Source organism: Copidosoma floridanum, unplaced genomic scaffold (genome assembly GCF_036245765.1).
Source record: "Copidosoma floridanum isolate Cflo_tuat_1 unplaced genomic scaffold, Cflo_Japanese_pri ptg000004l, whole genome shotgun sequence".
Lineage (NCBI taxonomy): Eukaryota > Metazoa > Arthropoda > Insecta > Hymenoptera > Encyrtidae > Copidosoma > Copidosoma floridanum.
Window position 1 is genome coordinate 38,673,181 of NW_028321881.1, and position 288,358 is coordinate 38,961,538.

The 288,358-nt window shown below is 36.2% G+C and overlaps 5 protein-coding genes across 5 annotated transcripts; 2 read left to right on the forward strand and 3 right to left on the reverse strand.

Annotated features, from left to right (window-relative positions):
• Positions 1 to 8,492: 8,492 nt before the first annotated feature.
• Positions 8,493 to 210,519, reverse strand: twin (CCR4-NOT transcription complex subunit 6-like twin). The gene is made up of 9 exons (XM_023391529.2): positions 210,466 to 210,519; positions 160,622 to 160,669; positions 127,163 to 127,231; positions 100,187 to 100,499; positions 38,165 to 38,316; positions 18,722 to 18,952; positions 15,858 to 16,035; positions 15,629 to 15,768; positions 8,493 to 11,241 (listed from the first exon to the last, which is right to left on the reverse strand). Exons 2-9 carry the CDS (start codon positions 160,656 to 160,658, stop codon positions 11,165 to 11,167), a joined length of 1,197 nt encoding a protein of 398 aa, XP_023247297.2. The 5' UTR covers positions 160,659 to 160,669; positions 210,466 to 210,519; the 3' UTR covers positions 8,493 to 11,164.
• LOC149375849 (uncharacterized) lies at positions 139,583 to 145,334 on the forward strand. Its single transcript, XM_089598026.1, has 3 exons — positions 139,583 to 139,851; positions 141,583 to 141,660; positions 142,007 to 145,334. The coding sequence occupies exons 2-3, from the start codon at positions 141,637 to 141,639 to the stop codon at positions 145,163 to 145,165; spliced, it is 3,183 nt and encodes a 1,060-aa protein (XP_089454152.1). The 5' UTR covers positions 139,583 to 139,851; positions 141,583 to 141,636; the 3' UTR covers positions 145,166 to 145,334.
• Positions 206,414 to 207,839, forward strand: LOC149375850 (GPI ethanolamine phosphate transferase 3, catalytic subunit-like). The gene is made up of 2 exons (XM_089597110.1): positions 206,414 to 207,763; positions 207,834 to 207,839. Exons 1-2 carry the CDS (start codon positions 206,414 to 206,416, stop codon positions 207,837 to 207,839), a joined length of 1,356 nt encoding a protein of 451 aa, XP_089453236.1.
• Positions 210,520 to 251,409: 40,890 nt separating the features above from the next.
• Positions 251,410 to 253,302, reverse strand: LOC149375851 (uncharacterized). Its single transcript, XM_089597115.1, has 2 exons — positions 252,407 to 253,302; positions 251,410 to 252,334 (listed from the first exon to the last, which is right to left on the reverse strand). The coding sequence occupies exons 1-2, from the start codon at positions 253,300 to 253,302 to the stop codon at positions 251,410 to 251,412; spliced, it is 1,821 nt and encodes a 606-aa protein (XP_089453241.1).
• A 148-nt stretch (positions 253,303 to 253,450) lies between these two features.
• Positions 253,451 to 254,386, reverse strand: LOC149375852 (uncharacterized). The gene has a single exon (XM_089597120.1). The coding sequence runs from the start codon at positions 254,384 to 254,386 to the stop codon at positions 253,451 to 253,453; it is 936 nt and encodes a 311-aa protein (XP_089453246.1).
• Positions 254,387 to 288,358: the final 33,972 nt, after the last annotated feature.

Below are 288,358 nucleotides of genomic sequence, written 5' to 3' on the forward strand. Positions count from 1 at the left end.
GCATCACGGCGTTGGTGATGTTACAAATCGTCGTGATGAATTTTTGAGAAAGGATTTTCAGGACGCTGTTGGAAATGCCGCTTTGAAAACAAAATGCGGCCAAGATAGCTTAGCTGTGGCGCTACTGCAGCTTGGCCGACCCAAGCAAGTACCTGTCAGACTAGGTTAGCCTGAGAGCCAAGCAGAAACTGCTTGGTAACCCCAGGCAAACGTTACCGGTCACAAACCAACCATAGTGCGCTTGGTAAAGATAAGTAATTGATGCAGTTTACACTGTTTGGTAGCTGCGCTTTTTCTCTGTGGCTGCGGTATTTAACTGTCATTGACGCATGTATTTATTTGTACTATTGATACTATTAACAGCCTTTATTGATACGTATTTGTAACTTTAAATAAAAATAATGAGACTGCCTTATAATGATAGAGCATATAAGAAGAAATGTATTATAAAATTGTAATTTAATAACTTGATAGCGTATTTTTTAATAATATATGCAATATATTTCAACTATGGTAAGAATACACCTGTTTGTAAAGTAAAACTTTAACACCTTTTATAAAACGTACAATGTTTACATTTTACTGCTTTACAATAACATTTTTTTTATAAAACATGCTTATATAAACAGAAAATAGGCATCGATTCTTAACTTCAAATCACATTACCACCATACACAAGTGAATATAGCAGGAATCTAGTTTACAAATAAAACATACATAATTCGGCTAACTGTATTAAACTGTCAATCAAAAAATACTCAAATACTTACTCATGTAAACAGAGGTATAAGATAAGAAGTGGAGACTTGGACTTGGAGAGCACGTATTTTATTACCTACACACAAAGCAAAAAGCGCGGCCACTCTCATCCGGCAGCTCACATAAGTGTGAGCTGCATCAATGATTTATCTTTACCAAGCACACTTTGCTTGGTTTGTGACCGGTCACGTTTGCCTAGGGTTGCCAAGCAGTTTCTGCTTGGCTCTCAGGCTAACCTAGTCTGACAGGTACTTGCTTGGGTCGGCCAAGCTACAGTAGCACCACAGCTAAGCTATCTTGGCCGCATTTTGTTTTCAGTGCGTCTCTGTCAGGGGCTTTTCGGGTTTTTAGGGAGTAGATCATACATCTGATTTCAAAGGGTGTGAACAAGGATAGACACTCTGCCATGAGATTGCTCGCGACTGTATTGTCTTTGTACTATGTTGTTTGGTACATTGAGTAACTTTGTGTCTTCAAGGTGCGTTTCGGTAATGCATGCAAACGTTGATGTCTTTAGTCTTGAGTACGTGTATGAGTTGAGTCATTTTATGTGTGATGCTGTTCACGTTCTAGTTGAGTAGTTTGAAGTTTCTGTCCAGCGTACTGCTGTTCTGTTGTCCTCGAGACCGGATACTATTTAGTCGAGGCGTGTCAGCAAACTCATGATGGACTGGAGAATAGTCTCGGTTGTTGGGGGTGTGTTGAACAGAGGAGTTTGGGGTTGAAAGTATATCACGTTCGCGTGTAACATCCCCAGGCGAATGGTATTTGAGCCTTGGGCTGCTGTATGGTGGGAAGATTTCACAAAAGGGGGAGGAGAGACGGTGTCTATCTTGGGAGCATGAGCTCTTTTTTGAAGAATTTTTGGGTATTCCCGGTAAAAGGTGCGGTGCTCACCGTTGCAGTTCACACAGCAAAAGGTAACCCGGTTCGTGTCTTTTTTTGGGTAGGTTGCTATGGTGTGGTTGAAGCTGCAGAATTCACAGATAAAGGTGGCGCGTCAGTAGGCTACCATGTGGTTGAACTTTTGGCAGGGATGGCGTTAGGGAAAATCACTTGACTTGCACTTCTGTTCCACTCTGACAGAAATACTCCTAAGTGACCTAAGGTCATAGATGGCTTGGAAATTGTTGTCCAACGCATCGAAATATACCTTGACCAGAGACCAGGTCTGATCACCCTTTGTCATACGATAGACACGGCGAGTGAGGGGACCTTTTTCCTGAATCATGTCCAAGATTCTGCTTCCGTGTAGCCGATGTTAACCCCACGCAGGACAGCTACCATTTCACGATTTTAATGAAGCTGGTAAGAGGTAAACTTGACTTGTTTCTCGTCAAGGTTGTGGAGAATTCGTTAAAAAATGTCAACTTTCTCGAGATACACGTGAGTGCCTTAAGAGGTGGTGATCAAGCGGTGGACAGGAATATTTCCGCGATTGAGGCTTTGGTGATCTTGGGCCAGAGTTTTTGGTCTAAGAGCGTGATGGTAGGTGGTGCCTTCTGTTTGGGGATACTAGCAAGTACTACTAGTCTTTTCCAATTCAAATTGCGCTAGGTTCTCGAGGTATCCGTTGAAAGCGTTTTTTTCTGCTTGGGAACAGCTTTGTGGTGATCGAAAATTTGGGGATTTCTCTATTTCCATGTCGAAGAGATCGGCTGCGGAATTATCCACGTCGGAATTTTGTGTGCACTGTTTTTTCGGAGTTTGGTCTTGTAGCTGGAGATTTCCCAGAGGCATTATTTACTGTTTTCGATAGCAAGGGGAACTGCTCAATTTCTAGAGGGTCCCGATTTGCGGGTGACGGATCAACAAAGCCCGGGCCTTTCAAGAGCGGAATTGGCGCAGTGAAGGGAGACTTTGCAGAAAGTACTGCAATAGCGATGTCTTTCCCTTCGTTGGAGTGTTTTAAGGCATTAATTTACTGGATGGAGTTTTCCAGCTGAACAGAGTACTCACTCATTATACTTTCCAGGTACTCGATCTGTTGTTGCTGGCTGGCAAGTTCCTTGGCGATTGCTGGCGGCACTGTTATGTTACGGAAGAGTGGGCTGCGTTCTCACTGCAAGTTGCGTCGGATAACGTGGGGATCTCGGCTGTTTTACACAAGGGATTGCTGGTCCACTAGCTGGCTGTCTGTCACATTGGATATTAAAGGGAGCTGTATAGCACAATTGTCAGTCGACTAGCACTAACACTTGCACTATTAAAAATGGACATCTCAGAAGATGACGAGTCTGTTTCTTCTAGCAGCGCGTCAAAAGAATTAATGATAATGACCATGTATTGTGGACTAGACATCGTAATATTTGTTTGGCTGTGCCCTTGCGAAGGTAAGGGTGATGCGTAACGGGCGTGTGCAGAAAGCGTGCATTCGGTATGAGCGCTCGAGCACAGCTAGCTTAGTATAGTCTATTAGTGGGAGAATCGTTGTTAAAATTTGCTTCAAAATATTTTTTGAAAACAGTTATAAAAAAAAATATAGGATGACGAGATAATTTAATGTTAGATGGCTCTATAAAGTACCGATGAGATATATGGTAGTTTATTGAACGTAAAGATTTATGATGACTCTGAAATGGGTTAGCTATGATACTTTCAGTGAGATGCTAATAAAGAACGACCACGACGCCATTAAGCATTAGAGCGAGTTATGTTCTAGCCTAAAAGCTACTAAAAGCTCCGTTCTTCAAGTACTGCGAGTGAACGACAATGGAATATGACATCATGTCCAGGATTGTTATGACCATACTCACTTACTTCGATTTTAGGTGACTTCGATTTTACTTCGACATCACCTAGCGGATCCTACTGAACTAAAGTGAAAAACTAGCGTTTTTTGAAAAACTTGAGCTTATTTATTGCTATGATTATTAATTTTTTCCAAAGAAAACTGCGAAGACTATCTAGGAAGATGTCAAGAATCAGAGTGCAAAATTTCATCAAAATCGGTTAAGTAGTTGTCGTAGTTAGCGATTATAACGGTTTTAGCCACTTTTCTTTATATATTAGTGAGAATAGATAAAATGAGATTAGTGAGATGATACGAGATGATATATAGAACTACTACTACAAATCTTTTTACGAAAATTCAGGGAGGGATATAAAATATCGACAATCTACTATAATTTTAAATTATGAATGTTTATTCCAGCGGCGTTTATTATGACAACAATGACAGCCCAATGCAACGAATGTTCATTGTTTCGATAGCCAATCACAGAGCAGCATAAATGAAAAATCAAAGTGATCTGCCTCGTGATTGGCTGTGGAAATAATAAACCGTTGTTGCACTGAGCAGTCAAACACTCATAATTTTACTCTAAAATTGAAATGGACTGTCGTTATTTCAGCCCCCTTCCTCAAATCCAATTAGTCGGTGCTTTACAAATTGAGTTTTGACTGTCGGTCCCCATAAAGTCTCATGTTAAGGAGGTTTGGGAGAAAAGTTCAAAATGGAGAAACATGCCAAAAAAATGTATGTTATATTTTAAAAATTTTAGGAGTGCACATGAATATTTCCAGATTTTTCACCAGGGGAAAATTTTTGAGAAAAAAATTATAAAATATTGATAGTTTAACATGGTCTCGTATGAGAGAGCAAGTTTAGGTCTGCCTTTGAATTGAAATTAAGGTATATTCTAAATGTGTTGGAATAAAAAAAAACGTTTCCGTAGATAACTTGGTACAAAAGGAAGATGCTCGACAAAAAAAACAAGCCTTGCCAGGCATTTTTCAAAAATATAAGCAGTTACAGTCGTACAGTTTTAAGTTTGTAGAGTGCAAGAGGAGGTGCGTGGTAAAGGGGGCCTAGATGCGCGGGCAGGGGGGACTTTCCGTTCCTCGCCTCTCTGAATGATACTCCCAAACCTCCTTAACGACATGCTAAAATATTAATGTTGATAACTTTTTCCCCATGCTGTAAATGCTTACAAAATTTTAACTAATTCATTTTTACATCAACATCTATGAGTGAGCCAAATTTCATGAAAATTCAATTTGTCACTGAAGTATTGCTAGTACTACCTTAATCACCGAGAAGAAACAAAGAGTCCTTCAAATCGCAAGCAATTGACAGATTGCAATCAAAGCCTTAGGCGTCAATTGCCTGTTATCTGAGACATTTCTTTTTTCACCTAGCTAGGTGAGTAACACAACTTTTCTTTTTTTAATATTTGTTTGCTCGTTATTGATAAAAAATCCTCGAAAAAATCGTCAATATACTTTAACACTTCTCTAAATTTTTGCAATAAACTTTTTTTTGTTTTAATTAGTAGAAAAAACCGTATTGCGTAATTTGAAAAAAAAAATATGATTCTTAATAACTAAAGCCTGTACCTTGACGCCAACGCACAGTAATAATCAAATTTTTAAAAGAATGATTATTGATCATTTAGTATCAACGTGCGCAATCACAATGAAAATATATGTAAGTGCAGTAGAGTTGTGATTACTATCTTTAAATTTAAGTATCCAGAAACTCCTCGATTATCATATGTGTAGCTATTAAAGTTTTCTTGACCTTACCTACAGGTCGATTTATCATTTTGACGCCTCAGTCAAATAAATATTTCCTAAAAATTACAAAGCAATCCCATTATATAAAAAACTTATTATTTTACCATATTATGTTCCATGATTCCCTCTATATACATAAATACTAGCGGCCGCACGTCTCGGCTTCGTCCGAGACTTACTGAATGGACAACGTAGTGTGTTGACACGTTATGCTGTTTCAATCTTGATAAATTTTCTGCGTCCGTTTTTTTATAACGCCTAAAATTGTATTTAAGCATTTAAATTTTTACTTTCAATTCACCTTCTTACGACTATAGGCATGATGAAAATTTTTGTGGGCCCTAAAGACTGCCTTTTGTCAACTTTGTTAAGTTGTAATATATTTGTTGACAAGGTAGTTCGATATCAGATGGTTTTAAGAAGGACCGGCGAGCTCAACTCTTTCTTGACTGAAGTGTCCAGCAAATGTGACTGCCTGGATACCTCAAGATGATTTTTTCTGGTCTGCTATTATAGCACCACACTAGTTGCAAGGAAAACCACAGTTGTATTACTATTCTCAATTATAGACAGCTGGCTGCAGGTAGCTTGACTCTTGTCCTGCACACCCTGGCTCTACCTCTGCCTACGAAGATTGTGTTGAAGAGAGGTACGCCACTGGCTGAAGAATAACTTGTCTTCATAGTCGTTCCCACATTCAAAACCGTTCACCATTGATCGGGGAAGTGGACCTGGAGAATACCTTCTCTGTAGGTATTCCGTTGGGACGAACCACTAAGGAGGAGGCTGATGAAATTTCCAAATACTCAGAATTATTTTTCCTGGCGAGTTGTTGTAGCAAAATTTGCTTTGGTAGCACCAGGTCGGTTAAAAAAACGCCGTCGAAACCCCAAGTTATTACAGCAGATTATGCTCTGGATAAACGTCTTCTGGTATTACGCTGAAGATGTTGGCGTTCAGAACGCCTTTTATTCATGGAAAACGTTAGTTTTGGTGGTTCGGGATGGAATTCGACGTTAGTTGCTTGTCTACTGGAGAAGAGTGTTGTCGGTAGCCGGGATACTCAGCTGCACGACTCATAACTCCATTATTAATGCACTACCGTGAACCACTGTGGTATACAGCAATTCGCTCTTGAATATTATAACCAGACCCACTTACTTCTATTGCAGGTAGCTTCGATTTTACTTCTACGCTACCTGGATGATCCTACTGAACTACAGTGAAAAGCTGTATTGTCTACAGAACATATTTTTGCAGAACTTTGAGCTTATTTATTGCTATTGTTATTAATTTTTTCAAGATAAAACCTATATAAAAATCATCCAGGAAGTGTCAAGAATCATAGTGTGGAAAATTTTAGCAATATCGGTTGAGAAGTTTTCGTGGGTAGAGATTACATCGGTTTTTGCGGCTTTACTTTATATATTAGTAAAATAAGATAAGATAAGATATGATAAGATATGTATATATATATATATATATATATATATTTATATACAGGGCAATCAATAAGAAATCATTCATTATTGATCGCCCTATATATATACATCAGATTAAAACCATGATGAATGTATACGAGTGCGACACCATTTTTTTTTTTTTTTGCTACAGTACGCCATACGCACTGAGTTTACTGATCGCAAGGGGACCTTATACCGCATTAATTTGTTTTGCACATTCATAAATATACTTAGCTGAGGTGCATTGGCATAAATATACATAAGTCAGCTCTAATAGTATGCTGTATAGTATACGTATAATGAAGTAGTTGAAATAAAAGGAGAACAACATCAATTGAAAAACTATATTTACAAGTGTTTATGTATACAGACATCAGTGCTTCGAAGGACAAACTGACTTAAAGTTATGTGGTCTCTTTTAGCCAATATCAAAGAAAGAGTTAAAGTACTCGATCTAAGTCGACGTGTCTAAATGTCCACGTAACAACGATGTCACATACACTTTTTTTATTTATCATTTCATCATTTTTACATACAAAAATTGAACATAATAATTGTCCGTCTATAGTTATAAATTACAATAATTATAACGCAACTTTTTCGATAGAACGAGTTGATAAATGCCATTGGCTCCCAATTAAAAATACTTACGTAGTTTCGTTACGTATTTAAGTATGTATCAAAAATACGTCATATCAATACGTAGTGAAAACACGTGTTGGTTTGAACCTTTCGTCACCTAATTTTATCACGTATTTTGCAGTCATGAAGTATTTCTAGGCTAAAATAGTTTTAAAATATGGTTTCGGCGTGCATTAACATGATCGTAATAGTGTCATCATCCCTGTAGTAATACCAAAACAGGGGGTTTAAGTATTATTTCTTGAATTTTAACAAAAGTGCAATCTTTTGTTTTTTTGAGTTTCCTTAATACTACTCAAATTCAAGAAAAAATACTTAAACCCCCCTGTTTTGGTGTTACTTTACGGATGATGACATTATTACCATCATGTTCATGCACGTCGTAATCATATTTTAAAACTATTTTAACATAGAAATACTTCATTACTGCAAAATACGTGACGAAAGCTTTCAAACCAACACGTATTTGCTTTGAGCGCAATTCCAAAATCGCACCCCCACTGGAGACTTTGAGAACGATTGGTAATCATTAGAAAAGGTAATTATTATGAAAACGAGTGTCCGGCTCCATTCACCAGGTGACCAACCCTTAAATGTCGCTTCTCTACAAGTATATGAAAATCAATTCATGGTACTGTCCTTTTCTAATCACGACCAATCGTTCTCAAAGTGCCTAGTGGGGGCGCGATTTCGGAATCGCGCTCAAAGCGAATACGTGTTGGTTTGAAAGCTTTCGTCACGTATTTTGCAGTAATGAAGTATTTCTATGTTAAAATAGTTTTAAAATATGATTTCGACGTGCATGAACATGATCGTAATAATGTCATCATCCGTATAGTAAAACCAAATCAGGGAGGTTTAAGTATTTTTTCTTGAATTTGAGTAGTATTGAGAAAACTTAAAAAAATAAAAGATTACACTTTTTTCAAATTCAAGAAAAAATACTTAAACCCCCTGTTTTGATATTACTACAGGGATGATGACACTATTACAATCATGTTAATGCACGTCGAAACCATATTTTAAAACTATTTTAGCATAGAAATACTTCATGACTGCAAAATACGTGATAAAATTAGGTGACGGAAGGTTCCAAATCAACACGTATTTCCACTACGTATTAATATGACGTATTTTTGAAACGTAGTCAAATACGTAACGAAACTAGGTAATTATTTTCAATTGGGCTAATTGTTACATATTAGATTGGCTAGGAATTTTTAGACTTGAGATAAGAATGTTGAAATTTCTACAGATTGTAACGAGCAATCATTAATATTTCATTCGGGACTTTATTTAAGAAAGCATATTACAAATAGTTGGAGTATTCCAAGCACAAAATTTAGATAACGCCATTGGTACTTTTGATATAAGAAAATTAATGTTTCGCTTTTTACAGTTAATCCACCAAAAAACGGATTTCCAAAGATAAAAAGTCGTGATGTTGATGGAGACATGCAACTTTATCTGTTAAAAGTCAATTATTACTGAGCAAGCTATAGACACTGTGGGAAAATTAATATGTACAAGTTTACTTAAGATGTAATTACAGAAATACAGATCTAAAAATCTTTCTACAAGTCATCCAACACCACTAAATTATTTAAAATCTATAAAGTATGTGCATCGATTCACTTTCAAAAAAAAAATTACTTTTAGAAATATCTCCAACTGTTTTACAAGTACTTTCTCCGCAAATGGTTCCATAATTGCACAAATTCGCACGTAACAAACAGCCGAGAGCGCGACAAAATGCAACACCTAAATTATGTCTGCACAAAACAATCGAGATTAAAAAGTCACTTGTGTACATGCCTACGGTGATTGGAAAAGGAATAGATTTGCCTGATCGATTTCCAGGCGACAACGCACAGAGCCATTTTTACATTGAATATATATGCATGATTTGTGTGTACGTGGGGGGGATGAATGTTGTTATGTGAATAAAATGCATGCGCGGACAGTCATTAACAATTTTCACTTATAAATTACACTGTTGCTACCTATTTAATTCATCTACAGCCTTACAGTTGTCATATAATATAACATTGGTTGTTTATCAGAATACACGTGGCCAATAAGAACGTTTTTTGTACTTGCATTAGACATTATTTTCTTAAGTCCAATTCCAGTTATACAACACAGCCCAGTGTAGCACGTTAATGTATTCTTGAAAAAGAGAAAAACAAAAAAACAACAGAAAAACTGAACACCAATAAATACATTTTGTTCTCCTTTTTATCGCTCATTGTATTTTTCCAGTTTTTTTTTTTTTTTTTTTTTTTTTTTGTGGTTCTGCATTATAATTATTCTTAACTGGATGGCAACGCGTTTCATGTAAAAACAAAAAATATCGCTCGGAATAATCGTACTTTATCACAGGGCTAAAACTGTTTCTCTTGGTCAGACTCTTGTGACATACAAGAGTATAAATTACTTCTCATAACATGTATGTCCTGTTAACACGACGGAAAAAAGCACACGCACACATCATCTCTCCCTCTTATGGAATAAAAGCGCATCCGAATCTTTCTGATAATACATATCACAGAGGTTTGATCGGAATATTATTAGCTTCTCTTATCAGTCGTCGTCTCCAGTTCATGTGTACGACTTTCATCGTCGGGCTCTCGTAGGAAAATAGACGTTCATCTACAGCTACGCAGTGTAATCCCACAGTTATATGTGAATTCAGGTATATGTAGTCAAGGAGTACAGGACACGTAGGAGGAGAGGAGGAGCTTTAAGGGCCTACTGAAGTACATACATATCTAGGAATTTTTTTTACTCCTATGATCGCATCCTGAGCTTTACACCATTCAGCGTTGAGTATAAAAAATAAGACAAACAAAAAGAATAAAATAAATAAAATCCGCTGTACATGGGCTAAACATGGAGTTATATAACATGTAATCTAATCTCTCTCGCATTTTTTTCTACTTCTCTTTCCCTATCACCACTAGTTCATGATTTATTATTATTATTATTCTTTTTTTTTTCTTTAATTTTATTTCAAATTTCTTAATTAACGTACGAAATGGCCCGCTTCACCGATTCGATGACAGTACTAAAATCGAACTGAAAGCGAGCATCCCTTACCGCATTATTTTACTTTGTTTTCTAATTGTCGTCGATGTCTCAGTACACTAGAATTCACCTGCTGCTTACGCTGCTGATCTCTATCGGCACTGTACACTCGCAGGAGTCGCCAGCTCCATGGTGTTTCAAATAATTGTACGGATGCATCGCTCGACCGCAATCATCCCGACAGACACAATTTTTCGCTTCTCGATTAAATTACTTATTCTACGAAAGCCTCTGGTGATGAGTGTACATGTGTTTGTTACGTTTATCGGAGTGGAGACACTGCTCGTCAAACAATACATAGAGAAAAAAATCTTTTCAGTCTCCACCCTACGAGGCAATCGTCCTACGGAGCCCCTTTTATATTATCGGCTTTAACAGTCACTTGAAATTTCACCAAACTAGGCTTTGAAAAGACTTCTCGCTGAAAAACTCGTCCTCTTGTTAATTTCTTACTTATAATCATTATCTAGCGGAAACCGCTCAGGCATTACGATTTTATTATAATTATAAGTCGCACGCATTTTTTGCGACCGAAGTCACTCCTTACGGCCTTCCTTTAATCTCGTCAATCCTTTTAACCTATTCTCGCGATTGGTGATGTTGCTAAAAATTTTTTTTACGATTCTTGATGTTGCTCACTCTTCTTCTTTCTTGTTCGTCATTTCGCGTTACTTGGCTCTATGGCGTAGTATCTGCTACCTTCGGGAGATCATACCGTTGCTCGTACCAACTGTCGGCTGCATCTCTAGTTCAACCAGTAGTGGAAAGTGATCTAAATAAAAAGATTTCAAATTTATTTGAATCATTTAAAATTGATGAATTGAGAATTGATACTCTTATATGGAACTTTACTCTCGACTTCATTACTTATTGCTGTCGTATGACGATATGGAAGATCATTACGTATTAAATATTATTTCAAATTACGGTAGTGAAGTTACTACGTCTCATGTAAATGCCAAAAAACGTTCAACTAAACGTAGTAAATTGATTACATTTTGTAGCTAGTGAATTAAAATTAAGTATTTTCGAACTTTATTGAATGAATCTATAACGCCCATTAAGTCAACTGTTTTTGATAAGAATCAGTCAAAAATAAATTAACATCTTTCTTTTTTATCGTATTTATGAAACGAACATAAGGACGGCAAGATCAAAAGTTTACAGTATAACCATTTTTATTTATCTTAGGCCCCTGTGATAGAATACTAATAAATTTAAAATGATTACACAGGCCAACCAAAAAAAAAGTTTCTGGATTGCGCATGTGAGACATGTTTTCTTGGTACATACACGTATTTTTTAGTGTTGAATTCGAATCCGAAGTCAGAATGGGGGGGTCTCGCGGAAAAATTTTGATTAAACCGCTGTTTAAAGTTAGAAAATTCAGAAAATCAGTCTAAAACATTTCATCCATCATGTTCAAACGCTTAATGTGTAAGGATCATTAATATCTTATTTTTCAACTAGCAGCCCCACGTCTCAGCTTCGCCCGAGACTTACTAAATAAAACACCGTAGTGTGTTGACATGTAATGTGAAATGTTTTCAGTTAGAAATTTTACACATATTCCTGACACATCTCAGAACAAAAATCTTCTTATTAAAAACAAATTTTTTCGGAATCCATATGGTTTATTTGGTCAAATAATAAGGTGTAAAAATTCAAAAAAATAATTATGCTGAAAAGTACCGTGCGATCTTTATGCCACAAAATAATCGGTGGCCATAAGAAGCCGTTGATTTACAGTTTCTCCCGTGTAATTCACGAAAAGGGCTATTCTTTAAAGCTGTTAAGATTTTAAACTCCCAAAAAATTTTTATTAAAAAGAAATTTTTTTCTCATATCTCACAACTTTATTACTAGAGCAACAAAGTCCCAGACCTTAAACCCTACATTTTTATTGCCACAAAAACACAAATACATTTTCTACTTATTTAAAAATCTGAAGTAGGATCTTTAAAGATTTCAGAGATTGCTGTGAGGGTACAATGAAAAGCTGATCTCTCACGTAATCGATTCTTTATTTGTCAATTTTAACGCTACTGTTCCAATCTCAATAAATTTTCTGCGTCAGTTTCTTGACGCCTAAGTAAAATTGTATTTATTAGATACATTTAAAGTTTTTCTTCCAATTCACCCTCTTGCGACTTTTGGCATGCTTAAAATTTTTTTGACCCCTAAAAGCTGTTTTCTGTCAACTTTGTTAAGTTCTAATATATTTGTTCGCAAGGTAGTTCGACGTCCGATGGCCCTAAAAAAGACCGGTGAGCTTTTTAAGTTAACTCTTTCTTGACTGCAGTCAACAGCAATTGTGAGTGCCTGGATACCTTCTGTTGAAAACCCAGACTGATCGGGAGAAAAATTACAAAGTCCGAAGCTTTAGGGCTAGTTGTAGTGCTTTTTCCCAATGTCTCCCGGTATAACGTCGAAGACGTTGGTGTCTAAAGCACCTTTTTTATTTACAGATTCAGTTCTTTTGGTGATCTTAGATAGGGAGATTGGTTAGTGATACTTGTCCAGTGGAGGCTGTCCCGTTGGCTCAAGTTTTTTTTCCTTCATAGCTGTTATAGGTTGGCCCAGCGCAGACCTTGGAGAGGATCAGCGATTCCTGGTTGAATGCTTAGAGTCGAGAGGGTAATATAGGGTCGTTGGTCACCGGGTTTTCCAGCCTTGCGAAGAACAACTCCGCAGGTGACGTCTGCTAGTGAATGGCTGACTTGGTTTAATAGTGCCCGTCTTTAGTTAATATAGTCTTTTAGTCAACGAATCGCTTCCGGAAATGATAGTAAAAATGTATTTGTTGGCAAGGTAGTTTACACTTAGGTGGCCCCTAAAAAGAACCGATGAAATTGATGGTTAAGTAGGGAACGTAAATACTTATAATGGCCCTAAAAAGCGCCAGTGGTGAAACTTCCAGGCTATTCTTTATTATTATTCCTGATGATGAAGAGCTGGCTACGGGTAGCTTGATTCTTACCCTGGGAGTCTCGATGTACAGAGACTGTGATGGAGGGAGATACGCCGCTGACCAAAGAATATCTCGTCTTCGGGTCGTTCTCCGGATAACCAACCGCTCATCGTTAGACGGGAACGTGTGGGTAAGCACGTTGGGGACGCGACAACTAAGAAGGTAGCCGTTGTGGCTACCCGTGCCCCTCAGAGCTGTTTTCCCTGGCTTACATTTGTAGCCAAAAATTATCTGACTGCACCAGCTGGGATGGTGGGACTGCCACACAACTCTGAAGAGTTGGTGCAGAATGTGCTCTGGCTAGATATGTCTCCTGGTATTATGCCAGAGACGTCATCGGTTGAAATGAATTTTTTTTGGATCGCACTCGTCGAGATTTAGGGTGAATGGAAACCTAGGTCCCTTTCCCCTTACAGAAGAGTGTCGTCCGTAAACGGGATATCCAGCTGCAAGACTATCATCAACATTCTCTATGCAGCTCGTTGACCTGCCGAAGCACGTCGCATCACTATCGAGACGCTTCGGCGTATTATAACCACACTTATTTAATTCTGTTGCAGGTAGTCTTGATTTTATGTCGACGCCACCTAGCGGATTTTACTGAACTAAAGTGAAAAGCTGGCGTATTTTTGCAAAACTTTGAGCTCATTTATTGCTATTGTTATTAAATTTTTTAAGATAAAAACTATACTAAAACCATCTAGGAAGTATCATGAATTAGTGTGCAAAATTTCAGCAAAATCGGTTCAGTAGTTTTCGCGGTTAGCGATTACAACGGTTTTAGCGACTTTGCTTCATATATTAGTAAGATGTACAAAAAGAACAGACTTCAAGTATTTCGACTAAACGATTTAAAAATAAATTAAGAATTTCGATGACCCTTATTCCTCAGTTAACTGGAAGCTTATGTCTCAATATATTTCATTTAATTTTTTAATCGTTTACGTATCTTTTTAGGGAAAGATCTGCGTAGGGGATTTCTCTTACATTTTTTACTTTTCTTCTTATTCATTTCCCTTTTTAATCTCCAGCAAAAGTCAGCCATCAAATTAACTATCACCATCCTTGATAACGTATCTCCATCTCTTTAATATCCTGATGAAATCGTTCACCTTGCTCTTCGCTAAAATCTCCAAGATTTTTTGGGAAAGAGTCCAGGTGAGAGTCAAGGAAATGTTGTTTGAGATTCATGAGACATCCTAATTCTCGGAAACTCTCTATCTGTTCTTCACAATTTTTTGATATTGTTCACTCTTGGTGTTTCCAATGGTTCTAGACAAGGAAGGGCAATGCTTCGGATATATCAAGCATGCCTTCCCTCAGTTGTCAGATGCTTAAGTCCAACAAGATATATTTTATGGACCACAGACCTATGCTTTATAGAGAGATGAAACTTTTGCGACTACTGTGACCGCTACTGAAAAAGCAGCATGGCTTGGTTTCAAAGGTGCCGTGAAAAATTTCTTTGAAAACACCAAGAGTGAACAATATCAAAAAATTGTGAAGAACATGATAAAGAGTTTCCAAGAATTAGGATGTCTCATGAATCTCAAACTACATTTTCTTGACTCTTTCCCAAAAAATCTTGGAGATTTTAGCGAAGAGCAAGGTGAACGATTCTATCAGAATATTAAAGAGATGGAGAGATGTTATCAACGACGGTGAGATATTAATATGATGGCTGATTTTTGCTGGAGATTAAAAAGGGAAACGAATGAGAATAAAAGTAAAAAGTGTAAGAGAAATCCCCTACGCAGATGCAGGTCTTTCGAGGATAAAAATATACGTTAACGGTCGAAAAATTGAATGAAGTAAATTGAGGCGTAAGCTTACAGCCAACTGAGGAATTGGGGTCATCGGAATTCTTAATTTTTTTTTAAATCGCTTGGTCGAAATACTTGAAGTCTGTTCCTTTCGTACATTGAAAAATAAGATATTAATGATCCTTGCTCATTAAGCGTTTGAACATGATGGATGAAATGTTTTAGACTGATTTTCTGAATTTTTTAACTTTAAACAGCGGTTTAATCAAAATTTTCCTGCGAGACCTCCCATTCTGACTTTGGATTCAGATTCAACACCAAAAAATACGTAAGAAAACATGTCTCACATGCCCAGTTCAGAAACTTTTTTTTTGTAGGCATGTGTTATTCAATAAAAAAAGTTTATGTATTTTTATCGAACTTACCAGAAGGTACGTGAGGATGCGGACACCCAACGACTTTATGATCTCTAAACCAATCGGAACTCAACGGCCCTAACAGACCTAAAGGTATCATAGTTTGCTTGGAATAAAAAATGTAGTCGATTATGCCTTTGAAGTCAAACCTGTGAAAATAAAAATCAATACACAACACACAGTTCGTCGGTGCCAACACTAAAAATTTCCTTTGAATTTCAGCAACTAATGTACTTACGTGTAATTAGTGTAGGGCATAATATCCTCACTGTAGGCCGAAGCAAGCTTGAACGGATGCAGAAACTCGTTGGACTTTTCACAGAACGCGATCTTCTGAAGGCATGACTTGTAAGCCAGGTCCTTGAAATCCCGATGACTGGCCGACACTTTGCCCGAGGTAAGAAATTCGATTACGCCTACAAGAATACGTAAGTTAAAAATTATTGACAGTCAATAATTTCATCAACAATAAAAAATCAGAGAGAAGGTCCAAAAGTACTAAGAAGCATTTGAATTTTGAACGATTACAAGAACATCATTAAATTAAATTTGTGTTTATAGAATATTTTATTTCAATTTTGTCAAAACATTGGTAGTTAAATTTTACTATTAAAAAAAATTTGTTCAAACAACACTACGAAAAGATACAACTAACATACATAATTTCACGAAACTAACAATAATATGAGTCAAAACGTATAGTAGAATAAGCTTAAAGTCAACAAAGACAGTGTACACATACTGCAGAGACGACATATTTTAAAAGAAAGAACACTAATGCACAGATAAGTATTCTTACGTACTGACGTTTGTCCATGTTAAAAGTTCACAGGTAAATGTGTGGCGTCTCAGCCACAGCGACCAGCTTCGTGCTCAAGACGAAAGCAGACCATCGTCCCAAGGAACATCTTTTCCTGCGCACGCGCGAGCCAACTCACGCACACACTGCCGGTGCGCTACAGCTGAGGGAGAAGAGTCGCGCGACGCTATACACTTATTCTTCTACTAATAGTTCTGGACGTGAGCAGAGCAAAAGTCCTACTGTACATAACGAATAAAAGCCATTTTGTATTCTTATAATAAAATCTGTCGCGTGTGCTTATTTTCCCTCGTGCTCCTTTTCTTGTGGAAGCACAGCTTTGGCTGTGCAGAACAATACTTCCCACAAATGTAATAAAACTGTTTAAAAATATGAAAAAATTGCACATCGCTTCTCAAGAGATGGCACTAATATGGCATATGGCAATCAAGTGATGTCCTGAGAGAGTGAAAAGATTGTTTTGATGTTTCATCCCGGGAGCACGCCAGGAGTCATCAGTAAAGCTGATTACGTGCTCCTTGCCTTAGATACCTATATCAGTGGGGATAATCAAGCTCATCTTAAACACCTTTATATACTAACCGACATAAAATCTGGACACTTGCGGAAAGTTAATTTAAACGGCCTTTCACCTAGCGGTTGGTTAGTAAAGAGCGGAGTAGTAGTTTACATGTGTGTATGAAAGGTCCCTACACACTCCCTCTCCAGTTACGATGTTGGATGAAGGAGTAACGACGATATGTAAAAAGTGCGCAGGATGTATAGTAGTGTGAGTAGAAGAAAAAGATGAGAGAGAGATAAGAAGCCGATGGCCGATACAGTAGAAGATCTCCGAAACTTCCACGCTCTTGTGAGAATCCTAGAGAGAGGCGAGCAGATGCTAGTGTGATGAAATAAGTTGCCAGTGTGCCGTGACCCAGAAGACGTCTGAGACCAATGGTAGTCGAAAATCAGATAATAAAGAGGGAAGCTGTACCCAAGGCGTAGAAAATACGGAGATGCTATGTAAAGATTTTAATATGTTTAAGTTTATGGGGTCACCAATATGGCAATCAAGTGATACCATGAATAGAGAGAAAAAATTATTTTGAAGTTTCGTCCTGGGAGCACGTCAGGACTCATTAGTAAGGCTGATGAGGTGCTCCCTGCCTTACACACCTATATCCGTGGGGATACTCGAACTCATCTTAAACGCCCTTATATACTAACCGACATGAAATCTGGACACTTGCGGAAAAGTTAATGTAAGTGGTCAGTCACCTAACGGTTGGTTAGTGAAGAACAGAACAGTAGTGTACATATGTGTATGAAAGGTCCCCACAAGCAAGTTGTGCATGTACATATAGTCGTCTGCTGCCGTGGTCACAAAAAAATGAAGTATGAAAAAAAATTGATTAATTTTTATTGGCAATTTTTGTGGGTACATCTTATGCCATAACACGAGTACATGTAGCCTTTTTATTTATATACAAGTACAAATTTTTTGTAGCTGAAGTAGTACATGGATTTATATAGCAGTGCAATTCGCAATTACATATTTCATAGGACATTTTTGTCATATAGAGTATATTATATTTTGTCATACAGATCATATATGTATTATCTTTTATTCTTAAAATCATTTTCTATTGCGCATCCACATTTTGGGAATCACAGATTCTTTTTCTGACGAGAACTTACAGAAAAAAATCAGAGTACCCTGACCCGCAATCGAACCTGCGACCCTTCGAACAGTGTTATTTCCGAAACTAGCACGCTAACCACTAAGCCAACGACCGCTCTCAAACGACATACGAACCCAACACTAACACTGCCTCCATCTGCTGAGTTGAAGATGAAACATTTTTTGTATATTTGTGCGTCTATTGTTTTTACTTTGCCTTAAAGGGTACTCGACATTTTGGTTGGAATTATAAAAATACATGATACTTAAGAGATTATTGTACCTTTAACCGTTTCAAAATGCAAGTATAAAAATATATTTCTATAAACTCCTTTCATTATATAAATATACTGTCTGCACTTTACACATTTTTTAAACTAGACCTTCTTTTTTTTAATAAATATTTAGATTATTAGAATTGATGCCATTCACAAAAAATTATTTCGTATAATCAATACTCTGTATTTGGCCCACGCTTAATACGATATTACTTTACATATCTAGGATCAGATATAACTTAAAAAACTATTTAAAAATCGTGTAGTCGCTCAAAATTCAAATGATATCTCAAGTTTTTGGACCCCCTCCCTCCCCCCAATCAGAGACCAAGGGTACTTACCCGAATCGGGTAATGAGTTGAAATCACCGCAGAGTAAGAGCTGGATCTGCGAAGCATCAGGCTTGTGGCCGGGCCTGAACGACTGGCTAGCCTGCTCAAGGATGTTTTTCAGCTCCTGGCTCAGCATCATTGTCTGGATGAGCTTGACATCGCAGAACTCCGGATCCCAGTGCAGATGGGCTGTGCATACTAGGATCGGCTGAGAAACTTGAGCTGGTTCTCCAGGCAAACCTGAATAATATGCAAGTAGAATAAGAATGTTTGCTTTTAGTTGGTATACATAACTTATCTGTAAAGGTCGCAAAATTTGGCGTTTCATATGGTAAAAAAATAAATTGTAACAATATCCTAATTCATAAAATGTGAAAATATCTTCTTATATTACATAGTTAAATATGTGGGGCATTTCATGAAACCCTTCCCCAAGCAGAAAACTTATCTAGGCGCATGTGAGATCCTAATGAGGTGCCCCACTAGCGTCGTTAGGGCCTATCGTGGCGTATGCATTGGTTAGATAGCGTGGATAGACGAGGTGTTCTTGTGATCCTAGCGAGGCATTCTCAGCTATGTTGACGTTTGCATGTCTAGGTTAAATAGGTGTATGATGTAATTGAAAATTGCAAAAGTAAAAAAACGAACAGCACATTTTCTTTATTTTTCTGATCTATTACATCAAGTTGTAAAAATGTAAGTTACTCATAAATTTTTTTTTTTTTTCAAATTACTTAAAATGTAGCACATAATAAACTCATCAGAAAAGAATTCTATAACTTTGAAACTAGAAAAAATACTGATTGTAACTAAATCTTAAAGAAAGTATTAGATTTATATGCTGTCGTTTGTACTTTCTGTGTTTCCTGTATTTGGCTTGAATCTAGCAGCCCGGCCCCCTTTTCAGTCCTTCGCATAAGAGAATACCAAGCAAATTGCTGCAGAGACATCGCTGTCTTTGATTTTTTCGTCATCTGGTAAATTACCGTTATAAATTTGACGAAGTGAATCTGAAAAAGTTTTAAATCATTCAAGAAATTACATTAGAAATACCTTAATGATTATCAAATTTTACCAGTCAGTAACTCAAAAAGTACGGTGTCTTTGGAAATGTGTCTCCCAGGCTTTTTTCTCTGTACAGTATAATTGCTTATCACATCCTTAGTCATTAACTTTTTTATTACATTCAACGAAAAATTAGTCAAGTCCTGTTGAAAATTAATGGTAGATAATAAATTTTTTTTTTTGAAATGTAATTCAGTAAATAATGTAATGTAAATAAAATTAACAATTAAATAAATGAATGGATTGAGACGTAAGTAAATATCCAAAAAAATTTTTGGCTTAAGTTGTTTTGACATCACGTACATTCATCTTTAAGTTATCAAGAAAAAGCTTGCATAATTCTTGATTTTTTAACGGTAATTGATACTGCGGGTAGGTTGTGAGCAAGTCATTGTAAGTTATGATATTCTGAATCTTCTACAGAGGCTTAATTCCGCTGAATAGATAAATTTTTTACTTCTTTGACTCGATCCCCAACTATTCGTATCTCTGAAATGACTTTCTTACAAATTTTGTGTGTCTCATTTGATTATTGATTTAAAGCTTCCAAGATAACTGTTTTGATTGCTTCTGAAATGGACATAAAAGTAAATTATATCATTGTTAAAGGAATTGTACAATTGTTAGCTAAAAACGTCAATTACTTTGCAATTCTTCTCTTCGTGCAAATTGAGCTTTCATCGTCATCAGTTTGTGTCAACACAGAAACTTTACTCACAGTCTCAGAACTTGGAGAAATTTTAAGCATCGGACTAGCCACATTTAGTGTTGAGACCAAGACCTTATTGCTCACATCATTAAAACTTGTGAGATTTTGATACATCTTTAGCATAAGAGTACTCAATTTGGGTACATTGAATAAATTATGTACATGTGATGACTCGGTCGACACCTTTTTTGATAACTGGCCTTGTACAATGTTATCTGCACTTCTCTTTGCAGAAAATGTAGGTATATTTTCCTGGTTAGCACTTTTACCAGTAAGGTACAAAGATAATTTTGTAGTAATTTCATCATACGTACCAAAAAAAATACTTACTTAAAGAGCAGCCTGTGTATTACAGAAAAAAAGAATCAAATTTAATTAAACTAACTTGCTCTTGCCAGAATGTTGCATTGATAGAAAGGCCAGCCCAGAGGCGGAATTGCACTACTTGAGACAATCGTTTGCAGAATTTCTAAAGCATCTTTATCAAATGGTGGGGCCATTATTTGCATAAACATCTCATTACTTTCTATTTTTTTTTTTAAATAAATGTTTTTAGGACCATTGAGGCTTTTTTAAAATGTTGATCTGAGTGTAATACTTTGATAGTATAAAATGGTAACGTCCGTCTGCAAAATAAATGCAACAATCCAGAGGTTAGGTTATGGTAAACAAATGTGTTGGTAAGAAGTATATGAAGAGCAAAACAATTTATTAATTAGAAAAAAAGTCTTATTACCTCTGCTCAATAATCACAATACGTGTGTCTTCTAACATCAATATCTACGCAAACAAAGATATGTAAAAGCAATGTAAATACATATATAGGTACTTATAACAGCAAAATTGTCAAACACTGCAGCAGACTGCAGACAGCACGAACAACATTGGATCTTTCTAAATTAAACATATGTACCTACAGTCTTACAATCAATGAGCTCAAACTTTGTATTACCTTACATGAGTATATGAATGTAAAAATTTTTATTTGCAAAATAACATGTTTTTTCTTAAACGTGTAATAAAAGAACTGCATATAGTTCCTTATTATCACTTGGTAACTTAACAATTTTCAACAGTAGCATTTTCTTCGTTATTTCACCTAAGTTAAATTGCACATTGATACTTGAACTGGAATAAATCTGTCATTAATTAAAACAATGTTGTTAGGCTCACTACTACTTGTATTAAAGGATTCATGCCGTACATTTTCTACGTAAACAAAATCAGTTTTTAACTTTTTTTTAATAGTTGAGAATCCATGTCTCTTTGTATTTGTGTCTGTTTGAATTGAAGAGTAGATTCATCAAGTCGATTACAAATTTGTGTTTAAGGTTTAAAACCACTTGTTCGTCAACTTTTTATAAGACCAAGATAACTTTCGAACTCAAACACCAATATGTCGGACAGCAAACAGTTCTTATTTCTAACGTCATCGGCTAAGTTTTCTAGTGCATGTACGTTCGACACCAAAAATTTTTTTCCATATAATTCTTCAGATAGTAAAATGAAGGATTTCAGGTAAGACTCCGCTTGAGTTGGCTACTTTTCATACAACTGTTTGAAAGACAAAATTCTACATACATGGAATAATAAAAAATGTTTGTATAATGGCTCTGGCAGTATATCTTTCATACTACTGGGCCAGCATATGAATTAAAAAACTTTAGCTCGAACGCTTTCGATTTATAAATTTCTCCCAGTGACCTAGTTGTTCGCTAAAAATCTGACGTTACTTGGTCTGATATATTAATTATACGTTAAGAGATACGTATAATATCATATCTACTGATTTTGCTTTTAGAACTCATCCAAATATCAATAATATATATTGTTATTCCTAAGTATCCAAGATGCATTGTATCCAAAACTAGCAGCCCCCCATCTCGGCTTCACCCGAGACTCACTAAATGATATACCGTAGTGTGTTGACATGAAATGTGAAACGTTTTCAGTTAGAACTATTCCTGACACTTCTCGGAAAAAAAATCTTCTTATGAAAAACATATTTGTTCGGAATCCATACAGTTTATTTGGTCAAATAATAAGCTGTAAAAATTAAAAAAAAATATAATCATGCTCAAATGTACCGTGAGTTCCTTATGCCATAAAATAATCGTTGGCCATAACAAGCCGTTAATTTGCAGTTTCTTCTGTCTGTTTCTTCAATCTGTCCATTGCTGTATTTTTTTACGTATTCTTTTTTTCTAAATCTCGGGATTATTGTTAGAAGTTTTCTGGAACACTCTCGTACTTAATGATTTTGCAAATTTGTCGATTTTATTTAATTCAAACCAAACAGTCAGAGATTCTGATATGTTTTCATTGTGTTTTCAATTTCATTTTTTTCAAATTTTAATTTTTGCTTATTTTTGAGCTAAATTCATAATTGTGTGACTTCTACCACAAATTAGAATTTCTTGCAATATCCATGTGGCTTCTATTAAAAATAAGGAAGTACGAATAATTTTGAAAAAGTTAAGAAAAAACTTTTTTTAATTAAAAATTATAGGCATTAAATAAATGGGATTTGAACCCCTTCATAACAGAAAAAAATTTTCTTCACCGATAAGCCTTAAACTTTATTTTCAAGGCAGCTAAAAGTGTTCAAAATTAGAAAAGTTCAACTCATTTCGTTGGCGTTTAGCAAAAATACAGTTTTACAACTGTGTCACAGAGTTTTAAAAAACCTTAATACTACTTACAAAATTTTAAATTGCATGCGGAGATTATCACAAGATTATAAACACATCACGGGTGTAATAAATTTCCTTGTCTTGGTATTATTTATAAAATATCAGATTAAAGTTTTGTGATCCATGGAACATCATGCAAATTATCCATGCAATACTATTTATAGTTTTATTACAATATTTTAATAATACTTTTTAAGAATTTTTAAAGTTATACTTCTATAGGCGCGTTATGCATGAGGGTAAATCAACAATTTCAGATTGGTGGCCTTGAGAAAAAGTGTGACGGAAGTGGATTTTGCTAAAATCTCCTCTCATTTCATCCCTTCCCCTATGACTTACTTCCAGTCTCTTACAACACACAGCGCCACCACACCACACGTTTTGAATTTTGTGAATTATTAAGTCTTTCTTTTTCTTTTAACTAATTTCTAAAAAAAAAAAAAAACAGTTTCCAAAGAGATTCAAACCCCCCCCCCCGACCTCCTGCACACTAGCCTAGGCCCTTACCCACTCTGCTATGAGCGGCCCCGTACGTAGGAAATTCAGTTACTGCATGTTATATTGTAGTTCGTAGCTTTTTTTTGATGTAAATTTTTATTTACTACATAATTATTCATTTGGTTGTATTATAAATTAAATTAGTTAATAATTTATTTAATACAATGACTTTTTACTTAAATGTTTTTTTGAAAACTTGGAAATTAATATATTTTAGCAGAGTAGCTTCCCTGTGTATTGCTAAATATTTAGTCACTTATCATTAATTTGTTTCTTTTACAATAAATAAATCATTTTTTATACAATTTTCGCATACTTTTCCAAAACTTTCAAAAACTAAAAAATAAATTTTTTATACTTTACAAGTACAATAATTTATTTTTTATTGTGTTTTATTCTTTCACAATTTTTTAATTCCTGATTAAAGTAATTTTTCGACTCAAGGACGTTCTTCACATAGTTGCCGGGGGAAAAGTTTAGAGAAATGAGAGGAGCGCAAATACATGCAGCTAAGCTGGTAATTGTTTTTCTCATATGGATATACTTACATACATGTTCTTATACATACTTGATCTCTTCTTTTTAGTGTTATTAAAAGAAAATTATAGATCTATTTGAAAATTTAATAGGTTTATTTAGAAGTAATCTTTTTATCAAAAAAATTGGGAGATTTCTACAAATCATAAAAATACAATTTTACGTGAATTTTTCATAAGGTTACATGGCATTTTTTAATGTACTTTTGAATATACGTTTGATATTTAAATGAAATCTGTGAAAAAAATCTATGCCTTATGGACGTTCTAAGAGGACATTCACGGCATGTAATACTACCCTATTAAAAAAAAGCGGTACTGCCAAATGGTTTTTCTTAATTTTCTAGATACAATTATATCCTGGGTATTTAATGTGGACTAGGAATAAGTATATGAGCATGACGTTTGGGATGTAATTAGCGTAAGCAGTAGAAAGTTGTTATGAAATAATCAGAAGATTCGATGAAAGCGCACAGTCTTGTACTAACCAGCCTATATATTGTTTATATTGTATTGTGCCATAATATATTGTTTATGATCGTTAATTTATTGAATTTTTAACTATTATTTGAAAACATATGTAAACTAGTGAGGCTCCGCCCTCCCGTGCGCTTCGCGCTCTAACCCCTGGCGTAAAAGTTTGAATGTTTTTTCCGTAAATCTATAATTACTTAAAATTCATTTGTATTACTTTTATTTCATTTTTTTATGAATATTAAAAAACTGCAAATGTAAAAATTAATTTATTTCAGTATTTCTTGCCATGTACAGAAATAAATATTTCAAATTTTTATGCACATCTTACATAATTAATAATAAATTTTAAAATATATTATAAAATTTGCTCATGGTTTTATTTTTCTTCAAAAAACGCTTTCATCAAATCATTTAACTGATGATAGCTTACGAAAGTCATTCGGAAACAAAAAGAAATGTGTCGTAATAATAATAAAAGTATTGATAAAAAAAGGAATTGGTACCAATTTCTGAACAATAATACATTCTCAAAAAACGAATTTAATAGAAAAACTACTGATAAATCATGTAGTATAATAAATGATCATTATTGTTCAGAAAAAAATAAGAAATTAAAATCATCAAAGAATAAAAATAATATTCAAACAAAAGTTGAGAATTCAATAAGTGATACGTTAAACATAAAACAAAAGAAAAAAGTTTTATGTTAACTTAATAGTTAATTATACTGAACCCAAACAATTAAAAAACTCACTAGATAATAGTTTATATCAAACAGATGGGAATGAATTGTTCAAAATTTTTTCTTTTTTTTTTGTAGAATAAAGACTATTTTCATTCTAGAACAAGATAAATGAAAAATGTCATTAAAAAATGGAACTTATATGTTGATTTTATTGTTTGACATAGATATTTCAAATATGTAAAAAACTCAGAAAATTATTTTTAAATAATGAATAACTCAGGGACTCATGGTACATAATTAAAATACAAAGTTTTGTGGATTTAATAAATCTACACATTACAATTGCTATTCAGAACTCTATGAACGCGTTGTATTTTGGTGATTGTTCAAATGATTTGAAATTGAACATTTGTTTCTCAGGAAGTGTGGATTCAGGTACACTTAAGTTATTGTGTTATCAAAATACTGGTACCAAAAGAAAATTGCAAAATCTTACATTTATTGAATGAAAAAAAAGAAAAAAAAAAAAAAAAAAAAAAAAAAGAAAACTGAGTATAAACAAAGTAATAATACATTTAACAATGAAAATTTAAATCAATTTTTTAGTAGTACTCTGAATAAAAATAATAATTTATTAGTAAATCCTGCGTTTCATGGTGAAATGAGTTATAAATGTATTGTTTAGCAGTGTTTTGGCCAGAATAAAAAAAAATCAACGTGTTGTCACAAGGGAAAAGTTCGTCTTAGCCCGTTGAGTAAATATAATTTAGAATTAAAAGAACTTTTACTTCATGATGATAATTTTAGAATACTTATCAGGTACTACAATAATGCGTTTAGTTTTTTATCTTTGATAACTAGAGAAATAGAACAAAAAGGAAAAGGTGTATATAGTATTAAAATTCCAGGACAAATTTTTTGTGTTGCGCAAAACACATTGAATTTGGATCTCAATGAAAAACTAAAAAATAGTCAGCTATATATATATGTATATATATATATATATTATTTATAACAGTAACATACAATCCTAAATAGAAAGAATTAAAGGTAATTTTATCAAAATTTCCTAAAAATACAACACCAAATGATATCCCAAACTTAACTGTTAGACTATTATACTTGAAATTAATGTCAGTTTTGGATGACATCACAAAAAACAATATTTTCGGTAAAGTATTAGGACACGTCTATACCGTCGAATTCCAAAAATGTGGTCTACCTCATGCACATATTTAAATAACTTTGCATCCTGATAAAAAAATTGTTACAGCAGAACAAAATGATGCAATTATTTCAGCTAAAATTCCTTCTGATAATATGAAGCTCACAAAATTAGTGGATTAAACACATGTTTCATGGACCTCATACAGAACAAAGTCCTTGTATGATTGATAAAAAATATACAAATAATTTTCTCAAATCTCGGTTTTTAATTTTCAAAAAACGTTGAAGGTAATAAAATATGGAATAAATACAAAGAATTTTTTACGGAGGGTTTGCCTAATAAGGATGATAATTTCGCTCTTTAATATGTATTAACCACATTTAAGAATTAGAAGATAAATCGTGTAAATGCTTTAATTTACCTACAACAACAAAAATGGAAAGTAAAAAAGAAGATACAGATGATGAAATACGTTTCAGTAAAAAAATGTTTAACTCGATGTGTAAAAGTTTGAATAATGACCAGAAAAATATGTTTCATGTTATTTGCAAAAAAAAAAAAAATAATAGTTTTCCTACGAGTTTGAAAAGTCTCTGTTTGCGAACCGAGAGGTTTGCGGCCCAAGCCGAAGGCCAGGGACGTAACGAGGTTTGTAAAGGAGACTTTTCGAAGTTCCGGAAAACTGCTTTTTCGCCCGAGGAAGTACCAGCCTCCCAAAACCATCCGAGGGCGGAAAAATAGTTTCTTTATAGATGGTCCCGGAGGGTCGGGAAAAACTTATTTACATATAACGTTAATTTACTTTTCTCAAAATAAAAAAATCATGTCAATGGCATGGACTGGCACAGCATCAATTTTGCGTCCACAGAGGATGACCAGTCATAGAACTTTTAGACTTCCTTTGGATCTTAATAATATACTTAAAGAGTGCATTTTTAGAATTTGAGTAAGATAAAAAAAATTAAGAGAAGTTGATTTAATTATTTGGAATGAGGATTTGATGATTCAAAAAAAAGCATTGAAAATAGTAGACAGAATGTTAAGAGATAAATGTAATACTGAAAACTATTTGGAAAATAAAATAATTATTTTAGAAGGTGATTTTCGTCAGATTCTCCCAGTAATGAAAAACGGCGATAGAGAAATTATAATTGAATAAGCTATTTAATCTTCATTTTTATTGAACTCATTCCAAATTTTAAAATTTAAAATCAATATTCGTTCTAACAATAAAGAATTTTTAAAATTATTATTAGAAATTTGGGAAAGGGGGAACTAACGACTTTTAACATTCCTTAAAATTGGATCTCAAATGATGAATGTTCTCAAATATTTTCTAATATCTACAACTGTTCGATGAATAGTGTTACACTTATATCGCATAACAAGTACACTTCTTAATTAAATAATAAAATTCTTAAAAAATTGACTAGAGAAATTAAAACTCACTATAGTATAGATAGCGCAACTTATCAAGGGATTGATTAATCAGGCGATAATATTTACAAAAAAAATGGTGCGGGGGGTCTGTGGGGGGACAAGAAAAAATATGTGGGGGGCTGGGGAGGAAGGGCTGTGGTGGGGGCTGTGAGGGGTTTCAAGAAAAAATAAGAAATCTTGATTTAAAGGTTAAAACTATCAAATTTTTAGCTTATTTGTGGGGGGGTCTGTGGAGGGGCTGTGGGGGGATATGTGGAATGCCTTACACAAATAACTATTATATATGTATACATATATGTATATATATATCTTCCTATATTATATAGTTATCTCAGTGGGACATTCCACACAAACCCCCATTCACCTCCTACCGCCCCCCCTCCACAAAATAAGGAAAAAACCCATCATTTTCTTCCTTATTTTGATACGTCGCAGGTTTCCTGAAACCCATCATAGCCCCTCTTCATGACCTCCCACCGTGCCCCACCACCCCCACACTACTTTTGAGGAACCTGACAGGGATGATACCGTTATTCTCGAACCTTGATGTGTATACAGACGTGTACAACTGTATTATCAACATGATTTATTTTATCGCCACGAAGACATTTAAAGTTATGATTGATTTATAGGGGGTTTTTGCGCAAATCATCATTATTATGTTGTTTATTAAATTATAAAGTTAACTGTTATATTATATAGTTAACAGTGTGGGGCATTCCAAGCCAATAAGAACATTTTTTTTTCTTACGATAAATTTTTTTTTATCTATTTTTCTACACCGCCCAGGAGGCAAACAGTTGGACTTTATACATACAAATAATTAATAACGATTCCATTTATACAACTCAGTATGACCAGAAACCAATTTATATCAATCGTATTTCAATTTATTTGTTAGTATAAAGTTCTTGGTGCGCAAAGCTTTTTTTTGTTAGCATTTATGATAAACTATGCGTAAAATTTTTATGTGTATGTATTATAGTATTTTATATATGAGTTAATAATACCAATACATACATAAATTTAAAATATATTTAGTTTATCATTAATACAAACTGTGGAAGTTTCGCATTAAGATGACTCATTTTATGAGTCAACTTATAAAGCCCTATCAAACCACGAAGACTTAGGTCTATTCCTATTCTGTGTTAAATTAGTTGAAATTGGTACAGTATAAATTGAACACAATACACATTCATGGGATACATTCATTATAAGTAATAAATTTTGTCTGTACTTACAAGAATATTTAAATCATGTTGTTATTATTAGATAAATTATTACTTATAATCAAAAATTTCTTTCCAAACTGTATTTACAATATCTAAAATGTTTTCTCTATCAAGTTGAACGGAAACTCCATTTTTTTTTGCATCTCGATAAAGCCACGTACAATTGACCATGAGAAAATAAAGGTTTATTAATTTAAAAAAAGTATATTAATTACGTGATCACCAAAACAGTTGCTGTAATTACCAAATATTTTGGTACAGACATCATCTGTTATCCAGGACTTAGGAATGTTAAATGTTTCTATGTCTCCTTCTTCAATTCTTAAGAATAATTTTGAAAATTCTTAATAACTGGAACGAATATTATTTTGTAATCTTAAAATTCTGAAACAGTTCCATAGAAATGATGATTTAATAGTTCCTTCTATTATCATAGTTCTATTACCGTTTTTATAACTGGAAGGATTTGTCAAAAATCTCCTCCTAATACTATTAATTTATTACCAAAGAAAATTTTTGTATTACACAAGTCTCTCAACGTACCATCAACGATTTCTAGAGCTTTTTTCGGAGTCATTGAAGCCTCGTCCTATATAATTAAATCAACTTCCCTTAATCTTTTATTTTAGTTTCAAATTCTAAAAATACAGTCTCAATATTATCCAAGTCTAGAGGTAAACGGAAAGTTCTATGACTGGTCATACATTTTGGTAGTAATACAGATGCAGTTCATACAGTTTAATATTATTAATTAACACTAATAGAATATTGGATTTTAGTAAAAGGTTTACGAATTTTTTTTATTTCAGACAATAGATTACATGTTTTAAGATAATTTAATGTTACTTTGACTTTTACAGGAATTACAAATTGAGGAGAAAACAAAATTTAACGTGGTGATGTATTTTTCCAACAATTGCTTTACTGTATAACTGAAAAAGTTAAGAATAAATAACAATAAAATTATAAATACAAAAATTTAAAAAAATATATTTCTTATAAAATACTAAAAACAATACATCATAGCTCTGTATCATAAAAAAATTATATTTTTATATTATAATCGTGCAATACAAAAATAACATTAAATTTTTATCGTTTACATTATAAATTTTACTTTTTCAACATTACAACAGCACACTATGATAGTAATTATATTTTAACAGTAACGTTTACTCCACAAAGAAACTGAATAATATTGTAAGACTTAGATCAATGTGTTGAGTACAGTAATACTTCCATCTTCGGCTCCAAAACGTTTTGATAATCGGGTTCCACGACAAAGCAGCTAGCCGAAAATTTTTTTTTTCCAAACCTAGAAGTTAAGAAATTTCAGTTACATGATTTTAATTATTAGTTTATACGTAATAAAATTTTTGTTGATAATTTTTACTTACCTTTAGTCTTAGTTAGATCTCTATATACCTCTCAAGTCTAATATCAATTGTAGCTTGATAATATAAAAATATTAACATTACAATAATGTTTATTAAAGTACCATGTAAACTGCACATTTTAGGCTACGGTTAGATACAGCGGAAGTAGCCAGAGTCACAGCAGAAAAAGAAAAAAAAACCCTCACCTCCATTTTAATAAAAATACACGTTCACGCTTTGACTTTCGTTACCGAGCGGAAAAGTAGTGTTGAGTAGTGTTGAGATGTAATCAAAAAATTAATCACCAGAAGGCAGCATGTGTTAGTGAAGTACTATATCATACTGCTGGCATATGTATATTCCATACGACGCCAAGAAACGACTTGAAATTAAATTAAATATAGCATACTGAATGAAAGATTACACACCCGTTGGTTGTGTAACTCATTGATGTCACAATTAAATCTGACGAGGTTTTTTACTATGCCAATGACAATAGCATATACGTGCATAGTAACACAGCAATGCAGAGTTGTTATACCGTTCGTCAGAATGGTTGTAAAATATAAAAAAAATTATCATAATTTTCATTTTATTTCTACCAAGTTAACTACTTTTAGCCTTCCTTAGCCACTATCCGCTACTCCTAAGTTCCACAGTATGGTTCATTCAAAAGTGAAGTTTTTAACCGATTCGAAAGTTGGGGAATTGGCGCGCGAAGCGCGCAGGGGGGCAGAGCCCCATATATATTTTTTGTAGATATATACCCAATCAACGTAGGTATACTCATGTATATGATAGTTTCACCACCTTCGTACACAATTTTGTTTCATAAAAGGTATTTTTTACACTCATCATTCTACTTTTTTCCACCTAATTTCATAGAAGTATAACTTCACACTTGGGTACCCAAGCACCCACTGTCCACTGGTTACTATAGTACACCCTAAAAAACAATTAGTAGCAACGATGTATCATACGATTTCAATTTATTTGTTTCAAAAAAATATCCATCTCATCACAATTTGTCCATTTATTTATTTTCATGTATTTTTAACGTACATAAAAAAATTTTTAACCTTTTGTGACATTACACCCATAAGTATTTCAAGGTATACAATTAAATTCGGTATAATATTATTTTCATTATAAATTTTTACCCTAACATTGCGACAATTTGTAGATAATTATTATCTTTTGAAATAGTAGCACAGTTTTTCAATATTAAACATTAGCTGATTACTGTTGTTATTTTAAAGTACTGTGGCAACTTTCAATGCTGTCAACAAGGTTTTAAAAATTTTATAGCAATGTTTTATAATAACCTTATGGGTTTTAAAATTACATATTGTGTATCAACATTTTATTTTTTAAACTATTTTCAACATCGGAATGTTCTTTAAGTTCATATTAATAAACAAGTTTCTAAAATTAGGTGAAAAATTAAAAATTTTGCGTTTAGGGCCAGCTGCTACGTTTTTTACTAAAACAAAAAATATCACCTTATTCATACGAATTGTAGAATTATTTTTATCCATCAATATTAGCACGATTACATTAGTTATCCAGCTATTGCAAGGGGGCACTTCTACGATCTAGAATTTATAATACACGCTTTACATTTATACTTATATTCTTTTATTTATTGTATTTTCTTATAATAAAAAATCCGTCTAATAGACAATTCAAATTTTTTTGTACATACATATATTTCATTTTATAAAAAAAATTCCTATTTTCAAATTCAAATTTGAACGCCGCGCGAGGGGAATGTGCGTCTAGTACGTTAAGAAAACGCTAGAGTGCGGGAAAACCTGCTACTCAAAAGGAAATAACGTTAGCATAAAAGGCACCATTGCGCAATGCAAAGGCAATTCATCTTCCAGCGACCCTGGGACGCGGTATATCCGTTGCTCACCCAGACCTGGAACTTTCCCGTGCACCGGTACAATACCGCGACGAGCACGAAGGGAGAAAAAGAGACGAAGAGAGGAAGAGACGAAGTACGAAGGCCGATAGCTGAAAAGTAAGTGTGTACACCATCACCAAGGTAACACTTCCACTAACCGGTACCTACTTGGACTTTCGGTGCTCGACCGCTTTAAGCGTGGAGACGACGCATCCCCAAGTAGTCGAGGCACTAGGGTTAGCGATCACGTTCTTAGGCGAAGTTCCTGGGTTGATGACTTGAGCAGTGCTCAAGACACCCAAGGGCCCTGAGAACGACCTAACCTTACGTGACTTGGTCGGATAGGTAGTTACCTAACACTAACTTTCCGCGGTTGTAATAAAATTTCGCATTAGTCTAACCTAACGTGTTCAAGCAGAGATACTAAAGAGGGAAAATTCAAATTGTCATTTTTGTAAAATTTTCTATTAAAAAGGCGGATAAATTTTAAGTGAATTGTCGAGTATAGTATATATTGTTTTTTATTATTAACGTAAAAAATTGCGATCACTCAAATAAAATTAATACATGTAAAAATTTAAGATATAATTTCCTTAGAATCATATGATTGAATAAATATAAGATAATTAAAAATAAATTGATTGTACTTATTTAAGCAAACCTTCCCCTCCATATAAGATTGCGAGTTCCTTTTTATAGTTTAAGATAAAAACTAGAAAATAGCTGTTAAGATTTGAAATCGTTTAATAAACTGAGAATATTATCTGGACCCCAAAAAGGGACAGGAATAAAATAAAAAAGATATTAGATTAGAAAAATATTGAATAAGTTGAAAAAGATATTAAATTATTAAATTGATTAAATTAAGGAAATATTCAGGAGAACTCAATAAAGTAATAATCAATGAACAATTGCTGTATATGGTGCAGGAATTAATTGATTATTCAACAGATAAATTTTGAAACTTGATAATAAATATTTTTAAGTATTGTATATAATCGGCAATTTGAGCAATTTCGCTCTTTTACACAGGGCCACGAACCCGCCCTCCGACATATAAACACAATCATTGTTTGTATGTTGGTTCCTAATCTTAGAGTTTCCTCGGTACAGATAATATTCTTAGCCGATTGTTACTACCACAAATTAACCGGGGTTATACTCAAAGAAAGGGAAGTCGTACTATTTTAGTGGATTATTTTCGTTATTTAGACTAAAATTACATTTAATACATAAATGCGTATTTTAAAAAAGTAGAAAAACAACATCTATTACTTTGATTGACCACAGAGAGATCTAATTCATAAGCTGTAGCAAAAAAAGTGAATTTTTTATACGTATCAATTATTTTTATCCGTTTTCAAAGCATGAAACAAACTTGTATTTTTTTAAGATCCACAACTTTTTTATTCACAACTTTGTTACAGCAACTTCATACTGTAATCGGTAAAAACCTATGTTTTTAAGATGTTTATTACCTTCTAAACTTTCAGGATTACAATTTAATTAAAAGTGTACAGTGCAAAAAAGTTGTGTTCCAATATCATCTACAACTTTTTTAATCATGCAAACATTCGTAGCAAAAATTATGAAAAATATAGCAGCAACTGACTTTTTTCATATTTTTTTGTTTTCTCAAATTTTTAAAGTATAAAAATAATCCTTAAAAATAAAAGACAAATTTAAAAAATGCGTCAATAAATACGTACGTGACAATAAACTAAAAAACGTTTTCAAACTGTATAATATCATCGTTTTGGCTATGAAGACAAAAAAATACCTACTCGTAAGTCTCTATACGTGGTTTAGAGTTTAATTTTTTTTATGTCAACATTTCTGTCAAATGTGTGTAGAAGTGACTTGATTCACTTTACCATTTTTTAGATATTTAGTTTTTTTAAATATCAATTGAACACGTAACCTTATATACGAATTACGTAAAATTACATTTATAAGGAAATGATCAGTAAAGTTTTCCAAATTTTTTGTGTATGGTAGAGTACTGTCAGAAAAATATTAAATTGAATTTTCAAATAAATCTACAGGATGGTCTTTCAGTAAGATATGAAAGACGGGATCGAGTATGCGCAAATGCGTATATATAGGTGTACCCGTACGAGAAAAATAATTTCCTGCGTAACTCTGCGTTTGCAAGAGCGGCGTTGGCTCAGTACTAAGCGTGCTTTTTACTGATACAACGCCGTTATAGGGGTGGTGGGTTCGATTCCCAGTGAGTGCTGATTATTTCAAAAACTGTTATCACCGGAAAAATGTCCTATTCAACCTCGGTTGCTTCGGTGCGGGTTTTTCCGAGGAATTTTCCATTAGAGTAATTCCAGGGATTTTTTCCTTGCCTTACAAGTCTTCGAGCCTAGGTAAATGCAAAACAGTATTAGGGCTATTCGCTTCGTGCACCAATTTAAAACAACGCCACCTGCACGGGAGTACGAGACAGATATCGATGCTAACTAACAAGAATACATGGCATCTGATGGACAATGATAGATTACAAGTGTTTATTTCAACAATAATAAATATTTAACAACTAATAAACATTTTTTCAGTCCCAAGTAGAGTGTTCATAGAAAATTAGTAGTTTTCGTCGGATAAGTGCCATTGTCTCTGGAGCTATTTTGCGGCCCGAGAAACCTGCGAAGCAGGGCCCGAGGGACGTATGGTAGCCGCGGAGCGATGGCGGTTATGTGGCGAATCCTATTTTTCCTACCGAGAGCACACCAGCCTCTCAAAAATGCCCGAGGTAGGAAAAATACTTTTTCTGAAGCGGTCGAGTTTTGCCGTCTCGAAGGCCTTCTCTGATCTCTCACCGACTTCGTATTCGTATAACTACGTCGTACTGTATACTTATGCGGCTGCATGTTCCATGTTCATTTTTTACATATGTATGTGCGTATGTGTATACAGCGCACACACACACACATTTTGATAGATTTCAATTAAGATCAGTTACAATTTTTTAAATTAGATGATCATACAAATACACATGAGTGTTCAACTGTAATTAGAACCAGTTAAAATGTGGATTAAGAAAGAGCCAAAGTACTTTAAACAGTGCCAAACGTACTCTGTAGTTATTTTTACAATACTAACAAAAAAATGTTATTATTTATCAGTGGATGTTAGAGTATATGTTCATACCAATTGTGTCTATACTTTATATATACTCTGCCCGAATAAGTACTATTTTTTTTACCTATATTTATTTTCTTTATTTTTTTTCAATTTTATTAATTTTTTATTGTATTATTATTTATTTTCTTTCAGTAAACAATGTATACTTACATACTTGACATTAAATTGTTAGATATTAGTGCCAGAAATATATATATATATATATATATATATATATATATATATATATGTGTGTGTGTGTGTGTGTGTGTGTGTGTGTGTGTGTGTGTGTAAGAGTGTGTGGGTGGGTTAGTGAGTAGGTGCTCGCGTATACTTTAGCATGTATATGTATGTGTGTATCTACAGACATTATCGGTACAACTAATGTCGGATAATGAGACTTGTGAATCTGGCGCCCGCAAATATTAAATATTATGATTTTGCAACTATTCAGGACTTAAACGACTCCTCCTTACTTGCGGATTTATTCTCCACTTGAATTTTTATTTGTGGATCAACAGTTTGCGAGATATTTGCAAAATAAAAAGTTGAAAATGGGTGCGGCGTTGAAATATAAAAATCTTTGTTTTAAATACTAAATTGGGTTGAAATCCAATTCTGTCAGTACGATTTGTTTCCTCCTCACTTACGGATTACGGAGGCGTATAAATTAATGTAATTAAATCTCACAAAATTTGTAAATAAGGAATCTAATTACTGAGTGAAAATATCTAGTGACTTTCATCTGATGACTTTAATTCGATATGGTGTCATGTCAAATGCACGAACATTAATTTTAAATAAAAGAGTAGTGGGACGTGTAGTGGGACAAAAGTACATTTTTTTGGCGCTGTATAGTGAAAATTTTTAATTTATTCTGCATTACATGACCAACAATTCGTACATGTATTACATATAACATAGCAAACATGGAAGTAGGTACTTAGGATGCGCCAATCATAACATACGTAGTATATTAATGTATATGTATTCTATGCACGCGCGTGCTTAAATGCGTAATAATATTAAAATTTTTACTATTTTAGTATGGGATTCTTAAGGATTTATTGAAACTAGTATACTCTAATTTTCTCAGTTTTTATCATACCAAGTTTAATAACATTTGAGTTGGAAGTTCCACTTCTGCCGGGGGCCCCGATACCCACACCTGGTTTTTTAAAGTTACACCATCTTGGGACTGATAAAAGTTTTCTCTACGATATAGTTTTTTAGATTTCAAACTATCAGGTTGTAATAGAAAAATGAAGCTACAATCCAAATTTGAGCCCAATTGAATGTAAAGTATTAAAGATAGTCTGTTTACATGTCTTCATCAGTGGTGTTTACACTTTTTGTTTCCGGAAAAACATAAGGCATTCCTGTGAAGCAGATATGCCTAGAAACCATAAAATATTGATGCACTAGTTAAGGGCATTGATTTTATATTGTTACTATTAATAATTTATTACAATACTTAACGTGGCTAATCATCCTTGTACTATCCGTTTGTGTGACATTAGAGTATCACACCTGAAAACATTGAGAAGCAGGTTCAATATGTATACCTATAGATACGAATCCGCTTGTTTACGTACTAAGGTTAGCCTGCAATTTCCGATTTTCAACACGTCATGTACTCTTTTTAGCTTCGAAACCTTAAACTTTCGCGATTTCATTAGAAATAAGATTATTTAAACAACTTACTTCTAGTTTTCGTAGCATGTGGCTCGACTTTTAGCCTAAAAAAGTTATAACTTTTGGTGAAATAATCGAAATTCCTCATAAGACCAATGCTAAAATTTTGAATTTTGAATGTATTTTTTTTTCGATTTTGATCGGCAACATGCTCTAAAATTTGAACTGTACATCCGCTGAGTGATACTTTACCATGGATTTTAATTTGGGTGAAATGGCCCGTTTTTCAAAAAAGTTATGAGCCACCTTAATAGTGAAATATTTATTTACAACACTCATATAATAATATTTCATCAATGTAGAGCCGTAATATTCTTCTATCTAATACTCCCTCACGTTATTGGCAAATTACATTATTCATGACGTCTGTTTATTGTATTATAAATTATTTAAGCTATATTGTAATAACATTATTACGATATGTACGTATTTTTTTTCGTAAACATTATTGATTGCAAACATAGAAAAAAGCAACTACTTAAAGAAGAAGACTTTGCATTATTAAGAAAGTATTAAAAAAGCTTGTCAACCGGGCAAACTGTCTTTTAGTATATACAAGCTCTCTTTCATCTGAGATGATGGGATTAATAGTACATCTCGTAGAAAATTGAGCTTGTTATAAAATTTTTATTTTTAACGAATTTGGCCATCTTGCAATTAACTTACTGCAAAAAAAATATATTTTACAAAGGATTTCTCTATAATTCTTATGATTTATTTTTCTCATGCGGTAATTTGGCCACCAAAACTACCAATTTTATTAAAGTTTAAAATCAATAGTAATCATTTTAATTGTGCCTTATAACATATAATAATTTATAACGATGAAAATCTCACCATTGTCCCAAGCAGCTTCCTTCGTTCTGAGAAGGACTGCGAGGCCGATGTTGTCCTTGGGCATGACTCTGTTGAGCATGTTGTCTGAGCCCTCAGCGTTCGCCATCGCCAACTGATTAAATTCTACCAGATATTCCTTGACTTTAGTGAATCTAAAGCAAAACGAATATTTGTTACTCACACATTATTTTACTAATATATTATTTTGTAACAATGAAATAAGGTTCAAATGTGCGTATGTCGGTCAAAAAATAATTTGTGATAATGACAACATGTCGGTAGTAGCACAACGAAAATCAATAGAATCTTTTTAACTGCAATCACATTGATGAAAAACAAACAAAAATCTTCGTATAATGATAGACCATCGAGGGAAAAAGTTAATCAAATTTAAAACCAAAAAGACAAGCATGAGTTCGCGTGTGAATCAGCTACGTAAACGGTAATGTATTAAAGACTGGTGGGTGATCTTTGACTCTTTTCTTTATATAATGACATAGTGGACCGTACAAAGAGGGAAGCCTTGGCTGTGGAAAGTTCAAACTTGAACGATCAAATCGCATGGAAAATGGATCTATTAACCCATATCGATGTATGAATACCCGATTGTTATTTATTAATTTGGGAGCCTAGTGTCGGAAAGTTATACAGATAGTGTTTTACAGACAAAAATTAACTATATTATGTATTGGTATGTATATAATGGTTTCGTAAGGTTGCTTAAAATACTAAGATTTTCAAATGAGCATTAGAATAAAAGTCAAAAATAGCCCTGAATATTCCTTACCAAAAGTACAAAATGACTTACACAGCTGGGGGTATACTTTAACTTGAGGAACAGTTGAATAGCCTTAGTTGAATGGCGCTTATGTGGCAACCACAATTTTTTTATTGAGGGTTCATTAAACGTTTATATGTTAAAAAAACGCCCACAATCCGGAAGTACGAGTCCCGTTACATGGAGCTGATACTGATCTTAAAGTTTTACCAAACAAAGCAGACGACAGTAGCGTTACACTTCTGCTACAATGTACTGTTTTCAAAACAAACAAAACATGTATATACTCGCGGCCCCCCATCTCAGCTTCGCCCGAGACTTACTAGATGGATTACCGTAGTGTGTTGACATGTAATGTGAAATGTTTTCAGTTAGAAATTTCACATATATTCCTGACACTTCTCAGAACAAAAATCTTCTTAGTAAAAACGTATTTGTTTGGAATCCATACAGTTTATTTAGTCAAATATTAAGCTGTAAAAAGTAAAAAAAAAAAAATTATGCTGAAAAGTACCGTGCGTTCCTTATGCCATAAAATAATCGTCGGCCCTAAAGGGCCTTTGATTAGCAGTTTCTCCCGTATCATCTACGAAAAGGGCTACTTTAAAGCTAGTAAGACTTAAAACTCCCAAGAAATATTAATTTATTTCAAAAAAAAATTTTTTTCTCCTATCTAACAACTTTATTATTAGAGCAACAAAGTCCTGGAGATTCATATCTACATTATTTATCGCCAAAAAAATACAAATACATATTCTACCTGTTTAAAAATCTGGAAGATTTAACAGATTACTGTGAGGGTACTGATTAAAAAAGTGATCTCTCACCCAATGGATTCTTTATTTCTCAATTTTGAAGCTGATGTTTCAATGTCAATAAATGTTCTGCGTCAGTTTCTTAACGCCTAAAATTGTATTCATTAGATGCACATAACGTTTTTCTTTTAATTCACCCTCTTGCAACTTTTGGTATGGTTAAGACTTTTGTGAGCCCTGAGGGCTGTTTTTTGTCAACTTTATTAAGTTCTAATATATTTGTTGGCAAGGTAGTTTGACGTCCGATGGCCCTAAAAAAGACCGGTGAGCTTCTTAAGTTAACTCTTTCTTGACTGCAGTTAACAGCAATTGTGACTGCTTGGATACCTCAGGGTGATCTTCTCTGGCCTGCTGCTGAAAACCCAGACTGATCAAGAGAAAAATTACAAAGTCCGAAGCTTTAGAGCTAGTTGTAGTGCTATTTGCCAACGTCTCCTGGTATAAAGTCGAAGAAGTTGGTGTCTAAAGCACCTTTTTTTTTGCAGATTCAGTTGTTTTAATGATCTAACGTAGAGAGATTGGTTCGCGATGCTTGCCCGTTGGAGACTTTCCCGTTGGCTAAGTTTTTTTCACTTCATAGCTGTTAGGTTCGCCCAGCGCAGATCTTGGAGAGGATCAGTGATTTCTGGTTGAATGCTTAGAGTCGAAAGGGTAACATAGGGTCGTCGGTCACCGGGGTTCCCAGCCTTGCGACGAACAACTCTGCTCGTGACGTTTGCCAGTGAATGGCTGACTTGGTTTAATAGTGGCCGTCTTTAGTTAATATAGTCTTTTAGTCGACGAATCGCTTCTGGAAATGGGAGTTAAAATGTATTTGTTGGCAAGGTAGTTTACACTTAGGTGGCCCTTAAACGAACCGATGAGATTGATGGTTAAGTAGGGAATATAAATACTTATATTGGCCCTGGCATTATATTGGCCAGTGGTGAAACTTCCAGCTATCCTTGTTATTATTCTTGATGATGAAGAGCTGGCTGCAGGTAGCTTGACTCTAACCCTCCAAGTCTCTGTATATGGAGATCATGATGGAGGGAGGTACGCCACTGACCAAAGAATATTTCGTCTTTGGGTCGTTTCCCAGATAACCGACCACTTATAGGTAGTCGGGAAAGTAGGCCTGGAGAATACCCTGTCTGTAGGTATGCCGTTGGGACGACCGCTAAGAAGGAGGCCTTTGTGGCTGCTCGTACTCTTCAGGGCTGTCTTTCCTGGCTCGTATTTGTAGATAAAAAATATTCTCTGACGGCACCAGGCGTTATCGATTACAAAATTTTTTATTGGTGGCACTCGTCAATCCTGGAAGATCAGGGTGAAAGTAGACCTAGGTCACTTGCCCATTGGAGCAGAGCGTCATCGGTAACCGGGATGTACCCAGCTGCACGACTAACATCTACATTCTCGATGCAGTTTGATCTACTGCCGGTAGACGACTGCAGAATTTTTTGAGACACTTTGACCTATTATAACCACACTTATATAATTTTGTTGCAGGTAGCTCCGACTTTATGTCAACGCTACCTAGCAGATTCTACTAAACTTACGTGAAAAGCTGGCGTATTTTTACAAAACTTTGAGCTTATTTATTGCTATTGTTTGGGATCCATGGAAAAATTTCTCAAATGTTGTTGCAGCATATGCATCGTTAACTTTTTGTTTAATATGACTCGGCTGCTGCGTCAAGTCTGTGCAACCCAATCGCTCTACAGTACCCTTCATTTTAATCATACAGTATTCTATCAATTAATATTAAATACTTACCTGTTTAAAATAAACATGCACCCACAATCTCACAATATGTTTACAAGAACTCAAATTCCCTGCCTTACAACTGTGATTTAACATCACTGTAACTTTGATGTTTTGCAATTATCAGGCATTATTAACGATAAACTATAACTTCCAAAAAAAATCCTGTCAAGAAAAGCCTTCTAATATTATTATTAAGGGATACGTAGATTTGATATACTCATTTTTAAGATTCTCCGATGTTTCGTATCAACTGGCTGAAAGTTTGCGACCCTGAAGTTAGCCGCGATTGAATGAGTATTTTCATATATACAAGCTGAGAGCAGCTTTGGTTTTACAAATCTCCTACTGTTGAAGTTCATGACTATTCGCATACAGCAACGCATTGCGGATTCATGAGGAAACTACATAGCGGTAATTAAATGAGTTATATTATTACTTATATGTAGCCGATATAATAGATATAACGTTTATAAATTAAGAGATAACATAAACTTAAACGAGAAAATGTGTGTTTATAAATAAAAGTTTGAATGAACATAGAGATAATGAGAGTATTAAAATAAAAAATACGATAATTTCTTTAGTTTAATTATTTAATTAAGTTAATTAATAAAATTTAATTTGATGTTTGATAATGAGTTGTACAACAATTGTATCGAAAATCATTATAATTTTTCATTTTTTTAAATTATAATATAATAAATAAATAAAAAATATAATAATATATTATGTATTTACGACAAGTACTTACAATTATTAAAAATTTCTTTAGTAACGAGTCTAACAATTCTTGAACACATCAATATACTTGCATTACTTTTACAGTTTTAAGAATAAATAATCTTGATAGGGAAGGGTGGGGTACTAGCCATCAGGCGGGTGACTTCGTCATCCTGATTTTTTTTATCGATAAGACATATTCAATGTCAATTCTGTTGGAAATTCATTTCTACGACGTTTACTTAACATGTCTTCAGAAATTAAATGAAAAATCTTTATTAACTTTGTAAAACAGGAGATTAAAATTTTGAGCCTGAAATAATCGTCGTACAAGAGTTTTTCTGTACCTAACAAGTAATGGATTTTACTCATGTATCAATTACATCATATAGGATTAAAAGTTTTATTGCTTAAATACTTTGTCAAATTTTTTTTGGATTTTTATCATGAATATTTACAAAGTTATTCATAATTAGGAAAAAAGCGTTAAAAGGGGCACAGTTTGCCACTTGCAGGAGGGCACAGTTTGTCACTACCAGTCACAGCAGTAGCAAAGCGACAGTCATCATCTCAGCTTTATAGGTTAGAATTCTGTTTTGTTGACAATGGTGCGGAAGTACAAAAAAAAGTGAAAGCACACAGCTGAACGGATGGGGACATAGAATTAGCTCTTCAAAGTATTTGCGATGGAAAATCTATTAAAGGTACTGCACAGGAGTTTGGAATCCCGAGGACGACGCTCCAGTATAAATTTATGAAGCATGAAAATGCAAACACAACAAAACAACAGTCAAGTAAATTTTATGTTTTTGTTGTAATTTTTATGTAAGGCAGCGATTTTTCAAATTTTTGAAACTGATATGTTGATTTACTTGATACTTTAATAGGCAAAGGCTTTTAGATGATTTTTACTGCAGGGCAAGAAAAAGCTTTTTGTCAATACATCTTAGTAATAAAAATAAATCTTGTTCACAACAAAGTATAAATTTTTTTCATTTTAATTCAATTAAAATGTTTAAAATTTAAAAAGCTTCACTATTTTATATGTGCTGCATGTATGGAAAAAATATATTGATAGAAAAAAAAGTATTTTTGAGCAGACAGTTTGGCGCTTTGTGCAAATTTTAAATCTTGTTTCTTGTTCCTAAAGACAACTGTGCCCCACCCTAAGGCAAATAGTACCCCACCATGACGAGCTGTGCCCCACGTAAAGAGTCAATGATTTTGCTCAGTATTATTAAAGTTTCAATATTAATTAACGTTTTTAACTCTGCAATGTATTCTTAAGACTTTCAACTAAGTGAATGATATTTATACATTATTATATATATAATAGTTTTTCCATAATTATCAGAAACAGAATGGGTGATGGTAGTGCCCCACCCTCCCCTATTTAAAAATAATAGACAATAATGTACTTTTCCAATTTTGTTACGTATTTAATATACTTGTTACTTTAACTCTATTTAGGTACTTGAATTATAAAATTTTATACCCTTTTACCCAAGAGAATGATAAGAAACAATAAATATACTATAGTAATTGACTTGATTTCTATAGAGCTGCAGTAGAGAAAAGTGTGCGACCTATTGTAACATATATTTTATTCCTTGAATCTTTGGAAGCGGAAAAAATATCGCGCGTTGTAGCATTGCTCAAAAGCTCGAGCTTTTATAGCAAGCTTTTTGCGACGAACGTCTGCTGTGAGCCGCTATCCAGCATAGCACGTGCTACGTGCGTGCGACTAAAACGGAACGTCGCAAGTGTTCTGTTCTGCGTCTCTTGAAAAATTGAGGCTATCGAGAATCTTGATGTATTGGTGGAATCTCGAAACGCTTTTTTTTGTTTATTTGGGCCAACCGGCTGCGTCAACCATAGGTTAAAAATGCTTTTCACCAGAGGATAGTAGTTTATGTACGTGGTGCAGTTAATCCATCAAGGTAGTATTTTTTATGTTAAAAGTTTATTGTGCCATGCATAATAAAAAAAGTTTTTGTTCTTAAATACCTAAATTTCAGATGGAAGTATTGCTAACGCAAAAAGTTAAAAAGTATTTCATAAAAAACTACAGCTACAAGTGCATAATTAAAAAAATTAGTAAAAAATGGAATATGGAACTTTGCATTAGAACGTTACATAGAATTCTAAGAAGCAATGGCCTGTATAGGAAAAAAATAACAGAGAGCCCAGTCGAGCATATTATTATAGCGATGATGTTAGAGCTCGAAGGAAGTGGTGGGTTGTTAGGTTTGGATTCGCAATATATGGCATCATTGATAGGTTTTCAAAAAAAGTTTTGCTACTGGAAGTTGGCACAACCAATAATAATCCGGATGTCATTGGGTATTACTATTTGAAGCTGGTGCAAAAAATGGATTTTTTACCAACTTTTTTGCGAACGGACAACGATACAGAAATCACGCTGATGGAAAACTGCCACATGGCTCTGCGACACTGTCACGACGATGAAAATGCTGGGCCAAAAAGTTTTTTAAAAGGACGTAGTATGCATAATCAGCGAATTGAAAGTTATTGGCGTCAGTTTCGTCAACATGTAGGAGACTTTTATACGTGTTTATTTAAGAAAATGGAAGAGTTGTTGATGTTGGATAAAGGCAATGTATTACACATTGAGTGTATCCGATTTTGTTTTGGACCATTGATTAGAGTAATTGTTACACTTATTTATATTTTTTATTTTAAATCTTTAATTTCTCATTAAAATTTGCACTACTATCTTTCAGGAAGAATTAATACAAGCCCGCAAGGAATGGAATGAGCACTTAATCAGGGCACAAAGCAATGCTCACGGAATAACAGGCAAACCCAATGAAATGTTTCATTTTCTGGAAAATTTTGGAGCAGAAGATAATAAAAAAACTGTTAATTTGACCCACATACAGTTTTTGTTGGAAAAATATGCCCAAGAACCTAAACTGTACTCTGCAAATACAGAAGAGCTTGTAAGCTTGTTTACAAACCAGTCAAGTCCAGCTAGTGCAATGGATGCATTCAACCTTTACTTATATTTAATAGATAAAATAAATTGTGAAGAACTTAATGAAAAGTTATAACAAAATCAAGTCTCGTTTATTTTTGTAAGAAAAAAATTTATCTTTACAAATAAAATTGTAGCTGGTTCATTTTAAGTAAGTTTTGAATGCTAGTTTGTAATTATTATTCTTATTTTTTTTTTAATCGATAACGTAGTAAAACCAATTCAAAGTAACTGTCCAGTTAGCTTGTGCAAGATTTATATGCACGGTTAAGTTTCATTTTATCTTATATACATTTTATTGCAGATTCTGAAGATAAAACTTGGATGACTCCTAGTTTTATACTTTTTATACAATTTTTATTTTTTTATAAAAATTTACTAATATCATTTTTGTATGCGATAGAAAAAATGCTTCGCTCATTTGGACATTGACTTGTCATCGATGAGGCATCCAGTTCAAGTTTTTTATTTTATCTTTATTTTTTACTACGCTTTAAGTTACACACTATTAAAATGTCTGGATATAAAAATGTTAGGGTAGCTAAGGCGTTTTACATAAAAGCACTATATACTAATGCAAACTACCTATCCTCAGTGAAAATTGGATGGGACTGCTGTAAAAAATAAAAAAATTTTTTGGCTTACTAAAGATCCTTGCAACTTGATGCCAGTGTACAAGAGTTGAGGTCAATCTTGCCATTTAAAAGCTCAATGAAGATAATCCCGGCAACACTAGAAAGTCGACGAATCCAATAATGTTGTCTACCACTTTTTATAATTATAAGTCATGTATAACTAAATGATTATTAAATAATCACTACTTAAAAAAAAAATACAATTTTTGTACGAGAAGCTTTTATTTGATTGTATATAACATTAATACAATGTAGATGTTCAGTTTTGTTTGTTAACATATGTATTCAACGTTTTGTAAAAAAAAAAATTTAGAGATACAGTATCAACAGATAATATTAAGTTTATTAGAATAAGAAGATGCAGTCATACTAATAAATATATTAATGTTAAAAATATTTGAATGATAATGATTTTGTTCGTGACATGTACGAATTGTTACAAAAAAAATGTTAATGAATTTTGAATAATTTTTAATTACATTTATGTAATAATGCACTTTTCTATTTGATATTCATTTTTATCACATGAACTAGTGAATAAGTTTTTACCCACACGTAAGTTTATGAATATATGTACTTAAAAAATTTCTAATATATTTAAACACTTAAGATAATTAAACTATTGTTATTGCATACTCTTTCATGTCTTTTATTACTTGTACTAGATTGTATCACAATAGTTTTATTACACTAGGTTAAGGAATACGGGTTTTGTTTTAAATAAAAATTTTTTCAACATTAGTAATGACTTACTAAGTTGTTTCGTAAAGCTCAAAAATCTCTAAGACATCTCGCATGTGTGGTCTCTTATTATTATCATAGTCTAAACAACGTGAGAAGATGTCTTCTAGATAAGGTAAAACTTTTGCCAAACTCGGAATTTTTCGATTTTCTAAATTATATTTTGCACAACTCCATCCATCTATAAAACTTTTTGCATCCCAAACGGACTGTTCGTTGTACAATTCGATAGCTGTACAAATAAACGACCACACATCCGGTTGTGTTGTTGCTTCTGCTTGTTTTAAAAGAATTTCGGAAGCATAAAAAGATATGTGCCTTTCATCGCCCATTCACATGTTGTTTTCAAACTATTATTAATCATTGAAGATTTTGCTAAATCCAAATCACAAAGCTTAGCTGTGCAACGACGATTAATTAAAATATTGCCGGGCTTTCCTTCTCGATGGATTATTGGTTTTGCCAGACAGTGTCAATACGTCAGAGCCATGCTAATGTCATATAATATTTTGTTTTTCATGTTTTTTTGTCAACTCATATTTCAATTTTATCGCATCATTAAAAAGAATGTCAAACATGGAGTTTCATGGAAAATACTCCATAATAATATGACTCTGGGTTATTGTATTGCAAACTCCCATGGCGTAGATAATATGAGGATGACGAATTTTATCCAGATGAATGAGTTCTTTCACAATCGAATCATCATTTCTTCCCCTCTGGCAGGATTTCACTGCAACGTTAGTACCTCTGAATTTTGCCTTTCGTACCACTCCTTGAGAACCTTGACCAAGCACTAGATCAGTAAACTTTATTTCATCAAAGAGTACATTAATGTCAAAAGAAAATCCACCGTCAGCTATTCGCTCTTTAAATTTGATTTCTCGTGGATTGACGAACAAGTATGAATCATCATCACTGGACATCTCATCATTTGTTTCTTTCCTTAATTGCGTTTAGATTGCAACTCCTGACTTTTCAGCTGGTGTAGCTACTGGTATTTCAGGCACCGTCTTTCTCTGATAACTACCCGGAATGGGTAGTACTATATTTTCTTCAATTTTCTTTGATGAGCCAGTGTATTCGAGCAACTGAAATGAAATATGGTAAAAATCACACTCTTAGAGACAAGTAAGAATTTTTACAAATACCTTATTTTACAAACTGCTTTCTTTGTTGTCATCACATCATGTTCTTTCCTTCGTTTTACAGCTTTACTGGGATTGCTGTTTTCAATATCCATATCCGAATTATTAGTTGTTTGGGTTCGTGAATTTTTCTCTGACGCTATGATACAAGTTATAATTATTACACGGATATCACGAATGTGCTATGAAAAAAAAATTATTTTTATACACAGCTATTTAATACTTACAAGTGTCATGGTTATTTATAGATGAACAGCTTGGTAAATTTAATATTTCAGAAGTCTCAGGTACTGCTACTGAAATTTCTGAAGCAAGAGGAGTAGTAAGCAGATATAATGTGAGAGTATGTCTTTTAGTCCGCAAATACTTTGAAGAGTACTTCCACATATTACAGCGTTCTCCTTCATCCAAAAAATCGTTGAGTACTTCATAGTTTCCAGTAGCTAACTTAACATTTGCTGACTCAAAGAAGTTTTTATTGTATTCGTTAACATATTTCTCAACAAATATATTTTGTAATTGCTCCACAGAGTAATCAATATTTCCATCTAAAGTGACAGTGGTATTTTTTCCAATATCACCCAAATGTACATAAGGGGCACCAACATAATTTCGATGCCGCCAGGCAACACTAACTTTTCGAGCTTTGAGTTGTTGCAAAGATTTTATAGCATCGACTTGTTTTTTTGTTTGCAACTTTTTCATTCGTCAACTAAAATTTTTAAGTATAGAGAAGTGTTAATATTTCTATGTACATAAATTAATAAAAGAATGTACTGTCAAAATTACAAACTTTGTTTTTCGGCGTTTTTCCATCTGAATTTTTTTCTTCGTACAACTCACTAGGAATAATATAAAACCGCTTTCTTTCTGAACCATTGAGATGTAATAAATCAGCTTAAAGAGAAAGAAAAAAATAACATTTGTGTCACCACTTACTTATCCACCTTGAAAAAATATCTAGGAATTATAACCATTTTTTCCCTTTAACACGTATAGATCAATATCTGAATTCAAATTGACAGACTTATCGTCACTTTCCGAAATAAAAACTTCTTCCCCTACTTTATAGGTTAAGTTACCGGCATCAGGAAAGTTGTCGCGAAGAACGGTTTTTGATAACTTATTATTAGACACATACATACTCACAGTACTATTACCGTGAGTATTGCTAACTTTACGTGAATTCCGAGGTGAATGCATTGCCAAGACTAATAGTAAAAACGACTGCACAAAACCATTATTTCAATATGAATATTTGAACAACAACAACCAATAACGGACAAAGAAGTCAGTTATATATATAACTCTACTGGTCGAACTATCAATGATTTTCGTTTCGAGAATTCTCGAGGGGTGTAGTACACTTGCGCCGTTCCGTTTTAGTGTGTGTGCAGTTGCGCATCGCATACATCGCGGTGGTATGGCAGATAGGCGCTTCCGTAACCTTGCGTCTTGACTAAGACAAAAGGGAGCAACGTAGAGTTGACTGACAAAGCAAGCCAGTTGCAATTGATACGGCATCCTTTGGCGAGTGCCGCCAGCCAAGCAGATGCTAAAAAGTGCACAGACGTTGCAGTCTTATGCAGCATGGAATGGTGGTCGCCGTTGCAAGTCTGACAACGCTTGCTTGACTTGCAACTTACAAGCTTATGCATACCCAAACAGTTTATGCACAGGCTTTTAGCTTCAACGACTTGCATTCTTTCTTGCGGACTGCTGGCGTTAAAGTCAACGCAGCGAATGATAAAATACTCGCCTTTGCACAGGCGACATTTCTCGCTTACGCTGTTGTACGCAAAGACAGAGCTGCTTCCAGCCTTCTTCCGAGTCGACATCTCTGCAGTGACGCCGACAATCTAAAGCATTGAAATACGTTGCTCGATAAAGAGCTTCATCGCAGCAAAGGTAGAAGGTTCAGTGGTTGAGCTCTGCGAGGACTTTCATTGTCGCAGAGCCCGCGCGTCATGCTTTCGGATGATGAACGCCACCACCTGGTCATCCCAATGAGCAGTAGGACGGTCTAGCTGTTCAAGTGCAGATAATGGATTCACAGTGCCACTAAGCAATGCCTTCAGCTTTTTTGCGGAATCTGATGCTGTTGGCATGGAAAGAAAATCCCTGGTAAATGCTGAGACCAAGAGCCGCTTGGTTGTGTAGTGGTCATCAAGCATCTTCTATGCGGCTCCAAAGTTCGCATCGATCGTTTGCACCGTACGCAGCATTTCCGCTGCTTCACCTTGGATATGTGTCTTCAGGTGCTGCAACTTCTCGACGTTGCTTAGCCAAGAACCATGCACGACGATAGCTCCTAACAGATCCTTGAATTACAGCAAGTCTGAAAACTTGCCTGAAAAGGTTGGTACAGATATTGATGGGAGACTCCTTGGCGCAGCCAAGGGCACGATTTTGTCACTTTCTGGTGGCGCAGGAAGCTTCTGCAGCTCCTCAGAAAGAAGTGCAGCCAAATCGAGATAGGCCTCCTCTGTAGCACTATAGTTATCACCTTTAAAATAGTTTGTTTCTTCAGCATCGTCTTGGAGTGCGAAAATTTTATCGTGATTTATTTGGAAGGTATCCCAATTGACTCTCAACTGCTCTAAGCGTCCTTGAATTATAGTACGTGTAAATTTTTTCTGGCCCAGCTTTTTCAGATTCACGTGTGTGTTGTTGATCCGCTGGAACAACTCGCCTTGTTTTGAAAAGCAGTTTCAAGTCCAACGGCATCGCAAACTCAATATTGCCGTAAAGCGCACGTGACAAACGTTCCGAAGTGCGTCGAAGTTAACGACTGCCCGTCTTGACGATTCAGTGACGGAAGTCGCCCGTACTGCACTCGAACTCGTGAAGTCTCTCACGAGCACACATATAACACGCCCAATATCAAACAGGTTACAGTGGAACTTGGAGTCGGCACACGTTGCAAGTTACCACCCTACACCGATGGTTAAATGGTCCCCGGAATCACGCTTTGCTACAAAATGTTTGCGCCGGGAAGTAATACTAGGATGGCAATTGTCGTGAGTAGGAATCGGGATCAACGGGTTAATAAATCGTCACGTTGATTAAAACTATGTTCAAATTTATTAACAGAAAATTACTTACAAATGCTCGCTGTGAGAGAAGCGTTCTCAACACCGGCAGTGAGCTGACTGACCACTGCTCCCGAAAGTGGCATCCAAAGTAGCGCGAAATTCAAATTAGCTGGAGCAAATGGAGCAAGACACAAAAATCCACATAACTCAACAGAATTTCTAACATAATAAATAAATAAACCCCAAGCTATCAAACCCAATAACCAAATGCTAATGAACCCAGTAACACAGAACGCCTACTGGCCACTTTTAAATTTAATGCTTTGAATAATAACAAAAGCGCCAATCACCACACAACTCGGAGCGCTTACTGGTGGTTTTGTTAAATAATATAATAAATAAAATAACACAAGCGCCAATCACCACACAACCCGGGGCGCTTACAAGCCGCTTTGTTAAATGATAAATAAATTCAATGTTACAAGCGCCGATCACCACACAACCCGGAACGCTGACTGGTCGCTTTATTAATGAATATAATGAATAAAATAACACAAGCGCCAATTACCACACAACCCAGGGCGCTTACTGGTCGCTTTGTTGATTAATATAATAAATTAAATAACACAAGCGCCAATCACCACACAACCCAAAACGCTTACTGGTCGCTTTATTAATTAATATAATAAATTAAATAACACAAGCGCCAATCACCACACAACCCGGGGCACTTACTGGTCGCTTTGTTAATTATCTTACTAATGTATAAAGCAAAGTCGCTAAAACCATTGTAATCGCTAACCACGAGAACTACTAAACCGATTTTGCTGAAATTTTGCACACTCATTCATGATACTTCCTAAATGGTTTTAATATAGTTTTTATCTTAAAAAATTTAATAACAATAGCAATAAATGAGCTCAAAGTTTTGCAAAAATATGCCAGCTTTTCACTTTAGTTGAATGAAATCTGCTAGGTGGCGTCGGTATAAAATCGAGGCTACCTGCAACAGAATTAAATAAGTGTGGTTATAATACACCGGAGTGTCTCGATAGTGATGTAGTCGTGCTTCGGCAGTTCAACGAGCTGCATAGAGAATGATGATGGTAGTCTTGCAGCTGTGGATATCCCGGTTACGGACGACACTCTTCTGTAAAGGGGAAGGGACCTTGGTTTCCATTTACCCTGAATCTCGACGAGTACGATAAAAAAAAATTCATTCCAACCGATGACGTCTCTGGCATAATACCAGGAGACATATCTAACCGGGGCACAAACTGCACCAACTCTTCAGAGTTGTGTGGCAGTCCCACCATCCCACCTAGTGCAGTCAGAGAATTTTTGGCTACAAATGTAAGACAAGTAAAACAGCTCTGAGGGGCACGGGCAGCCACAACAGCTACCTTCTTAGTCGTCACGTCTCCAACGCGCTTACCCACATGTTCCCGTCTAGCAATTGGTTATCCGGGGAACGACCTGAAGACGATATACTCTTTGATCAGCGGCGTACCTCCCTCCATCACAGTCTCCGTACATAGAGACTCCCAGGATAAGAATCAAGCTACCCGTAGCCAGCTCTTCATCATAAGGAATAAAGAATAGCCTGGAAGTTTCACCACTGGCACTTTTTAGGGCCATTATAATCATTTACGTTCCCTACTTAACCATCAATTTCATCGTTTCTTTTTAGGGGCCACCTAAGTGTAAACTACCTTGCCAACAAATACATTTTTACTACACTTTCTGGAAGCGATTCATCGACTAGAAGACTATATTAACTAAAGACAGGCACTATTAAACCAAGTCAGCCATTCACTAACAGACGTCACCTGCAGAGTTGTTCTTCGTAAAGCTGGAAAACCCGGTGACCGACGACCCTATATTATCCTCTCGACTCTAAGCATTCAACCAGGAATCACTGATCCTCTCTAAAGTCTGCGCTGGGCAAACCTATAACAGCTATGAAGGAAAAAAACTTGAGCCAACGGGACAGCCTCCACTAGACAAGTATCACTAACCAATCTCCCCATCTAAGATCACCAAAACAACTAAATCTGCAAATAAAAAAGGTGCTTGAGACACCAACGTCTTCAACGTTTAACTGGGAGACGTTGAAAAAGAGCACTACAACTAGCCCCAAAGCTTCGGACTTTGTAATTTTTCTCCCGATCAGTCTGGGTTTTCAACAGAAGGTATCCAGGCAGTCACAATTGCTGTTGACTGCAGTCAAGAAAGAGTTAACGTAAGAAGCTTACCGGTCTTCTTTAGGGCCATCGGACGTCGAACTACCTTGCGAACAAATATATTAGAACTTAACAAAGTTGACAGAAAACAGCTATTAGGGGTCAAAAAAATTTTTAGCATGCCAAAAGTCGCAAGAGGGTGAATTGGAAGAAAAACTTCAAATGTATCTAACAAATACAATTTTACTTAGGCGTCAAGAAACTGACGCAGAAAATTTATCGAGATTGGAACAGCAGCGTCAAAATCGAAAAATAAAGAATCCATAACGTGACAGATCAACTTTTCATTGTACCCTCACAGTAATCTCTTGAATCTTTCAGATTTTTAAATAAGTAGAAAATGTACTTGTATTTTTGTGGCGACTAAAAATGTAGGGTTTAAGGTCCAGAACTTTGTTGCTCTGGTAATAAAGTTGTGAGATATGAGATAAAAAATTTTTTTTTTAATAAATTTTTTGGGAGTTTAAAATCTTAACAGCTTTAAAAAATAGCCCTTTTCGTGAATTACACGGGAGAAACTGTAAATCAACGGCTTCTTATGGCCACCGATTATTTTATGGCATAAAGAACGCACGGTACTTTTCAGCATAATTATTTTTTTGAATTTTTACACCTTATTGTTTGACCAAATAAACTATATGGATTCTGAAAAAATACGTTTTTGATAAGAAGATTTTTGTTCTGAGATGTGTCAGAAATATGTGTTAAAGGACCCCGCACCAACGCAATGGGATTTGGGGTCCTAATGAAACTTGATGAAATTTTGAAATGTTGTAGCTTATGATTTTCTGAATCAAAGATTTCACAGGCGCAAGTCCTTTTAATGGACAGATTTTGAGTAAATATTGATTTAAGTCGTCTATTTCGGTGAGGGTTAGTTTGACATGCGACGCTGTTCAGTCAACACACGCACCGCATTCGATATAGGGTCAGATGAGAAGTGAGGGTTAAGTCGCACACGTGCACTGCACATGGTGCGATGTAGATTACAATAAAAAGGCATCAATAATTTTAGTAATAATATAAGTATAATATATGCGTCGTTAGATATATCCGTAGCTATAGGTAAATTCGTTTTATTCACATATTGTATTTTCAGATTGTTTAGAATCTGTAAAGAGTTATTCTGTTGCAAAAGAATTTTACTCATTACAGACGATGTTTTATGAACGGCTTCCCAGCTAATTTATCCAATAAGCTTGACCTGATCAAAAGTACAAGTTATCCGCGCGGGAATCTTCGATAAAGTGTTTCTTTGCGATAAACACGGCCAATGACTATTCTTGTGGCTTTTTTACCGGCGCCTGCGTTGACACTGCCGACAAGCTCGACTTGAGGTCAAAAGTCAAAGTTTCCCGCGTAGGAATCTTCGATAAAGTGTTTCTTTGCAATAAACACGATCAATGACTGTTCTTGCAGCTTTTTTATCGGCGCCCGAGCTGACACCACCGCCAAGCTCGACGTCTTTATATATATATCTGTAGCTATTGGTTACTTCGTTTTTTTTGCGTATTGTATTTCAAGATTGTTTAGAATCTGTAAAGAGTTACTCTGTCGCAAGACTAACTTTGGAATGACCATTGAAATGATTTTTAAATATGTATCAGTTCTATTAACTTTTTTTTTTGTAATGTATTTTTCCCACAGTATGATTGAGCATTCTCTTCAATTGCAGGTACACAAATGCTCCTTGATGTCTTATTTATGTGCCTGCCGTTCCAAATCCGAGTCCATTCATCGTGTTCATTCCTGAATTATTCGATACATACAGCAAGATATTTTCAGATAAGTGTAAAACAATTTTTTCTCTTTTAATAAATCGTACAGATAATCATCATTGCGAGGTACTTTGTGATTATATTTTGCATTAGGAAATGCTGGTTGGCGGAGAAGTATGAGTCGGATCACTGAAAAATCAAGAGTATGGGCAATCGATGACGAATCTTCATAACTCAATAACATCGTAACTCGGAAAAGTTTTTCTCAATGACAAAGAGCAGCTCCCAAGAGAATAGTATCTCTAATCATAATTCTAATCCTGATTAGGTGAATGACGTTAGACAGTAAGTAACTCTGTATCGCTATGTCCCTCAAAAAATCAATGATAAACAGTCGGAGGATCTGAATCGCAATTCCTTTTGTTAGGTAAACTGCGATAAACAGCCAGAAGCTCTGTATCGCTAAGTCCCTCAGGAAATCCATGATAAACAGTCAAAGGCTCTGTATCGTGCTTTCCTTTGAGACTTTTTCAGATTTGCTTTGAGACTTATTGAGATTTGTTTTGAGACTTTTTGAGATTTACTTTGAGACTTATTGTCAATATATTATATGGTTGTATTGACGAAAGTGAGTCTTAGCCCCCCCCCGCTCCCCATCAGCTCCCCCTCGATTTACGTAGTTATTTGCTTGTTTTAACGTCGTTTTTCATCAAATTATATTTGAGTGAGTTTCCCCCCGCTCCCCCTTAGCTCTTCCTCCACATCCACCTCCCCCCCAATAATATACTTATTTATCTAATGTTTTACCATCATAAATGTTAACAAATATACGCAATTTAGTATCTAAGTCATACCTCGTTTTTAGGGTTTTTTAAGTCACTGATCATATGTCTCCCTCTGTCTATTCGCTTTCCCTTACTCACTATATGTCTCTGAAGTACCATTATTTGTTTAACTTGATTGAACTTTTACATTTCCAATCTCTTTCTGGTCCATGTCTACTTTACCCAAATATAAAATTCTTGATTACTTGAGGACTTTATTAAGTAAAAGACAGAATTCAGGAGAAGGTATAATTTAATAGACAAACACAATTAAGCTTTTAAAACAACAATTCATTCTGTTAGCTTAATGTTGTGACATTTTATGTGTCATTTCAACCCATCTGTTCTTTTAAAACCCTTTCCACATTTTTTACATATTTGTTTTTCATAGTTTTTATGAATTAACATACGTCTGTTTTAATGTGACGATCTTCAAAGTTACATATTTTTGAATTGCTGGAAAAATTCTAGCTAACCACAATTTGAATAAAAAATTTTTTTTGGATTCTTACATCTCAATAAAGCAACGTATAAATGTCCGTAAGAGAATAAAGGTTTTTTAATATACAATCCTAAAAAATCAAAACTCCGTCTATCTGATTTTTTAATAAATATAGAACATGCTAATACAAAGGGAAACTGTTTTCTATAGCAGACAAAAGGTAATGATAATAAGGTGCCAGTATTCAATGTTATTCTTATAAACTTTGCTTTTTTTTCTCCCATAATTATTTCTGCTTCTATATTATACTTAAATAATTTTGTTATTTTTAATCTTGTGCCTCTACAGAGACCGTCTGATATACTTAAAGTTCTTATTAACATTACTATGCATTTAGTTTTAATTTTAATTCATGTAATGGAAGACCCTCTCTAATACTATTTTAAAATACTATCGGAATATTAATATTTGTGTTAAATTAGTTATGTTAAGTTAATCATATGTTTTATCAACTCCTTAGTGAGTCACATATTCTGCTGTTGTGAACTAATTTTCAGCCTGCATTGATAAATACACGAGTAATGTCGTTATTTTGTCTACTCAATCTGTTAGTGGGGGGTTGGCGCGCGGATCGCGCAGGGAGGTGTTAGCCCCATTAGTGTATATATATCTTCCTATATTATATAGTCGTAGGAGTTACAGCGAGGTTTTGCTCCCCCCCCGCTCCCCCCAAATAAGGTAGTTATACTTTCATTTTCTTGCATTTTTTAAGTAATCCTACTTTTTTGCTAGCTCCCCCCCACTCCCCTCCCGACTCCACCCTAGCTTCCCCATATATAATGTAAATATATTCGTAAAGCCTTATATATTAACTGTTACAAGTGGTCTAATTTTCACATATTATTTTATTTGACTATAACAAAAAATTTTGTTACAATTATCTTACTTACAATGTTTATTTTGATAACATACTCTAAAATGTCTTTTTAGGTGCTCTGCTCTTACATAACCTTTCCCACAATTTTGACAAATATTTTTTTGAATGTTTTTTTCATCACTTTTCAAATATCTCCGTAAGTGATAATTTCTCTTGAAACTTTTTTCGCATTTAGTACACTTAAAATTTTTTTCAATGTTTTGGCATTCCTTTGTGTGACGCAAATAGTTTTTCTTGTCTAATATTGAAATGCTAGACAGATCACATAAGAAAAATTTTTTTTTGTGAATTTTTTTCGTGCAAAGATAGACACTCTTGATTTGAAAATTTTGAGTTACATTTGTCACACTGATAAAATTTTGCATCCATGATGGTGTATCTGAAAACATATTACAAAAAACGGATTGTTTATGATTACATGAATTTGGGTACTAGACGGTACTGAAATTTGCTTTTTTGATGAAAGATAAAATTTGCAAGAAAGTATAAAAATAGTAATAAACTACAGAACAGTTTTTTTGTCACTCTAAAATTTCATTCCAAACAATATTTTTAATTTCAAATTTGTTTTCTGATTCAATTTGGATGAAAATTTTTTTTGGGTTTCTACATCTAGACAATGCAACATATAATTAATTGCCCATGAGAAAATAATGCTTTTCGGAGGTATACTCCTAAGGCATCAAAACTTTGACCTTGAGATTTATTGATAGTCATAGAAAAAGCTAAGGTAAGTGGAAATTGTTTTCTGTACAATATAAATGGTAGCGAAGAAAAATTGTTTGTTTGTAGTGTTATACTTGGAATAAAGACTTCATTTCCTTTTTTTTACCTGTGATTATTTCAGTTTCGATGTTGTATTTAAATAATTTTGTGATTCGTAATCTTGTACCATTGCAAAGTCCGTCAGATATGTTTAAGTTTCGTATCAACATAACAATAGCGTTAATTTTCAAATTCAATCCATGTGGAGGAAGACCTTCTTTAATACTATTTAAATATTCTGTAGGAAAATTAATATAAATATTATCGTCTGCTTTATCTACTCCTTTGAGAGTTGCTGTATCAATACTATAGTACGTTACTAATATTCCTACCATACTATTTAAAATTTTTTTGTTCAAAAAATGAGTGTATTCATTGTGAGATGTTAATATAGCTTTACTTATAAAAGAATCATCATCATTATTAAAAATTTTAGAACATACATCATTTGTTTTCCATGTCTGAGGAATTATAAAAGTTTTAATTCTGCCTTCTCCTATATCCAGTAGCAATGAAGAAAATTTTTTATCAATTGAACGTATATCATTTTTTAAATAAAAAATATTAAATAAAGGCAAAAAATTGAAAAATTTTATGGTTTCTTGAACAATAGTAACTTTGCTTCCGTTTTTTACTACTGGAAGAATTTGACGAAAGTCTCGAACTTAAATTATTATTTTATTCCCAAAAGGTTTGTTACTACAAGATAAATCTTTTAAAGTCCTATCAACGATTTCTTGCGCTTCTTTCGGTATCATAGAAGCTTCATCCCAAATAATTACTTCTACATTACGTAATTTTTGTTTATCTGGCTCAAACTGGAAGAATGCACTTTCTATAGTGCTTAAGTCTAAAGGAAGTCTGAAAGTTCTGTAAGTGGTCATTCCCTTTGGAAGCAGAATAGAAGCAATACCTGTCCAAGCCATTGTAAGAATTTTTTTTTCAATTAATATAAAATAATAAATTAATGTTTTATATAGAAAAGTTTTTCCAGATCCACCAGGACCATCGATGAAAAAATTTTTTTTTTTCAAATTTTCATTATTTCTTGAAAAATTCGACGTTGATCATGACTGAGTTGTGAAAACATTTCATGGAATTTATGTTTACAAAATATTCTATCATCATAGTGAGTATCAATACTTTTTTTTATCGTTTCTGTTGGTCCTGGTGCACTAATATTTTTACAAGACATATTTTCAGAATAAAAAATTTCGTTTAAATGTAAAAGAGCTTTATTTTGATTATCTTTACAATCTTCAATGAAAAATTTTTGTATTTATTCCAAATAATATTACCAAAAAAATTTTCAGACATAATAAACCATGCGAAAAATTTTCGTAGTTGAAAAGGCAGCATAACGTTACATGCTTCTTCAACGATTATATTGTTTTGAAAATCGTGTTCTACTAATTCCATAGAAATAACTGTTATTAGTCAAGGAAAATAAAAAGTGATTGTTAAAAATTCATGTAATTGATTATGATCAATATACATTTTTGACATACATAAATTTTAAGTAACAATTAATATAATTCGGGTTTTTTTCCATACTTCGTAAATCTAATTTGCAATTACGGGGATTGGTGCGCAGAGCGCGGAGGGGGCATATATAAATATAAGAGCTTAGAAATATCTATTGACACATACAGGATAGACAGCTCATTTAAAAAAGGGGGCCTCTAGAAAAAATAATAAAGCTCACCAACAAAAAGTCAAGGGCACATCCCTCTGTCTATATAAACTTTACCACTTTTATTTGAAATTAGCAGCTTGTTCTTCATATTTCCTTAAAAACAGACCAGTAATCATTCCCTAGCGTAGAAAATTTATTCCCGAGTGGTTTCGAAAAATGCCATAGTCTTCCAAATTCTGTAAAATATACTTCAACATGTTATTTTCATACTAACAATTAATTTTATCATTTTTTAAGGCTTTAAAAATATTAATACCAACCTTATTTTGAAAAAATTACATTTATAACACAATAAAAGGGGGGGTTGGCGCGCGGAGCGCGCAGGGGGGCGGAGCTCCACCAGTATATATATATATATATATATATTCAAGGCGTTCGTTTCCGACGCTCAATACCGTTTTTAATGCTAAATACCGTGTTTTACCATTTTTTAAATTTTTTCGATGCTTTAGAGGAAAATATTTTTTGTTCGATTTTATAACAATCAATGGCATTGTTGAATTCCCTACAACATACTTTTTTTGAGCTAGTCTGAATTTTCATTGCCAACAATTAAGTTCGATCCCGCTTTAATTGCGTTGCCCCTGCACATATTTTATGTAAGTATTTAAACTCATTTCCTGTGCATAATAAAACTAAATGCATATCTTCATTGTATGAACTAGCAGCCCCCCGTCTCGGCTTCCCCAGAGACTTACTAAAGGGAACATCGGAGTAAGTTGACATGTAATGTATAACGTTTTCAGTTAGAAATTTTACATATTTTCTTGACACTTCTAAGAATAAAAATCTTATTATTATGAATATATTTGTTCGAAATCCATACAATTTATTCAGTCAAATAATAAGCTGTAAGAATTAAAAATTATATAATTATGCTGAAAAATACCGTTCGTTCCTTATGCCATAAAATAATGTTGGCCATATGAAGCCGTTAATTTGCAGTTTCTCCCACATAATTTATGAAAAGGGCTTTTTTTCAAAGATATCAAGACTTAGAACTCCCGAAAAGTATGTACTAAAAAAAAATTTTTTTTCTTATCTCACAACTTTATTACCAGAGCAAAAAAGTCCTAGAGCTTCATCTCAACGTTTTTTATCGCCACAAAAATACAAGTACATTTTCTACTTTTTTAAAAATCTGAAAGATTCAAGAGATTACTGTGAGGGTACAATAAAAAGCTGATCTCTCACGTCATGGATTCATTATTTGTCGATTTTGACGCTGCTGCTACTATCTCGATAAATTTTCTGCATAAGTTTCTTGAAGCCTGAAATTGTATTCATTAGGTACATTTAAAGTTTTTTTTCTAATTCACCTTCTTGCGACTTGTGGTATGCTTAAGACTTTCGTGACTCCTAAGGGCTGTTTTCTGTCAGCTTTGTTAACAAGGTAGTTCAACGTCCGATCGCCCTAAAAAAGACCGGTGAGCTTCTTAAGTGAACTCTTTCTTGACTGGAAATAACAGCCATTGTGACTGCCTGGATACCTCAGGTTGATCTTCTCTGGCCTGCTGTTGAAGCCCCAGACTAATGGGGAGAAAAATAACAAAGTCCGAAGCTTTGGAGCTAGTTGTAGAGATCTTTTCCAACGTCTTCTGGTATAACGTCGAAGACGTGTCTGAAGCACTTTTTTTTGCAGACTCAGTTATTTTGGTGATCTAAGGTGGAGAGATCGGTTTGTGATGTTTGCCCGTTGGAGACTTTCCCGTTACTTCCAGTTTATTTTTTTTTTCTTTCATCGCTGTTAGGTTCACCCAGTGCAGACCGAGAGGATCGGTGATTCCTGGTTGAATGCTTAGAGTCGAAAGGGTAACATAGGGTCGTCGATCACCGGGGTTCCCAGCCTTGCGACGAACAACTTCGCTCGTGACGACTGCCAGTGAATGACTGACTTGGTTTAAAAGTGGCTGTCTTTAGTTAACATAGTCTTTTAATTGTCGAATCGCTCCCAGAAATGGTAGTAAAAATGTATTTGTTGGCAAGGTAGTTTAATCTTAGGTGGTACTTAAAAGAACCGATGAGATTGATAGTTAAGTAGGGAACGTAAATACTTATAATGGTCCTGAAAAGGGTCAGTGTTAAACTTCGAGCTATTCCTTATTATTATTTCTGATGATGAAGAGCTGGCTACAGGTAGCTTGACTTTTACTCTCAAAGTCTCTGTGTACGGAGACCGTGATTGAGGGAGATGCGCCACTGACCAAAGGATATCTTGTCTTTGGGTCGTTTCCCGGATAACCAACCGCTCATCGTTAGTCAGGAAAATGGGCCTAGAAATTACCTTCTCTGTGGGTATGCCGTTGGGAACGACCAATGAGAAGGAAGCTGTTGTGGCTGCCTGTGCTCCTCAGGGCTGTTTTCCCTGGATTACATTTGTAGTTTAAAATTCTGTGACGGCACCAGGCGGGATAGTAGAACGGCCACATTACTCTGAAGTATTGAGGCAGGTTGTGCTCTGGCTCGATACGTCTCCTCGTATTTTGCCAGAAACTTTATTGAGAGTAATTTTTTATCGATGGCACTCATCGATCCTGGAGGTTCAGGGTGGAAGTAGACTTAGGTCACTTGCCCAAGGGGGAAGAGTGTCGTCGGTAACCGTGATACCCGGCTGCACGACTATCATCTACAATCTTGATACAATTTTATGACTTGCCAATAGACTGCAGAAATTTTTTGAAACGCTCTGGCTTATTATTACCACACTTATTTAATTATGTTGCAGGTAGCTTCGATTTTATGTCGACGATACCTAGCGGATCCTACTGAACTAATGTGAAAAGCGGGCGCATTTTTACGAAACTTTGAGCTTATTTATGGTTATTGTTATAAGATTTTTCAAGATGAAAATTATACTAAAACCATCTAAGAAGTGTCAAGAATCAGTATGCAAAATTTCAGCAAAATTGGTTTAGTAGTTTATGCGGTTAGCGATTACAATTGTTTTAGCGACTTTGCTTTTTATATTAGTAAGATAAGAAAAAAAGTATTAAATCATTGAAATTTATATATATATATCTCCCTACATTATATAGTTATTTGTGTGAGACATTTCACATATCCCCCCACAGCCCTCCACAAATAAGCTGAAATTCGACCGTTTTCATTGCTAATTTGACATTTTCTAACTTTTTTCTTAGAGCCCCCTACAGACCCCCCACAACCCTTCCACAGGCCCCCCACAACATTTTTCATACATCATGTCATATATACTTAATAAATGATAAAACATTAATAAATGACTTTCAATTTATTACCATAAATATTGCCGATTCATCTATAAAAATCAACAAGTAAAGTCAATAAATTATGTAAAAATCTCTTTCCAAACAATATTTTCTATTTCTATATTTTTTGCCTTTCTACTTGAATAATTAAATTATTTTTATCTTTGTATCCTGATGAAGTCACGTATAATTGACCATGAGAAAATAAGGATTTTTTTAAGTACAAACCTACATTATCGAAACTTTGACCTTGGGATTTGTTGATTGTCATAGCAAATGCCACAACGATTAGAAATTGTTTACAATACAAAATAAACGGTAATGTTGAGGAGTTTTCTGTGTCTAAAGTTATTCTTGGAATGAAGACTCTATTTCCAATTTTTTCTTCAGTTATTATTTCTCCTTCTATATTATACTGTAATAATTTTGTGATTTGTAAACGTGTTTCATTACAGAGTCCATCTGATATACTTAAATTTCTTAGTAACATTACTATTGTACCAATTTTTAGATCAAGTTCATGAGGTTGTAATCCTTCACGAATTTTGTTTAACATTTGCACCGGAAAATTTAAATAAATATCATCGTCTGATTTATCAACCCCTTTATAAGTTGCGTTATGTATACTATAGTAAGTTTTTATTTCTCCAGTTTATTTTTTAGGAATTGTATTATTTAAATAAGAGGTGTTCTCGTTATACGATGTAAGTATAACACTATTCATCGAACAATTGTAGATATTAGAAAATATTTGAGAACATTCATCATTTGAGATCCAATTTTTAGGAACGTTAAAAGTTTTTATTTCCCCTTTCCCAATTTGTAATAATAATTTTGAAAATCCTGTATCGTTAGAACGAATATTGATTTCTAATTTTAAAATTTTAAATGAGTTCCAAAAAAATAAAGATTTAATAGTTTGTTCAAGTATAATTTTTCTATTACCGTTTTTTATTACTGGAAGAATCTGACGAAAATCACCTCCTAAAATAATTAATTTACTTCCAAAATATTTTTCTGTATTACATAAATCTCTTAACGTTCTGTCTACTATTTCCAATGCTCTTTTTGGAATCATTAAAGCTTTATCCCAAATAATTAAATCAACTTCTCTTAATTTTTTTTTCTGACTCGAATTCTAAAAATGCACTCTCTATATTATTAAGATCTAAAGGAAGTCTAGTTCTATGACTGGTCATCTTCTTTAGAAGCAAAATTGATACTTTGCCAGTCCATGCCATTGACATGATTTTTTATTTTGAGAAAAAAAAAAAAATTAACGTTTTGTATAAATAAGTTTTGGTTTTAGGGTGATGCTTACTTGCTAAAGAATATTGTATGGTAACGATACTGGTCCCAGTATTTGCCTATCGAAAACAGGTCATATTACAGTTCACGTTATTTTTTGGCTTGGTAGCTCTGGGTATTGTAAGTGTTAAGGAAAGAAAGTGGTAGAAGTGTAGCATGCTACTGTCAAGTCGTTGCATGAACACTAGCCGATGTGTGAATCAACATCCTGGCTCGAGCGTCGGCTTATTTACGAACGGTTAAGACACAGAAGAGGAAAAGGATAGAAAATAATTATCAAGTTTTATCAGGGATGTAAATAAGTCTGTCGACGCATAAAGAGGGAAGGAGATGTAGACTAGTTCTTGGATCTTTATCTTACTCGATCTCTCCTTATACGTGTGTCACGAAGCATTATCTCCGCTACTTGGTATTTGTGTGAGTATATAACGTTTAGGTTGATACGAAAATGTGGCTTTACAAGGAGGAAAAGAAGAGAAGGAGAGGGGAAAACAAGATACGTCGGGTTCAGCCTCGATGTAACACAAACATTAAGGGCCGAAATTTAGCAGTTTCAGCTTTAGTAATCTTCAATAACCACACCAAATTTCAGCAACATCGGATAGATGGTTTTTTGCAAACTGCACCTAAATGCAAAAAAAAAGCACTTTGTAACCTACTGAGGTCCTAGCGAGGCTAATGTACAGTGTTAAATGGCATCGCGTAACGGGGCACTAGGTAGATCCTACATAGGCGCTCTCATTAGGGTAAGTTAGGTTATTTTTTTACATTAGGAACAATTTTTTTTTCTAGAAAAAATGACTATTAAAGTTAATCGTACGTATAGTCAAAATTCATCAAGAAAAATTAATCAACTCAACACCTTATAAAAATATAAATTTATTGTTTTACAACTAATGGATGGTTAGTACACATGGTACATCATATTATAATAAATATTCAATATTAGAACCACACAGTTTGAATTTGTTCTTTTGCTCTGGCTGCCCTTTCATCAGTCCAGTCCTTAGCATAGTATATAAGAAGACACTTCCAAGACTACTTTAAACATTTGTTTCAGATATAATATATGTTTTTCTATCAGTTATACATGTATATATTCTGTATATGCAATATAGCAGAACGCATTAACGTGTGTATACATATCCATGCATACACGTACTCTGTGTATTTGTGTAAGCAACTATAATCAATGTAAGACTAAGGAATTAAGGAAGAGGATAATTGTATGTATATTACCTAGCTAAGCACAAGCTTGCACCAACCTCACGCTCCATTTCACGCCTACCTAGACCCTACCGAGGCAGCTTAGGTAAGCCCTACCTTGCCAACTAGGCAGCCTAGTTTGAATTTTCGATCGGGATGTAAACGCTCTTAAATGTAGCGATATCTCGGAAAGGAATAACCAACTTTCACACTGTTAAAAAATTCGATACTTTGGTAAGTTGTCGAGTAAGTATTGAAGAATATGATCCCGCAAAAAAATTGGATCTAACGTTGTAAACAACTTTTTTAGGTCGTTTTGCCAAAGTAACTTTTTTGCATTTAGCTACGGTTTGCAAAAACTATCCATCTGATCTTGCTGAAATTTGGTGTTATTATTGAAGATTACTAAAGCTACAACTCTGCAACATTTCAGCTCTTAATGTTTATGCAAAAAAAAGTTATAAATTTTTCAATATTGGCTTAAAAAACGAGGTTTTTGGCACTTTGCGGAACAACTAATGGACCAACTGAGATCAACCAGAGCTTTTTTGGTTCGTCTTTTTGCCACGTATTGTTCCTTTCCGACACTTAAAACTATGTTTTACCATTTTTGACATTTTTTTTAGCGGAAAATATTTTATGTTCGATTTTATTACAATCGACAGCATTGTTTCATCCTCTATAACATATTTTTTTCGAGTTAGCCTGAATTTTGCAAAAAATTACCGATATTTCAGCTAATTCGATCACACAATTCTATAAGAGGCCCTGTAACAACTTAGGTACAGAACTACATATCTAATTGGGAAATAGTGGGAGGTGCTAAGAATAGCGAAGCCAATTCACACTACGTGACCCTATCCGCTGCACTGCCCTTTGACCAATTGTAATAAGTGCCATCCAAGCCTGCTTCGCAAGACCCTCAGGCCGCAAAATAGCCCCGGAGGCGATTACACTTTTATGACGAAAACTACCATTTCTTATAGTTTGAGAACAACAGCGATTTTGCCGCTTTCTAACCTCAAAAAGCATCTTCACTACTTGATTTTGGGTTCTTAGGCGAAAAATATTACACGAATTTCGTTTGAAAAGGTTTTTTTATGAACCTGTCAGTTTGTAATTCTAAGCCTTTGCAAACTCGTGCGCAATATACTATTAGTGGTTGTATTACAGAAAAATAAAATCTTTATCAAATATCTGAATAAATTGTGACTCCTTTTTTTATTTAAGAAAAATTTGATTTATACATTCAACAAATATTGTCTCAACAAATTTTTCAACAACCTGGTGTCGATCAAGGATAATTTGGGGGAGTTTTTCTGCTGAAGGTACAACGGAATTTAGTTAATGAAAAAGTATTGCTTGAGTTTTTAATGAAAAAAGGAACTTAATCAGCGTCACTGACTCGTGTCTCACTCCAAAATTTACAATTTTCATGAAGCCTGAAAGTTACATATGGATTTTCTATTTTTCCGCAGCAACAAATCTCAAAGTTATCAACGTACACAAAATTTCCATAAATTCTGGAGAACCAATAAGAATTTTATTTAATACTTATAGATGCTGTTTTAGTTGCAAGATTGAAATCTAAGAAACGTAACATTTTTGCAGAAAGTACTCTCTCATGATTATGTCGTTAAACTTGGGCACTTGTATTTAAATGTTCTGTGTCCTACGGAGGTTTCGTGTATTACATAATATTTTTTACGATTTTTCCGTCACAATAAGCCAGTACTACAGGCTCGTAAATCAGTAAAGTTAATTTCCCCAAAAAAAAAAAAATAAAAACGAAAAGCTTAAAAAATGTTTTGGTCACTATAAAAATGCAAAAAAAAATTTTTTTCAATTGTTAATCCCTTTTTAGTCGTTGGGCATATAATATCTGCATAATAATGTATTTTTTGCGTCGAAATTGATTTGACTTGTTAAAAATATCTCAAAGCAATACAATTACAACTACACGGCTGTTACAACATACACCGGAACTTGCTACTTATTACTGGAAATACTTTTTTTAGATAACTCAACATATTTTGGAAAATTAGTTAATAATTAAAAAATATATTAATTTAAATACAAATAAAATAAAGTTAATTTAAAGTTAACATGAACATTAAGTGTTACTAATTTTCGTAAAGCGATTTTGATAAGCAGCCATATGTCTTCCTTGACTTAGTTGTCAAACATCATTAATTATATTCAAACTACCATTTTTTTAAATACATTAAAATTATAGAAATACTGTAGAAAGGTAAGTCTTAAAGGGTTAATAAACTATGGTATGGTATGGTATGGTATTTAGATTTCTAAGACTCTTTTCAGATTTTGCCATAACAGAGACCTTTTTTTTGCTTTCAATTTTTTTGCTCTAATCACACGGTGTGCGATTCTTTCATGCAGACCTCTTGCAAAGTTCCCCTCAGACGACTTGATCATCCATCCTACTGGGTACGATTAACAGGGCACAGCGATTTTCTCAAGCACTGCACCCCAGCTATTATCAAATTTAATCGGAAGATATTTTCTAATAAACCATCTAAACTCGCTGTTCCAACCGTTATACAACCGACAGTGACTTTTACCTGATGAGCTGGCCAGGTGTTGGCTTTCCTTCGAAAAGAAAGCCCCCTGGAAGTCCAGATATCAACAGAAAAATCTACTCTTTGTTATAAAAATCGGATGAGTGGTTTTTCGACATCCAGGGTACTCATGCCATCGAAAAAGCCCGAGAAAAATATCTCGATGATTTTTGTCAGGATTGAAACCGACGACATGACAAAATTTTATTTAAAAAATCTCAAGAAATCTTTTCTACATATGTTTTTTTGTTCAACCAATAGTTTTCCTAGGATAATGTATTTGTACTGGCTTATAAGTTTTCTGAATTTAAAATATATCGTTAACATGGGCTGTAATAAGGTACAGCAATAACAGCTTTAAAAACATATGTTACAAATTAAATTACTTCTTTGTAATACTGTACGAATCATCGAAATTTGTACTTTATATCAGTCTTTTCGAATTATAGTGTGTTGATACACAATAAAAATCAGTTAATTGCTTAAAATTTTTTTCATTACAAGCGCATACAGCCATAACCGATAAGACTGTCATTATATGGTAAATAAGACATTTCACTCACTTGAATAACTCGGTCTACATATTCTCTACTTTTAAATAATTATCTAAAAAAATTCTAAACGAAAACTATTAAAGGACCCCGCACCAACGCAATGGGATTTGGGGTCCTAATGAAACTTGATGAAATTTTGAAATGTTGTAGCTTATGATTTTCTGAATCAAAGATTTCACAGGCGCAAGTCCTTTTAATGGACAGATTTTGAATAAATAATGATTTAAGTCGTCTATTTCGGTAAGGGTTAGTTTGACATGCAACCCTGTTCAGTCAACACACGCGCCGCATTCGATATAGGGTCAGATGAGAAGTGAGGGTTAAGTCGCACACGTGCACTGCACACGGTGCGATGTAAATTACAATAAGAAGGCATTAATAATTTCAGTAATAATATAAGTATAATATATACGTCGTTAGATATATCCGTAGCTATAGGTAAATTCGTTTTGTTCACAAGCTTGACTTGCGGTCAAAAATTGATATTTGTTTTGAGACTTATTGAGATTTGTTTTGAGACTTTTTGAGACCTGCTTTGAGACTTTTTGAGATTTGCTTTGAGACTTAATGGGGTTTGCTTTGAGACTTATTGAGATTTGCTTTGAGACTTTTTAAGACCTGTTTTCAGACTTTTTGAGACCTGTTTTAAGACTTTTTGAGATTTGTTTTGAGACTTTTTGGGTTTTTTTTGAGACTTTTTGAGATTTGTCTTGAGACTTTTTGAGATTTGTTTTGAGACTTTTTGAGATTTTCTATGAGATTTATTGAGATTTGTTTTCAGACTTTTTTTAAATCAGTCGTGAGACTTGTGCTCAAATCCGTTTTGAGACTTACTGAGACCTGCTTTGAGACTTACTGTGACATATTTTTGAGATTTCTTTTGAGACTTTTTAAAACCTGCTTTCAGACTTTTTGAGATCTGCTTTGAGACTTATTGAGATCTGTATTGAGACTTACTGTGACATATTTTAAGATTTCTTTTGAGACTTTTTAAAACCTGTTTTCCGACTTTTTGAGACCTGCTTTGAAACTTATTGAGATTTGTTTAGAGACTTATTGAGATTTGTTTTTAAACTTTTTGAGATTTGCTCTGAGACTTTTTGAGATTTGTTTTGAGACTTTTTGAGATTTGTTTTAAGACTTTTTGAGATTTGCTTTGAGACTTATTGAGATTTGTTTTGAGACTTTTTGAGTTTTTTTTTAGACTTTTTGAGATTTGCTTTGAGAGTTACGGAGATCTGTTTTGAGACTCGTTTTGATATTCGGTTTGAGATTTACTATGATTTATTTTGAGACACAAAAAAAAAAGTTATTAGAACTGATACATATTTAAAAATCATATCAATGGTCATTTCAAAGTTAGTCTTGCGACAGAGTAACTCTTTACAGATTCTAAACAATCTTGAAATACAATAAGCAAAAAAAACGAAGTAACCTATAGCTACAGATATATATATATATATATATATATACTCTTCTTGCAGTTTTTTTATCGGTGCCCGAGCTGACACTGCTGCCAAGCTCGACGTATTTATATATATATATATATATATAAATACGTCGAGCTTGGCAGCAGTGTCAGCTCGGGCACCGATAAAAAAAATGCAAGAACAGTCATTGGTCGTGTTTATTGCAAAGAAACACTTAATCGAAGATTCCTACGTGGGAAATTTTGACTTTTGACCGTAAGTCGAGCTTGTCGGCAGTGTCAACGCAGGCGCCGGTAAAAAAGCCACAAGAACAGTCATTGGCCGTGTTTATCGCAATGAAACACTTTATCGAAGATTCCCGCGCGGATAACTTGTACTTTTGATCAGGTCGAGCTTATTAGATAAATCAGCTGGGAAGCCGTTCATAAAACATCGTCTGTAATGCGTAAAATTCTTTTGCAACAGAATAACTCTTTACAGATTCTAAACAATCTGAAAATACAATATGTGAATAAAACGAATTTACCTATAGCTCGGATATATCTAACGACGTATATATTATACTTATATTATTACTGAAATTATTAATGCCTTTTTGTTGTAATCTACATCGCACCATGTGCAGTGTACGTTTGCGACTTAACCCTTACTTCTCATCTGACTGTATATCGAATGCGGCGCGTGTGTTGACTGAACAGCATCGCATGTCAAACTAACCCTTACCGAAATAGACGACTTAAATCATTATTTATTCAAAATCTATCTATTAAAAGGACTTGCGCCTGTGAAATCTTTGATTCAGAAAATCATAAGCTACAACATTTCAAAATTTCATCAAGTTTCATTAGGACCCCAAATCCCATTGCGTTGGTGTGGGGTCCTTTGTTTAGTTTAAGTATCAAGTATATAATTTGTATTCATTTGAAGTAATTATAACTAGTTACATTAGAAAAATGTTGATTCATTCACGAATCTAAATTATACACAGAATTATACTTGTCTCGAGGAATATATTTAGGGGCTGTGAACGTTAGGCATGAGCAGGAGCAGGTGCGAGGAGAAATAAGTAGACTGAATTGGTTGCAACCTTTATATTAAACTTATCAACGTCTTAAACTCTATTTATTACATAGGATTTCTTTGATTAAAAGGGATTAACTTGGAAGTATTGCTTAAAGTGTGAAAGTGCTTGGCACTCATGCTGGGCTCGGCGGAGAGGCCTTGCGCGCTGGCCAACTTGGCTCCTCGAGCTCCCAAGCACAAGAGAACGGCCGCTGCTCTCCTCTCCAACCCCATAGCTGAAGCGGTCCGTTGTCCTGAGGTTGAAGAGAGATGGGAATAGCTTGCGCCGCGTGCGCACCAGTGATTGAGCCTGTTCTAGAAGGGCTCTCGAGTTAAGAGCTTCTGCTTGCGTCTGGAAGATGACGCTGGGTGTTTCGGCTGGGCCGCCACATATATACCATTAGCCAGCTTACCAATAAGAAGCATCTACTGTTTTATAATTAATGTTTAACATCAGTGAAATGAAAATTGTAAAGACTCCATCGAAAAAGTATATTTCAAAGAGTAGGTACATTTTTGATGTTTTAAAAATAATTAATAAAATCAAAAATTCTAAGCTTTCAAAGTTGGTACAAAATTCTTGAAATTTTCGGACTTTAAAAATTGATACCTTTTTTTGAAAGTTTTGTACAGACAAATTACTAGGAATATTTTGTTTCTAAAGCACGTTTTATGAAAGTTATTGTGAAGCAAAATTGAAAAGTTATGGTATTTTTTCAACAATTGAGTTTTGAGCAAACGATACCACTTCAAAACATTTTGGAACAGTCCAATCAGTTTCTCTACAAAGAAATACGTTAGGATGATAAGAATGTGAGTTAATCAGTAAAATTCTTGTTGTAGTTAAATTTCTGTATTTGGCTACTAAAGAGACGTTAGCACGCGAGTGTTGGAATCATCACTTACGAATTGCGTACAAGATTTTTTGTAAAAGTGTGTGGAAATAGTTGTTTTCTTACCTAGTGACGCATGTCACCAGAAAAATTACCGAAGGACTCCTTGTACTTGCTCTGATTGGACATGCACTAAGTAAACTCTACTTCTTACTAAAGGCGTGGTTAACGTTTCACGGAAAAGAAACAAAATAAATAAACTTGTCATAGTTCTGATGAATTTATACTTCTATAGGCACGTTATGAACTACAGTAAATCAAAGATTTCAGAATTCTGACCTTGGGAAATTATGTGATAGAAGTGGACTTTTTATTTTACTTTCCACCTCGCTGCACCGCCTCACTGGTCCTCTTCCCACCATACCAAGCCGAGCCATACTACATCACGCCATTGCACACGGTTAGAATTATATTGAATTTTATTTCTTATTTTGTAACTAGTTTTCTAAAGAAAAAAAAATACATTCCTCGGGGCTTAAACCAGCGACCTTGTGCACTCACACTGAGTACCTCACCCACTCCGCTAGGAGCGATCCAAGTATGAAAAATTCTGTTATTTTTTGTTACGGTTCAGTTCATAACTTATTTCTTAATTTAATATTCATTTACAATTTATTAATTAGTTTTATTTAATTATGAATTATTTCAATTCATACGTTAGTCATTGCATAAACTAATTTCTTTTTGTTAAATATTTTTTTTCAAAATTTAGAGAACAATATTTCTTAACAGCAGCTTCTGTATATATGAACAAATATCTATACGATTATCATTAATTTTTCTATTTTACAAAAAATAACTAATTTATAATACAACTATTTCATTGATTTTTAAAAATTTTTAAGCAGTTTTACATTTTTTAAATCTTTTCATTAGTGGTTTATTCATAAAAGGTTTTATAAATACATTAGTTGATTTCTGCTATATTTTATCCTTTGACAATTTTTTCATTCAGCACTAAAATAACTTTTCGACCTTTTCATCACACTAAACGGGGTAAAAGTTGAGAGAGGTGAGAAGAGTGCAAATATGCAGCAACACTGGCGATTATGTTTCTCACTTTACAAATATATAAAGCAAAGTCGCTAGGACCATTGTAATATCTAACCACGAAAACTACTAAGCCGATTTTGTTGAAATTTTGCATACCGATTTTTGACACTTCCTACATGGTTTAAGTACAGTTTTAATGTTGAAAAATTAAATAACGATAGCAATAAATGAGCTCAAAGTTTCGTAAAAATACGCCCGCTTTTCACTTTAGTTCAGTAGGATCCGCTAGGTAGGATCGACAAAAATCAAAGCTACCTGCAACATAATTAAATACGTGTGTTTATAATAGGCTGGAGCGTCTCGAATATTTCTGCCGTTGTCTACCAGCAGCTCACCAAGCTGCATCGTAATTGTAGGTGATAGTCGTGCAGCTGAGCATCCCGGTTACCGACAACACTCTTCTCCAATAGGCAAGTGACCTAGGTCTGCTTCCACAATTCAATTACATTAGTCCTTTTAAGGGCCATCTAAGTTTAAACTACCTTGCCAACAAATATATTTTTACTACCATTTGCGGAAGCGATTCGTCGACTAAAAGACTATGTTAACAAAAGACGGCCACTATTACACCAAGTCAGTCATTCACTGGCAGTCTTCATGAGCGGAGTTGTTCGTCGCAAGGCTGTGAATCCCAGTGACCGACGACCCTATATAACCCTCTCAACTCTAGCACTCAATCAGAAATCACCGATCCTCTCCAAGGTCTGTGCTAGGCGAGCCTAACAGCTATGAAGGGAAAAAAAACCCGAGCCAACGGGACAATCTTCAGTGGGCAAGCATCACGAACAAATCTCCTCATCTTAGATCACCAAAACAACTCAGTCTGCAAAAAAAGGTGCTTTAGACACCAACGTCTTTGAAGTTATACCAGGAGAAGTCGGGAAAGATCTCTACAACTAGCTCCAAAGCTTCAGACTTTGTAATTTTTCTCCCGATCAGTCTGGAGCTTCAACAGCAGGCCAAAGAAGATCACCCTGAAGTATCCCGTCGGTCACAATTGCTGTAAACTTCAGTTAAGAAAAAGTTTCCTTAAGAAGCTCACCGATCTTTTTCAGGGCTATCGGACGTCAAACAACCTTGCCAACAAATACATAAGAACTTAGTAAAGATGACAAAAAAACAGCCTTTAGGGGTCACAAAAGTCTTATGCATGCCAAAAGTCGCAAGAGCGTGAATTGAAAGGAAAACTTCAAATGTATCTAATGAATAAAATTTTAGGCGTCAAAAAACTGACGCAGAAAATTTATCGAGATAGTAGCAGCAGCGTCAAAATCGACAAATAAAGAATCCATTACGTGAGAGATCAGCTTTTTATTGTACCCTCACAGTAATCTCCTAAATCTTTTAGATTTTTAAATAAGTAGAAAATGTACTTGTATTTTTGTGGCGACAAAAAATGTTGAGATGAAGCTCTAGGACTTTTTTGCTCTGTTAATGAAGTGGCGAGATAAAAAAAAAAAATTTTTTTTTTAGTATATATTTTTCGGGAGTTTTAAGTCTTAACATCTTTAAAAAATAGCCCTTTTCATAAATTATACGGGAGAAACTGCAAATCAACGGCCCCTTATGGCCAACGATTATTTTATGGCATGAGGACGCACGTTACTTTTCAGCATAATTATATTTTTTTTATTTATTACAGCTTATTATTTGACCAAATAAATTGTATGCATTCCGGACAAATATGTTTTTAATAAGAAGATTTTTGTTCTGAGAAGTGTCAGGAATAGATGTAAAATCTCTTACTGAAAACGTTTCACATTACATGTCAACAAACTATGGTGTTTCATTGAGTAAGTCTCGGGCGAAGCCGCTAGTATGGATATACTTACATTTTATACGCTCTTACGCATACTCGACCCCTTATTTTTTGTTTTACTAAAAAAAAATAACTTGTGAATCTATGTAAAAACTTAATAAAATTATTAAAATGTAATCTTTTATGCAATCTCACGTCACTTAAATAATAATTAAAGTCTCAAGTAACGTTGTGATCGCTAGCCGCGAAAACTATTAAACCAATTTTGCTGAAATTTCGCATGCTGATTTTTGACATTTTTTAGATGGTTCTCATACATTTTTTTTCTTTAAAAAAATTAATAACAATAGCCATAAATAAGCTCAAAGTTTTGAAAAAATTGCTAGCTTTGCGCTTTAGTTCAGTAGGATCCGCTAGATGGTGTCAAAGTAAAATCGAAACCATCTGCAATTGAAGTAAGTCTGGTGATAATACTTTTAAGCAGAATAATGATTACTAAAATCGTTCACTGTCAGTACGTCGAGAATATAGAGCTATTAGTCGTTCATTAGTAGTTCATCCTGAACAGCCTAGATGATTGAGTACCATCAAAAAAAGGTGTTCTGAACGCCACCGTCCCCGGCGTAATACTTCCGAGAGTAACAGTGCCAGTGTAAGTGCCAGTAACTGTATAAGTGTCACTAGTGTCACTCAGTTTCCTTCTCGAGCCAAGTAGCCGAGACCCTTGCGTCACCCGACGGAATGGTCAACGGGAACGCAGCCCAATCTCTCGGGACGAAATAACACTGGGCAAAGCCCATAGACATATATGTATATGTATTTTTTATATTGAAGTACTTTTTTTCCGGCTCCTATAAAGGGCACTTATCACTACTTAGGGCACTTAGCACTTGGGAGAAGGAAGGGAAGAGGGATGTGGGAGGCCTCTCATTACTGGGAGGGAGGTAGGGGGAAATCAGGTAATTATGCTGCGAGAAGGTCGCCTACGCCTTCCTCGAGTAGCATTGCGTGGTAAAAAAGCACATGTGAAAATTCACAGAGGTACTTGCCCGAAAAAGTCGCATTGGCCGGAAATCAAACCGCGGTTTCCCGCGTGCTGACCCACGACCTAGCCGACTGAGCCACCGCGCGCTTCTATCGATATACATAAATAAACTGCGCATTCAAGGATCTACTCTGAAGCCATCATCACCGTGGTGAGAGACAATGGAGATTCTGTGTGTCTCTAACGAGATGACGGGATATAAGTGGAGAGTACGAGAATAAGCTGTATATAGTGAATACATATGTATACAACTAGTACATTAGCTGCATAGTCATTAGGCACGTAAACTAAGTCCAGATCAAATCATTTATTTAAATAAAGTAATGAAAACTCTTCAAGTCGAACATGCTTGGATATTTCTGTGTGTGCAAAGTATCCAAAGGGGACGTAAAAAATGTATTATTCTACAGGTACGAAACTTTAGTACAGGATCATTTTTTTTGCATTAGAATGATAGAGATTATGGCATATGTAAACAAAAATATGTATGAATATGCTTTCTGTTTATAGCATTCCAGAATCTGAGCCTCTAAAAGAAAAATCGGTACTGGTAATCAATAAGGACGTAAAAAATTCAAGTACGTTGTGCAGTAGGCATTTTAAGATTACTGATTATAATTATAAAATTTAAAATGAGTCAGTAAGAAAATCATTTTCATAGGCAGCAGTTCTTTCCTTACTACTAAGTAGTGAAACTCATACTAGATTACATGACAAAAAGTAATTCATTACGCAGTATTAGTGATAATACAAAACAAAAGTTTTTTTGAAGCGAAGCTTCTTATGTACACTCTTAAGTCAAAATAGTAAAAATTGAAGGAAGGAATGGGAATATCTCGAAACTGTTATTCTGGAAATAGCGAGATCTCGAAATTATTATTTAAGTATAGTAAATTTTTTGAATAGAGTAAAAAACCTAAATCCCTATAATCAAAAGAGGAAATTTAGATTTTCTATTTTGAAAATGGTACAAATGTAAAATTCCTCTTTTCAAAATAGAAAAAAGCCAAACTCCATATTTTCAAAAGTGTAAACTCAGATTTTCTCTTTGGAAAATGGTAAAAACGTGAAATTACTCTTTTTAAAATAGGAATAAGCCGAAATCTTATTTGTATAGGCAAGAGAGATGTGAGGTAATAGATCGATATTTCTAGAAATAATTTCTCTCGATAGACAATGTCCAGTCCAAAGTAAAAAATGATTATTACACTTTCTTTTTATAATATAAATTGCAAGTGTCCAAGCATTTATACACAATATTTTAACTTCTGATCTATAATTTGGACCGCCAGAGTACTTGACATACTAACAGTTCACAGTACTTGTAGTATCTTTTGACGGTAATTTGACTTATTATTAGTAAATACTATTAGTAATGCAGGAATATGAGATACTTAAGTAAAAATTAGGTGTTGATTTAAAATATTTATATAATGAATTAAATTTAACACAAGAAGTTTTGTGTTATAGTCCTAAAATCTTTACTTACTATGCGATTCTCCACTATGTTTTTACATATACTATTTTAATTTCAACAATTTAGACAATGATAATTACATTTACCATTTGCGAAAAATATTTATACAGTGCAACTTGGTTTGCCTAAAAAAAGTAACTAATGTCAGAGAACCTACACTCGTAGCTTACGGAATTCGCCACTTTATGTAAATTTACATAAGTGATTGACGCTTCAGCTGAGTTTTGATCCCCACAAATATAAGACTTTTATCACGTGTACGATAAATGGTTCATTTAGTTCGTTACTTTGCAAAAACTTAAATACATGCATAATTCACTTCTATTTAACAAAATATACAGTATTTCGTTGCTGTATACATACCTCCATGTCACCTGCACAGAAAAAAATTTGGTACTTAAACAGCCTAGGTGATTGGACTGTTTGAGTTCACCCACATCTTTGAGGTATGACAGTCCTGAGCTCGACTTTATTTAGAGAGAAGATTGCACTGTATGCCTTCAATACTAATGAAATCTGTTGTTGTTTTGTCAAAAATTCTGCAAATAATTCTAAGGCTTCACTTATTGTGCCAGTCTGAAGAAGTTTTGCCCCGTAGAAATAGGTTTCAATTTGTATGATAAAGACCCATAACGTCTGTAGCACTTTTGGATGTATTTTTTTTATTGAATTCATACGTTGAAAACTTGATCATTGCATACAGCTGCGATTTGCAAAATGTGTGTATTCAAGTTTTCCTCATATGTCGCGCCTTCAGCTTTTTCTGGACTTTTTCGTAATGCTTCTCGTTTTTTTTTCAGTTCAATTCGTCTTTTTTTTTGGCTCGCGTCGTATCTTTTGCCGTTCATCTTTTCCTCCTCAAATATTTTCTTGCAGCCCATTTAGACGTTTGAATTTTTTTTTCAAAGTTCCATTTTCTCTTTAATATTTAATATAGAACCATCCCCATCATTTATAACGCAGACGCTATCTGCAACCCTAAAGTCACAAGCAGCACTTTGACTGAGGCACTTATTTTTGAGCGCTTTGGTAGAGACAATGTGTTAAAACTTTCGTTTCCTTGAGACAAAGCAGCAACAGAAAATTTATGTGTATTTGCCGCATACTTAAAAAAAAAAAAAAAAATTCTTTATTTAACGCATCATCAGAAAATTTGATGGAATGTGTCTTCAGAGGTCCATTGTAGTACAGTCAATAAGCCGGAATACGTGGAAAAGTTGCGGAACAGCACCGATTTTGATAAAACTTTTTGTAATGTGTTCGTAGGACCCTAAGGAACATTCAGCCAACTCAACCTCGTCATGGTGGGGCAAAGGGACCCAGCGGGGGGCATATGTACCCCAAAAAACTGCCCCAACCGCGGAGGTGACTAAACAATTTTTTGAAAACGCTTATTTTGGCCCAAAATTCTTATCTTGTAGGTATTTTCGATTGCTGATTACGAATCTGATGTTAGATTACCCGAATTATGCTACCTACCTCCCAAATCGGACCATTTTGGGTCGAAATTTCAATTTTTTCAACACAAAAATGGCAAACGGAGTATTTATCATCTAAACTGTGCTCTAAGGGGTATTTGTGATCGCTGATAACGAATCTGATGTCAGATTACACGAATTATGCTACGTACGCCCTAAATCGGGCCATTTTGGCCAAAATTTCAATTGTTTTTACACGATAATGGCAAACGGAGTATTTATCATCAAAACTGTGCTCTAGACGGTATTTTTGATCGCCAATAACGAATCTGATGTCGGATGACACGAATTATGCTACGTACGCTCCAAAAATAGCTATTTTTGGCCGAAATTTTAATTGTTTAAACACAAAAATGGCAAAGGGAGTATTTATCATCCAAACTGTGCTCTAGGTAGTATTTTTGATCGCTGATTACGAATCTGATGTCAGATTACACTTATGGTACGTACGCAGTGAATCGTGCCATTTTTGGCCGAAATTTCAATAAACATTTATATTATTAATATTCCCGAAAATATTACAAATTTACGCAGAAAATATAATAATCCCTTTGCCAATACTCCCTCTGCCATTGTTGTGTAGAAAAAATTGAAATTTCGGCCAAAAATGGCACGATCCACTGCGTACGTAGCATAATTCGTGTAATCCGACATCAGATTCGTTATCGGCGATCACAAATACCCCTTAGAGCACAGTTTGGATGATAAATACTCCGTTTGCCATTTTTGTGTTGAAAAAATTGAAATTTCGGCCCAAAATGGTCTGATTTGGGGGGTAGGTAGCATAATTCGTGTAATCTGACATCAGATTCGTAATCAGTGATCGAAAATACCTACTAGATGAGAATTTTGGGCCAAATAAGAGTTTTCAAAAAATTGTTTAGTCACCTCCGCGGTTGGGGCAGTTTTTTGGGGTACATATGCCCCCCGCTGGGTCCCTTTGCCCCATCATGACGAGTTTGAGTTGGCTGAATGTTCCTTAGGGTCCTACGAACACATTACAAAAAGTTTTATCAAAATAGATGCTGTTCCGCAACTTTTTCACTATCGACACTAAATCCCGGCTTATTGACTGTACTATTGCATCAATCAGCGCAATTTTAGTGTCGACCGGAAAAGTGATTAGGCAAATTTTTTAATTGCATGGAAAGATTAAGGTTATTACTTTTATTTTGTGATACCGCATAAGTGGAACATTTTTTTATATGAGATATTGCTGCCTGTCAACTAAGTTGCGAATATTTCGTTTTAAGTTTATACATTTTATTAGAAAAACTTTTTGATAAAAGATTTTTATCTGCTAGTTTGTATACGGTAACATCAGGATTATGTCTCCGCACAGCTGCGATTATTGAGCTATCTTCATCGCCTACTACGACTTTGACTTATAAATTTGCTTCCTTCAAAATTTTGCTACGATTTATTAGCTTAATGCCAGCATTTGCCTCCATTGCTTAAGCGTTACCGTGAAAATTTAACCGACAATCATGACCTTCCTTCGGAAGGCCCTAATCATACTTTTTATATTTTCTGTTTCTTGTTATATAATCTAATTTAAATTATCATAGCTGCGACCACAACAACATTTACTCCATCCTGTGTCGAAACTGACGATGATATTAACATTTTCTCTTGTGGCGGCTTCAAATTCTTGATCTGTAAATTCAGGTTTGTTCACTTCACTGGGATGAAAAGAATGATCAGGATTGGACAAATGTAGATAAAGGTCCTGGACAACATTTAATGGCCTATGAAAAAACTGGAAAACTATCACCGTATGTATAAACTTCATTCAGAATATAAATTTTTAAAACATTATTTTTTAATAACAGTTATTCACTCAGATGAAGTAGCAAACAAAATAATTATTAACAGGATATTTTAATTATTATTAGTTTAAGTAACAATAATATAAATTTAAAAAAACTTTCTCAAATGATAGTAATAATCAGTCAGAAACGGTACTTTTCATTGTATGTATAATGAGTTAAAAAGGCAAAATAAAGAAAATGTTTGAGCTGAAAAAATATTTGGTATTATCATAATAAATTTCTATCTTATTGCTCAACAAGGTCTTATAATAATTCGTGTAACTTCAAAGTATTATTCAAGAACAATTTTGATTCAACGATAGCTGATCTTTTGCAGCTCTCTTTCGCTTCTTTTTCGATTGCATCTCCAGCAATATTTTCAAAATGCTTATACAACTCGTGGGATGGGCCGAGAATATTAGCACAAGCAAGGATCGTATCTAAGGCTGCATTTCAAACTCTAAAATGTACTGTGCCTATAATATAGATTTAAAAAATTTATGTCATACAATTACAAATGCAGTCAAGTTTAAAACATCGTACTTTCAGTGAAAAGAAAAAATATTGTACACTATTTAGGAAAAAAATACGGCATCGATTACAAAATGTTTACAATATATGCCTTCAGCTCGAGTGCCAGCTCAAACACAAGAATGATTCCCGGATAATTTTTTTCAAATCTAGAAGAGTACCACATGGTTTGCATTTCAAGTTTTTTGCTAACTCACTCACGTTCACGATACGGTTTCCTTCACAAAGACTATTATTTTGTTCAAGTACATAATTCACAAATTCTACCACTATTTTCTTCTCTGCTTTGGACATTGACACCACGGCTTTTGAAATCTTTTTTCCCAGTTTTTTCGACATAAATCTTCTATTTTTTAATCGTAAAAATAATATGGTGTAATGAATAAGTGCATGCGGATGAATACTACATAAATATTTTGTTTCTAAACGGAAAAAAAGTGTGGTTATTTTTCGTGAGTCGCGAATAAGAGATTTCCCACTTTGGAGCAAGCGACGCAGTTACATGATTGCGCATAAGTGGGCGGAGTTTCAGAAAGCAGTGGTATTCAACTTTTCTTGTCATGAGTATACAGGTAGATACACGCGAACGGGTAAGGTTTAGGTTCAGCATGACTGCTGCCAAGGAACTTCCTTAATCGACCCTCGAAAATCAACAGCACAGGACAAATGGCAAGACTTGAACGGTCACCCATCCAAGTACTAGCCAAATACTGCTTAAGGTAGTAGTTTAGTTAGGTATATCTTGTGGTATACTGCACTATAGAGTATGCATAGGTTATGCAGTCCTTACTGTACAGCTGTCATTGTCCCTCTCACGCCACTAAACGATAGTTTTCAACTTTGGAAAGCTGAAATACAAAAACTGTACGGCTAGGCTTCTTGAGACTTGGTATTTAGTTTATTCATAATATCAATTATAACACATCGTTTTTTTTAAAGGATTGATCGTTTCGTTTAGGAATTATGAATGATTTCGTTTAGAATCCTACTCCAAACCAGGCGCTCTCCTATCTCTCACGTGTTCAACGATCAACAGTAAAACTTTAATATCTCCGAAACTACACGGCTAGGCATCTGCAAATTTAGACTCATGATGAACTACAGCAAACTTAAGCCACACGCAAAGTTTTGGAAAAATTTATCGTCTAGTCGTTTTACTCAACTACTACCTTAATAACAACCTCGGAGATCGACGAAACTGCAACTCTGCTGTTGCGCCACCGCGACCACATACAGCATACATAATAGCCACTGCCCCTTTACACATGTATATAGTTGACAGAAAGAGAGAAAGAAAAGGAAAGAAAGTAATCGTTGCGCGTGCCTTTACATGCATTATTATACGCTATAATATATATAAACACACACACACACACACATATATATATATATATATATATATATATATATACTGCTCTCTATCGAGAGAGTATGTGGTGGTAGGGGGGACGAACAGGAACGAAGGGGACAAGAAAAAGTATGACACTTTCCCCTACTTTTGTCAAGTGAGGGCCCTGCACTCTTAAGTCTAAATAGTAAAAATTTTGGGTAGGAACAGGAATATCTTGAAACTATTACTCTGAAAATAGGGAAATCTCGAAATTACTATTTGAGAATAGTAGTTTTGAGAATTTCCTTTTTTATAAAGAGTAAAAAGCGAAAATTGTTTTTAAAAGAGGCAACTTTGAGTTCCTATTTTGAAAATGGTAAAAACGTAAAACTACTCTTTTCAAAATAGGAAAAAGCCGAAATCCCTATTTTGAAAACAGGAAACTGGAATTCCTCTTTTGAAGAGTGAAAACGTAGAATTACTCATATGAAAAAAGGAAAAAGCCGAAACGCCTCTTTTCAAAAAAGGAGCCTGAACTTCTTCTTCTTAAATGAGTAAAAATGCGAATTTTCGATTTTCAAACGAGAAGTAGCCAAAATCCTTATTTTCAAACACACAGAAAAAAATTTGTTACTTAAACAGCCTAGGTGATTGGACTGTTTGAGTTTAACCACATCTTTAAGATTACTATCTTTCTTTCTCTTTCTCTCTTTCTGTCAACTATACAACATATATATATATATATATATATATATATATATATATATATATATATATATATAGAAAGAGAGAAAGAGAAAGAAAGATAATAATCTTAAATATGTGGTTAAACTCAAACAGTCCAATCACCTAGGCTGTTTAAGTAACAAATTTTTTTCTGTGTGTTTAAAAATAAGAATTTTGGCTACTTCTCGTTTGGAAATCGAAAATTCGCATTTTTACTCTTTTAAGAAGAAGAAGTTCAGGCTCCTTTTTTGAAAAGAGGCGTTTCGGCTTTTTCCTTTTTTCATATGAGTAATTCTACGTTTTCACTCTTCAAAAGAGGAATTCCAGTTTCCTGTTTTCAAAATAGGGATTTCGGCTTTTTCCTATTTTGAAAAGAGTAGTTTTACGTTTTTACCATTTTCAAAATAGGAACTCAAAGTTGCCTCTTTTAAAAACAATTTTCGCTTTTTACTCTTTATAAAAAAGGAAATTCTCAAAACTACTATTCTCAAATAGTAATTTCGAGATTTCCCTATTTTCAGAGTAATAGTTTCAAGATATTCCTGTTCCTACCCAAAATTTTTACTATTTAGACTTAAGAGTGCAGGGCCCTCACTTGACAAAAGTAGGGGAAAGTGTCATACTTTTTCTTGTCCCCTTCGTTCCTGTTCGTCCCCCCTACCACCACATACTCTCTCGATAGAGAGCAGTATATATATATATATATATATATATATATATATATATGTGTGTGTGTGTGTGTGTGTGTGTGTGTGTGTGTGTGTGTGTGTTTATATATATTATAGCGTATAATAATGCATGTAAAGGCACGCGCAACGATTGCTTTCTTTCCTTTTCTTTCTCTCTTTCTGTCAACTATATACATATGTAAAGGGGCAGTGGCTATTATGTATGCTGTATGTGGTCGCGGTGGCGCAACAGCAGAGTTGCAGTTTCGTCGATCTCCGAGGTTGTTATTAAGGTAGTAGTTGAGTAAAACGACTAGACGATAAATTTTTCCAAAACTTTGCGTGTGGCTTAAGTTTGCTGTAGTTCATCATAAGTCTAAATTTGCAGATGCCTAGCCGTGTAGTTTCGGAGATATTAAAGTTTTACTGTTGATCGTTGAACACGTGAGAGATAGGAGAGCGCCTGGTTTGGAGTAGGATTCTAAACGAAATCATTCATAATTCCTAAACGAAACGATCAATCCTTTAAAAAAAACGATGTGTTATAATTGATATTATGAATAAACTAAATACCAAGTCTCAAGAAGCCTAGCCGTACAGTTTTTGTATTTCAGCTTTCCAAAGTTGAAAACTATCGTTTAGTTGCGTGAGAGGGACAATGACAGCTGTACAGTAAGGACTGCATAACCTATGCATACTCTATAGTGCAGTATACCACAAGATATACCTAACTAAACTACTACCTTAAGCAGTATTTGGCGAGGTTAGTACTTGGACGGGTGACCGTTCAAGTCTTGCCGTTTGGCCTGTGCTGTTGATTTTCGAGGGTCGATTAAGGACTAAAATTTGCTTAACCACTTTTCCGGTCGACACTAAAATTGCGCTGATTGGTGCAATGGACCTCTAAAGACACATTTCATCAAAGTTTCTGATGATGCATTAAATAAAGAATTTTTTTTTTTTTTTTTTCAAGTATGCTGCAAATACACATAAATTTTCTGTTGCTGCTTCGTCTCAAGGAAACGAAAGTTTTAACACATTGTCTCTACCAAAGCGCTCAAAAATAAGGGCCTCAGTCAAAGTGCTGCTTGTGACTTTAGGATTGCAGATAGCGTCTGCGTTATAAATGATGGGGATGGTTCTATATTAAATATTTAAGAGAAAATGGAACTTTGAAAAAAAAATTCAAACGTCTAAATGGGCTGCAAGAAAATATTTGAGGAGGAAAAGATGAACGGCAAAAGATACGACGCGAGCCAAAAAAAAAGACGAATTGAACTGAAAAAAAAAACGAGAAGCATTACGAAAAAGTCCAGAAAAAGCTGAAGGCGCGACATATCAGGAAAACTTGAATACACACATTTTGCAAATCGCAGCTGTATGCAATGATCAAGTTTTCAACGTATGAATTCAATAAAAAAAATACATCCAAAAGTGCTACAGACGTTAGGGGTCTTCATCATACAAATTGAAACCTATTTCTACGGGGCAAAACTTCTTCAGACTGGCACAATAAGTGAAGCCTTAAAATTATTTGCATAATTTTTGACAAAACAACAACAGATTTTATTAGTTGCATATAATGCGTCGTTCGATACGCCTCGACTATTAAAAGCCATTATAAACAACAATATGCAAGACAAATTTTCAATGACTGTTGGATTTTCTGATACATTTAAACTGTTGAAAAAGTTCTTACCCGGCATAAAAGGTTTTGGATGGTTCAAGTTGGAAACACTAGTAAATAATTTTTTAAAACCTGCCATTTTTCATGATGCAGTCAACGGCATAACCGTTTTACAGGAATGAATTTATTTTTTTAACATGAAAGAAAAAATATTTACTTAAATCAAAACAATTAAAGACTGTTATTTAGACATTTCAACAAAAGATAAAGTACCTTGTCATATGCAATTTGTCAATGAATTAAAAAATACTGTTTCTTCTCGAATTCTGAAAAAATTGGCTGTTAATGAAATTTCTTGTGACATATGTATTAGTTCAAATAAATAATACTAAAGGAACATTTGGAATAACGGATTTACTTGGGAGTAAAGATATCAATGGAAAAATAAAAATTACTAGGAGTAAAAAAATTTTATCAGCAGTGTTTGATTTTTACAAAAAAAAAAAAAAAAAAAAAAAAATATAGAAACTCTTCGAGATATTACCTATTGTAAAATACGTTGTTTCCGTTGAATTTAAAAATAATTTAAATGTAATCGTTGTCTGAAATTCAATTATTATATTATGGTATAATGTTTATTATTAAAATACTGTTTAAAAAATTTTATCAAAGACTTTTAACGTGATTCTTTTGTATTTAAAAAAAATTATTTCTGTTATAATCATATTTATATTTCTATAAATGTTTTATTGCAATTTATATTACTATATACTTTTTACTGATTCACACAATCTGGAAATGAAAATTTTAATGTTATGGCTGAGGCATGTATATTTGTTCTAATACTTACTGTGATAGTAAGCGTCAAACCAAGGAGACGAACAGCATTACTACCAGATGTTTTTATGACTTTATGTACGTGTATACATGCTTTGATGAAACTGCAGCTTCATGCAGATGTTATGAATCTATATCGTTTTTATAGAAGCGAAATGTCGTTAAACCGATCGTAAAGTTTGTAATATCACTTTCAAGTTTCACTTTAAAAAATTAATTAACAAAAAACTGAGAATTATTTTGCAATTCTACAAATAGCTATTTGTTTTGCAACCTAATACTTATACTTTCTCTCGGTTATGTTTAAATTAACATGATCATTTTTTTTATGTCAATCTAAGGTTAAAAAAAAAATAAAAAAAATTTTTTTTTTAGCAAAATTGATAACGAAGAGACTGGTGCTTAAAAAATAAGAGCAATAGAAGCGGAGACGTAAGTGATAAACTAAATAAAAAATTGGCATTTTTTCATTAATTGTTAAATAAATAAATGAAGCCGACGTTTGATTGGGAAAAATCTAATTTTTCCCGTATTTCTGGAGACATTTTGAAGGGAAATGACCAATTTTTTCTCTACTGGAAAACATAAAATTGAAAAATCTTTTAGGCCATGGACTAAATGTGTAGTGTGTAGTATAGAAGTACAACTTCAATAATCACTTTTATATGCAGGATTTTTACCATCACATAACTATAGTACTACAACAATGATAAATTTATTATTATTTATTAACTGAATTTACTTGTATGTAACAATTAAAAAACGTTTTATTTTTACATTTTGTTTTGTTTACATGAACAACCTTATATACGTAATACTATATTTAACGTTTTCGAGTTATATTTTCTTCTGTATACGCGCATTTATCATCTGCTTTGAACGATATTTTCAAAAATACCGTGTCTTCAAAGAAAATTCAGAAATATTTACCTGCTTTAAGAGAATTTGCATGCTCCTTGTTGTATTTTTAAAAACCGGCATACAAGTATGTGAGAGAAAAATTTTTAAACTCATTACTAAACCCCTAAGCAATCAGAAGGTGGTTTTCTAAAGTAGATTTGAATTCTGAGGTGAGCCAATCTGTGTTGAAATCTATTAGATCTATAGTAAATAAAGAGAGAGCGGCTGGGGTTGAACTACAATTTGGTTTACAATTAGATGGCATGTAAAAAAAAAAAAAAAAAAAAAAAAAAAAAACAAGTCGAGCGCTAAAATAACGAATGGTATGGACTACAGTATAAATGAAAAAAAACTTATCCCTGAAACAGGCTTCTTATGTTTTAGTAGCAATGCTCGTAACTTTAAATGGACATTTTAAAACACCAGTGGCATATTATTTCGTAAATATCTTGTTCGGCTCAGTCAAGGTCAACATGATAAAAGAACTGCTCTTAACTTTGCACGAAAATTGTATCAGTGACGTACGCTCACTGACTTTCGATGGGGCAGCGACAAATCTGTCTATGGTATTACATCTTGGTGCACATTGGAACAGTCTAGATAAAAATTTTTTTTTTTTACACCCTGCCACTAATGAACCAATTGTTGTGATTCCAGATGCATGTCATATGCTGAAACTAGTGCGAAATACCATGTCTAACTACAACTTAGTAGACATTAGTGGCCGTTACTTAAAACGGCAATTTTTGAGCGATTTGGTCAATTCACGAGAACGAATCTTGGAACTAAAGGTAAAAGGAGATACGTAGAGTATAGTAATGAGAAAATGAAAGTCAAGATTGCAGCTCAAACTTTAATTTTGTGGTGCGCAAGCGACGGCAATCTATTGTCAAAATATGAATGATGCTGTAAATATTTTGAACTCCAGGCGAAAATATGGAAAAACCAGTAACTAAAATGCTATTTCAGGTTGACTATTGAAAATGTGGAGAAAAAAGTAAATGGCCTGATCTTTTATATCAAGTCTCTAAAAATTTTGTACGAAAAAAATTGATTCCAATTCCTCAAAGTAAAAGAAAAACTGGGTATTGGGGCCTCATTGTTGCTTTGAGAGGTGCTATTTTTCTTTCGAAGTATTTCTTTCGCAATGGTCTCTTGTTGTGTCAACTAATGTGTAAGCTATCACAGGATTATTTATAAACATTTTTCTCTTGTATCAGAAAAATAAGTGAATTTAATAACAACCCAACGTGCTTTCAGTGTCAGTGCGTTTATAAAAAAAGTTTCAGTCACATTAACTGTATTAAAATTTAGGGCAAGTGTAGTAGTCAAGATAAAACCGCAATTCTTAAAGTAAAGAGTGATGAGGAAGACTATAACAACTCAGCTATGATGACAATCTCTTTCGATTATGACTACATAATTATGCAGTAATGGTCGGTGTTGGAACGAATACCAAAATGACGTTGTTAGATACATTGCCGGCTGCGTTGTCAAAAGTGTTAAAAAATACATTAACTATGACATGTGCAAGGAAAGTTTACAAAAAACGATGTGGTATGTGCATGCAAAACTGCTGAAAAATTTATGAGGAGCACACAGAATTTATTTTCAAAGAAAAAAATTATTGATTATCTAATGCTACAAGCTAGACAATTACTACTAACTTCCAACTTTTTTCAACACTTGGACAATTCCGTTCAGAAAAACGTACAATATCATTATACGACCACATGAATCAATCTAATTTTAAAGTACTATTTCGAAATTCGGCTACACCATAAAGCGCAAAATCTGCAAGATAAAGTCAAAAGAATCAGACATTTTCACAACAAATTAATTCTATTTAAAATAAAGTAAACCATCATTTATTGACATCACACACAAAACGGCTAAGCTCGTATACGTACTACAAAACAAAAACATCGACGCTGCATGCATCGCCGAAACGCACTTGGACATCACAAATACCAAACTACAAAGTCCAAAAACAATCCAGACGCAGACGCAAGAAATCTCATGGCAGAGTGGCTATCCTTGTTCGCAAGTGAATCCACCATCGTATCATAAGTACAGACACTGAAAACTGCGAAGCAGTTGGAATCAAAAGGAATACACCACTTTCTCCGTTTTTATTAGATTCATCTCCCTCTGATCTCCTCCCAAGGACGATCCTAACCACCATTGCATAACCTCGCTGTTTGACTCCAACATCTCTACGATCGTCGACTAAACCAACCAAATTTCTTACAACCTATGTAATAGTTTCTTGTAATTTTTAACATAAATATATCTACTCTGGAAGCTTCGGCTTTATTATATAATATTTTGTTTGAGAAGAATCTTTGGTAATCGTATTCAAGATTACGATGTTGGTTTAGACAAGCTCTAATGCATTTTCTTTCAAATACTCTCAACCTTCCCATGGTAGAAGCACTTTGATTGAACCAGACTGGAACAGCATACATGAGTATAGGCCTAATGAGTAACATATAGCAAATGACTTTAGCTCTGAAGGCTCAATACTTGCATTGGAATAGCCTGCCCAGCACTGAGAAGGCTTTGTTAGCTTTTTTTAGTTGGGAACGTGGCTATTCATGCATGCGCATCAGATGGACTAGCTTGACCACCAGGTAAGGAAATCAACAAGAATCACTTGTGGTCCATTTAGATCGTTTTTTATTTCTATTTGGATATTCTTCCAATTTGCCTTTTCCGCTTGCTTTTTGCCAATTTGTGTCTCGTCTAAATAAAATGGTTTTACATTTAGAGGGGTTGATTTTTAGTTGACATTCATCCATACTGAGTCAAAGGCTTTTTTGACATCAATTAGGCGTACAGCTACTATTTTGTCTTATTTTAATAATTAGAAATATCTGATATAACTTTATATAGTGCGTGAACCGTTGAATGCTTGAATTTAAACACAAATAGGTCTTTTGGTATTACGTTATTATAAATAGCTAAGTTGTTTGTTTAACAGTAATTTAAAGACTTTGCTTACACTCGGTGATAGGTTTATGGGTCTATGACTTTTTGGATCCGTAGAATCTTTTCCTTTTTTTAAGTATCGGAACGAATTTTGCTATTTTCCAAGCTTTTTGATAATATGAGTTATTAATGATGTTTTTAAAGAAGACAGTATAGTAAATTATGTATTTAAGGTTAAGATTTTAAAAAGCTATGTTGGGAATTTTGTCCATTCTCGCTGATGTTTTGTTATTTAATTATTTGAGTTTTATTAATGTACCGATTGTTTTGACGAATACTACTTGTTCGTTGTTAGCCACGTTACTGGCAGGATTTATGTCACTAAAACTTTATTTTGTTTCACCCCTTTGGCTTTTTGTTTTCAGATAGTATTTACATTTCTGAAATTTATTATTTATTAGTTAAGTGAACCTGTCTTGTGAATTTTTTGAAGTAAAACTTCTTATGGCACGTTATGAATTTTTTCGAGCGACACGAAATTTCTGAGCCCCCCACCACTCCAGCCACTCTCTCTCTCTCTCCACGTCCCCCTTGCCACCGCATGCTATACTAGCAGTGCATCCCTACCACTCCAACCGTTCTCTCTCTCTGCCGCGTCCCCCTTGCCAACACATGCTATACTAACAGGCATCCCTACTACTCCAACTCCAGCCGCTCTCTCTCTCTCTCTCGTTCTCTCTCTGCCTCGTCCCCCTTGCCACCAGAGCAGTGCATATACGCGTAGAGTGGGACGTGGGACGGCCTTTCTCTCTGCCTCACTCTCCTTGCTACTACATGCTCAAATTTTTACGTGTATATATATATATATATATATATGTGTGTGTGTGTATATATATGTGTGTGTAATGAGGTATTATTTGCTATTAAATAACCTCAAATTCGTATTTTAGTTGTATTTTTCTGACATATGAGTTATAAATTGCGAAAAAATTATTATACCTTGAAAATTAATAGAGATGTTTACAAATTAATTAAAAGTGTTTTTATAACAATATAACCTCATAAAATAAGAAAAATCGTCATATCTCGACGGAGAAGTAAAATAGGCCAAAAATACCAATTTCTTACGGGTATCCTAAAGGGGAAATAAAATATTGAGACGCACAAATTGAGGTGTCATTTGTTATGATTACATAACCTTAAATTCGTATTTGCGGTCTATCTTTATGAAATTGGAGTTATAAATTACGAAAAAATTGCAGTATACTTCAAACATTAATGCAGATGTGCGCGAAGAAATTTAAAGTCATACCCTCAAAAAATTAGAAAAAACACCATATCTCGAAGGAGAAGCAACATAAGTCGAAAATACCGATTTCCATGGGTTTACTTAAGGGGAAAAAACAATCGAAGCGTACAATTCGGTTTGATGAAAACATGGTTTTCAGCCATTTTAAATACGAAATTTTTTTTACTTGTTTAATGTTATTGAAAGAAATTTACTTATTTAACTCGTAGCAATGACACATATGATTGCTTCTCATAAAATTTTCTGCATATAATGAGTTTAATATTTGATACTTGAAGTTTCACTTCTATCGTGGGTCCCACGACCCATTTTTTTTCTTTGCTCTTAGTTACGTTTTTATAGTTCTAGACTGAGGCATTGAGAATATCTATTTCGCATGTTAATACTAGATTATTTTCTTTGTTCGTTGGTGTTCTATTCAAGTATATTTTTTATGCATTCTTCGTTGTTTGCATTAATGTGAGCAATTTTATAGCTTCTCTATCTTTATTTCTAAAAATTTTGTTGACTTGAGGAAAGAATAATTCGTTTTCTTGATGTTTGATTCCTTTTATTTTACTTGCTCAAAACTTGTTACACAAAATTGACAATTAATGTTTAATGCTATAACTTATTTCTTTTATCATTTTTTTGTTTTCGATAATTCGTTGATCACCAATCTATTGTTATGATTACGATTTTTTAATAGATTTTAAGATAAGAGACTAATCGTTTTTTTTTTAAATTAATAATCTGTTTAATCCCTTAGTCACATATTTTTCTATGCTGTCGCTCAGCTCAAACTCCAGTAATTTGGAACTATCGTGTCGTTTATGTTATCGCTTAATATTTAGATAAATTTATCACTTTCATCATAAGTTAAATTGCGGTCTTTAGATATTTTGATTTCCATATTATCGTTAGAAATATACTTTCTGAACTTGCTTCACTTGGTCTGTTTGAAGCTTTTGTTGTACCTTTGTTGATTTATGATTATGTCAGTGTTAATTTGCTTGAGATCGGTCATTATTGCTAATGCTTGATGGTCACTGTCATACTCTATCACCGGAATTTTTCCACAAAAATCAGATACCACAAGTCTCGAGTCTATCGTACACAAATCGGGTTTGGATTGGCCCCTGTCCAGTGTGACAAATTTACTGGCGAACTCAACAGGTGCACATAAGACGCCACCACGACAACCACACCCCCGTAACACGCATTCAAACTCCCACTCGACCTTAGGCATCTCATTAAAGAGAAGAAAAGAGTCCGGAAACTCTGACAGAAACGAAGAACCCCAGCATTAAAAGTCTACCTTAACTCTCTCGAAAGAAAAATTAAATCCCAAGTTTTTAACTTCCGAAACAAGGAATGCAACAGATTCATAGCCAAGGCAGAGTCTCAGCCAAAGAATGCTTGAGAGGTCGTTAAAAAACTTCGTAACAAACAGCCTTCCCTACCCTCCTTTAATAAGGGAACAAACTCTACTCACTAGATTCTGATAAAGCAGAGATCTTTGCAGATTCACTGCAAATTAAATGCTTCCCCAACCTTAGCCCTGAAGAATCAACTTAAAAACAAGCGAATATCAACCACACAGTGCTGCAACAGGTCCTCAACCACCCGGATTTAAAACATTGCACACCCTTCGAAAACAAATGTATCATCCACTCTTTTAAGACTCAAAAAGTCCCTGGAAAAAATGGCATCTCCAACAGAGTCCTTCAAATCCTTCCTCAGAAATTGATCATGGCGATTTTCAACACTACTAACACCGTGATGTGCCTTCGTTACTTCCCAAGCACCTGGAAAGAGACCACGGTCATCTGCCTTCTGAACCCATTAGCAACCCCTTGGGTCATAGGCCCGTTAGTTTACTCTCCTCACCCAATAAAATTAACAAAAGTGTCATTTTTACCCCCCTAAATAAGCACGCCACATAAAACATCCTACCAGACGTGCAGTACGACTTGAGAGCTAGACATTCGGCGATACAACAGCTTCTGAGAATCACCACAGATCTCTCAGAGAGCCTTATTCACAAAAACTTCACCACGATAGCTTTCCTAGATGTGCAGCAGGCCTCTGACAGAGTTTGGCAAGAGGGCTTCCTGTACAAGCTTATTCAGTTAGGTTTTCCACACTACCTCATTGGCACCATCAAACTTTACCTTTTGAACAGATTACTTCCGCGTTGAAATAAGCAACTCCCTCGCTAAACCTTGCTCAATAACCTCTGGAGTCCTCCAAGGCTCTAAACTCTTACCCACCCTTTACAACATTTTTTGCCACGACTTGCCCCAGCGCGAAGACATCAAGACATACATCTATGCAGACGACGTCATGGTCAGCTGCACGTAAAAACAATACTCTCGGTACACCACCCTTCTAAACGAACATATCGTCACTCTCCATATCTGATATAGTCTTTGAAAACTGTCTTTGAAACTTTTGAATCTGATATAGTCTTCGTCAATGAGGTTAAGACTATAGCCATGTTCATCTCCTGGATAAATCCAAGGAAGAAACTCCAGAAGACAAGGATGAACGGAGTAGAAATCAACTGGAACTATTCTGCTAAGTACGTTGGCGTTACGCTAGACCGATGACCAACGTACGTTCAACACATCAACTGCACTCGCGGCAAGGCATACGGAGCCTTCATACAGATAAAGCCCTTCTTTACCAACAAAACAGTCTCCCAAAAGACCAAACTACGCACCTTCAACGCCATGATGAAGAGTATCAGTGTCTACGCGATCTTAATGTTGGGCGTTACAAAGGGAAACGAACTAAAGGGTATCGAAGACCCTTTTATGAAGATTCTAAGGTCAGTCCTGGATGTTCTATAGTGAATCAGAAATACTCAAATAATCAAAGAGTTCAACATCGTCCCTAAAATTCAAGCAGCTCCTGCCCTTGCATAAAAAATGCGTGCCTCCATTACGGACCACCCTAACCCCATCATCGTCATACTCGCAAACATCCAACCTGGACGCTTCGATCTTATAAGACGCATCCAGGCGCTCTCACGCCGAATTCTAAGGACCTCCAAAATACTCTAGGCCTTCAATTCCCTATGCTTCTATCGGATGCATCCCCATAATTTGCCGAAAAATCGGAACTTTAATTTTACACGCTCCCCTCAGGAGCACCCTTCCACCCGCCGTATTCTCTACGGCCTCAACTCAATACAATAGTTACACACTACACAAGTACACTTTTAAATCCACACTATACAGTGGACTCACATATTGCGCGCACATACAATAACACCAAAATTTGAGCTCTTCCATCTCTATTCCGACGCAATCCAATATTTCAGCTTCGCCCAGTTGCGAAAGTGTTCCTTTTTCCTCTCTTTTGAAAGCAAGCTGGCCTCTGAAATTCTCTGTTATTTTTTGTTTTTCTGTTTCTCTTAGGTCCTTTTTGTCTTCTAGGGGAGTAATCCATGCAGGAAAGTTAATTTTTACTTGATATGTACACCGGTTGAATCCCACACTACCATCGGAATAGCTGGAATGTCTATGAAGATTTTTCCTTCTTACTCGGGAGCTGATTTGCTCGAGGATATTATAACCAGACTTACTGACTTCGATTGCAGGTAGCATCGATTTTACTCTGACGCCAGCTAGCGGAACCTACTGAAATACAGCGCAAAGCTAGAGTTTTTATTGCAAAAATTTGAGCTTATTTATTGCTATTACTACATTTATTGCTATTGCTACAATTAACGTACATACACTCATTTCAATGATGATTGCACCACCTTCGTACACCATATCGTTTCATAGATGGTACATTTATATTCATATATCGTCTGCCATAGAATGGACAAGAAGTATAACTTCGTACTTGGGTACCTAAGCACCTACTGCCCACTGGTTTTTGTTATGGAATTCCTATGCAAAAATGGTTTTTGATCGTTATTCGATTCCGATAGCTATATAAAAAAAATATTATTGTTACCAAACACTATGGAAAAAGCGCAAACCATATGTCATAAAAATACATGTACGAGTATCAGCATCTTACTTCATGATTTAATTGTTTGAAAATCATATGAAAAGCCCCCCCCCCAAAATTGTAATATATTGTAGATGCTGTAAAATTGAAAGTACATGACTTTTTAATGAAAATTAGTAGAAACTTTTTTCTTGCTAGAAGCCTTTTAAGTCCATACATGTGGTTCGTTCGAGTTTTATGCTTTAAAGTTAGAAAATACTATTTTTATAATAAGCGAGGTAAGTGCGTATAGAATTGCATACAAATAATACCTAATCAGGGTATTTGCCATTTATTTGGATGACGGCCGCTTCAACTATTTTTCTCTAGGAGATTAAACACAGGAAATCAATGAAAAATAGTGTAGGCAGCACCGTAAAAGCGCATAGTGAATAAAGTGCCCTATACCAAGCATAACAAAAAGTTACACCATCCCATATTTAAAATTGTACACTTTTTTTGCAACACAATTTGACATTGCCCTATGTTTTTTGGCTTGAGCAGTTACTTTCATTAGAGATATTTTTATTTGTTAGTAAATAATTAATTATATAGTTTATCGAATGCCAAAGCAACTCGAGGATACATGGTTGTCTCATCACTAAAAGTGCCACTGACTATCCAGCTCCATTTTTGTTTTGTTTTTTTAAGATGCAGCATTAAAAGTGAACCCCAAATGCCAAATGTGTTATTTCGTCATTATTAAAGTTATACTTCTGTAACGTTGGTGAACTATAGTTACTAATAAATTTGTTTCTCCGCTCGTTTTTTCGGAATTTTCCATGTTGAGCTAAAAGTACTTTCGAGCAGGGACCAACGTGCATCTGAATAGAGGTGAATCCCCTGCAAACTCTACTCGTAGCTGCAGCACATCGATCAACTACGATTCATGCAAACACACATTGGTCTGTGCTGACCGGAAAAGAGAAGCAAATAAGATAATAAAATACCTTCCAATACAGGGTAACGAAATAACTTGAAAAACTAATAGAGGCAAAAAATCCAACTGGGAACAGCTAAACTGGGGTGCAACACTAAATGCTGGCACAACTTAATGAGATGTTAAAAGTTAGAATAACATAGAATTAAAACACATAGACAAATAATAATACATACTACAGTAAACCTAGCAGAGCGACATTGTTAACTTTTCGCTCGTTTTAATACATGAATTACCCTCTTACACCATAGAATTTTTTCGCAATAGCCTAATTTTTATAATTCCGACAAATGCTGCTACACTTTAGAATGTAAAGGAAAGCGGAAAAGTTGAGCCGATAATTGACATTAGCTCCTTCCCCTCTTCCTGACTCTTATGTGTCGGAAAAGAGTCCGTGCGGCTACTCCAATATAAGTAACGGAATTCTAAATCCCCAGAGCACCACACGCCGACTCCCTCTCCAATAACTAGAAGCGAAAAACATTTTAACTAAAATTTTACCACAATTCTGAATTATCTTTGCAATATTGTAATCAGTCAAAACTACCCGTAAGTTTAGTTATGTTAACTCGCGAAAGGCAAGGTACTTCTATTATTACCACTACCCTTACTTTCATAATTATAACTACTATTACTATAATTACTATTATTATTATCATTATTGTTATTATTATCATACTATTAAACTTGTGTTATCATTATAAGTTGTTATAACAACAGCTAACATTGTTTCTGTTTAAGTATAGTTGATGTACCGTAGCACACCGATCGTTTATTCACCCAAACATTAACTTAAATATTAAGCGATTCTCTTCGTTCTTTCTGCAACAAGTTTAGTTGAATAAACGAACAGTGTCCAATATTAGTAAATACTAACAATATTCTATCTTAACAGTAATATTAAGACAAATTAAAGTTTTTGTAAAATTTGGATGAAAAGGAGAAAGGAAGGGCATGAGTAAGTAAATCACCTTCGCTTCTCTTGACGCACGGAGGAGAATGAGCCGGATGTGGGATGTACCAATTTTCAGTGGCTAAGCTAGAGCATCTCTAGCCAATTATATCTTTGGCTGTTGTCTTTCCCCTTCAAGATTTTTCTGGCAAATTTTCCTGCGTCGTCTCGAACCAGCGCGTCTCAGAGGTCCGCTACTCCTTATAAAAAGGCCCGGAGGCCTCGAGAAAAAGACTCGACGATAGCCCTTCAAGGTAGACTGAGTAGTAAGAGTCTACCTCTGCTACAACCCAGTCTACTGCAAAGCGAAGCACAGTACAGTTCAAATTTTACCCTAGAACAGTTGACTGGATAGTTAGAGTTCGTCTCTGCTATTCCACGGTCCTCCACAAGTGCGGTTTCAAAAGTTTTAACCTCAGACACTTCACGCTGATTCTCCGCGTGTACATTCTAATACTTAAAATAAAAAAAAGTTTCTCCAAAGTATTAAAATAGTTAACTGTGTTTTTCTTTTTTGCCGCGAAGTCTACATAATTGCCTATTACAGCATCGATAAGTTCTAAAACCGCGAAAATAAGTAATCAAGTGTTTTTCGTGAATCTAGAGCAATCACATTTACTCCGGATAATATTGGTTGCTCATAGATCAATCGCGAACTCAATCTCATACGTCGCGTAAATCTGGGGCAATCACCTTTTACTCCAGATGGTATTGGTGGCTCATAGATCGATCGCGAACTTAAAACTCGTTCTTCACGTAAATCTGAGGCAATCACCTTTTACTCCTGATGGTATTGGTGGCTCTTAGACCGATCGCAAACTTAACCTTATACTTCTTTCCTTTACGTAAATTCAGAGCAATCACATTTACTTCGGATGGTATTGGTGGCTCACAGATCGGTCGCGAACTCAAACTATTTTTTCCCCTTGCGTAACCTCTAGGGCGTAACTACCTTTAACCTCTAGATCGTGGACGGGACACTAGTTTGACACCATCGCGTCAGGTATTCCTGAAGAATCAGAGGCACGCCGCGAACGAGTGACAACCACTTCAATTCGATCAGGACAGTCGGGCTTCCCCTCTTTCGGACGCCCTATTAAGAAATTAAGCTACATTTTAGCCCTGCGTCCCACCTACGCGCCCAGTGCGAATCCCGAGTTATTGAGCGCAAGCTTAGACTTGAATAATACGTCGCGCCGACGTAACACTTCTATAGGCGCGTTATGCGTGAGGATAAATCAACGATTTCAGATTGGTAACCTTGAGAAAAAGTGTGCTGGAAGTAGATATTACATGTTACTTCGCCTCCGCCAACAAAAAAAAAAAAAAAACAAGCAATTCCCACAGAGACTTGTGACCCCCGACTTTCTGCACAGTAGCCGAGGGCTTTACCCACTCTGCTATGAGCGGCCCCTACGTAGGAAATTCAGTTACTGCATATTACCTTGTAGTTCGCAACTTATTTTTAGTGTAAATTTTCATTTACTGTATATTAGTTCATTTGGTTTGATTATAAGTTACATAAATAAATATTTTATTTGATAAACTAGTTGTCTTAGTCGAATGTTTTTTTCTAAAACTTGAAGATTAGTATATTTTAACAGAGCACCTTTATGTGTTAATAAATGTTTATTTACTTATCCTTAATTTTTTACTTTTACAATAAGTAAATAAATGTTCATATAGTTTTTTCATATTTTTTCAAAATTTTTAAAAATAAAAAAAAAATGTTTTGTTCCATATAAATACGGTAACTGATTTATATTGCGCTTTTTTCTTTTACAATTTTGCCATTTCTGATTAAAGTAATTTTTTGACTTAAGGACGATCTTCACATAGTTACCAGAGGAAAAGATCAGAGAGGTGAAAGGAGCGCAAATATATGCAGCAACTCTGGCAATTGTGTTTCTCATATGGACGTACTTACACACATGCTCTTAAGCATACTTGGTCCCTTTTTTCTTGTGTTATTAAAAAGAAAAAAAAAAAATTATAGATCTATTTGAAAATTTGATAGGTTTATCTAAAAGTAATCTTTCATACGAAAAAAATTGGAAGATTTTTACAGATAAATGTAATTTTACGTGATTTTTTTGGGTATTTTTTATGCTATTTTGAATATGTAAGTTTGATGTAAATAATACTTGTCCAAAAAAATCTACGTGTGATGGACGTCTTGAAGAAATATTCACTGGTATATAATACTACCCTATTGAAGAAAGCGGTACTGCACGATGGTTTTTCTTAATTTTTTAGATACAATTATATTTTTGGTATTAAATATGGACTAGGAATAAATGTGTGACTGTATGTGACAAATGTGAGCGTGACGTTAGAGATGTAATCAGCGTAGGCAATAGAAAGCAGTTTTGAAATCATTGGAAGATTCGATAAAAGCTGTAGTACTGGCTAGCCTAAATATTGTTTGTATTGTATTGTCCCGTAATATAATGTTTATAATCGTTAATGTATTAAATATTAAAATATTAATTAAAAACATACCCAATCAACGTAGGTATACTCATTTCCGCTATAATTGCACCACCTCCGTACACAATATTGTTTCATAGAAGGTATTTTTATACTCATAATTATATTTTTTGTCATATAATTTCATAAAAGAATACTTTATACTTGGGTACCAAAGTACCCACTGTCCACTGGTTATCATAAATATCTTAAGAGAAAGCATTATAATATGAGTTAAAGTTTTTAGAGCTGCTTTATTTAGTATTTGATCCAAAAATAATATAATTTGTTATTTTTAACAAGTTTTATAAGGCTATTTTTGTTGCTGCTCTATATGACCAGTGTTAAACTGCTCATCATTGTTTGTTTGGCAAGTGTAAGTTCAGAGCTTCAGAATACTCTAAACTACCATACTTTTAAGTTTCAACTAATTCTGTTACAATTTACATAAACAGGGCAACGTCCTAAGCGATATAATAGCGTAGTTCCAACAAAAAGAGAAACGTCAGTGTGAATATTCTATCACTTTAATTTCAGTTTTTTAGGGACTAAAGTTACAGTAGAAGGTATTACACAAGATAAAAGATAGAAATAGTAGTACACAGCATCCATACACACATTTATATGTATGTATGATTAAAATGATCTAAATATTAATAACATATAGAGAAAACAAAAATACTACTCACTTTGCAGCCCGGTAAAAAATGGCACAACCGTCCACATATTTTCGATCATTTTCAGCCATTGTCTTGGCTCTAGATTTTGGTGAAAAAATTCCTTCATACCCTTCCATTTTGAGTTCTGGCAGGAAAAAGTTGTAAAACTGATCAGTTTCGACTTCCTGCAAACTTATCAGATCTGCTGCGTAATGCCTAATCTCGTCGAGTATGCCCTTTTTGCGGTATTCCCATTCAAGGGCCCAACTTGGGCAATAACCGTACATTTGCCTCGTAGCATACTTGTCGCTCAGCACGTTGTAGCACATCACCGTGAAAATGCCTAAAAAAGATATTGGAACGTCATTTAGTTAGTGGTGATTGGCTGATGAAAAAAGAAATATTTATTTTTGCCGATGAAATGTCAATAATTTAAGAACTGTGTATAAAAAGGCATATTATTAATAATTGGTGGATTAATTCTTATAAATGGTAACCATCAGATGTCATATAATTATTTTAGTACAAAACTTATATTTCAATAAAAAGCTACCCAAAGATACTAAAATATCAAATATAAAATAGTCCAAGCAATGCACTGGTCCAACTTAAACAATGTGGTTCTAAATAAACAATTAACAGTTGATCGTTGAACATGTAAATTAAATCTGTAAGAATATTATAGTCACTAGTTAAGATTCTTACTCACTTGTGGAAGTTTAACTTACATGCTCCGTGTAATTACCCTGTCAGAATCGGGTTTATCTTTCAGATTTGGAAAAAACATTAAAAATCAGCAATTAACAATACTAAACTTTTAAAACTGTCACAAAATACGTTAGAACAAAGTGTGTTATACTTGATTTAGTATAAACTCGCAATAAATGACAAAAATTCAGATGTCACTATAAAAAACTTCACAAAACACTTAAACATCAATTATAGATAGGTATAACAAATGTTCTTAATTTTTTCATTAGAAAGTTTTTTATTCGTTGTATTTTGGTGTAAGATTATTTAGGAGTCCTTCTAACACGAGACCTTAAACACAAGCACCGTTTTCCTTTCTCTCAGTTGCTACGGTAGTAGCATTATACTATACTGATAAAAAGCTCCACAGTGATTGGGGCGTATGGAAAAATCTCAGAGGTACCCACGAAAAAGTGACGGAGTGGGGTCTGGAACTCAAGCCCTCCAGGCGGAAGGTAATGTACTCAATCACTCAAGATACTGGGAGCTCAGATTTCATTGTTACATTAGCTTCCTCAAGAGCTATTACTTTACTCTTGTAAGTACTGTTTTTAATTATTAAGCTTTTGAAATTTTAACTTCAACTTATTACTATGAATCAGTTTACAATATCATCTTCAAGAGATGATTAATTTGAAATTGAAATATTATAGCATAGGGGTCAGCATACACATTTTATTGGGCTTAAATTGATGTTTCACTATTTGTAGTGTTTGATTTATAATTAAGTTCTTCAGCGGAAGATCATCAAAGATATAACCGTCAATGCTGTCGCTGTAGGCTCAAATTTTGAAACTGAGATCTGCTCTCAATAACTTCCGAGCCTTTATCAACCCCACGCGTCAATGAACACGGCTTACATGCTCCTGTTAAACAAGTTGTGTATTCACGATACATGCGAACTGAGAAAAGAAACAATATAAATCCATATAGAAAAGGGACATGACTCTAATGCTTGTAGATTAGTGGAAAATTTAATATGGCTTTAATGAGTATACAGGCGATATTGATACATTTATCATCGTATGAATTGGTGCACATATATAGATGGCAGCACTTTTATACAAGCACTTTTAAAACCATTAATACATGCTCCTTATCGACAGCAAATATACTAAAGATTCATAATTAAAAATCACATATTTTTTGTTTTAAGAAAACTTCTTAATAAATAATTAAAAATGAAAAAAATATCCTCCCCAGGTGTGGATCGAACACACAACCTCCTGTTTACTAGACAGTTGCTCTACCACTTGAGCTAATTTAGTATACTTGTTATCGAAAAAGGGCATGTACTCGAACAGAATTTATAAGTAGGCGATCAGTAGGGCCTACTTAGGCTGCCTCTCTAGACTACTGAGGTACTACGTTGGCAGTGTCAGGAGGCGTTTGGTAGGCCCTAAGTAGGCTACCTCAATTGACGTAACATAACCAACTTTCAATTGATAAATATAGATATGTACGTATGAGAATACGCATTGTATTATAACTAAACAAAAGTCATGCTTCATTTCAAACAAATTATATTTAATTTTTTATGAAAATTTTTATCACGGATTCTACGTATCGATAAATATTGCAATTGTTTTTAATTACTTCGCCAAGTACTTTTGTCTTTGGATTCCTTAAAAGATTCTACATACAGATAAAATTCGGCACAAAGAATAAAAAAATTTTTTTTTATATTACGCAAAACCACGAATAAACCGCAAATTCTTGCTTTTTGTTCTATTTGATTATTCTAAAATATATTTGTATTTATATTTATATTTGTTTTTATTTTATGTTATCATTTTTTTTTACACGTAAATAACAAAATATGAGCTAATTAATTCTACAGCCACAACCATAAAAATTCCATTATTTAAACAATTTGGAATACCTTGTCCATTTCTCTTTATTAAAAGTTTAACATAATGGTTAAAAGGAGGTTCGATCGTTTTTCCCGGGGGGGTGTATAAGACACCGTGTTAAAGTAAGTTGTACTAACCGTGCATGAAAACGTTCGCCTACTGCATCACGGTTAATTTAACTGTATTCAACTCGTCAGTACTCAAAAGTTAAACCATTAAATGTTATGAGCAAATTATGGTACATACTTTGAAGCAGCTTGTTTCTGATGGTTCGTGTTAAAAAACTTGAAAACATGTTGTTTGCATGATAAAAAATAATCTAAGAAAAGTAAGAGGAGACTCAGCTTTCGTCAACAAAAGTGTGTGATAAATTTAAAAAAAAAAACTTTTTTTTGCACAGCATTATAGTTTGAAGTCTTAAGAAATTCTGGGCCAAGTTTCAGATCATGATTTCCGGTTTAACAAATTCTAGAAGCAATTTTGTAAAGACGTCTCGCTCCGTGTGAAGAGACCAACTGACAGCAGACGATGCTCGGTTCTCTCCCATACACTTAGCATAATAACTACTCACGACTTTGTTTACGTTTGCACAGATATTTCTTCCAAATACCTGATAAGGTGCATATTGTTTGACACATGAGTCTTCCTTAGAAGTAAAGCTATCAATTTGAACTTTTTTCTTATCATAAATAAATTTCTAGCCTCGAAATTTGTGCAACAAAGGCTGAATAATCGCTCTCACCCACAAGAGCAATGTTAAATCATGCAATTTTGGGAATTTTTTTCTTGAAAATTGGGCAGATAAAAAATATTGAAAAAATTCATACGTACTTCCAGCATGGTAAAGTACAATATTAATTTTTTTTAGCGAGTGAATAAATCCCCTCAAAAACGATCGAACCTCCTTAATGGAGTATCAATAAATATATCACTTTCTTCTATAACTTTGCTTCTCTTTTTTCTTTTCCGGCATTTTCACTTTCTTTTGCTTACAATATTTTTCTCCTGCGAATTTAGTAACGATTTCTGTAAGGCATCTTTTAAATTTAAGTGCGACATGATAATCATATATTTTATTTGACCCTTTGATTGACTCGTATTAAAAAAAGTTTTTATCATCTCTTTTGCTAGTGCATGAAGCTTAGAACGTCTCAAATTTGTTTTTATGATGCCTTTCCCAGAATATCAGGCAGGAACGTGTTACTACGTACCATGTTTACTTTTACATATAGTAAGTGTAAGGTCACAGAAGGTATGTTACCTGGAAGCTAACAAATCTGTTTAAAAGATAACAATGCCATGCGTTCTGAATTTTCTCGACTTTTCTGAAATAACATACTTATACTTCTAAAATGGTTTCTGAGAATTCCAAAAACTCGAGAAAATATAGGAAAATTACGTCGATTAGAATACCTTGTTTAAAATCATTATCAGAAACCTTACATTTCACTGGCTGCAATTCAAATTTAAATTTGTCAATTTTCTCGTGATTTTCCTTAATTTCGCTTTTACACTCACTATTTTGCGCCTTTAACATTTGTATGCACTCCTATAAGTATCGAGCATATCAAATATCAGGTCAAACGTTAAATCTTGCGGTATTTTTATTCTCGCATCCATTTTGTTTTTAGTTTTTTTTTTTAATTTTCATTATTTAAAGAACATTGTTGTACATAGTGTACAAGTATATGACTCGTGTCCCACAGAAAAATATGTTTGTGATGTTCTCTTGTGTGTATTTGGTTCTTTGCTGGTAAGAGAGTCACTGTATTGACTAATTATGAAGTCATGGAATTATGGCTCACTCTTGTACACATGACTATAACGTTCTGCATTATATTAAAATTACTTATCGAAAATAATTTCCCACCCCTCAATACCTCGCATAAAGGTAATATAAAAGGATGCGAGGAAAGGCTTGAGTATCTGTCATTACTCAATATTACGAGTAAATCAGACAACCCAGGATAAGTTATGGGATCCCTTACCACAAGTCTAAAAATTAATTCAATTATTTATAGGATCGATATATCATGAATATGTAAATGTATTATTATAAAGCATGTGATTTATCATGACAAAAACAAATTTATATATGTGAAAATTGATTCATTGATCGGACACCATGCCTTACAAAGCACGTCGCACTAGACTAGTACAGGAGATTAGCTTAGAGGTCCGAGAAGCAAGTATAATTGACCTGCTAGGCAGAGACTCTTGCGCTTAAATCTGATGTCGCTGTGACTTGCTAAAACAGTAGACCTCGATTTCTCAGCAACTCACTGTACTTGCTCCTGGTGAGGAGACTGACGGCCTGTTTATAGTCCTCATTTGTTGATGCTCACTTGTTGAATTCCTTTTTACTATACTAGACCTATGCGCTGCACGCTCGTTCTGCTAGTATTTTTCGAGGTAGATGTAAGAGCTAAGTAATAATCTTATAATTAATAATTGTAGTATTTTTTTGTAGCGGTTTTCCCAAAACAAAAGATAAAATGTGCTATTTTTTTGAGTAATAGCAACCGATGGTCATATAGCCCCTTTTAATTTTGTGGCAAAGTAATGAAATGATTTTGAAATAAAATAACTATAAGAAATAAAGAGAAAGAAGGGAAAGGAAAAATCTGCTGAAAAATTTGTGCTTTTTAACAAGTAATTTTAATAAGATCAATTTTTGGGCAAATGAGCAGAAAAATAAAAAAATTCAATAATTCAAAATTCAGAACGGCTTTACTTTTGCCTCTTTTTAGAGTTGTATATAACTTACGAAATAACTTAACCGTTAATCTTTACATGTTAAAATACAATATAGTGCCCCTTTTACGTCATATATATGAAATCGCTTAAAATAAATCAGGGAGAACGTCACAATATATATTATATACTAGTAGGACTACCCACCATTGCGCGCTTCGCGCGCCAATTCCTAACTACTTTAACGTAAAAGAAGAGTCTATATATTTAATCTGTTAGTGGGGAGAGTTTAAGGGGGCTTTAGCGAGCACTGGTACCAACCCGAAAACTATTCGGTTAGTTGGTATCACTGCTGTGAGTATATCTATATATATACGTGTATATTTATGCGAGCAGGCGAGCACCATCATCTATATATATATGATGTATCCGTACCTATGGTAAACAAACAGCAGCTTCTATCACGTACAGAACGTTTTATTTAGAATTAGTTTTTTTGTGTAATACAAAATGAAAGAAAGTGCCAATGAAAAGGAAAAAACGTGGAGGAATATCTCTCACATTTTGATTGGGCCTCGAAAAGGTCAGTTTAAGAAGAAATCCGTATCCATCGCGAAAAAAAAGAGAGAGGTTAAAAAAAGACTCTGCGAGGTATATACTTTTATTAATTAGTCTAAAAAACATAAAAAGAGAATATTGATTTTTATTCAAGTGCTTTACATTGTTTATAGAAAAAAGGTAGAGAGTGGGAAAAGAATGATATTTTGACTGGAAAAGAGTTGCACGAGCCGAGTGTTTTAGCTGATGAAATGTGGTGTCCAGATTGTTGCATTCCTCTGTCTTTTCAATTTAAAAAAATGAAAAAACAGCAAAGCTTGGGCTTCATTTACGACATTCAGTGCTGCAAGTGCCCTAGAATTATGACTTTCAGAACTTGGGAAACTTGACTGGGAAACTTTTCCGACAGCAGAACAAAGATTTAACTTTTGAGATGAATGCAAAAGCAGCTGTTGGTAAATATTGAAAGCAGTGAATTTGTCTTTACAAAAATGTATTAATTATTAATGATAAATGAATATATTTCATAGGTATCATTGCCTCTGGCATCGGTGAAACTCAGTTTAATGTCTTGTTATCAGCAATGAATGTCCCAGTTTCAGACTTTTTGCTGAAACGTAATGAAAGGATAGTAGGATCACAGATTGAAGAAGTTGCGATGGAATAGTGTAGTAGCAGTTTGGAAGAGGAAAAACGTTTGACCCTGCAGGCTAATAACATAATACCAGATGAGTACGTTGTCGGAACATCTTTGTAACTACTATCTATTTTTATACCGCTTCTCCTCCTTGTGTTTACTATACGTACGATGCGTATTAGTAATAAATATGTACCGCGTCATGCGACAAATTATCAGGAAAAGACGCATGGAAAATTCTCCCTTTTTATAATACAAATATAATTTTATGGAGTTGATTGTATGGAATGTATACACATAGTGGTCCCTGTGTTAAAATTGTTACTTGATTTTTTTTTTTACTAAATTTTTTATTTTATTTTGAGTTGATAAATTTTGTGTCGTCGAAATGAACTCTCTACATTCATCAATGGATATTCAGGACAAGTTGTTTTTTTACATACCAGTAATTTATAATGAAGTTAAATTTTTTATTTATACACCAAAATATTATTTGTAACATCCAAATCATCAATTTATTTGTTTGTGGCATTGAAAATAGTTTTGCTATATTTACCTAAACACGTTGATTTTTATTCCTAAACTTCTTACTTCGTCGCAAAGATTTTGTAACAATAATATTGAAGAGTAGTATAGCATTATTGATAGACTGTATGTCTATGTGAAAAGTGTCATGAATAAAAATTGTATCACAGATAAATTACTGTCGATTTATTTATCACCCACTGCAGTGTGATTCTAAATGTTTATTTACAGACTGGGACAAGGCAAAGATGGACTGACCTTCAGTTTTGACGTTGGATGGCAAAAACGAGGAACCGGTAGAGCATATAATAGTTTGTCAGGTAATAATGACTTATAAAAATGTTAGAGTCTAGGCATTAACTATTTTCAAGCAATAAAATAAGTTTACTGCTCGGTTCACAGCGATTTCAAGTTGCAAAGGTCTTGCCGCACTGTGCACCCTTGCCTAAAAAAATTTCATGACAAATACGAACATGGATCATGCCTATTTCTATTTATTATTATTTTTTGCATAGAGCACGGAGTTCTGATGGGCCATTATTAAAAAAAGTCTGTTCTTATGGAATTCGATGCAAGAGCTGTCGAAAATGTATTTGTGGCGACGGTAAAACTCTACGAAGGGGATAAGGGGATAAGGCTCTGCGAAGGGGATGGAAGCTGACATAGCAATTGAGTTGTACACCAAAAATAAGTTGTTTGACGAGAAAAACGTTTTTGGCGCTGGATTGATAATGGACAACGATTCTAGTACCATAGCAGGATTACGTCGAGTGTCTCCGCGCAGCATTCAATTATGGGCTAACAAAAATCACTCCATCAAAGCATTTTCTAATGCACTGTATGGATTATCCTTACGGAAAGCTACTATCGAGTATTTTACCAGTACTCTTAGTAGCGTTATTGCAGAAAGAAAAGGTCAACCCACTGTTTTGAAAGCAAAGATGCAAGCAATAATCCCACATGCTTTCGGGGATTATAGTCTTTGTACTTTTCACGATGACAAAGAGAATTACGTGTACACAAGAATACCGGGTAAAAAACCACTAGAAAATCAAAATCTGATAGTACCCTTGAATAAAATTATGAGTCGTTATTTAAAAAACGTCGAAAAATAGCTCCAGCATCCTCTACACAAGCAAATGAATCGTTCAACCATGTCGTTGCCTCGAAATGCCCTAAATCTAAGCACTCATCTGGATCAGAATCTCTATATTATCGCGTTGCAGCAGCAGTTAGTCAAAAAAACATAGGGCATAATTACATACAAAAGGCTGATGAGAAAATAGAATTAAGTCCAGTTACAGTGGGATCTCGATTCCAAGAAGTGAAACGTGAGAAGATATTTAAAAAAAATGAAACAAGAAATAAAGAAAAAAAAAAAAAAAAAAAGAAAAAAAAAACAACAAACCAGGGGGGATAAATGGGTCATGGGACCCACGGTAAGAACGAAGTTCTTTGAGCATGACATGAGTATAAAAACACAATTTCTCAGGTAACAAGGGGGTCGCCAGACCCATAGAAAGAACGAAGCTCTATAAATGTTAGTACTGCATTCATGTAGTTCACTAAACAAAAACTTGAAAAACGAATAAAAAAAAAAATAAAAAAAATATTTTAGTACTCACGATGGTTGAACTTCGTGAGAACGTCGTGCATAAATACAGTACTCACAAAGTTCAACTATCATGAGTACTGAAATATTTTTTTTATTTGTTTTTCAAGTTTTTGTTTAGTGAACTACATAAATGCAGTACTAACATTTATAGAGCTTCGTTTTTTCTATGGGTCTGGCGACCCCCTTGTTACCTGAGAAATTGTGTTTTTATACTCATGTCATGCTCAAAGAACTTCGTTCTTACCGTGGGTCCCATGACCCATTTATCCCCCCTGGTTTGTGGTTTTTTTTTTTTATTTTTTGTTTTTTTTTTTCTTTATTTCTTGTTTCATTTTTTTTTTTTTTATTTCTTGTTTCATTTTTTTTTTTTTATTTCTTGTTTTATTTTTTTTCATATTTCATTTTATCACATTTAATTACTTTTAACATATTTAATTTCATTACTTTTTTTTTCATTCTTTTGTATTTTCTTTATTTCTTTTTTTTTTTATTTTTCTATTTATATTCATTCTTTTGTATTTCCTTTATTTCATTTCTTTTTTCATATTTCATTACATTATTTTTTAACATAAAATTTTATTTGTTCAAATTTTATTTCATTTCATTATTATTTTTTTTTCATACTTCATTTTTTCATATTTCGTTTATTTTTTTTTCGTATTTAATTTCATTATTTTTTTTTATTTATAACAGTAATTATTAGCATTACTGTAATGCCAAGAAAACCTCAGGTTTAATGAAAATCGGTCGGTATTTTATGCATCAAATGCGTAAAATACAAATATTTAATGCGTAATAACGCGCTTTATTATATTTAATCTACATAACCATATTTATGCTAATTAAATTTTTTTTTTTTTCCTTAGAGGTATTATTTAGAAAACAAATACATAATTTATCATGAATTAAATGTAGTATTAGTGAATGCATATAAAAATGGAATATTATAGTTACGAACCACACGATAAGTACAAAAAACCGAGTTTCTATAGTCGGCAGCGCTCGTAGCAGAGTGGGTAAGGTACAGGACTCATATGCAGGAGGTCGAGGGTTCAAATTTCTTAAATGGAAAATTTTTTTTTTTTTTTTTTTTTTTTTTTTTTTTTTTTTTTTTTTTTTTTTTTTTTTTTTTTTAATTGTAAAAGAAAAAAATTCAAAGTCAAAGAAAAATTAATAAAGGAAAATAAAATTACTGTGGGAAAATAAAATTAAAACTTGTTTAAAAATTAATTGCTTGAGAGTGTGAGCGGGAATGGTGGGTAAAGGTGTGCTGAAGAGTAACACGGCACGGTTGGCAGATATACATATATAGTGAGGAGAGGGGAAGTGTGTTGAGAACAGTTGGTGAGGGGAACGGGGTAAGGGGAGAAACTTGAGAGGAAGAGATTTCTGATTAAAAAAAAAAAATCTGTCGGTTTTAAAATCCCAGCCCCCCGAGTAACGCGACATAAAGAACTTCGTTCTAAAAAAAAATTATTTGCTACCAGTCATGCAGGAAAAATTCGTAAAAAAAAGCTATAAATGGCTAGGTCTTCTAAAACAAACAGCATTCATAGGAAAAAGGGAATAACTTATGCTAGTGGCATAGGTCTCAGCGGAATCATGGATATTCCAATTAATTGTGTTGAACCATTGAGTATTCCGTCGGTAGTCGGTAACACAAATACAAGTAAGCCGACTAGCATCAAAATTATATTCGTAGATACAGAAACCACAGGTTTCAGTATAGAGAACGATCAAATATGCCAGGTACAATCATATTTACTCACCAGTATTATTTTTTTATTCAAAATTATAATTTTTCTCACTAGATTGCAGCTTTTAATGGAGAAACTTTTTACAACGCTTATGTAGTTCCAACGATTCCAATAAAACCAGCAGCATCTATGATAAGTGGGTTGACCGTGAAAAAAGGCGAATTATTTCATAGAGGAGAAAAATTAGAAACAGTGTCGAGAAAATCAGCAATATTAGGTTTTGTGCAATATATCGAAAACCTTCTCGAAAATTGTTTGAAACAAAATGTGATAATGTAGTTTTAGCGGGACATAATGTTATAAAGTAATTAATATTTAATTCAATAACTCATGCAGACGTGTGCATACATATGTATATACAACTTATTCCTTCTTTTTTTTGTAGATTCAACGCTGTGCGGATAAAAAAATTGATTAATCAATTTCAGTTGCATGACAGATTTATAAAATCAGTCTTTGGATATTCAGATACGTTAGCAATTTTCAAGAAAAAATTACCAGAGAGGGTGAAGGCTAAACTGTCTTTTTCTGCAGAAGCTTTAGTCAAAGATTATTTCCCTGCAGAAAGCGCAGAAAATTTACACGATGCTTTGCAAAATGTAAAAACTTTGAAAGCTCTAGTCGATGTGTTAGGCGTCTCTGAAGAAGAAATCATACATCACTGTAAGAGTCATCAAGACTTGCAGGATGCTGAAATGATTTTGCAACAGCAAAAAAGAAATAAAAAAGTAATTGATGATAACAAACAAAAATTAAGTGTATTAAAAGGTATTATTAATGATAAGATAATTTATAAAATGGCCAAAGAATCGATATCAACAGAAGTATTAGTAAATGTATATAAAAAAGATCCTACAAATGGTATCACCTTATTATTATCTATGAGTGTAAAAAATAAAGTAAGAGTTACTTTAAATATTAAAATTATTGACACAATTTGTGATAAAATAAAAAATAATTGCAGTTAAAATTTTTCAGTTTTCTATTTTATTTACAAAAAAATAAGTGTAAGTAATCCATAGGAGAACACGATTAAAAAAGAGTTACAAATAACATGAATTCTTTGTAAGTACTTGCAGTGTAATTCTGAAATATTCAAAAGCGCGCGCCTTACAAACAACAAGATGGCATCCCGTCATGACCCTGCTAATTCAATGACTTGATCAATACTTTACAAAATATCTCAAATATTTCCAGGCTTACCTATATTTTTGAAGGTACCATCTGAAAGCTGAGATGTTTTTCTATAAAACATTTACAGTCCTGATATGTAACTCCTCAATTATTGTTAGAAAATACCGATGTTTTCCCATTGCTCCATGAGAGGCTATGTATAATGTACGAACTTTGAGAGCAAATATCTCAAAATTTTCCAGGGTTAGAGGGGTAAATAAGGACACCGTTGGAATCAGCGTGTTTTTATCTATTAATTAAGCTACCTGTGATCTCCTAACTCCTCCCACTGGAGCCCCCTTAATGTCCGGAGTTTCGTGAAGAATAGGAGTTTCGTGTCTATTTGATCTACATCGTTAAAAATTAGTTATGTATTTATCAGTAAATTTTAAAATCACCCAGGAGGTACTGCCGCTGTGTGTTAAGAGTTTTTTTGGAACTCTTCGCTATTTTTAGAGAAAAAATGTATGTTAAGCTTTGCTAATTTTGAGAACTTCCAATTAATTCGAATATGATTAAAAAAAAAAAAAATAGTCCTTTTACTTTTATGTTGGATGTTAATACTACCGAAAAATACCAAGTAATTTTATCAATGAAAATTATCATTTTATGTTACAATATTTTTTGATCGTATGAAAAACACATATAACGCAATAAAGCCTAATACAAGTACTAAAAGAACTAAATAATTAGTATTAAAAGAAATATAATAGTTTAATGCAATTCACTTTTATAGTATTGGCTAGATTTATAATTTCTTTACAAAGTAAATATTCCTTTCAATACTACGTTGTGAATTTTATATTTGTTATCTGATTTATTTTGAATAAAAATATTGCTCGGATTTTGAACTCTTGAAAAAGCTACATATGCCTGAGTGAAAAAAATGATTCTTTCAAAATACAGCCCAATATTATAAAAACTTTGACCCTAAGCCATATTAATTGTCATGAGAAATGCGGGTACCAGAGGAAATTGTTCTCGATAAAGTATAAATGGTAGTAAAGAAGAATTTCCTGTATTCAAAGTTTCAACTACCATTTTATTTTATTTTATTACTTTTTTTTTTTTTTTTTTTTAATGTTTATAGTTTCATGGGATTTCACCAGATATGTGTTTGTCAATGTATTTTAAACACTTATTGCTGTTAACAGCCAATTCGACACTCAATTATACCTTGGCTAAAATTGTAGATCTGAGTCTAATGACTATGACTTGGGGCTTTTCAACAGACTCACTGAACCCATCAGACACGGGTCTAATAAGCCTATTATTAACTGTCTGGTATTTCTAACATGCTTACCAGATTAACAGACCCAAGTATTTTTATCGGTATACATCTCTGCAGGTATACATTTCTATCAGTATATATATACTCATGAGGCTCCACCCCCACGCGCTCAGTACGCCAACTCCCTACTCTAACTTTAGATGAGGGTCTCTATTTAATACATAAAATAGTAACTTATGTGACATTTGAATTTTCGTTCTGCTATATGCTTTATGAGTCGTTATAAATCACACAATAAACATAATAATTACAATGAGTATAAATCAGAATATGTTCATCATACTTATGATTTTTAGAAGTGTTTGCGGCCCTACCCAGATATCCCCAAAGAAACACAAACAGATATACCATTGGGTCTATAAATTTTGATAACTTATCCAAGTATGTGCAGTTTGGAATATTAATCGACTTATTTTTTGATGACCTACTAATGTCAAAATTTTTGGTCGTTTCAGATTTAAATACTATCGTTGCGCTTCATTAACTTGCCGTGAATTTTTTTTTACACGTAGAAAATACATTGTTTTTAATTTTTTTTAATAAATATATTTTTGGAATTTAGAATAATAAAAATTTTCTATTAGATAATGATTTTATATTTATTTAAAAATCTGAATAAAATTTTTAATCATTTTATTGTTAAAAATTAATGTTTTTTTTAATGGCAGTGGCATCATAAATGTACTAGCACCGCGCCCCCCGTCTCGGCTTCGCCCAAGATTCCCTTCTAGGAGCATAAATGTTTGATATAATAGTTGACATGTAGTTCTAATTAAAAAAATTTTCGTTTGGAATCCATACAGCTTCGGTCAAATAATAAAGTGCAAGACAGTTTCAAAAATATAATGATGCTGAAAAGTACCGTGCTTTTCTTATGCCATAAAATAGTTGTTTGACCTAACGAGCTACTAATTTGCACTTTCTTACGTTATAAAGAATTAGCGGCCCTTCGTCTTAGCTTCACCCGAGACTTACTTAATGAAACACCGTAGTGTGTTGACATGTAATGTTAAATGTTTTCAGTTAAAAATTTTACACTTATTCCTGACATTTCTCAGAACCAAAATTTTCTTACTAAAAAATATATTTGTTCGAAATCCATGCCTTTTATTTTGTCAAATAATAAACTGTAAAAAGTGAAACAAATATAATCATGCTGAGAAGTATCATACGTTCCTTACGCCGTAAAATAATTGCTGGCCCTAAACGACCGTTCATTTACACTTTCTCAGGTTATAATAAATGAAAAGAGCTATTACTTGAAACTATACAACCCTCCATATTAAGCCGTGAATCATAAATTGAGTACCTACTTACAAAATATTATCAGGGGTTAGAAAGGTGCATTTCTCACTAAAATCATGCATCAGTGGCTTTCACGTCGGCTATAAGTAAACGTAGTGTTGACGTATACCTATATTAGAGATATATATATTTATATATGTATATATATATATATATATATATCGGGCGTTCTGCATCATACTGCTACGACTCCGACTCTCGGAATAAGGCTTATAGACCAAGAGCTGAGGCCCAAGGATGGTCAAAATTTTAGCCAGCCGCCACTTTCACCAGAAGTGTTCTGATAGCCACAATAGCCTCCGTCTCAGTGGTCGTCCAAATAGCATACCCACAGAGAAGGTATTCTTTAGGCCCACTTTTCCGACTAACGATGAGCGATTAGTTATCCGGGGGACGCCCTGAAGAAGAGATATTCTTTGGTCAGCGGCGTACTTCCCTCCATCATGGTCTACGTACACAGAGAGTCTGCGGGTAAGAGTCAAGCTACCCGCAGCCAGCTTTCCATCATCGAGAATAATAATAAGAAATAGCTGAAAGTTTCACCACTGGTCCTTTACAGGACCATTATAAGTTTTTACATTCTCTACTTAACCATCAATATCATTGGTTCTTTTAAGGGCCACTAATAGTTCAACTACCTTGACAATAAAAACATTTTCACTACCATTTACGGCAACGATTCGTCGACTAAAAGAGCTAACATAAAGCAATAATACATAAGCTGGCCACTATTAAACCAAGTCAGTCATTTACTGGCTAAGCATTTAACCAGGAATTTACTTAAAAAGAGAAAACTAAAAATCAACTAACGACGTATAACCGAACGACCAAAATGAGTCTCTATTCTCCTTACATTGATTTCGTCGGTCACTCTTGTTGTAAAGTAATGTATGCTACACATGCGCGAGGAACACAATTGACGTACGCGTGTTAGTTTACGGCCGAGCAGAGCAAGTATCATAATGTACTATTTTCTTTCTACAGTGTCAGGGTTACAAAAATCGTAATAGCTAATAAAACAAACTTTATCAGACCATTTTTGAGATTTTAAAAATAAATTTTTAATAATTGTTGAAAAATTAATTTTGTTTCTACTTCTTTCAGAAAATTTTTTTTAGAAATCACTTAAAAACAAGTTAAATAAGAAGAACAAAAAAATCTGACAACCAAGATGGCTGATTTAAAAGTAATTAGTGTAGGTCAACAAATACATAAAATGTATGAATTTCCCATGTTATCTACCGAAAATTAACTTAATCTGACAAAGTTCAATTAAGGGCGTCTGTAACTTTGGGCCCACAAACATAATTTACTGTTTGTCACAACACAATTATCAAGTTTAATGAAAGGGTTTTTTCCAATAAACCATCTAACTCGCTGTACCAATCTTATTAGACAAAAATAGTGACTTTACCCGATGAGGCCAGTTGTTGGCTTTCTTTCGAAAAGGAAGCCCCTGTAGGCCCAGACGTTACCAAAAAAAATTCACTGTTCGTTTAAAAGTTGGATGCTTCTCGGCATCCTGGGTACCCATCCCATCGAAAAAGCCCGAGAAAAAAATCTCGATAATTTTCAATGAGATTCGAACCCACGACCCCTCGAGAGTTCCTCCAGCTAAAAGGCTATCACGCAAACCACTAAGCCATCGAAGCTCTCACCGTAGTTTTTATGTAAACTCGGACTAAACTAAAGATTTTTTCCTTATTTACCTCACACCATCAAAAATATAAATGTTTCCGGAAATTACGGTTAAGAGGGCAACATACCATCGCGTAATCCTTTACATTTTTTTGAGATGCACTTCAGTTGAAAAGAAAGTCAGTATTAAAATAATTTTAAAAATTGTATAAAAAAAAAACAAAAAACACATTTTTACGTGAAAATGTATTTTTCTTCAAACATTACTTGACCACATTATGAAACCTATATATTCGAGATATTATTAGTTTTAGGTTGTTGATCACCTGGTTTTTTCGTAGTGGAAAAAATTATAAGCATGAATTTATGCAATAATAAAAATAATTTTAATTTTGTAGTGAAATGAAAGAGGTTATCATGTTATTAAAAATAACTAATTATTTGAATTAAAAACTACAAAGAAAATAGTCGTTCGATCAAATTTTGAAGTTTAACGCACTAAGTGTACAAGTAGTTAAGCCCCTTATTAAAAATGCATCCTTACACAACGTCACGTAATATTTTTTATAATATGTTAAATCATAATATTTTAAATTGAGTTTTAAAGTACAATTAACGTCAGTAGATAAGCTATGGTGGTTCTAGAACACGGCAGTTCTAGAACAGCCCCGTTCTCCATGACGTGTACCCCTCTGCGGCGTGCCCCTGCTTCCCCTGCGGCCAATAGGCGAGCGGGTCCAGCAGTTTCCTTTTTTTGCGCGCGCCGCTTGAGTTTGTGCGGGCTACCTGCAGCGCACAAACTTTGCCATAGTATGAATTTCGAAAATTAGCATGTATATTATATAGCAATGCATACTGGTTATGTGTTATATCGAGATTAAGATCACCATAAGGATAATATTGTGAATTTAAATAGAGTCTCACATTTCTTATATTGCAGTGATCAAACATGCTAGTGCTTACGTTTTTCTGATTTTTTCGGTTTGTTTGAAAGGCAAAAATAACATAACGTGGCTTTTCCAACAGATTTGATGTCTTAACTGTCCAAATATGTTTTGATGTGCTAGGTAAGAGGGAATACTCATATGATTCCCAAGTTCGAAAACTCATAGATACAAACTCATCTTTCCGTGGGACTAAGGAGCAAAATGTATAGTGTGAAAATTCAAGATCAAACCCCCGTAAATAAATCAATAGGTGTTAAAAGTTCCAGTGTAAAGGCAACAATAACTTTTGATAATTACATAACATATTTGCATGAAAACACTATTATTAAACGAGAGTAAAAAATATTAGATCGTGTCATCATCAGCTTTTTAGTGAAAAGGAGACAAAAATTGCACTTAGTGCTCATGACGACAAACGATATTTGCTACTTGATTGTAGAGATACTCTACCATAGGGTTATTACAGCATAGTGGGAGTAGGATAATCCAATAAGAGGGAAGACTCCATAGAAGGGATATCTAATCACGTAGGATAAACTGTAAAGGTAGTTACTGTATTAGATCCGTCAAAAATAGGCAGGACACTAGCAGATAACTCGATAGTGGAGGGGTCAGCATTATATAAGGAGTTGTCGCAGCGAGACAAGCTCAATCTACTCTCAAGCAGAGATCCAAGTAAGGTTGAACTTAATCAACGGAAGCTGAAAACCGCTTTATCTCGCGTTCTTTCAATCGAAACGCCGTGTAAAAAACCTAGATACATTGAAGGTAATATATTTTCCACAGTAAAGATTTACTCATATTTACACATAGTATGTAATATATTAGTATTTTATGCTAATTATCATGTTTATTTTTTGTTTTGTTAAAGGTGGATCTTGCAGCACTGAACAAAATCGCTGACAGCGATTTTCTTCCTACGAAGAAACTTTCTGAATTGATACCTAATCAAAACTACATGGTGTCAAAACTAAGAAAAGCGTATACTAAATTCGGACCTAAGATAGTTGCAGAACTTGACAATGAATTTCAAATTTTTCTGCAAACTAGAATATGTTCGGCTCTGTTTCAAAACGAAGAATTTCATAATGAATTGTTAGATGCTATAAATAAATTTAAATTGTTTATAGTGTATAATGGAAAACACATTATATTTTCTTATGCGTAATGTAAAAAAGATGACAAAATAAATTACGATTATCTCTATGTTTGAGTACTTATTTAACATTCTTTCTATGTAACATTTTCATTCTTATTTGATACATAAGGTGGATGTCCCAGTACTCGCTCACTTAAGCAGACGAAATGTCCCAATAGTTGGTCACTTTTTTTCTTTTATGGGCCTTCGTTATATTTTACATTGGGTTACATTAACTTGTATTAAAAGAGTAATTGCTTAGTGTCTGAATAGCTACCCGATTTATGTATGTTTTGAAAATTCATAGTGAAAAAATCAGCCAGATGACCGACTATTGGGACATGACCGAGTACTCGGACATCGACCTTATTACAATCTTGTAATTTTAATCTTCAGAAAGAAATTCACAAAAACTTTTATTTATTCGTCCAACTATTGTGAGTACTGTCAAAGCCCAGCCATTTGACAAAAACTTGATTGCCACGTTTTCGAAGGACCTCTTCCACAAGGTAAGTATCTGGATACTTTGTATTCTGCAGTTCTTGTTCATAGAAGCCTCCAGAAATAGGTTGATCTTGGTAATCTTTGAGATGATACGTTGTTGGATTTGTTTCTGCTACTCGAATGATTGTAAATATTTCCGTCGACCAATTTGGCGTATACCCTTCTTTAAATGCTTGTTTGGTTTTGCTTTCTAGTACTTTATCACCGATTTTGAATTTAGGCGTAGACTTACTACTATTTTCACATTTTCTTTTCATCTTCTCCAAAATTTGAACTTCATTTTCAACTACAACATCTTTTGGTTTCAAACCAATTGTTCAGTGTTTTCTATTGTTATAAAATTTAATTAACGTTTGTAACAAATTAAACCATTCATAATTGCCTTGCAAACTAAATTTTTTCCACATCAAATTTTTCAAAGTACGATTGAATCGCTCGCATTTAGACGCTTTGAGATAACTGTGCGTTGAGTATAAATTTATTTTATATTTCTGCATCAGATTTAAAAAATTTGCATTATAAAATTCTTTGCCACAATCAGTTTGCATGTTTACGGGCAGCCGTCCTTTTTTCAATATCGAATGGATTGCTGCAGTTACTTCTTCACCAGTTTTTTTCTTGACAGGTACAGCACATGCTTACTTGGAGAAAACGTCAATTTCAGTGAGCATATACCGATAACCTTTGTTTTCACGAGCGTAAGGCTGCATCTCTACAAGGTCTGCTTGCCAAGTCTCGTCTAAGCCACGTATGTTGAATTTTCGGCGAGGGTAGTTACGCCTAGCTGCCTTATGGAGTTCCTTAACTATTTGCTCCATGTATTAATTTTCTAGGTTTAAGTTTTTTGAATCAGCTTGAATAAATAGGAATTTTTTTGCAAGTTTTACATAAAAATTCGAAAGCTATCTATTTCTTTTTCAAGTCTTTTAATTACTTCAATCAAGTAAGCATAATTTACAGCATCTTGAGGTTGTTTTGGTGTTCCAACATTGCACAGTCTTTTATTATCTAAGTCATACTGCCCGTCTGCGGTAAGTTTATATCCAATACCAGGAGACCTTGACTACCACCTTCGGTCCTACCCAATTTTCGACCGAATACATCGACACTCATTTTGATACTAAAGCAGTGATTACATGCATCAATATATACATATGTATCCTTCCTCACGAAGCTCTTCGATGATTGATATAATTTGATTGTCATGACTTGTATTTCCTACCGACTTTTCAGCAATTAATAAGCGTAAACGATCTACTAACTCATTACGAACCGTAAGATCGAACATTGGAGCAATCATTTTATTAAACTTATTACTATTATGGGTTTGTATAGCTCCGTTTTTTTTAAACCATTTTTTGTGAACATTTGAAATTTTTAATATTATGTAGTACTTTTCAAAATCCTCCCATGTCAACAGAGATTCATTAGGATGCTTTTTGATGAGTAGCTCCACTAATCCCAGAGTCATTGGATACTTTAAATCATCTATTTTGATATGATTATTTTTAAATTCTATTCGCGAATCGACAAGTTTGTACAGCTCATTTTTTTTCACACTCCATACTTTAAATCTAATAAATCTTTCTGATTCTGTTCAAGTATTTGTAAATAAGAATTGTTTGATGAGATTTTACTGACTTGAACAGAATCACGAGATTGGTCTTGAATAGTATCATTTAAATCATCATTATCATCATCACTTTCACTAATGGCAGACTCGAATGTTAAATCATTTTCACTGAATTTTTCTCTGTTTTTTTGTTGATTCACTTTATTAACTTTATTTCTTTCTTCATCGTTTTTAATATAAAAATAACTGTGAGTAACAGAGTTATTACTATTTTTTCGTTTTTTTGTTTCGGCATCAATTTCCATTAGAGGGTCTGTAATTAGTTTGAAAGTTTCACTAAGCACTTTTTCAGCCTCATTTTGCCCAAACTTCAACAGTCTATACTTTTCTTTAACTGCCTCTCGCGCCTTCACTAACTGACGTAGAACGTCTTTCTTTTGTTGATAAATGATGATGCTCCAATGTCTTGCAACAGACTGTAATGATTGCGCTAGATATGTCCTAAATGTACACCAAAATTATCAAAGCCTTTTCTATAGCGACCATTATTTATTTGCCTATCCTTGTTTATAACAACGAATCCATGTTTATCATCATTTCAGCAATTAGAGCATAAATTTTTTAATTGAATGTAGGACATGTCTGAGTTTACATGATCATTGTACACATGCTTTAAGTTAACTTCATCTTGATGAAATAAAACTAAAAAGTTAACATTATCCCTTACGAGATACTTTGGTACTTGAGCATATAACTGACAAAGATAGAAGCAGTCCACGTTTTTGTGTCTACCCATGCAGAAAAAGGCTTTTACATTATTTTGTTTTTCACAAGCTATATCATCAAAAATCATTATAGAATTTGGTAAAGCATCATCTGGTGAGACTACAGTTTCGAGTTTCGTGTTCACTGAAAGATAAGTATTTCACACCCTCTGTAGGCTCCAATAGTTCTTTTAAAAACTTGTACTTTGGTTGATGTAGCGATTTTGAATACACGTACACATTTTCAAACTTAACTCCATTGGGATGTATAATTAAAGCTAATAAGCTATTAGTTTTACCACAATTACATGGACCACAAAATACCGCGCAAATACTGTCAGGAGGTAGTTCACCATGTCGATTCAAACTCTTTTCTTGTTTTACAATAGCGTAAAAATTAGGAACTTGTAATTTAATGGATTGCTCTTTGAACTCCATGTCCATACTGTATTAATAATCAGTTAAAACTAATCTTTTAATGAAATAGTACAACGCTTATACAGTTAGGGCTCTTTATTTGTCTACTATAAGTACATTATTCATTTCCTCGAACGATTAGTCATGATCTAACCTCTGAAGACTAATCATCATACATCGTAAGAGAGGGCATGGTCTCGTAAATAAAATCATAAATTCTTTACCAGTAGAGCTTGATTTTCCGGGCCATCAATACTGCGGTCCAGGTACTAAGCTTGCTAAGCGTCTTGCTAGAGCGGACCCCGGAGTAAATCTGCTGGATGTGGTATGCAAGAGCATGATATAGCATACTCCAAAAATCGACACGATTTAAAAGCCAGAAACGACGCCGATAAAATCTTAGCTGAGAAGGATTGACAAAGAGTTAAAGTTTTAGATCTAAGTATTGGTAAAAGAGCAGCAGCTGCCCTGGTGACCGGCGCTATGAAGGTTAAAAGTAAATTTGGTATGGGGTTGATGGAGAAGAAAAAACAGGGTTTTGAAAAAAGGAAAAGAAGGATGGGTAGGTCAAAAAAAAATAATTTAGTGCTATAAGTGCAGTTATTAAGGCTGCCTCGCAAGACATGAAAACTTACAGTAAAAGTGCTCGAGATGTCATTAGTAGTGTTTTGAAAGGTGCTCGTAGTGCAGTTAAAAAATCGGGGGGTAAAAAGTATGCTACGATTCCACGCATCTTACGCCTTCCTACACAGATTGGTGAAGCTTTACCTTTGATTCCCTTGTTTGCTGGTTTGAGTGTAACTGGTGCTATAGCCAATGAAATAGCTGGAATAATGAAGAGCATTAATGCTGCTAAGTCAGCCAAAAAGCAGCTAGCCGAAAGTCAGAGACATAATCAAACCATGGAAGCTATCGCTCTTGGAAAAGGTCTCTATCTCAAACCACATCAAACTGGATTAGGAATCTATTTAAAACCTTATGCTGGAAAAGGTTTAGAAAAAAAAACCTCAAAAAAAAAAAAAAAGTTAAGGAAATAAAATTACCCGATCGAGCTTTGGCTAACATAGATTTGTTGAAATACTTTAAAATCCTAAAAATTCCTCATTTTCGTGGAGTATTCATGAGAAACAGTTTACCTGCTGACGGTCCATGGTTTTATGAAACAGCAATAGTAAATCTCGAGGGTAAGAATAGACCCGAAACTCACTGGGTGGTTTATCGAAAACGTGGTAATAATGTTGTGTACTTTGACAGTTTTGGAGATCTACAGCCACCTACTGACTTATTGTTGTATCTGAAAGTTAGTAAAGTGAAATATAATCATAAGAGATATCAAGAATTTAACTCCTACAACTGCGGTCGTTTGTGCTTAAAGTTTCTTTTAAAACAAATATAACTTTCTCACATGGGGAGAAACCACTTAGTTACACTTCAACAACCATGGAAGAAACATTAACACTCAGCCTTTCTGGTACTTCCTCTGTTTTAGAAGCACAGTATTTTCCACCGATTGAATTATCACCAAAACACAACTACGTTCTTGGCTTAGTAGAACTTTTGTCATTAAACTCAATCCCAAATATTGATGAAAATTGTAATAAATTTTATGTCGGCAATCAAGTTATTATATTACCAACAGGCAGTTATAAGATTGAAGATATCAGATCATTTTTGATTGAGGTATTATAACCTTGCGATATAACTCTCGATATCAAGCCATATAATAATACGCTTCGAAGTGTTATCAAGCGCAGTCATACTATTGATTTTAGACCTAAAGATTCAATAGGCTGTCTATTAGGTTTCACTTAAAGAGTTCTAAAAAATAGTACCACTCATATTTCAGACTTACCTGTAGCTGTTCGAAAGATAAACGCATTAAGAGTTGAATCTAACATCACAAGTGGAGCTAACATAAACAGTCACAAAGTATACACGATTCATAAATTTTTTCCCGCTGTACCACCTGGATATAAGATTATTGAAGTTCCTTCACAAATAATTTATTTACCGATCATTTGACGTATCATTTATCATATAAAACTACGCATTGTAGATCAGGATGGTGATTTAGTCAACTTTCGTGGAGAAGTCATAACTATAAAGTTGCACATAAAACCCTCTACATAATGGGTATCATTTATACTTAGACAAATCATATAGACAGCTCAATATGCACTCCAGCACTCAATCAACAACGAGCTCTCAAACTGTTGAGACGTCAGAGAAAAAAGTCCATCAAAGCATCGAGACATCGGAGAAAACGGTTGACACGTCAATAACTAACTCATCAAAACATTCAGCTTATAAAAAGTCTCGGTCTAAAAATAAAAAGCCCTGGTGGAAACTAAATTGGATACTCTTTTGCTGTATACAAAATGGACGAGATTCTAAGTATTCAGTCTCCAGTCGCATTTGATGAATCTATTGCGCACTATGAGATTCATGCTCATCAGCCGTATGCATCTTTAACATATGGTAACAGCGATGAAATTCGAATTTCAATTCAACATCAAGATTTGTGTCTTTTACCATCCAGAAGTTCTTTACATGTTTATGGAAGATTGGTCAAAACAGATGAAAATACAGCAGTAACAAATACTGCTTTTATAAACAACGCAATCTGCCACTTATTTGAAGAAATAAGATATGAGATAAATGTCATAGAGGTCGACAAGTGCAAAAATGTTGGATTAGCAACCCTCATGAAAAATTGGTTATCACTTCATCCTGATCAAAAATTTATGATAAATGCCAGTTGGCTTGGTGTTGGGGAAGAAGCTGATGATTTTACTAATGATAACGGCTACTTTGATATCATGCTTCCACTGAATATGATTTTGGGTTTTGCTGAAGACTATCGTAAGATAGTTGTTAATGTAAAACATGAGCTTATACTTACAAGAGCAAGAAACGATATAAATGCCATGTTGCAAACTGCAGTTAATGCCAATCCTGCTGATCCTGCGGCCACAGCAACTTGGGAAGATTTTAAAATAGTAATATTAAAGCTTGAGTGGCTTATGCCCTATGTGGTAATGTTAGATTCTCATAAAATTCGTTTGTTAAATTATCTACAAAAAGATAAGTTTGTATCTATGAGTTTTCGAACTTGGGAATTATATGAGTATCCCCTCTTACCTAGCACATCAAAACATATTTGGACAGTTAAGACATCAAATCAGTTGGAAAAGCCACGTTATGTTATTTTTGCCTTTCAAATAAACCGAAAAAATCAGAAAAACGTAAGCGCTAGCATGTTTGATCACTGCAATATAAGAAATGTAAATCTCTATTTAAATTCACAATATTATCCTTATGGTGATCTTAATCTCGATATAACACATAATCAGTGTGCATTGCTATATAATATGTATGCTAATTTTCAAAATTCATACTATGGCAAAGATTGTACGCCTTCATTAGGCAAACATCACTTTCTCAATCGAATAACTTTAATCGTCCTTGATTGTTCGAAACAAAACGAGTCATTAAAAAATGCTCCAGTATATGTAAGGCTAGAATTTGAGTCGCATAACAATTTTCCTGCCAATACATCTGCTTATTGCTTAACTTTACATGACCGTATCGTTCAGTATAGTCTAATGAGTGGGGATGTTAAGAAACTCATGTAAAGCTACATATAGCTAGTTCATAGGTTCTACGAGCATCAGTTTATTCTCAACCATCATGGATAAAGGTCGGAGCAACAGTTGGAGTAAAGAAGAAGCAGAAAATAAACAACGACAAGGAAAGTGGGAAAAATTTATGAAGAGAAACGAGAAAAAAGATGTGAAGGTTGAAAAAATAAAATCTGTGGAAAAATCAAAAGATAAAGATGTAGGATTATTTAATCAATGTGTCGCATAAACCGAGTGCAAGCAATTTTACAACTAATGTTAAGTATCAAAAACTTTCTACTAAGAACGATGATAATAAAAATAAGAAATCTTGGTTGAAAAACTTCGTCGATAAGTATTCAATCAACAAAGGATCTTGTCCTAGAAATAAAGGTTATGAAAAGCTAAAAAAATAAAACTAAATATCATAATAGCGATGAAAATGGAGTATTTCGTGGACATGCAAGGTTTCAAGAAACCGGGTAATGATTATGTACTCAAAGAATTGGCTATCCTTCCGCTCGGTGCTATCAATGCAGAAGCACACGTATTTCTATTTAAAGCACCCATCAGCTGGCGAAAATTACCACCAAAGTATAAACATAAAAATTTATACCTCGAAATTTACTATCATGGGCTAAGCTGGGACTCAGAAAAAATTGAGTAAACAGAAATAGGAAATATTATATGGGAGAATCTTGAAAATGCTACGAAGATACTTGTTATTGGAGATCCGAAACAAAAGTGGCTTGAAAGATTTGGCTTTAAAGTCACTGATATGACAGACTATCTACCATTTGAACTTCCAAGATTAATTACTACTTGTGCTTATCACAACGGTGCCTACAGATCCATGTGTGCTCTTCATAACGTCAAACGAATGAAAAAGTTTTACTTTAACATGGAATGGATTAATGTTGATGACGACGACGACAACAACTACGATAACAATAAAGAGCTGTGAAAATGTATTGCATTTCAAGAATAAGGTGTTTAACAAATCATTTTGCAATTCTAGTTTTGTACATGTAAATTTTTTTATTTTGAAATAAACTGATTGATCAAAAATAAACAACAATTATTTGTTAGTATCTATCAGTGCCCTCCGGTGAATTTGGAAATTCAAAGTGATCAATGATCCGTTGGGGGCGAAATGTGAGAAAATAAATAAATACAAGTAAAGTGTATTTAAATTTTCTTACGTTGATTTATTGATGCGCAACGTTTCGCTGACAATATGCGTCAGCCTCATCAGGCGCAGGTACGCGAGAATTCGTAAGTTTGGTTGACTTACGACTGCTGTCTTGAGTCGACAGCACGACAGGTGACGAGTAAGTCAACCAAACTTACGAATTCTCGCGTACCTGCGCCTGATGAGGCTGACGCATATTGTCAGCGAAACGTTGCGCATCAATAAATCAACGCAAGAAAATTTAAATACACTTTACTTGTATTTATTTATTTTCTCACATTTCGCCCCGAACGGATCACTGATCACTTTGAATTTCCAAATAAACAACAATGTTAACAATTATTTTTCTTCCACCTCACATTCTACACTATGATGCAACACCCTCGCTTACATTAAAAAAATGCATATAACCATCGCGTGTGCAAGCTGCACAAGACTTTACATATTTAAGCAGCGCGCAAATCAACGCTGCAGACGCGCATTGCACTGCGCACAACTCGAACAGCGCTGCAAGTAGCACGCACAAACTCAAGCGGCGCGCGCAAAAAAAGGAAACTGCTGGACCCACTCGCCCATTGGCCGCAGGGGAAGCAGGGGCACGCCGCAGAAGGGTACACGCCACGGAGAGGGGGGCTGTTCTAAAACCGCCGTGTTCTAGAACCGCCATAGCTTATTAACTTATTTTATACACAGTTTAAGTATCTAAAAATTAATTGTTGTTTTTTTTTTGTACGTTTATTAACGAGATTCTGATTTTTAATTATTACAACCTTACTAGAGTGCAAATAAAAAATTTTTTTGGTCACACACGTTATTTTTAACAGATGTCAGAAAATAAAGTTTCCTATGCTACAGCATAGAGACCCCTCACCTTTCACCCACGAATGTGTGACGAAAAAACAACCTTAAGAAAATATTCTACTCTAATTATACGTTACTAAAATTTCTGTTTCCAAAATTCATTACATACTGTTATTGTCAACTCTTGAAAGTAAAATAAGCAATTGACCTACGTGTGTATATATTTGTATAAAAGTATCTGACTGTGTACTCACAGGTTGGACGAGTTCTGTTTGGTCGGCTTAGGGGAATCCATGGTCTTTGTGGTGGTGAAGCGCAAGTGACTGCAACGAAAAAAAATTTTTAATCAACGAGATAAATCTTAATAATGATAAATACAATGTTTCTAAAAAATTTTCAATTATCCATCATTTTTCTTATAAGTATCAAAATAGAAAATATTTTTACATTTCTATTTGAAATTTAGCAGAAAACTAATCTTTATTTTTTTGAAAAAGTTTGTAAACCAATTTTCTATAAATAGTTTTTCATTTGACAAGGTGTTTACTAGGCTTTTTCAATTAGTGAATAAATAAAAGTGCGAGTTGTAGTTAAAGTTACTTTATTAGAGCCTCCTATCTGTTAGGTAAGATCTTTCAGTCTTGCAGACCCTGTCCTCTCACTCTCGCGACTCTACCTAATCCATGGAAAGTCCGTTGTTTGTGAAAAAACTCATGTACAACATAACATACTTTCATAGGAAATAATTGTTGCTTCAAATTTGTTTAAATTTATAAATTATAACTAAAAAATTTGAAGTCTACTTTATTTGAGCCAAATAAAATAAGTTGTCATCGTTTGGTTACAATAAACATAAAAATGAAAATAATGAAATACATATAGAAAAAAATTCAAACAACAACAATGCAAGATCTAAGAAAGTAATTTTTATTTTAACATTTGAAAAAGATCCAAATTCACAAAACAAGCCTCTAGATAGCTGGACTTTCACAAAAGGCAAATAATCGACAATTTGTATCTCCTTTCAGAGTGACGACAAAAACAGCATCCATACACACGCGCAAATAACGACTTACGATACCGCTGCGGACATCACAGTCTGAATCTCAATAAACAGAGCTTTACAACTTCAAAATACAAAGCCTGCAGTGCTTATTGACTTAACAAGACATGCAACGTGCATTAACCGCGTGAAAAAGCTTAGCTTGCATGTGTCTATTTAAGAGCGGCCATGCATTTTCGTACATACATTCTAAGAAAAGTCTCACGGAGCTCTTATTGTAGACAATGGGCATTCCATAGTAAGAAGCTTATCTGGTGCCAGAGACTCTATCGTGAGCTGATGGTGCAAGTATGTTTTCAAAGTAGTCGATGATTTGAATAAGCTCATTTTTTATTTGAATTGCAGCACGACTGAATTTTTATACAGCATAAGAACCGCAGATAAATATAATTTTTATTTGCTTATGAGGATGGTAGCCAAGGCTGGGAATTAAAAAAAATTAATTCTCTTACTGAATTTGTAGACCAAAACAGCATTTTTCTATGTTGTCTGATTGTACCTTTTTATACATTTTTACTGTTGCGTTGAAGATGGCATAACTAGTAATTTATTATATTTAGGATTAAGCTTTCAGTAAATAAACTTGACATAATTTAACTTTAATTTTTGATTAAATTTATATTATAGCCAGTTGCTTAGCCTTTAGCATTTATACTAACTGGTACACAATGCAGCCATTAATTTTAAAGATTTTGAGTTAATTTTTAATTGAAGCTAGTTGTTTGGCCATAAGAGTTTGCACTAGAAGTACGCTTCGTAACCATAATATGGATAGTGATAGTAGTAGCAGTAGCAGTAGCCGTAGCAGCAGTAGTAGTAGTAATTTTTTTTTGCGGAGGGAGGGGAAATGCATTAAGGCACAACACAGGGACAGTGGTAGTGTGGGACTCGGTGGACTTTTTTTAATAGACCTCCCATACCCACTAACCTCCCTGTGCAAGATTTGTCTTGCGCGCCCATGCCCTCCCCTTCCCCTCTTTCTGCTCAAAGGAGGGAGCTGCTGCTCGCTTGGTCTCTGCCGGCGCGAGCGTACAGCTTGATCTAGTGGAGCCAACGTGTGTGCACGCCTCGACCTCTTGCTTCGCTGGGGACTCTCAAACCAGACCTCCACGTCGATCTGCCTACTATAAAATATCTGTTACGGCTGATCTGCCAATCTTGTATTTACTCGACGTTCTAATAAAAATTAATTCAAACATTGGTCCTTCGAGCCGGATAGCGTGACTGGGACAGACAACCACCAGAACATCATCGAGCCCAAGACAGCCAGGACTACTGTGCTAGGCGAAGCAATGTAAGTAGGACGATGTGAGATGCGATCATGCGAAAATACATTCTCTACGTCCGAGAACGTATCGAGACATTGGACCTCTGTTGCAAGTGATGCAATCGTGCAGAGCCGCGCCACGTGGTAGAGCGATTTGAGGTTATGATAGCCTTAACAAGATGTGACAGGCGAGAGACGCCCCACCGCGACTGCCGTGCAGTCCGCGTCGTGGACCTTGCGTGCGACCGCGATTACTCAGTCAGTGAGGCTGTCGAGAGGTTTTGGGTTGCAGATTGCAGGCTGCTTCATGTTTAAACCGCGGGATTTACTAGTTCACGTCATCCCGCGGCTGGTCGGGTTGATAGATTCATTTGCGATTCCTCACCCCCTTTTTCTCAATATTCTACGTGGACTCATTTGGCACGCACGATTGCACCACAAGTAACAAGGCGCCGTTTGAGAGACAAGCGTCGAGCTCAGCGCGTGACTAGTTTACAGGGATAACGAAGGCTGGCCCTCGTTGCTGGAAACGCAGCAAGCCCTGCTAGAGGTTCTCGCGGAATTCACTCAATCCGCCAAGAGCGTCGAAGTATGGAGCATGGGTCTCGTCGACGCCAGGTTTGAGCTACTCGCTGATTATTGGAATGACTTTCAAGCCAATCATAAGGTTATGATTCAGGGCGCACCTGTGGACAAAGTTGCCTCCTTGAGAGCCCTGTACAGGTCCGCAGAGGGATACTACCTCGACGCTAAGGCGTGCCTGTATGACGCTAGGAGTCGGCTGTTCCCGACCATGCCAGGAGGTGGTGGCCAGTTACCACTCCCCGGACCGCTCCCTGGACGGCACTCGGATCCTCGCCTGTCGAGCATCAATATTCCGCTCTTTTCTGGCCGTCGCGAGGATTGGCAGTCTTTCCGCGACCTGTTCCAGACGCTCATTCACCAGGATGCTCGGCTCACCGACGTCGAGAGGCTTTACTACCTAAAGGTAAACGTGCAGGGTGAGGCAAAAGCAGTTCTGGACACCTTGCAGCTCGTTGGCTCCAATTATTCCACGGCCTGAAGTCTTCTTGTCTCGTAGTTCGAGCATCGCGGCCTCCTTGTGCAGGACCACGTCATGGCACTCCAAACACTCAAGCCTCTGCGCGAGGAGTCCGCTGCTGGTCTGCAGGGCTTGCTCGATGCCTTAGAAAAGCACCGTGATCAACTGCGAGCGCTCAATCAGCCGGTGAAACATTGGGATGTGTGGATGGTCTCTTTAGCCTCGACCGCCATGGACCCCTCGACTCGGAGAGCCTGGGAAGACGAGCTCGAGAAGTTGGAGGCAGCCAGCTCTGCACAAGGGGAAGCGGCCTCCTTCGCCACTTTGTCCAGCTTTCTGTGGAGGCGCGGCCGCTCACTGACTTTAATGGAAGCCTCGCGCCCTCCCCGATCGACGAACGATCCTGTACGCTAGACGATGTGTCAACGATGACTGCCCTGCTTGCCACGCGCCGCACTACGTAGGTCACTGCAGCCGTTTACTGGAACTGGACGCGCTTGGGCGAAGGAATTTTGTCACTCAGCACAAGCTGTGCTTTAACTGCCTGAAGCCGGGTCACATGGCAACTGTCTGCCCTTCCCAAGGTGTATGCCAATATTGCAAGGCGCGGCATCACAGCCTCATCCATGATGGCGGTCGCAAGCGCAGGGCCACGCCCGACCCAGCACCAGCTGAGGCAAAGCAGTGCCTCTTCACCTCGGACTCAAAGGACGGGATCGACGCGGCAGCTGCTTCACCGTTGTGACTAGCCGTCTGGCCCACGCTCAAGGTTTAGCTCATGGGCCCCGGGGGGCGGACAGTCACAGCAAGAGCACTCGTTGACGCTTGTTCGGAGATTTCAATCACGTCCACTGCACTTGCTCGAAAGCTTGGTGCCAGTCCCGAGCCAGCCGTCACGAGCATCTCTGGCGTCAGAGGCGCTGTCTTTATGCGCTCTCTAACGATTGCAAGTTTGCAGCTCCAAACCCGAAACTCAACCTGGACGTTGCGGCTGACTGCGCACTGCTTGCCCCAAATGGGACTCCGCACCCCCTCCGGACCGTTACAACCAGCCGTCATCGGACTCTCGACGGCGTCGCTGGATCCGTCGTCGGCTACGTCGAGATCCCGCTCCCTCGCCTTTCGCCCTACTGACGACGATTAAGCTGCGCGATGCCTACCTCGCCTGCGTCCGCCTTAGCCAGCGACAATTCTTCGCCCTAGAGATTGCGAGCTTGCAAAAGGGCGGCCGTGTCCCTGCGAAAAATCCACTGCTGTCTCTAGACCCGATCTTCTCCGATGACGTCCTTAGAGTTGGCGGTCGTTTCCATCATTCTGCGCTCACTTTAGACGAGCAGCATACGCCAATCCTCGACAGCCGATGCAGCCTCGCTCGGCACATTATCCAGTGGGCTCATGCTCGTGCTCTTCACGGAGGAGTCAGAGTCACCAGCGCCTATGTGGCTCGCAAGGCCTGGATTGTTGGCGGGCGGCGGCGAATCAAAAGCATTCTCCAGGGATGCGTGGTCTGCGCCCGACTGCAGGTGCAGCCTGCCACTCAACACATGGCACCTCTTCCGGCCGCACGGGTTACTCCTGCTCGAGCTTTCTCTCGCACTGGAGTTGACTACGCTGGCCCATTCAACATTTTATCTGCTAAGGGCCGAAGCATCCGCACAAGCAAGGGCTACGTCGCGATCTTCGTCTGCATGACCACCAAGGCGTCACAGCTTGAGCCTGTTGATGATCTCTCCACTGAGTCATTCATTAGAGCGCTCACAAGATTCTGCGCCAGGTGCGGTCGACCCTTAGATATCTGGAATGATAACGCCACCTGCTTCCGCGCCGCAGACCGTGAAATGCGCGAGGCTCTCCAGGATGCCGAAATAAAGTGGAAGCGTGTTGCTGGCTCACTGGCTAAACAAGGCGTCACGTGTTACTTCATTTCTCCACGGGCGCCCCACTTCGGCGGACTATGGGAGGCCGGTGTCAAAGCAATGAAACATCATCTCTGTCGTGCCCTTGGACTGCGCAACCTCACCTACGAGGAGTTTTCCACCGTTTTGGCAAGCATCGAGGCGGTCCTCAATAGCCGCCCTCTCACTCCATTCACCGGAGGCTTAGATGATCTGGACATCCTCACCCCCTGGACACTTCCTCGTCGGTGGCCCGCTGAATTATGTGCTTGAGGCCAGCACCTCGCCCGAGAAGCTCGATCGCCTAAGTCACTGGAAGCTGGTCCGGGGAATCCGAGACCAGTTCTGGAGCCGCTGAAGCCGCGAGTACTCGGACACGCTCCAACAACGACCCAAGTGGAAAGTCCCACGTCGTAATTTCCAGGTTAATGACGTCGTCGCCGTGGTGGACACCACGCTCCTCTAGTCTAGCGGCACGTGGCCGCTCGGTCGCATCATCTCGGTTCATTCCGGACCCGACGGGCTCGTTCGCGCCGCCACCATCCAGACCGCCACTAGTGAATACACCCGTCCCATCAGCAAGCTCTTTCTACTGCCTGTCCGATCGCCAAGTGTCGGCGACGCCACCTCCAAAGACCCTGTGGCCGAATTTGACCCAGGTACGGCGGGCGGAGACTAAGATCGTTCACGGAACGAGGCGGGCGGGTTGTGCAAGATTTGTCTTGCGCGCCCATGCCCTCCCCTTCCCCTCTTTCTGCTCAAAGGAGGGAGCTGCTGCTCGCTTGGTCTCTGCCGGCGCGAGCGTACAGCTTGATCTAGTGGAGCCAACGTGTGTGCACGCCTCGACCTCTTGCTTCGCTGGGGACTCTCAAACCAGACCTCCACGTCGATCTGCCTACTATAAAATATCTGTTACGGCTGATCTGCCAATCTTGTATTTACTCGACGTTCTAATAAAGAATAATTCAAACACTCCCCCCCATGCTACGTGGCCTTTGTTCTACTCCAGAACCGCCTTAGCATTACTTCAGGGTGGAGCCACCAGGAAGACCATCGCGTCTCACAGCATTAGCGAGCAAGCTCGCCACCATTTGCTACAGGTGCCAATCCTCTCAAGTCCTAAAAAAGACTCGGGGTCCCTGGGGACCAGTACCCGTTTCTAGCTCTCCTGACGTAGGCTGCATTTTAATGCTTTCCCTGGCTGAAAAGCACATGTACTTAGAGCAGCATAGGTCCGCATAAACGTATACTCCTACTGAAGGCTTTCTTGCCTTAGATGCCCCCTGATTGGGCCTTTTTTCTGGCCTCTTCTAGCGCTTTCCTGAATATAGGGCGGCTTCCACTGCAGGCTTCGTGCTTGTTGTCCATCGTTGGACAAAGAAATCACCGTGCTGGGCCTGGACATTTTTTTCCGGTGGTTGCAGCTTCCACACCGAAAGTACAGCTTTGATCTATCTGCTTTTTACATTCTGTTGAAATATGTCTATATCTCAGGCATTTGTAACATCTTGTTACTGCGATTCTTCTTCAGATTTGGCAGCTTACGAAGCCTAATCTTGGTCTGCCTAAGTTTTCCGTTTGTCTTGCTGTGGGTTCATCTACTGTAATTAGCGCCATTTATCCTCTTGTATTAGGTTTAAGAAACGTCATTTTTAACTCTGTACTCTGTTGTTCAAAAGTTCTAGAAAAGCCTCCTCAACCTCCTTTACTTCAACCATAGCATCCAGGTCTCGAACCTTGAGTTTCACCTTTTTACTGTCTACTACCACCGTTCCTTGTCCAGCTACCGACTTTTCGACTTGCTGCGAGAATGCAATTGCATCCTTATAACTCCCTTAGCTTTTATCAGCATGTCTCTTTTTTTTGCAGTGACAACACTTTAGACTGCAACATCAGCCCTGTCCGGATCAAAACTCGCTTTCATTGACTTGAGCACATTAGCAAGGGTGTGCCCTCCAGCCACCCTTACTAATACTTTTGTCGTCGCGTCTACTCTGTTTTTCTGGCCTTTCCTGTCACTCAGGAAAATCTCTTCTTATTGGCCTCTGCCTGTTCTCTTTTTCTTAGAGAGCAGAGCTTGTTGGCGTTGCTCAAGGCTGTTTGATGGGCTCCTGTTTCTTTTAACTCGTTCTATCTCCTTGAGAGCAGTGTCCAGGGTTTTTTTTCTGAACATACCGTCGGAAATTATCTCTCCTATGTTCCCTATATTTCAGGGAAGTAGTAGTAGTAGTAGTAGTAGTAGTAGTAGTAGTAGTAGTAGTAGTTTTTTTTATTTTTTTTTATTTTATTTTTTTTTTTTTGTGAAGGAAGGGGAAATGCATTGAGGCAAACCACAGGGACAGCGGTAGTGTGGGACTCGGTGGATTTTTTTTATGAGACCACCCATACCCACGAAAACTCCCCCCCCCCATGCCGCGTGGCTTTTGATCCACCTCAGAACCGCGTTAGCATTACTTCAGGGTGGAGCCACCAGGGAGACCATCGCGTCTCACAGCATTAACGAGTTAACTCGCCACCATTTGCTAGAGGTGCTGATGCTCTCGAGTCCTGAAAAGGACTCGGGGTCCCTGAGGATCAGCACCTTGTCTAGCGCTTCATAGTAGGCCGCCTACTCAGCCAGCACCACTATAAGCTTAATGCTTTCCCTTGCTGATAGGTAAAAAGTACCCAGCGCAGCGTGGGTCCACATAAGCCTGTCTTTCAACTCAAGGCCTTTTTGCCTTATTTTGATCCTGCTTGGGCCTTATCCCTGACCTCTTTCAGATCTCTTCTGAATAAAGGGCAGCTCCCGCTGCCTGCTTCGTGCTTGTTGTTCGTTGTTGGGCAAAGGAAGAACCGTGCTGGGCCTGGACACTCTTTCTTCCGGTGGTTTGAGCTTCCACACCGGAAGCAAAGCTTGGATCTGTTTTCGTTCTCACAGTTGCCTGAGACGTGTCCATATCCTAGGCATTTGTAACATCTTGTTACTTCAATTCTTCTTCGAATTCGGCAGCTAACAAAGCCAACTCGTAACCTGCCTTCCTTTTCTACTTGTCTGGCAGATGCTTCGTCCACCTTTATTAAAGCCAGCCTGTGTCCTCTGGCATTTGGCTTTAAGAGAGCAACTTCTGGCTCCTGGCTCTGATGTCCAAAAGTCCTAGCGAAAGCCTCTTTGACCTCATCTTCCTCTACAATGGCATCCAGGTCTCAGACCTCTAATGTCACTTTTCTGTCGCTCATTTTGACAGTACCCTGTCCGGCTATCGACTTTTCAATTTGCTGTGAGAATGCAGTAGCATTCTCTACACCTTTGGCCTTAATAAGAATGTCTCCTTTTTTTGTAGTGACAACACTTTGGACTGCCACTTTAGCCTTATCAGGGTCAAAGTTCGCCTTCATAGTCTTCAGCACCGTTGCAAAGGTCTGTCCTTCAGCCATCTTCACTAGTACTGTTGTTGTGGCGTCCACTTTTTTCTTCCGGCTTGTTTTGTCATTCAGTGGAATTTCTTCTTGTTTGCCACTGCCTGTTTTAGTTTTCTTTGAAGACATAGTCTGCTGGCGTTTCTCAGGGCTGTCCGATAAGCTCCTGTTTCTTTTACTTCGTTTTATTTCCTTTAAGGCGGTGTTCAGGGTTCTTTTCTGTACATGCCATCGGAAATTATCTCGCCTTTTTTCCCTCCACTGCAGGGATTCAAATGACGACTTCCAAGCGTTGGTACACAAATCTTCTTCAGTAAGACAGCCTTTTCTTAGCACCTCTGGCTCTTGAAGATGCTTAAGCGCCGCTTTGAGCCCATTTTTCACAGCGTTCGCTGTGTTGCCGTACTTATTAAATAATGCGTATACGTAAATATAATGCGTATTCAATACAGTTTAACATCAAATAACTGAACCCCCCTGTTTTGGTGTTACCTTACGGATAGTACCTCCATATTCGTCAATATATCTGCTCCAAATGTTATTATACTACTTTGTAACTTTTCTAAATTTAATTTTAACGTTTTGATCAACGCTGAATCAACGCTGATTCAACGTTGAATCAGTGTTGAATCAACAATGTAAATTACGACTGATTTCAGTGTTCCGTCATTCATGGAATCAACGTTGATTCAGCATTGAAGTTTTTGATAGGGAGAAGCTAGCCTAGCTAGGTCCTAGCGAGGTAAAAGTATAGAGGCAGATGGCGTGATGTAACGGGGCTTAGTTTGGCCCTACCTAGACAACCTCTCTAGAGTATTTTCTGCATACTCCCATCGAAAGTGCTTAAAGTATATATGTTCTACTCTGCTCCTTAACCTCGCTCACTAGGTGTGCTTAATATACTGTACTTCAAGAAATAAATTCTTAGATTAGAACAATAAAAAATAGTTAAATGTTTTACAAGAATGGTAACTGTTTTATTAAAAAAATAAATTATTTTTACAATGTAAAAAAATACAGTAGAGAAAAAACAGTATCAGTTTAATGAAAATGTGAGAATATTTTAAATGTTTCAGTCCTCAGCATTTTCATTTTGACCCTCTTTACTATATCTAACCATTCGACCTCCTGACCAGTCCTTTGAATAAAGAAAAACAATTCCCAGAGTGTTCAGGATATCCTTCTCACTAATGTGTTTTTCAGAAGGCAGTTGACTGTTATATATGATCAGTAGCAAAACTGAAAAAATAACATACAATTAAAATGTTAATTCAAATACAATTTAAGCCTAAAATATAGCTTCACATTGTATCTTCCAGTATAGTGTAAAAATGTGTCTCTTTAAAGAGCTTTTTCCCTGGCTTGGGCCTTTCCACTGTATATAGTTTAATAACATCTTTGTGTCTTAATCTTTCCATAATCATGGTCAAATTGTGGAGTAAATCTATATTAAAATTAATGATGAAGAACCAGTGATTTTTCTGAAATTAAATAACAACTGTACAAGTCAGCATAACAAAAATAACCAAATATTTTAGTAATTGAGTCATCAGGCATAAAATCTTCTTGTGTATCATCACACTCTTTGATAGTCTGAGAATTAATCAAGGGTTCGGAACAAATTTTTTTATCCACCCAACTTTTATCGTCAACGGCATCGTAATTTGCACGAATATTGGAGCCATGTATTTCTTTTTCTTCTTCCTTTGCAATTGCACGATTTAAAGCACGATATCTCTTGACCTTTTCCTTACCTAATGACAAGGATCGTTTCACTGTCTCACTCATTTTACAAAAAAAATTTTCAAACTATTCAATTAAAATGCAGAGAACCCTTAACATGTCAGTTAATTATCTTACACACACTGCTCCAAAATGTCTGTCATTCGCATCGTACCAACCTTCGTTTCCCCTGTAGGCACCTCCCCACCACCGCACCCTCCATCAAGAGTCAATTACACTACCGGCACTGAGAGCCCGCCCCCCGACCCCCGACGCCAAGCGCTCTGTGATTAGCCGAAATTATTCATGTTAATTTGTCAATACCTCGGAGAATGCGCATAAAATCAAAATTTTGTAAAGAGCTTTTTTATCAGTCTTGACGAGCTTTATCGCGTAGTATAGTTTTCCTCACTCATTTTCGATCCACGGTGTATATTGTAGCTGCAGTATAAGAAAGAGTGAGATGGAAGATACCTAGCTAGGCTTCCTACCTAGTCCCTCCAATTCCACCGTAACAAAACCTACCTTGGACCTACCGAGGCAGCTTACCTAGGCCTCCTTTAACTACCAAGGCAGCCTAATTAAATTTCCGATCGGGTTGTTGAAGTGCGGCTAGTTTATAAAATCGACCACATGGCACTCCTTCTATTACAACACAACTCTTTGCCAGAGTGGAACATGGCCAAAATATTTCGTATATCTTCCAGAACCATCAGGTTAATCGATACTGATGAGACCATAGACATATAAAAAATAGACTGCTCGTTCTTAAATACGGCGCTGAAGCACAGGTAGAAAGAGACACAACATCGAACGCGTAAATCTCTCTCGCACGTTGCCAACGGTGGGGAGGTTGCGTCAGCTGGCCTTAGTTTACTGACTAGTGCTCCCGAAAGTGGCATCCAAAGTAGAGCGAAATTCAATTGGCTATATGGAGAAAAACGCAAAAACCCACATAACTCGACAGAATTTCTAACATAATAAATTAAACCACAAGCTATTAAACCCAATAACCCAATGCTATTTAACCCACCGACCTGGAACGAGTACAGGACACTATGTTAATTAATAAAATGAATAAAATAACACAACCGCCAATTACCACACAACTCGAGGTGCTTACTAGCTACTCTGTTAATTAATGAAATAAATAAAATAACACCAGCGCCAATCACCACACTACCCGCGGCGATGAGTGGCCGTTTTGTTAGTTAATAAAATAAATTAAATAACACAAGCGCCAATCACCACACAACCCAGGGTGCTTACTGGCCAATTTATTAAGTATCAAAATAAATAGAATAACACAAGAACCAATCACAATACGACCCGGGGTGCTTACTGGACGCTTTATTAATTTATAAAAAATTAAAAAATAACGTAAGTGCTAATTACTAGGAAACCCAAGGCACTGACATGCTACTTTATTAAATTAGACAGTAATATGTTATGATATGTGCGCTATTTACTATTTAACCAAGAATGTTAAAACTGTTATTTATAGCTTACCTGATTCAGAAAGCGAACTGCAAGCGCCCTAGGTTGCTAAGTAATCAGTGCTTTTGTTGTAATTTAAATCTTTATTAAATTATAAAGTTACCAGTAGGCACTTCGGGTTGTGTGGTGATTGGCGCTTGTGTTATTTTATTTATTTTATTAGTTAATTAAGTATCCAGTAAGCGCCCCGAGTTAAGTAGTGATTGGCTCTTGTGGTATTTTAATTATTTTATTAATAAACAAAGCGGCCAGTAAGCACCCCAGGTGATTGGTGCTTGTGGTATTTTAATTATTTTATTAATCAACAAAGCGGCCAGTAAGCGCCTTGGGTTGTCTAGTGGTTGGTACTTTTGTTATTATTTAAAGCATAAAATTTCATAGTGGTCAGTAGGCGTTTCAGATTTCTGGGTTAAACCATTATTGGGCTATTATTGGGCCTTACAGGGTGGGGTTTATTTATTTATTATGCTAGAAATTCTGTCAAGTTATGTAGATTTTTGTGTTCTGCTCCATATTGCCAGATCGAATTTCGTGCTACTTTGGATGCTATTTTCGGGAGTACTGTTATACTGACCCCCACCGTTGGCAACGTGCGAGAGAGACAGATACATCCGTTCGATGTTGTGTCTCTTTCCATTTGTGTTTTAACGCCGTACATAAGAAGGAACAGTCTATTTTTTACATGTCTATGGATGAGACTCATAAGAGTCGCGACTGCATGGTTTAGATTTTTGACCACCCTCGGGCCTCAGCTTTTGGTCTATTATTGATGCAATTCACACAGAGATATGTATATATTATACGCTCATCTCTCACGCTCTCACCTTCATCCGACAGGTTCAATTATCTCAATATACAGTCTTGATCAATCAACAAAAACAAGTGTTAAAAATGTAATACTATGTTCTAAATGACACGTAAATCTGTTTAATCATCCTCAGTTCCTAAAATTATTGTAAACGTGTTTTCATACAATTATAGACAACGATAGCCACGTGCTTGAGACAACTAATTTTGAGATGAAATAACCGATACTTAAACTCACCGAAGACTCAAAAGTAATTAATTATTGTAGTACAAATAAACATATAAGTTAAATGACATATGTAAAAGAAGATTTAATAGAAATAGCATGCAATATCACAACATAACCTTCACAGACTTTATTTAGTTTTCATTAGAATTGACGTAACATACCTCCCAAGTTTTGTAATCAACAACGAACTTATCTTCTCAAACAAATTTTTTACGTTTTGTCACTCATGTTTGTTTATTACATACGTAGGCATACACGTGTATGATTATGTTTACTGCCATATATGTATAAACTTCTAGAAAGCAAGAAATTCTCCAGTTTTTAAATTTCTGAATGAAAAGATCATCACAAATTTAATCAAAAAATAGAATTCTAATTTTTTTTGTTATTAAATGCTTGTGTAGTTTGCAATCTAGTAAAACTATTGCTTAAGATTTTTAAGTAAAATTTAACAAGATAATAATACATTCTGAAATTCATAATATAGAGGATATCATTTTCCATTGAATTAAGGTAACACATTTATTTAAAATCTAGACAGATCCTTTTGTGCTCAAGAATTTGCATGATCTATCTATCTAATCATTGTATGAAATTGTTACAGTCAGGTCCCAAGCAATATTTTAAAATCTCGAAAATACAAGTATATGAAACTTGATTAATAACTTCAGAATTTTATTAGTTAATTATACATACATGCCAAACATTAGGAATTTTTGTTGTAAATACCCTTATTAAGATTGGAAATACTCATCTTGTTAATACAATACTGCATACAGTAGTGATTGCATCAACTATTGCCAGCTTATAGTCCATCTAACCAACAGTAACTGCAGTAATTTAATTTAATTCTGAACAACAAATAACGTATATTTAAACTACTAAGTTCATAATGTTAAAATATGAGCAAAGGAGCTTTGCTGTATGCTCTTGTCTTTCTTTGTATACCTTCTGGACGCTAATGCTTTAGTATGTGTTAGTGTACGAGTAGGCATAATTGTAAAATTTTAGTAAATGAATATTTCAATATTATAGATATAACTTTCAAACAGAAATAACGTTTTTTATTGTGTGATCAACTTTATTTGAGAGTTGAATGAAATTTGTACCAAAGTATCTAATCATAAATGTAAACAAAAGTTATAAGTCGTACAAAATTCTAGTGTAAGCTATAGTAAATTATTCTGAATTGCTTCTGATGCTTCCAGTTCCATTATTTTCTTTTGTATTTGCTTTTTTCATACTAAATTATCATAATGTCCTGTATTCAATGAACGATTCAAGTATATTATAGTTAATTAATATTAATCAACTTGAGTAGATTCAAAAGGTTGGTATTTATTTCTGGGCTACTCTGATCTTTGAGCCTGGTGCATAAGTGACAAATATCCATGCCATTATTGTTGCTATCTTTTATATTATTTGAGAACAATTGAATAAATAGGAAGATTTATAGTTACATGTTTATTTGGCATTGAAAAGTTTGTTATACTTAAGTATATTATATTCATGTTATTTATCATCGAGGCATTGTCCAACAGAAGATATAATTGTTTCCACGATCCTAAACATCTAATTTGTATGCATATATCTAAAACATATTGCGTGTTTTTTTTTCATTAACTATTTCGTTATCATAAAAAAAACAGTTTAATATGCATGCAAACTTCTCTGTGTATCAATTTATTCAATGTATATATGAAATATGTTATGACAGTTTGATATCACAAACAAAAATGGATTCTTGTTTCAGAGTACATAGTAATACACATAGGTCCTCAGTATAAGTACAGCTGATTTGTTTATCATGGCGTTAAAAAATCATTTCAAGGTAAATTTTTTAATCAATACCTTCAATTTTATTTTTGGTGCAAAAATGACTAGATAATTTTTACTATAAACAAATAAGATAAAACAATAAATATTTAACACTGTATGTATGAAATTTAGTCAGTAAAACAATTACTTGTATGCCAAGTTCTTCTTTTCATCAATTATATTAGTATTTGCAAATAATTTTATGAATTGTTTTGTGCTTTTCTAGATGTTGTAATTAAAATGTTCTTTTTAGTGTAATTGCAATTCTACTGATTTATCTTTTTAAATGATTGATCGATAGTTAAGAACAATTATCTAGCTCTTATAAAATAATGAAAGAAATTTTGATTGTATTTCAGCGAACGAAACTTGAATCTGAGCAAAAATGTTCATTTTGTGATGAACTTTTATACAATGGCTCAGCCAAAGTTGTTATCATGGAGGAAAAAGCTATACTTGTTGCAATCAATAAAAGCAAGTTACTTGGTGATAATAAATGGAAATTATGGATTGATGAGGCTTGTATCAGTGTCCATGATTCTTGCCGAAAGCGCTACTGTTCTCAACGACAGTCGAATAAAGTGACACCAAGTGATTCATTAACAAGAACATCATTGTCAGATGTCGATACGACCGAAACTGTCGAACCAACGGTAACAATGAGTAGATCTGAAACTGTCAGTTTTGATTTTCCAACATTCTGTTTTTACTGTTGTGCTCCTCTAGACAAATATCGCCAAAAGGTATCTGCTCTCAGGGATTCCAACTCCTTACATAGACTTATTGAGATTGCTTCACGCAACGAGGATGAAAACAGTGAATTGATCGCAAGATTAAAAAGCATTAAATGCCCACGAAGTACCACTGCAGAATATCACAGAAATTGTCACACATCTTTTTACAATCAAGGAAAATTATCAGATTGTCAAACACAAGAACAAAAGGAAGATGTTCATATCAACGATGTCGAAGTAGATCAAAATGTTGATGATGCCTTTGAGATAGTATGTACGCACATTGAGGAAAGTGGTCGCTTTAAATTTACAACTAAAGATATACGAGCCCTAATTGCTGACACCCCTTTGAGCAATCGTGTTCTCTTTAAAAAACTGAAACAAAAGTATGGTTCGGATATATTTATTTTTCAGCATAGAGGTAAGCCCCCCATCGTTTATTACAAGTCTTTTGATACTAATAAAATATGCAGCAACTGGATATCAAATGATGGAGACATATCCGAAATGGATAAAAAAACCCTATTAGATGTGGCTGCACAAATACTCAGGAAGGAAATCAAAGAATTTCAGTATAACAGTGAAACATATCCGCCTTCGAGTCGATTCTTAGACTCAGCTACAACTGATGTTCCACCTCTGTTGTCGATGTTTCTTGGTGATCTTTTGTTAAACGAAAAAAAAGTCGAACACGAACACTTTGTAAAACGTGATTATGTTGCTCATACGATAGTTTCCGCTCTCAGGCCATCATCTTTTATTTCAAATGTGCAGCTGGCCATAGGTACATACGTGTACCGAAAAACCGGCTCACGTGTCATAATCGACGTACTATCGAAACTTGGAATTTGTCCTTCATACTACAATCTTCAATTGTATGAGGCATCAACGATTTTGGATTCTCCTAAAATAATTGCCGAAAATACTTTTGTGCAGTATGTATTTAATAATGTCGACCACAGTGTTAGCACAATGGAGGGTCAGAAAGGATTTCACTGTCTTGGAGGGCTCGCCATTTATACACCAGAATCTTCAATTCGATATGATGGTGGACCAAAAAAATGGAAAAAAATGCCTCCAGTAACTTCCTTAGCTTCTCAAAAAACAATCCCGATTGTACCATTCGATGTCAACTTGAACACAGAATTAAACAATGTTCAATTTGTTTCAACCGATGCTCTAGGTTTAGGCCCTTCGCACATGTTATCTCCATATTACACAGGATACTTGTGGGGCAAATTTTTAAGAATTGAAAAATTGCCAACGTGGAAAGATTTCATCGAGACAATATCTCGAGACACAACATACCACACATCTCACATTGTTTGTTTACCCTTCATCAACGAAACACCATCGGATGTGAACACTTTGAATTCGGCGTTGCAATACACGATTTCCGACACCAAAAAAATCAACCAAAAAACTAGTATACTCACTGTCGATCAAACTTTATACTTGAAGACTCGATCATTGGTAACATCGGACGCGAATGGCCGATCAAATGTTATAGTACGTTTGGGCGGTTACCATTTACTCATCGCTTATTTTGGCGCGATTGGCTACACCATGACAGGAAGCGGAATCGAAGATTTATGGACGACAATATATGCCGCAGATTCAATAAAAAACAAACTGATGACCGGCCATGATTACACCAGAACCTTACGTGCCCATATATTAAGCTTCACTGCCCTTGGCATGCTTATTTTGGAGCACAGTAACTCAACCGAAGTCTCAAAAAATTTTATTCGCCGGTTCTTCGAAAAATGGGACGAAAGGCCGTCTCTCATCAATGACTTCAACAATGATATGTTCATGCAGCACCTAACGGAGGAACTCGATCGTCAGGTAAACAGTCTTGAAAATATTGGTCCAACAGCTAAACTCTGGGTGCAGTATTTCAAGTGCGTCACCGTTGCCCTGCAGTACATTGAGGCCGAATTACTGGGAAATTGGCAGCTACATCTCCAAAGCGTTAAAAAAATGCTGCCTCTATTTCACGCAGCAGGCCGCTTGTCATATGCCAAGAGTGCGCATATTTACCTTCAGGATATGGCCAAGTTAGAGGAAATGATGGACCCCGTCGAGTACGAGAAATTCACCAAAGCAGGTTTTTTCACGATCCGTCGAGTAGAGAAACCATTTTCGGGCATGTGGCCCGACAAATTCGTCGAGCAGACACTAAGTCGGTCCTCTGGAGCAGATCTTAAACAAGCCAAGGGACTAACACCTAGCGCCATTGCGAGACATTTGCAAGGGATGACCGCCGCAATCGACGTTATGAGGTGCTTCGAAGATTTTTGCCAAATAAAACCAAGCTCAGGCGAGAACATTGACTCGCTGAGCAACCATTTGAAGCGAGACAATGCAGATTTGGAAAAGTTCGTACAGTGGTTTGCTAAGTACAATCCTTTTGTACCTAAATGTGTGCTAACGTCGCTGACCACCGGGTTGATTGGAAATGAGCAGGTGAACTGTCACCTGGCTGTAGAAATTGGCAAACGGGGCATGGATTCGATGGTCGGTGAAAGCGTGGAAAATTTCTCGCTCTCCAATGCCTTTAAAGTCAAACCTCTATCGGATACTTATGGCAAGGGAAAGAATGCCAACAGTGACGTTTCTCAAAAACAATACACTACGATCGCGGAAGGCTTGAATGCCGATGCTGATAATGTCATGGAGTACGAGGTCCACGAAGAAGAAGTCTACCTGGACAATACAGATAACCTTGAAAACAGGTCCCATTTTCAAGAGATCGAAATAATGCATTTGGATTATTACTGAAGCTGAAATTAATCCTATTCATTCGACGATCGTCGTTCGTGATACATTTCGATAGTTATAGAGTACAAAAATTATTTTTCATACATCTAGCTTATAAATAATTTTCTTATCGTTTTTCCATGCCAATTCAACGCATTGAAATTATGTAAAAAATAATATACGCATTAATTACTTAACAACAAAACTTTTTTTTTTACTATTGATTTTCATACATCCATTTTCATTAAATTTCATTGAGGATAATATTCATACCGTGAGTCGGACGATTAAAAAGTATAAATACACAGGTTTTTTTTTTTCAAAGGTAAAAAAATTTATTAAATGGATTTCGATATGTACCTGTAAAAATCACTTGTAGAAATTTTTCTTGATTCAGTTCCTGCAGTGACTATACTTTCAGCTGATAAAAATGTTCTAATACAAGACTCAATAATATATGGATCGTTTCTAGTAACAAAAGTATATCTGGAATTAGGACCGATCGGAATCGCAAGTATTGTCGTTTCGTGAAAAAAATGTTTAATAACAGCTAGATAATAACATTCTGGCCGCTAAAAAGATAAGGATTTGTTTTTTAGTACCCAGGAAAGTGCTATCGTTATAAATGCTTGTATACGTGGCTGAATAAGTTTTTCAGATTCTAGATAAAACATAAAATATCATGCCCCTGTTGCAGGTGTCCAATAGAAATTAGTAAAAAATCTTTCTACTGGTTTTTAATGTGCTTTTATACCCGTAAAATCAGATGAAAACCGATAACCTTCAAAAAGAAATGTTTAATTTTTTTTATTGTACTTAACCAGGACATGATTAAACACAAATAAAACCACAAGTGTCGGTCGTACCATTTAGCGTTAAATTTTAACTAGTGAAATGTCACAGGTCTTAGTTTCAACATAAAGCGCATGGCGCGAACGATTATCTCCCGATACTCGTTGTCGACCCAACACTGTCGTCATATGTATGTGGCGCCCGGACTCTCATCAGCGCCCTCACGCGCCCACCGTCGAAAGCAGCAGCTAGTCCCGCGAGTTGACGAGACCGGCCTGCTCGTCGACGTCAAGGGCAAGAAACTCCTTGACCCCCTCACTGACCTTCCAGCCCCATGCCACCTGCGCAAGTCCGATCTCCACAGCGTCCAAGCCGTGCTCAACGCAGCTGCTCCTGGCCCTTACAGCAAGGATTACGATGCCCTGCACGAGTTTAAGGACATCACAGCGTGCGAAAGCACCGCCGTTCTCCTGCCAGACCTGCCGGTGAGACACTGCATCATCACAACAGGCCCACCGATCCACGAACGACCTAGGCGGCCCGTCGGCCCCCGCCGTGAGGCAGCCAATGGGCCAGTCCACTACACGTCGCGAAGCCTAACGGAGGCTGGCGCATCACCGGTGACTACCGCAAGCTGAACGCCATCACCTCGCCGGACCGCTATCCCTTTCCAATCGTGGAAGACCTTCTCCAGGAAGCCTCCGGCCCAGTCTTTGCAGCGCACTGTAGATCACCTGCTACGGGATCTGCCCTTCGTGAGGGCTTACTTGGACGACTTCCTGATCTTCTCGCCGGACCATGAGACGCACCTCCAGCACCTGAGGGTCCTGTTCACCACCCGGCGCAAGGCCGAACTGCGCATCAACCCTGAAAAGTGCACCTTTGGGACAGACAAGGTGACCTTCCTGGGCTACTCCGTCACGGGGCAAAGTTTCACCCCTCCTCTTGCCAAGGTCCAAACAGTCCAAGACTTCCTGAGGCCCGACCATCCGCCGCAACTCCGCCGCTTTCTAGGGATGTTTAACTACTACCGGAGGTGCATCCCCGGCGCCGCAGACATCCTCGCCCCACTGAACGATCTGCTCAAGGGCCTCCCAGAGCAGCAAAAAAAACTTGTCCTTCAGTGGACACCGGAAGCCGAAGCCGCCGACATGAGCGCTAAGTCCGCTCTCGCCAATGCAGCAGCGATGGGATATAGTTCCGGCCAGATTTGGGAATTCTCTAGGACCCAACCTCTCTGACGTGGGAAATCACTAGATCAAAAAAAATTTAGTACCGAAGGTGACGCGCGAGATTCAAATAAGGACCAATAACACAAGCATCCATCACCTGATGACCCGGGGCGCTCACTGGCCACTCTTTTAAATAAATAATTATTGATAACACAAGCACCTATCACCTTTTGACCCAGCGCGCTTACTGGCAACTCTGTTAAATAAATTATTATTAGTAAATAACACAAGCGCCTATCACCTGATGACCCGGGGCGCTTACTGGCCACTCTGTTAAATAAATAATTATTGATAACACAAGCACCTATCACCTTTTGACCCAGGGCGCTTACTGGCAACTCTGTTAAATAAATTATTATTAGTAAATAACACAAGCACCTGTCACCTGATGACCCACGGCGCTTACTAGCCACTCTTTTAAATAAATAATTATTAATAACACACGCGCCTATCACCTAATAACCCGAGGCGCTTACTGGCCACTCTTTTAAATAAATAATTATTAGTAACACAAGCGCCTATCACCTGATGACCCGGGGCGCTTACTGGCCACTCTTTTAAATAATTAATTATTAATAAATAACACAAGCGCCTATCACCTGATGACCCGGGGCGCTTACTGGCCACTCTTTTAAATAAATAATTATTAATAAATAACACAAGCGCCTATCACCTATTGACCCAGGGCGCCTACTAGCCACTCTTTTAAATAAATAATTATTATTAACACCAGCGCCTATCACCTGATGACCCGGGGCGCTTACTGGCCACTCTTTTAAATAAATAATTATTAATAACACAAGCGCTTATCACCTAAATACCCGGGGCGCTTACTGGCCACTCTGTTAAATAATCAATTAATAATAACACAAGCGCCTATCACCTAATGACCCGGGGCGCTTACTAGCTACTATTGAATAATAAATTATCAAGTAATTACAAGAGCGCCAATTAAAAATATCTTTGTCGTACTAGATGGGCAATCAAAATTGTGATATAATTAATGTGTTATCGATCAACTTTTTATCATTTAATAGTGTTGCAAACAAGTGTCCTGGATCCTCAGGAAGAAGGTGCTTGACATACTTATGATTAATTATTTATTTACTAGATTTGCAATTAGCGCCCCAGGTAATACGGTGATAGGCGCTTGTGTTATTTATTAATAATTATTTATTTAACAGTTTTGCCAGGAAGCGCCCTGGGTCATCAGGTGATAGGCGCTTGTGTTATTTATTAATAATTGTTTATTTAACAGAGTGGCCAGTAAGCGCCCCGGGTATTTAGGTGATAAGCGCTTGTGTTATTAATAATTATTTATTTAAAAGAGTGGCCAGTGAGCGCCCCGGGTCATCAGGTGATAGGCGCTTGTGTTATTTATTAATGATTGTTTATTTAAAAGAGTGGCCAGTAAGCGCCCCGAGTCATTAGGTGATAGGCGCTTGTGTTATTAATAATTATTTATTTAAAAGAGTGGCCAGTGAGCGCCCCGGGTCATCAGTTCATAGGCGCTTGTGTTATTTATTAATAATTGTTTATTGAAAAAAGTGGCCAGTAAGCGCCCCGGGTCATCAGGTGATAGGCGCTTGTGTTATTTATTAATAATTGTTTACTTAAAAAAGTGGCCAGTAAGCGCCCCGGGTTATCAGGTGATAGGCGCTTGTGTTATTTATTAATAATTGTTTATTTAAAAGAGTGGCCAGTAAGCGCCCTGGGTCATCAGGTGATTGGCGCTTGTGTTATTTACTAATAATTATTTATGTTACAGAGTTGCCAGTAAGCGCCCTGGGTCATCAGGTGATAGGCGCTTGTGTTATTTATTAATAATTGTTTATTTAAAAGAGTGGCCAGTAAGCGCCACGGGTCATTAGGTGATAAGCGCTTGTGTTATAAATAATTATTTATTTAAAAGAGTGGCCAGTAAGCGCCCCGAATCATTAGGTGATAGGCGCTTGTGTTATTTATTAATAATTGTTTATTTAAAAGAGTGGCTAGTAAGCGCCCCGGGTCATTAGGTGATAGGCGCTTGTGTTATTATTAATTGATTATTTAACAGAGTGGCCAGTAGGCGCCCTGGGTCAATAGGTGATAGGCGCTTGTGTTATTTATTAATAATTGTTTACTTAAAAAAGTGGCCAGTAAGCGCCCCGGGTTATCAGGTGATAGGCGCTTGTGTTATTTATTAATAATTGTTTACTTAAAAAAGTGGCCAGTAAGCGCCCCGGGTTATCAGGTGATAGGCGCTTGTGTTATTTATTAATAATTGTTTATTTAAAAGAGTGGCCAGTAAGCGCCCTGGGTCATCAGGTGATTGGCGCTTGTGTTATTTACTAATAATTATTTATGTTACAGAGTTGCCAGTAAGCGCCCTGGGTCATCAGGTGATAGGCGCTTGTGTTATTTATTAATAATTGTTTATTTAAAAGAGTGGCCAGTAAGCGCCACGGGTCATTAGGTGATAAGCGCTTGTGTTATAAATAATTATTTATTTAAAAGAGTGGCCAGTAAGCGCCCTGAATCATTAGGTGATAGGCGCTTGTGTTATTATTAATTGATTATTTAACAGAGTGGCCAGTAGGCGCCCTGGGTCAATAGGTGATAGGCGCTTGTGTTATTTATTAATAATTGTTTATTAAAAAAAGTGGCCAGTAAGCGCCCCGGGTTATCAGGTGATGGGCGCTTGTGTTATTTATTAATAATTGTTTATTTAAAAGAGTGGCCAGTAAGCGCCCTGGGTCATCAGGTGATTGGCGCTTGTGTTATTTACTAATAATTATTTATGTTACAGAGTTGCCAGTAAGCGCCCTGGGTCATCAGGTGATAGGCGCTTGTGTTATTTATTAATAATTGTTTATTTAAAAGAGTGGCCAGTAAGCGCCACGGGTCATTAGGTGATAAGCGCTTGTGTTATAAATAATTATTTATTTAAAAGAGTGGCCAGTAAGCGCCCCGAATCATTAGGTGATAGGCGCTTGTGTTATTATTAATTAAATATTTAACAGAGTGGCCAGTAGGCGCCCCGGGTCAATAGGTGATAGGCGCTTGTGTTATTTATTAATAATTGTTTATTTAAAAGAGTGGCCAGTAAGCGCCACGGGTCATTAGGTGATAAGCGCTTGTGTTATAAATAATTATTTATTTAAAAGAGTGGCCAGTAAGCGCCCCGAATCATTAGGTGATAGGCGCTTGTGTTATTATTAATTGATTATTTAACAGAGTTGCCAGTAAGCGCCCTGGGTCATCAGGTGATAGGCGCTTGTGTTATTTATTAATAATTGTTTATTTAAAAGAGTGGCCAGTAAGCGCCCCGGGTCATTAGGTGATAGGCGCTTGTGTTATTATTAATTGATTATTTAACAGAGTGGCCAGTAGGCGCCCTGGGTCAATAGGTGATAGGCGCTTGTGTTATTTATTAATAATTATTTATTTAAAAGAGTGGCCAGTAAGCGCCCCGGGTCATCAGGTGATGGATGCTTGTGTTATTGGACCTTATTTGAATCTCGCGCGTCACCTTTGGTACTAATTTTTTTTTGATCTAGTGATTTCCCACGTCAGAGAGGTTGGGTCCTAGAGAATTCCCAAATCTGGCCGGAACTATATCCCATCGCTGCAATGCAGCCACCACGGCTTTCCTCCGTTCCAACGCCGCATTGGCCCACAGAACCGACGCATCCGGCACAGCCATCGGAGCGGCGCTTGAGCAAGAGCACCCAAAAGGCACCTGAGTACCACTCGGATTTTTCTCGAGAAAACTATCTTTGGCGGAGCAGAAATACTCAACATACAACCGGGAGCTGCTGGCCATCTACGCGGCCATGAAACACTTCCGGCACTTTCTCGAAGGCAGGGTTTTCACCACCTACACGGACCATCGGCCGTTAACCCTGGCGCACCAGCAGCCATCCGACAAGGCCTCGCCAAGGCAAGCACGCCACCTTGACTGCATCTTGCAGCACAACACAAGACTCGTCTACGTGAAAGGCGAGGAGAACATCGTCGCGGACGCACTCACCAGAACAGAGGCCATCTGCATGCCCAGTCTCCTCGATCCAGCTTCTATCGCAGAGACCCAGAGTACCGACGAAGAGCTCCAGCACCTGTCAGCGAACTCGTGTCCCACCCTACAAGCCCTGGACATAAAAGGACGCAGCATACACGCAGACTTCTCATTAGGCTACGTCAGGCCTTACATTCCATCCTCTCTCCGCCGCACGGCGTTCGAAGTCGTCCACAACCTGTCGCACCCCAGCATCAGGACTACCAGCAAAGTAGTAGCTCAGAAATGCTACTGGCCTTCAATGCGAAAGGACGTGGCCCGGTGAGCTCAGCAATGTATCTCATGCCAGAAGGCTAAGGTGCACCTGCACAACAGAGCAGCCCTCGGCACCTTCGATGTCCCGTCGGCCCGCTTCGACCACGTACACCTTGACCTCGTGAAGCTGCCCATGGCACAAGGCGCACAGTACTGCTACCTGGGCACGCATCGCATACGCACTACGCCGTACCACCCCCAAGGAAACGGCCTGATGGAACGCTTCCACAGGGCACTCAAGGCCGCGCTGATGTGTTGGCCTCAAACACCCTGGCCCTCAGCACTGCCGCTAGTCCTCCTAGGCTTGAGAACGGCCTTCAAAGAGGATCTACGGGCATATCCAGCAGAGATGCTTTATGGCACCACACTACGCGTGCCCGGCGAATTTTTCGTCACGATCAGCAACCCCGCAGCACATCCTGTCTCTTTCGTCGAGTGTCTTCGGGAACTAACAAAAGCCATCAAGGCTGTGCCCACCACAAAGAGCTTAGGACATGTGAGTACGTGTTCAGGCACGTGGGCACAATACACCGCCCTCTGGATCCTCCATACTCAGGCCCCCACCGAGTCATCTCCCGCCGAGACGACCGTACCTACATCATCGAAGTAGGAGGCAGGCAGGTGACGATCTCCACCGACGACCTCAAGCCAGCCCACACGGACGAGCCGCTTATAGACTCCCCACAGGGGCCTCAGCACCCTCCGGCTGACTCTACGCCCTCGATCAGCCCGGACACGTCGCCCTCCAAGCAACTCAAGCGGTCTCAACAAACCCAGCAGCACCCTCCTCCGCAGAACAACCCAGCTAACCCTACTCAGCACAAAGAACCTCTCAAGAAGGTCTCCTTTCATTTGTCTGGGACAAATGAGCCTAGAAGGGGGGTAGCTGTGGCGCCCGGACTCTCATCAGCGCCCTCACGCGCCCACCGTCGGAAGCAGCAGCTAGTCCCGCGAGTTGACTTGTGCTCTATACAGCACTCTAGCCCTAACGCTCAACGTTCAAGCACGTCTTTCACCTTAATGTAAAGCTTCAATAAAGTCTAATTTACCGCTTATACCAGATATGTTCTCTTTGCTTTGGTGCGCATTTGCGCAAAGAGAGGAGGTACTTGAATGGTAATGAGAAGAGGAGGGAAAATGTAACGCAATGATGACGCGAAGATTTATGGTGAGCGCCTATCGCCGATTCTAATTGAGGTGGTTTGGGCGATTTTCATCGGCTTGATCAAAACCTCTGAAATTTTGGAATTATGTAAATAAATTATGACAAATTTATTTGCGATAAGAAAATACTGGGATCAACGACTTAATTTTTTCACAAATCGCTACTCAAAATTCACTAATTTAACACCTACTATTGAGGACAGCGGTCACAAAATTGACTATGTCTTCGGAAATCTTTGATTAACCTCAAAAATTAAAAATAGTTCTTGTACATTTTTGTACAAAGAATCTATTAAATTCTTAAAAATATAGGGTCAACGACTTAATTTAAGAGAAAATCAGAAGAAAAGTATGAAATATTAATTTGGCTTGCCTCGCAACATCTCCCAATTTTCACAATTATAATTTCACGATACTTATCTGGCAGTTTCTTGATCTTCTACTTTGATTTTATTGAAATAACTATATTTATTGAAAAATTTACCGTCCAAAAGCGTTGATGTTTTAGGGGCCCTTATGGCACCCTACCCAAGGTACGGTACTAACCACCCAAGCCACCTTAAATACTCTTTTTGCCACGGATCGAAAAAGGGGTGCATCGAGTTTGCGCTTTACAGTGCAGGCAATACATAAATCTTTTTCCTGATATATACCTATACTGCCCTTTTATCCATCCGTGCGTATACATATCAAGAAATCCACAAAAAAGTATCCCGTTTTCGTCCCCCATTTGAACAAGAAAATTTATTTCACTCGTTATATATCGTGTACTGTGAGAAAAAATTATATCACTGGTTTCAGTGAAGGTGTCACCTTTTTCCGCGGTTATCACGTTAAAATTATAACTATACATGCCATCTATATAGATATAAATTTAACTCATAGGTTACGAAAAAAAGGGTGATACATTCACTAAAACACGTATTAAAAATTTTTTCTTTATAGCACATAACCTTACAAGAAAAATTACATGCACAATTTGAAAAAGCGATCGCAGCAATACCTGTGCTATTATGTGAAACTAATCGATACTGTTCGTCTACTGCTAGCAGACTGTCAAGCATTACTGACATAAGAAAGTTGTGTTTTGTACACCTACAATCTAAGGATTAAATTTTTATTAAAATTATAAGTAGTGAGTACACATTTTACTCATGCATGTTTATTAAAATATCTTGACTCAAATGCAATAAAATATATCTCATACTGTGAATCTTGTAGGGCTATTAGCTGGCGTAACCTGCAAAGATGCAGAAGCTCTGACCATAGAGATATAAGAATAGAGTGAACCAAACTTACATAACCCTGTACTAAGCTATGATCCACGGTGCGAGAAAGACCGTTGCATAATTATAATAGGGATACTGTGGTAACTATGCAGCGTTCTCTCTCGCACCAATAAAAACATCACCGGACAGGGTTATATGGGTTTAGCGCTCTCATAGACATTTAAAGAATAGACCGCTTATTATAGTAGCTGGGACAGTGAGGCTCGCGAAGAAAGAGAGAGAAGACGAGAACAGTGAGTCTTTCTCTCTCGCACACTTACGGAGTGGGGTCGTAGGGGCACAGGCAGAATGACGAAACAGAGGCACCGATGCACACTCCTATACCTACACCCAAATAGAAATACACATTCCGGTAGGTAGCAGGACCAGCTGCGGTGCCTTAAGCTTGGTCTCCGGACCTCTTCCAGAAGTCTTTCTGGGCAGTATACCAACTGTTACCAGGAGCCGTACCATGTAACTCTTTCCGCTTCGCGGGCCTATGTTTTAACATAGGCCCGCAAAGCGAAGAAAAGTTATATGGTACGGACCCAGGTGCGTTTTCGGCCAGGTTCAGGCTTCCTTAGGTTCCGGTTGCCAGGAATGGACCGTAAAGTGCCCGTAAGGGACCAAGTAGAAATTAAACAAACAATAAATTTAACAAACGTCAATGACATGAAAATAGCGTAGCTAACAAAAATAAAACTGCGCAAAAACAATATAAGGTAAATAAAAAAATTTTATTTCCTAATACATACAAGTTAAGAATCATGATCATGTTTTTTGTGACATAGGTAAAGTAGGATCATACTTTTTAAACTCCTTTAACAAAAAATTGGTGTGTCCATAAGCTGGCTTGCACAACCTTGCATAGTCTATCAGGACCTTTGTAATAAATGATTGTTCGGATTTTTTCCCATCACTATGTTCATTAAGATATTCACTGGCACAGCTGCTGTAATATTTTCCATCATCATTATTATTATCATCACTGCCATCATCATTATCATCATCATCATCATCACTATCATCAGCAGGAGCAAAGCAATACTTCTCAGCAAACATTTCCCGTTCATCCTCAACACTTTCACTCAACTCTGATTCATTAATGAATAAATCATGATTTTTATGATTGAAGCAGTGTATGGCTGCGTTTGGATGGAGTCTGGGAGTTTGCCAGACTAGCATTGAAGCTTATAAGAGTGAGAGATATGTTCATCACGTGATCACATCTAACCTCTCTCTCACTCTTATGAGTTTCAATGCCAGTCTGGCAGACTCCCAGACTCTATCTTAACGCAGCCTATTTCATCGGAAAATTATCCACGTCAATACCTTTTTCATTTTCAATAACCAAATTCTGAATGTGTATTGCATGATTGCATCACTTACATTGATGGTTTTCGGAATTTTTCTGTTTTTGTCGAGTTCTCCGGCTTTCCGTTTTCTTATACATCGCACTTGAACTTTCTTACAGTACAAACGAGATTCGAACTTCTTATCGATAGTACACGTTTATTTATTACTTTAAAAGTACTTATTTGTATACAACGATAATTTGGAGTAATCGGAGCAGAAGCTATAACCTTTAAGTTGAAGATGTACCCTTAGGGCTGAGCATGGTCAGTATATGGCAACCGTATCTTCAGGTTGCCTGAACCTCCCCGAACACGCACCTGGCAACGCCCTCTACGGGGGCTATAGAAATAAGTATCCGGTAGCGGAAGATGGCCCTGAAAGAGCCTTAAAGTAAACGGAATCTATTTCTATTCAGGTACTCATACGATCCCACTCCGTGAGTGCGAGAGAGAAAGAATAACTGCCCTCGTTTTTCCTCTTTTTCTACATGAGCCTCACTGCCCCAGCTGCTAATAAGCGGTCTATTCTTTATATGTCTATGAAGCTCTCTATTCTTATGAGGCTCTTTTACAGTCAAGCTTGAATCAGATGGCGCCAGGGCACGTCGCGGATGTCATGGCCGTCGCACTTACACACCGTCAAATTTACAGTTGTGTATTGTGTCCGTGAGCCCATCTGTGTGATGAGCAAAGCAGAAGACATAACCTTTGTAAATGATTGCTGTTGTTTGCAGACAATTTTTGTTTGCATTTACGTTTAAAGATAGTAGGAAAAATGAAGTGCAGTATAATATCCTGCGATAAGAAAGTGAAATTTAAATTTCTTTCTGATAGTGTGATAAAAAAAAGTGTCTCGAAGCAATTGGGAGACCAATCATTAGTAAACAAATACATAAATAGCCTTGTAAATATAACCTAAAATGTACATTTACCTGTCCACGAGTTCTACTTTTATTCCACTGACTCTTGCTCCTTTCCCTTTTAAAAGCTTTTTCAATTCTGAAACTTTTAAGCTCCCATAATATTCTTTCTTGCCTTCCTTATTCATTTCAAAATTTCAAATATTGCGCTTTACCACTACACTTTAATTTCCTGTATACATACAATACTGAAAAGAAATGTTGTGTGAGTGAGACGGCCATGACAGCCGCGACGTACCCTGGCGCCATCTGATTCATTCAAGCTTGACTGTAAAAAAGCCTCATATCGATCTTTATGGCTCTAACTTTGGAAATGAAAGAAAAAGTTGTATATATAGCATGTATCGTGAGTTATTGCCTTCTGCTATGCGAGGCCAATAGTTCTCGTTTTCCCGTTGAGGGCGCTGCTTCAAAATTGTACACGCAGAGAATATCTCGAAGGTGTGCCTCAAAAAAACTGTATATCACAGTAAGGCTGCAGTCACATAGAGCGCAATAGAGCGAGCAGGATAAAATTGTCCTCATAAGCGACTGTGTTAAGTCTATTGCGCGGGGCAATAGAGCTATCCTGCAGCGCAATAGACTTAACACAGTCGCTTATGGGAACAATTCTATCCTGCTCGCTCTATTGCGCTCCATGTGACTGCAGCCTAAGGGACACAAACAGAATATTTTTTGTGGATTTCCTCTTGTGTAATCGTTCCGATATTACGAAAAATCAATGGGTTGAAAGTTTGAGATATGGAGGAAGAAATCTCACCATCTATTCATAGGATCTGAATAATATTAATAGAGGTATAGAGTTATATATGTATAAACTTTTCACAATTTCACACACGTGTAGCTATTAACCCTTGGGAAGTTATTTGGTCAAATTAATAGGCTGCGATTTCTTTCTTTCTTTATTTTTTAAATCCTTGTGCATAATATTTTGTCAATCAATGTTTCGTTCGGAAATTGTGGATGAAAATCGTTCTTTCGTAAACTATTTCTCACTCACATTAGTCAAAAAATTCACATTCAAGATGAGAAAAAAAAATAAGCAAACCTAGGGGCGCAATCTTGTATAAATCGTCATCCTGCAATTTGCAGTGTAGCCTACCTTATTGAGTATAGCTAAACCTTATGCTTAGTACGTCAAAATCCGATACGTGGTACGGGTTTTTCCTGTACCAGTACAGAAAGTTAGTCGGCCAGTGGGAGCATTCAGAATGTCAGTATATATATATATATATATATATATATATATATATATATACATACGTAGCTGTAAAAGTTAAAGGGGTTAGGATTTCAGTATATCCACCACAACACAATATAAAGTTCAATACATTGATACGAATCTAACAAGATATAATGATAAGTGCAGTAGGCACTTGTAGTCACTTTCCTGTTGCGTATAATAATTGGTTTTCACTCGCAAAGAACAATTTACATATTGAGCCAAAATAACAATGACAATCCCATACATGTATGCAAGTATGCATATATATACATACATATCTCCACTATATATAAGCGCACGTACTATGTGCGGTAGACGGTAGGTACAGTAGAAAGCCATGCGCAGTATACAAATCTAATAGACTATCCATGGTACAGAAAAATCCTGTACCAATCCAGATAAGTATGTAAAAATGTAAGACTGGTTGCAGAAATCTCAAGACCTGTACGTTATTTTTCTATGCTCATCACTTTTGGTATAGCTTATTCTGGTAACAACAATCTTCCGTGAAGCGCCGAGCAGTTGATCACTCGGTATTCAGTCTTGATGTTACGTGGAAACGAAAAATCAGAGTAGTGGTACAACAAATAATCATTTTAAGAAAATACTTTTTTCTCAATTGACGTAGAAAGTAACCAGTTTTCAATTCAATCGATTTTGGCCAAACCGTTCAGAATATAACCTAGAAAAGCAAGTATTGCAGAAACTATCATCCTCGAATGCATCGGTAATTAAGTAAAGCATTCATGCAGGGTTCCTGTTTCCTGTCTCATCTATGTCCATGCATAAGTAGTATTTTTACACGTTATCCGGATGACCAAAAAAAAGTGTCCCACCTGATGTTTGGATTTAGAACCTCAGAAAAGTAGACAAAAACTAGCAGACAAGAAGATCAAATTAATTTGATTGGTTGTTGAAAATTTAAATAACCAATGAAATTGAAAGGCATATATATATATATAAATATACCCTGTTGTTGCGGTCCAATAAAAACCAATAAAATTTTACAATGGGATTTTTCTATTAGTTTCTTATCGGTATTTGCACCCGTAAATCCAAATAAAATCCGAAATGGTTAAAAATAGATTTTCTATATCATTTATTATAACTAGGACATGATTGAACAAAAATAAATTGACAAATTTATGTCATACCATCCGGATGGTAACATCAAAACGGGGGGATTAGAGTATTTTATATGTAAATTGAAAGAAAAGTTAGTTATTAATTTTTATTAGAATTTTGTAAAAAATACTTAGGTCCCCCCATTTTGGTGTTACCATCCGGAAGGTATGACATAAATTTGTCAATTTATTTTTGTTCAATCATGTCCTACTTATAATAAATGATATAGAAAATCTATTTTTGACCATTTCGGATTTTATTTGGATTTACGGGTGCAAATACCGATAACAAACCAATAGAAAAATCCTATGGTAAAATCAATGAATTTTTTATTGGTTTTTATTGGACCGCAACAATAGGGTATAAATACACACGTATACAGAGTTGTGTTGGGTACAAGAAGTTCAAGAGCGTATATGTATGTGAGGGTATTTCGTATAATGCTTATTCGTCAGATGGCGCGACCGTGCCTCAGAGAAAACTGCGTTGTTCTATAATTGCGTTATCAGTTATGGCTGTATAACTCAAAGTTTTGCCAATAAAAATTATTACTATACTATACTGTAGTATACTACTACAATATGCGGCGTTGATCACTGTGTAACGGTATACTTGTACATACGAGTCACCTATGTAAAGAATATGTATAGGCACACAAGTTGGAGTTATAAATATAAGTATACTGTTACGCGTGAACGACACCATTTTCACCAAGGCACGACTGCGTCATCTGCTTTGCGACATACCCTCATATTCGCTCCGTGCATCAGGTTGGAGGGGATAAAAAAAACGACTGCAGCGCTGTAGGTGAGCAAAGTTGGCGAATCCGTACCCCCATGAATCGTACAATAAGCGTTGTCTTATATGAGAAAAGATATTATTTCATTTAAAGTAATTAGTTGAGAAATCGAAGGCGGAAAAAAAATGTCATTTACCCAAACCTATACGGGTCTATAATACGGATAAATAATTTTGCTAGGCACTTCAAATCGCCCGAAATTTTAAATAATGGGTTATTAAATATCATCTGTCATATAGTACATAACACACATACTTATCTGTAATGTTGTATACGTGAGAGCAAGAACTCCAAGCAGTCGACATAGGCTGCCGCTAGCTGTATAATCTGAATCAGTGTTTACGTTTACAAAGTAACGAAATGCGAACGAGACAGTGCTGCGTTGTTAATTGCAACAAGAAAGAAAAGCAGGGGGTGGTGCTGTATAAATTCCCAAGTAGACCCCATACGTCGGAGATACAGTGGTCTTCGTTAATCTCATAAATAAATTACACATTTATGTATATGTTACGATAACCTACATTTGTCAAGCATAGGCAATAATGTACTTACAGATAATTCTACTTTGTATGGATTTAAGCTGAGAGATGTTTGTCTCACAACATAGCAATTGATCAGATGACCGACTCCTTTATTTACATATTCCTGTACGTAGGCAACGTGCCCACTCTCTACTAATTTTTTAGCTTTTTTCAGCGTTTCATTATTAAAAACTATGTTGCAACTTATACTTTTAAAGCCTGTTTGGATAATCATATCCATTTTTTAGGGTGCTGAAGTTTACGCGATAGCAGTATGTACGTCTTATTCAATAAATAATATTTTCTTCTATAAGCGACAGTGTTACGATTTAATCATACGGGGGTACGGTATTGCGCGATTCTGACACTGAGGGCGGCGCTGCGTGTCATGCACGGAGCGAATACGAGTACTGACTCTCGCAGGGCAGACCCTAATGTTCCTCATGCACTGTATGAATTGTAAAAATAGACTTTTATTAATCAAGTAAGAAACAGGATAGTAGATTTCGTCACTGGTTCGTATCTTCAAACGGGACAAATAGAAATAATTCTTGTACCGACCCTACGCGAGATGCACTAGAGTTATGTAAACACTCTGTATATACCTCTCGTGCGCAGCTTCACTCCCTTTATTCTTACGCCTCTGTAAGTGCGCCTACATGCACAAAACTGTGTTTTATGCCCTTGGCAAAAAAAATGGCGTAAAATATTGCGCACTCATGGAGTGATGGAGATATTATACGCTACTTGTAATAAGTACTTACGAGCATTTGCGTGAATAGTTTGAAGTTGACACATCATGGTTTGCTTACCTGTAACAAAAAACGATATCGCAGTGTGAAATAAAAGTGTTGATGTACAAATAAAAAATGTAGTGTCATTTTTTCATCCACCGTACAAATTTTGTCTAGCGTTATAATCAATTATATACCCTTAGAATAGTAAAGTTTTTCAAAATAAGTACAAAAATACCACCGATTAACCTTCGCTTCACCCATGTCTATGTAAAATAAACATTGCACCTTTTTTCCTTATCATTTCATTATAAGCAGTGTGCACAACTCGATCGCATCTTGGCATCTATAAAGTCATCATAAGTCGGTTGTATATAAAGAGGTGCACTGAACGTGAGCGTATACATATAAAAATTTCGTTTGGGTATTGTTAATGCAAGGTAAAAGTTCCTCGTTAGCTTCCAGGTCGATGTAATAAGGATTTAATTTACATGAGCATACCGATGTTGCAGTCTCGACTCTCCACTTATTTTTTTACGAAATTAACGCCATGCAAGAATAGACAGGTAAAAACTTACGACCACAGCAGACAGTATATCGCTTGTATACACGTATAAACACAATATGCTCATGCGACAATCTACTTTTCGTGAATTTTCAAAGTCCCATAAGACAAGATCGCTTTTAATAGGCCGCCGCTTCTGTATATTGCTCGTTCCAATCTGGAACTGTACCACTGGTGATGGTAGGCATGTGCATACCGACAGGTATATGTACTATACACGAGCCATTTCCGACACTTGCACGGCCAATGGGATTTGTTCGAAAAAGTTGTTAAATGTAACGTGAGCGAGCGCATATAAAAGCAATCGAAAGCAAGAAATGACTGATTCAAGGAAACGTATTCGCAGAGTGTCGCGCGTCACGTACAACGTTGAAAGCAAGATGGAATGGCGGGTAACGGAAATTGATAGGTATTACTTATAAGTAAAAGGAAATCTGGCATACTTGACGTACCAACGTGCAGTAAATATGTTTTAGTATTTTTGTTGATGATAAAAAAAAAAAAAAAATTAAATCTCATTGCCAAAAATTGTGCGATTAATATTTAGTGTGCGGTTACATGGGCGGAAACTTGCGCCGCAGAACTTTGGCAGGACAGTCTTTCTATAACTATATACACGGGGAGCTTTACTCTGAATGGCCAACCAAAATTCCGTCGCGTAAATTTCCGCAGCGTGTATACGCAGCCTAAGTGATGTTAAGGGCAGTCCGGAGATAGTTAAAATTTTCTACCTTATCGGTAAGGTTACTCGAATTCCATAGCTTTATAACATTACTTATTGAGCAGCTAGCTATTTCATCAGTCTTGCTCGAGCGCTCGTACCGAACGCACGCTTTCTGCGCATGCCCGTTACGCATCGCTCTTACTCAGACTTGAGTTCTCTCTAAACGGCCCTTTTCAGGGCTACCTAATTCACCTATTTCTCTTTCAGTAAACGCGACTTAGTCGCGCCGCGCGACTGTGTTTCCGCTAAATTATACACCCGCGTACCCGCCGCCTTCAGGGGTGGCCCAATTGGCTAGCCCTTCACTAGGGCACAGCCAAAAAATGAACACTGTGGATAATCCACAATTCAAAGTCAGTGTGACTAACTCTTTCGACGCGCTGTTGGAAGAAACAGACTCATCATCTTCCGAGATGTCCGCGCTAAGTAGTGCAAGTGATCGTGCAAGTGCCAATGCAAGTGACAATAGTGCACAGTTCCCCGCAGTATCTGACATGTCAGTCAGCCGGCCAAAGGACCAACGATCCCTCGAGCTGAAAAGCCGAGACCTCCACGTCAACCGACACAACTCCCAGCGGGAACGCAGCCCGCTCTCCCGTGGCGATACACTGGCCAAAATTGTAGCCGAACTCGCCGAACTCCGGCAGCGGAACGAGTACCTGGAAAAGATTACGGGTGAGTAGTCTATCCAGCTGGAAAAATCCAACCAGCAAATTGCTAAACTTGTCCAATCCAACGAGGAGAAGGACAATATCATCGCGGCTATTTATACAAAGTCCCACCGCGCAGCGGAAAACACCCCGGCAAAAGTTCCGGATTTCATCTCCCCGTCACCCGCAAACCGCGACCCACTAAACCTGCTAAATCCTTCCACTTCAGGAGCAAAGCAGCCCCCTCCCATGCCCAGCCCTAGGCCAGTGGAAAATGCCTCCAAAAATTCGGCCGTCAAGAAACCCGCCGCAAAGAGAAGGCGTACAAAAATAGTGACCAACGTGTCACTTTCAAACTCCGAACTCTCTGATATGGAGTTTGAAGAGTCTCGCGACTCCCAACCCCCACAAAGCTCCTCCCAAACAGGGAAAAACGCGTTCGAAGGCCACCTCGAGGACCAAGCTCAACATGACTTGGAAGAAACCAACAGCGCCCCCAAAAAGAAGGCACCTCCACCGATCACAATCCTGGACCAAAAATTATGGCCCAGGATTAACAAAGCCCTCATAGCAGAGAACATCCCTATCCGCCGCGCCATTACGACATCTGAAGGCACTCGCGTGTACCCCGAGAACGTCGACAGCTTTCAACGAATCGTCCACGACCTTGACGAGAAAGAGGTCGAGTTTACCACCCATCAACTTCACGAGGATCGTGAAATGATAGTTGTCATCCGTGGGGTCAACATCGGCTATACGGAAGCAGAAATCCTGGAGATGATCCAGGAAAGAGTACCATCCGCCCGTCGGGTCTATCGAATGACCAAGGGTGAACGGACCTGGTCCCTAGTTACCGTGTACCTGGATGCGTTGGATGCCAAATCCAACGACATCTATAACCTCAGGTCACTCGGGGGCACTTCTGTCAGAGTGGAACAGAAGCGCAAATCGAGTGATGTACCTCAATGCCGTCGCTGCCAAAAGTTCAACCACACGGCAACCTACTACCGCGCCGCCTTCGTCTGTGGTTTCTGCAGTTTAAACCACGCTACCGCAACCTGTCCAAAAAAGGACAAGGACCAAGTCACCCCTCGCTGTGCTAACTGCCATGGTGAGCACCGCGCCTTCTACCGGGGTTGTCCGAAAATCCCCCAAAAAGGAGTTTACGCTCCAAAGAAAAGCACTACCCCACCTCCCCCCCCTTTTGGGAGAGCCACCCCTCGGACAACAGCCCAAGGCTCGAACATCTTTCGCCCGGGGATGTCATACGCGAATGTGACATCCTCTCAACACCGAACAGGAGCTCCTCCCCCGACTCCTCTGCTCAACACACCCCCGACCACCGAGACAATCCTCCACTCAACCATGACCCTGCTGACTCGCCTCGACCAAAGAGTGTCCGGTCTCGAGGGCAACAGAACAGCAGCACGCTAGACAGAGACTTTACGCTACTCAACTGGAACGCAAACAGCATCACACACAAAACGACTGAACTCACACACATACTCCAGACAAAAGACATCGACATTGCATGCATCACTGAAACACACCTAGACAACACAAAAACACTCTACATACTAAACTACACGGTACACAGACGTGACAGACTCGAAAAATCCCATGGCGAAGTGGCTATCCTTGTACGCAAGGGCATCCGCCATCGAGTCATAAGTACGGACGCTGCCAACTGCGAAGCAGTCGGCATTGAAGTACACACCACCTCTTCTGCCTCCATCAGGATCATCTCCCTCTATTCTCCTCCAACAGATGATTCAAACCTCCAATGCATAATCCCGTTGTTTGACTCCAACATTCCTACGATAGTTGCTGGTGATTTAAACGCCAAGCACAAATCGTGGGGATGCAAACACGAAAATCCTAAGGGTCGTTCCCTCCTCAAACACTTGCGCAACCTCAACATTAACATTGAGGTTCCGAATGAACCAACTCACTACTCCAGCTCACCAGACCAAGACCCAGACATCTTAGACATATTCCTGACGAAAAACTTGACCATCCCTACGGAACCACGAACATCCCCAGACCTCCCTTGCAACCATAACCCAGTCTACCTAGAGATCCCAAGATCCCTTCTCACCATACCCGTCACCACCAGCCGCATAGACTGGGTCCACCTTGCGTATAACCTCGAATCCTCCCCATTTAAATGTCGTCCCATTAGGTCCCAAACGGAACTCAACATAGCAGTAGACGAACTCACTGACGAACTCAACAAATGCACACACGAAGCCACCACAACAACCACAGCTCCCCAACACACACTTAAACTCCCTCGCGACCTCCTGCGTCTCATCAAGGAGAAGAAAAGAGTCCAGAAACTCTGGCAAAAAAAGAGAACCCCCGAACTTAAAGTTCATCTTAACTCCCTTGAAAGGGAAGTCAAATCCAAAGTCTTCGAATTCCGAAACAAGGAATTTAACAAATTCATAGCCGAGGCAGAGTCCCACCCAAGAAATGCTTGGAAGGTCGTTAAAAAACTCCGTAACAAACGACCTTCCCTCCCCCCCCCCTTCAACAAGGGAACAAACTCTACTCGCTAGATTCGGACAAAGCAGAGATCTTTGCAGATTCGCTGCGAAATCAATGCTCCCCCAACCTTAGCGCTGAAGAGCTAGCGCAGGAACACGCGAGGATCACCCACACGGTGCAGCTACAGGTCCTTGACAATCCAGATTTCGAACACTGCACACACTTCGAAATCAGAGGCATCATCCGATCCCTAAAAACTCGAAAAGCCCCTGGCAGTGACGGTATCTCCAATAGCGTCCTGAAAATCCTCCCTCAAAAATTCATCATGGCGATTTGCAACATCACCAACGCCGTGATGCGCCTTCGTTATTTCCCAATTGCGTGGAAGGTGGCTACAGTCATCTGCCTCCCGTGCCGGGAAAACCCCTCAGCAACCCCGCGAGCCACAGACCCATTAGCCTACTCTCATCGCCCAGTAAAATCACTGAAAGTGTCATTCTCACCCGCCTAAACAAGCACGCCACGGAAAATAACATCCTTCCAGACGTGCAGTACGGTTTTAGAGCCAGACACTCGGCAGTTCACCAGCATCTGAGAGTCACCGAAGACCTCTCCAATAGCCTCATCCGCAAAAACTTCTCCGCGATAGCTTTTCTAGATGTACAGCAGGCCTTCGACAGAGTTTGGCACGAGGGCCTCCTGTACAAGCTTATACAGTTGGGTTTTCCACACTACCTTATAGGCACTGTCAAATCTTACCTCTTGGACAGATTTATCCGCGTTAAAGTAGGCGACTCCCTCTCCGACCCCCGCCCAATTACCTCCGAAGTCCCCCAAGGCTCCAAACTCTCACCCACCCTTCTCAACATTTTCTGCCACGACCTGCCCCAGCGCGAAAACATCAACACGTACGTCTACGCAGACGACGTCGCGGTCAGCTGTACGTCAAAACAACACTCTCGGTGCACCACCCTTCTAAACGAGCACATCATCACTCTACTCAACTGGTATAGTCTTTGGAAACTGGTCGTCAATGAGGCAAAGACTATAGCCATGCTCGTCTCCTGGAAAAATCCCAGGAAGAAATTGCAGAAGATAAGGGTCAACGGAGTAGATATCGACTGGAGCTACTCCGCCAAGTACCTTGGCGTAACGCTAGACCGTCGACTCACGTACGTTCGGCACATCAACAGCACCCGCGGAAAGGCATATGGAGCCTTCGTGCAACTAAAGCCCTTCTTCAACAACAAAGCCGTCTCCCAGAAGACCAAGCTGCGCACCTTCAACGCCATCATCAAAAGCATTAGCACCTACGCGATACCAACGTGGGGCGCTGCAAAGGGAAACCGATTACAGGGCATCCAGGGCCCTTTCATGAAGACACTGAGGTCGGTCCTGGGTATTCCGTGGTACATCAGGAATACTCAGATTATCAAGGAGTTTAACATCGTCCCTCCAATACAAGCAGCCCCCGTCCTTGCGTCTAAAATCCGCGCGTCCATTACGGACCACCCAAACCCCACCATCGCCGCACTCGCGAACCTCCAACCCGGTCGCTTCGACCTTGTAAGACGTCCCTGCGCTCTAGCACAGAACCCCGAGGACCCTCAATACACTCTAGATCTTCAATCTTCCCTGCTTCCATCGGATGCATCATCTCCATCTCCATGATCTCGACGAAACGAACGCGACTTCAATTCGTGCGCTCCCTTTAGGAGCACCCTTCTATCCGCCGTATCCTCTACGGCCTCAACCCTATACAACACTTACACTAATCACAAGTACGCCTCCAAATACACAATACCCAGCGGACTCACACATCTACACACACACACATACAATAACACAAAATTCAAGCTTCTCTAACTCTATTCCGGCGCAAGCCAAGACTCGAGCTTCGCCCAGATGCGTAAGTGCCCCCTCCTCTCATCTCTTCGAGAGCGAGTCGGCCTCCGAAATTCTCCGTTATTTTCCTTTTTCTTTCTCCTCTTATGCCCTTTTGTCTTTTAGGGGAGTGGTCCTCACGGACCTGTCCCATGCGGGGAGGTTAGTTTTTAGTCGGTAGGCACACCGGGTGAATCCGACACTACCACCGGATTAGCTGGGGTGTCTATGAAGATTTTCCCCTCCCCGCTCCATCAAACAAAAAAAAAAAAAAAAAAAAAAAAAAAAAAAAAAAAAAAAAAAATTAGCTATTTCATCGAAAAAATAAGAGTAGACGCACATTCTTGATACATCAAAGAACAAATCAAGCCCACACTTGACAAAATTGATTGAAGTGAAAAATCAGATTATGTCTTATCAATGCAATATCTAATTTTTTGTATCCAACATCTATCTTAATTAGATGTTAGATTGATAAGATGTAATCTGATTTTTCGCTTTTTGCCTTGAATTTTCAATCAATTTTGTTAAGAGTGGGCTTGATTTGTTCTTTAATGTGTCAAGAATATGCGTCTACTCTTATTTTTTGGATAAAATAGCTAGCTGCTGAATAAATAATATAAAAAGTCATACAATTAAAGTAACCATATCGGTAAGGTAGGAAACTTTAACCATCTCCAGACTGCCTTTAATATCAGAAAATCTTTTTTCAATACACATAAAGACACTATAATTATGTATTTAATGCATTGAAAAACTACAACACAAAACACTATACATCATGTAAAATTTAATTTTATAGATTTAATCACATTAAAGATAGGCTTTTGTATCGTTATTTATGTAACCGCTTGACAACTCTGAACTGAGATACCGGTATGCCATATTAATGATTAATTTTCTTATATTTTAAGGTAACTTGGGCATTTGGTGCCGTACCAAGCAAGGGATCATTTTAGTAACTTGCCCGGAGACAAAAAAAATGAGTTAATCTTATGTTTTCCAGTAGAGAAAAAATAAGTCATTCCCTTTCGAATTTCCCCAGAAATACGAGAAAAATTGTTTGGTCCAAATTAAAAGTTGGCTTTATTTATTTATTTAATAATTTATGAAAAAATGCCAATTTTTTCTTTAGTTTTTTGCTCTGCATATCTCCGCTTTCATTGCTCTTACAAGAATTTTTCGACCACTAATCTCTTTGTCATAAAAAATCCTTCGGGCCATGGACTATTAAAGGTTCTATGGATTATAAAAAATTTTCTTTGTTCAGAGTCATGATGATTGAACATCCAGACCACATATTCAAATTCAAGAGTCTTATGGACCTAAAAAGTTATAAAATATCAATAAAAAGAATAACTCATCATTTCAATCTGCGCATGCGCAGATGATAAATTACTTTTCACTTAAATTTCTTAAAATCTAAGTGGTTAACATATAATTTTCACAATTCTAAAATATTTCTTGCAAAAAAAAGGTACAAATGCAATTTTCATTCGTAGAGGTTTGTTATAGTCATTTTAGTAATAAACCATATAAGACATGTTAAATTGGTAAGTTTTCAGTAGCCATTCTCTGAAACATAAAGTAGTTGACCCTAGTAGTTTTCTATCGCATATTAATTAGGCACACTTTAATTAAAGAGAAGAGCTTTGATGGCTTAGTGGCTGACGTGCTAGCTTCCTAACTGGAGATACTCGAGCGGTCGTAGGTTCTAATCCCATTGGAAATTATCGAAATTGTTTCTCGGTCTTTTCCGATAGGATGAGTACCCAGAATGTCGAAACACCACTTATCCAATTTTTAATACAAATAGTCGATTTTTCTAGTGATATCTGGACCTCAAAAAGCTTCCTTTTCAAAGAAATGCAAACACCTGGCCAGCTTATCGGGTAAAGTCACTGTTAGTTATAAAAAGGTCGGCACAACTAGTTAGATGGTTTATTGGAAAGTATTCTTTCATTAAACTTGATAATAGGTGGGGTCTGCTTGAGACAGTTGCTGCTCCCTGTAAATAGTACCCAGTAAGATGGATGACAGAGTCGTGTAAGGGGAACTTTGCAAAAGGGCTCGCACGAAAGACTTGCATACTTAAGAAAATAGGATCATAATTACGAAACAGAGCAAGAGAGGTCAAGTTCAGGGACAAAGGATACGTAAAAATCCTGCAATGGATATACGTTGGATTCTTAATACATTTTATACAATATACACTTTATTAACATAATTTCAAAACTACAGAGATTTTTATCATTTAGCTACTTTAATCGTAGAGAAACCGGTGCACCTACTTCCTGCGACTTAACCAAGTTTCTGTGTAAAAAAACTGGGGATTACTCCTGCACACTTCCCGTTCACGTTGTCAAGCAGCGAATGCGAATGGCAAGACTTGATCGGTCACCCACTCAAGTATCAACCACCTTGCCATCTGCGCCAAATGCTACTCAACTTCACTGATTGTGGAAGCTGCAGCTCCACCGCTATGGTTAGACTCTTTGCGCGATTTTCTAATTCATACGCCTCTATTTTAGTATCAAACTGGCATGCTATATATACTATACTAGTGGCCCTTCGTCTCGGCTTCGCCTAAGACCTTACTAACTGAAACACCGTAGTGTGTTGACATGAAATGTGAAACGTTTTCAGTTAGAACTATTCCTGACACTTCTCGGAAAAAAAAACTTCTTCTGAAAAACATATTTGTTCGGAATCCATACAGTTTATTTGGTCAAATAATAAGCTGTAAAAATTAAAAAAAAATATAATCATGCTCAAATGTACCGTGAGTTCCTTATGCCATAAAACAATCGTTGACTATAAAGAGCCGTTTATTTGCAGTTTCTCTCATATAATTTACGAAAAGGGCTATTTTTTTAAGCTGTTAAGATTTTGGATTCCCAAAAAATATATAATAAAAAAAATTTTTTTTCTCTTATCTCACAACTTTATTACCAGAGCTACAAAGTCATGGAGCTTAATCTGTACATTTCTTATTCCCTCAAAAATACAAATATATTTTCTACTTATTAAAAAATCTGAATTTAGATCTTTCCAGATTTAAGAGATTACTGTAAGGGTACAATAAAAAGCCGATCTCTCACGTAATAGATTCTTTATTTGTCGATTTTGAAGTTGCTGTTCCAATCTCGATAAATTTTCCGCGTCAGTTTCTTGACGCCTAAAATTGTATTCATTAGATACATTTAAAGTTTTCCTTCCAATTCACCCTCTTGCGACTATTGGCATGCTTACGACTTTTGTGGCTCCTAAAGGCTGTTTTCTGTCAACTTTGCTAAGTTCTAATATATTTGTTGGCAAGGTAGTTCGACGTCCAATTACCCTAAAAAAGATCAGTGAGCTTCTTAAGTAAACTCTTTCTTGACTGAAGTTTACAGCAATTGTGACTGCCTCGATACCTCAGGGTGATCTTCTCTGGCCTGCTGTTGAAGACCCAGACTGATCGGGAGAAAAATTACTAAGTCCGAAGCTTTGGGGCTAGTTGTAGTGCTCTTTCCCAACGTCTCCCGGTATCACGTCGAAGATTTTGGTATCTAAAGCACCTTTTTTATTTGCAGACTCAGTTATTTTGGTGATCTAAGATGAGGAAATTGGTTCGTGATGCTTGCCCGTTGAAGACTGTCCCGTTGGCTTTTTTTTTTTTTCTCTTTACAGCTGTTAGGTTCGCCCAGCGCAGACTTCGGATCGATGATTCCTGGTTGAATGCTTAAGAGTCGAGAGGGTAATGTAGGGTCGTTGTTCACCGGGGTTCCCAGCCTTGCGAAGAACAACTCCGCTCGTGAGAGCTGCCAGTAAATGACTGACTTGGTTTAATAGCGGCCGTCTTTAGTTAACATAGTCTTATAGTCGACGAATCGCTTCCAGAAATGGTAGTAAGAATGTATTTGTTAGCAAGATAGTTTAAACTTAAGTGTCCTTTAAAAGAACTGATGAGATGGATGGTTAAATAGACAACGTAAATACTTATATTGGCCCTGAAAAGAGCCAGTGGTGAAATTTCCAGTTATTCCTTATTATTATTCTTAATGATGGAGAGCCAGCTGCGGGTAGCTTGACTTTTACCCTCGGAGTCTCTGTGTACGGAGACCATACATGAGGGAGATACGCCGCTGATCAAAATATATCTCGTCTTCAGGTCGTTTCCCGGATAACTAACCGCTCATCGTTAGTCGGGAAAGTGAGCCTGGAGAATACCTTCTCTGTGGATATGCCGCGCGCCGTTGGAACGACCACTAAGAAGTTGGCCGTTGTGGCTGCCCGTACTTGCCAGGGCTGTCTTCCCTGGCTTACATTTGTAATAAAAAATTATCTAGTGGCACCAGGCCAGATTGTGGTACAGCCGCATAACTCTGAAGTGTTGGAGCAGGTTGTACTGTGGCTAAACACGCCTCCTGGTATTCCGCCGGAGACGTTATCGGTTATAGAATAAATATTTTACTGGTGGCATTCATCAATCCTGGATATTTAGGGTGAAAGTAGACCTAGGTCACTTGCCCATTCGAGAAGAGCGTCATCGGTAACTGGAATACCCAGCTATACGACTACCACTTACATTCTCGATGCAGCTCGGGAACTTGCCAGTAAACGACGGCAGTAATTTCCGAGACGCTCCGGCCTATTATAAAACACTTATTTAATGCTGTCGCACGTAGCTTCGATTTTATGTCGACGCCACATAGCGGATCCTACTGAACTAACGTGAAAAGCTGGTGTATGATGTGTTCTTTCAATTATTGCCCCGAGCAATAAAAAATCAGCCAAATTTCTTTTGTTTTTGAGTAAAAGAATCATGCCGTATTTATCGTGGAGACCGTTTTTCTGCAACTAAAACTAACACTTTTCATTCATTTCTACAGAGTAGTAGTTTTCATTGATTTTCTTAGTTTAACTTCATCGGAATTAACTTATCCGTGAGATGGTATAGTTACAGGTGGCTCGTGAAAATATAATAAAACACTAACAGTACTTTGTTGCATAAACGCATTCCCTAGTGTATCAGCCACACTTGAAAAAAAACAGTCGTCAGGAATCTACTGAAACCAAGCTAGTTGACCTCGACTTATTTAGGCACATCAAAATTGATTACAGAAGGTCAAGTGGGAATCTGTACGTAGCTATAAATATTGAAATTTTAGCTTACTTCTCTCTTTTTGAAAATAAGAAAAATACACCAAGTACTTATCTGCCTCTCTCCTTTCTTATTTTTGTACTCATATCCACTATGTCATTTTTTGCCAATTCCATGTATTGATATAGGCAGGCTCGCATGGGCCTATACTTACCACGCAGCAGTAGCTCCTCCTGCAACATGTTAACCGTACACTATACAGTTATCCATACACACAAAACACTATACAAAAAAACATGCATATACCAAAAAGCTCTATTGTTCTCAGTGTTCTCTAGTTTTGTCCTAGCATCCTACTACTGCGTCTTGTATACAACAACTATAGATAAGCAAAATTTTAAATAACCACACATTAAAGTGCGCGCAGTTGATCGTTCAACGCGGTAAAAGTGAAAACGCGATAAGCCAAGCTAATTTCAATTTATTTCATCAGCACGTGGAGTACCCCTTAAACCATTGAACGGAGGGGGAGGGGTCCGAGGCCAATTAAATTTCTCGGAAAGGCACTCTTTCCCTGCTTTGTTACCCTGAATCATCGTACGCCGGACTCCCGCGGAGGTAGCGCGATTTTATCGAGCAGCCCTCATTGTGGCGCGCTTCGTTTCGACTTTTGAATTATCTGGCATCTGGAATTATGCATGCGCTGGGTGCAGTTTTAGATGCGAGCGCCTGGACGTTCTAGTGCGCGACGAATCAAGAGCGGGGTTTACTCGCTTTCGTTATTTTTGTGTGAATTGAATAATACACCTACACCGTGGAGCGATGAGGGGCTTTTTTTTTTACTGTGAGTTTGGTTCATTGTCGAGCGAAATAATTTACTTTGTTTTGCTGTTGTTGATCGAAGACATGTCTTATTTTTGTTGAAACTTGAGCTACGATCACCAAGGGAATAACCCTACATCGAGCAATGAAAAATGGTATTAAGACGGTAGTGGTACACTAAAAGTTGTTTTCTTTCAAGTTTGTTGAAACTTGGATATTTGGATCTCAACAAGCAGGTACTGTTTAAGGTGGCTCCAGCGCCTAGTGCCGTATCAAAATGGGAAGACTAAAAATTAATCATTATTTTCTTTAAAATATGGTATAAAATTATCGTACAGACTGTTGTAAGCCATATTCTACATTTTATCTGTTACTTTAGTGAGTAAATATAAAAAAACAAAAAAGTTTTATGCTGCCCTAATTGATGAACTGTTACGGTACGCTCCTAAGTTCAAGAATGTGGCAACATTGCTCAGCCGTAGTCATACCTATATATATGTACTCTGCAGAATGCAGACAGCTGAGAGCTGACTTGCACTCGCAACTGTATACTTAGTCTCCGATTATTTAAAGATTTTGTTCGATAACAAGACACTTTTATCATGTCATCGAAAACTACGTAATAAATATATAGAAGATAGTATATTTTTTACACCTTACGGGTTATTTATATGTGCAGCAGTAGGTTGTATATCGCGTAAGCTTGCATTTCCTATCTAACCCATCTTAAAACTACGATTTTGTAAGCATGATTTCTTACAATTTTCATCGTCAACCTTAATTTTTTTTTATACGAATAGAAAGATGGGAATTCAAAGAATATAATTCAATTTTATTAACCTTGGTTGGGTTATTTATAATTTTAACATTGAGGCCACTGGAGCCACCTTAACATAAGAATCATGTACAATAATAAGCTCGCAATGAGTTAAGATTGCTACCTCTGACCATTTGCACCAAAAAATATCAAATTGAATACCTTCTATAACATATTTATGAAGGTATAAATAACATTTTTAAGCTCTCAGCAAAACCGCCTCTGTAAAATGTCAAGTCAAAGTGTAGTCGGGGACCATGAAATGGCGTAAGAGAGTTAGAGAGGCATTTTTGAAGGTTGGATCATGTATTTGCACGATATTTTTAGAAAAGATAATATAAGTACCACCATAATGCCCCTCCGTGCATTTGGTTGGATGGAATCTGTATTTTTTGTTGTACATACATGGACACGCAAGATTTTAAATAAGTTCCATAAGCGTACCTCAATCATAATTATTTTCGCCAACGATGCGCTGCACAATAACAACTGCGTACGCGGAGAAAGGAAAACAAAAAACTTCGCTCCCCCAACAAGACCATGGAGATGAGCCTTTGTTTGGCGATGTCGACGAAAGCGCTCTTCCTTGCTCTCGAAAAGGCACTGATAAAGTGCCGACGATAGCGACTGCTGCACGAAGGCCGCATTAGCGCTTGAATATACATGAGGACGAGCCGACTCTACTGTTTTTGTGCGCACTGGCAGCAAAAATTTGACTTTGGCGATAGTCCTTTTTTCGTTGCGCATGTGTAACTTTTCTTTTTTCCTTCAATTGCATTTCTTATTTCCGAAGACGAGAATCGCAAGTAGTGCGTTGAACATTATTTTGTTCATGCTATTTTGTTCTGCCCCTCGGTTACACCATATTAAAATCACGAAACAAGTCCAAGATCTCTCGGGAGCAAAAGTAATATGGTCGAACAATTGATGGCCTCGCCGCGCTAGTGAGCTTCAATGGAATGAGTGGCAGAACGCAGGACAGTAGCTGTGGCTGTCACGACCCATAAGAATAACACAGGGTTTCATCCGTTGTTTGTTGCAGAGTATATGTGTGTATATATACGCCTTATAGATTTTGCAACAAATGGCGGCGGTTCTGCTGCTCGATTCCTTGAAGCTCACTACGCCACGCGGATAGCCATATATACTTCAAACCGATCTTGCGGCCGTCATCGTCGTCTTCGTCGACTTGGTCGGGCACGCATTCAGTCGTAAATAGCACAATCCGAGGTACTCACGCATATTTGGGCATCCTTATGATTGCATTATTAACCACGTCAAGAGCTTTCCGGCTGTTCCCTCCGTACCTCCCTTGCATATTGTCAAGGAGTGTATCATCGGATAATTGAAATCTCCCATGCAGGGCGTGCCATACCAGATGGCCTCTTTGCCCCCATGATTTGCTCAAGTTTCCTAAAATGATAAATCTGGGGAGAGGGTAGATTCCTAACGATGCAAATTTTTGGATCATAAAATTACTGCCAAATATTTTTTTTTATTTAATTAATATTCGTCAAATTAAAAAAAAAAAATCATGTCTATTGTTGCTGAGAAAAAAAATCAAGTCGCACGGGAGCGTGACGAGGTAAGTTTGAGAACGCAGACGAAGCCTCAGTGACCACGCTAGTATTTACTTCAGATTTGCATACTCGAATTTTCAAATACTGAAAAATAAGCATTTTTGCCGGTATGCCTGACGTATTATGGTTTGATTAAGTCTATTTAATCCTAGTCCACAACTTTACCAAAAAATATAGGTCAAAAAGTCGTTAGAACAACAAAAACGAGACATGTGTATCTCGAAATGGTCAAAACAAGATTTTTTCAGGCTCAGTGTCCGAGAAATGGTCTCATCGTTAAATTAGCTGCAAGCCAAATTATTCCTGTGAATAGTTGGAATAGGCATGTTCTTAAAATCAAGCAGAGCTACCAACAGTGTGATATTAGCTACAGGTACTTTCTAATTTCACAAATTCACAGTACATGATAGCATGCAGTGTTGGGAGTTCTCAGTGGCTAAGGTGGTAGAGCGCTTGCTTCCCGCCTGGAGGGCTCGGGGTCGAGACTCCGGTCCGTCAATTCTTGACTTCTTCCTCCCGGGTAACTAAGTAGCTGGTGTTTTTAATATGAACTAATCACTAAGAGATCATATAAATAGGCTACTGGTATAAAGTATTTCACCGTGGCATGCAGATATGCAGTTTATAGGAAGACGCCACGATGCCTCAGAAGAGGGAGGTGGTGGATAAGACTCTCAGAGTAAAATCATTTCCTAAGTGATCAATAATACAAATAATGAGATGTATGTGGCAAATCGAGGTCAAATTAATGTATTTGTGCGCACTTATAAGCATGTAAAATGTACCCAGCCATTCAAACAACGACTAATAAGAAGAAGTGTTGTTAAGATAGGACATCTACCGTGGGAAAATTTTGACATTAAATGACAAATTTAGGGTTTTTGATGTTTATAATTACTAAGTATTTTATCTATAAAATTTTTTGGAAGAAGTAATTGAATTTATATAGTAAGATTAAAGAAAAATTGCTAAGAATAATATGATAAAGTAGTTTAATAAAAAAAGAAAAAGAAAAAAGCATCTTAGATAAAAATCGTGAAACTGTATTTTTTAAGACAATTTTTTTTTTCTTTGGTGAATCAAGAAACTGTTTCTAAAAATTAACTGCATTCAAATATACTTGAAATATACATACTTCGTTTCTATCCAGTACTTTCTAATATAAGCAACATTTAATATTATTAAGTTTTTTAAATTTAACATTTAAAAATGGTATTTTCCTGAAAAGTTATGATATCCCCTTAAAAATAGCTTTTTACAAACCTTAAATGTTAGGTAAGTTTGATGTATTGAGTTCATATTTCGTAAAGAATTTTTGAACCTATATACACACTAGCAGTGAATAGTATTCTTCCTAATGAATCTGTAGCCTTAAAAAGTTATGAAATCAAGGTATAAAAACGGTCAAGTTTTTTTTTTGCGCAGCATACATTTTGTATGACATTTGTAGTGTAATACTGTTTAGCCCGTTTAGCTGTTTAGTATAATACTGGCCCAGTTACAACGATTTTCAAACGTCTCGTTCTCATTATTTGATTATATAAGCGTATCTGAAATTTTGCATAGAGGCGTATAAAAGCTTTATAAACAACCTCCCTAAGTTTTACTTTGATAGCCTAGTTTTTAATTTTCGCATGAACCACCGTAACTGTTCAGGCTTTATTTTGACTGTACGACTAAAAAGTAAGAAATAAATGTGAAGTATGAGAAGTTCAAGCAGCAGTTGAAAGAGGCAGTGTGCTAAAACACTTAAAACCGTATAACCGTATTTGTGTCCATCTAGTACCATATGGCAAAAATACGAGGTAGATACACGAGATACGGGATCTTATTAGTTACGACTCGGAGTTTCATCTCACTAATCGGAGACACTTTACCCTGGAAAGTGCAATTACTACAGTTATTTTTCTTGAAAATTCAGCAGAATGCAAATTTCAGGAAATTAAATTGACGCTTTATATATTACAGCGGGCTCATATGCATAGGTTATGTCTTTACAGGCCCTTTTCACAAAGTGCTAAAAGAATTATCTTCTAGAGCACTTTTTATTTTGAATTCTTAGAAGAATGAGTAACTGTATTATGTATCTTGACCGATTTCAGGTACACTGTTATTTTCTTTTACTTGCGTTCGTAAAAAATTACGAATGGTCTTGGCGTTCAGTATTGAACGAGCTTATTATAAATCACGAACCTTTGGTATCTGGCTGACTTCATTACGTGCATAATAACGAATGGTCTTGGCCTTTAACCTACTGGATGAGCTTTTTATAAAGAACGAATCTTTCGTATCTAGCTGACTTCGTTTGTTATAAAAAATTGAACAAACTCTTAGCCGGGTATGGTGAAAAATCGTGTACGCTCCACAAAAGAAAAGTATGTCAAATGCTATTCCCTCTCCGCGTGTATAGTTGGCGCCAGAGAGCAGCGAGCATGGTGCGTTATAAAATTCTATCATATTTGATGCTTTTTAAGGTAGAAAATCCGTGGACAGAGTTAATCAATCGAGTAAAGTGCGTCATTTACCGTATTGTGGCAGTCTTATAGGTTATGGCCGTATGCTTTTGTAACGGGAAAAATATTAATTAATAAACTGATTTTTATTTCGTGCCGACACAGCATAATTAAAAAGATAAAAATAAAGTATAAATTTCAATGATTCATACAGTATTTTTCATAAAAATAGTTTGATTTGTTCGTTTGTCCCTAAAGCTAAATTTTCCACAACAAAAAAACTCAATGTATAACATATTTCAAATTCAAAAAAAGATAATTAATTATAACATAATTTAAATTCAAGATAATTAATTTGTTAGTGGCGAGGGATTTTCTACCTTAATTTCCATAAGTCATTGATCCATCAACGATGAAACTTATCCCCGCAGGAGAAGAACTCCAAGTCTTATTAGTAGATATACAACTGCACGAAGGCCAGATAATGCCATGCGTATGTAGCATGCTTAGGTGAATGTCTCAATTATCGCTCACTCAAGCAGACGAAATGTCCCAATTATTTGTCGCTTTATTTTCTTTTCATAGGCATCATATGTGTTTTCAATGAATGAAAAGGTTGATTTGTATAAGAAAAATGATTTTTTGGTACCCCAATAACAATGCACTCATGTTTGAAAAAATTTATATTAAGAAATAAAGAAAAATTATCGATAATTGGGACACATGAGCGATAATTGGGACATTCACCTCACTAGAGTAAGACTTACAAGATAAGTAGACTTTTATCACTTCTGTACAGTATCCTGAAAAAAAGTTATATGGATATTTACTGTAAAAGTAACGGTTAAGTTAAGACCGAATGTAATTTATTATGGATTGTGTAGGTTTTACGTAATTATTTACGATTTGTGTTTATACACATAAATTTTTACTGTAAAGACAAGCTCATTGTTGCCTCGGCAATGTCTATGAGGCATAAGGCATAATGTAAATATTTACACATATATAATCTAAAAATTCGGTATCAAATTAATAAATTCAAGCCAAGCCAAGTAATTATAAAGAAAATTCGTCACCGTGTAACAATAATAAAAAATTCGTACTTGCTTCAAGTTTAGCGAAGTATATAAAACGCAATACGTGTTACCCTATCACGACGCTACTATCGATCTAGTCCGTAATTAGATTGTAGGCCGCGAGCGCGAGGGAAAGTTCCGATCAATTTGCTTATCTAATCAATCAATCAACTGCTATGCCCCCCCTTTCTTTCCAAAAGGAAGAAAAGTAACACGCACCCACGGCTGGCCCATCATATCACTAAGGTGCTATACACTCTCTCAATCAAAGCAAATTGTGCGTCAGAACCCGTAACAGGCAGACTTGGGCACGAATACCTAATTTTTAATTTTTTGCTAAAAATTTCATACATTATTCATGTTGAAAACAAATTTTTAAATAACTATTTGTAATGTAGTGCTTCGCCAGTTTCTTGCTAGCAAAAATAATGCGTTATACAATTTGAGAGAAAAAAGTCAAAGTATTTGTAAGAATGTTTGAATAAATTTTTTCAAATACTTTACAAAACACTTAAACATCTAAAATGCAATTCTAGAAAAAAATTAGCTCAGTATTGTACTGTGAATAGTGATGAATAAAAATTTTTGTAGCGAAAATATTTAACACAATTTATTTGGGATCCTTTAAAAAATTGAGCCAAAGTCTGACTACAGGTCGACTTGTGTTAGAAGCGACGAAAGAAGGACACACTCGAAAGGCACAAGAAAAAATCTCTGTTTGCACGATTTTCAGGAATCACGTAATAGATACTTGCTTAGTACGAAGAGTGGCTGCAGTAAACAATTCGAAGCGCTGAATGGCGCTCAAAACGTTCGCCCCGTGCATTAGAAAAGGCCCTTATTCCAGCTGCTGTTGCATAACACGGAAATAGCGCCTCGCTGTACGTACAAACATAGATACATTCAAATGTGCAGTTCTTGATTGCGCATAATTCGATAATGTTTCGTGCTCACGTCGGCATGTGAATAAGAAGTAAACTCATCTTGCAACGCGATGGTTTTTCACGCGCGCATATGACTCGCTGCACGAGCGCGAAAGAAAGTTTTATTGCGACTGTACTTAACTCCGCGCACAAACAACATCCACGATAATCGTTGCGCACTAATTCGTTGTACGAACGAAACTCGAGGGTAAGTATTTTCGCTGTTTTCTACACAGCAATACATATCACGAGTTCTCGCACGCCTCAGAGAGCGCGTACGCTTCTCCCGATCTTTCGAAAAACTAACCTCAAAAATTCCAATTTTACAGTCCGGTAGTAACGCGCACCGCGGCGGCAAAGTTATTATGCGCATTAAGCAAAACATTCGCACCGCACAATATTCCGACTGCTAGAACGAAGACATTCAAATGTTTAGGTTACACACAGATACGCCGGAGCGTTTTCATTACGTTCTCGTTCGGGAAGATTAATCGGCGATGCTAAAATCGTTGTTGGTTTTCCACGCCACTACTGCTGCTTATATTAAATGAAATAAATATCGCGCATATAATTAAGTCACTTAGCTGTGGCACGATTTCACACGGAATGTCTCGTTGAACGTAGCAGCGGCCAGGTTTCTCTCCTTGCTATAATCTTTTCTTTCTTTCCCTTCCTAATCGCGCGATCAATATAACTCAAGCGGTGTTGGAAGTGCGCGCATTTACAATTAAGCCAACGATGCAGATTGCATATTCAGCGATGGAAATTGATCCCTACATGCTCATGATCCACGTGAACCGAAAGTGATTCCAACACTGATTTCAACTTGATTAGGATCAGCAGCTGGCATGCTTATTGTACCATAAAGTTTTGACAGCTTAGAAAAATACGTATACTAAATACCTTTTGAAAAAAAGGTTGTTATTCTATGTATTTGCACGTACCAGCGAATTAACGAAGCTTTTTCGAGCTTCGCCCAGATGCGTAAGTGCCCCCTCCTCTCATCTCCTCGAGAGCGAGTCGACCTCCGAAATTCTCCGTTATTTTCCTTCTTCTTTCTCCTCTTATGCCCTTTTGTTTTCTAGGGGAGTGGTCCTCACGGACCTGTCCCATGCGGGGAGGTTAGTTTTTAGTCGGTAGGCACACCGGGTGAATCCGACACTATCACCGGATTAGCTGGGGTGTCTATGAAGATTTTCCCCTCCCCGCTCCATCAAACAAAAAAAAAAAAAAAAAAAAAAAAAAAAAACGAAGCTTTTTAATTTGGGCATCCTGAATTTCAGGTCTCAAAAATTGTTGTTCAATGTGATTTAAGGAGGCTCCCTCGTACAGAGATGTCAACTTACGTCGTAGGCCACAAATTTGTTCGCAAACTCAGGTATAGTTGGCATCAATGGTGTAAGGAAAAAATATCTCGAAATTTTCGAGGGTAACACTTTCTTTGACAGCTGTCATTTAACAGAAAAGGTTTTTTTTTTCTACAAAAAGTGTGCACTTTTATTACGGGAACCGTTGATTTACTCAAGTTATTGGGTTACCTTCATCGGGCGTGTGAGCTCCACCATAAGAATACGTGTTAGAAAGCGCTACATAAAATTAATAATATCTTGAAATTTTTCAGGGTGAGCGAAAAAAATAATTATACCATTGAATTCAGGAAATTTTTAATTATTAAATTAATCTGGTCTAGGTTCAGGAACCGTTATGAAGGAGCCTCCTTAAGAATTACAATTAGATTTTTCGTATCTGATAGTGTATGTCACTTGGACAAGCACAGGAGCACCCCTTGCTCTGGTCGGATGCGCACTAGGTACCTTTTTTCCACCTTTGGACGCTTACTGCACTCTCAGTAGGAAAAATAGAGTTTGCGCCTTATGCGCATCCAGTCAAAGCAAGTACAAGGAGTCCCTCGGGGCCTGGTGCTGCCCCTGGCAACATGCGCCACCAAATACGAAAACTACTATCCTTGCAAGGATTTACTTTAACACAACGTGTTTTTACATTTCAAAGGCAATTCATTAGTTCTATCTTAAGTGAAAAGCGTTTGAACACTAAAAAAATACAACATTTAGATACAATAATTACCATTATTACCTTTCTAAAACAAATATACTTACATTTTGCTATAAGACTGTTTGAACACTAAAAAAATACAACATTTAGATATAATAATTACTATTATTACCTTTCTAAAATAAATATACTTACATTATGCTATAAGACTGTTTGAACACTAAAAAAAAACAACATTTAGATGTAATAATTACCATTATTATCTTTCTAAAATAAATATATACTTACATTATGCATTAACACTGTACTATAGGTATCAATATCAATATTTTCGTAAGCGCACTTTTATAAAAAAACACAGAAAAACATTTAACCTTTTTTTATCGTTTTTTGACGCACCGTCATAGTTAAAAGAAATTTTATTTAATAAAGCTTGCTGAAAAGCAATATTTTGAGGCATAATCCGATCATAGGGTCAGTGTGTGTTGTGATCACAGTATTTTCTCTTATCTATAATTGCAATACAGTATAGGATTATTAAGAAAAAAATCTTAAAAATGATTAAAACTAGTCGTTCTACCATTTTTTTTCAAATTCAATAACGTCAAATATAGCATGCCAATAGATTTATAATACGACGATGTATACAAGTGTATTTTCAAAACATCAGTATCGTACTTCGAAAAGAAAAAACAAATGTCTTTTTTCCTCAAATTTCACAACATAAAAAGTTACGTGGATCTGCCTACAAATATCGGTGTGTACTCAGATTTATCTCCATGGATTCGTCTCAAAAGAAGCAAATAAAAATCACTTACGGAGATCAAAAAACAAATGCGTGCATTACGACCTCCAAACGACTCGACCGTACTAACTCTTCAACTCGTTTACTGCCTTATCAATTTTCCCGTATTTCACTCGTCTTTTAAAAGCCGCTCACGCACCGCTGCCGGGAGGAGATTATTCCCAGATAAACGGAAAGTGCGTGTGTTTCGCGCGCCTTGGTGCACTTCTGATGGTATAAAGATATCTGATTTGCGAGGCGTGGCGCGGAAAAAGTTTGCGAGGGAGAAAGCTTGATTTAAATCGCATTATTTAAGGGATCGAGCCCCCGTGAGAGAATGTCTTTTTTTTAACTAATTTTTTTGGAGCGATTTGCTTGGATGCGAAGTTAATTGTATAATTTACGCTCGTCAGAACCAAAAACTTTACCAAATATCAGACAACTAGCAGCCCCCCGTCTCGGCTTCGCTCGAGACTTACTAAATGGAACACCGTAGTGTGTTGACATGTAATGTGAAACGTTTTCAGTTAAAAAATTTTACATTTATTCCTGACACTTCTCAGAACAAAAATCTTCTTATTAAAAACATATTTGTTCGCAATCCATACAGTTTATTAGGTCAAATAATACGCTGTAAAAATTAAAAAATTATAATTATGCTGAAAAGTACTGTGCGTTCCTTATGCCATAAAATAATCGTTGGCCATAAGAAGCAGTTGATTTGCAGTTTCTCACGTAATGGGTTCTTTATTTGGCAATTTTGACTGTTCCAATCTTGATAAATTTTCTGCGTCAGTTTCTTGACGCCTAAAATTGTATTCATTAGATACATTTGAAGTTTTCCTTCCAATTCACCCTCTTGCTACTTTTGTGAGCCCTAAAAGCTATTTTCTCTCAATTTTGTTAAGTTTTAATATATTTGTTGGCAAAGTAGTTCGACGTCCGATTGTCCTAAAAAAGACTGGTGAGTTTCTTAAGTAAACTCTTTCTTGACTAAAGTTTACAGCAATTGTGACTGCCTAGATACCTCAGGGTGATCTTCTCTGGCCTGCTGTTGAAGACCCAGACTGATCGGGAGAAAAATTACTAAGTCCGAAGCATTGGGGCTAGTTGCAGTGCTCTTTCCCAACGTCTCCTGGCATAACGTCGAAGACATTGGTGTCTAAGGCACCTTTTTTTGCAGACTCAGTTGTTTTGATGATCTAAGGTGGAGAGATTAGTACAGATTGGTTCGTGATGCTTGCCCGTTGGAGACTCTCGTTGGTTCAAGTTTTTTTTCCTTCATGGCTGTTAGGTTCGCCCAGCGCAGATCTTGAAGAGGATCGGTGATTCCTGGTTGAAGGCTTAGAGTCGAGAGGGTAATATAGGGTCGTCGGTCACCGGGGTTCCCAGCCTTGCGACGAACAACTTTGCTCGTGACGTCTGCCAGTGAATGACTGACTTGGTTTAATAGTGGCCGGCTTTACGTAGTCTTTCAGTTGACGAATAATGTTTCCGGAAATGGTAGTAAGAATGTATTTGTTGGCAAAGTAGTTTAAACGTAGGTGGCCCTTAGAAAAACCGATGAGATTAAAGGTTAAATAATGAACGTGAATACTTATATTGGCCCTGAAAAAGGCAAGTGATTAAATTTCTAGTTATTCCTTATTATGCTTGATGATGAAGAGCCAGCTGTGGGTAGCTTGACTCTTACCCTCGGAGTCTCTGTGTACGGAGACCGTTATACATGAGGGAGATACACCGCTGATCAAAATATATCTCGTCTTCAGGTCGTTCCCCGGATAACCAACCGCTCATCGTTAGTCGAAAAAGTGGGCCTGGAGAATACCTTCTCTGTAGGTATGCTGTTGGAACAACCACTAAGAAGTTGGCAGTTGTGGCTGCCCATACTCTTTAGGGCTGTCTTCTCTGGCTTATATTTGTAGTAAAAAATTCTCTAACGGCACCAGGCCAGATTGTGGTACGGCCACATAACTCTGAAGTGTTGGAGCAGGATGTAATCTGGCTAGACACGTCTCCTAGTATTCCGCCGGAGACGTCATCAGTTAAAATAAATTTTTCATTGGTGGCACTCATTAATCCTAAAGGTTCAAGGTGAAAGTAGACCTATATCACTTGTCCATTGGAGAAGAGCGTCATCGGTGACCGGGATACCCAGCTGCACGACTATCAGCTACATTCTCGATGCAGCTCGATGAACTGCCAGTCGTCGATTGCAGAAAAAACTGCGACACCCCGGCCTATTATAACCACACTTATTTAATTATGTTGCAGGTAGCTTCGATTTCACGTCGACGGCACCTAGCGGATCCTACTGAATTAAAGTGAAAAGATGGCGCATTTTTGCAAAATTTTGAGCGTACTTATTGCTATTGTTATTAAATTTTTCAAGATAAAAATCATACTAAAACCATTTAGGAAGTGTCAAGAATCGGTATGCAAAATTTCAGCAATTCGGTTCAGTAGTTTTCGCGGTTAGCGATTACAACGGTTTAAGCGACTTTGCTTTATATATTAGTAAGATAAGATAAGATACAAGAGACTTCATAATTGTATAGATATTGAGTGGATAAGCTGTTCTCATGGATCGCCTGTCGTAGGTATTCTTTCTCTCAAAAGACTGATTGTCACCGACGTCTCGCTATTCGTTATGATATTTGCAGTAACAGATTAGGTTAATTAGTTAGGGGTTTTTAAAAAAATAGTAATCGGCTTGCACTTAGCTTTATGTGGTGACCATGCGCTCAGGTAAGCTAAAATTGGAAACTTAAATTTTATTTATTAAAACTAAAAAGATTTTTTTACTATCAACGTACAAAAATGTTTTAAAAAAATTGGTTAACATGTTCTTTATAACTTTTTGAATTTTATGTGACACAGGCGGCATGTTGACAGTGATCGTAAGATCAGCATAATTCAATTCAGAATTGTATATTCGGTGCTAGTAGAATTACGCTGAAAGTACTATCACTGCATGTTGATAATTAACATGACATATTTACGTTAAACCTGCAACACGTTAGATAGCACCACGCAGGATACATATTACACGTAAGATAATAGTTAACATATGAAGTTAATTACTAACAAGTAATTTTCTTAGTGTGCATCCTTGAGTACTTTGCAAATTTGGGATAAAAAATTTATTTTTTAACAATTATTTTTAAAACATTCGAATTTTAATGGAATATATTATCTGGTCAAACTATTGCCACTTTAACTGAAGCGATGGACACAAGTCTAATAAATGTGGATTTGATTTTTTAAATTTATAAAATTATCTATTAAATAAATAGCTATTTCACCAAAAAAAGTTGTTGCACATTATTGAATTTCTAAGGAACAATTGAAGCCTCAACTTGACGAAATCAGTGTTAGAAATTGAAGAAGAAACAAAAAATCAAACGATAGACGCATGATCTGATTTTTCGTCTTCCTTCCGCAAACCATAATGGACCGGATTGTACTAAAATTAGTTTGAAATTGTTCAATGATTAAAAAAAATGTGCGTCAACCCTTCTGTTCATTCGCTGTGAAAGTGAAGACAGCCAGCGCTTGATTCGGCGATTTTTTGCAACGCTGGCTGGATAGCGGACAACTTCCACAATGCCAAGTCTCGAAAAAATATGCATTACAATTAATATAATTTCTGTACGGTTGAGCAAGATTATGTGAACAATCAGCTTGACTACAAAAAATGTGTGAAGTGATTTTAGTGCGTACATAACTTATACGCCTGTAACAAAGTCGAGTAGACTAACCTTTTTCTGTTGTTTAGACTGTCAGATACATCAAATTTGACGTCAGGTTTTCTTCTGGTAGTCATAGCTATTCTGCTCGACTTTGTTACAAGCGTATCAGCTATGCACGCACTAAAATCACTTCACACATTTTTTTTAGTCAAGCTGATTGTTCACATCATCTTTTAACAGTACTTGCTCAACCGTAGAGAAATTATATTAATTGTGATGAACATTTTTTCGAGACTTGGCATTGTGAAAGTTGTCCGCTATCCAGTCAGCGTTGCAAAAAATCGCCGACTCGAGCGCTGGCTGTCAAAATCAGTACTAGGATCCTTAATACAATAGTCGTACGTTTTTGCAATGGTCTTTACATGTTTATTGTTATTTGTCACTACAATACTACTATTCAATTTCATGATGCGTTAAATAATTTCATGGTTCTTCATAAAAAGAATAAAGCAAAAAAAAAAGAATGAGGCGATAATTCTCAATACTACAAATTGTAGACATTATTTTTGTTCGACAGGGATGTGCAGATAAAATAAATCACCGTCTTTCTAATCACTATCGCTTTGTTTCACTGGATAACCACGTGTAGAAAGATGCAGGTTGAGCAATCAGTAAAATCCCATCGATTTTTGTCGATAGGCAATACGGACAAATCGAGCAATATGTAATGAGAATGAAAAAAGGCAAGCTTTCTCGACTATTTGTAGGATTGTATCTGTGGCAACTCAATTACAAATATTACCATGTTATTATATTAAAATACTTTGAACGCAATGAATCTGCAAATTTAATGGTAGTTTTCATCGGATAAGCGCCATCGCCTCTGGGGCTATTTTGCGGCCCGTGGGTCCGTAAGGTTGCCCCGGAGGGATGGAGCTTATGTGGCGAATACCATTAATCCTACCGAGAGCACATCAGCCTCTCAAAAACGCTCAAGGTAGGAAATAGTAGTTTTTGTCGCATAAGTGCCATCGTCTCTGGGGCTATTTTGCGAACTTAAGGTAGCTGCAGAGCGATGGCACTTATACCGAGGGCACACCCGACCCATAAAAACGCTTGAGGTCGGAAAAAGATGTTTTTAATCAACTTTTGTGTGTTTGTTCGTATTTTCGAACTTCACTAAATTCGAACCCTCTGAAATTTTTATTTAAAAAATCGCAATATTTTCCATGTTATGTATTTTTGAACTGTGCAACAGTTTAATCTACGACAATAAGTATTAAAAATAATGTTATACATAATTAATTTATCCATAACATCAACGAATTCAAATTCTATCATCCCAACGAGCAGAGCATAATGCGTGGCATTACCTGTCTCGGAATTCGGGCATAAATTCCTTAAAGCTCGGACAATTGGCCATTCCGAAGCACCCACGTGACAATAGCATAAGCAGCAGCAGTAGGTATAGGATAGCAGCCCTCACGGGGGTGATTAATATCTTCACCCATGGTAGGGGAGGCCATTGAAAGCTGAGCGATGCTGGCACGTCATTGCTTTGGTCATAATTCACGACTCAGCTTTGCAGTCACGCGCGAGAATTCGTACCGATAGCACCATTCTACGAACGTATTTTTTTTTCTTTTATTTCATTGTAAATGAAGTTTCATATTCATAAAAAAAATTACCTTAACTTTAAGGTTATATAACCACTGGAGGGAGCACGCGGCAGAAAATGAAACCAGTGAACATACGTGGATAAGAAAAACTAAAACGTTCTCTCACCAATAGAGAACAGTCATTAAATCATGGTTATCACAAAACGACAATTTTGACTATAATTCGATAACATGTCACACGACACTTTAATGACTCGCTGTACGAAGAAAAACAGTTTGAAGTACCTCGATTATATAGCTGCATTTTTTCTGGCACGCTCTCTCTAAAATTCAAACGTTGCTTTGGGACGTTAAAAACTTCGGTTATTAGAGAGCTCAACAGTATTTTGTATTGGTCTGCACGTAAATATTATGTATAGAGAAAAGCATTGAAATTTATTACTTCACTGTATCCATACGCTAATGCATCGTAACTATGACAGTCAGCAATATAATCCATAAGTGTAAAAAAAATTACATTTCAACAATTGAGAGCGTATTTTTTGATACAATACTAATAAGAGTGGACGCAACGGTAAATCACCCGAAGATTTGATAAACAGAATCACGGTATCATCTTAGGTTGTAACGCGTTGATTACAACTGATAAACAACCATGTGAATCAAAAGTAGGGCTTTTATTAACTACAACTTTTTCCGCTTTCGTTTAACGCCGTACATTTAATTGCACGATCCAATGGGGTTGTTTCTAACTTCAGGTGTCGATGAAGTGTTCAGGTAAAAAAAAGCGTTGAAATTTAAAAGCTTTTCAAGTGTTTGTTATGAATCACATTTTTGAGCGTATACAAATACTTTCTTTGCATGTTCGCGATCAATAAATAATTCCTATAAGAAATTTTATCATATTGGTACAATATTATATTATTTTGTCCAGAACACATACGCGTATATTCATAAATATGCGTGACACGTATTTATATCATCTCTGTGTCATACACTTACGTAAATAATCCCAGAAAAGATAATTTATTTATTACTTGATCGTAAAGTAAGAGACATTACCTACACCTTCTATTGGATATACTTAATCCCGTTAAAATAATTTTTTAATTAAAGACCAGCATTCAATTACGAAAAAAGCAGACTCATCTAAAAGGTTCATCGTGGTCTTGACTTTTTTTCTTTAAAATCTAGAAAATCAGTACTCAGTTAGGTCATCTGGAAACACCGCAAAACGTTAACAAAATGAAAAAAAGACAACCATAGCTTTATGTGTGGCTTTAAAATGTATCCTGAAAACTACATGTAAAAAATTGACGAGAAAATTAAAAATTACTTAGTATTTTTTCATTCAATCACACTATACTTATTTATCCGTATAAATGGAAGAAATTTAAAAATACAGCTAATCATCCCTGATCGGGGGATCAATACAAATCGTTTCAAAAAATATTTCAACAAAGCGCATAAAAGTACCCGTTACCTAAAAAATTTCCCACGAAGACAAAATCGTAAAGACGAATCATCGACTCTAAAAACGCAAATAAAGACCATCAGATCCCATGCTCTTGCCAAGAACAATAAATCTGCCATTCATCCCTTAAACGTAAAAAATCTACCTCAAACGCACAGAGCGCAACGACTCTTGAGAAAAAAAAAAAAAAAAAAAAAAAGACGAAAAATAAAGTTGGCTCACTAGAACTACAGTCAATAAAAGACCACAGCAACGGACAACAGCAACAACCATACGGATAGCACATCAGGCAAGCTTTCGAAAGGACCCTACACTGCACATAACGCCTCCATTCGGTCGAGATGAGGCGAGATTGATGGGCACTTTGGAATTAATAGCCTGTTAGCTCCGGACGGCTGCGTAAAAGTTTTACGTCCGCGGTGGAAATCGATGCTCGGCAGGATTGAAATGTTTCCGCGCTGCGCTCAACGCAAGTATACTTACAAGTCCCTTTATGCTGCCTCATTTCATTTTTTTTTGCCTCTAGAAGCGGACGAATTTTTCTTCCCAGATGTCTCTCGGCATCTTTGGAAGCGATAGTTGCTACTTTTCTACTTTTTCATACGGAAGGTTGCTAGTGTATCTTCATAATTCGGATGGACTCGTTTGCTTCTCAACCTTAACGTCACTCCTGACTTTGCAATCGCACACCTTTGTAATTTGATTTACTTGTGTTTGAAAATTTCGGCATCCGTTTGGAAAAGGAACAGTAAAAAACAATGTCCAAAGTTCCACTTTTCGACATATTTTTTATTAAAAATTAGTAAAGCTTAAATCCCGTTCAGAAGGATACTCACATAATATAATATAAAGTTAAACAATGCAAACCAACAACTCAATAGATTGTCAGTCTGATAATACAAGTTGTCGAATATTATGAAAAGATAAGCAAACGCAAGCAGCTGCTCCGTAAGTTTAAACTAGATGCATGAGGGGTATCGTCTGCTGTCAACTCGCCTTTTAACTCTGTGTGACTGCATTTTTACAAGATTCTTCTAGAATTTTCATTGTTGAATGTTGTAATATGAAAATTCATATTCGTATTGTCAAGATAACACAGTGGTAAAAAAATTTAGATGGATGAAAATGTGCAAATTGTAATTCTTTCGATTAAAGTCACCACTTTGAATTTGTAACTTTTCCTAGATAAACACCAAAATCATTAAATATTTGACTAAACCTGTGGGGAATTAGATCGCCTGAAAATGATTTTTGATTTGATTTGATTTTTTTTTTGGTTAATTGATTGCATAACCATTTTTGAGTACGTCACTCGCTTAATCCTTGTACAATCAGACCCTCCTGCGCTCGCTCGCACGAATTTCACCACTCCATCGTCCCGAGAGTTCGCACTGCTGCACAAACATACAGAGTCGCACAAAACGTGTCCGTCCCGTGCCTCATATCGACGCGAACAAAGGCGTGTTTCCCGAGCGCGGTGCATAAATCCCGGGCGAAGCCGAGCGTGGATTTCGATCAAAAGCGCGAGGCCAGAAGTGGAGCCCTTCTTCGCCACAATGAGACTCCGTCCGCCGCACGACAATGGCTGCATATTTCAAACTTTTCTATCCTGGGCTCGCACGTGCTGTGTGTGTATGGTACATCTGCTGATTCTTTTTAACAGCTTCGTTTTGACCTGCCCCACGCCACGAACGAAATTATGAGTCCTCTCGTCTCTTACTTTGGTTTTTTTTGCGCTCGCGTTCTCGGAATTTGTGTTTCGCAAAGGTTCACTTGCTTTTATCTTCAGTAGCTGTTGTTGATTTCCAAAGTTCTTGAGATTGTTCAAAAAAAAAAAAAAAAAAATGTTTGCCTACTCTATCGTGGGAAAAGTAACCATCGGTGAAATTAGTTTCTTAACATCATTTTTTAATCGCGTTTTTCCTCGCGTTTTTCGCTGCTGTTGACATGTATAATATAATATAATACGCATCGCTGTTCTTTTGATGTGAAACTGAACAACTCACTTTTAATCTCTTAAAAGTTGTAGAAAAAAAACACTATACATTTGATAATGTGTTACGATATTTTGCTTCACTTATTGTTGGAAAGTCATTGATAGAAAAGGCCCGTTATAGGCAAATTTTGGGAATCAAAATATCTCTACCATTAATGGCTACAATCTATAAAACCTTAGCTATAGAGTTAGAATACTTAATTTAATTCCTTATTTCTACAAGATTTAAAGGCATGTAGTACACAGATGGACAAGTTGTAAAATCTGTGAATAAAAGTGACGCGTCACGTTATTTTTACACACTATTTCAATAAGTACAGTGTTTAATTGGTGTGTTTTCTGGAGCTTTTATGCTACTGCACTTTTGAGCCACTGTTTTATTGTGTTACTTGGTGATGAAGATGTAGACTCAGAATCTGATTGGAATAGACATTGGCTAAAAATCAAGCTTAAAAGCTCCTTAATTTCTTTTCAAATCGATACCATAGGTACTGCTGAAAATAGTGGCATATTCTTAATTGGTTTTGTATTTCTGGATCTTATTCAAGTACGGCTAGCACTAATAGAATACACTACCACAGTATCACTATAAGTAATAACTATAATCAAAATGACACGGACAAATATTTAGTTTTAAGTGCAATATTTAGTTTTAGACACAATCAAAATGCTACTCCAATTAATCCAAGTTACTTTTTTAATGGAATTGGCTGAATGTGTTCAAATTGAATCAGTGTCTTTCTTATCTGTACACTTTAAGAGTAACACCACTCTAACCAACAAAGGTCTTTCATCAACTTTCATCATCAACTTTGCTTAAGAAATAATCAATACATCACCGCACTATTTTTCTAAAAACGCACGTGAATCCTCTCGGTGCAAGATCTTCATAGGTGAGTGTTGCACAAACAAAACCACTTATCCACGAGTTCCAAAGTAGTCAAACATCGGAGAGAGAAAATCTCAAATTAAAGAGCATCGCGACAAATACACGCGCGCACATGCATTTTTTCGTCTCGTCCCGGTAGCCACTGCATGCAAGCCGACGCAAATGAATATTGATTACAGCCATGCCCACACACGTACACGCGCATCAATCCATCCACCCAACGCAAGAAGAAGAAAAAGGCAATCGGTCAATCTTGTACGGTACATAATATACCCAGCCCATTCATACCTGGCTACCGCAATCGCTTCCTGAACGCATGAACAATGACATACTTGGCAGCATTATTGTCGCTACAACTGTTCCTCCAGTGGCTGCTGTTTGTCACTGCAGCAGACCGGCCGAGCGACACAGATCGCGACCAATGCTCGAACTTCATGCATATATGTACGCGCCAGGGCTTATCCATTTAGCAGCCCTTTTTCATTATCGCCGTTCAGTCTTCTTGTTTGTTTGTCCGCATCAGTCCTGGTTTTTGCTCTTCGTTGGACCTACGCCGAACCCTTCGTGGATACAAGCTGTGAATGGCAGCCGCGAATGAGATTGTCCGATTGACTTATAGCGAGCCATTCCATGCCGATCCTCTGCCAATATCCCTCTTCCCTTCTTGTTCTTCCAGCTGACAAATAGAACCTGGAGGAAGGATGGATGTTGGCGCAGTGTGTGTTCTCCACGTAGCTCATACTTACATGCTGTATACAATATAGATACGTTCTCTCAGGTATGCAAAGCGACAATAATATTGCGGGCAGTTGCTTTGATTTATAAGCGGCTGGCGATAGCTGTTCGTTAGCCGATAAAGTGTTTAATGAATCGCATATTAGATTCCGAGATGAAAGCCGGGGGTATCGGGTGCGCGGGGTGTATACATATCTATCATCGTCGGCGGGTTTTGCGCTTCTGGGCTGGTGCAGGGTTCTTCTTTTTTACTTCGGGTAATTAAAGAGGAGAGATTCTTGCAAGATCTTTTTGCAGCACGACAAAATCATCGCGAGCAGCAAAGAGAAGAGAGAGTGGGCTGATTATGGCGTAGAAATTAAAGGAAGCGCGAGTGATTGATACGCGGAATGGAAGGGGGAGCGCGGCTTGAGTGCTCATTTGGCGATGACGATACTGCGATGATGATTTTATGGATTCGTATTTTTTTTTTTTTTTTTTTTTTTTTTCTTCTTTCTGGCTTGATACCCGATTTGGAGTAATGGGCTTTCGTCGATTATGGGAATTTGCGGGGAAAATCAGATTGGAGACGAGTGCGTTGATATCGTCAAGGAATTTGAGTGGGTGGGTGACGATATGATTCAATTACACCGAGAGAACTTTGATCGTCGTTGGGTCGTTCATTTCCATCGGTGCTTGAGTAATGCGTTATTTTAGTTTTCTATTTAGGCTATTTTTTGCTCACGATAATGCAGATCGCACGCACTTTGGCACACACTTATTTTTTAATTTTTTTATTTTTATTTTTTGTTTTACCTTTTAAGGTGGTTTTTTGGAAAATTCTATCATGTTTTTTAATAGTCCAATTTCATGGCATCTATACTTAATCTTTGTTGCAGATTTTGTTCTAAAAACAATATACCGTTGACCGAGTCATGGCTGCATTGTCATAGAAAAACAAAGTTCTTTATACCTATTCTTTACATCACTTTTATGTCATTTTTCAAGGCTAATCTTTATATTTTTAAGAATCAATCAAGATTTCTGCCATCCAAGAAGGACGTATTATTTATTGTAAAAGTAAAATTAATAGGTTTTCTATTTAACATTAACAAAAAGAGTCACTTTTCATTAAAAAATTTTGTAAAAGTATCTTTTTTTTCTTAAAAACTACCATAGCGTGAATATATTCGTGAACTTGAGTATGAAAAAAATCATATTTTTTGCTGTTAATTTTTTTTTTTTTTTAACCAATAACAATATCATCGTGCTTAGTAAAACTTTTTCAAGAAAAAACAGTTCATTACAATTTAAAACAAAAAAACATAAATTTTAAAAGTAAAATATTTTCATGTAAGGTAAATGTACCAATTGACGGAACATGTCCCAATTCACGAAACATCAAACTATACATGATATTTTACAACTAATATCACCAAAAAATTATTTTTTAGCAATTCATAGTTAATATTAATATTTTTAAACTGAAAAGGCTCTATTATTACATTCAATTCAAAGTAAAATAAGTTTCTCTGAATAATGGTTTCATAATAGGGATATAGTCAAACATAACCTAACTCATTTAGTGGTCCATATTATAAAACACCTTTTTAAATAAGATTCAATACCATTACAATCAAATAATTGACGTGAAATACAATTGTTTCCAAAGTACATCGTGTCATTTGAGCTCAGTATTTCGAGCCACTTAAAACTACATAAAACTTACTTTATGAAGGATGTTCCGTAATAAGGACATTAATTATGAAACACTGGGACAAGCCTTTTGATGTTTTTTCATTATAGGGACATATTAGGTGTTTCAATTTTATTTTAAAAAAATAGTCTATTTTGCATAAAAATTATTTTAAAAAATTATAATAAGTTACTCAAGTTGGAGCGATTTAAGAAAAACTAAAATCACTAGCATTAAAGCATGTCCGCTTTTTTTAAGACAGTACAGAAAAAAAATGCAAAAATTTGTTTTATTGTTGGTACTTTTACCTTACCTTAAGGAGGTTTGGGAGTATCATTTAGAGAGTTGAAAAACGGGGAGTCTCCCCGCCCGCATAGATGTAGCCCCTTTTACCGCGCACCTCCTCTTGCACTCGACAAACTTGAAACTGTACAACTGTAACTGCTTATATTTTCGAAAAATGCCTGACAAGGCTTGATTTTTTTTATCGAGCATCTTCCTTTGGTACCAAGGTATCTATGAAAACGTTTTATTTTTCCAACACATTTAGAATATACCTTAATTTCAATTAAAAAATAAACCTAACCTTGCTCTTTTATAAGAGACAGTGTTAAACTGTCAGTATTTCGTAATTTTTTTCTCGAAAATTTTCCTTGGTGAAAAATCTGAAAAAATTCATGCGCACTCCAAATATGTTCAAATATAAGATACATTTTTTTGGCACGTTTCTCCATTTTTAACTTTTCTCCCAAACGTCCTTAAAACAATCTTTACTCTGTAAAAATACCAGGACCAGAGCTTGAATCAATCGCTTTTCGAATAAAAAAAATTCGATTCAGACATGCTCGTTATCGAATGATAACTCAAGAAACGTCTCAATGAACGAGGAAAATTTTTAATAGGGATAAAGAGTAGAGTTTTTGACTCCCCGATAGTGATTGATCGCAACATGCATTTTTAAATGGAGCTCTTATTTATAAATATACAAATTATACAAGGGTCAATCACTACCTTAAGGTGTCAATAACTGTACCGTTCACCCCTACCCATACTTAGCTTATTTTATCTTCAACAATAATCACGAAGAAAGAAAAGAAAAAAAAACTTGTTGTATGGTTACAGGCCACCGAATCAACTCAGCCCACTTGCTTCAAAGCAACACCTTGCACATCACCAGCCTCCCTTTTATTCCTGTATGTGCTGTTACCCGTGAGCCCCTGAGTAAAAATTACGTCGACGCGAGAGATTAATTTGCAGCGGCCTCTCCTCTCCATGCAGCTCTGCTACCTATAGTACACACACCCAGACATAGAGAGAAAGAAAGAGAGAGAGAACATGAAAACGTCAGAGTGAGAGGAGACAAGGAAAAGCAGACTCCTCGTTTCCACCGCTATCCAATGACACATGCACCCATTGCCTGCAAGGGATTTCATTACCAGCGCGAATCCGTTACGAGAAAGACATTCCGAAGCATCATCATCATCGAGCAAAGCATGTAAGCTGCTGCAAAGATATGTTTTTGAAAGAAAAATTTTACGATTCGCTGGAGAAAAGTTTCATCAAGAGGCACACGAGGCCAATCAAACCATGAGCGTGATGCTACATTACAGCGAGAGAGGCCAATTAGACGGATGATGACGGGCGGGCACCGCTGAAACGGGGATTCCGCGATATCATACATAGGTACACCTTAAGGTGCTTATACATCTCTACCGTTTTTGAGGTATGCTCGTAATTTATAAAATTGCATGTCATGCTAGGACTAAGTATAGTTTATTTATAATTCCGTCATTGCATTTATGGCTAGAATCGTCGCAAATCTCGCTTACAAAGCTTCCTTTTTGTCTACAATTTCTTTTTTTTTTTTTTTTTTTAAATAAATACCTATTTACGTAGTGTATTTATTTTTAGGCTTTACTGTAAACGAGTACATATAGCCTTGGTACAGTAAGGCACATTTTACATTATATTTGTTACATATTACAAGTAATGGTTACATAATACATTATTGGTTACACATTATTGGATACACTTTGTAGTTTGTTGGTACGGTGATGATGTCACATAGACCACCTCGAGAGCGAAGGATCTATGTGGTAGGCAATTTTTGCTGCGAGAAGGTCTTCCAAACCCTCCACGAGGAGCATTGCGTGGTGAAAAATCACAGAGGTACTTGCTCGGGAGCGTCGCACTGGCCGGAAATCGAACCCACAGTCTCCCGCGTGCCATCCCGCAAACCAGCCGACCGAGCCACCGCACGCTTCCTTGTCTGAAATTTTTATACCGGAAAAATTAAACGTCAAGGGCTTAAAAGAAAAAACATGCGCAAAAACTGCTTTCGTTCCTTTTTTCATTGCTTCCATGAGTTTGATTGAACTCAAACAAGAGCGAAGAAGAAAAAAGAAGAGATTACAATATTGGAGGTGCCGGTTCGAGTCCACGTCCATGAATTATGCAACGACCGATTAATAAAATTTCAATTATACTCGGGTCTCTTTTTCTTCGTTGCAAGAATTTTTCCTATAATTTGCATACTGTCCATTTGATTGTGATGGGTAAGCTGAAGAAGTATGTACGTAATTTGTGATGTATGTAGCAGAGAAAAGGTATAAGTCAATGGAGGAGGCAAAATTGCGTGATAAGGCGTTGTACATATTTTTTGGTGTCTCGACCAATGTTAAATTGCGAAGTTATACTTCTATAAGCGCGTTATGCGTGAGGGTACTGCAGGATGGTTTTTCTTAATTTTTTGGATACAAGTATATTTTGGGTATTAAATATGGACGAGAATTAAAAAATGGGATCGTACATGATAGATGTGACTGTGACGTTACAGATGTAATCAGCGTAGGCAGTAGAATGTTGTTCTAAAATTACCGGAAGATTCGATGAAAGTGCACAGTCTTGGACTGCCCAGCCTATATATTATTTTTATTGCATTGTGCCGTAATGTGTTGTTTATAATCATTAACTTATTTCATATTAGTTAAAATCACACCCAATCAACGTAGGTATACTCATTCCCACGATAATTGCACCACCTTCGTACACAATATTGTTTCATAGAAGGTATTATTATACTCAATATTATATTGTTTGCCATATAATTTTATAGAAGTATAACTTCATACTCGGGTACCCAAGCACCCACTGTCCACTGATTTTTTAATTGTTTTCTTTATATTGCATTTCTCTTTTTCTTTTATTATACGTTTATTTTTAAATTTTTGTATAAATTAAATTCTCGTGAGTACAAACGAACCTTCATTTTTTTTTTTTGTGAACCATTAGAATTACATCAACTATTTTTGAATCATGGCCGATCAATTTTGTGCTTATCCATAAATTTGAACAATTAATAAAATATCGTTAACCCTAAAAAATAATGCGATTAGAATTGTAACGAAAAGTGTTTAAGATATTATTTACAAAAATCAAGCAAAAAAAAAAATATCTAGGCGTTGTACTGATGAATTTATTTGAAAATATTCCAATTTCTAAAACAGTAATAACAATTGATTAAAAAAAAATCTCGTTGTCGCCTGTTTTTTTCTTTCATATTTTGTTAATATACGATAATTCACATCTAAATTACGCTGTATCTATTCGCACCTTATATTCACGAATACGCAAGCATGCGCTTCGCTGGCTTCGCTCGTTCGGAAAAGAAAATAAAATCGGACCCTATAAGTACCAGACAGTAAAGTTGCCCACCGTGCATGCGTATCCATTATATCCACGTGATTACGTGGATATACGGTGCGAATAGACCCTACGATGAGATAATCTGTTAAATTTTGATCAGTGGAGACACAGACTATGTGACACTGCTTCTTAACCTGAAACGAAAAGAGGCGCCGACGCAGCGTTAGCAAATCTCGATCGCGTTCGTCACCGTTGTCCCTCTCACCTCTTGAGTTTCTGCTCCTGAAAAAGGGGGGATTGGCGCGGGAGTTCTCCCGTTCTACGGGAAGAACTATTAATTTACACACAACAAATACCTTTCACTGTTTCTTTTATTAAACACTTAACACTAATACACAGTCTCCCTCTCTTCACAATACACGACACAATGCTTCACTTCGTCTTCTGAACGGCGCTACAGCGACTCCGCCTCACAACCTGCGAGCCACGAGCGCTCGTCCACCACGTCCTGCTGGTCCGGAACCAGGAGGGGCTCCTGCCAGCGCTCCCAAAAGTGGCTACCGAACTTGGGGGGAAATTCAAATTGGCTATATGGAGCAAGACGCAAAACCTCAGATAACTCGACAACATTCCATACACCATAACTTAATCAATTAATCCTAAGCTATTTAACCCAATAACCCAACGCGCCTAAAAGCAGTATCACAAGCTTTATTAATTAATAAAATACATTAAACAATAACGCAAGCGCCAATCCCCACACAACCCGGGGCGCTTACTGGTCACTTTAATTATTAAGAAAATTAATAAAGTAGAGCAAGCGCCAATCCCCACAAAACCCAGGGCACTTTCTGGTCGCTTTAATTATTGATAAAATAAGTAAAATAACACAAGCGCCAATCCCCACACAACCCGAGGCGCTTACTGGTCACTTTAATTATTAACAAAATTAATAAAGTAGAGCAAGCGCCAATCCCCACACAACCTGAGGCGCTTACTAGTCACTTTAATTATTAACAAAATTATCAAAGTAGAGTAAGCGCCAATCCCCACACAACCCGGGGCGCTTACTGGTCACTTTAATTATGAATAAAATAAGTAACATAACACAAGCCTTAATCCCCACACAACCCGGGGCACTTTCTGATCACTTTGTTAATGAATATATTAAATAAAATAACACAAGTGCCAATCCCCACACCACCCGGGACGCCTACTGGTCGCTTTAATTATTAATAAAATAACACAAGCGCCAATCCCCACACAACCTGAGGCGCTTACTAGTCACTTTAATTATTAACAAAATTATCAAAGTAGAGTTAGCGCCAATCCCCATACAACCCGGGGCGCTTTCTGGTCGCTTTAATTATTAATAAAATAAGTAACATAACACAAGCCTTAATCCCCACACAACCCGGGGCACTTTCTGGTCACTTTGTTAATTGGTGTAATAAGGAAAATAACACAAAAGCCAATCCCCACACAACCCGGGGCGCTTACTGGTCACTTTAATTATGAATAAAATAAGTAACATAACACAAGCCTTAATCCCCACACAACCCGGGGCACTTTCTGATCACTTTGTTAATGAATATAATAAATAAAATAACACAAGCGCCAATCCCCACACAACCTGAGGCGCTTACTAGTCGCTTTAATTATTAACAAAATTATCAAAGTAGAGTAAGCGCCAATCCCCATAAAACCTGGGGCGCTTGCTGGTCACTTTAATTATGAATAAAATAAGTAACATAACACAAGCCTTAATCCCCACACCACCCGGGACGCCTACTGGTCGCTTTAATTAATAACAAAGTTGATAAAGTAGAGCAATCGCCAATCCCCACACAACCAGTAAGCGCCCCGGGTTGTGTGGGGATTGGCGCTTATGTTATTTTATTAATTACATCAATTAACAAAGTGACCAGAAAGTGCCCCGGGTTGTGTGGGGATTGGCGCTATTGTTATTTTATTAATAATTAAAGTGACCAGTAGGCGCCATGAGTTGTGTGTGGATCGGGGCTTGTGTTATTTTATTTATTATATTAATTAACAAAATGATCAGAAAGCGCCCTGGTTGTGTGAGGATTGGCGCTTGTGTTATTTTATTAATAATTAAAGCGACCAGTAAGTGCCCCGGGTCGTGTGGGGATTGGCGCTTGTGTTATTTTATTTAATATATTCATTAACAAAGTGATCAGAAAGCGCCCTGGGTTGTGTGGGGATTGGCGAGTGTGTTATTTTTTTATTTATATTAATTAACATAGTGACCAGAAAGCGCCCCGGGTTGTGTGAGGATTGGCGTTTGCTCTACTTTATTAATTTTGTTAATAATTAAAGTGACCAGTAAGTGCCTCGGGTTGTGTGGTTATTGGCGCTTGTGTTATTTTTTTTTTATATTAATTAACAAAGTGACCAGTAAGTGCCCCGGGTCGTGTGGGGATTGGCTTTTGTGTTATTTTCCTTATTACATCAATTAACAAAGTGACCAGAAAGTGCCCCGGGTTGTGTGGGGATTAAGGCTTGTGTTATGTTACTTATTTTATTCATAATTAAAGTGACCAGTAAGCGCCCCGGGTTGTGTGGGGATTGGCGCTTGCGTTATTGTTTAATTTATTTTATTAATTATTAATGCTCGTGATACTGCGTATGGGCGCGTTGGGTTATTGGGTTAAATAGCTTAGGATTAATTGATCAAGTTATGGTGTATGGAATGTTGTCGAGTTATCTGAGGTTTTGCGTCTTGCTCCATATAGCCAATTTGAATTTCCCCCCAAGTTCGGTAGCCACTTTAGGGAGCGCTGGCTCCTGCTCGTCCTCGACCCACACTACTACGCACACTCTCACACTCCGTCCCAATCTCTCACACTGCTATACACTCTCTCTCTCTCTCTCTACTCGACTACACACACACACTCTCTCTCTCTCTCTCTACTCCACTATCTACCCTAATACATGACAACACGCACGAAAAATGGCGGCCCTCCCATGCACCTCGCGGTCTCTCGTACACCTCGTCTCGTCAACCCAACTCTCTCTCTCTCTCTCTCGCACTGTATACGCTACAATCTCTCTCTCTCTCTCTCACTGTCTACGCTACACACTACTTCTCTTTCTCTCAATATTTCTCTCTCTCTCTCTCTCTCTCTCTCTCTAGCCTCACCTCCTGGTCCAAACGTCCGCGAGTCCAACCCGGCGTGATGTCGTCCGGCGTCCTTGAGCGGGTCGTTCGTCCTGCGGCATCACCCTTTCTCTTCTCTCTCTGCTTCTTCCCTCAGCGGCCGTAGTCATCGACCTGGAGACCTCGTCGTCCTGGGAGAACACAGCAGCTTCTCGTCTCGCACGTACACTCCTCTCTCTTCTCTCAACACTCAACGCACCTTCTCGAAAACTCTCTCTCTCTCTCTTAACTCTCGCCACGAAAACCCGTCAAGTCACCGAAGCTCTCGCTGCTCGCGCTTGAGCGTGCAGCTCGAGGCTTTGCTCCCGACTGACTCACGATCTCTTGCTCAAGCAATGGCCGCCGCCACTGCTGCCGCCACGTATCTCCTCTCGCAGTCACTATCATACTTAGCAGCTGCTGTGTCTCGGTAGTCGCATTCGCACTTTCCTTGTCCTTTTCTGCTGGCGCTGCTGTGTCTCTGCATCTCAACTGTTTGTCCGTTGGCGTCCTCGTCCCCTCCTCTCAGCGTGTATACAGCTCCCGAAAAACAAACAGTTCGGAGAAGCGTCAAATTAATGATCTTTGTATACACGTTGCATCAGCGAGAGAATTTTGGAATATAGAGGCCATTTTGGCTCGTTACAACTAATGTAATACAAGTTTTACGAAAAAATCTACCATTGTCAATAGAAATATGCACATTTATGATTTGACTGGAGAAACAGGTGTTAATAGAAAACTTATTTCCTTACTTCGATGTAAATTGATCAGACATGGGACAAATTAATGATTCATACCTGCACCTTTTACGAGTGGCTAAGATAAGGCTTGACAAGTTTACGTGATATAGAAATGTAATAAGGAGCTAAATGACATACATGCGAATCTGTTAATACATACAGATTGTACTGGTACATACTATGGTATTCAAGTTTTATCTAACGTATTAAAATGAAGGATTAGCTGTACTTATTTTTTCAACCAGTCTGCTTACGATAATATGTGTAACAATTGTTGTGACAATTAATTAATTTTTCATTGGCTTGTAACAGCTGATTGACCAAAAGTATAGTTGTACAACAAATATTATTGTGTCCCTTAACTGTCATATTAAATAATTACAACATATATACATGAATCAATGATTTTATTTAGAAAACATTAGTCTTGTTAGTGACAGATCCTATCAAAATTTTTTTCTATTTTAGGAATTGCGTTACAATTTCTATACTTTCAATGACTCTTTGATAAAATGTCATTTTACTCCAATAACTTTAGTCCTCGGACTTTATTATATAATTAGCATTTTCTGTCTTGCTGACCGTCACCTTGGCAGTATAGTACAAAGTATAGTATGATTGGATTATTCTCTTTTATGTAAAGTTCTTAAGCAAGCTTGTCAAGATAAAGAGTTTCTTGAGCCACTGAGGTGAGTTGTATAGGTACATGCAAAGTCGCAGTGGTCGATTTCTTAGAGATCCAACTAGTGGAATATCCTTAAAACTTGCATTTGGGTCTACTAACTATTCAGAGTGTCAAAAAAGTGTGTAAATTTTTTCAATATTTTTAACCATAAATTTGTTTATCGATAAAATTTAAACTGTTAAAACAAGCTCTTGAGAACAATAATGAATTTAGACTTATTTTTCATTAATAAAAAAATTTGTGGTAAAAATATTGAAGAAATTCCCACAGTTTTCTGGTGTATTAAATAGTTATTGTTAACGTTTTACTGCTTTTTCAGTATTTCGTAAAATCATTGAACCTCCTTGGACATGAATTTTTAGTTTATGTGCAGTGTCCTTTTTTTCAGCCGGGCATACACGTAGGTATTCTGTGAAGAGCTCCAGAAGAACGAGTCATCATTCACATGCCCCCTAACAGTAGTAAGTTTTATTGGGAATGGTTTCTAGGATTATTTTGAAATATGTTCAAAATTTTAGCAGTCCTGTGTGAAAAAACAGCTATTCGCTTTTTTGCAACCCTGGCTGAATATCGGAATATTCGTACTATGCAAATCCTAAAATAAATATTTATTGAAATTAATAAAAGATTGTGCGAATATTATTAAAAAATGATATAAATAATGTTGTTTATAACAAAAATATGGGAAGTTATTTTAGTCCGTCTATATCTTGTAAGCCATGAAAACGTCAAACAAGCTATACTTTTTATGCTGTTTTGACAGTCCGGTACATGCAATATAACATCATATTTCCTTCTGGTAGCAGCATCGAGGCTGTTTTGCTCGACTTTGTTAAAAAACGTCGTTACGAAAACGGTGTTACGAAAACCGTCTTACTTGATAACTTGCACTTTTAAAGCTTCATACCTTTATAAACTGAGTGGTTTAAAATCTATAAATCGAAGCTCAATTAATTAATTAATAAAAAAAATTTTAATGGTAAAACTATTATTTTAAATGAAAACTGACGTTAATGTAAATTTTATGGTTTTTACTAGTACTGATACGGATTTTTATGGAGAGTGTCCTAAATATGTATTATAGATATAACTTTAACATGTGATGGGTGTTATCCTTACTGACATCCGAGTTCAAAATTTTTTTTCTTCTAGTATATGACATTATGAATAAAATGAGCCCTGTTTCAAGGGTGTGTCCAAAAAAAAAATTTTTTTTTTTAAAGAGGGGGGCAAAAACGGAATATTTTTTGTGGATAATCACAAATATTACTTGTACTTTTTATTAAATTTTTTTTTGTACTGACAGTTTTTCCTTGTAAAAAAATTTTTGAAACGGCATAAGCTCTTATTAAATTGGAAGTCATTTACTTATTTCTAATATATTTATTTACATTTTAGTGGTTACGTTTAATTTGCTTTAAAAATTTAATCATGTATATATCCTAATATTACATGTGTGAACGAGTAGAAATAAGTATGGGTCTTGGTCATATGAGTATCATGATGTCATTGACGTAGTTATATACGTTCTTCGTATCGGGGGATAGCTTGTTGTCAAAAATTTGAAAAAGTTTAAGTACTGTAATCTACCGGCATAGCGCTGTTACACATACTTTAATACTTTTCATAAACCAAGTCAGACACTGTTATACGTATAGTATACCAAGTCATCAAGTATGAACGTTGGTTACCAGCTCACGTGGCTTTTTTTAATTTTACAGTTGTAATGTCCGAAAAGTACTTAGTTCATCTGCCTTTTACGTGTTTTTTAAGTTTTTCGTATCATCATAAATAACTCCTTTATCGTAAAATCGTGGTAGTTAAATACAAATTCAACTGCACATTAAAATTCAGCCTTCAGGCATAAGTACCTATTATCAACGCTTACATTTCGTCATTCAATCATTTAGTTTGAGCCACTAATAGCTGTGCACGCGCGAATGAAGCTTCAAAAGTGTAGCCAACTAGCGTTACAAATATACTAGACAGACTTTGAATATCAATAGTGTGCTGCTTTGTTTGAACAGAGGTAATTATTTAATCAGTGCTTCTAAATGTTTTTTTACAAAGATTTTGTCCTTTTTTAAAAAGAAAAATTAAAGTAAAACACAATTAAGTAAGGTATCTTCAGCAGTACCATCAAACTAATTGTAGATTAAATTTTTGTGCATTTTAATAACGATAAACTTAAAGTTATTGAGGCTTGCATGCATTAGATTATCCTTAGAAATATTTCCATTCAAAAGATTGAAGTCAAGCAAATAAGACACAATGGTAAGAAAATTTGTGAGTGATCTAGACGGGAAAAATTTTGGCTGCTGAGAACTTGTATGGTTGTTTACTATGGAGTCCAGAATTCCTTAAGCTAAGTACTACTAGTTCAAAACAAAAGCAGCGAAGCCAAGTATTTACGGAACTTTCCTTGAAATTGGTATTGTTTAGTGTCAACTAAAGTAAGGACGCCACAGCTCGAAGTTCGATACCTCAGGTAATCAAAGTGCCAAAGAGAAAAAAAATATGAAAAGTGGTGGTCATTTACAGCAAGACAAAATCAAGGATAAAATTCGTTCGGAAGTATAATGAAAATTTAAAGAACAATGTCTAAAATCAGACTCTCAACAGCCATAATCCATGCGTGTTTTCTTGCTAACATTGTCAATCGCTCAGTGAAAAGATTGATCAAATTGATCCGAAAAAAATTGCCATATCCAAAAATACTTATTGCAGTCAATTGATAATGATCTTATTAAAATCTTACTTTGCAACAAAACATGCACAAGCATAATATACGTATAAATAATACGATATCTGGAAACCTTTCGCGGGTTTCGTAAGTGTCAACCTCAGGCTAGCGTGCTCAGAAAATGTTTAAGCTTTCATTAGACAAAGTTTTTTTTAGTTTACGTACACCTAAAAAAAATAAAATTTACATCAAGATTTCAGTAAACCAACCTTATATTTCAGGAGTGGAACATATTCATGGGTAGACAGGTTGTTTGAGCCTTTTCTTCTACGGGTCTACTACTGTACATCATATTCATCAAAATGATGCAATAACCGTGCGTAAGTTGGACAACAGTAAATATTATTATAAATGATGTACAAGATTTGCGATTCACACATAATTTGTTTTAACTTATTTTTAGGGTTCCAGATTTAAAAGAGTGAAAAAAATTACTGCAGGATCCTGCAAGTCTTCTTCGCATGGCTTTATTTTGTCCTTCCATCACTGGTAATTTTTATGCACAAATCCGCTATCAAAATATTTCAAAATTTTCATGCGAGTAAATTACGCTTTTTTTTGTTTAAAAATCGCAAAAATTGTAGGGAATATCTAATGCAGCTTTTGATTGAAGATAACAAAATTGTATTCACATCAAATTGACATCAAAATAGTACTTTTAAAAAAGTATAAAGTAATCAGTACGTGGAGAAAAAAAAATTTGAAACTCTTCTTTTTGAGGAGAGAAAAGGTAAAAAGATCGCTTTAAATAAATTTAATATTTTAACAGTTGGTAATAAATAAAGGCTGATTTTAATTTTATTTACTTGAATTGTACATTACACAAAATTTGTATTACTGTTTTACAGGTATCACCAGAATCTGAAGTAAAAACACAAGACAGTCAAAAAAACTGTATCATGACTTTTATAAAATATTATTACGTATTATTTTGGGCTTCATTTGCTATGGTGTGTGGCCTCTTGCTCTTTACAAATGGATTTTTTCTTCGTAAAAATGGACTAACGCAATCGAATAACGTTTCTACATCTCGTACCGATTTTAAGCCACAGGCACGTGTTATAATATTGCTTGTAGATGCCTTAAAGTATGAATTTTCCATTAAGTACAAACATGAAGACGCAGATGGTACTTTCCATAGAAATAAACTTCCGGTGATCAGTGAAACTCTACAAAGGTATCCCAGGAGTTCAAAACTTTTCAAATTTGTGGCAGACCCTCCAACAACAACAATGCAAAGGCTGAAAGCTTTAACCACCGGAACTTTGCCGACATTTATCGATATTAATAAGAATTTTGCTGCAGATACAATCGAAGAAGACAATATCATTGCTCAAAATCAAGAGAATGGAAACATTGTTACAGGAGACTGTACTTGGAATAAGTTTTATCCAGGAAAATTCTTAAGAGACCATACTGTGTATTCGTTTGATGTATTTGATCTAGATACAGTAGATAGGAGCGTCAGAGAAAATGTTTTCAATGAAATGGATAATAAAGATTGGACACTTTTGATAGGTCATATGCTAGGAATCGACCATTGTGGACACACGTATGGCATGAATCATCCAGAAATGTTAAGAAAGTTGAACGAAACAAACATTTTTATACAAGATGTCATTGAAAAAATCAACAAAAACGAAGAAGACACGGTACTTTTCATCATGGGTGATCATGGAATGACCAAAAGTGGAGATCATGGTGGGGAGAGTTCAGATGAAACTGATGCAGCCTTGTTTGTGTATTCCACTTTACCACTCATAAGTGAAAGCACGGATTTAAATATTAAATCGTCATCGACTGTTAGACAAATTGGTATTGTACCTACTATATCAGTTATTTTAGGGACGCCAATTCCGTTTTCGAATATTGGAGGCCTGATCTTTGAAGCACTGCCACTCAAAGTATCAACGGAAAATGTCAATTCCTTCATCTTACACTCATTGTGGAGAAATATATTCCAAGTTCAAAACTACCTAAGTACTTATTCTAGTGAAAACTTTTTTTCTGACAAAGTTCAGTTGGATCAAATCAAACACATGTACAACGAACTTTTAGAGCAAGTGAAACTTGTAAAGTTGGATGAAGACTTGAAAGACTTCATAAGCTTATCAAATACATATTTTTCAACAGTAAGATATGTTTGCTATAAAGAATGGGTTCAATATAACAATAACCTAATGACTGGAGGGTTGCTCATTATGTTTTTGTCTGTGTTGTCACTGTTAACAATAATAAGCACTGGATTGGTTGATGAAAAAATCCACTTAAAATTACAATCATGGTTTAGGACATCTTTATTGGTCACAATTGTGATAGCCATAGTCCCAATTATAGTATTGTACTGTTCAAGAATTGTAGACTTACAAAGTACTTTACTTTTTTCTTATGGTTCGTCATCTATCATTGCTTTTGCAGTATTACTGATTGAAAACTTGGATTATATATTTAACTCATGGTGTCGAGAGTTAATGCGTATAAAAAATATTGATAATCTTTTTTTGATGTTTGTCTTAATCCCCTCTACATTCGGAGTTTTTTCAAATAGTTACATTTTGGAAGAAAACAAAATCTTATCTTTTTTTGTCATCACTATGTTTTGTTTCCTCATTTACTTCAGACAAAGTAAAAATTATTCATCCACAATCAAAGGAAAAGGACGATTGAATTGCTTAATATTTACTTGTGTTTCATCTGTGATAGTCTTTTTTGTAAGTGTGATCATTAGAATCTCGCAGTTTTACTGGAGATACAGACCAGAAGAATTTGATAAAATGAAAAAAAATGAATTAAACAGTAGTTATTTGATCATCGGAAAAAAAGGATCGATTACTCCACAGCAAGAAATTTATTTTGCGATGGGAGCAACAGTTTCAATAGTAATGTTTTACATTATGTTTAATTTGTGGCTACAGAAATATAATAATTTTCCCGAATATTATTCAAATATAAAAAGGAATACGTGCTTATCAAAAATCGTGCTGCTATTGACTTTTTTTTATTGGCTATTAAAGTTAAAGATATGTAATAATCTAAACCTCATAAATGTGAATTTCATCCCAGTGATAATTTACATGGTTATAAGTAGTGCTGCAATTGTAACGTTTTATTGGCCGATATCAATATTTCTGCTTTCAAAAGAAAATACAATCAAGATCAGAACAGAAGAAGTTACAATACCAAAAATGTGCGAGAAATTAAAAAAAACACTTGACATAAAAAAAAGCGAGTACGAAACTGAAACTTCTATTGTGTATGGACTGGAAACTATATACAGCTCAAGTTTTATTTCACTCGGCATGTTATTGAATCTCCTGTACATTCTGTTATTGGGATTTTTAATTGCTCCAAGTGTCATCATGATGAATATTGCTTGTATTATATTACTATATGTTAGTGCCATAGATCGAGTTCGTAATGCAGCTAATCTAGGTAAGGAAAGCACAAGATATTCGATTCAACATTTTTTAAATTTCCAGAAACAACCATTTTTGATTTTCGATGTTTGTAGAAGAATTAGTGCGTGTTCCCATTCACGTGGTATTATGCTGGTTTTTGATTGCTGAATACTTTTTCTTTGCTACTGGCCATCAAGCAACTTTTTCGTCCATTCACTGGGATGCTGGATTTATAGGAATTGATGGCTCGTTGTCTTCAGTTATGTTCCTTCGAGCAGTACTGATAAGTAAAATCATTTGTTTAATATTCGAACCATTATTCACACTATCTATAATAGATTCATTCATAGTTATTTTTTCCATATTTTCAGTAATTAACACGTTTGGTTCGCACATTATCTTAGGGGTGCTGCTTCCACTTTTGGTAATAACTCCCTTTACAATGATATTTTTTTTTCCTCAAATCGCAAAATTGTCCAAGATTGCATTGGCAGACATTAAACAAGGCGAGCAATCACTTTTAAGCAATAGTTATCTCTTTCACTCTGAAATTTACTCAGTATGTGGGAAATATATTCTACTTCATGCATTCAAGGTACAATAGCGATATAGTTTATACGTACTAAAAATTTGTTTTACATGTTAATAGATTTATTTACTTAATTATTAAATTTTTATATTTCATTTTAGGTATTTGCTTGCATGATCGCCGTCACTGTACACAAGCGTCATCTCATGGTGTGGGGTATTTTTGCTCCAAAATTCATATTTACAGGGATTAGTTTTTTTGTTACTCTTGGTGGTATTTTAATATCAATACTTTTAATACTAAGGATTGAACATTGTCTTATAAAGTTTTTCTCTAAAATAAATGATAAGTAGACGAAGTAATCAACTTGTTAAAATTAAAAACCAAAGTACGTACAAATTTTAAGTCTAAAACTCTCTTAGTTCTAAATGAAAAAAATATATGTAAGCCACTCAATGAATGTATAATTTAATTTAAATGTATACCCTACATGACGTGCACAGTCTCGAATATAATACGGCACAATAAGTAAGACAGGCGGACAGCGGAGTGTGCACTAAAATCTAAGCGTGAAGGCGAATAATGAACGTCAAAGCAGTAATGTTTGAAATTTGAATTTTCAATGAAATGTACTGTTCATAAAAAAAAGTTATAAATATTAAAGTACTGTTTTTTCTACATCTACGTTTTAAAAATACTACTTTTGTCTGGTTTTGGGGGGCAGATGAGCCATATTTTTTTTTTCTTGAAAAAAAATCTTAATTTTTCTCATAGGAAAGTATTTTATCATCCTCGGTGTATTTTCCATTACTCTTGCCTTTAGTTAGAAAAGCAACTTTCACATTAATACAAAAAATATTTTTCTAACGATTAGTAGTTAACACTATATTTTTACATTTAACGGTACCATGCACTTTCTTACACTTCAAATCCAAGAGAAAAATCACGTGTATTTATATTGTATGCCTCAATACACATTTTTATCACGTTTAGTGGATGACATCACAAAATTTAATTTACTTACAATAAGCACCTTGTTTGTACACCAAGCTTCCGAGTTTTGTTTTCGAAATCGTGAGGAACATACCTGCAACAGAATGAAATAATTATTATTATTAATTTTTGAAAACAGTGTTTATTTATTAAAGGTTTTCCAAAAAAAAGTTTTCTGTATCATTTATTTATAATTGATTACAACAATAAATTAGTTATACTCTGTACACTATCGTCTTAAGTATTCTTTACCACATCTTCCCTATTTTTTTAGTTTTAAAATTCTTTTTTTATACATCGTACTAAATACATCAACACGCCATTGACAACTAAGAATGATAAGTATTATCAATGATTAAATATAATAAACAGTACCACTATTTGTGGATCCCAAGCAAAGAGAAGCACCATTAGCTGCCCACGAATAAAGTGCATAGCATGATGCACTTCGTTTTGACCAAAAGTAGTATTTATTTCAAGGATTAATTTATTTTCTATACAAAAAACGAAAACAACTAGAATATACTTTTATAATAATTATAACTGACAAAAAAAAATTTAGGTACAACGTAAGATCATTAATTTACTCTAGCACTACATAGTTACTCGAATCCACTTTTATTTATTCCTTTTGTTGGTTACAAACGTAGCTATTTGCCACCAAAATGTTATGAATAGTGCTACTCTTCATTGAAATCTCAAAAATGCTAATCTTGGTCAGGCATTCATATATATCCATTGAGAACGGAAAATAAATGGCTCCACAATAAAGTTACGTGTAAACAAAAGTAATGCGGTGGAGTTTTTCCTCTTAACAAACAGACGAAACGATATGACAAGAAATACTCACGAAAATCTAACAAATTTTCCTTTATACGACGGTTTTAGGATTTTTGAGGTAAGGGGTATTTTTTAAAATTGTAAGAAAGAAGAATCTATTAATGCGTTGTAAAAATAACTAGTAAACACAGCGCACATATACGTATTTAAAGCTTAAAAATATCTGAACAATAAAAATCAATATTATCCAATAAGAAATAATACAAAAAAATTTATTTTTTATTTTTATTGTATCGGTCAAGTTTGTAAATCCTCTTCTCTCGAGAAAAAAGTTACAACGTCGGTGTTGATGTTGATGTTGGAAGAGCAATGCATTTCGTTCTAGCTCGTCCTGAGTTTTGTTTTCCATAAAATTACTTAAAAAATTATTTTAAAGGAAAAGTTTTAACAGTCATACAGTATATGAAAGCGCAGCAAGACTACTTTCGTGCTATTTTATTTAGTTGTTGCACTGGAAAAAAGTTGGGTGGACTATCTGCTCAACTTTACTGTGTACAGCGCCCCCAGTGGTTGGTGTTGCTGCTCACCCAAGTTGGTTGAACTGCTCACCCAAAGCGCGCGAACGGCAACACCAATAGACAAGAGTTTGGTTAAGTAGACTTTTGGTGCTGCTCGCCCACTTTGGGTGAGCAGTTCACCCAACTTGGGTGAGCAGCAACACCAACTACTGGGGGGCGCTGTACACAGTGAAGTTGAGCAGACAGTCCACCCAACTTTTTTCCAGTGTGGCGACAATTTTTATGAAATTCTCCATAGCTGCACTTCATCGACAAGTGGTTTGTATAAAAAGTATAAAATAATAAAGTGAATCAATTTTTCATGAATATCCTACACTTCCCTAATTTTTATTAATTAACAAAGAAAACTGGTTAAAATTACGATACGTATATTACAATCCTTTATCCATGTAAATATTAATTATAAAGATGGAAAGTAATTAACAAATACAGAACTCGTCACACAGTAAAACGATAAAGTTCTTAATAACGGGAGCAATGGTGGATGTTGGATTTCACGAGATAAAGTGCACAAGGTAATGTACTGAGGTAAAAGTCTCTGATGTACTCTGATGTACTGTGCGTTGGAAGAATAAGAGTTATAAATTGCTAAAGTCGTATCAAGTTCGAATTCATTGCCTACGACTTCGGCTTCAGTACGATGCGTCTACGATATGCATAAACGTAGGGGCTCACAGTCGACAAATGCGATATCTATAAATTCATTTACACATTAAATTCAAGATCAGTGCATTTATACTGGCATCCGTGGTGTCAGACAGACAAATTCAGACAACGCTGGTTTTCTTATGCAAATTCTTTTACCAGATGCACAGCAAATAAACCCCGACGACATTATTTTCTTTAAAAATGATTTCACTAAGTTGGTATTTCATTACAAACAACCCAATAGACAGTGGAAAGAAACAGTCTCATTTAACGAAAATTTTAAGTTCAGTCAGAGTCGTCAAACTTCTCTCAAAGGTAAATATTTTACATAACTGTAATTATTATTTCATTCATAGCTAAATTCAAACGCATTGAAAATTTTAGTCGACTGCCCAATGAACACGAGTTCAGTTAACATCAAACAGGAACCTGCTGAGTCCAAATCCAACAAAAAGGAACCTTCTTTCTATGCTACGTATGATCCAACTAAAGACACAACACAAGGCCATTTTTATTTTTATTTTTGTTAGTCTCGTAATTTCAGATTTCAGTATTTTGCACGAGTTTTTTTCCATTTTATAAAAAATGATTACATACAAGCTCTCTTGAAATGTCATTAAAAAACAGTAATCGTTATTAGTAATGTAAAAATTATTGCAACAAATCGTATTAATTATATTTTGTAAAAATCTTTCAGACTGTGTGATCGTAGATAGAAGCCCAAAGAACAAAAGAATAAAAACAGAGCCAGTATTTGAGAGAGAACGTGCATCCGAACATCAGCTTCATCAAAGTACCTATCCAGGCTATGGTCCACCAAATTATCATACGTCCTTTCCATTTCCTTACCAACACAACCCTTATTACAGTCCGTACCCACCTCAATATTCCCACTATGGCAGTGTGCCTCATTTACCCCCCAACCTTGCACAACATCCGCCACTTACACATCCACCACCGCCAAGCTCTGAATATCCACCCTCATTTCTATCGCAATACAACCCTTATCAACATCAGCAAGCGTTCAATCAGCACGCAATATCTGGTGCAACACCAAGCTCATCTGCAAACCAAGTTTCGATGAATTCAGGGTCTGTACCAGCAACTTGCAACGTTGTCAAAATAACAAATGAATCCGAAGTCAGTGCACCTTATCATCAGAGCCCATCTACGTCTGCTTCGATAACTAATGTTGCAGCAGCTGATTCATTTGCAGAAAAATGAAGTTGAACGCTCAGTTATCATAAAAAAAAAAATTGTCAGAGGTCTTTAAAGACATCAAGAAACTTTTTTTTTTTCTCTGTCTTTTTGTCACTTTTTTTGGTATTTTTTTACCAGTCACTTTTGATTTTTGTATTAAATGAATTGAAAATTAGATGAATAGTGTTTTTGGTATGTCGTAATCATCAAATAGGTGCAGAAAAATTGATTAGATAACATTTTGTGACATTCAGTGAATTTTGAGTGTTGATAAAAATCTACAGATTACGGTACGCTTTATGTTCACATGCAATACGACCAATGAATGCGATCGATAAAATCATACAATAATTATGTTTATGTATTAGTTTATAATCAATGTATTGCGAGGAAAGGTACTAAGAAATAAACGATGTTGCACTTTACATATCTGTATCATATTTATATGTGATAACTGATGCTTTCAATATTATGATAGTTATTTTCATTTTTGTTCTTTTTCTTAATACTATTACATTATCGAAAAAATATGTATCGCAAATAATTTTTATGCCTGATTAATAAAAAATGCGAAAATTGAATCATGTTTTTTTTTGTTTATTTTTTCAAGACGGTAAAAAGTACATACGCCTAATAAATTTCTATGTTCGTGTAAATTAGTGTGATTGTTCTACTTATTACTACTCGATTATAAATTAATCACTGGTTTTTACAAAATAATTCATATACTTAAGCCGCACTTATATACCGTTTTCTTCCTGAAAAACAGGCTTATGAAGACTGTCATTAAGAGTACTTTTTTCCTTTTCATGAATCTTTTTGCATTCACGGTCCATCCAAATATTGTGGAGTAAACATGTCACCTGAACAATTAAAGCCGCTTTTTTCGGAGACTGTTCCATAGTAGTGTACAATATCCTCCATTTTTGTGACGTATATGCAAATGCGTTCTCCACAACTACACGAGCTCGCGATAATCTTTTATTAAATGTTTATTGAATGTAATCAAAGCTCTGTAAAAATAAGAAGCCTGGAGTGTGCCACCATCACTTTGGTGACCATAATTGCCTACGTTAATGCATATATATATAGTTTGCGTCAACGATAGCTTGCAACACTATTGAAAAATATCCTTTGTAATTGTAATACAAGGAGCCAGACTGCGCAGGTTTCTTAATGCCAATGTGGCGACCGTCAATTGCCTCAAGACAGTATGGATAATCGCATTTTTTGTAAAAGTCATTGGATATTTGCATGAAGTTTTCCTTGGTAGGTATTGGCATATGTATTGGTTGAAATACTGTCCATAAAATTTTGATGCATTCTTCAGTTATTGTGTAGATAGTCGCAGGTGCCGTATAAAAAGAAAAAGCTAAGTGTGCATATGATGAACCGGTTGCTAAAAGTCTGCAATGGATAATTTTAATTTACTAAGTAATTTACAAAATGCATAAGTATAGAATAAATTCCATGAAACTAACTTAAAAGTAACTGTAATGAAAGAAAGTAAAAATCTGAGTAAGACTTTGATATACTTTGTGTAGTATACATCAGGCATTGTTAAAAAAGATAATGAATAAGTTGTAACTATAGTTGCGTCAATAAATTTATCATAAAAAGTTGTAATACCTTAGAGTTATTACCAATCTTTCTTCAGCATAAATAGGATTATGCAGATTGCACCACTTTTTCTGCAGGCTTTTCTCGATGTTTGATAACAAATATTCAAATGTTTGAAGATTCATTCTCAAATATTGTTGAAATTTATCTGGATGTGTTTTTATGTCTGGAAAAAGTATGTGATATTCACTGCAAGTAGTCCTCTTCTTATTTAAAGGATGTACTTGGCAGCTTCTTACTCTTCGGTGAGTATCCTGCTCATTAATTCGAGAATCCATCCCAGTGTCCAAATTGAATTACATACGACAGCAAGTTAATTTATCGTTAATCTTGTGACACAAAATAGAAGCAGAAACTAGCACTCTTTTGACAATGATGTCAACACCGCAATGCGATACCTTGTTGTTGCCTAATTATCAGCTGTTCCATCAAGTAGTGTTGTGCGCATAATATGTATATAAAGCTCGTCGTTGGCTCCGTTGGTTAGCGTGCTAACCATTGTAACAACATAGCTGAAGGGGTTGTAGGTTCGATTTCCTATAGGAGAGCACTCAAATTTTTTTTGATGATTCTTGCTGAGTATCGAATTCATGGAACCGACTTACGATAAGGGATTTGATATAAGACAAAAAAATATAAAAATTAAAAAGTAAACTAAAATGCTCGTTAGGCGTGACAAAATCTACAAAGATAATGACATTCTTTACACGAACATAGAAATTTATTAGGCGTATGTACTTTTTACCGTCTTGAAAAAATAAACAAAAAAAAACATGATTCAATTTTCGCATTTTTTATTAATCAGGCATAAAAATTATTTGCGATACATATTTTTTCGATAATGTAATAGTATTAAGAAAAAGAACAAAAATGAAAATAACTATCATAATATTGAAAGCATCAGTTATCACATATAAATATGATACAGATATGTAAAGTGCAACATCGTTTATTTCTTAGTACCTTTCCTCGCAATACATTGATTATAAACTAATACATAAACATAATTATTGTATGATTTTATCGATCGCATTCATTGGTCGTATTGCATGTGAACATAAAGCGTACCGTAATCTGTAGATTTTTATCAACACTCAAAATTCACTGAATGTCACAAAATGTTATCTAATCAATTTTTCTGCACCTATTTGATGATTACGACATACCAAAAACACTATTCATCTAATTTTCAATTCATTTAATACAAAAATCAAAAGTGACTGGTAAAAAAATACCAAAAAAAGTGACAAAAAGACAGAGAAAAAAAAAAAGTTTCTTGATGTCTTTAAAGACCTCTGACAATTTTTTTTTTTATGATAACTGAGCGTTCAACTTCATTTTTCTGCAAATGAATCAGCTGCTGCAACATTAGTTATCGAAGCAGACGTAGATGGGCTCTGATGATAAGGTGCACTGACTTCGGATTCATTTGTTATTTTGACAACGTTGCAAGTTGCTGGTACAGACCCTGAATTCATCGAAACTTGGTTTGCAGATGAGCTTGGTGTTGCACCAGATATTGCGTGCTGATTGAACGCTTGCTGATGTTGATAAGGGTTGTATTGCGATAGAAATGAGGGTGGATATTCAGAGCTTGGCGGTGGTGGATGTGTAAGTGGCGGATGTTGTGCAAGGTTGGGGGGTAAATGAGGCACACTGCCATAGTGGGAATATTGAGGTGGGTACGGACTGTAATAAGGGTTGTGTTGGTAAGGAAATGGAAAGGACGTATGATAATTTGGTGGACCATAGCCTGGATAGGTACTTTGATGAAGCTGATGTTCGGATGCACGTTCTCTCTCAAATACTGGCTCTGTTTTTATTCTTTTGTTCTTTGGGCTTCTATCTACGATCACACAGTCTGAAAGATTTTTACAAAATATAATTAATACGATTTGTTGCAATAATTTTTACATTACTAATAACGATTACTGTTTTTTAATGACATTTCAAGAGAGCTTGTATGTAATCATTTTTTATAAAATGGAAAAAAACTCGTGCAAAATACTGAAATCTGAAATTACGAGACTAACAAAAATAAAAATAAAAATGGCCTTGTGTTGTGTCTTTAGTTGGATCATACGTAGCATAGAAAGAAGGTTCCTTTTTGTTGGATTTGGACTCAGCAGGTTCCTGTTTGATGTTAACTGAACTCGTGTTCATTGGGCAGTCGACTAAAATTTTCAATGCGTTTGAATTTAGCTATGAATGAAATAATAATTACAGTTATGTAAAATATTTACCTTTGAGAGAAGTTTGACGACTCTGACTGAACTTAAAATTTTCGTTAAATGAGACTGTTTCTTTCCACTGTCTATTGGGTTGTTTGTAATGAAATACCAACTTAGTGAAATCATTTTTAAAGAAAATAATGTCGCCGGGGTTTATTTGCTGTGCATCTGGTAAAAGAGTCTCCAAAAATAAAAGATTGATTGCAGAGCTGCTGACGCGAAATGAATTGTGAGCTTGGTCATTCATAGTATCTAGAACGGATGCACTTCTGTTTTCTTCTTGAAACAGACCTTGTAAATTGCTCGCTGGTTCTTTGAGGGGAAGGTTATCTTTCAAAAATAACAGGTCACAATAATATTGGAAATTGGGTTCGTTATTTTCTGAACTACCGTCTCCAGAACGATGACAATTTAATTTTTATATTCAGCTTCAAATTTGCTTTTTAGTTTTTGCCATTCGTTTTTTACACTGTCAACTGCAGGAGAGGGATAAAAGAAGCAGAATTTTACTTCAAGTTCAAAAAATGAGGTTAAGGGTATAACTATTGAATACCTGGAAGTTTTAGCTCCTTTGAAATAGAATTCCAAGCGTCCAATTTTTGCTGAGCGTTTTTGTAACGGTTAGACCTCTTTTTCCAAATTCCCTCGTGTTTTTTTACTGCGTTTATTAATAATAAGGTATCCTCTTCCTTCATACCACTAGTCTCGCACTCGTGCTGTCCCCCGTAGACCTCGTCATCGTCAAGGAAACAGTTAACGGTAGTCTGCTGCGCAACACGTGCTGGCGCTGGAACACCGCGACGAAACGCTAGCTCGAGCCTAGTCTAGGGTCACTGCTGCACAGACGGAACTTGAGTTACAAGCTCTTGCTTAACCTTAGTGCACGCGCTCTGATTCTGGATAAGCACGTACCCCGTCCTCGCGATACGCGTACTCGCAAGCGCGCACCAAATGCAGTCAACCACCGATAATCTTGTAGCTCTCGAGAAAGCTCTGGATGCGCTAACAATTCTCGAGGAAGGTTTTTTTCGTATCTGGATTTGCAGGATTAAGCCGGTATATACCACCTTAGCAGCACGCGCAACGATGAAGGTCGATTAACGTTACCGCAACCGGCCGACTACCGCAAGTAAGGGCTCGTGTAGTAGCGGGCACTCGCTGGATACACAAGCCGTTGTACGTATACAATGCGTGCTTTGCAGGAGCGTAGCTGGTCTCTCGAATGCCCGCGAGATTGTAGTATAGCACGGTTAGATGTGCGCGCGTCTCCAACGATTGCACACGCGTCATCGTGGGTCGAAATGCATCTTCTCGAGTTAACGAGAGACGACTCGAGATAAAACTAGACGACTCAGATGACGCAAGATGAGACAAGATGACGCGCGACTATTCCAAACGACTACCGGGGCCTTACGATTACCTGGCACCGGTAGATGGCTCTGGAGTACAGACGGCACGAATAATCAGACTAATCATCACGCAGATGAAAAAAAATCCTGAACGGCTGGTTAATATAGTATTTGACTAGCCGATGCTTGATGACAGTTGGCATTGTCAGGATATTCAATCCACAAAATTAACGTGACCTGCCATACTTTCGGGCAGACAAGCTCCGCTAAAACTTTTTTTTCACACAAAAATTTGCATAAGAAAACCAGCGTTGTCTGAATTTGTCTGTCTGACACCACAACACGCTAGAGAGTTTTATGAAATTTTTTAGGAGGGATGCCAGTATAAATGCACTGTTAGAATTCTTTTGAGATACAGCGAGTGTGTCACTCGGCGAGTAAAAAAAATCTTAGTTTCCATTGAATGACATCAACTTTATGCACTGTATTAGAGAAGAGAAGCGTTCACAAACGAGGACTATGTAAGTAAGCTCGTAAAGAAGATACAATTAGTTTTACACTCGAAATGTACCGTGTTGTCTCATCGAAAGAGATTAAGAATTACAATAATGCATTTCAGCAACTGAATATGATGTTAATTGTCTCCAATTTTTATGATTAAATTTTTTTTTTAGCAATGATAAATAGCACGACTGCCAATAGCTTATGGACAACTTGGAGGAAAATAATGTCAAACAATCTTTACGAGCAGAATGCAAATGTTTTTTTTTTTTTTTTTTATTAACGTTCACTTCGGATACTGCACAAAGTATTTGTGTAATAAAAATTGGGGAATGTGGGATTCCGTTATTATACAAATGTCTTTGTTAAAAAAAAGTCATTACGTATCGAACGCGATAGTATATTTGAGTGATGGAGGTTATTGGAACCGAGAATGACACGTGGCACCCCAGCCGGTAGCAAAATTTGGAAACCTGGGGGGAAGCCAGTGGCATCAAACTCACCGACTCTGTATATATATATTTAAATATCTAAAAGAGTAAGCAGTGTAGGATGGTACATGAAGCGTGAAAGTTGTAGTAAATTTAATTATTGGAATGTGCTTTTTCATCCCGTGTGAATCAAAGCAGGCGTTTTCATATTACAGCCATTGAAAGTATAGAGTGCCTGCGAAAGTATATGATGTACCTATATTCGCTTTGTGCAGCAATTTGAAACAATGCCACCTACTGGGGAAAAGTTGTAGATACTAACTACTAACTAACAAGAATACACAGAGTCTTATGGATATGTTACAAGCGTTTATTCCATTCACAATGTATATCTTACACAACTTACGTAATTTCTTTGGGTATTAAGTGTACTTCCAAGTTGAAAAATACCTATTTAACAATGCAATAATAAAAAAAAAATTTTTTTCTCCATATGCTTGTATTTCATGAGTATGTATTGTGGTTTCCTTGAACATCAATTTATTTTGTGAAGTACTTTTAAGTCAGCACATTAAAAGTAAAATTTACTAAAATTTACTATGGTCACTAATACATTACATCCATTTCATACGAGAAATTCATTTTTTTCGATGAAATTATAAAAAAAAAAAAGCATTATTTGCTATTAATATTCTACTTGGGACGGAAAACAGTTATTATATTTGTTAAATATATATTATTGTTGAAATAAACACTTTTAACATATCATTGTCAGTTAGATGCTGTATATTCTTGTTCGTTAGCATCGACATATTTTCCCCTGTAGATGGTGCAGCAGACGCAACGAAGAGTTCAATTATGAAACTTTGAGTGACTGTAATGACGGATCACGAGTACTGTTTCACATGAGATGAAAAGGCCCTTACTAATAATTAAATTTACAACAACTTTCACACTAAATCTACCATTATACAATGCCTACTTTTTTAAATATTCAAAGATATCTACATACTACGTGGATTCGATGCCACTGGCTTCCTCCCAGGTTTCATTCAATCGACACCATGGGCGCTGGCACATGTCGTTTTATCACCTCCAGGCCGAGGCTCGGAACCAATAGATCTAAAAATCATGACTACACGATTTATCTTCTTATACTTTATACCTAATAGCCATACTAAGTTTATTTACTAGTGATATTTATACAAAGTATATTTAAATTGCAATCACAGGTATTACGGACGGTCGGATCATTTACCTTGTACACTAGATAAAAAAACCAGTGGACAGTGGGTGCTTGGGTACCCGAGTATGAAGTTATACTTCTATAAAATTATATGGCAAACAATATAATATTGAGTATAATAATACCTTCTATGAAACAATATTGTGTACGAAGGTGGTGCAATTATCGTGGGAATGAGTATACCTACGTTGATTGGGTGTGATTTTAACTAATATGAAATGAGTTAATGATTATAAACAATACATTACGGCACAATGCAATAAAAATAATATATAGGCTGAGCAGTCCAAGACACAAAAATTGCAGCTCGTTTCACCGTACCATTATTTTATACGTGATACATTAAAAAAATGGATATTTAACATGTAACCATATGAAAAAATTATATCAAATGTCATTCATACGATTTGTAGGAGTCTTTTAATTTTTTGGGTACAAAAGATTACTTTTGAAAATACCTATCGAATTTTCAAATAGACTCACAAATTAAATTTTCAATAAATTTAGAAAGAGGGGATAAGGTGTGCGTGAAAGCATGTATATGAGTACATTCACATAAGAAAAAGAATTGCTAGCTTTACTCTACACATTAGCGTTCCTGTCATTTCTCTGAACTTTCCCCCACAAACTATGTGAAGAACGTCCTCAAATCAAAAAACCACTTAAATCACGAATGAAAAATTTTTAAAAGAATAAAATACAATAAAAATCAATTATTGTTTTCGTCCAGTACAAAAAAATTTTTTTATAATTTTTGAAAATTTTGAAAAAATTTGAAAGAATTGTATAAAAAAATTATTTATTTATTGTAAAAGTAAAAAATTGAATACGTAGGAATAAATATTTATTAATGAATTGGAAGGGTGCTCTGCTAAAATATACTAATTGCCTAGTTTTTTAAAACAACATTTGAAAAAAAAAAAGTTATTTTATTAAGTAAATTGTTTATTTATTCAATTTATAACTAAACCAAATAAATTAATGTACATTAAATAAAAATTTCTGTGAAAAATGAGTTACAAACTGTAAGATAAGATAAAGTAATTGATTTTCCTATGTTGGGCCTGCTCATAGTAGAGTAGGTAAGGGCCGTGGCCAAAAAGTAAGGGGTCAGGGGTTCACATCACTTTGGAAAATGGTTTTTTGTTTTTTTTTTAGAATTGGTTAAAAGAAAAAAAATTCATAAAATTTAAAAATGTGTGGCATCATCCCGATCGGAAATTCTAACTAGGCTGCCTAGTTGGCAAGGTAGGGCCTAGCTAGGATGCCACGGTAGGGCCTAGGAAGACATAAAACGGGGCGTGAGGTTGGCGCTAGCTAGTGCCTAGCTAGCTTATCTATGTATAGATATATTATCCTCTTCCTACTGCTTACACACACACATCAGTATGAGAGTACGTATAACATGTATTTGTACACATGTTTATAGATATGCATATGTATATGTTGATGCGTTTTGCTGTACTGCATTTTTTGAGTTCAGTACTCATATTCTCATGCATCCTAAAATCGGTATTCCTATCAATACATGTAATTCCTTACATTATATTCAGCTGAAAATAGCTGAAATAATTAATTGAATGATTGTTGAGAAATTATTGAAAGCCCTCTTTATAACTTACCAAAAAAAAGGATCCAATAGTACAAAATTTCAGATTTATTTATTTCTATACATAACAGCAAGTTGCTGTCAGCAACACTCCGAAAGAGAAACATATTACATCTCAAGAAGATGTTTCAAATAGTCTTGAAACTGTCTTTTTATATTTTAATGATTGGACGAGTGGAAGAGCATCCAAAGTAAACAAAAAATAAACTCCTTAAACTAATATTTAATGAAAAATTCTAATGTATAATACTTATTATAATTTTATATACTATGTGTACTTAACCTCACACTAGTTGTAAAAAAATTAATTTATATATTTATAAGGTGCTGCATTGATTAATTTTTCATGACAAAAGTTTTTACTGTATGTATTTTATAACACTAAGTCACTTTTGCTCTGATAAAATAATTTCCTAATACAAAATGTGACTTAACGAGGGTACCTACGTAGGGCCTACCTAGCGCCCCGTTACACGGCGCCATCTAACACTGCACATTGGTCTCGCTAGTACCTGGCTAGATTGACTAGGCTGCCTATAAGGTAGGGCCTACCTATCGCCTTCTACTTACGATTTCCGATCGGAATGTAGTGTAGAGGAAACCGGAAGTACGTCACGAGGGGAGGGGCGAAGGGGGAGAATCAAGCAAAATCCACTTCCGTCACACTTTTTCTCAAGGTCAAATCTGAAATCGTTGATTTACCCCAGCGCATAACGCGCCTATAGAAGTATAACTTCAAAAACAAATCTCACCAACCTGTATGCAATTAAAATTTATCGAAGGGTTTCTATTTTGGAGATAAAACTTTTGAACAGAACCAAGTGCTGGTTTCTGCTCATGAAAGCTTTCGGCGGTCTTCCCTTACATGAAATACAACTCGCCGTTGGCTGTACGATAAACTCAGTACGTGCACGCGTATGGTTACCCGAACGAAAATGAATACCTTCGGCGGCGGCGGTGACGCTCAATCGGATGGCAAAAATTTTAATAGCGGAATTACAATCTACCGAGGGGTGAAAACGAAGCCGCACAGTGCCGCCGTCTACATAAATATAATTGAACGCGCAGTTTCAATGCAAATCCAACTTTCTTTCTCGCTCCTCTGCTCAACATCGTCCTTGCCACTGTCGTCGCTGTACTCCTGCTTATTGTTGTTGCGCGGTCAGCCTAGGAATGCGTGTACGCTTGGGCATGGAAGTGTGGATCTGTACCTTTGTTTCCCCTCTGTGGGGGGATTTTTTTTCCTCTTTTCATTTATCTTCTGTTTGAGGGTTTTTTGTGATTTAATTCAAACGCGAGCGCAAGGCTTTGTCTTCGTTCGGTTTTTTTTCTGATGCTTTTTCTTAAAAACGTGATCCTCGCTACGCATGGGGTATAATGGACAATGCTGTACTTTTTTTTCATTGAGTGATTTACTGCATGGACGTTGTTAATTTGACAAAGTACTGATACTTTGAATATAAATTTACTTGGTATTCCGGCATAATTCGGACATATGCAGTTCTGTCTAAGTTAAAGGGAATATTTAACGTTTAAATCGACAGCTTAATAGAAGAAAAAAATATCCTTATTTAGAAAAGCGTAATACCTGAAATAGTAAAGAAATTATGTTCCAAAACGTTGGTCAGATTATATCGACGCAATGGGTTCATGAAAAAATAAGGGAACACAGGGACTACTTCAGTAACATATTAGAAAAGACTTCGATGATCCAGGGGCATTCGATGAAAGTTTTTAAAAAATCTATAAGGTGCAGTAACAATCCAAATGTATCGTATCTCAAGTTTTATCTGTATTGTCCCGTACACACACATCTTTAAGTAAAAGCAGATTTCGTTTAATGTACTCATATGCACTGCGAGTCAGCGATTCTAGGATGGCTAGAAGCTGCAATTGTAACAATTTTTTAAGAAAAAACAGTTACAACTTTTACCACAGTCATTAACTGTTAACGAATGTGAATTTAAATACAAGCAAATACTCTATTGTTAACAGTTAGTAGTGGAGGTTACAAAAATAAAGTGACGAAAGGCATGTTAATCAACGACGTAACTGGTGGCGTCACAACTGTCAGCGAAGATTCATTTTAGATAAATCCAAAGCCTTAAATTATGATTAAGGAATTATTAACCTTGAATCGTTCATAAATTTCAAGTAATCCTTTCAATCAGTGCACCTATTAACAGCTTCACTGCTTGTGTATTATTATAAAAAAAAAAAAAAAAAAAGATTTGAATTTTCCTTAAAAATTGAAAATTTCTCAAATATTGTGAAAGATGCAGTTTTCACCAAAAATATGCATTTGGCCACATGTTCATTGTCGTGCACAATACAGTGAAGCAATTATCTCATGGACATAGTTAAAGATCTAATAGCAACGTGTAACTCCAAAATGAAATAAATCCACCACTGTAACAAGCGGCAATTTCCTCCAGCCATCCTTGGTTGGAAAAAATGATGAAACTCTTCATGGTTACGTTGATACTCGGTAGTAGCTGCCAATCGAAAGGCTGATCTTGGCCACTAAAAGCGATTAAAAGAGAAAAAAAATGACCAAACGAAGAAGAACAGCAAAACAAACTTTTACCCCTTTGCACGCATCACGATTGCTCGAGCGAAGCGTCACGGTGCGTCTAGATTACAATCTGTACACTGACTCTACCCTGAGGAGCTATTTGTACCTTCCATACACATACATTACGTACACATGTACCCACACGGGTATAAAAGAGAATAAGAGAGTGAGAGAGAATCGACGCGTGCGGGCTATATCTTTGGGCCACGTTGTCTATAATACGTATACAGTCGCCGAGGGCGGCAGATAAGACAGGGAGCTGTGCGGCTAAATGATAAGACACCGAATACGTATGGGTTCCCGACCGGATCTGACGATCGGCCTCTACTCGCCGGACTTGTAATTTTCCAACGCAAATGCATCCCTCGGCTACAGTCTTTCTTGTATGCTTTTTGCGATTTCGCAGTGATTGCAGTGCTCTACGTGTACGCGTTTTACTCTTATCTCTTGTTATGCGCTTCATGCGATCGGACGAAGTGTCCATGCGCGTCGATACATACGGCCTTTGCTGACTTTGCGTTGAGGGTAAAGTGTTGCTGTTTGCTGGTTAGCAGCTAAAATGGTATGGGGTTTTCAATACTTAGCCTGCTGGCATTGCATACGAGATGTGTAGAATCATATTAAAGATCTTTTTTTTTCATTTCAACCGTACTTGGTTTTTATAATACATGCAAAGAGATAGTTGTATTTCTAAGCTAACAGTGCTTGATAATTTAAAAAAAAAAAAAAAAAAAAAAATAGTTTACTACTCACGATGGTTGAACTTCGTGAGAACGTCGTGCATAAATACAGTACTCACGAAGTTCAACCATCGTGAGTAGTAAACTATTTTTTTTTTTTTTTTTTTATTCGTTTTTCAAGTGTTTGTTTTAGTAAACAACATGAATGCAGTACTAACGTTTACAGAGCTTCGTTCTTCCTGTGAGTCTGGCGACCCCCTTGTTACCTGAGAAATTGTGTCTATACTCATCTCATGTTTAAAGAACTTCGTTCTTACCGTGGGTCCCATGACCCATTTATCCCCCCTGGTTTGTTGTTTTTTATTTTATTTTATTTTTTATTTTTTATTTTTATTTTTTTCTTTATTTCTTGTTTTATTTTTTGTTTTTTTTTCATATTTTATTTTATTACATTTTTTTTCATTTTTTTCTTTATTTCTTGTTTTTTTTTTGTTTTTTTTTCATTTCTTGTTTTATTTTTTTTCATATTTCATTTTATTACATTTTTTTTCATTTTTTTGTATTTCCTTTATTTAATTTCTTCCTTATTTTCATATTTAATCTTTTTTTTCCATTCCCTTTTTTTTTTTTTTTTTTTCAATTTATATAATTATGTGACATTGTAACACAATTAGTTAGTCGAATTCAAAATCTTAAAAACCATTGATACGTTGTACAACTCTATCGTATATGTTTATTTTAATAATTTGTTTATAAAATAATTTATTTGTAACAGTAATTATTAGTATGACTGTAATGCCAAAAAAAACCTCAGGTTTAATAAAAATCGGTCGGTATTTTATGCATCAAAAGCATTTTTTTTTTTTTTTTAACACAAATACACAATTTATCATGAATAAAATGTAGTATCAGTGAATGCATATAAAAATGGAATATTATAGTTACGAACCGCACGATAAGTACAAGAAACCGACCTTCTATAGTCGGCAGCGCTTGTAGCAGAGTGGGTAAGGTACTGGACTCACGTGCAGGAGGTCGATAGTTTAAATCTCTTAATTGGAAAGTGTTTTTTTTTTTAGAATTGTAAAAGAAAAAAATTCAAAGTGAAATAAAAGTTATTGTGGGAAAATAAAATTGTAATTGGTTTGAAAATTAATTGCTTGGGAGTGTGAGGGGGAATGGTGGGTAAAGGTGTGCAGAAGAGTAACACGGCACGGTTGACAGATATACATATATAGCGGGGAGAGGGGAAGTGTCTAGAGAACAGTAGGTGGGGGGAACGGGGTAAGGGGGGAAACTTGAAAGGCAGAGACTTTGGGTAAAACCACTTTCGTTTCCAAAAAGAAAAAAATCTGTCGGTTTTAAAATTCCAGCCCCCCGAGTAACGCGACATAAAGAACTTCGTTCTAAAAAATATTTATAATTAACTTAAATGGTTAACTATTTTCTGTCATATGTAGTGTTAACATAGGTGTCATGTAGTACGACAAGTCAATTAATTTTTTCCGATAGTAATAATAATTTATCCACCAACTGAATAAGTGTTTTTGAAAGGAAATTTGACGAAAAATACGATGGTATTACTTTGCTACGAGGCATGGTCAATTGTTAAAATTAAATTTAAATATTTCAATTGTTAATATTAACCCCAAATTGTTAGTGATTGTTTTCGAAAGCATTTTTTAATATTTCTACGAGCTTCTTTTTTTATCTGTATAATAAAAAAAGCCATTATTACAAAGTCAAGAAAGTTATATTTTTGTAAATTAAAAATTAAAACAGTAAAACTAACATGAGCATTTTAGCAACATTTTGTACGTAGTTAATTTTTTTTTATTTCTAAATAGGCATCATCGAAAAGAAAATAATTAAAAAAAAAAAAAATTGCAAGTAACAACTCCAACAAAAACATCGATATATCTACTAACCGAATCGAGTGTTGAGCAGTACCTAGTAGTCTTCCTCTGAGTGCTTCAGAATTCGAATATTTTACAGTAACCGTATTAGTAAGCGTGTTATGTACTACTTGCAAGTTGATTGCGTAACATTTCAATCCTCGTAACTTCCGTAGCACAAGTTAGAGTTCACATGAAGAAAAAAAAGGAAATAAAAGACCACCTTTCGAGGGATTTTTCGTTGGGTAAATAAATAGATCCATTACTCGAGCCAGAAATTTTTGAAGTACAAATAAAGAACTAGGAAGACGTGTCCCGGTCGAGATAAGATTCGAGGTGCACGGAGGAATTCGGCGCGGCTGCACATCTTATACATCTTTAATTGAAGCAAATATATCAAGACTTACGCAAATCCAAACTAAAACGGAGAAAGAGAAGGAGAAAAAGGTGTACACAGTACTTTAAAAAATTAGGCAAATGCACGGGGCTAGCTTGTTTGGGATACGGCTAAATAATGAAGGAGAGATATCAAGTAAATCAACGAAGCAAAGATTCGTTAGGATATTAAGGAAATAGGCAGAGATTCTTTGGAGTCCAAGCGTTGAAAGTATTCGCTATTCTGGAAAAGTAATGGATATGTTTTGAAAGTTGTTTAATTTTTTTATTTGATCTAAAGTTTTGAACTATACATTTTTCAATTCGTTGATTATATTTTGAATTCATTCCGTCACAATATGTTTGACGGGATGAAATATACCATCTACCTCACCAGTATAATTTAACTTTTTATTATCATTAGAAGAATTTTTAAACTTCTGTCGCGATAGTCGTGAAGTGCACATGTGTATGTTTTTAGGTAAGAGATAAGATGCTGTGTCTTAAAAATTAAGTTTTATAGATTTTTTTGATAATTTTTTTTTTTCGATGAATTGTATGTACCAATACACACTTTTTGTAAATTAGAAATTGATGGCACGTTTAGTTTTTAGGCATGATTGCTTTACAGAAGTGCCTTATATTTTTGTCTGAACAAAAAGTATAACTAAAACTTAAAAGAGGGCATGTAAATCGACTATATGAAAAAGTTTCTGGAAAAATTTTATCAGCCCCAAAATTGTACATATCAGCCCCATACACAGTAAAGGAAAAATATAGATCTCAAAACAAAATAAAACTTTGCACCTGGGAGTCGATGCTATCCTTTCGTTCCATGTAGCGTACACAGTTTTTCACTTTTCTCTGTCGGAACATGACGTTTTTCCATGATCTCAGGGTAAAGAGTACAACATAACCTCTCAGGTAAAACTCACCTACGTTCGGAAGGTAATTTCCACATAGATTACACCAAAATACTTTTCTAGTAGGCAGAGAATGCGAGTTTTTACCGGGAGGAATGTTGCGCTTTCATCCTCTTATTTTTTTTATGTTCTACACCATATTACATTTTTATGAAAATCGGAGGCAGACGCCCCGTAAAGATTTCTTATCAGACCATTAGCTTACAATAAATTCCAATAAAATAATTACCTTAAATTTTTTATTAGGTACACGATTTTTCTGATATTTCAGAGGGTATGGGAAAAACAATAAACTTTTTACCGTAACTGTGCCTTTGAAAATAAATTTGTTTGTTTTTCAGGTCACTTCAGCTATTTTTTTTTTTTAATTGCTTATACATGTATATATATTTTATTCTCTTGTGGAATTATCAAAGTGACATTGCAAACCAGTTAAAAGTAAAAAATAGAGACAAGTAAAAGGCTCTTTTATTGAATTTTACTAAAACAATTAGTTTTTATGTTATTCAAGGAATATCGCTTTTTCATTGAGACATTTTCCATCGTAAATACCTCAATTCGACTGATTCAATTCCTGTAGCTATTTTAACCAAGAAAAAGTCCTATAGGTATACCTGGCGGAGTAGAAGAGTGAAAGCAATAATTATGGATCAAACAACAACCAGAAGGTTGTGTTTGAACAAAATTTAGTTAAGATGTTAAAGAAATAGACAAATAAATGAAAAAATGGGTCTCTAATTTTAAAAAATGACAAAAAGTTATCGATTTGATTGGAGAAATCAAAAACTCTGTGACGTTCCTCAGCTTAACATGAAAGTTGATACTGATAATGTTCTTCACACTGAAAATAAATTACTTAATTCAAAAAAGCCAGTGACATTGGGGTTGGTACTTATAGTATTAAATGGCCTTGGGTCTGGACAGTAATTGAGGCAATGGGAGTGTTTCTAACTTTAGATGGCGCTGGTGTGTCCCTGTAAGAAAGTCCATAAAAATTTAAAACTTGTAAGAAATAATATGTAAAAAATATGTATTTAAATATCAATAAACGTTCTCAAAATCCATAACAACAAAACGATTCTTGCAAGAGCTCTGTACGTAAACACATATATTATAATCATTGTAATACTATTTTATGCAAGTGCATTAAAAACTACACGTGCAGGTATATCATTATACAGGTTTACGTACACCTGTATATAGATACAGTTCATGTCACCGCTCAATTTACACTATTATTATGACTTTCATCAAAGAATCATAAAAAAAAAATTTTTATCATGATATCGTAAAACAGTACCATATTTGAATAAAAATACGTGATTTCAAAAAGTGTTTTGAAATTTTTTAAAGTTTTTGTGGATTTTCTTACATGGACACACTACTGCCACCTGAAATTAGAAACAACCTCATAGGCTTCTCTGTTTCTACTTTTATAGGTACACTTTTTCATCCGGTATTGACTGGTATTTGAGATTCCTGATATATATTTTTTTCACTTTAAACGCTTTAAAATTTCTTTTTCTGGTGGAATAAGTTCAAATAATTGATTGTTACGTAGGTGGAAAATGTAATACTTACTCAGCCTTGTTTTACTTGGTAATACAAAGCCCTCTAAGATTTTTACGCGATTATTACTAAATACGCATACTGTGCATACTATGGCACAAGTATAATTTTGCTACATGCGTTAAATTTATACTTGGTGCTAATAGAGGTAAAGAAAAAGGAGAAATCATAGAAAAAAAGGAGGATTTTCCACTTCTTTTTTCCTATGATTTCTCCTCTTTCTTTACCTCTATTTATTAGCGCCAAGTACAAATTTAACGCTTCTAAAAAAATTATACTTGAGCTACAGTTATGCACTGTACGCGTATTTAGTGATAATCTCGTAAAAAAATCTTAGTGGGCTTTATGTTACCATGTAAAACAAGGCTTAGTAAGCATTACATTTTCACAAACGTAATATTTGATGGATTATCATCAAGAAACACACACCAAAATTATTAAGTTTCAAATAATTGAGACTTTTGTAAAAGAGAAAAGTAATCAAGAGGAAAGCAAAGGATTAATAAACGGATTTTATTTACAAAATTTGGTTAACAAAAAGATTGGGGGAAAGCCGTAGCTTACATTGAGAGAAAAAAACTATATATTTTAACGTGATTGTCCCTACAAAAATTATCGTGCGGACGGTAATTGTAGGACAAAGCGACATTACGGAACTTTTTACCTAATTTAGTCAATTTTTACCGTGATACATAGTAAAAATCGTCGGGTACTTAACAAAATCTCCCCCCATCTGCACCGCTCACATGCATATATACGCATAGATAGATTATTGCAATGTGGCATCATATGTTCAACTCGTTCGTACTCGGAGATGAAAACATGAAATGATTTGAAAAAAAGTACATACGTTCCTCATAGTGTCTATATAACAACAGTATCCATCCGATAATCCAAAACATTACCATAAATACAAAAATATCTCTAACCTAAAAACATTCAGTTAGCACATTCGTTCAAAGAAGGTCTGTTATGAATTTTCAAATTTACATTTTTCTTCATACAACATTGTTCAATAAGGTCTCAAGAACACGTGTATGAATTTTTAGGTTATAATAATTAACGAAAAACATTTGGGGAGATATTCAGTGAAATACACTGGCTTTGTTGTTTACATCTTTAGCAAAACCTAATTTATAACCTAAAAACTCATACACGTGTTCTTGAGACCTTATTGAACAATGTTGTATGAAGAAAAATGTAAATTTGAAAATTCATAACAGACTTTCTTTGAACGAATGTACAAACTGTATGTTTTTAAGTTAGAATTATTTTTGTATTTATGGTAATGTTTTGAATTATCGGATGGATACTTTTGTTATATAGACACTATAAGGAACGTATGTACTTTTTTTCAAATCATTTCATGTTTTCATCTCTGAGTACGGACGAGTTGAACATATGATGCCACATTGCAATAATCTATCTATGCATGTGAACGGTGGAGGGAAATTTTTGAGTACCCGACGATTTTTACTGTGCATCACGGTAAAAATTGACTAAGTTAGGTAAAAAGTTCTGTAATGTCACTTCGTTCTACAATTACCGTCCGCACGGTAATTTTTGTGGGGACAATCTCTGTAAAATTTATAGTTTTTTTCTCTTAGTGTACCTTTTTCTCACACACCAGAACATCAACTAACTCTCGTGCTCGCAACCAGAGCCCAACTTCAGTCCGAAAGCCGACACTCTCTAACAGTTGCGAATCGCAAGTTTACCACACACATTCATTCAAAATCGTACACCGCGTTCTTACCGAGAGAGTCTCTATAAGGAAAGGTATGCAGCAAAGCAGGACTTGGTGTCTCTTTGGCTGATAATAACGGGCGTAGTCTTATAACTACTCACGCTGGACCTACATTACACCGAACTTGTGCCCAAGAGGTCAAAAACTTTCCCTCAGCTTACGTCCACGAGCTTTCAAGCAACCTCGTGACAAGAAAGAGACACCCGCCTCCCTCTGCATTATCCCACTGCTTCTTGTCTCTTTGGAGCTCTGTTCCCTCTCTCCTTCGTGATTACGCCGAATAAACATTACATACATTCATAACAATTACATTCGTCACAACTCTTAAATATCAAAAATCGTTATTTTTTCACTAGACTGTAGTAATTCTATGATTTTTATTCAAGTGAAAACTTCTTATGGCGCGTTGGGCACTTTTGTGGGTGAGCATTTTCAGCCGTTCTCGCGACAGACGAGATTTTACACAGATATACTCCGCGTGTATTCTTATAATACATGTATACTGTACGCGCTCTTTGCATGGGCATTCGTTCGTGCTCTCGCGACAGACGAGATTACATACCTATATGTGTACTCAGAGTGTATAGGTATGCGAGAGCGCTGCTGCTATACGCACATACGCAGCTGGCAGCAGCGTTGGTGTGAGCATATCACAGTTCATGCTTGATCGCACATAGCGCCGCTGCCTGGATCTCACCGCAAACTACTTGGCGCGAGAATTCAAATTCAAAATCGTATGATTTTTTCAGCAGACAGTAAGGCGCAGAAATTCAAATTCGAAAGAAATCTTTATATGTATTGGCTAATTAATGCCTAAAAATATTGGATAATGTTGTATGATTATAGAGATCAAGAGGTCGTCTATAAGAGAGAAAAAAGGTGTTTCGTCCCGAGAGCACGCCAGGACTCATCAGTAAGGCTGATGACGTGCTCCCTGCCTTAGAAACAGAAGAGGTGTGGGCTTTGAGTGACTCGATCGCGCTTATATATAAATCGTGCGAGAATTTCGCCGCTTGACGGGAGCGAATATCAGGGGCTTGGCCACCTGGCGAGTAGAGCCTGAAGCGCGAGAGATGTGAGACGCTACATGATTATATACATAAATAGTATACCAAGAATTCTTTCGAATTTGAATTTCCGCGCCTACTGTCTGTTGAAAAAATCATACGATTTTGAATTCGAATTCTCGCGCGAAGTAGTTCTCGGTGGGATCCAGTCAGCAGCGCTATGTGCGATCAAGCATGAACTGTGAGCGTGGAATAATGCTCAGACCAACGCTGATACGCAGTCTTTGCATGGGCATTCGTTCGTGCCCTCGCGACAGACGAGATTGAGAGTTTTTTATATTTATTTTAAAAATGAATATTAAACGGAAAATTTATTTATTTAAATCTTTCATTTGACTTGTGTTGCTGTTATGGTATTGTGTTAAAAAAATTGATAAATTTTGTATTTACTATTTACTAATATTTACTCATTTAAATAAAACCACTTCCTTCGAATATAGTTTCTATATTACTATACTTCATGTCCATTCAAAAAGTGCCCACATTGCTTTGATAAACTTGATTTTTTATGTACAATTTCTCATGTCGCGAGCGCACCTAAAAATGCTCACCCAAAAAAGTGCCTAACGCGCCATAAGTTCAAGTTTTCACTTCTGCCTGCACTCCCGGAGTGCTACTTGTACTTGGTTTTATGTTTGGGAGTCATAACTTTTTAAAACTTTTTTGAGGAATTTCTATTGGAAAAGTCACTTTCTCGTTTAGAAGCCATTATGGAAACATTAAATTCTGAAAGACAACGTAGAATGTGTAAACAGAAAATTATACATGACATAAAATTACGATCAGTATGGATGCCCCCAAAAATCAGATTAGATATCAGTTTAAGTCAGACTGATGATTACATTATTATTTGATTTACAATATTTGGGTTTCAAATATTGATTTGACGTAATTTTTGTGTCAAATGCCCCCGTGTTTTCATTATTACGCACTGTTGATTTTTGAACCAAGCTCGGAAGGAATCACAGAAATGGTATAGCATAAGTACAATCTGTTGCACACGCAGCGATTCATCCGATTAATTGAAAGTCGTTTTCCTAGCTTTTTCAATATGATTTTGATATTTTTTTTATCTGACCTATTCTTACGAACACACTGCCAGTTCCATTGACTTGAGGACATATGACGAGAGAGTATTTATTAGCTTGTAAGCTAATACAAAATGTAAACAAAGCAAGAGTAGGTTAGAAGTATCACAAAAGATGAAACTGTCAATTTAAAAACAAATGCGCTATTTTCAAACCTCTAATAACTTTAGAAACATAAAATCAATAATTCAAAAATACAAAATTTAAGAGCGTTATTTTTTATTAATTCAACTAGTTAAATCACTTGGTAAATAAATTTTTATTATTTGCACGAATTTGAAAACTGTTAATTGCACCGAATTTTGTTCATCTCGAGTAGGCAGTTATGAGATTTTCAGATGCTTCACGTAACAACCCATACTTTTCTGTCTTTGCGATTTCTCCGTTGACATCATCGAATCATTTTTTTCTACTGTGAACAGCTAAAGTCACGTATAAAAAATCTCATAAAACAAAGATGCATGTAGTATCATTTTAAATAAAAACGCAATCATTCATAAAAAAAAGAAAAATAACGAATCGAGAACATATTATACGCTATCTCATTACAAAAGGCCAAAGTATTATTGTCCAACACCTTCTGCCACCGAATCGGTAATTAGTGTAGTTATTGACAGTAATGTTCCACTGTAACGGTTTGCTTTAGTTCAAGCTTTGGTTGTCGCAGCTCATAATGCAAAATTACCTTTAAATTCCACTTAACACAAAGCATTGCTTGATCTGTAAAAATTTTGCGTTTTGGAATTGACGTAGAGAGTTGTCGGGGTTAATATATGATTTTTTCCGCTTCAGATTATCGAAATAAATCCACTTTTCATCTCCTATTATAATTTTCCTCAAAAACGACTCCTTATGACGTTTAAAAAGAAGATAATGGCCAGTATCGATTCGGTCGTTTTTGTTTTTTCAATTTACTGATGTGGAACTTACTTTTCTGCCTTTGGAAGTTTTCCCATCACAAATTTTCGAGAAAAAAATTATTAAATATTGGCAGTTTCATACGGTCTCTTATAAAAGAACAAGGTCAAGTTGCCTATTAATTGAAATTAAGGTATATTATAAATGTGTTGGGAAAAAAAAGTTTCATCGATACCTTATCATAAAAAGATATACCTTACAAAAAGAAGATGTTCGACAAAAAAAAATCAAGCCTTGCCAGGCACTTTTTAAAAATATAATCAATTACAGTAGTACAGTTTCAATTTTGTAGATTGCAAGAAGAGGTGCGCGGTAAAAGGGGCTACATCTATGCGGGTCGGGGGGACTCCCCGTTTCTCGACTCTCTAAATGATACTCCCAAACATTCTTAAACCAGTTTAAATGTTTAATCTCGTACTGCTGATATGTATGATTTAATTGTTTGTATACATTATTGATTTAATTGTTTCTGAAATTCTTTTTAAAGTAGCTGTGGTGTATTTTGTTACTGTGCGAAAATTTAAAAACTCGAATTTATATGCCATGGTAAAACAATAATTAGGAGCATTTGTTGTTTTCTTAAACTCAGTGATTCGTATAATCGAAGGGTAAAACAGTTGCAAACAGCATTTACCTTGGTATTTACGTATTCCGCTGATAATATGAAATAAACAATTAGAAAGCCAAGCACGGATATAAAGAGTTACGTTTTTATCCAAGTCCATCGGAGATTACACAAACCTTTTTTATTACAATTCCAATGGAACCAAAACATCCTAGATTAAACGAATTCAACCCACATTTACTTAGGTAGTAACATTAAATGTTTAGCTTAACGAGGAAATAAAAAAACGTGGATAGGTCGAATTCCTTGACAGTTTTTTCTTCCAAAAAAACCTTTATTGATTACTTGTGTAATGCAGTGACCAGAAATAACATTACCGACGTCAGTACAATCGATCTTTAAGTACGAGTATTTTTAATAAAATCAGCGTTAGCTATGTACGATCTACACATCTCTTCATAGGTAAAGCTATTTAAGACGGTACTGAGCTTTTAAACTCTTGAATGGAAAAGTTTGTTTTTCAACAAGCTGTGAAAGCTTTTTTGTGAATGCACACTTGTTGAATGGCAATGAGGCAGCTTTCATGACTCGAGTGAGAATTTTATTTAAAGTTTTCTCGCGGCAAGGTGTAATTTAGCGCCAAACAGTGTGATTTACTATTCAACTAAGAAAAGATTGCGCGCGAAGTAGTAAATCCAAACTTTGAATTTGAATTTTTAAATGGTCGCGAAAAGGAGACCTTAGCTTCGCTTAGCTTTTCGAAAAATTGCTTTAAAAGTTTGAAAAAACCTTTAGTTGTTTTGTTTTTTGAGTCAAGAATTGTATTTTCACACTGAGAAAAGGAGTGTTATAAAAAGTTTTATTACTATACTAAAAGTTACTATATTATTAGGAAAGCTAAGACATTCTTACCTAATGACGCAAATTATTACTTTTAAAATAATTTTTACTATATTTTAAATAATAATAATAATAATTATTATTATTAATATTGTTATTATTATTATTATTATTATTATTATTATTATTATTATTATTATATAGCAGCCCTACAAAAATTATTACACGGCATAATAAAAATTACCATGTCTAACATAGTAACAATTGTGATGGCATAAGTTTGGCTATACAACATAGTAAATTTTATTGTAATCGTTTTAAAATGTCCTATATTCAGAAGAAGAATTTGCTATGTGACATAGTAAAATTTCTCATCTTACTGCATTGCTATTCAGTATTAGTACAAATAACTGTGTTCGGAAGTAATTTTGTACGATATATATAGGTATATACGCCTATTGAATTTCGAATTCGAGGTTATACTAATGTAATCATGGCGAGAAATATAATTTTTTGATTTATCAGGGCTGAAAATTAATAGGTGCCAACAGTTACTTTTGAATCGACTAGTTATCATTTGTTAATATCGTGGTCTACAGGAAGTGCTTTGATTTTTAACTTTATTGTATGTATGATAAACAGTACACGTTCCCACGTGTACTTTATCCATATACTTGCGCTGAATAATATTCCATCGTCTAGTGGTTGCGGAGCTACATAATCAAAATAAATGAATAATTAAATATAAACTCACATAGAATGGTACCCTCGTGATTGGGGGAAATCTATAACTACATGTCAATAATTAATTTATTTAAAAAAAAACATTTATTTAATTTTTTTATTTTTATCTAACCCGAAAAGTAATGCCTCCCTGGCACATTAGTAAAAAGATGTTTTTTCTTGTAAAACGGAATTTTTTTGACCTTGCACACAACTAGAAAAATGTAATAAATAAATTCATAACTTGTAGTAGCTTTAAGAATAATTGTAGAGCATATATTCATGCCAATTAGTATATAAGCAAACAATATTTTAAAGCGCTTTTTTGTACGTAGTAACCAAGATTAAGATACTTATTAATGTATATGTTGTTGAATAAAACGTTCTTTAAAAAAAAAAAGTGGTTGCGGAGCCTGATACGGAAGCCTCAGGATGGAGGTTCAAATCCCAGTCGCTGCAGATCTTTTTAGAAATAAAAATATTTTTTAAATTCATTAGTATCGATGTACTATAAGAATAAATATATCTATATACAAAAATTCTTTCTAAGCAAAGTAAAAATTACCATGGCGAATAGCAAATTTTAAGATAATCTGGTTTTACTATGTAGCATAGTAAATTTTATAATATGGCGAGTATGTTTCAGCTTTCCTATGAATTATAGTAATTTTTATTATAGTTATAACACTTTCTCTAACACCCCTTATCTCAGTGAAGTTTTTCTTATTATTCACTAGTGTATAAATATACCGTAAAAGAAAAAACAAGTGAGCACTTTGACACGTACTAATTTTTTTCACCACATTATTCAAGGTGTAGTATATATTTTTTAATAGCCTTTTGTAAGTATTATAATAGTCAAATAAATTTTAAAATTATAACTATATAGGTATATTATAAGACCGAAACGGTGGCGCAGCGGTAGGGATGCAGTCTCGTTGATCTGGAATATTAAGCAGAGTTGGCCGCGGTTGGTAGTCGGATGAGTGACCGCTCAACTATTATCCCGTTCGCTTGCGCTGGTGATTTTTCAGATCGATTGATTGTCTCTTTATTGTTACGACAACGTGAGCAGGAGCAGTGCATAAGTTCAGGCCTAATGTCTATAGACAATACAGAAATTTGTCCGGAACGAAGGCAATACACCGAGTGGTTTCCCCATCCACAGAACTGATTATCCTGGCTAATGCGGAACGGAATCCCCTTACACCCTTCCCATTCACATCCCTCGCCAGTCTCAAAGTGCCGAGTGCCCAGAGAAGGACATAGTGCACTATAATATATATGTATATATATATATAAAGTATATTATTTAAATTTTATAGGTGTGTGTCATGTGCTGCATATGTGCTCTACTCTATTCTGTTATTTTGTTCTAACTATTTTTATATCTGAATTCTTTTAATTATCTTATGGTGTTCATTGTGTGCTTTTAACTGTACGTTCTTGTGATTGAGTGATGTTGTTGAACTTTGAACTGGATTTGGTGCTTGAACTGCACAGTGTCCACGCCTAACCTCAAACTGTCTTTGTTTTGTTTACCTGCCACATGAGTCTTGACAATTGTGGCTACTGCAAGAAGTCTGTGAGCACTGGGTCCCGCTGTCACAACTGTGACAGAGCATATCACGCTTCTTGTATGGTTCGTTCTGCGACCGAAACCCAGGGAATATACCGTTGCTGCAAGGATATTTACTTGCCCCCTGACGGTTCACCTCCAGTTCTTCAGCAATCAAAAAAGCAGTGTTCTGACTCCCAGAGTTACCCTACCGCTACCGACAGTTTACCTACTTCTGCAGACATGCCACATGTGCACACTGTTGAGGGTACTACGCTTGATGACATAAAGAACCTAATGAACTCACTGAACTTGAAAATAAAGTAGATGCAAGTAACACCTCTATCAAGGCTCAGGTGGATAAATTAGATGAAAGCATGAAAACGCTGCAATCTTTACTAGCCTCTATGCTGGACATAAATAGAAAGCTTGAGACCTTAGAAAAATCTTCACTTACTCCTCAGACTCTCAAAGAGGTTCAGGACAGACTTGCTGCAGTTGAGGGCCGCTCTTCTCTTCCTAATGAAGCAGCTCTAGATAGATTTGCGACAGAAATGGAGGACAGGCTTAAGAGGTCTTCAAATGCCATACTTCACAACGTTCCTGAGTCATCAGCTGAGTCTGATCAGTGTGCAAAAAGCGAGGTGTCTGCAAGAAATATTAACTGTCGGAATCACCAACATTAACCAGTTAGTTCGTCTAGGCAAATTTTCCTTTGCATCCAAACCTAGGCCCCTGCTTGTCTCTCTATGCAGAAAAGTTGAAGTTATGCGTTTGATCTCGCAACGCTCTTAGCTGCCACAGGGTATCAGTGTTTCCTCTGACAAAACCAAGAAACAGCGAGCGCATCTCTCTCAGTTTTTTGATGAAGTTAAACGTCATAATTCAACTAACCCTGCCATTAAGAAAAGAATAAAATATGTCAGAGGCACTCCAACCATTATTGAAGATCAACAGTCCTTTAATGCAAACACAAACCCTCAATAGTATTAATTATGTAAAGATATTAGTTTATTACCAAAATGTCAGATCTCTTTATAACAAGCTCTCTACAATGGAAACTAATCTACCCTCACTTACTTCTACTCCAGGCATTATAATTTTCACGGAAACATGGCTGGTACCACATACTTTAGACTCCGAGTTACCATTATCCAATTATAACATCTATAGGCAGGACAGACAAACAGTTGAACAGAGTAATAGAAACGGTAGCAGTGTCTTGGTTGTAGTAGACAGAAACGTTCCACCAAACCGTATATTCCTTGAAATGAATATTAAATGTGTGGTAGTACAACTACAAGATACTGTAATGAACTTCATTTTACTAGCTGTTTTTATACCACCTAGCTCTGCTCTATTAGTATACTCTGAGCTCTTTAGCTTTATTGAGTCACTTAATTTATACCCCTTCCGCAAATTTATATTATGTGGTGACTTCAATTTGACTAAATGTTCCTGGACGAACCATCCACCTTTTCTGCACACAACAGGCTACATATCACTGCCTCAACATCAAGCTGCCACTCAACTCTTCAATATCTGCAACACTTTTGACCTCCAGCGAATTTTCAAACCCCTTTTCGGCCATGATTATACATTGGACCTCTTGTTTGCACCTGATAGTTACGTTGCTGCTACCGAAGTTATTGAAACACTCATTTCATCTGACCTGCACTATTCACCCAGCACGTTTTACATTGACTTGGCTCGCTGCGCTTTTTCCACCAGCCTTCATCCAAGTTACAGAGACTTTAAAAATTGCAATCACCAAAATATTTGTGCTGAACTTGATACAGTGCTTTAGCCCCAATTATTCCACGAAAAATCTATTGATGACTGCGTTCAGTTATTTTACAACATCCTATACAATCTCGTTGACAAATACGTTCCAGTTCGTCGGGCCACGTATTTCAGACCACCGGTTTGGTTCACGCAAGAATTACTGGACTTGATCCACGAGAAAAAATGCGCCCATCGGGTCTGGAAGCACACTGGTTTACTTTTAGACTTAATTATATTTAAGAGACTCAGATCCGAATGCCTAAGACTTTCAAGAACATGATACAAGGGATTCGTAGCTAGGTCGAAGTTGGGACTGAGGACTGATATTCGGCAATTTTCGAACTTTATCAAGGCTCGCTCAAAATGCAATCAGCTTCCAGATGTGTTAAGTTTAAACTCGAACCTCGCTTTCACTCCTCTCGATAAGTGCAACTTGCTTGCTAACCACTTTTCTTCTCTATATAAACAATTCACCTCCATCCCGGCCCCGACCACCCAGTGCTCCTTAGACATAGATCTCATTTTTTCCCCTTTAACTATACTTAATGCTCTCACACAATTGAAAAAATCTAATCATCCGGCCCAGACTTACTCCCACCCTCCTTCATTATCAACTATTCTTCAGGTCTTTGACATCCTCTTACACTTCTTTGCACTAAATCTCTCACTGAGGGCGTCTTTTCAACTACTTGGAAACCGTCCTACATATTTTCTGTACGCAAATCTGGTAATCCTCAACTAGCCATCAACTATCGACCTATCGTCCTGCCGAGTACTATTCCAAAGTTATTTGATCAATTAATTCACAAAAGACTTTCTGCACCTCTCTCCTTATCTATCTCACCACATCAACACGGATTTACTGAGGGCCGCTCTACGGTTACAAACCTCCTGACACTAAGCCACTACGTCTCATCTACTTTTAAAATAGGTGCACAGGTAGACATTATCTTCTTGAATATAGCTAAAGCCTTTGATAGTGTTCCTCATAATGTACTATTTGCAAGGGCTAGTTCCTTCGGCATAGGCGGAGCACTTTATAGATGGCTCGCCTCCTTTCTCACAGGCAGAACACTTAGAGTCGGCCTCCTTGGTGCCTTGTCGAATGAATTTTTCGCCACAGGGCTCGTACATTGGTTCATTACTATTTACTCTCGTTATGAACAGCTACTATTCTCCATCAGAAATACTCAACACGACCTCAGAAACGTCCGAAATATCATTGAACAGACCTACAATACTAACTACCATTTCCATTCCTCCGTACCCCGCCTCAGACGTTCATCTAACACCGTTATCCAAAATCTGCCCGAAACTGATAGTATAAATGTTTTCAAAAATAACCTCCGACAAATCTTACTTTCTAATCAATAGCTTGTTTCTCCCTACATCATCACTTTCCGGCCTTCTCAATGATTTCTTTTCACTAGCTGAGAATTCATAACATTTTTCTCTAATTTACATATTATTATCTCTGCTATCCAGCCAGCTCACTCAACTAACGTTGCACTATTTATTATTTAATACTTACAGTTAATATTTAATATCTTAACATTTCATTTGATCTTGATATTATATACTATTCTTAATTACTAATTATGTTTACACATTGTACTTTTATTAAAGTTATTCGTTATTTACTGTGCTTTATAATTTCAAGTTAATTTTTTATTTATATTATGTTACAACACATTGTTACATGTTATTTCATTGTAATTGGGCCCAAGGCCCGTTAATTTTATGAATAAATAAATCAATTAATAATTGAAAACGTCTGATTTAACAGCGTGTGTCTAATTTTATATATATCTTTACAAAAGTAAAATAAAATTTTATTACGAAAATACTCGATGCAACTGATTTAGATGAATTTTTTAAATTACAAATCTGATTATGAAATTCAAAATAATCTTTTTATTCTATAGATATAAGAATACTCTTTACAATTAGCAACCCCCCGCGAAGCGCTTTCATTTCTAATAAATATTCCGCCAAAAACCGCTTATTAAAATTCTTGCGGCCCACAGGATGTTGAATGATGACTTTCATTTCAATTGACCAGGAATCCAGCCATGAAAATTTTAATAAGTGGGAGACGACGATGACGACGTCGACCTCGTTATGATAGCCGCTCGCTATCAACCGTAAATAGCTTGTGTAATAAGCAGCCAAGGGATTGCGGGAATAATGAAAGCTTGGAACTTGCAGGCTATTTTTCCGGACGCGTACACAAGGCTACTGAGCTTCTACAGCTTATCGCGAGATTTTTAATTTATTCAATGAGTGGGGGGATTTCTCACTTTTGATGGCTTGAAGTATAGGTGCTTTTTTTTTAAATGCAAATATTTCATGATTACATACTATGATTGCCCAAGTTGGGAAATAAATTTTTTTTGTTCCACGAAAACTGTCCATTACTGGTCGCTTTTTTTTTATAAGCAAACCCCATTCGTTCGTTTTTTTAAGGTTCACTTTAATTACCTGAAATTAATATTTTCTATGCTTATAGGTATGAGTTTGTCTTTATTGTAAAAAGTACGAAAATATTTTTTCATATTTGAACCATCTTACAAAATGTGAAATTAGACGTTTACTTAATTTTTCATTTCGATAATTTGTAATGCTCACTTTTTTGTTAAAACATTATTGCGTATTTAGTAACATGAAATTAAAAAAAAAGAATTACTTAAGTTATTGTTTAACACATCATTTTGTTGATTTATAAACGGAATAAAAAGATGTGAATAATAATATCCTAAAGAATAATGATTTCCTCGAGAAAAAGTCTATACTGTACAAGACATTTAGCTGGGAAAAGTGAGTGAGGCTTTGTTCAAGATAAGAGAGCTGACGAGTTATGGGTGCTCGCGTGTCTTGCATTCCAAGGGGTAACCGGGCTTTCCTACTAGTAATGCTTTTGTAAAATGGTTTTAATTTCAGAGATGCAAGAGCAGCGTAGATAGAGTACCCCACGAAAGGTACTTTATCCTCCAAATTTCTCAACATACACAGTTGTTACAACGCGACGATTCGAAGTATTTCGATACAACTTGTACATCGTAAGAATAAATAAATAATTACACCTGCAGCTAAAAATCAACAAAACTTTCGTGCAAGTGGAAGAAGAAGATATTTCCGCGCAACGTCTGTTCTTCACTGTCGCGATAACCTAAGCTCGCGTATACACGCGTGTATACGCGTGCACCACCTGTACATCAGAGTGAGGGACGATTTGTCGCGTCGGCTAGCCTTTGAGCCCCTTATCTTATTCTTATGTAACTCTCTTTCCCTCTTTCGACTATTCCTTCGTAGAGAAAAACGTATGGGACCCAAGCATGCAACGACGTATAGCACCCGTGTACGAGATTTTTTTCCTTTTCTTATTTACGCCACGTGGATCGACAATACGAGATAAGTTCGTAAGGTTAAAGTTTAATGGGTATTGTTTGTCGTGGAGTTAAGGCAGTATGGGAATAATGGCTTTTGTTACGGATAGCTTGTAAGGTGAAGTAGGGTATCTAGTAGGACAGCAACAAAATTGTTGGGTATAGTAAAACAGCGGTAAAATTTACCCTATATTGCACGGTAACTAATTTATAGGGATCACAAAACGTCACGCAACTTCATGTAGCCAAGTAAAACCACTATTACAAACAAATTTTACTGAGTAAAAAAATTTAAGCTGCATGCTTTTTTCTTTTCATTTGTAATGGTATAATCAGTATATTATAATTGTGTTACAATTAAAAAAGAACGTTTTTATAAAATAACTTAGTACAAAAGGAAGATGACCGACAAAAAAAACACGACTCGCCAGGCATTTTTAAAAAATATAATCAATTACAATCGTACAGTTTCAAGCTTGTAGAGTGCAAGAGGAGGTGTGCGGTAAAGGGGGTACATCTGCGGGGCCCAGGGTACTCCCCGTGTCTCACCTCTCTAAACGCTATTAAAATTGTTTCAAACAAATTTTTTTTTAATTGTTACAATTGCTATAAATTGTTGTAATATATTATATATTAGCAACATCATCTTCTGGTATGATGTAGAAGATGTAATCATGTGAGCTCGTCGTTGGCTCAATTGGTTAATTTAAACCGTATAAGTTTGATAGCGCCCCGTCGGCTAAAATTTGCTAAGCATTGACTGGAAAACTTTTGACGTAGTCAAAAATTTTGAAGCGGGAGTTTGGCGTTTCAATAATGCTTTAGTGATTCACGTTGCAGAAATAATTGTAATTTAAATTTTGAAACTCTTCTGCATCTGGTCTACAATCACATTACTCGCTACAATCCTGTCCCTGCTGATAACAGACAGTGTGTGATAAAAATGATGCTAATTGAGTTCAGTGTAGATGTAAATGAGGATCAAACTATGAATTAGTGCAACTCAAAGCAGTACAAAACGATAGGTAATATTGTGGTGTAATAAAGTACAAAGCTCTTGGAAACTTAATTAGATTAAAATTAAAAGTTCGAAGGGGTCAATTTATTATTGGATTATGAAGCTGACCCAAATATCATCAACTGCATGGGTGAAAGAACTTTGTATTATACGACAAAAAATGCATCCGAAGAACTAATAGAATTGCTGTTGGATCATGGAGCAGAGCCTAATGTTAGTGATCTTAATGATCAAACTTTCCTAGATTTGGCCACTTTTTATAACAAAACTAACTGTGCAAGAAAGCTTGTTCAGTTTGGGTAGGATATTTTTGTACATATTTCATGATTTTTTTGCTAATATAACACATGTTTTTATCTATCAATTTTGATTTCTCACAGAGCAAAAAGCAATAACATTTACAAAAATCTTATTTATATTTAACATGTACTCTTATCTTAAAAAACAACATATAATAGAACCTGTTGAATATGTCAGAAAATGTAGCCGAAATAGACACACATAGAAATTTTTTCCTAAAACCTATATACTGCTCTAATACGGCAGAAGAAGAGAACTTTTAAGATCGTCACGTATTCCAGAGCTGCTGCTTCCTCTTAGGGATACTACTCAAGAACGGCTTTTACATAGATAATTATATTGGTAACTCTAATATGCATAACGCTGTTTTTAACGAAGACGAAAAAGCTGTTGAATCTCTTCTCAAGGAAGGAGCGAACGTTAATATTTAAAATTTCTTCCGTGATAAACCACTACATGTGGTGTTGAGACTGCAGCAGAACCATAATGTGGAACAGATCGACAGGATCGCTGTCCTGCTCATTAATTACAGTGAACAATAGTTACATGATTGAGAAATTAAGCACCGTTTTTTTCCTTTACGATGGATACGATAAATAAGAACGATTTTTTACTTGTTTTAGGATCCAACTGTCGTACACATGACTGTGTGAACGAGATACCATTTTCATTAGTTTGGAAACATGAAGATATATTTTTATTAGGAAAGATGCTGTCATACATTACAAAACTTCACGAGAAGACTCTCAAAAGTTTGTGACGGTGTATGTGTGCGAGGGGGCGCCTGGAAGTATTGGTCAGGCCGCGAGAGAATCGGCGGTAAGACGATGACGCCATGGTGGTAAGTAGTGGGGAAGAGGTGAGCGTTAGGAGAAAAGAAGGAAAAAGAAAGTAGTAGTCGAATGTACCCACAAGAGAAGGGTCCTCATCCTGATTATCGAGTCGAAGAGGTTGACACCGCAGTCCATCCGACCCGTAACCGGCAAGTCCGAAAAACACCGTTGTCTGGGAGCATTGTCTGGTGGGAGCCAAGGCCACTTCCAAAAGAAGAAGGAAGAAAGGCCGAGCCGAGAGGTGTCCCGAGCAGTGCCCCCCAACCTGCTCAAAAGAAAAACCGGACCTCGCCAATGTGCTGCCCCAACAAGGGCAGGCCGGAGAAGGGTACGAGAGGAGACGCGCCAGCGGGGCGCGAAACATCGTCGAGCCATCTTCTAACACCGAGTCTAACACGCCGATTTCCACGGGACCGCCTTCCAGGTCGCCCTTCTCAAACTCGACCGTGACGTGAGCGTAAGCCTCCGACGTTATTAAAATTTAAATATTCGAGAATCCATTAAGGGACGCGAGAGCCAAGATTACGGTCGGCCTTGTAAATCCGTTTATTTCTATACATTGTTTTTATTAAGTTTTAGCGGCCAAGTCCGTAATTCGCCTAAGCCTCAGTCGAATATAAAGGAAAATTTAAATAGCGAATTTAAGAATATTTGTAACTATGTCATTATAAGATTATTGGATTTAGCGTTACGTTGTGAAGGCATGACGAGGCGAGGCTGGCAATTATAATGTAAAAGTTTATGTTTCCAATGAATAAATGAGTTTTAAGAAATATATTATCATCCATCTATTCTGTACAGCCCTGTTTCTCCCCTTTTATCAAATTCGATTAAAAATATACATAACCATATATATTCACCTATATTTGATACCTTAACGATATATAATCTTTTCAAGTTCAGCTCCAAAAATATTATCTAATTCATTTACTTTTCTCAAATGGATTAAATCTGAACTGGTTGAGCTTACCGCTGCAATTTTTTTCATAACGAGTGGGCTATTGATAGTTTGTTCAACATCAATTTTGCTAAACTCGCTGGCAAAAGTTATCAATGATGTGTCCACAGAGTGTTGTCTGCAGTTGAGTATTTATAGTTAGAAATATAACACCCTTAAAATGCTTCTGGAAGTTAACTTTGATGCTCAAAGGTTTGTTTTTCACTGATTAATTTCTCAAAATATTAATTGCGAACTAATTATTTGATTAAGTAATTACTACGTTTGTCAATACAGAAACACCTCAATTTCAAACATCATTTGCAACGAGATTGACTCAGATAATACGCTTATTACGGGAGTTTAATAACAGCAAATTCTTTAAGAAAGTGATTATTGATGCCTTTAGTTACTGAAGACACTCAAGAGAACAATTTCACGTATATTTAAACTGTCTTCCATGCTATTCACTAAAGATTAAACAAACAACATTTCGACTTAGTCTTGATAAAGAAGCTATTTAAATTAAATAATAAAGTATCAAAAATTCTATCTTACTGTGACAATGTGCTGGATGAATTGAAAATAATCAAAATAGGTGAGAAATCGGTTTCTGGCATTGGCTAAACTGGATTCATTAGTTCGGTTGTTAAATAATAAGGAATATTATTATATTTTTACAAACTTTCTTTTTTTACTTAAAAAAAAAAAAAAATAACTCGAATACAATGACTTTACAATGAAAGTTTGTTTGAATATAGCAATAGAGAAAAATCTGTTATTGAGTTCTGTAAAAATATTTTTTTATCGAAGCTGTTCAAGATGTTCTGGTGCCCATCGATTTTTACAGTCTGCCTGGCGTAACTATAAGGAATATATTCATTTTTTTAATGCTAAGGAGTTAAAAAAATTTCAAGATATTAATTTTGCTATGAAAAACTATAACAGATTAATCTTTAAAATGTTTACTCTAGAATAATGAGTGATGTAGGTAATACGTAATTTAATAAATATAATTTCAGTCATATAATATTTATCAAATTTTAATTACTGTAACGAAGGAGCATACAGAATCATTAAAATTTATATTTATTTTTTTCATTAAATAAAGAGCTTTTAAGTAGTTAATGTGTACTTCACTTGTTAAATGGACGTTTACAGATTCTGCAGTGACGGCTTTGAAAAGAAGCTAGGTGCAGTTAAAATTTGGAGGACTCTCCTTAGAGCTGTTTACGATCCATCAAAAATTGATTATTAAAAAAAAATCGTATTCAAATTTTTTCTACTTTGGCAGTTTTTTAAACCTTTGTACTCCTACTGTGTCCTCATTACAAAAAATACACCTGACGTGCATCATCCAACTAGGAAAAGCACGGAGCCCGAGGGACCCTTTGTGCTGTCCTTGTTGGCGACATGCACCACCAGGTATAGAATCTATAATTTAGCATCAGTGACCAAAACTACTATTTTCATACTGTTAAATTATTGTTCTTATACCACGAGCGTAAAGGCTTTGCAATCTAGGGCCACAGTTAACACCCTCTAATTCGTTCGGGGACTTGCTCGTAGGTGCACAACAGCACTTTAAAAGCACTTGCGCCACGCTTTGCGCCATCGGTAAAAAAAAAACGTGATCGTACATGATTCAGGCTCAAGCATAAAACAATCTCGCTTTTTTTCCAATTGTACTCTACACCCTTTGATACAATCACACGAAATATAAACGATGTAAAAAAAAAAATAATAAAATAAACGAGCTGTACTATCATCTCAATCAGCACCAATGTTCCTCGACACCCAACGACAGCAAAATTTGTCTTCACGTACACAGCAATAACAATAACAACTATACAGAGGAAGAGATACCTATTCCGCTTCCATCCTTTCGCTACGTACCACGCAGAGTCGTAAGATCCTTCTCCTATCATAGACACCTCCTCTCTTCGTAGCCCGGAGCAGCAAGTGTATACAGCTGATACTAATCGTGGTCGCTGAATTTTGTACGCACGCGCACGTGAGAGAAAAAGAGAGAGTAAATAACGATATGTATACAGAATCGTTTGTACACTGTACCTATAGTCGTTAACTTTCGTGAGTGGATGAGAGTGATATTGCTTTTGCATCGGGGAACAGCGGATATGTATACTCGTATGACTGAAATATGAGAGAGATGGGAGATTTCCCGTGATGCAAGAGCATGGGGTAAAGTGAGCCGTTGGGATTATCTCTTCTTTAGCTCAATACTTGTAGTAAGCCGTCGATGTTACATCATTCCTACATATTGCCGTGAGTTGTGTTTGGGCACGGGTGTGTTAGGTCTTATTTTCAAGTGATTATGAAATTCAGGTTTTTTTTTTTTTTAGAACGAAGTTCTTTATGTCGCGTATACTCGGGGGGCTAGAATTTTAAAAACGACAGATTTGATGAAACAGAAGTGGCTTACCAGAAGTCTCTTCCTCCTAAGTTTCCCCCCTTACCCCGTCGCCCTCGCCGTCAGTCCTCTACACACTTCCCCTCACCCCACTCTATATCTTCTAACCGTGCCGCGCTACTCTCCTGCACACCTTAGCCCACCATTTCCCTTCACACTCCGAAGCAATTAATTTTTAAGCCATTTTTAATTTTATTTTTCCACAATAATTTTTATTTGACTTTGAATTTTTTTCTTTGACAATTCTAAAAAAAAAAAAAAACTCTTTCCAACAAAGAGATTTGATCGCTCGACCTCTTGCATATGAGTCGAGTACCTTACCAACTCTGCTTCGAGCACTGCCGACTGCAGAAACTCGGTTTCTTGTACTTACCATCTGGTTCGTAACTTATTTTTCATTTTCATATGCATTCACAGATAATAAATTCAACTAATGATAAATTATTTATTTGTTTTTTAAATAATAAATTTAAAATAACATAAAATTTCATTAGCATATATATTATATGGTTATGTAGATAAAATCGAATAAGGCGCGTTATTACGCATTAAATATTTGTATTTTATGCATTTGATGCATAAAATACCGACCAATTTTTTTAAACCTGATTTTTTTTTGGCATTAAAATGATGCTAACAGTTACTCTTATAAATAAATTATTTTATCAATAAATAAATTATTAAAGTAAACATATACAATAGAGTTGCAGAACGTATCAATGGTTTTTAAGGGCGCTTATTTCAGATTCGACAAAAAAATTATTTTACCATGCCACATAATTATATAAATATAAAAAAAAAAAAAGAAGATTAAATAGAAAAATAAAAAAGAAAAATGAATTAAGGAAATACAAAAAAACAAAAATAACGAAATTAAATATGAAAAAACAACGAAATGAAATATGATAAAATAAGAAACGAAAAACAAATGAAGGAAATTAAATGAAAAAAAGTAATAAAATTAAATATGAAAAAAAAAAATAAAGGAAATGAAATTAAAAAAAAGTTATGGAATTAAGTATGAAAAAATAGTAATTAAATTAAATATAAAAAAACAACGAAATAAAATATGAAAAAAAAAAAATAAAACAAGAAATGAAATCAAAAAATAAATCAAATAAAAAAAAAAGTTATGAAATGAAATATGAAAAAATAGCGATTTGAAATATGAAATAAAATAAAACAAGAAAAGAAAAAAAAAAAAAAAAAAAATGTTTAAATTATTCTTTATTAGGACGTCGAGTAAATACAAGATCGGCAGATCAGCCGTAACAGATATTTTAGAGTAGGCAGATCGACGTGGAGGTACGGTTCGAGAGTCCCCAGCGAAGCAGGAGGTCGAGGCGTGCACACACGTTTTTGAAGCACAGTGAAGCACGATCTGGGAGTCGCTCCAAGCGTGACAGTGCTCAACGCTCACAGCATATTCCTCGGTAACCATGCGTAGCAGCCTCGCTGCGAGCAGTGCCGCTCGTAGCTCCAATCGAGGGATCGTCATACGTGTTGGACTAGTGGCGTCTGGCTGCAAGCTTTTGATGGGGGTCAACTTGGTCCTGGACATCAAAATACTCACGCAGACACCATCGGCTGGGTTCTCAGAGCGCGAGTACACGACAGCAGCCATCGCGCGCCGGCTCGCGTCTGCAAATGCGTGGAGTTGCAAACTAGTGGCGGGACTGCAGCTGATCCAGCGAGGAATGGCAATGCTGGGGACGCATTCTGCAGTTGAGTCAGAAATCCGCTCCAGCGTTGGGCCATGGCCGCAGGCGCGGGCTCATCCCATTCGAGTCGCGCTTGCCAGAGATCCTGGATGATCATTTTGGCAGTTAAGACAACGGGCGCGATCCATCCACAGGGATCGAAGAGTCGTGCTAGAGCGGCAAGCGTCGCGCGCTTGGTCGGCCGTGGCTGTAGGGTAGGCGGCGTGAGGTGGAAGCAATCGTCAATCGGGTCCCAGCTGACGCCGAGTTCGCTGACAAGACCGTCTGTGCTGAGCTGTCTCCAGGTCGGCCTTAGTCGGGCATCTGGAGAAAGATCACGCAACAGCTCCGGATCGTTGGCCACCCACTTACTCAGAGGGAAGCCCCCAGCTTGCAACAAGCCGATCAGCTGGTCGCGGCGAAGTCGAGCCGTCTCAACGTCGTCAGCGCCAGAGAGAATATCATCGACGTATCGATCTTGTTTGACGACAGGCACGGCCTCGGGCCAAGCATGGCCTTCATCCTCGCATAGCTGGGAAATCGTCCGTAGAGAGAGATAGGGAGCACTAGCTTCACCGTAGGTCACAGTGAGCAACTGATAGTGCTTCGGCGGGCTAGAGTCATCAGTGCTCCACAGGATACGCTGGAGGTCCACGTCACGCTTGTCGATCCAGATCTGCCGAAACATCATCTGGATGTCCGCGCAAAAAGCAATCCGATGCCTTCTCCAGCGGAGCAAGACAGTCGGCAAGCAGGCTTGGAGCTTCGGTCCGGCGTGCAGGATATCGTTGAGGCTATAGCCAGTGGATGTCGGTCGCGATGCGTTGAATACGACGCGCAGTTTCTTCCGGTGGTCGCCAGCTTACCAGATGCCATGGTGCGGGATATAATGCACGAGGCCCGACGACTCGCGCAGCTCCACGTCGGTCAGTAACCGCATGTGCCCGCACCTAAGATACTCGTCCATAAAGCGTGCATATTCGATGGCCATCTCCGGGGCACCCCGCAATCTGCGCTGTAGCGAACGAAGGGATGCTCTAGCGCCGGTTAAGCTCTCTCCTAGTCGCTCAATTCCGTCGCGCTTGAGCGGGAGGCGGACGACATAGCGCCCGTCAGCAGCCCGATGATGATCGGCAAAGATGACCTCGCACTCGATGTCATCAGGAGATTGACGAATTACCCGTGGCACGTCCTCCAATTCCCAAAACCGTTGCATCAGTGCGATTAGCTGCTCGTGCCAAGGCGGAGCTGAGGTGTCCTGTGTCGTCATGCAAGCAGCCGGCGAGGACGAGGTCGCTTGGCCCGGTGCGTGACCGGCGAGCATCCAGCCGGCAACGGTGAGCTGTCCGACGATATCTCCACGGAATAACTGCCCTGGCCGTAGTAGATGGGGGTACACGTCGGCTCCAAGTAGGATATCGACGCCGCCCGGTATTCCAAAGGTCGGGTCTGAAAGATCTGGTAAATCGTTCCAGAGTTCGATGACGGCTGGTTGTAACGGTCCGGAGGGGGTGCAGAGTCCCATTTGTGGCAAGCAGTGCGCAGTCAGCCGCAACGTCCGGGTTGAGTTCCGGGTTTGGAGCTGCAAACTTGCAATCGTTGGGGAGCGCATAAAGACAGCGCCTCCGACGCCAGAGATGCTCGTGACGGCTGGCTCGGGACTGGCGCCAAGCTTTCGAGCAAGGGCAGTGGACGTGATTGAGATCTCCGAACAAGCGTCGACGAGTGCTCTTGCTGTGACTGTCCGCCCCCCGGGGCCCATGAGCTGAACCTTGAGCGTGGGTTAGACGGCTAGCCACAACGGTGAAGCAGCTGCCGCGTCGATCCCGTCCTTGGAGTCCGAAGTGAAGAGACACTGCTTTGCCTCAGCTGGTGCTGTGTCGGGCGCGGCCCTGCACTTGCGACCGCCATCATGGATGAGGCTGTGATGCCGCGCCTTGCAATATTGGCATACGCCTTGGGAAGGGCAGACAGTTGCCATGACCCGGCTTCAGGCAGTTAAAGCACAGCTTGTGCTGAGCGACGAAACCCCTTCGCCCAAGCGCGTCCAGTTCCAGGAAACGGCTGCAGTGACCTACGTAGTGCGGCGCGTGGCAAGCAGGGCAGTCATCGTTGACTGCGTGGGTGGCTAAAGATCGGTGGTTGCGGCTGAGTGGCGTCGGCGCGGGAGGGCGACTGCCGGTCGAGCGTACAGGATCGTTCGTCGATCGGGGAGGGCGCGAGGCTTCCATTGAAGTCAGTGAGCGGCCGCGCCTCCGCAGAAAGCTGGACAAAGTGGCGAAGGAGGCCGCTTCCCCTTGTGCAGAGCTGGCTGCCTCCAACTTTTCGAGCTCGTCTTCCCAGGCTCTCCGAGTCGAGGGGTCCATGGCGGTCGAGGCAAAAGAGACCATCCACACATCCCAATGTTCCACCGGCTGATTGAGCGCTCGCAGTTGATTACGGTGCTTTTCTAAGGCATCGAGCAAGCCCTGCAGACCAGCAGCGGACTCCTCGCGCAGAGGCTTGAGTGTTTGGAGTGCCATGACGTGGTCCTGCACAAGGAGGCGGCGATGCTCGAACCGCGAGACAAGAAGACTCCAGGCCGTGGAATAATTGGAGCCAACGAGCTGCAAGGTGTCCAGAACTGCTTTTGCCTCACCCTGCACGTTTGCCTTTAGGTAGTAAAGCCTCTCGACGTCGGTGAGCCGAGCATCCTGGTGAATGAGCGCCTGGAACAGGTCGCGGAAAGACTGCCAATCCTCGCGACGGCCAGAGAAGAGCGGGATATTGATGCTCGGCAGGCGAGAGCCCGAGTGCGGTCCAGGGAGCGGTCCGGGGAGTGGTAACTGGCCACCACCTCCTGGCATGGCCGGGAACAGCCGACTCCTAGCGTCATACAGGCACGCCTTAGCGTCGAGGTAGTATCCCTCTGCGGACCTTTACAGGGCTCTCAAGGAGGCAACTTTGTCCACAGGTGCGCCCTGAATCAGTTCCTTATGATTGGCTTGGAAGTCATTCCAATAATCAGCGAGTAGCTCGAACCTGGCGTCGACGAGACCCATGCTCCATACTTCGACGCTCTTGGCGGATTGAGTGAATTCCGCGAGAACCTCTAGCAGGGCTTGCTGCATTTCCAGCAACGAGGGCCAGCCTTCGTTATCCCTGTAAATTAGTCACGCGCTGAGCTCGACGCTTGTCTTTCAAACGGCGCCTTGTTACTTGTGGTGCAATCGTGCGTGCCAAATGAGTCTACGTAGAATATTGAGAAAAAGGGCGTGAGGAATCGCAAATGAATCTGTCGACCCGACCAGCCGCGGGATGACGTGAACTAGTAAATCCCGCGGTTTAAACATGAAGCAGCCTGCAATCTGCAACCCAAAACCTCTCGACAGCCTCACTGACTGAGTAATCGCGGTCGCACGCGAGGTCCACGACGCGGACTGCACGGCAGTCGCGGTGGAGCGTCTCTCGCCTGTCACATCTTGTTAAGGCTATCACAACCTCAAATCGCTTTAGCACGTGGCGCGGCTCTGCACGATTGCATCACTTGCAACAGAGGCCAAATGTCTCGATACGTTCTCGGACGTAGAGAATGTATTTTCGCATGATCGCATCTCACATCGTCCTACTTACATTGCTTCGCGTAGCACAGTGGTTCTGGCTGTCCTGGGCTCGATGAGGTTCTGGCGGTTGTCTGTCCCAGTCACGCTATCCGGCTCGAAGGACCAATGTTTAAATTATTCTTTATTAGGACGTCGAGTAAATACAAGATCGGCAGATCAGCCGTAACAGATATTTTAGAGTAGGCAGATCCGGGCAGATCGACGTGGAGGTCCGGTTCGAAAGTTCCCAGCGAAGCAGGAGGTTGAGGCGTGCACACACGTTTTTGTTCTTCTCGAAAAATCAGTTCACTCGCGCCGGCAGAGACCAAGCGAGCAGCAGCTCCCTCTTCTTTGAGCAGAAAGAGGGGGAGGGGAGGGCATGGGCGCGCAAGACAAATCATGCACAAAAAAAAAAAAATTAAAAGAAACAAACCAGGGGGTATAAATGGGTCATGGGACCCACGGTAAGAACGAAGTTCTTTAAACATTACATGAGTATAAAAACACACAATTTCTCAGGTAACAACGGGGTCGCGAGACCCATAGGAAGAACAAAGCTCTATGAAAATTAGTACTGCATTCATGTAGTTCACTAAAACAAAAACTTGAAAAACGAATAAAAAAATAAGTAAATTTAGTTCAGTACTCACGATAGTTGAACTTCGTGAGTACTGTATTTATGCATGACGTATTTACGAAGTTCAACTATCGTGGGGGTTTGCATTAATAGGGCTGGATTGACGATGAAGTTAATGGCAGTTAAGAGAGACGGATCCCTGGCACTGTGTTTTTTCTTGTGAGTCTTGCTTGCTAAAACCGATGTTTCTCAGATCAGTGTTGAATGGTAATCTCTACTGGAATGATTGAGAAGCAATGCAAAAAAAAATTTTGTCAAACGAGTTTGTCTTATCGTAAACGTAGGATTTTATTTTTTTTAATAGAATTATTCATGCAACTCATTGGAATGCAAAAATTTGTTATTTGATCTATTTAATAATCTAGCGTAAGTTTGTATTCGTATATTCGATTCGTGTAGCAATTTGAAACAACGCTACCTGCAGTGGAAAAGATGTGGATAGTAACTGACAAGGATACACAGCACCTTGTGAACAATGATCTTTTACAAGCGTTTATTCCAACAATAATGTAGCTTTAATAAGTAAAATAAGTTTTTTTCAGTCTCAAGGCCCATGTTAATAGCAAAAAATGCTTTTTTTATGATTTCATGAAAATTATTTTTTCATTCATAAGAATTTCATGTCTTTGTTCCTGTGTTCTAAATAATTTACATGATCAGCTTGAGTCACTGGAATAGGCAAATAAATGCTTAGAATAAGGTGGCCTGAAGCGGATATGTTAACGTTTGGGCGCCCAGAAAATTTAGTATTTGTATAACGATAATGATAATTTTTTTTTTTGTAAAATATATAAAAGCTTCAAAATAAATAAGCAATATAGTGTCATTGTCTATTAACTTATAATTTATTATTAAGAATAAGAAAACACTTTAAAAAACCACTTTGCCTTGGGGGACTAAAGCGGGTAATCCGTTAGGGCAAAGCGGATAAGCACTATAATATTAGTGCAAATCGGATACTTGCTAAGCAACCTACTTTGCTCGAGCACACGTTTTTTATTCAAGTATTGCATACCTCAAAAGTTTTCAAACAAAATTCTAATATTTTTGGCTAAATTAAATCTTTAATGGACTCAAATTGGTAGAAAATTATCAACGATGCAATAAGTGTACGCGTTTTGGAATGATCACAAAATACATACCTCTAATTTTTTTTATCAAATTATTAACTTTTTGCAAATTGCGTGTAATAAGGCCATACCACTATGCGGCAGGATCTCATTGAAAATTATAAAATAGGACACGGCTACAAGTAATTGACAGATTTTTTAATTTCTATTTCATGTTGAACAAGTTGAATATCACGACTTATCAAGTGAACTTCTGCAGCAAGCTCAGTATCAAATAGAAATGCACGAATTAGTATGAGCCACCGGCCAACAAACAAACAACCAAATTGCATAATTCAGCCGATCAATGAAATAATCATAATGCGAAACTGATATAGCAAAAGTAAGACTCGAACATTGGCAGTATGCGCATAAGAAAGCGCAGATTTTTCGACGAGCCCGGATTATGCAAGATCCGCCGATAAGGAGAATCGACCTATACGAGAAAGAGAAAAAGAAGAGGGAGCCTTTGAAAGTCGTCCGCCAATAGAGCCTCTCCCAGATCGCGATCCCATGTCACTCGTCAATAGAAAAGTATAATAAAAAAGAAAACCGACATGTAAGCCCGAGCGCGAGCGCAGATTAAAATCTGCGAGATCTTGTGCCTAAAAATAGGCTTATTGAACCCTTTCTCTCTTGCACGCGCTACAGGCGGACTTGGTGGGTAGGTATAGCCCGTACGTATTCATCGAAGGCAGAAGAAATGCAAGGGGCTTATGGCCGGCCGATTGTTATCGATCCTTCTCGTGGCTTTAAATTTATAAGTACTTTTCACTGCAGTCCTCGTGCTTGCATGCATGCACAGAAGAAGCAACAGCGCCCATCTCCAATACATTTATGTAGACATCTGCTGGGAGCCACAAGAGGGCGAGCCGGTAAGGTTAGGTTGGGTTAGGTTAGGTTAGGGAGGGTAAGGTTATCGGCTCATCTGCAATTACGCAGCTAGAGCCATAAATAAGCGCGAAAGGAGGAGGAAGGGATGGAGTATCAACGCTCCAACGAGCGGGGGAATATAACATGTACCGATGGCTCGCTGTCTGCGCGTGCTAGGCGAGTTTAAATAATAGTTTAATAGCTTTTCAAGATCGTTGCTGAAGGGGATTTTCTCATACGTGCCCTTTTTCATTGGCGGAGATAGCTGATTGTATGAGTGTATCATTCTGTGTGAAAGAGAAGTAGTTTGTATGTCTGTACGAGTATGAAGATGTATGGTCTTGCCTTGCCACGGGTGGGAAACTGTTTCGTGCTCTCCGTTGAAAATTTTTATTTAATTTGTCAAGGATAGTTTGAGAGTTTTCAGTCTAGTTTTGTGTGGTTTGTTGTTTTAGAAAATGTTGCAATTTTTGAAACGATGAGCGTCACTTTTTTTTCTTGATTTTCGTTTCACTTACCACTTCCTTTAAAATATTTTCGTGAGTTTCCCTACTAAAGAAAAAGAGAATAAATCCGGACACTTAAAAATGGGAGGGTATTCGCTTTTAGCGCAATTCCAAAATCGCGCCCCCACTGGAGACTTTGAGAACGATTGGTAATCATTAGAAAAGGTAATTATTATGAAAACGAGTTTACGGCTCCATTCACCAGGTGGCCAACCCTTAAATGTCGCTTTTCTACAAGCATGGGGAAATCAATTCATAGTACTGTCCTTTTCTAACCACGACCAATCGCTCTCAAAGTGCCCAGTGGATGCGCGATTTCGGAATTGCGCTCAAAGCGAATAAGGTAAATTGAGGTGTATCGGGAAACTTTTGACGGTGTGAAATTATCATCCTCGGTTTTTCAAAAACTATATCACAATAGTACGTAAAATCGTTTTCAACCGTTAGCGCACATTTTTTTCTATCAATTAAAAAAAAATTAATAATTTGTTTCTTTATAAGTGTTAAAAATCAAATGTGTAAACTTATGTCTAATTCAGCTGTAACGGGACACACTTAATTTGTATTAAGGTAATTTGGGACATCGATTAAGCTAATTTTGGACAAACGCCCAATTTCCAATTTAATTACATGTAATCCAGTCCATATTGCTATTACAGTGATTATTCCTAGATAAATTAACTATTTATAGATAAAACAATAAGAACTGGAGCTTATTTTAGCCAACAAACTGATAAAAGTTGTTTGAAATGAAGAGAGTGTATCCTCACTTACGTTATGTATTGTCACGTTCTGAATCGAAATTTAAGTGATAGGTAGTCGAAAAATATGAAATTTAATTTTTTAAATAATTTTTATATTACAAACCCATATTCTCTACCACCGCATGGACGACAATCGCGCACGAAAAATTTGAGGTTATGATTTAAATTCTCCGTATTACAGATAACTTGGATTGACAATTCTACCAAACTTTAATGTCTGTGATATCTCTAACTCCAGTAACATTAGAAAGTACGAGAAAACGTTCATATTTGTGGAATTATTCGAAAAAAAGTACGTACTCAATTCTGTCCCGCTAAAGCTGAAGTGATTTAACTTTTACGGTAAAGTGGGACATATATGATTTGATCACCACATAAGAATAATCAATTTTTGTTAATTTATCACTTCAACTCAAACATTTTTTTATTGTTTTTCTTATAAATTTCTCATAAAAGGTCTAGTAGAATAAAGAGAAATTTTTTGTTTCAAATAATAATTTATTCAACACTGTTTTCGATGCTGCCCCGAGTTACCTTAAACATTTTTCGTGTCCCGAATTACCTGAATTTACCTTAGTTAGACAGTTGTAAATTTAGTTTAATCCATAATAATTTAGGTAAGTAACTGTAGACAAAAATATATTTGAGATCAGCAGTTTAATATTTAAGTAAATGATCGAAATTTTTAGTGTGAAACTTAACTATTATTAAATAAATAAATGATTTGGTATGTCGCTCTTTCTCATTTGAATTTCTGCACTGTCCGAGATTACCCTCCATTGTACAACATTGAAATTTGTATTAGGCAGTCGTCGGACACACTAAAAATACTTACATAATGCGCGGGTCTTTTTACAGAACTATGGCATAAAAAGTTTGCAAGTACTAAAACTGCGCTAGACGTGGTCACGATACGTAACTTTTGCAATGATATCGTGTGGTAGTCATTTCATTAATCAAGTTACACGCAGCATAACTGTCTTTAAGCGTACATAACCTCATCAAGGTGATATCCCTATTTGATTAACATTACTGTCCGAGCCTCCTCGTGTCTGACTACTGTCTCTTTTCCTAGGAGTCTTCATCATAGGTGTCCGACTTCAGCCGCAAATGACGATAAGTTTTTTAATTAATTATTTAATTATTTTTGAGTGGAAACAATAATATTTCTTTTTAATCTTTACAAAAAAAGGTTTTTTAATAGTAAAAAACGATTTTTGTTGTTGTAAGACTGTGACTTTTTGTCGTAAACAAAGGATATTACTTTTTTATTCTAAAAACTGTCCAGATATACCCTCTTTACCTTAATTACAAAAATAAGTTTTAATGAAAAAAATGTGTACTACTTGCAGTTATAATATTACTCAAATGGCTTGGAAACAAAAATATTTTTTTTTTAAATCAATAATTGAAAGCTAGTTGAAACTTTTATTCTAAGTTTATTCATCATATTTAAAAGAGTCGCTGTTCGATAGTATCTACTTGGTAAAAGCAACTCTTTGTGTTCATTAGTTCTACTTATTTATCCATATTATTACTCAATTTAAACATAACCATTTCTTGCCAAACATTTATTGATATCGTATGTCTTTAATTTTTATAATATGTATATATTACCATTACTTCTGGCGTACCAGAGTTAAGTATATACTATCACTCTCTTTGAAGTGCCAAACAAACAGATAAAATGGACAACGTACATGTCTCACTTTACTTTAAACATAATGAAATTTTCGAAGTTTATTTGGCTCTTTACATTTACGTGATGCACTTATTCGATGAAAAAAGTATCGAGGGAAGAAACCAACACAAAACTTGATACTACAGCAATCGACCTTTGAATCTGTCTCAATTACAGATTTTTGATGATTTGTGCACCAATCGTAACCAATCACGTAACGGTAGTTCGAGAGAAGGAGATACGAGAACACACGAGTTGCACCGTTCTGATGATAGCATACACTTTATGTACTCCACACGGGAAACAAATGGAAGCTATCCCCCGTTGACAGATAGGCCTTGTCCAATGATAGACAAATAGGCGTAGACTATCAGGCGTCTATTAACAAACCGTGTACAAGCAAAGGGCTCCATTATCAGTGCGCAGGGCCACTCTCTCTATACGGGGGATAGTTACGGGAACAACAAAAAAAAGGCAAACAAGAGCAGAAATGGGCTCCAAGGAGGAAAGAGAGGTCTAATTGGCGCAATTATATCGGAAATCGGGCGTCCATCACGTACCCGTGCACACGCTTCGATTTGATTGTCGAGGGCAGAGGCACATCCGCACCGACGATGTCGGGACCCCGAGCGCGCTTCATTTCACCTCTTCTTCTCTGGGACTCACCAGCGTTTCCGGCCGCTTCTCTTGGCCGTGTCTATTTATTCTTCCTCTATTTTTCCTCCCGATCGCGATTGAGTTCGAACTCTTCAAATGAGCCTTTATGCGCCTCGTAATTGCGTTATTATCGCTCGCCCGCGAACGCGTTGCTTCTCCCCTTCTCTTTCCTCACCAGCTCATTTGCTTTGCAAGCGAGCCTTGTACTCTTGTTTCGACCTCCAATTTATCGCTAAGTACATTCCTTCTCGTCGTCAGATTTTTTCAAAGAGACGTTTTTAATAATTCATCTTACTGCCTCGAATTATTGTAAATTTTCTTCGTGAAGGTTTTGTCCCAAAATTTTTTTTTACAAGTGTTAAGAAGTCTCAAAAAATCTTATTAACTTGAGAAAACTCCCAAGTAGACCGGTATTATATGACAATAGATCACTGCTGCCAAAGTGGCTTGAAAATTGGAACGTTTTTCATATTGCCACATAATGAATCTCAGTGCTGGATTGCCGACAAGGCACGTAAAGTCCGTGACCAAAAGCGGCTCTGAGGAAAGGCTTTTTAGTATAAATTTAGTATATTATATAAATCTTCAATTGACGCAAACACTTAAAAAATGATTGACTTGTTTTTAGTATACTGCTGAATTATGCACTTTCTAATAGCTTCGCATCTCGTATGTATAAGTATGTCTTCATGAGACGAGCGATGACAAATCAGTACTCACTGATAATTTCTTGCCTCAATCATATAGATATGGCAAAATCTGATAAGAATTTATAACCAGTATTATCTTCATGTACCTTGTTTGCGCCAGATTAAGAGAACAAAATTATAAAAATTATTTTTTACTGCTACGTACAATAATTTTTATTGCAAGTACAGTGATATTAACCATGGAAATTTTCATCTATCATGGTAAAAATTAAGATGACTAAAATGATAAAACCCGAAACAACGGAATGATACTTGATACCATTCTAGTAAAGTAATTTTTTAAACTATTTTTTCTCAGTGTAGAGTTACTCTCATTCAAGTTTCATGCGAACTACGCATCATAAAAATAAAACTTCATACTGAAATGTTGAAAACATAGATCAAATAAATTAATAATATAAAAAAGAAAAAAAATAGTTGAATAACACGCAGGAAGATAGGGCTCACTTCGTCATCTGTTACTTTTTATTCAAATTAGTTTGCATTGTTCATGTCTCGGTTTATGAAGTTTATTGCTTCGTTATGGGGTTGGGCCATACGTAGTTGGGTACTTGTAAAGCCGAGGTACTTTCATTGCATTTGTTATGTACAGTATGAAAACTTGCGAGGAATCCCGAGGAATTACCGAAAAATCTCTGAAATTCGAGGAAACTCCAAAAACTTTGGAGAAACCCTGGTTTTTTTGACGGAGCATGTGTCGCACACTGGTTGTGCATGAATTGCCAACTGTTCGAGTGCCTCATGCATGTGAAATTCGTCAAACGGCGCACGCCACAGCCAACAGCAATAATCGAAACACACTGGCACACGACAAACAAGCTCCGGGTCAATAAGCGCTCGATCAACTCAATTCTGCGAGACACGAAAGCAAAGGAAAAGAAAAAGCCGTCACCTCGTCACGTACAGTGTATCGATACACGCGGGTGGTGATACCTCGTTTTGTTGTAATGTAAGTGCACACTCACAATCAGCTGGATAACGGTGTACGCTCAGTTTTATGACAGTATAGACTGCCTCTTAGGATACGTATAACTTTTAGGAATCTTTCGTCCTCGCGGCTCGTAAAGCCCGGAGCACAACAGCCGCGGATGCTCGGCTTATTCTTCTTTTTTTCGGGAGGGTCCTCCTAGCGCACGCCATTATCGAAAGTTTTATCGATTCGGCCTCTCATCGTTCAAACTACGAGCCGTACGGGGCCAACGGGCGGTTTTTACGGTGTCGACTTTAGCTGCGGTTAAAAGAGGGGAGAAAGGGGACGCCGTAAAATGTTCGGCGCTCGGAGCTGTAACTCTTGCGCCGTCGATTCCGTTATTATTAGGCGCGACAACTGGATCGTGCAAAAATCGCCGTCACGCGAGAGATCGTTCACTGCGTGTTATGTGTGTGTAAGTTTGCGTGGGGACGAATCACATGTGTAGTCGACGATTTCAATGCAGATGGTTCATTTTTATGGCTAATGCCTAATAGATACAAGTTGCCGTTGTTTTTGTTTTGCCGTGGTTGAGTTATATTAACATTGACCGAGTTGTATCACGAAGTTAGGATTAATAACGAGAATTAAGGGGAGGACATTGTGCGGCTGTGCCATTAAACTCAGATTTTCATTCAAGAAACGGGATTCTACAATAAATCCATACTGTTATATCTACAAGCATAAGTAAATTAAAGAGAATCACTTGAAACGAGAATGTTCGTACAAAGCGTGGCAGCCCTTCATCAAAGATAATTTCTAGGAGAACGATGTCGAAGGTGTGTCAAAAACTACGAGATGCATTAATTTTTTTTTTTTTTTCTATGTAGATACTGTTGGGATTTATTTCAGCCAACCTTGCATCATTTTATCTTTGGCAAACGATTTTTTTTTTCGTCATACAAAACCTTTTTTTCCTTTTATTAGGTGATGATAGGACAAATTAATCATCAGTTTTTCATAAAACTACATACTCACCAAAAATAGATCCTAACTCTACGCCAAATATGGAGATCGTACTGTACTCACCTAAACAGAAAAAATACAACAATGATAAAATTATTTGACAGTTTAAACATACAATAATCACACATTTATTAGACTAGGAACGAGACTAGGGAGCATGTTACAACCATATTCGCAATGGAAAAATGCATTGCTCGCTTATTCAAAATTAAAGGAGCTTTTTATTCCATAAAATCATTCAAATTCCATTAAAGAAACTAAACAAACTGCTTTTTATAAGGTATACTATAGTATAGTATCAATGTATAGTATATAGTTTAGTAACAAATGAAATCATTGCATAATCGTTTGGTAATTATTATTTGAAAGATTTTGAAATCTGAAATCATGTTGACTCCTTACGTAAGAGACAGAATATCTTGTTTGCTCAAAGCTGTACTGTACAAATCTTAGGAGTGAGCAATGTAACCTATTACTCCAATGGTAAGTAACTGAGATTGTAAATTCAATAATTAGCACATTATAATATGTGGTTCATAAGTAATATTAAACAGATTTAGACTTTTTCACATTTGCCTGTAAATAAGTTAAAGTACGAGCCCATAATCACCACAACTGTAAGAATGAAAAAAAAAAAAAAAAAAAATCAACTGCACACGACACCCATGCAGTATTTGCCATTAATAAAACAGTGACAAGGAAGCAAGTAGGTTCGAAAAACAAATCATATGAAACTCGCACAACCAGATCTTGGTGATTGCAGTTCTTCGTCAGCGATTCGCGTGTCTCAGAGGCTGTAATATATAATATTACACACACCATTCGGCAATTGGAAGCCCGATTGAGGCTCGCGCTTCCGTGCTTTCTCGTGCCCGTCTGTACACACCCACTTGCGCTCTCGTCGTCTCGTGACTGCTGCTCGTTACATCAGCTAGCAACTACTCCGCCCATCGCTTTTAATAAACGACCCTTTCCCTCGCCTCCTCAATCGTCCCTTTGCGGATCAACCGCTGCGTTTACCCTCCTCCCCCCCTTTTTTATCGCTCGACTCGGATGAACGCAAGATTTCGTAATGAGACGGTGATGATGAAGGGGATTGTTGGGCACTTGCGTGACAAAAGTGATATTAATATTTTCCTGTTGTGAATTGCTCGAGGGACGAGGTAGTAAGTTTGATTGCGATCGTAATTGAGGAACGTGATTTTATTAGTACTTGTTACCGGCTTTCGCGTTGTTGATCGCGGCAAAGATTAATCTCGTACGTGAAAAAATGGCCACTGAATTCTCGACAAATTGAGTGAAATTGAAATTTGAAATTTCAAAAATTGAAAGAGTGAAAAAGTTGGACAGCAAGTTTTATCCGAAGAAAATTTATTTCAAAGTGGCATTTCTCTGTCCGTAAGACATGAGAGTGTTTTTTAAGTCTTCATACGATCAGGTACATACATAATTGAATTTACACCAGCTTTCTGGGAATCCTCTGTAGAAAATTTATCAATAAAAGTGTTTTAACTTTGTTAATAAGTAACGAAAATGTCTGCTCGTGAGAACACAGTGAAAATTTTAAAAACCCAACAAGGCGGACAAAGAGCAGTTTTCCGAGATCCAACAAACTCGACTTATTCCTTTACCAACCCAGTTGAAAAGATGAAACTCAAATTGCATAACTTTCTGAAAAAAATCTTTCTCATTAGCACACGCTTTTTACGCTGCAAAGACATTTTTTTCCAACCCTTGACCCCAGACGTACGCTAGAAGGTTTTGTTCATTAAAAATCTACACGAACAACACACACAGCTGCGTGGATGGGGGTTGAGATCGTATTCGTACATGGCCAACTAAAGTAGCGATGAAAGAAGTTTGATATGCATCAAGTGTTTTTTGCTCATTCTGTGATAAATGCGACACGTGTAAATACGAATTTTACAGAGGTATATAGATTGTCGAAATTCGGAAGTGTGCCATGTCACCAAGACTATTTATTGTACTTCGCCTTGTAGCGCAAGTGCCTCTCGATTCCCTTATCTCTTCGAGAGCAAGCTGCTTAGAGCTGCTTATCGATCTTCGACGCATATTTTACGACTTTTTTCCTTCTCTCCCTTCCTCATTTTCTTTGCTAGGCTTTTAGGAAACAGTAATCTACAGGTTGTTCTCAAACGTCAAGATTTAAGTTTAGCGGGTAGGTACTAATGTAAGCTTTGGAAAATCCTACACTACCTCGTGTTCCTATAATCTGAGTAGCCATAATTGAAGATTTTCCCTTCATGCCCCATTGAAAAAAAAAACTTGTAAATTCTACTCGACTTTTATGATGTCCTGCACACTTTTTACAAGTTTATATCTTCGTCGATTTTTGTTCATGGGTAAAAGGAAAAAATGGATATCCAATATTTTTCGATTATCTACCTAATGAGAAAAACAAATTGACAATGTTTATTTCGGAAAAAAACACCTAGTTGCAAAAGTTTGACGGAGAACAAAATAAATAACTTTTACCAAGTTTCATCAGTGAATAAAAGATTTAATTACGCACAATCTTTCTATTTCTATCTATACAGGAATATCAGTAGAGTACGCATTTTGACTACCAATGGTAGAGTTACAAGAGAGAAAGAGGCCCGACTTTTGTCTGTTTTGAATCAATATTGTATGAAAAATAAGTACAATGTATGCAAAGTGTTATTAAATAAAATTTTTTTCATGGTAAATGGTAAAAAAATTACTTTTCGTTATAGACACAATGAAATGAAAGCTATATGTTTAGCTAAATTTCTAAATTCGCAGTTGGACGATAAATACCTGTTTTTCGAAGATATTTCCCTGGTAGAAAATTACTACGTAAGCTGGCTAGAAACTCGTCAACGTACATGTGTAAATGGGCTTATAATATGTTGACGAGTTTTTAGCTAGTTTATGTAGTAACGTTTCTACCAGGGTTGAAAATTACTGAAAGTGAGAGAGTAAAAGATAACAAAGAAAACGATAAACACACATAAAAAATCTACTGGATGGATTGCGATTTTATAATATGATTGTTTTTTTCATTCTCTTTATTTTTTTAAGTTAAAAATCAATACCACCAATTTATATGCAGTATACAAACTGATTGAGTGATTTTAGTTAAAAGTCAACAAATAACTTAGCTTATTAAAAATGTTTGATTCTTTGGATTTTGATCGCTCAATAAAATTGTCGGTTGTATTTATTGTACAAAATGAGGCTACGTTGTTATAGGCTGGAGAACTCAAGTATTTATGTATATAAAAATAACAAATGAAAGAATAGTGAAATTACTTTTTTTTTGTACAGATTACAGTCAACCAGGGCGTTGGTTAATCCTTAAGTTTTGAAATTATCCCAAATATCATCGAATGTTAGAGTAAGGGATAAAAGAAAACCACGCTAAAAATTTTTATATTCAAATTCATAATGTAATTTTTTGGAGACACATACACAGAACTACGAATACAAGATACACGGAGACCCTTTCATAAAATGATTCCGATCACTGGAGTATATATATTTGCTTCACTGAAATCGTGCTCGTACATACATACCATATTCGAAATGGACATTCAGTCCAGCAAACAAGATACACATGTACGTGGCTAAAACTAAATATGATCTGACGCACCTTTTTTTTAGTAAATGAATTTTTTTTTCACTTTTTTCGGTTTTCATTAACAGATAAACGCATGTAGTCTGATAGCGGTGAATATGAATATAATATAAATGAAAAATAGAGATTTGCATGAAATGTATGTTCACTGGGAAATAAGAAAGTAAGGAAAAATGTGCAGAAAACGCTGTTAGTTTCATTGAGTTTTCCTCTTGGTTTTTCTGGCTTGGCGAATTTTTTTTAAATTTTATACAATTTTATTTCTTTTTACGCTCTTCAATAGTGAAATATTTTTAATTTTCAGAGTAACCTATATTGTAGAGAATTAAATCACAAACATTATGATGATCTATGCTGGAATTTATTTATCAATTTTATTACCAAAAAAGATTAATAATTTCGAATGAAATTGACCTGTGTATGATGTAACATGTTCGAGGTGATTGTTACTATGAAACTGTTTTTAACAATTAACAAAGATAAAAAAACTGACAGAGGATTAGAATTAAATGAAATTACCTCACATGACTGTCGAGTATAACTTTATATCGTTACTTGGTTCTTTGCAGGCATAGTTTACCTAATTAATTATATTAGTTTATACTCCACGGCCATATATATTCGACAAGTCTATAAGATTCGAGGGAATACCCGAATTCATCGAAGCGTCAATAATGAGAAAACTCAGCAGCTTCGTCCCCCTCCAGTTTCAAATGCACTGAAATATGTATAACATCAGAAGCTAATACTGTTAAATTAAGATATTTTCGATCACTGAAATTTGTCGTGGGCAGTAGTTCAAACAAACATTTATAAAAAAATGTTTTTATGCACCGTAAAAAGTTTAAATGTAATGCATGAAGTTATAAAAACTACAACTCAGATTACATGTCCAAGTATCACGATACACATTCATTGTCGGTAGTGTCGGTTACTATGCCAACTGATGCAAATATACCTTTCGGACTTTCAATGTCATTTGTATGTATAGGTCCCACCGCCAAAGAATAATTATAACTTTTCAATAGTTATGTAGCTTCTAAAGTTGGTCAACGATAGGCAGAACTTATTGTAATTTATGATTAACGTGGTGTTTATGGTGTTTACAATATTTATTGACAAACTAGATGAACAAAGTTTCACTGACCGTACGTATTATAGAACAAAGATAAATAAAAAAGCTTTCGTTGGTTTGGTAACATTTGAAACAAGCAATCATTCTGATTGTTGTAAAAGGCAACATTATGATAATGAAAACCAATTTTTTCCTTTGGACTACTTTACTTAAGGTGGTTCTTCACGATGGTGCCGTATCAAAGCGACACGGGACCCTGTGGTTTTCTAATTTTCGATTAGCTTATTATTTGCAACATAAAATATGTTTTACTGGCACTTGACTATAATATCATTGCATTTACGTACAAATAAACAAGCTAATAAAGTCAGAGTAAGAGTTATAAAAAAATTTTTTTTTGACGCAAGGTTCTGAAAATGGCATGTACGCTCCTACTCAAGCAGACGTTGCCGCAGTTTACACGGCAGACATTTCGTTTACGATTAAATATCGTATACTAATTCCCTGATAAGCCCAAACTTTTGTTATATTATTAGAAAGCTGAAAAGTTCTTCTTTCACTACAAACTTTTTCTATTACGATCTTAAGTCTACTTTACGAGATATTACATGATATCGTAGTATGGAAAAGTAACCTACATAAGAATGCATGTTAAAAGTGCATTTTTTGACTGACTTGTTTTCAAAAATTTGCCTGATAAAGGGACTTAAAATTTTAAGAGAAGATGCCTTATAACTTTAATAACAATCCCTTCAAGTTTCCCTGTAAGTTTAAGTAAATGGGTTCGGTGAAGAACCACCTTAAGTATCAGATCTTTCAAAGAAAGCAATCAAAATCGATATGCATTAAAACAAAAATCGCATAAGTTTTCCGTAAGGTGCAAATTAGGAACACAAGTAATTATCATCTCCCACCTTGAAAGTGCAAGGTAGCTCATGAAAGAACCAAATACCTCTACGTACACTTCCGCAAGTGGTTTGTAAGGCTCATTAGTTCGCCCTGCCCCTCCTCCGATTTAACTGTTCCGTCGCTCGATCGTGAAACCTCGTACAAGTATACTTACGCGTGCTTACGCGGGCAAAAAGAACCACTTTTGGCGAAGGGAGAGAGCTAAAAGCTCGCGTGCGCAAAACAATCGGTGCTCCCAGGTGGGCAGATAAAGCACACGTTCAAAGGGAAACTAATCGACAAATCGTAGGCGTCACGGTGTAGCGTAGTTCGGCTTTGTTGATTTTTTTCTTCTCGACTTTTATTTTGTTCTTTATTCCATGATCTTTAGGTGAAAATCGGAAAAATCTGCACGGAAGTGTTCTATCTTGGATAATCTCATTCTTTTTCGGGAGCATGGTTTTTTGGTTTTCTAGTGCTTTTTTGATCAAAGTAAGGTGGAATCTATCGTGTTTTGGGCTGCAAATTGGAGTAAGAAGTATTTTTTCTTCATTATTGTTTTTTGTTTGATCTTGATATTAAGTCACGATTGCACTGTAAAAGTGTCATATATTTTTACTCAACAACTTCGAGTGTACAAAATTAAATTTCCAAATTAATTTAAGTAATTTTCATCTAATCAAATTCAAATTAACTTAATTCCATCGATACGCAACTTGTGGATATACAGTATATAACTATAAGCATTGGAAAATGTCTATGTATAATAATTAAATCATGATGATGTTAAGTATATTAAATGATTATAGAATATCAACAGAAAGTATCAACTATTGGGAAAAACCACCTTACTAAGCTCTGCGTGCATAAAAGTTTGATTATTTTTACTATACTCTATACCCCTGATGATTAAATAACATTTTATTAAAATATGGTAAATAAAATTCAATATTAAAATGTGATTCAAATCTTCATATTGTGAGTACCAAATAAAGGTTCAAGCTCCTGGACGTCGTATTCAACAAGTAATTTTCAACGAAAATTAGAAAGGTACAACAAAAATACAGAAAAAAACTTGAGTTACACATAATGTAATGATTTACGAAAGTATATTATATTAAGCACAATAGTTTGAAAACTTTTAATTTCAATTAAACGTCGTTCTATGTATAATAGCTAAGTTAAAAAAAAAAAGAAATCACATCATTGTCCAATAACAACATATTTACTAGTAGTAGTATTCACATTCCAACTTATACCCATTTCAGAGTTTTTACATATTTTGTATCCCTATTCTCTATCTCCCTTGTCCTTTTTTCCGTAATTACTATCTTATTTCCCCAAGTATGCGGATCTTTTGTGCGGGCCCCTTGCAAAGTTCCTTTCGGACGACTCGGTCATCCAACCTACTAGGGATTATTTACAGGGCGGCATGATTGTATAAAGCACACCCCAACTATTATGAATTTTAATGGAAGAATATTTTCTAATAAACCATCAAATCTGCTGTAGTACCGACTTTTTTATAACCAACAGTGGACTTTTACCCGATGAGCTGGCCAAGTGTTGGCTTTCCTTCGAAAAGGAAGTCCCTGGAGGTCCAGTGATCACCAGAAAAAAATTTACCATTCGTTTTAAAATTCGCATAAGAGGTGTTTGGGCATCCTGGATACTCATCGCATCGGAAAATACCGAGAATAGAATCTCGATAATTTTCGATGGGATTAGAACCCACGATCCCTCGAGTATCTCCAACTAGGAGGCTAGCACGCTAACTACTAAGTTATCGAAGCTCCTAGAAACCGATTTACTATAAAAGAGATATCCAAAATTGTGGGGGGCGGGCTTTGGGGCACTTTAAAATGAATCGGAAGGGCTGAATGGTATTTGGGATACTGGGTCAAAATTTTATTGGATTAAAATAACGGAGACATTAAACAAATTTTACCCTAATGTGTAGGGGGTTAGAATGGAGTATTGAGGGGGCTGTAGGCAAGGCTCATTACCCGCTCCACCCAATGAACCACAATTAACTATATAATGTAGAAAGATATGCGTATACACACACCACATACAAGAGAAGAGGAGAGGAGAGAAATTCAGATCTTACAGCATGGCACAATCTGTACAAATAGTATGCCTGTACAGTGCCATATGACTGTTATGTGCGAGGGCGAGAGAGGAAAGAAGAGGAAACTTAAAATCAAGGGAATTTATCAATCTCTTTGGGAATTCTGAAACCTCGTAAAGCTTAGCTGTTTTCAAGTAAAGTGGTAACTTCGATGGTAAAGAAACCCGAAAAGATGTGCGCGTGTAGATCATTGAACGAATAGTGTACCAGCAGTGCAGATAAGTGTACTAGAGAGTAAGAGCAAGAAACTTTCAATATTTATAGATTACGATAGTGCAGGTGACATCTGAGGCAAGTGTCAGAGATGTTGCTTGTTCTTTAGTTTTTGATACCAATGGAAAAAGTTAAAGAGATAACAGGAGATATCAAATTAAGTGTAAGCAGCCGCAACAGTGAAACGAGAGTTGAAGTATCGTAAGAACATTAGAAGTATCAGATGGACTAAACACGCGTGAAGAAGGCCTATTTTATAGGACGACAGGAGGAAGAGAGAGAGAGAGAGATAATGCTGAGCGTGACAGAAGCAGGGTGAGTGATATAAAGAGAAAGCTGATCAGGAGTAAAGTGCAAAGTAAATACTAAGTATTTTCTCCCAGTCAACGGGGAACACATGATTTCGAGAGTACGTCACGTTTGTAGAGACGATATTGCTTCGGTGCATTGAGAAAAGTACGTAAGAGAGAAAGAGAAAGGGGTAGACGTGTGTGAGCCGTGAGGGTGCCTATATTTTTTTGTGCGTATGATAGGTCCTCATGTAGCTGTCATGCTGGACGAGGACACTGATTACAAAACAAAAAAAGGTTCATTTTCAAACTTTAAGACAACAAGGTCACTTTTAAAAATATTTTTTTTTTCTTCGTATTTTAAGTTGGCTAATATATTCTGTTATAATAATTCTTCAACAATACTGTACATACAAAACGGTTGAATACCCTTTTATTTACACAAAAAATCAATTAAAATACATTATCTTAACAATTTTTGTCCATTTAATGTTCGTGCAATGTTTTCTACTACTTTAAATTTGGTTGGTGTATTTTACAACATGTTGTATGTATTATTTAATCAAATTCATTTGCCAAAACGATTCAACAAGTCAGTGCTCATCATCCGTTTTAATAATATTAATGACTTTAGCGGTAAGGTATAATAATCTTCCAAGAAAATATGGATTAGATAGAAGTCAAATCAAGTACCATCCCTCGATTACTCACCTGCAGTTACAATTTCTTGAATTCTAACTACCAAAGCTCCTCCAAAAAGTAATAACTTTGAAAACTGAGAAAATGTACTAAGGCAGTGTGGGCAAAAAAATATATTTAGCAGCGCAACAAACAAGATTTAATCAAAAGACGCAATCTACAGTCGTAGTTGAAACAGAGCATGCTAGTCGTTTTGTTTTTTTTCCTCACAGCAAGGCAAAGGAAAAATAGATAATTACACGTTAGTTAGCCTATTTTTCTCTCATTCTTCGTCTTTTTCTCTTCATTCCCAATTAATTATGCAACGAGCATTAAGTAAAGCTCACCTCTCGTCGAGATAAATATTCTCGCAATGGAATACAATGGAACGTCGCTAACTACTTGATTTTCTCCTTTTATCACTTTTTTCTCTTTTTTTCAAAGAATTAGCCGCATACTTGTACATACGGTGGTATAATAATATATTGCGTACGAGTTTTCAAAGGCTTCGATTTACGAACCGAGAGGTTTACGGCACGAGCCGAAGGCGAGGGCCGTAACGAGGTTCGTAAAGAAGCCTTTTCGAACGAATTTTGTATACTATTTTTCCGCCTGAGAACCCAAAATCAAGCGGTGAAGGTGCTATTTTGAGGTTAGAAGGCGGAAAAAGTTTTTACGTCCAGGGAAGCGAGGCCTCTGCTTTGAGACGACCTACTGTATAAATATTGCTGGTATTAGAGGGGAGAAAAGCGTAGGATAAAAACTACGCTTTTAAAAAGTCACTCTGCCGGTATTATGAGGGATTTCTTGCCCTTTTTATACTAAGACACGTCCACTTCCTTTACTTGTCGTCTGAAAATATTCGTTTTTTCTGCTCAAGTATCTACCTTTTACGAAGGCTTTTATGTCAAATGCGTATGGAAATAAAGATACTTATCAACGGAACCAGATCCTTATATTTGTATCCCAAGGTATACTACTCTTCACAAATAAATGTTACTGTTACGTCGGCGCAACGTATTATTTGAGCCTAAGCTTTCGCTCAATAGCTCGGGATTCACACTGGGCGCGTAGGTGGGATGCGGGGTTAAAAGGGTAATTCAGCTTAAAGACGCGTTTCTCAAAAAGGGGTACAATTGCTTTCACGCGACTAAGACTGACTGCTGTGCAATATTCCGATGCACTTGCTCGCGGTTTTCTTTTGTCAAGAGCGGTGTATACCTCGTTCACGATCTAAAAACAGTTAACACCGTCACGAGTAAGGATATCGTATGTAATTTGACCTTGACACATTAATATCACGGTAGGCATTTGCCTTAACTCGATCGTTCGTTGTTATTCTAATAGTATTATTACCACGGAGGGCAACGGATTGTCCTTGGCTAATTTGATATTACCGATGACCGAAGGATGCCAATACTGTGGCGAGTAATGGCGTTCGCGAAGAACACTTTATACTGGAGATTAATTTGTTATTACCGGTGACCGAAGGATGCCAATACTGTGGCGAGTAATGGCGTTCGCAAAGAACACTTTATACTGAAGATTAATTTGTTATTACCGGTGACCGAAGGGTGCCAATACTGTGGCGAGTAGTGGCGTTCGCGGAAAACACTTTATACTTCCCGGTGATCCACGGGTGTTAATATGGCATTCGCGCAAACAAACACTTTATACTTCCCGGTGATCCACGGGTATTAATATGGTATTCGCGCAAACAAAACACTTTATACTTCCCGGTGATCCACGGGTGTTAATATGGTATTCGCGCAAACAAAACACTTGATACTTCCCGGTGATCCACGGGTGCCAATACTATGGCGAGTAATGGCGTTCGCGCAAACAAAAACACTTTATACTTCCCGGTGATCCGCGGGTATTAATATGGCGTTCGCGCAAACGAAAACACTTTACACTTCTCGGTGATCCACGGGTACCAATACTAGGGCGAGTAATGGTATTCGCGCTAAAGGAAACACTTGGTCAAAAGAAAGAATATGATATGTTGTCACTTACTTTTATTTAAACGCGAAAGTTGTTATACAGACGTTGAACCAGCGTGAATGTAAGTCGCTCTCGAGGAAGATCAAGTGGCAGTAGAGACGGACTCTGGCAACCAGTTGATCGTACGAGGGTGGTAGCGAAATTCGACAGTGTCCTCGCTTCACAGAAGACTGGGTTGTAGCAGAGTTGGGCTCTCACTACTCAGTCTACTTCGAAGGGTATCGTCGAATTTCGCGTGCCGAATTGAAGTGGTTTACCTCGCTTCGCAGTAGACTGGGTTGTAGCAGAGGCGAACTCTTACTACTCAGTCCACTTTGAAGGGCTATCTTCGAGCCGAGTCGAGTCGAGTCAAACTCTGAACTACGAACTGCAAACTGATTTTCCTCTGGGCCTACGGGCCTTTTTATTGCGAGAAGCGGACCTCGGTCACGCGCTGGCTCAAAAACGCAGGAAAACTTGCCGGGGAAAAATTTTGAAGAAAAGACAATAGCCGAAAATCTAATTGGCTAGAACTGCTCTAGTTTAGCCACTCAGAAATTGGCACATCCCACATCCGGCTTGTTCTCCTCTGTGCGTCAAGAGAAGGGAAGGTGATTCACTTACTCATGCCCTTCCTTTCTCTTTTACAATCAAAAGTTCATTGCAAAAAGAGCGGTGAAAATCGCTTAACAATTCGGTTGATGCTAGGGTGAACAAACGATTGGTGAGCTGTTAGTTAATACTACTACTTAAGCGCCAAAACGGTGGCTGCGGCCGTACTAACTTATAATTAGCGGTGGTATTTATAATAATAGTAGTAACAATAATAATAATAATAATAATAATAATAATAATAATAACAATAGTAATAATCATAATGATGATAATAAGAATAGCAGTTGTTAGAATACTAGTGCTTTGCTTGTTGTGAGTTAACATAATTTGTTTTACCGATAGTTTGAATGTTTATAATGTTACGAAAATAATGCGGAATTTTGGTATAATTTTGGTAAACATGTTTTTCTGCTGCTAGTAGTTGGAGAGGGAGTCGTCTCGTGGTACCCTGGGGAATCAGGACTCTGTTACCCCTATTGGAGGCAGGCATACGGACTCTCTCTCCGAGTCAAGAAAAAGGGAAGGGCTATTTTCCGTTTTTCCTTTACATTCGGAAAAAGGTGTTAGCAATCAACTAGATTACAAATTAGACTATTGCAGTATGTTTATGAAATTATTAATTCGATGAAAAAATGGTTACTCTGTAAATTATGAGTTTGCTAACTTGAATGGTAAAAATCGGATAGTTCTTTGAAGGTTACTAAAGTTGTGTACCAAATTTGTTATAGTTAATATGTAATGTAGTTGTTTGCTAGTGGTGTAGTACGTACTGGTTGTTTGTGATGATTCTGGCTTGTAATAATATTTTCGCTTATTTCTATGCATTAATTCTAAGCTATCCTAATGTTCAACCTTATGTTTATCTAACATTATATCTGAATTTAATATTTCAGTTTAACTGTTCCCAGTTAAACTTTTGTATCGATGGTTGTAGAAAAATATTTTATTTTGCATTTCCGGTCAGCGTGGGCCAGCGTGCATGTAAGTGAGTCATGCATGGTCGTAGTACCTTAGCTACGAGCATTCTTGCAGGTGATTCACCTCTTTGCAGATGCACGTTGGCCCCTGCGTTTTGTATTTTAAAATCGGCACGGAAAGATTTGAAGCAAGAGGAAAAAAAATTAATGTGGATACACCGTTGTTACATTACGATGGATTTTTTATCGTTTGTCTGTAATAGGCAGAGTATTTTACGAAATTTACGTTTCGTCTCGTTTAGTTAAGTTTAGTTAATGCTTTAAAAAATAAAACATCTTTTTTAGAAAATTTTGTCCAAAAATGTATAATGGATCGTTAAATTTTTTTATTAAATTCAGAAAAAAACAAACCAACTATTTCGTTACATTTTTTACTTGGAAAGGAAAATATTGATTAGATTAGAAAAGTAGTGTGTGGTTTTTTTTAACCTTAGAAAAATGGAATGAATATTGAATTTTATTTATCAAAAATGATACGGAATCATTTAGTTTTACTTGATTTCATTTTTGTTTTAAGAATGCAACTTTACCATCAGGAGCTAAAATAAAAAAACTTTAAATTACTTCAAGCACCCATTATCTAAAAAATGATCTTCCCCACATGTAAAAAAGCCTTATACTTTTTATTGCTCTTCATAACTTTTACTCCACGAGAAACCAGACATTACAAACACCCCAGGATAGGTGACCCGATAAACAAATTGTAAATGTATGACATATCCGACACAAACAACAGATGTTTTCAGTTGTATAACAAGTATGCCACACAACCTATCAGTCGCTGCTGCTTTCCTACTCCCAGACTTTTACAGGAGACCTAAGCCACTGCCTTGTCCTTTCCTTTCCTTTTTCAATTACTATAAATGCAACAAAAGTACGCTAAGAAAATATATTTACATTGATAAGTATAGTTATGAATTAATAACTGTTTTCCGTAATCAGCGCAGTTATGATTCTCACTAGATAAAAGCTAGTAAAATGAAATAAATATATTGTAATATCCTTCTTACTTTTACTCTTATTTCAACTAACGATATCTTTTATCGCTACCTTTAATAATAATACTTATGAAAGCTTACAATATACTTAATTATAGTAACATCAAGCTAATAATTAATATTTATTGTTACTTTACTTACTATGATATTATTAGACAACTAAATATTACCATTATAGCTATCACTATAACAGAGTCCACATTCTTATTGTTATTATTATTTCTATTACAATTGTAATTATTATCAGTATCATCGTCGTCGTCATCGCCAATAAACGAAGTTGTAAAGGAAAACTGGAGGAAAGGTAGGAAATCACCCTCCCAATCCTTCCCATCGTCCTTCTCTCTCGTACCACGGGCTGGAAAGAGAATTTTCCTTGAAATTTTTCTAAATTCGCAAGATATTGCGTGCTAAATCATGATTAAGGACCTCGAAGTTTACGTGACTTAGAAAACAGTCTTTCCAATTTGATGATACTTTGACCCTCTTACCAATAACCCAAACAAGTATGTAAGGGCAGCGTACTCCAACTGATCTGTGCGAAAAGCATGTGAGGTCCCCAACATGCCATACTTATACAATCAATGACTCTCACTCAGCACACCACCCTCGACTCTCCTTTGGTCAAGGTCCTTTGTTCCACTGCTTCGAATAGGCAGCTCACATTCAGCACCACCCACAAGCAACTACCCTTACCGCACGTCAGTTCGAATTAACGCTTGTGCAGAGACTTAAGGTAGAACATCCGTGGGCCGAGTTAGCGAGTGAAGTGTTATTTACCGTATGATGAAAGTCTTATAGAGTATGGAAGAATTGAATCTGTACAGTATCTTTCATAAAAATAGTTGAATTTGTTACGTATGTCTTTAAAGCTGTTATTGCTGTACCTTATTACAGCACATGTTAAAAGACATATTTTAAACTTAAATATCTTAAAAAAACTGGTATTGAAACATTATTTTTTTTAAATTATCTACGACATAAAAAAATTTAATGTATAACATACTCTAAATTCAAGAAAAGTTTGATTTGTTAGTGGTAACATATTTTCTACCTTGAAGTAGTTGGTCTAAGAATCAATCTACAACAGCCAAGTCCAAAACTTAAAATAATGCTGTACACTATTGGTTAAAATTTTGCAAAGATTTCCCAAGCTGTTTTTGAGATAAGTATAAGGCTTCCAAATTGAATTCTTTGGCATGGGAAGTACAGGCTAACTCCACAAAACACAGATGTTATAATTGATACAGAAGAACTTATTATGTTTTTAAAACTAGTAAAATAATAATTTGGATCTTTTTGCCGTGCCCTTTATGAAATACCTTACTTCTTATGATTTTTCATGCTTTTAATATATCTATACACGATGATAAAGTTGGTCTCAAATTTTAGGATTTATTATAATTTATTGATAAGTATTTTAGGATATTTCAGTTGTTATTACTATTAGTAAGCTATCATTACTGTTAAAATTATTAATTGTCCGTCCAATCACATAGGTAGCGAATCACTTGACCATACCAATTATCTTAAACAAAAAGTTCAAATTTCTAATTGCTTTGCCTATCCCCAGAAGTAGTTATTTCTAATCTCTTGGACTGCTTGTCTTTTGGCTGGAGTACAGACGAGTTAATCAGTGCTTTTGCTTTGATACGCGAGAATGGCTGACGTAAGGTTTACCCTTCCTCGCGTATTTCACCACCTCGTATCACGACCTATTTTTGTTCACCCGATTACTTAACTATGAGAACACACATATAATCCCGAGCAATAAGTAAATCAAGCTTAGCTCAAAATAAACACACATCGCCTAAAGTAAAAAAAAAAAAGCCTAAAGTAGGAAAATTTATTTTTCCTCTTTTAAAAACGAAATAAGCATAGCTTGATACGTTTAAAAAAATTTTTTTGTTTTTACAGTAAGAATACCAAAGAAAACATCTAGTTTCGCTTTTTAAGTCATGCGGAAGGGAAAAAAATGTTGACTTAAGTTTATTCATAAGAAAATATAATTATTTAGAATATAATTTCATTTAGTTTAACCACGTAACAATATTTTCGTTTTCATTTAGAAGAGTTTTTGGTTTGATAAAAGTTGTTGAAAAGATTTTCCACGCACGATCTCGAAACAGTTTTAAAACTCCTGTAAAAACTAGTAAAAAAACTTTTGATGAACTAACAGATTACTTTTCTTATCTTATCTTATCTTACTAATATATAAAGCAAAGTCGCTAAAACCGTTGTAATCGCTAACCGCGAAAACTACTGAACCGATTTTGCTGAAATTTTGCACACTGATTCATGATACTTCCTAGATGGTTTTAGTATAGTTTTTATCTTAAAAAATTTAATAACAATAGCAATAAATGAGCTCAAAGTTTTGCAAAAATACGCCAGCTTTTCACTTTAGTTCAGTAAAATCCGCTAGGTGGCGTCGACATAAAATCGAAGCTACCTGCAACATAATTAAATAAGTGTGGTTATAATAGGCCGGAGCGTATCGTTAGCTGTATAGTCGAGCTTCGGCAGCTCATCAAGCTGTTCAGAGAATGCTGGTGATAGTCCTGCAGCTGGGTATCCCGGTTACGGACGCCACTCTTCTCTTAGGGGGAAGGAACCCAAGTGTCCCTTCACCCTGAATCTCGACGAGTGCGATCAAAGAAAAATAAATTAATTCCAACCGATGCCGTCTCTGCCAGAATACCAGGAGACATATCTAGCCAGAGCACAATCTGCACCAACTCTTCAGAGTTGTGTGGCAGTCCCACCATCCCACCTGGTGTAGTTAAAGAATTTGTGGCTACAAATGTAAGCAAGGAAAAACAGCTCTGATGGGCACGGGAAGCCACAACGGCTACCTTCTTGGTAGTCGCGTCCCCAACGCGCTTACCCACATGTTCCCGTCTAAAGATGAGCAATTGAGCAGTTGGTTATCCGGGGAACGACCCGAGACGAGATATTCTTTGGTCAGCGGCGTACCTCCCTCTATCACAGTCTCTGTACATCGAGACTCCCAGGGTAAGAATCAAGCAACCCGTAGCCAGCTCTTCATCATCAGGAATAATAATAAAGAATAGCCTGAAAGTTTCACCACTGGCGCTTTTTAGGGCCATTATAAGTATTTACGTTCCCTACTTAACCATCAATTTCATCGGTTCTTTTTAGGGGCCACCTTAGTGTAAACTACCTTGCCAACAAATACATTTTTATTACCATTTCCGGAAGCGATTCGTCAACTAAAAGACTATATTAACTAAAGACGGGCACTATTAAACCAAGTCAGCTATTCACTGGCAGACGTCACCTGCGGAGTTATTCTTCGCAAGGCTGGGAAACCCGGTGACCGACGACTCTATATTACCCTCTCGACTCTAAGCATTCAACCAGGAATCACTGATCCTCTCCAAGGTCTGCGCTGGGCAAACCTATAACAGCTATAAAGGAAAAAAAAACTTGAGCCAACGGGACAGCCTCCACTGGACCAGTATCACTAACCGATCTCCCTATCTAAGATCACCAAAACAACTAAATCTGCAAAATAAAAAAGGTGCTTTAGACACCAACGTCTTTGACGTTATACCGGGAGACGTTGGGAAAGAGCACTACAACTAGCCCCAAAGCTTCGGACTTTGTAATTTTTCTCCCAATCAGTCTGGGTCTTCAACAGTAAGCCAGAGAAGATCACCCTGAGGTATCCAGGCAGTCACAATTGCTGTTAACTGCAGTCAAAAAAGAGTTAACTTAAGAAGCTCACCGGTCTTTTTTAGGGCCATCGGACGTCGAACTACCTTGCCAACAAATGTATTAAAATTAACAAAGTTGACTGAAAATAGCCTTTAGGGGTCATAAAAGTCGTAAGCATACCAATAGTCGCAAAAGGGTATATTGGAAAGAAAATCTCAAATGTATCTAATGAATACAATTTAAGGCGTCAAGAAACTGACGCAGAAAATTTATCGAGATTGAAACAGCAGCGTCAAAATCGTCAACTTAAGAGTCCATTACGTGAGAGATCAGCTTTTCATTGTACCCTCACAGCAATCTCTGAAATCTTTAAAGATCCTACTTCAGATTTTTTAATGAGTAGAAAATGTATTTGTGTTTTTGGGGCAATAAAAATGTTGGGTTTAAGGTCCAGGACTTTGTTGCTCTGGTAATAAAATTGTGAGATATGAGAAAAAACAATTTTTTTTTAATATAGATTTTTTGGGGGTTTTAAATCTTAACAGCTTTAAAAATAGCCCTTTTCGTGAATTACACAGAAGAAACCAAATCAACAACTTCTTATAGCCATCGATTTTTTTTATGGCATAAAGAACGCACAGTGCTTTTCAGCATAATTATTTTTTTGAATTTGTACACCTTATTATTTGACCAAATAAACTATATGGATTCCGAAAAAATATGTTTTTAATAAGAAGATTTTTGTTCTTAGATGTATCGGGAATATGTGTAAAATTTTCTAACTAAAAATGTTTCACATTACGTGTCAACACACTACGGTGTTTTATTTAGTAAGTCTCGGGCGAAGCCGAGACGGGGGGCTGCTAGTATTATATATATAAAAAGAAAATGAAATTTCTGTATTTCTGTAATTCATTGTTAAGTTTATGATAAGTCTTTTTCAATTGTCATAAAACGTCAATTTTTGTTTTTACTTAAAAATTTTTTTATTATAAAAACCTGTTCCAAAGTTTCTGAAAATAAAATCGACACATTATAAAATGATCAAAAATTTCGTTTCGTTTTAAATGAATAAAAATTAATTTTAAATTTTCGAGAATATTTCACATTTAAAATCAAACAAACAAACTTTCTCAACTGGAAATATATCAATGGGTTTCAGTCGACTACTCGCTACCTTCGGTAACACATCCTTCCATGCCCAGACTCTCATAACTTAGTATTGAGTTCAGAATCGAACGATACGAGAGCTCCCAAGTCCGGACAAAGACAGACAGCAAGAAGTTGTAACTTCTTCTCCTCATCCTCCTTCTGTGTGTAGAAACGGGTTTGGGAGAGGAAGTCTGAGATTTCTCGCCCATCCCAAATTGAAATGGAAATGTAAAAGAGGGATGGAGAGAGAGAGAGAGAGAGAGAGAGAGAGAGAGAGAGTATCTTCCGGCAAACAGGAACATCCAAATCGTATAAGTTGGAAATGGGATAGTAAGGGTTATATGGGATGTCGTCGGGGACTATTGAGCTACGACGACACGGAAAGGGTGGGCCTGGCGAGTGAAACGGGATTACGCGTGTAAATATACGATTCAAATTATGCACAACAGGTGGAAAACTAAATTGGACAATAGGATGATTTGAATTTAGGGAATAGAGATCACGAATTTCAGATTATGTTTGATGTACGATTCCGAGGTTAGGTATGAACGAGTTTTCGTATCCTTTTTTTCACCGTGAATGTTTCATGTTGTCGCATAACACAGTCGTACCTAACTGAGTTTTATTGGAAATCATGACATTTTGTTGAACTATTAATTCTCAAGAAAAGAAAAATGTTCAATGTCAACGCAACTTTGTTTGATTATCCTAATGGTATTACAGCTCTACAGTAACTTCAAAACCAAACCATCGTATCTACCTTAACACATTACTTGAAAGTTACTACCCTGTAAGTATTGATAGACATAAATAATAGCTCTGAAACTTTCCATGACCTTTTTACTACCCCAAAATAATCCTTAACTGTATCTTGACACGGCACATCTCGAGCATGTTCTACGCAAGAATACAATAATAAAGGAATTTTCACATTGTTCCTGGTAACTAACCAATAACTTTCAACACCAAAGGTAAAATAGATGACAGATACTCGTCTTCTATGTTTGAGAAAAACTGTAACACTGCACACACTCCACTTAGTCAATCCATGGTGAAAATAAAAAAAACGGCAGATGGTGTGTTCACGAATTTATACACATACATAAAATGTTTTTATGGACAAGCATAGCACTGGATGCGTATGACACTTTAGGTTCTTTGTAAATTTTTGACGCAAAAACAAAAAAAGAAAACAAACAACAAACACACCTAAACGCAGACTAGACTTTCGTGTACATATCACTCGACTTGAATCATTTCGCGCGCTTTTCAGCAGCACGCAGTGGCACTCCGATAAAAACGTAGCTATTTTTTACTGTACGTATAAGGCTCACCCACGTCCACTCGCTTTTTACGATGGAGACGTATTTTTTTATCATCCTCGTTATTCTACAACTTTGCGAGATTGCAGTTTTAAATATGCAGAGTTCTGTGATAAGTAAATACGTATGGGGCACGTAATACCTGTGTAATGTGCTTGTTAGAGTTTGTGAGATGATTAAGCCAACTGCAGTTTTAAATATGGGTGACGCAGAGGGATTACACGAATTTGTGCATGACGCGTACTTTGGACAGAGTCTCTGTTTTTTGGGGTAGAGTGTGAATAATTTTTAACGCAAGCTGATAAATTTATAGTTTTTTATGAAGTAGTCTGTCAAAACGAGTTATCTAATTTCTTATGCTGTGACAAATTGGTGGAAAGTTGTTAATAGCCAGTGTTATAGCTTCTTTTATGCGAAGAGACCAAGGGACCAACATTTGAATCAAGAATAGTAGATTTGTTTCAAGGACGTTCAACACACATAGAGTTTTCTGTAGAATCTTCGTGAAATTTCAACAGGATGTTGATATCAAGTACTCATTTAAAAAGTATTACTAAATTATTGTTTTAAGATCTAACTAGTAGATGATTGTTCACGAGGGAAGGGGTTTTATGCTGCTCCCAATCCAGTTCAGTCGTGTAGAGGTGGAAGTGGTTTACGGCGGAAAATGAATGTAACGCAAATGTGCAATAAAAATTTATACAATATATTTACAGTGCTTAAATTATGAAAATGTGCTCAAGTGAAGGCAAGCGGAGAGAAGCTTTCTCTGCCGCCGCGGCGCGCTAACTAACATACTATGCTCGCAGAGCAATATTTATAGAGACAAAAGTTAAAGTAGAAATTCTAGTACATTGATAAATAAAGGTACAAGAGTAAAGGTAAAACGGTCTCTTGGGCATTGCAAATGTACGCGATGATAAAGGCGTATGATCGGAAAATTACTTCAACTTTAATATAAGAATAACGAACGTGACGCAATTTGAATTTAGAAAAGGTTTGTCGGCAAATATTCAGATACAAAACTGAACAATGATTATAAGCCAAAAAGTTACGTGTCTATCGTTTAAAATATTTATTTGCGAAATAATTTCTACTGATAGTTAATTTGTAATGAATCTGGTTGAAACATGTTACGCATTTCTTATTTCAAAACCATTCTCCTTGTACTCCTTTTCATCAAAAAGATTTTGCACAGGGATAACTTCCTCTACTGAGCCACTCACATGAACGTGGTTATCGTCGTGTTCAGGTGGTTCTAAGTAATCTGCATGCTTTTTTAAAGCCAGGTTGTGTGAAACAACGCATACCGGGCTTCAACTTAATGCGTTACAGCATCTAAAACCTGTGATAAAATATAATAATTTATAGTAACGAAATTTTTTGTACATAATGAAAAAAAAACTACCTTTGTTTGAGTAAACTAATTGTATGTTCTACACTAATTCGGCATCTCGACAAAGCTTTGTTGAATTGTCGTTGTGTTCTTGTCATGTTCTCCTTATCTTTGAAAGGAGTATTGAGTTTTTATAGGCATGGATATGCACTATTTCCCAGGAGATATCCATCTTTTAAACATTGAATCACGTTAACGTTTCATGGAAAGTTTATTGAAACTTTGATTATTTTGTGTTACTTAAAATGTCTGTTGAGACTCTTACACATGACTTCCGGAAAACTCGAGTATCATGAACTGATTCAGAGTGTCCAATGAGAAAATCTAGTATTTTCAAGTTTTTAGTAAAGTCTTTCCTATTATTATAACTTTCTTGTTCCTCTTAAGGTCGATCTATCTTAAAATGAGTATCATTAGTGCAATCGATGACACTTGGAAGCTTCGATCTTTGTTTATAGTGTTTTTTACTTGCATTAATTTCATCTACAGTGAGCTACTTGATTTGTTGTGAGCTTACAATAAATCTTGAAACTTTTGTAATGATGTGAAAGAGAACATAGAGAAATGAATTAAATCGATCGAAACATCTCCATAACTTGCTACTTGGTAACCACAATACCATAGAAAACAGTGCACGTGCCTTATATGCACTGTAATGACAAAAAAAACTTATCATCAATAAAGATTGTAATTATAAAGCATTGCTACATGCTTTACACAACTCTGGTTCATTATATTGCACTATCAAATCATTAACTATATCACGAGGCAAGCGAAAATGCAGTATGAATTCACTATTACTATATTTTTGAGCTGTTTCGTCACAGTATTTTTTTCAATACATACTTTTTTATTTCTTGGATTTTCTCTAGTCAATCAGACCAACCAAAAAAGTCTATAAACTCTTCAGTCTCATCATTACTGTCACTGAAGATTGACCATCGTTAGGATTCCAAAAAAGATGACGACGACGACAAGGATGATAATAATGAGCAACTTAAATACATACTTGTTTCTAGCACTTTAAATAAAAAAATTTTCACTTTCATCTAAAACTCTGCTATTTTGAAAACCTTTGTTCAATTTGTAAAAAAAAAATGACGAAACCTCACTTTATTGTTTATGTGCTTCTTTAATTTAGAATGACGATAACAATTTTTATGTACTCGAAAGTAACATTGACTCAATGTAATTACAAATTTGACACTGCCACGTGTCTCTGATGCGCTCGAAGAGAAACTCCGAGCTATTTTAAGCTGAGCCCCAAATGATCCTCATGAATAAAAAGCTTATTGTAAGACATATCAGTCAGTAAACTTTTTACAAAATGTGATAATTAATTTCATTCTATCAATTTTGTACATACATTTATGAGGCTTGATTGGATAATGTTGTGCAAAAATACTTTACAATTTTTTTAACTTGTAGCAGACACTATTTATTGGGATTTCATATTTTGAAAATTTCTAAGTCCTAATTTTTCCTAACTAATCAGTAATGTTCTTCGACTTCGTACAAAGAGTATCAACTAGACCAATTCTAAATTTTTTTTTAATACACTTTGTTTTTAAATATTTGAGTAGTAAGAAGTAAAATATAACTGTTTTTTGTTTGATGCCTTCAAGGTGACTATTGTGATTAAGCACTACAGCTGCCGAAAAATGTCTTTAAGGGCGTTCTCCGGATGATTTATGATTTGTTAGAATTTCAACGATAATACGAATAACTAAAAGTTTCACATACTGATAAATCAGAAAAATATTAAATTTTTTATCCCAAATATAGGTATATAAATAACATTGAAATTTTTGGTTAAGTAAATGTAATTGGAAACATAGTGACGTTTTTAATTTTTTTTTATATACTATAACTGCTGTTCTACAATTCACATAAGCTTTTTTCAAAATTTCTAAAACACATTCATTGTTATGATCAAAAAGACGTCGATATGGAGATACTGATGAATGGCTAATGTCTGAAAATCAAACATCGCTCTAGAACGTCCAATTTCTTGCTGCCTAAAAAGGGCACAAGAATGTACTTGTAGTTCTAATTTAAAGAAGAGTGATTTGTCAGAGAACATACTATTTAAGCCATCAATTTTATAGTCATGTGAAAAAAAAAAACAAATAAAAAAATTATAAAGGAAATTAAAACAACAAACCAGGGGGTATTAATGGGTCATGGGACCCACGGTAAGAACGAAGTTCTTTAAACATGAGATAGGTATAGACACAATCTCTCAGGTAACAAGGGGGTCGCCAGACCCACAGGAAGAACGAAGCTCTGTAAACGATAGTACTGCATTCATGTTGTTTACTAAAACAAAAACTTGAAAAACGAATGAAAAAAAAAAAACAATAAGTAGTTCAGTACTCACGATAGTTGAACTTCGTGAGTGCTGTATTTATGCACGACGTTCTCACGAAGTTCAACCATCGTGAGTACTAAACTACTTATTGTTTTTTTTTTTCATTCGTTTTTCAAGTTTTTGTTTTAGTAAACAACATGAATGCAGTACTATCGTTTACAGAGCTTCGTTCTTCCTGTGGGTCTGGCGACCCCCTTGTTACCTGAGAGATTGTGTCTATACCTATCTCATGTTTAAAGAACTTCGTTCTTACCGTGGGTCCCATGACCCATTAATACCCCCTGGTTTGTTGTTTTAATTTCCTTTATAATTTTTTCCTTTTTTTTTTTTAATTTCTTGTTTTATTTTTTCTTTATTTCTTGTTGTATTCTTTTTTTTTCGTTTCTTGTTTTATTTTTTTTCATATTTCATTTTATTACATTTTTTTCATTTTTTTGTATTTCCTTTATTTAATTTCTTTTTTTATTTTCATATTTAATCTTTTTTTTTTCATTCCCTTTTTTACTTCATTTTTTTTTCATTCCATTGTACTTGTTCATGTCTTTTGTAATTTTATTTTATGTTATATTAATATTTCATTTCATCAATTTAAAAAAAAAATTTTTTTTTCACTTATTTTTTTGCGATTTTATAGCCCATTAATACAATTTTTGTTTTATTTTTATATAATTACTCAATAACATTGTGCCATTATTTAATTATCAAATTAAAAATAAGTGCCCATAAAAACCATTAAAATGATATGAAACTCGAAATATATTTATATAAAGATCTTACATAATTCATTTATAATTGATTTAATGAATTACTTTATTCATGTAATTATGTAATAATGTAACATAATTTGTTTGTCGAATTCGAAATAAGCGCCTTTACAAACCATTGATACGTTCTTCAACTCTATTCTACATGTTTATTTTATTTTTTATTTTTTTTTAGATGTATTATTTAGAAAACAAATACATAATTTATCAT

Coding starts and splice junctions, on each gene's coding strand:
- LOC149375851 (XM_089597115.1), bottom strand. CDS start 253,302: ATGGGCCCCGGGGGGCGGACAGTCACAGCAAGAGCACTCGTCGACGCT. Junction 252,335..252,406: donor ATCCCGCACCATGGCATCTG/GTAAGCTGGCGA, acceptor CACTGGCTATAG/CCTCAACGATATCCTGCACG.
- LOC149375852 (XM_089597120.1), bottom strand. CDS start 254,386: ATGCCAGGAGGTGGTGGCCAGTTACCACTCCCCGGACCGCTCCCTGGA.
- LOC149375849 (XM_089598026.1), top strand. CDS start 141,637: ATGGCGTTAAAAAATCATTTCAAG. Junction 141,661..142,006: donor CGTTAAAAAATCATTTCAAG/GTAAATTTTTTA, acceptor ATTGTATTTCAG/CGAACGAAACTTGAATCTGA.
- LOC149375850 (XM_089597110.1), top strand. CDS start 206,414: ATGACTTTTATAAAATATTATTACGTATTATTTTGGGCTTCATTTGCT.
- twin (XM_023391529.2), bottom strand. CDS start 160,658: ATGATGTGTCAACTTCAAACTATTCACGCAAATGCTC. Junction 16,036..18,721: donor CAACTCATTACCCGATTCGG/GTAAGTACCCTT, acceptor GTATTCTTGTAG/GCGTAATCGAATTTCTTACC. Junction 11,242..15,628: donor GCATCCTCACGTACCTTCTG/GTAAGTTCGATA, acceptor CTTTTTATTTAG/ATCACTTTCCACTACTGGTT.